This window comes from Sminthopsis crassicaudata, chromosome 5, assembly GCF_048593235.1.
Source record: "Sminthopsis crassicaudata isolate SCR6 chromosome 5, ASM4859323v1, whole genome shotgun sequence".
Lineage (NCBI taxonomy): Eukaryota > Metazoa > Chordata > Mammalia > Dasyuromorphia > Dasyuridae > Sminthopsis > Sminthopsis crassicaudata.
The window spans coordinates 235,519,653-235,762,721 of NC_133621.1; the positions used below are offsets into that span (position 1 = coordinate 235,519,653).

Genomic DNA, 243,069 nt, shown 5'->3' on the forward strand with positions numbered 1-243,069 from the left:
CAGTGTTAGGCTTAACTATCTGTCAATTACAACCATTATATGACATTTTAAGGGGAGACGCTGCTTTAAATTCGCCATAGCAGCTTACAAAAGAAATTCAAGAGGCTTTGAGAGAAGTTGAACTAGCTTTATCCAATGTGGTAGAAAGAATTACTCAAAAACCCTTGGAAATATCACATTTTGATACAAAAGAGGCACCCACAGCAGTCCTTCATCAAGGAGACAGTGTGATAGAGTGGGTGAATCTCCCAGCACAACCACAACAAAGCCTTACTCCTTACCCAGTGCTTGTGGCTAGAATTTTATTAAAGCGAGTAATACAATTATCTGGGATAAAACCTGACAAGATATACACCTTTTATGCAATGCACAAATTAATGTATGATGTGAAAACATTCCAGAGTGGCAAATTTTAATGACTACAGCTCCAAATTTTACACATGGGTTTCCATTAAAAATAACCCACCTATTACATAATTGGCAATGGATTTTTGAAGAAAATGTTTCTAAGGTTCCTCTTAAAGGACCAACTTTCTTTACAGATGCATCTAAACATAACATTTGTGCTGTATTACTATCATGTCAACTATAAAGAGAGTAGTTAGAACTCCTTTTCAGTCCACTTAGCAGAATGAATTGTATACAATCATTCTAACTCTTACTTATTATCCAGGAGATGTAAATATAATATCTGATTCAGCCTTTTCAGTAGATGTAGTACAAAGAATTACTTGTAATTTGTAGCTTCTAATATATATCAGCTCTTTAAGGAACTTCAAGAACAAGTGAAAAAGCATCCAAATAAGATTTATATTTTACATGTCCACTCTTATAGTGGACTTCTATAATGGAAATTCAAAGGCAGATAGTCTTCCACCATGTTAGCCAATACTCCTTTATTTCAGGCAGCCCAAGAATCTCATTCTAAATATCATCAGCCTGCTCAAGCTTTACATTTGCGGTTTGGGATAACAAAAGAGGAAGCTAGGAGCAGAGTAAAAGCCTATACAATTTGCCTTCCCTTCCACGCTCCAATGCTCCTTCCAGGGAAGAACCCTTGTGGTTTGAGACCCAATGAAATTTGGCAAATGGATGTGACCCATTATAAATCATTTGGTTGTCTGTCTTTTATCCATGCTGTAGTAGACATCTTTCAGGATTCACTTTTGCAATACCAGCAGCAAAAGAAGAAGCCTGAGTGGTCCTTATGCATGATTTTACAATCATGAGTGTGCCATAAGCAATAAAAACAGATAATGGACCTTCATATACTTCTAAACATTTTGCACATTTTTGTGCACAGTATCAGATTGTACACACCATTGGCATACCTTTTAATTCTCAAAGACAGACAATAGTAGATAGGAGAAACAGAGACATCAAGATGTTCCTCCAAAAACAAAAGAAAAGGGCAGCCACAGATAACCCTAGAGAACTTCTAAATTTAGCTTTTTAACACTATTAATTTTTTGATTTTTGATAAAGATGCACTGGCTCCGTCAGACAAGTTTTATAACCCACTGGAAGGGCAGTATCCAGTGCAAGCAGCTCCACTATCTTTAGATAATCACCAGGTGATGTGGAGAGATCCAGAAAGTGGTGACTGGAAGGGACCAAATAGGTTAACTGCTTTGGAGAGAGAGTTTGCTTGTATCTCTACAGATGGAGAAGGAATTAGATGGATGCCAATGAGCTATATTTGCCTTATCCATCAGAGAGAAATGGAGAAGATCTTTGAAATGAAGGAGAAGACCCAAGAAACATTGGGTGGTTCCATCTCTGACAATGTATGCCACTGAAAGAGCATGGCAGTTAACCTTATGTGTATGGCAATTTGTTAGGATTACTAGGTGAGAACTCAGGTTGACTTGATAGAAGGAGCAAGCTCATTGGCTGAAGTGGTTCTTCCCAGAAGCCCTTGCATTATCCCACGCCCATTCTCTGGGAGGATAAAAGAGACAACAGTGGGAAAGTTAGTCGGCCTGGAGAAGGATAAGAGCTGGAGGAGATTCAGAGCCAGGATTCAAGAAGAAGACTCTGCACTACGTCTGGCTTGACGCAGCTCTCTGCAGGAAGGGAAGTCGGCTCTCTGCAGGAAGGGAAGTCACTTCTCTGGACAAGAGTTAACAGCAACTACCTGGAGACAACGGTTCACTACAGGAAGAAGAATCTGTCTGAGAGATTTGAGTAGACACAGCAGATCTCTTCCCAGAGAGCGATCTGGCAGCTTCTGGAGACGACAGCTCGCTACAAGAGTATTTTGGATATGGAATTAATATGACATACAAATGCTAGAATGTAGGGGCAAAAAGAAGTGAAGAGGGTTAAGATGAACTAAAGAAATGAGGCTAATTCTTGGTTATAAACTTGAGTGACTGGTAATATGTTTTCAACAAAAATGGGCTTTTATAAAAAAAAAAGTTTTTATTTTAGATAAAAGATGAGTTCTAGTTTTATCATTATTTTGAGATGTCTCTGGGACATCCACTTAGAAATGAAGTTCTAATATGAAAAAAAATTCTCAAAATCTCTATTGATGAGAGAAATAAAAAAAAAAAAAAAGTCTGAAGTACTACTTCACATCTCTCAGATTGGCTAAGGTAACAGGAAAAGAAAATAAAAAATATTGGAGGGGATATGGGAAAACTGGTACACTAATACATTGTTGCTAAAGTTTTGAATTGATCCAACCATTCTGGAAAGCAATTTGAAGTTATGCCCAAAGGGTAATCAAACTGTGCATATCCTCTGATTCAGTAGAGTTTCTACTGAATCTGTATCCCAAATAAATCATAAAAAGGGGAAAGAACCCACATGTGCAAAAATGTTTATAGTTGTCCTTTTTGGAATGACAAGGAACTGGAAACTGAGTGGATACTCATCAGTTGGAGAATGGTTAAATAAGTAAGGTATATGAATTTTATGGAATATTATTGTTCTATAAGAAATGATCAGCCGATGATTTCAGAAAGGCCTGAAGAAACATGAACTGATGCTAAGTGAAGTGAGTAGAACCAAGAGAACATTGTACACAGCAACAAGAAGATTATGTGAGGATCAACTGTGATGTTCTTGGCTCTTTTCAACAATGAGGTGATTCAAGCCAGTTCAATAGCCTTGTGATGGAGAGAGCCATCTGCATCTAGAGAGAGAACTAGGGGGACTGAATGTGGATCACAAGATAGTATTTTCTTCTTTTTTGTTGGTGTTTGCTTACTTTTTATCTAATTTTCCCCTATAGTCCAGAGGACCTGAGTTCTCACCTAGTAATCCTAACAGCAATTCACTCAGAAGCATCAAAAATTGTTAATGAGACTGATGTAAAACTTCAAAACCACAGGAATCATTGGATTCCCTGATATAGGATGAGACTGTTGCAAGACTTCAAAACTTGCAGGAATCATTGGATTCCCTGACACGTGGAGTGATAGATTGATTTGGGACTATCTCTTGGCTGCTAAAGAAGGTGTATGTGTGATTGTTATTTATATACCCTCCTCCTAAGACTTATGGACATATATAATTTCTCATATTGATTCATGTTTTTTTGTTGTCATTACTTGCCTGTGTTATATTATTATGTGCCTGTGTTGCTAATGGATTTATCTATACCTGTTTCAAATAAGACCCTTCAGCCCAGAGAAAACTTGCTAACAATATTGCTAACAATGGTTTGACTCCTCATTTCCCTTTGGTGTTCTCACCTCCCTTCCTGAGAAGTCAGGGAGGGCTTGATCACTTCCTTTTTGGTATTTTCACCTCCCTTCCTGAGAAGTCAGGGAGGGTATGACCACTTATGTTCTAAAACAAAAGAAAGCAGGAGATGTAAAGGGCCTGAACTCTGAAAAGGTATATTTGAATCAAGGACAGAAAGGTGCTCATAGTTAATGTGAGATAATAGTTCTCTAAATATATACTTAATATGATGGTGATGTAATGGGCAGTTGGCACATGCTCAGTTGTTGTAGTGATATAATATTTACTGAGGTATTTAAGAACTGGCAGTTTCTCTCAGCTACAGACACAGAGGACTCTCTCAGCCAGAGACACAAAGAAGATTATGGACTTCATCTTTGACCCTCCATTCCCATGATCTCCTGCTTCCTTCACTCTTTCACTAAGACCAAAGACTCGGGCCGATCCCGAGGTCCTCCAGAGAGCTAGTCTGGACATTACAAGGTTATGAGATTTGTGGGTAGTTAAAACAAATATGAGATTTGTATGATTTTGTGTGTAGAACTTGGCAGCTCAGTTAGCTTTCTAGTATATTTGTATTCAAACTACTAATAAAAAAAATCATTAGTCAAACCTATAAAAAAAATCTGCTATAAATAAACTCCCCAGCCTTTCATTCAGAGCTCCCCATAAAGTTGCCACCACATACTATTCCTGTCTTATCTCATATTATTTCCATCTATACATTTTCAGTTTCAGGCAATCTCACCTGCTAGCTATTTCTAGTACATAATGAGAGACAGTTGTACAAATGGGAAAGGAATGGATTTTTGTTCCATCAAATTGAGGACTCAAACAGAGGTCCTGAGACTTGTATTTGAATCCTGGCTTTGATTTCCCACTATCATGCTTTTGCACAAATGGTTCTTCATGTCTAAAACATAATTCTCCTTTACTCCTGCCTCTTTGAATCTCTAACTGCCTTCAGAGTTTAAATGAAGTACTACTTCCTTCTTGATGCATTTTCTGATCCCAGTTATCAGCCCTCTCTTCCTTCTAAAATTACTTTGTTACTTTGTATACACTCTACTTTTATTTACATGTTCATATGCATATCTTTCAAATAAAATGTTATTTCTTTGAGGTCAAGTACTTGTTAGTTTTTGTCTGAATTTCTCCAGGGCATGGAAGTCAGGAAGGTCTAGTTCAAACCTAGCCACAAACATGAAATATATTGTGACCCTGAGCAAATCACTTTACCTCTGTCTGCCTCAGTTTCATCAACTGCAAAATGAGGATAATTAAAGCTCCTCCTAGGATTTTTGTGAGGATCAAAATGAGATATTTGTAAGCACTTCAGCAAAGTGTCTGGCACATAATAAGTGCTTAATAAATACCTGTTTGATTTCCTCCTATTCTGTGGTGCACCACTAAAATGACCACTATGAAATACCTTACAGGTCTAATAACTACTTTACACCATAATCTCAGATGAGCCGAAAGAAAGCTATAACTTCTTCAAACAATGATTTTATAGTCATTCAGTGATCAGCATAAGTTAAGGAGTCATTAGGAACTGCTACCAGAGGAAGTTCATGTCTAAATGAATTTATAAAATAGTACTTGAACATATATGATATCTTACATAGAGCTCTGTCCATCAGACAATGATTAGACTCCTATAAATCATTTTGATATACTTTGTTCTAAGTTCATTGGCTAAAATAGTGGCTTCCATGACAGTTCTGAAATTGCAGAATGAGTAGCAGAATGTAGTCAAATTACTTTTCTGACAAACAAAATTGGGGGGAGGGTAATCAAAGAAGAAGACCTAACAATGAATTCATGTGAGATTGAAGCGTGACTAGAAGATCAGTCATTCAGAGACTACCATAATCCCTGTGTTCTAAGAGATGCCAAAATTGTTTGATAGTGTTTATCCATAACTGTAGCTAATCTCCAGTTAGGACTATTTTCTGGTAAAATTCAGAGTTCATGACTATATCTGTGGACATAATAACATAAATTAATTTACTTGTGAAGGTACGATTGCTCCTCCATTGTTTCAAATTTTCATCAAGTGTTGCCAAATAGTTTATAAAACATTAACTGAAGAGTGAAAATTGAGGTGCAGTATCTGATTCATGAAGGAAATTGGTTATGCTCAGTGATTTTTGTTGCAACTTTAAATATTCTCTTTATTGAATTGATTAAATAATTAAAAGCACTACAAATATGTCAGACACTATTTCACATCAAATTTCAATTCATGCCTTGGAATGGTGGAAGTCTTTGGATCATGGAAATAAAGCTGAAAAAAAGCTCTTAGAGGTCAACAAACCTGGCCTTTCATTTTATAGAGGAGGCCTTGAGAGGACAAGTAATTTCCCCAAGACTAAATAGATAGTAATTGATAAAGCTAGAATTTGAGCATAAATCTTTTGATTCCAAATCCAGGGCTCTCTACCACTGTGCTAGCTCTCTGGTGATTGGATAGCTCAAATTATTTATAAGTTCTTCCTTCTGTTATTCCAAAATTTCCCTGAAACTTCCCCCATTAACCTAGTCCTTTAGGGTCAAGTGATCAAATCCTGCTTCCACCTGCCAACATTTCAAATATTTAAGACAAGAATTATTTTCCCTAGAGGTCTATATACCACCCTCTTCCCTGCCAAGGTCTTTATCATTTAAGCCAAATGTCATCATCTAATTTCCCTTCTTATAGTTGAATCATCATCTCATGGTGTCCAATTTATGTTCACTTCACTCAGACTCCAATCCTCAGCATCCTCACTCTCCAAATTTCCAATTTCCTTACCTGCAGTCCTGACCTTACATAGGCCCACTCCTCCCTTCTAGTGTTTGACAAACTCAAAGACCCCAGCTTTGGGGATAAGAATTCAGTGTATGACAAAAACTGCTGAGAAAACTGGAAATTAGTATGGCAGAAATTAGGCATTGACCCACACTTAACACTGCACACCAAAATAAGACCAAAATGGGTTCATGATCCAGGCATAAAGAATGAGATTATAAATAAATTAGAAGAACATAGGATAGTTTCCCTCTCAGACCTGTGGAGGAGGAAGGAATTTGTGACTAAAGAAGATCTAGAGATCATTATTGATCACAAAATAGAAAATTTTGATTATATCAAATTAAAAGGCTTTTTGTACAAACAAAACTAATGCAGATAAGATTAGAAGGAAAGCAATAAACTGGGAAAACATTTTTAAAATCAAAGGCTTCATTTCCAAAATATACAGAGAATTGACTCTAATTTATAAGAAATGAAGCTATTCTCCAATTAATAAATGAACAGACAATTTTCGGATTAAGAAATGAAAACTATTTCTAGCCATATGAAAAGATGCTCCAAGTCATTATTAATCAGAGAAATGCAAATTAAGACAACTCTGAGATATCACTACACACCTCTCAGATTGGTTAGAATGACAGGAAAAGATCTAAATGTTGGAGGGGATGTGGGAAAACTGGGACACTGATACATTGGTGGAATTGTGAATGCATCCAGCCATTCTGGAGAGCAATTTGGAACTATGCTCAAAAAGTTATCAAAGGGTATGTGCATATCCTTTGATCCAGCAGTATTACTATTGGGCTTATATCCCAAAGAGATCTTAAAGAAGGGAAAGGGACCTGTATGTGCAAAAATATTTCTGGCAGCCCTTTTTGTGTGGCTAAAAACTGGAAATTGAATGTCTGCCCATCAATTGGAGAATAGCTGAATAAATTGTGGTATATGAATGTTTTGGAATATTATTGTTCTGTAAGAAATGACCAGCAAGATGATTTCAGGATGATTTCAGAAAGGCCTGGAAAGACTTACATGAACTGATGCTGAGTGAAATGAACAGGACCAGGAGGTCATCATATACTTCAACAACAATACTATATGATGATCAATTCTGTTGAACGTGGCTCTCTTCAACAATGAGATGAACCAAATCAATTTCATTTGTTCAACAATGAAGAGAACCAGCTACACCAAGCAAAAGAACTCTGGGAAATGACTATGAACCACAATATAGGATTCCCACTCCCTCTCTTTCTCTGCTTGTATTTTTTATTTCCTTTTCAGATTAATTTTACCTTATTTCTAAATCCTATTTTTCTTGTGCAGCAAAATAACTGTATGGATGTGTAAACATATATTGTATTTAAAATATACTTTAACATATTTAACATATATTGGTCTACCTGCCATCTAGGGGAGAGGATGGGGGGAAAGAAGGAAAAAGTTGGAACAGAAGGTTTTGCAAGGGTCATTGCTGAAAAATTACCCATGCATACATCTTGTAAATAAAAAGCTATTTAAAAAATCCTTAATCTGAGGGCTTAACTTCTAGTCTCTCTTTCCCAGGACTTACATTCAAAAGAGAGAGTGGAAAAGACATTCATGGCTTTTTCCAAAGTTGAGTGAGAAGACCTTCACAGTGTTAGTTTCCTATCTGACTAGAAGTATAAAGATTTGAGGAATAACTTTCAGGAGTTTCCATTAAAATACAAATAATATTCTTGCTGACTCAGTACATTCTTACTACTATTGATGTTTCATGACTAAACACAACATTTTGCTCGATTAATAACTTATTCATTTCTTACTGCTTACTATTACACAAATCTTACAGATTTGCCTTCTTAGCAAAGATGACTACATTCAATTGACTATTTTTATTCATTCATTCATTTGTCATTTGTTTACTTATGGGCCATCCCTGTGTCTATGATTTTATTAGAGTAGGGAACATCCAGTGTAAAAAATCCCTCCAGTAAAGAGTTTAAAGTATCTGCAGTATTGTGGGCTTAAGTGACCTGTCCATCAGATAATAAGTATGTGGAAGAGACAGTACTTGACCAAAAATTCCTGACTCCACTGCTGGCTTTTGTTCTATTCACTGTACCACAGTTGTTTTTCCAGGCAGTTCAAAGGGAACCACCTATACTCTAGAAGTTCAAAATATAATTTGAATAATAATTGGTAGTATATTACCAATATCTGCAAAAACAGAATGAGGACAAAAGAAAGGAAAAAGCCTTAGAATCACCAGAGTTTTTTCATATAGACTAAGATTAACATATCTGAAATGCCTCTCAATATGTGAAGTAAGGGAGGAAATATTCTGTCTTTGAAATGACAAAAACTAAGATCAAATCTTACTCTGTCACTTACTATCCATATGATCTTAGACAAGTCACTTAATTTTTTTGGCTTCAGTTTTCTCATCTATAAAATGAGGGTATGAGACCAAATAGCTTCCAACATCCTTTCCAGTTTTCAATCTATTAATTGTGTTATTATCAGCCATTATATTCCCTCCAAAGCCTTTATATCTCACTATTCTGTGGATAAGTGACAAAACACCAATCTTTAGTTTAAATTCTAGAACTCAGAACAAATTTACTGAAATGCTCACTTCATTTCAATGTAGCGTTGGTATTTAATTGTAAATTATGGTCCTATGAAGAGAGTTTTATTATGGTTTTCATTTTCAGTTGTTTACAGTTTCCTATCAATATTTCCCCACCAATCTGCAATTCTGAGGCCATTACACAGACACTATTGTTAATGGTTATATTATGCTTCTGCTCCACTACAGTGCATGTTTTTAAAAAAACATAAAAACCCATTTTGCAGATGTTTGTATAGCCTCCCAGAATAAAATCATATTCCACATTGAAACTAAGCCTTGATTTCTGTTCTAGCCACCAAGTATTCAAAAATTTCAGGGGGAAAAAAATCTAAATTAATCAATTTCTCGGCTTTTTTCTGCCATTTTCATAGTTTAGATGAAGGATGAGTATCTGCAGACCTATCGATGCAAACTAACAGCCCGCTTATAGCAAAATCCAACCAAATGACAAAAGCAGAGGAGCAGATGTCTTCAAGAAGAATGATCCCCAAGACTGTCATTATCAAACTGTCCAATGTCACAATGTCAATACTGATCACAGAGGGGGAAAACGAGGTCGGTAAAAGGGCAAAATCACCAAATGTACATCTGGTCTGGTAGCATAACTTAAACCAAGGCCAAGGTGGGAGTGCTATAGATTCCCTTTAAAAGAGAAGTGTCTGTCACAAAACACACTCCATATCCTTCTAATTCATTATAGAGCTGCAAAATCACAGCTTGTATTTCATTATGCCACAGGGCACTTATATTTTATCACTTGTGAGTGATAAAATACTCCTTGTGAGTATTTTCTTTGACTTGGGACAATACAAGCCAGAACAAATTTCTCCCGGATATTTTGATTTAAAAAAAAAAAAAACCCAGGTTAAGGAATATTGCAAAATAAACCAGAGAGGTAGATTGTCCCAGTAACCCAGGCATAGGCCTGGCAAGTCTATTGCTACTGGGCTTACATCCCAGTTACAGATTTAACATGAAATCTAAGGCAAGCTTCTCCATTTTTTTCTGCCTCTGCATTATTCTTGAAAAAGGGAGATTTGGAGGAGGATCTTAGACATCACCTCTCATTTTATTTTTAAAAAAGATATTGACTCACTGAGAGGTTAAATAACTTTGCCAGGGTCATGTTACTTCCCAGGTCATCTAGTATTGAATCTAGCATAATTTGTACCATACATGATATTGTCAACTGAGCAGATAATAAATGGTGATGTGCTTCCTAAAGAATTTGTCACTGAAACGTTGGATGATAACAACATTAATGATAACAAAAGAAGCTAATTTCTAAAGCTATTGGATGTACTGAACCCGAGGTGACCACAGGTCTAATTCCAAAATAGAAAGCTTTGGTGCTAGTGTGCACTGACTAGACAGATATTCCAAAATCATTCCAATGCTCGGCTTACTGCCAGGACTTGTCTGATATTGTGCCTGAGCTTGATTTGTTTTTGCATTCAAATTCTCCTCTTTTTATTTTTACAGTGTTTTGCATATTATGGTGACTAATTTTAAAGCTCACACATATATCCCAAACAGAGCACAAATAAAGATTTGGCGTCAAAGACATCGTACCATTCTGCTAGCTTGAAATAATTAAGGCAGTATCCCAACAACTATTAGTCATTTGCTCTTATCATTTGCATTAGTTGAAAGTGTGAAGGCAAACAGGCTAACAGAAGGATCTCTCTCTCCCTCCTCTTTACAAAAAGCTGCACTGACGATTCTAGCATGCAGTCAGAAACCATAATGTGCAGGTTGAAGAAAAACATACCAGCATGTATGTTAAAGAACCACCATATACTGAAATTTGCCCTCATTTCCATTGCTGCTCTGGCTGTTGGCTGAATCCCTTTGAATCTTGGGCTTCAAAGTTAGAGGCATGTGTTTTTTCATGTGTTTTGCATTGCCCTCAAGGTGGTTCCATAAACTACCACCCACCCCTATCCTGGCTCCATGTTTTTTTACTTGATTGAAGTTATGATTCTATGATTCTATCAGAATAGACCTAGCTATAGAGAGACAGTAGCCCAGTAACCACAAGGTCCCCTTCTAGCATTCACCACCATAACCACCAAATAAACACACACACACATACATATATACACACACACACATAAACACATATACTGTGCATAATACATACACGTATTATGCCTATGCACATGTGTATACATATGTGTTTATCTTAGGGATGAGTGTGTGTGTGTGTGTGTGTGTGTGTGTGTGTGTGTATGAAATCTTGATCCTTATTTTAAAGATTTTTGTGACATAATAAAGAGACTCAGTGTCAGGAGACCTCAATCCTTTTATCACGATGTCCCTAACAATTCAGGAATTCACTCATCTTTAAGCATTTCCACTTTCTGCCTAGTTATATTCAATTCAGTTATTAAAAGTTTGGCAGACCTGTGTGAAGAAGTGAAAAGAGCATTCATTTTGGAATCAAGAGATCAGAATTTGAAGCCTAGACTTGCGATCTACTTCCTGTGTGACCTTTCCTCTGTCATTTGCACTGTCTAATTCAGACAATTTTCTCATCTATAAAATAAAGAGAGTGGAATGAGATGATTTGTATGACCCTGTTTGCCTATAAAATTCTATTTTAGGTGGGGCATTCAGTTGCTATTTTAACTAGCCAAAATTTGCCAATATTTCTGATCTAAAACATCAGGTGAATGAACAGCAAAACCTTTTAATTGGCCAAGAAAATTTTGGCAAAAGCCATATCAAAGCCTACTTTTTAATAAAGATAAGGACTGAATTAGTAATTTTGGCTCCCAATCCTAACAAAACTCTCTAGAAGCTTGTTTGTTCTCACTCAGCAACATCATTCATCTTCAGTGCTTTTCATCCACCTGCACAGAGAACAGTTACCCAGGGAAAAGCACAGAAGGAGGTGAAAGGAAATACAGCTGCCATCAGCAAAGTAAAGTTTCAGCTTCTGCAATACTGGCAGTATAGCTAAGAATTGACAAGGAAATATAATCTTTGAAATGTTTCTTCTAGAACAGCAGGTTTTACCATGCTCATTAGAATATGGGTCATTGCCTTAGTGACCTCTTACATTTCTCCAGGAAGACAGAATATACCAGAGTAAAAAAAAGTGACATCAGCACCAGCATCAAAGCTCTCATTGTAGCATCCATGTGATGACATATGACATCAATTTTAAGTGATGTTTCTGGTCCATCTGGTCCAAGTCAACCATATTAATAATAATTATTATTATAATAAATAATATAACACATTAAAATGTACAAAGTATTTATATATATATGCAGAGATATATATATATATATATATATATATATATATATATATCATTTGATACTCACAACAACCCTATGAGGTACTTTCATTATCCCTGAAGGAACAGAATCTTTTGCCTCTTTTTTGTATCCTCAGTGCTTAGCACAGTGCCTAACACAAAGTAAGAGCTGAACTCAGGTCTTTCTGATTACAAGCTCTAGACTCTATCAACAACAAAGCACAGATGCCATCGCATGTGTATACCATTCTATATACCATAATATAATTAAGCCTTGCTATAATGTCATAGAACATTATCTATAATTAACTATAATATAATTTTGCCAATGACCTAAAAGTAGCATAGCCTAGTGTTTCCAGGAGCTAAGTGAGGCAGCAGATATAATGCAGGCTTTGGGAGTCAAGAAGAACAGAGTTTGCCTGCTCTTAACCAGCTGTGTAATCATGAGCAAGTCACTTAAACTCTCACTTTCCTCATCTGTAAAATGAGGATAATAATACCTAAGCTTATATGGTTGTTGGTAAAGATCAAATGAGATAACATACATAAAGTACTTTGTAAACTTTAAAGCTTCTTATAAATGGTAGTTATTATTAATAATATTCTTTGCCCTGACTCTACTTCCCTCATCTACTCAGGTCACTCCATTCAATGTTCATCAGCATTTCCTAACCCACAAGAATCTATTCCATGAAGCTTATACTTGGTATTTCATTTTCCTGTTACAGTCTCATTTATCTATAAAGACTTGTATAAAGTTTCTAAATTCTGAATTTTAGCTTCCTGGGAATTATCTCCCACACATAATATTTTATATTATTTTTTCACTTAATGTAATTTTTTTTTGCAAAACCAAGTAGTGATATCAAATGGGGTTCCTATAGTCTTGAAATTTGAATTTTAATTCCTAAAATGCCCTGTGTCAATATTGTGTATCTTGAATTAGCCTCCAAATATCAAGAGATAAGTCTCTGAACCAAATTTTGACTGCTATTTAGCAATTTTATTTTAGAGTAATATCTAAATGTAGAGACAGAAAGACATGAAATAGGAAATAGATAGCCATCTTTGAAGTCTGGATGACCTAGTTTCAAGTCCTCCCTCAAACACAAACTAGCTATCTGACCCTGGGCAAATCATTTAAATCTTTGTACCTCTAAGCAAGTGACCAAGAATATCAATTGTAAAGCAGGTGCCAATATGCATTAATAAAAAATTTTTCCTAACTGAAAGTCCTTTATACTAATGAAATCATAGGTATAGTGTTTAAAAAGGAATAATTTTTAAAAGCTTTTAGAAAGTATCTATGGTCCTGAAGCAGCTGGAGCAAATAGAGGTGCTTATTCAAAGCCTGAAAACTCCAAATTTCCTAGAATTTTTTTTTTAAGTAATCACATCCTTTAGTTGTCTGGTGCCAATTTAGTGGAGCTGTAGCCACATAAGGCATAAGCACTTTAGTTATTCAATGAAAGGCAGCAAGACACTCTATTCAAATCCTTGACTATTAGCTTGATATTGGTCATCCCTTAGTTCAGCTGGATGGAGATTCTCAAGGTAGCAACTCAAGATGCTGACTCAGTGAAGAAACGTTTGATAGCACACTACCATTCCAAAAAATAGTTCTCCTATAGTTTTCAGCAGCCAGGCCTTCCCCATTACAAAAATATATGCAGAAGAAAAGGAAAAAATATTTTAGAAACTATACTAAGATGATTATAGAATACTCAGAAGTTTAATACCTATTTAACATGAACACATCTTAAAGAAGAGAATCAGAAGGAGCTATATCACAGAAATTAACTTTCTTAACAGATAGGAAATAACCAACAATAACAATAACAAACATTTATTAAGCATTTACTGTCAGGAACTATGCTTAAATCCTGAGAATATATATAAAGGTTTAAAAAAAAAAAAAAAAAAGGAATACACATGGTCCCGGCCCTTAAGGAACTCACATTGTAATGGGGAAGGAAACATTCAACTACATATATATGTATATAAAACAAATAGAAAGTAATCTCAGAAGGAAGGCACTAGAAGTGGTGGACACTGGAAAGTCTTCTTGAAAAATGTAGGATTTGAGCATAATCTTGAAGGAAGCCAGTAGATGAAGGTGACAGTTACCGAATTAGAGTTATTTCCAAATAAATTGTCTTTTAATGTCAGATCATCAGCTAGTTAAAACAAAAATAAAAATATACACAAAGTAAAAGTAGATGATATAAATGATATAAAAAGAAGAAAGGACCTACATGTGCAAACCTTTTTGTAGTGGAAAGAACTGGAAACTGTGTGGATGCTCATCAGTTAGAGAATGGTTGAATAAGATATGCTATATGAATGTTATGGAATAGTATTGTTCGATAAGAAATAATCAGCAAGATGATTTCAGAAAGGCATGGAGAGACTTATGTGAATTGATGCTAAGTGAAATGAGTAGAATTAAGAGAATATTGTACACGGCAATAACAAGATTATATGATAGTCAATTTTGATGGATGGCACTATTTTCAACAAAGTGATTCAGCATGGTTCCAATGTTCTTGTGATGAAGAGAGCCTTCTATACCCAGAGAGAGAACTGTGGGAACTGAATGTGAATTACCACATAGTATTTTCACTTTTTTTGTTGTTGTTTACTTGCTTTTTGTTTTCTTCCTCATTTTTTTTTCCTTTTTGATCTGATTTTTCTTGTGCAGCATGATAATTACAGAAATACACACAGGAGAATTGCATATCTTTAACATATTGGATTACTTGCTGTCTAAAGGAGAGGGTCAAGGGAAGGGAGGGAGAAAAAAATTTAGTATTTCTTTGGGATATAATCCCAATAACAGCAATGCTGGGTCAAAGGGTATGCACAGTTTGACAACTTTTTGGGCATAGTTCCAAATTGCTCTCCAGAATGGCTGGATTCTTTCACAACTCCACCAACAATGTATCAGTGTCCCAGTTTTCCCACATCCCCTCCAACATTCATCATTATTTGTTCCTGTCATCTTAGCCAATCTGACAGGTAGAACACAAGGTTTTTCAAGGGTCAGTATTGAAAAATTGTTCATGCATATGTTTTGACAATAAAAAGTTTTAATAAAAATCTATTGTGATATAGTTAATATATACTTTTTAAAAATACAGAGTTGTTAGGTAATAATAGTGTTATCAATCATTTAAAATTCCTAGTCACTTTCCAAAATCCAAGTGCATAAATATTGTGGATATATGTGTCTTTGTCAGGCACTTAAAGGATGTTAATTTCTTTTAAAATAAAATCTGAATGGCTAATCATATTCCCTTATCAGCTCTTAAAATTTAAACAACAGACATGCTTAGTCCTTGAGCAAAAGGCCTCCAGGGAAAATATAGAAAGTATACTATGGAAAATATATCACTAATTCAATGACAAGTTATACCTCATTTTACCTCAGTGCTGAACATAACGCCCTACCAGGCACTGAAAAAACAATATCAACAACTATATATTTGAGAAGTACTTTAAATCAATCTCACAATCCCTTCCGGTCCTCAGAGGGGTCAGAGAAGCATGTAATCAAAGTAGAAATGAAGAGTTGCCGGCCAAATTCATCTACACATTCAATTCTGCATCCCCAAATCTTCCCTGAGTAGTAACATTCCATCTTAGCTGTTTTTCTTTTTGCTTTGCACTCCAAACCACTGTGTCATTTTGCTATATACAACTGAACAGCTGCAATGTGGCACCCTGTGGGATTGCTAAAATTTCAGCAATTGCAAAAATGACTCTGTAGACACATATTCACACATGTGAAGATAGAGGATTGTTTCAGAACCAGGGGATCCATCAGCAATGAAAGTTGCTAAATATTATTATTACATCCGTGGGTGGAACAAGGCAGAGAAATATAATTTCTGGTAAGTTTGAAATTCCTCAGAAACACTCTAATCACCAAAGTTCATCATCAGCTCTTGTACTCAGCAAACTTGACCAGATATCGATTTCCCTGGTGATGTTCTTTCATCCTGTATTAGAAGTCTTACTTCTAATTACTTCAATTAAAAGTGCTTGGAAATAAAAAAAAAAAAAGATGCAATTTCCCTTGCTTGGATCTTAAAACTATGAAGATAATTGTCAAATTGTTCTTTCACACTCATTAATGTGACTTTCTGGTTAATTTGGCTGGCTGTTTTTCTTGCTAATAAAGCACAAGGAAAGGAATGGTCCTTTATCTTTTTTGAATTACTTAAGAAGGAAAAAAGCCTTTCTTTTTTCTAAGATGCTACAAGAAATTGAGCAGAACCTAGCTTTTGGGATAAGAATTCATTATTTGACAAAAACTGCTGGGAAAATTGGAATTAGCATGGCAGAAACTAGGCATTGACCCATACTTAACACCGTACATCAAGATAAGATCAAAATGGGTTTATGATCTAGGCATAAAGAATGAGATTATAAATAAATTAGAAGAACATAGGATCATTTACCTCTCAGACCTGTGGAGGAGGAAGGAATTTGTGACCACAGAAGAACTAGAGGTCACTATTGATCACAAAATAAAAAAATTCGATTATATTAAGTAAAATAGCTTTTGTACAAACAAAACTAATGCAGATAAGATTAAAAGGGAAACAATATAAACTGGGAAAACATTTTTACAGATAAAGGTTCTGATAAAGGTCTCAGCTCCAAAATTATCTATTTTCTCTTATAAATTAGAGAATTGACTCTAATTTATAAGAAATCAAGCCATTCTCCAATTGATAAATGGTCAAAGGATACAAATAGACAATTTTCAGATGAAGAAAAGGTGTTCAGATGAAAAGGTGTTCCAAATCATTATTGATCAGAGAAATGCAAATTAAGACAACTCTGAGATACTACTACACACCTTTCAGATTGGCTAAAATGACAGGAAAAGATAAAGACGAATGTTGGAGGGATGTGGGAAAACTGATGCATTGTTGGCAGAGTTGTGAATGGATCCAACCATTCTGGAGAGCAATTTGGAACTATACACAAAAAGTTATCAAAATGTGCATACCCTTTGATCCAGCAGAGTTACTACTGGGCTTATATCCCAAAGAGAACTTAAAGAAGGGAAAGGGACCTGTATGTGCAAAAATGTTTGTGGCAGCCCTCTTTGTAGTATCTAGAAACTGAAAACTGAGTGGATGATGGTATATGAATGTTATGGAATATTATTGTTTTGTAAGAAATGACCAGCAGGATGAATACAAAGAGGCTTGGAGAGACTTATGTGAACTGATGCTAAGTGAAATGAGCAGAACCAGAAGATTATTATATACTTCAACAACAATAATATATGATGATTGATTCTGATGGACAGGGCTTTCTTCAACAATGAGAGAATCCAAATCAGTTCCTGTTAAGTTCTTACTAAGTGCTAAGTCAGTACTTAACAATTCTCTAGTTCACACCTTTGGTTCTGGCTTTTAAGGGGAGTTTACCCCTTTGAACTTCTGAGGAGGAGTTTGCACAACCTTTAAAAGGAGCAAGTTCATTGGTTGAAGTAATTTTCCCACAAGCCCTTGAGTTCTCACATTCTCTGGGAGGACAAAAGAAGACAATATTGAGCAAGGAGTTAGTCCATTCTGGGCCAGAGTTGGGACGGTGGCCTGGAGGAGGAGTATGGATTGGGGAAGGACAAGAGCTGGAAGAGATTCCAAGCTCCCAAGAAACCTGCTCACAGAGAAAAGATTTTACAGAAAAGAGATCTCCCCCCAGAGAAGAATTACAACTGAGAGACGACAGGAACTTTACAAGTTCCAATTGATCTGTAATGAACAGAACCAGCTACACCCACAGAAAGAACACTGGGAAATGAGTATGGACCACAGCATAGCGTTTCCACTCTTCCTATTATTTGCTTGCATTTTTGTTTTTTCTTCTCAGGTTATTTTTACCTTCTTTCTAAATCCAATCTTTCTTGTGCAGCAAGACAATTGTATAAATATGTATGTATATATATTGTATTTAACATATACTTTAACATATTTTCATATGTATGGGACTACCTGCCATCTAGGGGAAGGGGTGGAGGGAAGGAGGGGGAAAGTTGAAACAGAAGTTTTTGCAAGGGTCTATGTTGAAAAATTACCCATGCATATGTTTTGCATATAAAAAGATATAATAATAATAATAAAAGAAGTCAAGCAGAAACAGATTAAAAAACAATTTATTGTCTTTTTTTCTCGGCCATTCAGCAGTAATGGATTTATCAAATAGATTCACCATCATGAACATCTAGCAAAAATAACTGGCCTTATACTGGCCTTAGTGTATTCAGAAATGGCAGCTTTATTCAAATCTGTAACATGAATTATACCATAATTACCATGAAGACATTCTTAGTGGGTGAGGAGCAGGAGTAAGAGGGTAGAGAAGAGTGTGTGTGTGAGGGGAGGGAAAAGAAAAAAAGGGAGGGAGAGAGAGAAAACTAAAAATCTGATGAAATTCAGTTGATCAATTACTTGCCCTTATTTCTGAAGAATATGTCATAAACTTCTGATGCACAGATTGCTTGAGGACAACATGAGGAATATGCCAATTTAACATTCTGAGCAATACCAAGGCTTCGTTCTGTTTTCTCTCAATCCCTACCATTACAATAACATATTTCTCTCTCTCTCTCTCTCTCTCTCTCTCTCTCTCTCTCTCTCTCTCTCTCTCTCTCTCTTTCTCTCTCTCTCTCTCTCTGTCCTCCTCCTCCTCCTCCTCCTCCTCCTCCTCCTCCTCCTCCTCCTCCTCCTCCTCCTCCTCCTCCTCCTCTTCCTCCTCCTCCTCCTCCTCCTCCTCCTCCTCCTCCTCCTCCTCCTCCTCCTCCTCCTCCTCCTCCTCCTCCTTCTTCTTCTTCTTCTTCTTCTTCTTCTTCTTCTTCTTCTTCTTCTTCTTCTTCTTCTTCTTCTTCTTCTTCTTCTTTTTTGCTGAGGCAATTGGTGTTAAGTGACTTTTCCAGGGTCACACAGATAGAAAGTATTAAGTAACAATAGCATATTTCTTTACCATTTTATAAAACAACATTTCTGCAGGAGCTATTCCCCACTCCACCCCCTTCTCCACTCCACTTTGGCAACAACTATGCCCAATAAAAACTTTTCTCACCCATTAATAATATCAGATAAGTTACTGTGGGTGCAATAAATTGATGATCAATCTATAAGCATTTTCTAAGAGCCTATGTGTCAGGAATAAATTTTTAAAAAAATGAAATTGGCATAGGACATCCTCCATGATAGTAATAAGCAACATAGCAAAAGTATAGTCTCCCTATGTTATATTTCCCTTGATACTGATAATCTGAATCCTATTGTTCAAATTTATCTCTATACTTGCATCTATGAAGAATTTCGATTGATATTAATATACACATGTCTGCAGTTGCCTCAAATAAATACAATAAGATGTGATATTCTCAAAAATCTTTAATATTGTGTGACTCTAAATATGTGGTTTGCTACAGAACGTGGTTTGGAAAAGTCTGCCTTTTTTTTTTTTTTTAAAGCACCTACCATGTACCAGTTATGAAGCAATGGAGATAGAAAGACAAAATTAATCCAGCCCCTGATCTCAAAAAGCTTATGTTCTGATAGAGTTTACAATCAAAATCAAATATAACATTCTTTATCAAAACCTTTCATAACCTAGCCCTTTTTTATATTTCCAGCCTTTTTATATCTTATACCCCTCCACATATTCTTTGATCTAGTAATATTGGCCTCCTGGCTATTTCTCACCCAAGACACTCCATCTCTCATTTCCAGACATTTTTACTCATTCCCAGAACTCTCCTCATCTCTGCCACCTGGCTTTCTTGGCTCCCTTTAAGTCTCAGGTAAAGTTCCATTTTCTACGCAAAGTCCTTCTCTATCTTCTTGAAACTTACTGACCTCACAGTTTTATTTATATATACATATATATATGTGTGTGTGTGTGTGTGTGTGTATGTATATATATATATATATATGTATATGTATATATGTGTGTGTATGTATGCATATATATACATATATATGTATGTATGCATATATATATACATATATATAGTCTTGTTTTTACATAGTTGTCTGCATGCTATCTCCCTATTAGACTGTAAAAGCCTCAAAAGGGCTATAAATAATTTGTTTTTATCTTTCTTAATATCCTAGGCACTTAGCATAGTGTCCAGTACATAGTGAGTACTTAATAAATCTACTTGACTAAATTGATAAGGAAGATAATAATAATATATATACATATATATATATATATAATTCACACACACATATATGTATATATACACACAAAGTAAATAAAAGGAAATCTTAAGGGGGATGGAGGGCACTAGGTAAGTGATCCAACAGAAAGTGACATTTGAGCTGATATTTCTTCAAAGTACAGAAAATTCTATCTATGGGGAGCAGCCAGTGCATAGGCCCAGAGATAGGAGATGGAGTGTAAAGAGTTTTAAATACCAAACAGAGAATTGTATATTTGATACTGGAGGTGATAGGAAACCAACAGAGTCAATTAAGACATGGTCAGATCAAGGATCAGACAATTTAGGAAAATCTCTTTGACAGTTCTGTGGTAGATAGATTAGACTGGGGACTGGGGAAGGGACTCAAGGCAGAAAGACCAATTGAGAAACTATGGCAGAGCAAGCTATGGTATATGATTGTTATGTAATATTATTGTAGTATGAGAAATAACAAGAAGGATGATTTCAGAAAAACCTGAGAAGACTTACATGAACTGATACAAAGTAAAGTGAATAGAACCAGGATCATGATGTACATAGTAACAGCAATATTGTACAAATGACTTAGTTATTCTCCGCAATACAATGATCCAAGACAATCCCAAAGGATGCATGATAAAACACACCATCTATTCCCAGAGAAAGAACTGAATTTGTCTGAATAGACTGAAATAAATTATTTTTCACTTTCATTCATTCTTTATTTTTTGTTCAGATTCTCTTCTACAAAATGATTAATACAAAAATATTTTACATTATTGAACATGAATAGCCTATATCAGATTGCTTATTGTCTCAGGGAGGAGGGAGTGGAAGGAAGAAGAGAATTTGGAACTCAAAACTTTAAAAAAATGTTTAAAATTATTTTAACATAATTTGAGGGAAATTTTAAAAAAGAGAGACTATGGCAAAGTCCAGATGAGGATATGAACTAGGATGGTAACTATGTAAGTGGAGAGAGGGTATATTTAGAAGATGTAGAGACAGAAAAGAACAGTTTTGACAATTGTTTGACTATTTTAGGCAAATGAGAGAAAGAAGTAAGGATCTATACAAAGTTTGTAAACTTGGATGACTGGAAGGTGCTCTTGATAGTAATATGTAAAAAAAAAAAAAAAAAAAAAAAAAAAAAAAAAAAAAGAGTTTTATTTGTGGATGTGTTGAGATTAAGATGCTTCCAGCATGGATGCAAACTGAAAAATAAGACAAAAAACTAGCCATAAAGAAATTAATTTCAAAAGACATTGGCTGGATAGTTAGAGCAGGAACTTTTGTACATGGAAATGATAAGTAAGCTCATGGCAGCTGATAGCTAATCAAAGGAAAAGGTTTAGGGAAAAAAAAAAAAGACACAGGTACCTAAGACCTTGTTGGGACCTTGGTGCACCTTTACAATTAAATGGTGTCTGTCACATGGATCAATATCCAGCAAAGGATTGTGAGAAATGTTATATTGCCAAGAGAAGAATGAGAGAAAAGTTTTCATGACAACCCAGGAAAAAAAAAAGACTAACCTTTCATACATGCTGTTTCCCCCATTAGTATGAGAATTGCTTAAGAATAGAGTTTGTATCTCCAGCACTTAATATGGTGCTTTGCACATAAGAAGTTAAGCACTGTATAAACATCTTAATTCATTCTTTCATCTATACTGGTGGTTTAAGAAACTGGGCTGGAGACAATAGTATGGCAGTATAAAGGGAGAGTCAACACAACATGGTTATAGTACTTGTGTGAAATTGGGGATGAGAAGGAATGATATTCAGAGTAAGAATAGTAGGAGGCTTGGTTATATGTTTGACATTCAGTAGAAATTTAGAGAATCTGGGCTGAGAAGACTTAATGGTGGAGTGGGGGAATAGCCAGTGCATTTGGACTTGGTGCCAAGACAGAGAGAATAATCTAAGTAAGAGTAAGTGCGACTGACATCTCTGAAGAGTGGCCATGCAAACAAAAGCTACCTGAGAGGGCCAGGAGCTTGAGAATAGACCATGTGGGTAGGATGGAGTTGTGACTTCTATAGAGTAAATGATGATGAAAGATTGTAAAATAAGATGCTGTACAGTATAGCTTGACTGATTCATGAGTTATCTAAAAGGGAATGCACAAGATTGGGTCACCTAAGGATATAGCCAAATTGACAGCTAGTTCTTAATTTGTACAAATAACAAATACACTGAAGTAGTTCCAATTTTTCAAATTTGTACTATTTGAAGTTATGAATCTGGAAAATATATTCATTGTTTAAGCACATTGAAAATATGCAGTGAAAATTCTAATAATGTGTCCATTTCAAGAGATTCACTAATTGGGACATAGTTACTTATTGAGTCCTTAATCCCTTGAACTTAAGAATAGGAACTCTTGAGCAAGGCCCAAAAGAACAAGAACCCAATTTACAGTAAGGCAAAAGATAAACTCTCCAATTCTTATCAACAGGTCTCATTGAGAGAATAGACACCTGGACAGAAAGACTTGAATATAATTTCTGCATTACAACCTCTTTGAGATTCTGAAAATGAGAAACTTAGAGCTGGGGAACTCTCAGATTTCTCACAGCTCTAAAATCTACATCCTATGAAGAAAAGAAAAGAAAATCCTATAGTGAAGAATATGTGGTATCGTAAAATGGGGATATACTTTCTAGATCATAGGGTTTTGTGTTTGTGTTTTTCCAACAGTTTCCATGTACTAGATCATCTATTGGGTTCAAATAATAATGGCTCAGACTTTGTAGGATACAACCTCACAAGGAAATTATTTGTTTCATTCTGTGTCTCCTGCTATTCTTTTCTTCTTCTTTGAAGTTGCAGCCTGGGGGTAGGAGGAAAGGAGAAGGGAGGAAGAAGCAGGTCTGAGGCTCTGTCTACAAATAATTTGCTTTATAAATGAAAGGAACTGGATTGACTCTTTATGTTCTATCTTTCTGCTGTAAACAATGTATGCTGCATACACAAAGTACACATATATCACAACCTTGGTGACCTGAACAAGTAGTGATTTGGTTCTGATTTGTCATGAAATTTTAAAAAGTCTGAGACCATCAGTATATTTGTGTTTCATTGTATTGACTGTAGTTTTGATGTCTTTGCCAGTTTGTTTCTTACACTGTCAGGTTTTATTTTATGTTCCCATATTCTTTCAACCATTTCAGGAGGAAAAATGCTAATTACTATGAGTTTAATAGCAATGCTGAACTGCACCAGAACACCAGGATCTTATAAATACCTGTCACAGTAGAAGTCTTCAATTACCATAATTCCATTCCTAATTCAAATTACCATAATTGTCCTCCATTAAACTTTCTTAAAGCTAAAACATCAAAGGAGAATTTTTACTTTACATTAACTTAGTTGACTACCAGCAAAAATAAATAGTGGGTTATCTACAGAAGTATGTCTCTTCTCTCTCCAAATGTGCTGCTATTAAACTAATTAGCCCTTTCCAGAGTGAAAGAAAAGGATTGGTCCCTGGAAAGCCAGACTATTAAAATTTCATTACAAATTGTGTCATCATTCTTGGCAGTTGTAATGATCAAAAATCATGATCTATATTCTTTTCCCATTTCAAAGTTGTTAAGTTAAATTCAACATATAGATATTTAAGACCTGGTATGATGGACAAGACTCTCCAAAAGACCTAAATCTAATGATTTATTATGTGTGATATAGGAAGGATTCTGGACTTGTTAACTATGTTAGATATACCATAGATTCTGCTCTAAAAGAACTTCTTAGGGGAAGGCATCCACAAATAAGTATAAATAACCATAATTCAAATCACACAAAGAGAATATGAGGGAAATGAAAAAGAAAAAGACCCAGGAAACATGCTGTGAAGAATTTGAGGGAGTTGCTAAGAGAGAAAATATCTCAGGAAATGCTTGATTTGGATTCAGGAAGATCTGAGTTCAACTACTGCTTCAATAACATACTAAGCTTAAAATCCTGGGAAAAGTACTGGTTTTAGAAGCAGATGGCTTTACTATCTGTGTGACTTTAGGCAAATCACATAATCTCTCTCATGTTCCACCTCTGGAGGGAAAAAAAAAAGTGAAGGGAACAGGTTGAGCTAGGTTGGACTTTGGGGCTGCCCCTAGCTCCAAATCTATGAAATTTTTCTGAACCTCAATTTTCTCATCTATAAAATGGGTATTAGAACAGCTATGATACTTGCCTCACAAGTTCATGGTGATGGTCAAAGGAGACAATGTCTAAAAAGTCTTTGGAGATAGAACTGACAAGATGATGGGGTTATAGTCTCCCATACATTACTCTAACCTAGCAACCTCGAAAAAAAGTATATCCCAAATTCAAGGAATTAAAACAATCCACAAAATAAGAAGTCAAAAACAAAGCATAAAAGACTCATAAAATAACATCAAATAACCAAAATTAATATGCTGTGGAAGAATTCCCTTGTCAGCTTACATAGAGAAAACACTAGAAGCAGGAAAACAAGTTAGGACAACATTGTAATAATCCAAGTAAGAGGTGATTATAGTTAAATTGGTTGATTAACAATTAGGTGAGTGAAATAGAAGGCAGAAAAGCAGAGTAGAATGAGAGGACCTGGATTTCAATCCCAGCTCCTCTGTACTTCACCAACTATGTGACTTTAATCATCCCACTCTCAGGTTTCATCCTCATTGCTCGCTCTGCAAAATTTGACACTGCTGATCATTTTTCCCTACTAGATATTCTCTCTTCTGTGAATTGTTGGGCCTTTCCTCACTCTCACTCATATAACATGTCTAATCTGTTGCCTAATCTTGTCTTTTCTACTTCATACCTCTAACAAATGCCCGCCTTCTTTTTTGCCTATTCATCTATCTCTCAGGTATTCATTACTTCATGTATGAACTATTATTAGCTTTCAAACTAATTTTCCTACCACAAGTCTCTTCCCATTTCAATTCATCGTCCAATGTTTCTTAAAATCTAGGGGTGACCATTTCATGCCCCTATTCAAAAAACTCCAGGGAATATCAATGACCTCCAAAATTAATTATAAAGGCCTCCAGTATTTGAGGCACTTCACCAGCTGGCACTTTCCAATTTTTTCCAGTTTACTCACATTGAACTCATTTCCACACCCTCTCTAGTCCATCCAGATTGCCTTTCTTGATATTCTTCACACACAATTTTCTATCTCTTATTTTCATATCTTTGCTATTGCTTACTCATGACTTGAAATTCCCTTTTCCACTTTTTCTATAAAATGACCTAATCATAATACTATAAGTATAGTGACTTATTCATAAGTATAAGATGACTTAGTCATCAAGTACCAATTGAAAACCCACCATGCAGAGGAAAGTGGCACAATGGAAAAAGGCTGAAAAGTGATTTGAGTCTGAATTGTAATTTAGCCAATTATTATCTACATGACCATAGTAAGTTCTTTATTTTTTTTAACTAAGAAATCTTTTTTTTTAATTATACATTTTATTGACAGAACATATGCCTGGGAAGTTTTTTACACCATTATCCCTTACACTCACTTCTGTTCCGTCTTTTCTCTTCCCTCCCTCCACCCTCTCCCCTAGATGGCAAGCAGTCTTATGCATGTTAAATGTGTTATAGTATATCCTAGATACAATATATGTGTGCAGAACCTAACAGTTTTCTTGTTGCACAGGGAGAATTGGATTCAAAAGATAAAAATAACCTGGGAAAAAAAACAAAAATGCAAACAGTTTACAGTCATTTCCCAGTGTTCCTTTTCTGAGTGTAGCTGATTCTATCCATCATTGATCAATTGGAACTGAATTATATCTTCTCTTTGTCGAAGATATCCACTTCCATCAGAATATCTCTTCATACAGTATCATTGTTGAAGTGTATAATGATCTCCTGGTTCTGCTCATTTCACTTAAAATCAATGTATGTAAGTCTCTCCAAGCCTCTCTGTATTAATGCTGCTAGTCATTTCTTACAGAACAATAATATTCCATAACATTCATATACCACCATTTACCCAACCATTCTCCAACTGATGGACATCCATTCATTTTCCAGTTTCTGGCCACTACAAAAAGGGCTGCCACAAACATTTTGGCACCTACAGGTCCCTTTCCCTTCTTAGTATTTCTTTGGGATATAAGCCCAGTAGTGGCACTGCTGGATAAAAGGGTATGCACAGTTTGATAACTTTTTGGGTATAATTCCAGATCGCTCTCCAGAATGGTTGGATTTGTTCACAATTCCACCAGCAATGCATCAATGTCCCAGTTTTCCTGCATCCCTTCCAATATTCATCATTATTTTTTCCTGTCATCTTAGCCAATCTGACAGGTATATAGTGGTATCTCAGAGTTGTCTCAATTTGCATTTCTCTGATCAATAGTGATTTGAAACACTCTTTCATATGAGTGGAAATAGTTTCAATTTCATCATCTGAAAATTTCATATCCTTTGACCATGTATCAATTGGAGAATGGTTTGATTTCTTATAAATTAGAGTCAATTCTTTATATATTTTGGAAATGAGGCCTTTATCAGAACCTTTAACTGTAAAAATATTTTCCCAATTTGTTACTTCCCTTCTAATTTTGTTTGTGTTAATTTTGTTTGAACAAAGGCTTTTTAATTTGATGTAATCAAAATTTTCTATTTTGTGATCAATAATGATCTCTAGTTCTTCTTTGGTCACAAATTCCATCCTCCTCCACAAGTCTGAGAGGTAAAATATCCTATATTCCTTTAATTTATTTATGATCTCATTCTTTATGTCTAAATCATGGACCCATTTTGCTCTTACCTTGGTATATGGTGTTCAGTGTGGGTCCATGCCTAATTTCTGCCATACTAATTTCCAGTTTTCCCAGCAGTTTTTGTCAAATAATGAATTCTTATCCCAAAAGTTAGGATCTTTGGGTTTATCAAACAGTAGATTGCTATAGTTATTGACTATTATGCCTTGTGAACCTAACTTAACTAATCTATTAGCCAATACCAAATGATTTTATAATATAGTTTTAGATCAGGTACAGCTAGGCCACCTTCATTTGATTTTTTTTCATTAATTCCCTTGAAATTCTCTACCTTTTGTTCTTCCTTATGAATTTTGTTGTTATTTTTCCTAGGTCATTAAAATAGTTTCTTGGTAATCTGATTGATATGGCACTAAATAAATAGATTAGTTTAGGGAATATTGTCATCTTTATTATATTCTCTCAGCCTATCCAAGAGCACTTAATATTTTTCCAATTATCTAAATCTAACTTTATTTTTGTGGAAAATGTTTTGTAATTTTGCTCATATAATTCCTGACTTTCCTTTGGTAGATTGATTCCCAAATATTTTATGCTATTGATAGTTATTTGGAATGGAATTTCTCTTTGTATCTCTTGCTGTTGGATTTTGTTGGTGATGTATAAAAATGCTGAGGATTTATATGGATTTATTTTGTATCCTGCAACTTTGCTAAAGTTGTGAATTATTTCTAATAGCTTTTTAGTAGAATCTCTGGGGTTCTCTAAATATGCCATCATATCATCTGCAAAGAGTGGTAATTTGGTTTCCTCATTACCTACACTAATTCCTTTAATCTCTTTCTTGACTCTTATTGTCAAGGCTAGCATTTCTAACGCAATATTGAATAATAATGGTGATAGTGGGTAACCTTGTTTCACTCCTGATCTTACTGGAAAGGTCATAGTAAATTCTTTAAAAACTCTTAAAGGTAGCTAATGCACAGTGGACTGGAATCTGCAAGAACTGAGTTCAAATCCTACAGTCAGCTGTGTAATTCTGGGCAACCTCTGTCTGCCTCAGTTCCCTCAACTGTAAAATGGGAATAATAATAGTACCTAACATCCCAGGGTTGTGAGGACCAAAGAAGATAATATTTGTGAAGAGCCTGGTATTTAGTAGGCAATTAATAAATGCTTATTTCCTTCTTTTCATCTTGGACTCAGAAGTTTCATGTACATGAGAGGATTGTACTAAATGTCTTCCCAAGTCCCTTCAAGCCCTAGATCTATAATCCTTCAATACCTCCATCCCCTATAGTGATCTCTGTCTTCTCTGTACCCTCTTTGCACTTATTGTGTGGACTGCTCAGTAGTTCTCTAAATTCCATTTTTCCAGATATAGACTACAGTTGCTTTACTCCCTATATATTTACTTACTTAGTAGCTTATAAGCTTCTTGTGGTCAGGAAATGTAACCTTTTCAGTGGAAATTAAGTTGTAAAGCTATCCAAGTGTGTTAGAGCTTCAAATACAACTAATTGCTTTGTTTGAACATATCAATCTTCCTAGCCACTATCTCATGAGATGGATGAAGGGGGACATGCTTTTAATATAACTTATCAGGGTAGCAAGTAACACATTTGATTGTATTCTACAGCCAGGCTATTTTTAGTTTTAATTATAAGACCTGTCCTTGCTCATTAGCCATGTACTATTGAAGAGCAACAGAAGTAAGTGATTCATTGCTGACACATGGCATTTCATGAGCAGCCATTAATTAGCCAAAAAGTACTTGAACATAAATTGTTAAGGAGTGTCAGCAAATAAAACTTTAATCAGTATTTTGCTCCCTTTCTCCCAGGAAATTTTCAGCTTTTGTTTGGTTCTTATCTGAGGAACAGAATAATAATTAATCACTCTAATGCCTCTATTTCTTTATCTGTAAGAAACTAGATGGTCTTTAAGGTGTTCTCTAGCTCTAAATCAATGATGCTACGATGTCACCCTATTCCACTTCCTGGATACAAGAGATGGCTTGAATATGAAAGCTAGAGAGCATATGTAGTTTATCATACCTACAAGAATTCAGCATTTTTCTTTGTTTCATAAATTTACCAAATTTTGGCCTTCAAAGAAAGCCAGCTACTGTTGAAGAAAGAAGAAAAGAAAGAAGAAATGAAAGAAGAAAGGGAAAGATAGAGGAAAGAATGAGGAATAAAGGAAAGAAGGAAGGAATGAAGGAAGAAAGAGAGAGAAAAAGAAAAAAGAGAGAGAAAGAGAGAGAAAGGAGAAGAGAGAGAAAGAAAAAAGAGAAACAAAAAAAGAGACAATAGGAGGAAGAGAGTGAAAGGGAATGAAAAAAAGAGGGATATTCTGCAGCATTGACTCTGTGGTGTGCATAGGTGGGGTCATTTCTTAATCCATTTCATTTTAAATCAGGTTACTGATGTTTCATATACCAAAATTTTTACTCTCTTTCTTTTGAATATTTTAGATTTTATCTGGGAGTCAGTCTCTTGGGGAGGGTGCCAAGCCTCCTGGGACATTTTTTTAAGTGCTTGGACAGCAAGAAGTTAAATTCTCTGATTTCCCTTTCTCTGCATTATTTCTTCTCCCCCTCCTTCATTAAATACATATCTGCCCATGGACACCTTCTGAAAATCCTGGAGTCAAAACTGAGATGGGTATGGGCAGGAATCAGAGGACTCTTTTAACATCAGTTTCAACTTCTAAATCTATCAGCCCAGTAGGAGATAACACCTTTCCCACCACTAGGACTTCAATCCCACCAGGTCATTGGTAGATTGCTCTTCAGTCTTAATAGAGTTATGTTTCATCTCCATCCATCTTTAAAATAAGGGGTTGGACCAGATGCTCTCCATGATCCTTTCTAGCTCTAATATGCAATGATTCCCAAACCCCTTAATTCTTATGCCTTCCCTCTATTAATTATTCTAATTTATTCTGTATATGTCTCATTAGATGTAGTTAGAAAGTGTTTGTCTCCCCCATTAAACTGTGGCCTTTGGACCATATTTCTGTCTTTTTTTATATTGCCAGTAGTTAATATAAGGCCAACACATAAATAACACTGATTCTCTTAAAAGGAACTGGAGTACCTTTTTTTATCTGAGAATCAACCTTGATAATATAATTCTTAGAGATATTCTTCACCTTTGGGAATAAACGGATTCCGGAAAAGATTCCTTTTTGGGAGTATTTAGGAATCCCAGCAGCTGACTTCATAGTCTTCTAAGGTAAATATTCCAAAGCTTCATATCTTTTTTCTTATTGTATTTGTTTTGTAAACCTGGTTGCATAGGTAGAGAAAAGATTCAGAAAACATGGAATATCAATTTATCATAAAGTAGATTTCCAAAAATGGAGCTGTATTGAATTTCCATTTATTGAATTAAAGGTCAAACTTTCTTCAAAACCCAAAATAAATTTAGTTGCATCCTATGATATCTAAGGTCTTTTATGCTGCAAAGTCAATCACTGATACACATATTCTTTTTCTTCATCTTTTTCCATAAATGTCACTTCTTTGTTAAATAAAAGTGCAAGGTGAAAAGGTAGGTGTGGCTATTCTTAATTATCCACCTGTAGAATCTAATCCAATCCAAAAAAGTATTCATTAGGCACCTACTATGTGCTAGCTACTTGCCTTCATAGAACTTCCATTCTTCTATAATGGCTACAATATGCTAATTTTAATTAATTTTATATACATATATTTTTAAACTTATGATTCCCCTAGGTATAGTACTCTCTCCCTCCTCAAATGATCAAATACTCTGGGGAAGCAATGAAGACAAGCTACCTGAATCTTAACAGAAGCTAGGGATCTTAAAACGCAGAGGCAAAGAAGTAATACATTCAAAACAAGAGCAATGTTTTCCAGGCATTCCAACCTGTGCAAAAGCATGGAGATGGAAGATTAAATTGAGTTCTAGGAATGGAATGTAGGCTTAATTGAATGGAGTGTAAAGTAACTGAAAGGGAGAAGTATAATAAGTCTGGAAAGGTAACCCAAGACCATATTGTGAAGGGATTTACATGTCAAACAGGATGGGTTTTTTGTTTGTTTTCATCCTCAAAGTCACTGGAGGATCTTGAACAAGGGAGTGCCAAAGGAAGTGTTTTATGAAGATTATTTTGGCAGCTATAGAAAAGGTGGATTGAAGAGAAGAGAAACTAGAAGACAGGAAGTAGGAAGACACCAAGTAGGAAGGTGTCTTTGTACTCCAAGTGAGAAATATTTAAGACCTGGACCACAGGCCTTAATTTATAATTTTGAGTGAAAAAAAGGGGGGGATAGATATGAGATATGTATGTCATTATAGTAGGATGGAGAAAGTTTAAAAACTGAGAGAATATAAGTGATGAGGAAAAAAAAAGAATAAAAGATGATTCCAAGTTTGTGAAACTAAAGTTTAATGGTGCTCATATTTTTAAAAATGGAGGAGGTGCTGATTTAGCAGAGAGAAAAATAATAACTTCTGTTTTGGCTATGTTGAGAATGAAATACAGGAGATATTATACAGGAGAAATTACAGAAGATATTTGAGAGATAGTTAGTGTTGGAGGATTAGAGCCCAGAAGAGAAATGAGGACAAACTACATAATATATAGCCTGCTACAGAGTTATGCACCTTAAATAAACTTTTTAACAAAATATTTTTAAAATAATCTCTCATTCCAGCTTTGGTACATGTGTCAAGCTGAGTGGATTAAGTTAAGCCCTAATATACATAGGCAAAAAACAAACATGTTTTAAGGGCTAGAGGGAGATTGGGGCAAGAAGAGAATGGCCTCTAGAGATTCTAGTCAGGGAGAAAAGGGGATAGGGAGCCAGGCAAGCATTAAGGCAAATGATAAAATGCTCACCCTAATTTCTTGGTAGATAACTGAGAAAGGATCTATATATATATTTGAAATATGATGATTTAAATAACATATTGATTATTTTAGGTTTATTTTCAATTTTGATTTAAAAATTGCCTCTAACCAAGGAATTCTTAACTGAGGTCTGTTAACTTCTTATATTTTAATAGTTATGTTTTAATATAATTGACTTCTTTCTAATCCTATGTATTTTGTTTTATGTCCTCTAAAACATTTATCTGAAGAGCAGTCCATAAATTTCACCAGACTGACAAAAGGTTCAATGACAGAAAAAAAAAGTAAGAACCCCAACCCTAATGAAATATATGGAAATTTGTCAACTTTTTTTAAAAATTCAAGATATCCCTATCTTACCCAGGCTGAAAGGGTAATAGCCTCCCAAAGGTCCATTCTTAATACTACTCTGCACAGAAGTTTTGATATGGTCTATTTTGCTGAGCTAGTCATCCCTCCTTAAACTGAATGGTAGCCCCATACTCATGTGGGTTCATCAGACTTGGTGTGAACACTCAGTTGGCTTTAGTCCTACTGTATCTCAGGACTCCTGATATCAACCAATTCATTTCCTTTAGTTTCCCCCAGAAAGAGAGCTTATAGGCACACACCACTACAGCCAGCAAGTGCACTTTCGTTCTTCAAGGTATCCTCCCATTAATAATATGCTATACTTCATCTCTTCTCTAGGTACCAAAACCAGCAGCACAAACAAACACAAAGATAATAGCCCAATAGCAAAGGGTCATGAATCATCAGGATGCCTATAAAATCATGCACATTCTGCTAAGGGATTATTCTGTGATAAATATTATCACCTTCAAGATCAATGGAATAAATGATCTGCCAAGCATAACTCAATGCCAGGAAAATTTAAATTGTATTTGCAGATTCTAGCATAGAAATTTCAGCATCATAATACTAAAAATGTATATTCTTTTCTTTCTTTCTTCTCTACATTTTATTCCATATTCATTTTATTTGTGAGACTTTTTGATAGATTCATATCATTCATGTTATAATCATCAACCTGATCACCAACTAGACAAAGGCTCATATTGTTCATCTGTTATCTTTCAAAGCAGAACTGAAATCAGTCATTCCAAATTCAACAAGTATCCATTGTCTCATTCTGTCATATCAATCTTCCTGAGAGAACCAATAAATTAATGCATAATATAACATCACTACTTGTACTAGGAGCTGGCAGAGAATATATGGAATAGATTTGCCAAAAAATTAATGTCTAATTTAATAAAGCAACAAGATAGATACAGAGATAGAGATCTTTTGTAATATTAGGTGGTACTAGAATAGAATAACAAGTCAACAAGACAGTCTTTCCTTAAGGATATTACTTTTTAAGTGGGAAAAGACAACATGAATGCTAGGAGAAGTGGAGGAATAACTATATCCCTGAAGACAATGAAACAATTGAAGGAAAAGAGATATAATATGGAGAAAGTCAGGCAATTCTGGGATGACAGATCCTTTCCAAAATGTTGGTCCTGGAAGAAGCCACCCATGAGGATAGAAGATGGCCCCAGATAGCAATGTGACAAGCAAGCACAAAGGGGTTAAACATTAGAGTTTTAAATATGATTCTTTAAAAACAATATTACTTATATCAAACTGAGCTTTCTCTACATATACATGGCCCCTGAATGATAAGTAATTATATTTGGAAAACATTAAGCTTCTGGATGATGTATCTGATTCTTTATAAACCCATTTGGGGTTTTCTTGGCAAAGGTCCTGGAGTGGTTTGCCATTTCATTTTACAGATAAAAAAAACTGAGGTTAAAAAAAAGATTAATTAACTTGCTCACAATCACACAGTAGTAAGTACGTGAGACCAGATTTGAACACAGGAATATGGGTCTTCCTGACTTCAGATCTGGCACTCTATATACTGCATTACCTAGCTGCTCAATGTGATCCTATAGAGTTGTTTTGTTTTGTTTTGTTTTGTTTTTATAAATATCAAGTGCCTGAAGTTGGAATTGAAGTCATATTGTCCTGACTCCCAAACCAGTGTTCTAACCATATCACTATCTAACTGCCCCTCTAGGGTTTTTTAACCCATTCACTGCCAAAAATAAAAAGTGAAGCAGAATATTGATTTAAATTCATTGAGAGAGGATATATTTCATTCCCACTATAAGAACACTCTGATTTCTATACTGATTCATTTGGAACCATACACCTCGCAGTACTAGATGTTGAATGAAGCAGAAAGGGAATAAACACCAGCATTCAAAGGAAAATGATAGGACTTTTGTCAAGAAAGCCATGATTGACACAATGTTCTCCAAAGAGATACAACCTTGATGTACCCATGAGGGAAAAGAATTGCAAGTAAGATTAACCATCTCTTCAATAATTGAAAATCTAGCTATAACTTCTCTATACATAATATACTATGTTCCAGCCAACATAGGCTATTCATTCTCCTTCCTACTCATTCTACCCTCTCCAATTTCTGAGTTCTTAGCTTATACTTTCCATCTTTACTAATAATCTGCTTTTCATGGGCCAAATTGGTGGCTTCCTCCTTCAGGAACCCATTTCTGATAACTAAGATGACAGTGATTTCTTCTTGTTCAGATGTCTCATAGCTCTTTAGATTACTCTTCAACACTTACTATGTTCTGCCTGATGTTACAGCTACCGTGTTTCCCCGATAATAAGACCTATCCTGAAAATAAGACACCCACATACTCTTTAATATTCCGCTAAAATAAGCCCTCCCCCGAAAATAAGCCCTATCGAACTTACTATGAAAACGGTCATCATGGTGATCCCCTGCGCTATATGCTGCGTAGCGGTACCTTCAGTAAGCAGCGCCGCCCTCCCCTCCCGGGTGAAACGCACGTCGCGCTCCGAGCTGCATCCAATCAGAGCTGCAGCAGTGAGCGCGTCATCCTCTTCTTCCCTGGTGATTTGCTTGCTGGCGCTACTGAGAGCAGCGCCGCGGAGTAGAGCTGAGACAGGACCATCTAAAAACTCGGTAAGTTCAGTAAGTGATGGAGAATAAAATAAGCACTCAGGGGGCATGATGGAGGCTAAAAGGGGCATGATGGAGGCTAAAATGGGCATGATGGAGGATAAAAGGGGCATGATGGAGGATAAAATAAGCCCTCCCCTGAAAATAAGCCCTCTGGTGTTTTTTAGTCCCAAAAAAATAATAAGACAGTGTCTTATTATCGGGGAAACACGGTACTTCTAAACTATCCATTCCATTATCTCTTTAAATTAGGCAAGGGCCATGTTCTAAATGAGTATGAAGCATTTATTAAATATTTATTATATGCTAAGCACTAGAAATATACATTGAAAAGACAATTCCTACTCTCCAGAAGCACACACTGGGATGGAGAAAACAATAATTATAATAGCTAGCATTTATATAGTGTTAAAATATGCAAAATATTTTACATATATTAACACAGCCCTGAGAGGTAGGTAGCCTTTAGGGTGCAGCAGTAAAGCAGATAGTAATGCTTTGTCTGGACCTGGGTTCAAGTCCTCTCTTTTGTTGTGTTGGCTGACATTCTAATCAAGCCATTTAATATTTTAGTGTCTTAGACAATTCTCAAAGACTAAATTGCAGGGGGCGAAGCCAAGATAGAGGCGATGACACATGTTTCTCTCTGACCTTCTCTACAACCCTCAGACTAATTAGCAAAAGCAGCCTCTGATTAGCTCACAGCAGAACCCACAATTATCAAAAGTGCAACAAATTATCAGCAGAAGATAATTTCAAAGATCACCAAGACCAGAAAAGGTCTGTTTCAACTAGAATCTGGAAGGAGGCAGAGAAGCACAAACTGCTGAGCACAAAAGTGCAGAGTCTGTGAGGTAGTGGATGCCCATCAGTTGGAGAATGGCTAAATAAATTATGGTATATGAATGCTATGGAATACTATTGTTCTATAAGAAACAACCAGCAGGATGATTTCAGAGAAGCTTGGAGAGACCTACATGAACTGATGCTAAGTGGAATGAGCAGAACCAGGAGATCATTGTACATTGTAACAAGAAGACTATATGATGATCAATTCTGATGGAAGCGGCTCTTTTCAACAGTGAGATGATTCAAACAAGTTCTACTTGTTTAGTGATGAAGAGAGCCATCTACACCCAGAGAGAGAACCATGGGAACTGAGTGTAGAACACAACATAGCATTTTCACTCTTTCTGTTGTTATTTGCTTGCATTTTGTTTTCTTTCTCATTTTTTCTTTTTCTTCCTTCTTGATCTGATTTTTCTTGTGCAGCAAGATAACTTTATAAATATGTACACATATCAACTTATTTAACATGTATTGGACTATCTGCCAGCTAGGGGAAAGGGTGGGGAGTAGGAGGGGAAATTTGAAACAAAAGGTTTTGTAAGGGTCAATGTTGGGAAAATTACCCATGAATATGCTTTGGAAAAAAAAAAAAGCTTTAATTTAAAAAAAGAATGGTAAAAAAAACTAAATTGCAGAAAAGTAGCTAACCTGCATGGAAGAGAGAATTTCCTTATTTGGGAGTTGCCTATATCAAAATGAAATTCCTATACCTCTTCCTTCTCAGCTCCTGGCTTTGGAATCTACTGAGCAAGTAAGTTGCCATATACTGCTTCATAATCAGTTTAACTTTGCTGATTCTGGGAGGAAACTATCACATTAAATACTACCAGAACTAAGACTAACATAGACTGACAGGATCTATGCTTCAACTTCTGTTTCTTCACCTCATCATCCTCTCAGAGTACCTTCTCACTGGAGTGGATCAGATTGCTGATCCCTACTAACCAGAAAACTTTTGGGACTTTTTTCCTATGCATAATTAAATTCAAGGATAAACAAATCCATAATGTGTTATTGTGGAAACTGGAACTTGGATTGACATATCTCTAATGAGACTAACTTAAGAGACTGCCATACCTTTCTACACTAATATTCTTGGTGTCACTGTCAAAATCAGAATATTGTCTTTATTAATAATAATTTAGTTAATAATTAATAAGATTTATTAAGTGCTACCCTCCTGGCAGTTACAATTACTAGTCTGTCCTAGGCCCAACAGAGTACCTTTGACCACTGACCTTTGCAGTGTCAACTCTACCCGGCTCGCTTCCTCTGAGGCCTTCAAAGGTCTCTGGCCACAATCTCTTGAATCTATAGTTTAATAACCGGTAGCACACTCAAGAACAGCCATGTGTAATCTTAAAAGCCTTTATTATACCTACTCAAATAATGCCCTGACTTTATGCCCTGACTTGTTGGTTCCCTAGTGAACACCTGGTCAGAAGACCCACGTGTTCACTACCAAACTCCTTACCTCTCGGCTATCCATCAGCTTGGCTAGGCCAAGGAACTGTGCCAGGAACTGTGCTAAGTGCTATTGATACCAAGAAAGGCAAAAACTCTCCCTGTTATAAATTACCTCACAATGTAATGGAAGAGACAACTAATATAAACAAGATAGAAAGAGAATAAGCGTTAATTGGTTTTGGAAAAACTTCTTGTAGAAAGTAGAATTTTGGGGGACTTGAAGAAAATGAAGAAAGACAGGAAAAAGGCAGAGATGAGGAGAAAGAGCATCCCAAGCATGGGGGACAGCTGTAGACAGACAATGAATCTGATTCAACTTGTCTGTTTTTCTCATAGCTGAGAAAATCCCTTATTGCTAAAAATTTTTAAAGCTACCTGAAACATTATTATTCACAGCCTACTGAAATGAATAGTTTAACATTTGTCAAGTACAATCGGTTATATTAGAAATGTGACATTAAGTAGAAAATAAGCAAAGTTCCCCTCTGATCTTCTAGGTTGACAGTGACTTTCCCCCTCTACCTTCACATAGCACTTAGTTTTGCATATATCAATGCACCGATTATGAAATATTATGTTTCGGAGCTATCTACATTGACCACGTATTCCCCCTTCTAGATTATAAGCACCATGAAGACAGGAACCATTCCTTAATCTAAACTCTGAATCACTTCAAGTACCCAGTACTTTAGTGCTCTATATATAGGATATTAATAAATGTTTGCTGAATAACTGATAAAAATATAATATATGGGCAGTCATATACAAAATAAGCAAAGAAGTCATATATATATATATATATATATATATATATATATATCCTCATTTGGACCTTCCAGATTTTCACTGATTTGTTGTTGTTGGGGGTTTTTCCAATTGTATCTGACAATCCCTAACTCCATTTGGGGTTGTCTTGGCAAAAATACTAAAATGCTTTGTCATTTCTTTCTCCAGTTCATTTTACAGATGAGGAGCTGAGATAAACAGGATTAAATGACTTGCCCAAGGTCACACAGCTAGTAAGTATCTGAGGCAAGATTTGGACTCACAAAAATGAGTTCTCTGATTCCAACCTAATGCTCTATCCTACTTTAACACCTAGCTGACTAATCAATTCGGTAAAATGACCAGCTTGATTATCCCACTAAACTGATTGGTTGCTTTGCTGATTTGACCCAAACCAAACTAAATTAAACTACTAGCAATTACTCCTGAAATTCTTATCCCTTTAGTCCCCATAAAAGTTCTAGGCAAAAGTGAGGACCAAAAGATAATAATGATAAATCTGATGCCATTGCCTTCTCCTATATCTATAGAGATCTTGTCCATACTTATAGCTGCATTCCACCCAGGCCACTAGATGTTTCAGAATTAAACATGGGAAGGAGGGGGAGCAGGATGAAGTATTGGCTATAAATGTTTGAATACTACTATGGATGTGCAAATTAAAGAAGGGTAGCCAATGCCCTAAACAAATCAAATAACTTGAGTTGTCTTGATTCTGCTACTCAACAGACAAGTGACCTTGAACAAATCACTTCTGCTTGTAAACTTCACTATACCACCTTAGAAGTAAAATCACTACTTTCACACATTATCTTATTTATTCCCAAACCAGAATTCCCTTTGTGACATCATGCCTTTTAAACCATCAATTAATTAACAAAAAATATGTTAAGTACTTACTGTATGACAGAAACTGTGCTAGTCACCAGGAATACCAAAAAACAAACAAACAAACAAACAAACAAAAAAAAAAAAAAAAAAAAACCTGAAATTATCCCGGTCCTCATGGGAAAAGGGGAGCATTTATAAAATACTTACTATGTGTCAGTTACTATACTAAGCACATCACAAGTATTATCTCATTTGAGCTTCATAAGAACACTGGAAAGTAGGTGCTAGTAGTATCCCCATTTGATAGCTGAAGAAACTGAGGTAGGACCAGAATTATATATTTAGTAAGTAAGTCTTCGTGATTCCAAGCCTAGCGCTTTAACTCCATGCCCAGTGCTTTAACTACATTCAAAGAGGGGAAACAATATAAAAAAAAAAATAAACATAAGGTAATTTTTGTGAGAAATATGCTAACAACTAGAGAAATTAAAGAAGACTTCATATTAAATGTGATAACTAAGCAGAACTTTGAAATAAACGTAACCCCAGTTTCAAAGCTCATTGATATGAAACTCAGTCCCACATCATGTAAAAGATGGAAGTGAGGAAGAAGTCCATTCAGGAAATGGCAGAAAACCAGTGGGTTTTGGAAAGTCATGTGTGAGGAAGAACATAGTTGGAGAGAAAAATGTAAATTGGAGCAATTTATAATGAAGCTGAGAAGGTTAAATTGTACTCAGATTGTACTATGTTTTAAAGCTAAATAGAGGAAGAATTCTACAGGAAGTTCTCATCATTTGCTTTAGATGTCCACCTCAACACAACCATGTGTCACAAAAGTAATAGAATAAAAAAAAAGATAGAGATAATTATATATATATATATATATATGTATGTATGTATATATATATATATATTTCACATTTATATAGCTGCTCATGGTTAACAAAATGCTTTATATACATTTTCTCATTTAAATCTCACAATAATCCTTTAAAGAAGACACTATAAATGTTACTATACTTGTTTTCCAGAAGAGGAAACTAAGACACAAAATAATTAACTGATATATTCATAGTCAATCAATCAATAAACATTTATTAAGCACCTACTATGTTCTAGGCACTGGACTAAGTGTTGAAAATATAATTAATAAAAAGAAAAAAGAAAAACAGTTACCTGCCCTTAAAGAGCTTACAATCTTTAAAGGGAGAGACAATATACAAAATATGCAGGAAGGGGGATGGAGGGAGAGAATTTGAGAGCATCTTCTTGTTTTGAGTTGAAACCAGGCAAACCAGCAGATGGCAAAAAGGAATGATCTGTGAATGCTGTTTCTGCCCTCTATACAGAAGGCATTTGAAAGAGTTTGATGCTTCACCCTCTGGTTTTCCAGTGAGACAGAAGAAGAGTTAGAGGGAGGTAATGTCAATCATGGCTTGAGTTAGCAACATGGTAATGAGAAAAATAAATCAGGAAGACAAAGCAGGTTTGAGATACAAAATGCCCTCTTGCAAATTAAATTACTTCCTCAATGCATAGTTCTGTAGCTACCATGAATTAATTCCTCCTCCTTTTTAGTGATATATTCTTTTTTTTGGAACCCCCCACATCCTTTCTGATTCTATTCTGATCTCATTTTCCTCCTCTTCTTTCTCTTTTTCCTTATTTCCCTCTCCTTTCCCCAATCTCTTCTTCTTTTTCCCTACTCCTATCTCAGCCATAGGACAAAGTAATTCTAAAACAGCTCCATGAGGATAAGGGAGTGAGCTTCTGGCAGAAATCAATGGAATTATTACTATAACTGCATGTGTTGGCAGTGTGTGCGTATATGTGTATGCATGTGCATATGTGTGTTGGAAGCAAGGAAGAAATTTTCTCTGGCTGGACATAGCTATCCCAACTTGACAAGAAGTACAATGTGAGGATGGGGAGATAGCAGATAACTACTGTTGCCTGGTACTTCATGGGGTACCAGGCTTTGTTCTCCTTTTTCCACCTTCCTCTTACAGTCTTGACTAGAGATCTATTCTACTCAGTCTCCCCCCAGAGAATCCCAGATAAGCCATGCAAAAAGAAGATGTAAAGCACCATGCCTCTAGAGAATAAATGTTATATATACATATATATATACAAACATATATACACATATATATACACACATATATATATATATACATATATATACATGTATGCATGAATGAATGAAAATGTGGATGGATGGATAGGCAGAGTAGTGAATGAATGAATGGTTGGATGAATGAAAAATCAGTTGTTAAATGTATACTATTTGTCCAGTTACTAAGCTATATCTAGCAAGCCACATATAAATATAGAATGTTAAAGTTGAAAGGGTGCAGAGAAATCTTAAGGATTAAACATATATTCGTGAAATGAAAAAAAAACCATTTAGACTTCAGGATTTGTTATATTCCAGGGTATTATCTTCTCTGTTATTACATGAGTTCTTGAAAAACTATGTTTTTACCTTATTTTATATCTCTAGTGCAGCATCTGCCACATTATAAGCACTTAATAAATACTTATTGATCGATTGATAGTAACTTCTCCCATCAAATTTTATTTGTTAATTAGATTAGACTAGTCAATTAGGTTAAGCCAGATTTTTGCATTTCTTCCTCTCTCCTCCCTCCCCCAAAAAAAAGATATTTTGTCTGGACATTCTAATGGAATTGTAAGTTTAAAACACACACACACACACACACACACACACACACACACACACACACACACATATCACCCAACAAATGTGGAAGTGTACTGGAGAAAGAGCTGATATCAGAGTCAGAAGATGGTATTTTAATCCCAACTCCACTACTAACAACCCACAAGACCTTGAAAAGCTCATTTACCCTCTCCTATCCTCAGTTTCCTCACCTGCAAAATGAAGAGTTGGGAAAAGAAGAATTTACTGTATCTCTAAAATCCTTTCCAGCTCTAAAATTTTATATTCATCTTTATATTCTTGAGTCTTTATATTCATCCAAGGCCCTCTACTTCAACATGGTTCTATCCTATTATCACTTATATTTTTGCTACACACTTAAAATGAAAAATTAGAATCTATTCCATGCTTCCACTTCAACCTTTACGTTTGTGAATAAAGGTAGGAGGGAGTTACTCTGAATGGCAGATGGAGGGGAGATTGGAGTTCATAGTAGTTACAGCAGCCCAGTCAAGGTGACATTCTGAACTACTGAGCTGCCTAATGTCTATCCAAATTACAGCATTTTCTTTAGGTGGTTTTGTTATTTTTGCCTATTCAGGGGAGACAATTTGAAACTGGACATACGGAACCTTGGTCAATGGCAGAGCAGCCTTCTCAATAGTAGCCTAATTGCTAATGAATTCAGAGGAGAGTTTTTATCTCCAATACCCACCACTCTTCTCCCCCAATCCCTCCACATTTCCTGAACCTCCAAGGCCTTCCTTGTGACAGGGTTTTATTATCAGAAAATTTTTGGGTCACCTAAGAAACTAAATTTGAAAAATTGTCACAAGGGAAAAGGATCAGAGTTAGTAGCTAGATAGTGAAGTGGAAAGTATAGTATGCCTAAAGTCAACCTGAGTTCAAATCTAGCCCAAGACACTAGTTGTGTGAGCTAGTCACTTAATCATGTTTTGCCTCAGTTTCCTCATTTCTAAAATGAAGATAATAATAGCATCTAGTTCCCAGAACTGTTGTGAGGATCAAGTGAGATAATATTTGTAGTAAGTATAAAGAGTTTAGCATGATACCTGGCATAAAGTAAGCAATAAATGTTAACTACCATTGTTATTATTAGTCATTCAGTGCTATGAGGAACAAGAGTTTGAAGTAACATCATGTTATTATCTAAAAATAAGAGAGAAAGAAAAAAGAAAGAAATGACTGAAGCTTTGTTTTACTCTATGTGCTATTCCTGCTATGGCGTAACTATGTTCCATAATTCATCTTCTACCTTAACTCCCCCATTATTTTCCCATCTCTGTGCCTCTGTGCCTATTTCCTCTCTCTGAGATTCCCTCTCCCTTATGCTTCAGTAAAGGACTGAAATTCAATCCTTTATTCAAAATCTGCTTGAGTATAGGCAGCATGATTTTTAGATAGCTGAGAAATGGATGCGGTGACCTGATTCCAGGAAAGAAAGATAAAACTTACTTATTTATTCTTTTATTCCTCTTCTTTCAAAGTCCTTGTCTATTGCCCTATGTTCATGCCCTACAATCCCATATTATCTTTAAACTTTTTTTAGGTCATATGTTTCTGAATGGTATTAAAAAATTCACAGTGATGATAGCTGAGTCCACTATATGCTTAAAATATCAACTGGCTCTTCACTGCCTTAAAGTTGTGCTTTTATTCTTCCCTAATTGATTCTCAAACTCATTCCTCCCAAGAGCTATTCCCAAATTTTTCATCCCTCAAGCCTCTCAGACCACTTCTCAACCATCAGAGGATCTTACCTCACACTTACCTCACAATGGATTTTTTACAAATATAAAAGAACTCATTCATCCAAACAATATTCCTTTCTTTTAAAAAGGCATCTTGATAATCAATCCATTTAATGATACTACCACTGTTCCAAAGAGTCTCTTGATAATGGGAAATCTTGATGTTTTAAATATGGGTTTGAATTTTGAAAGCAGCTAAAGTAGTTTGCTTTTGGAAACAAAAGCTATTTTGGAGACAAAGCTTTATTCAAAATAAAGAGGCCATTAAGCTTGACCTTTCCTTTTTCTCATACTACTTTATATCTCAAAACCCCTTGACATAACCCCCCATCTATCCTGCTTTACCCTTATCTCTGATAAAGAGAGGACTCTTTTCTTCAACCTTTTCCTTAACTTGTATCATACAACTTTCTCCATTAATTATCCTTTTTAATCATGTCTGCCCTATGTAATAACGGCGGATCACCCAAACACTGTACCAGTATTCATGAAATATTAAAAGAACAAGAGGAAGTTTTCCATTGTATTGAGAAAAGTTAGGAAAGATTTATAGAAAGACATGGATAAGAATCACACAGAAAAAGACAATAAGAATGAGTTATTCTACACTGGTAGATGAATTTGCATGATGAAATCTTGAAACTATTGAAGTACTAAAAGATTGCTTTATAACAACTCTGTGAGTCAGGCAGGTTTTTTCACAAAATGTCTCTATGCCTATACTGTTGACTTTTTGAACCTAAGTGCAGGACTTTACATTAATCCCTATTCAGTTATGTTTTTAATGAATTTCTCCACATTGTTCTAGCCCATTGAATACTCTTGAGATCCTGATTCTGTCTCTTTATAGCCTGAGATTAACATAATTTCTTGCTTTGCATCATCCTTAGATTTAATAAACATAGTATTTATGTCTTCCTCTAAATCATTTATTAAAAAGATCAAATAGAACAGAATAAAATACAAAGGTCCATAGAACAACTCAAGTGTTCTCCCCCCAGATTGAAGCAGATACATTAATAATTCTTGGATCTGATTGCTAAACCAGGTCTGAATCCGTCATATTATATTTCCATCTAGCCCACATATGGTCATGTTGTCCACAAAATATCTCATAATCCTGTCACATAAATCTCCTAAAAAACTTCGTCAAATTCCTGACTGAAATCCATGTACTAGGTCTTCCAGCCTTATAACACTATTGAAGTATATATTAGGAATTTTTAATTACTACTGGGAATTTCCTAAAGAGTTAGGAAAAAACCCTGGCTTAAAACATAGGAATTAGAAGAGATTTTTAGATGTTAAAAGACCTTAGAGATCATTTGTTCTAGCTATTTATTCTATAGATGAGGAAAGTTAAATCCAAATTGGTTAAATAGGTTGCCCAAAAATACCCAGGAAACTGAACCTAGAACCCTTCTAGTTCCAATTCTAGACCAATTTCTGCTACATCAAAACTGCCTCTCCAGGTACAAAATTGATTTGTTATAAACCTACTGCAGAAGGGTCTCTTGACAACTAAATATTGCCCTGAAGACCCAAATGTATTTAGCACCTTATTTTGGACCCTATATCGATCACCTGGCTTGACTCCAAATATAAAACAAATATGAATATAATGAAAATCAAAATGTATAATAAAAATGATAGTGAAATGGTATTCATTCCAAACATGGAGAGAAACAATCAGGGCTACAAATGGGATTTTTAAACTTTCCTGTGTCCATGTTTTGGTTCCAATATACTATTATTTCCTTTTTTTCATCTTTAATAGGATGACATTTTCTTAATTTGTAATTACTTTCCCTAACTCATGAATTTCTTACATTGCCATATTATTCTATTGTTCTCCCTCATTTGACAGAATGGCCTGGAAATTATAGAATCAATTTTTTTTAATTTTACTTTTGATTAATCAGCTAAATTTAAATTTTATTTTGAGTTCATTTTAGGAATTCTTTATTTTTTTGTCTCTTTTTGCTTTACTAATGTGAAAGTAAATACCCTTGAACAAATTTTTTATTCCATGTTATATTCCATATAACACACACCAATTAAAGATGGCCTAGACATAAAGTAATACAATGGATTTTTTACAAATATGAAAGACTCTGCTAAAAAGCTATTAGAAATAATTCAGAATTTTAGCAAAGTCGCAGGATACAAAATAAATCCACATAAATCCTCAGGATTTTTATACATTACCAACACAATCCAACAGCAAGAGATACAAAGAGAAATTCCATTCAAAATAACAGTCGATAGTATAAAATATTTGGGAATATATCTACCAAAGGAGAGTCAGGAATTATATGAGCAAAATTACAAAACACTTGCCACAAAAATAAAGTCAGATTTAAATAATTGGAAAGACATTCAGTGTTCTTGGATAGGCCAAGCGAATATAATAAAGATGACAATACTCCCCAAATTAATCTATTTATTTAGTGCTATACCAATCAGACTCCCAAGAAACTATTTTAATGACCTAGAAAAAATAACAACAAAATTCATATGGAAGAATAAAAGGTCGAGAATTGCAAGGGAACTAATGAAAAAAAAGTCAGAGGAAGGTGGTTTAAGTGTACCTGATTTAAAGCTATATTATAAAGCAACAGTCACCAAAACCATTTGGTATTGGCTAAGAAATAGACTAGTTGATCAGTGGCATAGGTTAGGTTCACAGGGCAAGATAGTGAATAAAAATAGCAATCTAATCTTTGACAAACCCAAAGATCCCAAATTTTGGGATAAGAATTCATTATTTGACAAAAACTGCTGGGAAAACTGGAAATTAGTATGGCAGAAACTAGGCATGGACCCACATTTAACACCACATACTAAGATTAGCTCAAAATGGGTCCAAGATTTAGGCATAAAGAACGAAATCATAAATAAATTGGAGGAACATGGGATGGTTTACCTCTCAGACTTGTGGAGGAGGAAGGTGTTTGTGTCCAAGGAAGAACTAGAGACCATTATTGATCACAAAATAGAACATTTTGATTACACCAAATTAAAAAGTTTCTGCACAAACAAAACTAATGCAAACAAGATTAGCAGGGAAGTAACAAATTGGGAAAAATTTTTTACAGTTAAAGGTTCTGATAAAGGCCTCATCTCCAAAATATACAGAGAATTGACTTTAATTTATAAGAATTTAAGCCATTCTCCAATTGATAAATGGTCAAAGGATATGAACAGACAATTTTCAGATGATGAAATTAAAACTATTTCCACTCATATGAAAGAGTGTTCCAAATCACTATTGATCAGAGAAATGCAAATTAAGACAACTCTGAGGTATCATTACACACCTGTCAGATTGGCTAAGATGACAGGAACAAATAATGATGAATGTTGGAGGGGCTGTTGGAAAACTGGGACACTGATGCATTGTTGGTGGAGTTGTGAAAGAATCCAACCATTCTGGAGAGCAATCTGGAATTATGCCCAAAAAGTTATCAAAATGTGCATACCCTTTGACCCAGCCATACTACTACTGGGCTTATACCCAAAGGAACTACTAAAGAAGGGAAAGGGACCTGTATGTGCCAAAATGTTTGTGGCAGTCCTTTTCATAGTGGCTAGAAGCTGGAAGATGAATGGATGTCCATCAATTGGAGAATGGTTGGGTAAACTATGATATATGAATGTTATGGAATATTATTGTTCTATAAGAAATGACCAACAGGAGAAATACAGAGAGGCTTGGAGAGACTTACATCAACTGATGCTAAGTGAAACGAGCAGAACCAGAAGATCATTATACACTTCAACAATGATACTGTACCCATATGCTGATGGAAGTGGATTTCTTCAACATAGAGAAGAGCTAATCCAATTCCAATTGATTAATGATGGACAGAACCAGCTACATCCAGAAAAGGAACACTGGGAAATGAATGTAAACTGTTATTTTTACCTTCTGAATCCAATTCTTCCTGTGCAACAAAAAAATTCGGTTCTACACACATATATTGTATCTAGAATATACTGTAATTTATTTAACATATATAAGACTGCTTGCCATCTGGGGGAGGGGGTTGGGGGAGGAAGGGAAAAAATCTGAATAGAAGTAAGTGCAAGGGATAATGTTGTAAAAAATTACCCATGCATATGTACTGTCAAAAAAATGTTATAATTATAAAATAAAATTTAAATTAAAAAAAACAAATATGAAAGAACTCATTCATCCAAACAATGTTCCTTTCTTCTAAAAAGGTATCTTGATAGTCAATCCATTTAATGATACTACCACTGTTCCAAAGAGTCTCTTGATAATAGGAAATCTTGATGTTTTAAATATGGGTTTGAATTTTGAAAGCAGCTAAAGTAATTTACTTTTGGAAACAAAAGCTATTTTGGAGACAAAGCTAGAGACTAATGGAAACTATCATCAGGTTATATTATGCCAATAGCTATATTTTGTCCATCTGGAAACATATTCCTTCACCAATTTTCATTGGTCATACAAGTAGAGTCAAATAAGGGGAATTTGAACCCAAATGTACTTTACTTCAAATGCATCATTCTATGACCTACATTACACTACTTCTCGAATTACTTTTTGGACAAATTCAAGGTGTGACTATGAAAACAATGAGATCTCACCAACTCCAATGATTCAATTATCACATCAAAGCAGATGACTCACCAATCTGTATGTCCATCTCTAGACTCTCTCCTGAACTCCTTTCCCATATCATAGCCAACTGCTTCAGAATCAACATATTCAAAACAAAACTCATTCTCTTTCCCCAAAATCCACCCCTTTTCCAATCTTCCCTATCAGTGGCAGCATCAGCCTTCTGAACACCAAAACTCAGAACCCTAGAGATATCCCTTATTCAAACTTTTCCTCACTTCACATATGAAATCAGATGGCAAATCTTGTCAGTTCTACTATCTCTTGGGTCCATTCCTTCTTCTCTACTTACATTAAAAACTATTCTTGTTTATGTCTCAACTCTTCTTACCTGTATTGTTGCAATAAACTACTAATGTAGTCTGTAGTTTTCCTCCTCCAGAATGTAAGCTCTTTAAGAGAAGGTAATATTTCACTTCTGGCCTTGTATTCCTAGCACTAACAACACAGTAGAAGTTTAATGAGTGATTGTTGATTGAGACTGGTTTTTCTGTATGTGGTATGAACATATGTGTGAGTATGTATATTTTGTAAATTGGCTTTAACATGTGCAATGGCCACATCCCAATTAAACCATGGTAGCAGTCAAACTACACCAGTCTGAAGGTAGCCAATAGGCTTTAAACCCATTGGTGAGGTCTACCCCATACATGTGAAGATTTCTCCCAGGCAGAATGAGCAAATGAGGGCAATTTGTTCCAACAACAATGAAGGCTGCTGAAACATATGTTTTAGAGTTCATAGAGCTTGGTCAGGTATCAAAAACATCTAGGTTATCTACTGCATCCTAAGTCATCATCAGTCATCTTGACTTTTGTCTTATCAATGACAATTCACACAATTCCCCCTCACTTAAATCCAATTCTCACAAACGTCAAGATACCACTCATTCATGATGCCATTGGTCTTCAAAAATGAAGGACAACTACAACATCTATATTGCCATAGCATCAACTACTGAACTGCTTTCATAAAAGGGGGCTTCCACACTAGAAATTCTTATATCATTAAAGTTATTGACTAAGATAGCCCCTAAAACATATTAATTTTCCCATTATTATCCTGTTTTAGATTTTTTTTATAATTTTATAAATTATGGGATAGTTATGGTGTCCAAGTTTATATTGCCAAATAATAAAAAAATTATGTAATGTTTCATAAGTAAAGGTTCCACAATTTATATTTGCATAATTTCACACATTGCATACTTCCACATTGTACCTTTCCCATCATGGTTTCAATATATATCAGCAAAAGAAATTAAATGGGAATTTGGGGGAGTTTTGCAAAAGACATATAAAAGTCAGCAGACAACACAGAGTCTATAACTAAATATTTAACAAAAATTTTACAAACCCCAGAAAATAAAAAGAAAAAATTTAGATTTCCTCTCAATAAGAAGGGAGGACCAAAACATTTTATATGAATTTTTCAAATCATGGAGGTGCCACACTTAACTTCCATGATGTGGAAGGTCTGTATTCTTCTCAGAACAACTCTATGAGATAGGTTAGTGCCAGTAGTGATGTTTCCATCTTATAGATATAAAAACTAAGACTCACCTATTTTCTTACCCACTGTCACAAAGCTAGTGCGTAGTAAAATTGAGGCTTGGATCCAAATCTTCTGACTCAAAATAGAGTGTGCTTTCCACTATAGGAAAGTTTCTTTCAAAGGAAAGGTACTCAGTCATTAAAATGACTCCAACCATTTTCATAAACCTTGTAGGTAAATTAGAGCTGAAAATATAACTTTAATATTTAAAATACAGTGATCACAGAGATAGGCAAATTAAGACAATGTTATCTCAGAGACAACTCTGAGGATAACACTACACACTACACACCTCTCAGATTGGCTAAATGACAAGAAAAGATAATGACTAATGTTGGCAGGGATGTAGGACAACTGGGACACTAATACATTGTTGATGGAATTGTGAACGGATCCAGCCAATTTGGAGAGCAATTTGGAATTATGCTCAAAAAGTTATCAAAGTGTGCATACTCTTTGATACAGAAGTGTTTCTACTGAGCTTACATCCCAGAGAGATATTAAAGGAGGAAAAGGGGCCCACATGGCAAGAAACTGGAAACTGAGTGGATGCCCATCAGTTGGAGAATGGTTGAATAAGTTATGGTATGTGAATGTTATGGAATATTATTGCTCTGTAAGAAATGACCAACAGGATGATTTTAGAGAAGCCTGGAGAGACTTATATGAACTGATGCTAAGTGAAATGAACAGAAACCAGATCATTGTACACGGCAACAAGATTATATGACCAATTCCGATGGATAAGGCTCTTTCCAACAGTGAGATGATTCAGGTCAGTTCCAATAATTTTGTGATGAAGGAAGACATCTACACGCAGAGAGAGGACTGTAGGGAATTGAGTTTTGGACCACAATATAGCATTTTTCCACTCTTTCTGTTGATGTTTTGATTTACATTTTTGTTGTCTTTTCTCAGCTTTTTTTTTTCCTTCATGATCTGATTTTTCTTGTGCAGCAAAATAACTGTATAAATATGTATATACATATTGGATTTAACATATATTTTAACATATTTAACATGTATTGGATTACCTGCCATCTAAAGGAGGTGGGGGGAAGGAGGAGAAAATTTGGAACACAAGGTTTTGCAAGGGTCAATGTTGAAAAATTACCCATATATATGTTTTGTAAATAAAAAGCTTTAATAAATTAAATATATACACACACACATATATATGTACACACACACACACACACACACACACACGGCATATACACACACACTTACACACATATATGTAGGGATTACCTAATAGCTAGCCTGGTGGTAATGAACCTTCTTATGCTTTTAGCTAGGACTGTTCTCAGGAAACACAAAACTATTGCAAAGCCCATGATCAAGAAAACTGCCTTAACAAGCCACCCAGGGGGAAAAAAAAACTGAAGAGATGAAACATATCTACCATTCATATTATGACATTTCCATTGAATGGGCAGGTCCATTGATATCTTGAAACAGGCACTGCCAATAGACAATGAAACTGTCTTTAGGAAATGAATAGTAAAGAGTGAAACTACAATGCATTTGTGAAATTCAAAAAAGTTTTCAGTGGTACAAAGCTACTTTCCAATACAAAAGTCAATCTTTTAAATTTTAATATTTTCCCAGCAATCCTACATGGCAATGAAATCATGCCTGAAGAATAAAAATTGAGAGTATGCCAAAAGGCAATGGAAAATAAATAATAGCACAGTACCAATAAAGCCTCTGTTGGCTTCCTACACCTATTTCTTTACCAAATGTGGAGAATTTGAGGGTTATCACAACTGATCTCCCAGTACAGTGCCCACTGCAAAATAAGCATTTAATAAATGCTTGTGTCCTTCCTTCCCCTCTCCCAGTGAGACCCTTCCCTAAAGGCCAACTATCTCTAGCAGTGAGAGCCCCTAAAAAATGTCTATAAAGGAGATAGGGCCTTCTCTTGATCAAGCAAACATAAGTCAGCTTCTGCATCAGGTTCCTATACCTGCATTGATACTTATTTGCTATAAAACGGACTTCCTTGAATCTCTTAGGACACATTTCCTTCATCTGCCAAGAAGCTTAATCTTATGGAAGGTCCTCAAACAATCTAATTTTTTCCTCTCAACAAACTTCTCTCTCCAATCATAGATATTTTTTCCTAGACTCATTATTAAATAGTATATGTCAACCATAGTCAACCCAACCCAGAGAGTCTGAATGACTTTTACCAATATTTAAACTTCTTTTCTTACTCTTTTCATTTTCTGGCTCTCATTAAGATAGTTTTCCTCTTATATCCTTCTAATAAGTTTTGCACTATCCAAATATATTTCCCAACCCAGATTCTGATGTATTTTTTCTATAGACACAGTCCCCCTTCCAAAAAAATTCTCTTTCCTTTCTCACTGAGATCAGTCCTTAGATCTGGCTTTTTATCCTCTTCATCTCCTGCTCTTCCACCCTATCTTAGATACTTGCATAAATGTTAACACCGTTTACTTTTCCATTTTCTCCCAAGTTTTCCATTTCCATGTTCATAAACTCCAAAATTCTTCTATCTGATCATAATCTTTTGCCATTCTGTATTTTCCTGTGCCTTCTGGCCTCTATCCCTGGCCTTTTTCCCTCACCTTTCTTCACTTCTCCCACCAGTTTACACTGCTTTTGGCCTTAATTGGGTCTCTCCATCACGCCTTCCTTCCTTGAAAAAATTCATTGGGAAATTTCATCATCCAACAAGATTGGGTCTGCATTGTACTCACATTTCCTCAATACCCTCTGCTCCTCTGATTGAACCCTTTGACTAGAAGACAGAATCATGGGGTTCCATGACCTCTGTTTAAGGAGGTGGTTTCAACACATTTTTTTTCTCAACTTTTCCCACCAAATATGGCCTTAAATTATTCTTTAATTGTGACTTGAAACTTTATAACAACAAAGAAAGCTCTAACTAAAAGTTGTAGGTGTTGTCCCCTCTTCTTCTCCCCCAGCCCCCACTTCTTAATTAGCATTTAAGTACTTCTTTTAAAGGTTATGGTGGCTTTGACTTGTATGCTTTTGGCTTTGGGTTAGATTTCCTCAATTAAAATGTAAGCCTGGACTTCCCTAAACTGGGAGAAAAGGCCAGCCTAGAGAGGTGGGGCTTCAGGGGGTTTTCTGTGTTTACACTATTTAATCTTGTGTTTTTGAAGTTATGCTTTGTATTCCTTACTGATAAAACACCTTGTCAGATGATGGATGTCCTTTCTGGCAAGATTGTAATAACTCCTTTTTGCTTTTTCTTATTCTGAGAGGCTCTGATTATTTTTTATGGATGCTACTGTCCCCACACAGTCCCCCACTATTATTCTTACTTGGGGCAGATAGTTGGTGTACAGGATAAAATCCAAACTTAGACATTTACTAGCTGTGTGACTCTGGGAAGTCATTTAACCTCTGCCTCAGATTCCCCAACTACAAAATGGGAATCACAATAAAAAACCTACCTCACAGGGTTCTTGTGAGAGTAGAATGGGATATTTATAAAGTTTTTAGCAGTTGAGTAGATTCCTACCAGATAGTAGTCCACTTAATAAGAGCTTTATTATACTTCTCCCTTCTCTTTAATTGTCAATATCTTCCTATTTATTGGCCTCTTCCATGTTGTTATCCAAATCTGTCCCTCCTTAAAAAAAAAAAAAAAAAAAAAATCCTCTTTCTTCTCTCTCCTTCTTTCTCTCTCTCTCTCTTTCTCTCTCTCTTTTTGTCTTTTTTTCTCCCCTCTTCCCTCTCTCTCTTTCCTCTCCCCCTCTTCTCTTTCTTTCTCATTCTCTGTCTCACCACTTGGAAACCATTTCTGAAAAGTTGAACTCTGCAAGTATGATCCTGAGGAGAACAATGTTGTAGAACAGGATGCTGTCAAGTCTCTGAGGTCAGAGTGTGAGGGCAGCCATGAAGAAGAAAGCAAAAATCTTGAAGAATCTTTAATGTGAAATACAAATGTATTTGTATAGAGGATGGAAGAAGTGGGATTAAATTCAGATAGAGTTCTTGCCTTCTAGGAGCTTTGAGGAATATCTTCCTGGGAATAAGAACAAAATCAACCTCAAGTAGCAGCTGAAGCACACAGTTCAAATTTGTAAGGGGTGGGACTATTTGGAGTGTTGTTTACTATGTTCCCCAAGATTTGGCAGCAAGAAACGTCTTTGTTGAAAATGAGCATTGGGCAAAGATTGGGTCTAACTTGGGGGACTGAACAGATGGCACTGGACTTGATAGCAACATGACCTAATCAGCTGAACTATTAGAGCCCAGATACCACTTAATAAGTTTTTGGTTTTATAGACTGGATAGAAAACATTAGGTACACAATATAAAAATTACATTATATTTTTAGAGTGAATCTGGACAACATCAAAAAAACACAGGACACAGTACTTGGAGTCAAATTCCTTTTTCCTGAGTTCAAATTTAGCCCTCGGGCACTTACTATTTATGTGACCCTGAGCAAATCACTTAATTCTCATCTGTAAAATGAGTTGGAGAAGGAAATGACAAAATACTACAGTATCTTTCCTAAGAAAATCCTAAATGGGGTTTCAAAGAGTCAAACAAACCTGAAAAACAATTGAACATAACTTTATGTTGGATATAGGCACTGGGTCAGATATCATTAAGGTGAGCCACTGGATACAATCCACACCTGGATCTTGTACAACATAGAACAGAGATGCCAAGACAAGGCAGCAAAATTATCCCCTAGAAGACACTTACCACCTGGAGTCTAGCACTAACTGAAACATACCAATATTCCAATTGCTTGGGATAGCTAGCTAGTTAATAAAATATGGTAGCAGCCAATCCAATGTGGAAACAGGAATGATTTTAAGGAATATCTATCTGAAGAATTATTCCAAATCCCATAGTACTATTGTGACATTACTTTTTTTACCTCCTTGTTTTGAAACCTTTTTCTGGAAAGACTCAGAGTTGGTAATAATGAGAGACAGCATAAAAATTGGTGTAATGAACTAAGGATTTCATTTTATATCCTTGCACACATCCATATTTGTCTTATGCAGATAGGAGAAGATTACATCTTTACCCACTCTTGTACCTATTTGGAACCTGTGTACAACCTATATGTACTTTATTATTCTTTATACAATAAATAGAAAAAAAAGACTTGAAAATTTTTTCACTTGTTCCAACTATCTCCTCTAGCAATTTTCTTATATCACACCTTCCCTTTATGGCTTAACTCCTTGAAAAATCCACCAAAAATTGTGCTACTACTTCCTCTTCTTTCACTCTCTACTAAACCTTCAGAAATAAGATTTCTGACCTCATTATTCAATAACTGTCCTCTCCAAAGCTACAGATAATCTCTCAATTGCCATTAGATTTAATGGCTTTCTCAGTCTTGATCCTCCTTGACTTTTGTCACATTTGACACTGTCAATCATTTTCTCTTCCTAAATATTCTCCTTCCTAAATTTTGTGACATTACTCTCCTGATTCTCCATCTATCTATCCACCTGCTCCTTCTCAGACTCCTTTGTTGAATCTATATCTATATCATGCTTATTCTCTATGAGTTTCCCATAAGGTTGTACTTGGACTTTTGTCCTAACCCTTTAACAATGGATTCCGTTCATTGATTATTTAATGTTTTAGCAAATTTTATAAGCAAGTTTTGACTTTTGTGACAAAATCGTGATAAATTCTTAATCTTTCTTGAATAAAATGAAAGCTAAGAAAAAGATACTGGAGTGGTTTGCCACCTCTTTGTCCCCTTTTCTTTTCACTCTGTGCTCTCAGTTATTACCTTATTTCTGATGATTTCATGTCATCTCTGTACAGATTATTACTAGATAGAGAGAAATAAAAAGATAGAGAAAAAGAAGCAGAGATATAGAGGCAGATAAGAGATAGAGAAATATAGATAAGGATGGGGATAGAGACAGAGATGGAGTGATTTATGCAGTCCGAGTCTCTCTGCTATGCTACTGCCTTGCATCTATAACTGCTTCATACTTGAATTAATAAGATTAAACATGTCTGCAACATAACTCACTATCTCTTCTTACTAGCAGACTTATCTTCTAAATTTACCTATAACTGTTGAGGGCAATATCACCCAAGAAGTTATCTATGACTCCGCTTTCACTAACCCTATAAATCTAATTCATCACCACATCTTGATGCTTCTACCTTCACAACATCTCACCACAGACCTAATTCAGGCCCTCCTCACTTCTCACTAGTATCTGCCTTGAATTTCTTCCCAGTTCAATTCATTCTCCACTCAACTGCCAAGGTGATATTTTTCTAAAGTGAAGGACTGATCATTCTCCTGATCAGTGAGCTCTGGTACATCCAAGATCAAATACAAGAGATTATTTTTTAAGCTGTGAATAATTTGGGTCTTTTCTACATTTCTAGTCTTCTCATGCCATGTTTCCACCTTCTCTACATTCCATTTACTAGTCACACTGTCTTACAAGTCTTTGAAAATCACACTCTCATTCATGTCTGTGTACCTTTGCATCAGGCCTTCTAGGCCCTGAAATTCCTATCTTTAATTTCTGCCTTTTAGTATAATAAATGTTTGTTGACTGATTTGCTTATAAGAAATGACTTAAAAAACATCAAGGATGAGAATGTTCAAAAAATCTGGGCCAGACTTTTGCTGAGACTGAGGAATAGCAGACCTAAAGCCCAAGAATTGTTTTCTACATTGGTCTATTTTCATTGTCCTTGAAAACCATGTTCCATCTCCTGTTAGTGTTGCTTTGCACTTAAGATTTGGAAAGCATGAAATTGACACTCATGAAATGAGCAGGACCAGGAGATCATTATATACTTCAACAACAATTCTGTATGATGATCAGTTCTGATGGACGTGGGCCTCTTCAACAATGAGATGAACCAAATCAGTTCCAATAGAGGAGTAATGAATCGAACCAGTTACACCCAGTGAAAGAACTCTGGGAGATGACTATGAACCACTACATAGCATTCCCAATCCCCTTATTTTTGTCTATCTGCATTTTTTATTTCCTTGGCAGGCTAATTGTATGCTATTTCAAAGTCCAATTCTTTTTGTACAGAAAAATAACTGTTGGACATGTATACATATATTGTATTTAATTTATACTTTAACATATGCAACATGTATTGGTCAACCTGCCATCTGGGGAGGGAGTGGGGGGAAGGAGGGGGAAAATTGGAACAAAAGGCTTGGCAATTGTCAATGCTATAAAATTACCCATGCATATATCTGGTAAATTAAAAGCTATAATAAAAAAAAAAGAAATTGACACACATAGAAATGTAAACATTATATATTTCTAATATAAAATCTTAAATTTCTCCCAATTTTTTTTCTAATTGGTAGTTAAATGGAGCAAAAGATAAAATGTTAAGCCTAGATTCAAGGAACCTGAGGTCGAACTTGGCTTTAGAAACTTACTATTTGTATGATTCTGCACAAGTCACTTAACCTCTGTGTACATTCATTTTCTAATTTATAAAATGATGATCACAACAACACCTACTTCCCAAGGTTGTTATGAGAATCAAATGAGATATTTGCAAAATGATTTTAAAACCTTAAAGTAAACCAGAAGATCATTATACACTTCAACAATGATACTGTACGAGGATGCATGCTGATGGAAGTGGATTTCTTCAACATAGAGAAGAGCTAATCCAATTCCAATTGATTAATGATGGACAGAACCAGCTACATCCAGAAAAGGAACACTGGGAAATGAATGTAAACTGTTATTTTTACCTTCTGAATCCAATTCTTCCTGTGCAACAAAAAATTCGGTTCTACACACATATATTGTATCTAAATTATACTGTAATATATTTAACATATATAAGACTGCTTGCCATCTGGGGGAGGGGGTTGGGGGAGGAAGGGAAAAAATCTGAATAGAAATAAGTGCAAGGGATAATGTTGTAAAAAATTACCCATGCATATGTACTGTCAAAAAATGTTATAATTATAAAATAAAATAAAAAATTAAAAAAAAAAAACCTTAAAGTATTACACTAATGTAAATGCTAACTATGATTATTATAACTGTTATTGTTGTTGTTGTTATTCAATGCTCAACATAAGAAAATAAAAAAAAAGAAAATGTGAACTAAAATTCCTAAATCAATCCTGCTATATTTCTAATTTTTTCCAGTGAGCATTAAACCATCAAGCCATCATATTCTAATATAAAATGCACTAGTATGTGCAATGAAAAAAATTAATAAAATTTGCCAAGATACTTACTTTACAATCTTTTCCTTTGAATCTATCATAGTAAAGAAAAACTATCATGATAAAGAAAAACTCATTTCTTGCTATCTCTATCTACAGGTAAGCTCCCTGTGAGTAAAATTGGATGATTCTTTGCACTTATATCCTCAATAGTGTCTGACATATGTGTCTGGCATATGTGTTCATTTGTTTTTCAGTCATGTCTGATTCTTCATGACCGCATTTGGAGTTTTCCTAGCAAAACTAGAGCAGTTTTGCCATTTCCTTCTCCAACTCATTTTACAGATGAAGAAACTGAAGCAAATAGGATTATGCTACTTGCCTAAGGTTATACTTGTTTGAGGCCAAATTTGAACTCAGGTCCTCCTGATCCTAGAGTTAGCACCCTATCTATTGTGCAACTGTGACATGCCAGCTGACTGGAATACAATAGGTACTGAATAAAAATTTACTGATTGATTGAACATGGACATCAGGAAAAGTCATGAATAGAGGAGATAGTATAAAAGAGCAACATACAATCCTGGAGGAAAAGAAAGAAGAATCAAAACGTTTGCTGATTTTTTTTGCTAATGTTTTACAGGTCTTTTATAGCAACAACCAATAGTTGCCATTTTCTTTCCTGCCAACTATTACTTCTTCTCCAAATCACAACCACAAGAGGCCAGGCTCATTTTCTTTAATTTGTCATATGATAAGGACAGTTCCATCCAAGGCCAAAGAAAAGATGAAAGATAGGTCTCCTCTTTGTTTCTAAAAATGGTTCAGAGATAAGAAGATGTCCTTGAATTTAACAGGGCAAGCTATATTTGAAATAGTTTTTAGTCAAGAACCCAAAAAAATTTTCTGAAAGGGAAATTTGGTACCATTGAAGAGATATTTTATACTCAATGGATTATGTGTAATTATCACAGTAGCTCTTGAATTATCAACTTCCACAAGATATCATCATGCTAGTCATGAGAAGTTCCCAATGCTCTCTATGGCAATGGCATCCACTGAATCATAGAGTGATAATCCTAGGACTATAAGGAATCTAAGAGATCATCAACTTCAACCATCTCATTTTACAGATGACAAAGGCTAAGAAAAGTTAAGTGGCATGACCAACGTCAAACAGTTTTTCTCTGAGGCAGAATTTGAACCTAAGTCTTTCTGTCTCCAAATGAAATTTTTCATCCACTATATCATATTGCCTGAGATTCTTAATAAGCATACCAAAGACCACAACCTTAAATGATGCTGAAATTATTTGTCCATAAATAAATAGATAGATAAATAAATAAATAACCCCCCTTTCTTCCCCCAAAAATGTCCTAGTGCAGAATCTTAGCATTCTTTTCAACTTAGTCTTACCAAGTTTTGGTCTCAGGAAAAATGCCAAAATAGTGATAATGCCTTTCTGTTGTAGACAGTAAGAGAAAACAATAAAGGGAGACAAATGGAAACATTAGAGAGACATCTAAAATACTGCCCAAAGAAACATAGTTATTATTTTAAATAATTAATTAATAAAACAAGCACGATATTTCAATATGAAAGTAACAGTGGCAGAATACTGAATAAATACTTCATTAAAAACCACTCTTAAATTCTGCTTTCAAACCCTCATCAGAATATCAAAAAAAAAAAGAGAATTTTTTTCTATTTAGACCCTGACAGGTATCTCTTTAGCTCTAGCCCTTAAATCCTATGGATAGCTTTTAAGTATTTGAAGTGCCCCCTTTAATAGATATATACATTGCACAAGTCAAACACCTCTCTGTGCACATGCATCATTAACACCCTTTTATTTCAGAAATGAATAATTACTGTAGCAATGAAATTTGTGAGAGTTCTTTAAAAGTGGTTGTTGTGCATTATTTAAAAAAAAAAACTTTGAAAAAATTTATCAATACAAGTACAAATCAAAGAATAAGCAAGTACTGACATCCAGCCAAAGAGCTGATGAACTCAAATATATAATGACACATATTTTTGAACATGATCAATTGGGGACTTTGTTTTATTTAACTAAGCATGTTTGATATAACGGTTTTCTTTGTCTTTTATTTTAATCATGAGGATAAAGGGAAAGAAATAGGAAGAAGAGAAAATAAATCTTTGTTAATTAGTGATTAAAATGATAAATTTAATTTTGAAGAAAAATATTTTTAAATAAATAGATGAGATTTATTTTATATGGGAACACACATCTGAACAGAGAACTTGGTTTTATGTTCAAAGTCTAGATGGAATTCAATTTTTAACATTAAAAAAAGTTGGACTTTCCTTATAACAGAATGTGCTTAATTTTAATGGCCTTTCCAGAGCTCAAGATTCAGGGAAAGCAGCAGGTCCTGATCTTGGATTATAACAGATGGCCTCCACAATATGATAATAATGGTATCTGACATGTGTTGTTTCAATGATCTCTTTTACTCTCCAAAAAGTACAGAAGCATTAAATCCTGTATGTTCCTTCAAATTGTTATTTTTGGCATGCTTCTCTTGGCATATGCCATGATGAACCATTCCTAACAAATTAAATTTTCATCAAGTTTTTTTTTTAATCTTTATAATTCATAGGTCTCCCATTTATCTCTGTTCCCAAGGTAACGCTTTCTTCCCATGGGGGCCAGTTAGGTTTAGGATCAGATTTGGATTTTTTCCTTTTAGGATTAGCAATTTTGTAGCCAGGGGGACCAGGTCTGGAATCCTGGAAATGTACAGAAATAAGCCAGATGAAATATTTATGTCCCTGTTCTCAAAACATTTTTCAGGGACACAAAATAACAAGTTCCCTGAAAACCTGTTAAAAAGAGCTAAGTCACATGGTGCAATTTGAATAGATTCTACACAAAGCCCAAACTGAATCATAATGACACTTCTAGACCTTTACAGTAGAACTTCACAGCTAATTGTAACTGTAATTAACTGTTTCCTCTGACTGTGCAATGTAGTTTTGTGAGGTTTGAAGAAAGCAGTGATTTTACTCCCTGGCAGCTTAAGCAAAATGGGATGTTAGGGAGTGTACTACTTTCAATCTCAAGTTGAAAAATCTAGTTAAAGCAAAAACATCAATGGCTTTCAGGGAGGACAAATCATAGAAATATACCACTACTGATTGTTTTTTGGTTGCAAGCTGCAACCAAGTGAGGAAATCCAGGAGAGATGCGAAAAAGCCAACCTTCCAGAGCTAACACTTACTCTTTGTTCCCTTTATAGGTTTATCTTACACTACTTAGCAGTTGGTTGATTGCTTCCATCTTCCTATGTATTTGTTGGCTATGTTTGCTACCAAGTAGGGAGGATTTTAAAGTGAATTATTCCAAATTTTTTTATTTATCCAGTTTTGTTACTTGTCTATGATTCTTTGGTCTGGCACCTTCTCCCAAATTTGGAATTGGAAGGAACCTTAGAGGTCTAGTGCAACAACCTCATTTTATTGATGTGGAAATTGAGGTCAAGAGAAATAAATTTATTTACCTACATTCATATAGGTAGTAAGTGATAGAACTGGGCTTACATCCCAGGTCCTCTGATTACAAATGTTGTGCTCGTTAAAATAAAGCATGACTTTCCCCACCTCCTGGATCACTACCTTATCCTGGAGCAGCAGCTCATAGTTCAATGAAATAATGTACTGTGCTGTGCAGGGTTACCCAAGATGAGGATATCATAGTGGTGAGTTTCAACAAAATGTGATCCACTGGAAAAGAAAATGGTAAACCATTTCAGTATCTTATCCAAGAAAACATCATAGAAAGTATTAAAATGATAAAGAGAGAGAGAAAGACACAGAGAGACAGAGATGACATTAAGTAGGAAAATGTGCAATATATTACTGGGGAAGAGTAGAAGATAACTATAAGTAGTTTCAGTACTAATATTGTGCATGTGTCTAGCAACAAAAGAAACATCTAGTGCTATAAAGACCAATATTGTCTAGGAACCTAGAATGTAAGATTTATTTTTTTTAAGGTTTTTTAATCATTTTTTAAAATTAATTTTTCTTAATTTTATACTTATAAATTTTTTGACAGTATATATGCATGAGTAATTTTTTTATAACATTATCCCTTGTATTCATTTTTCCAAATTTTCCCCTCCCTCCCTCTACTCCCTCCCCTAGATGACGGGCAATCCCATGAATGTAAGATTTATAAACCAAAATAATCTGAATGTGGTCAAAAAGGAGATGGTCAAATACAAGAGCATGGGTAGTTTCATACAATTTAGAAAAGGGAGGAAGGGAAATCATAAGCCAGTTCTGATTTAGATTGTTCTGATGCTTTGGAGTTAAAACTGAAATGAAATGGGACCCTCCAGAGGCCAAAACTGTCAAACACACTGCCTGAGCTTACATACAGCTACAATACTCCCATGTTTCACCTGAATCATGTTAAAATTTAATATTGTGATATTAATTATGTAATATAATACATATATAATATATAATAACAATACTATATATATATAATTGTATTCTCTATATTCTCCAAAGAAGCAGGTGCTAAGAAAAAGGAAATTTTAAAAATGGGAAAAAGGAAAGAAGGAAGGAAGAAGGAAAAGAGGAAATAAGGGAAGGAAGGTAGGAAAAGAAAGAAGGAAGGGAAAAAGGGAAGAAAGAAAGAAGAAAGGAAATGAAGGGGGAAATAAAGAAGGAAAAAAGGAAGGAGGGAAAGAAGGATGGAAGGAAGGAAAGGACGGAAGGAAAAAATGAAAGGTGGGAAGGAAAGTGGAAGGGAAAGGAAAGAAGGAAGAAAGGAAAAAAGAAAAGGAAGGAAGGAAAGAAGCAAAAAAGAAGAGGAAGGAATGAAAAGGAAGGCAGGAGCAGAAGGAGAGAGAAAAGAAGGAGAGAAGAGAAGGAAGGAAAGAGGAAGGAAAGGAGGAGGGAAGAAAAGAAAGAAAAGAGGGAAAGAGGGAAGGATGGAAGAAAGAAGGAAGGAAGGAAAGAAGGAAGGAAGGAAGGAAGGAAGGAAGGAAGGAAGGAAGGAAGGAAGGAAGGAAGGAAGGAAGGAAGGAAGGAAGGAAGGAAGGAAGGAAGGAAGGAAGGAAGGAAGTGCTGGAACTCTGTCTTCCCAGAAATCAGCTGGAGTCAGGATCACTAAACGTCTTTATTCTTGATCTTTTACAGTCAAGGTCAGGGGGTTAGGTGTAGCAACCACGCACACACCTTCTTCCCTCAAACGCCATGAGAAAGACTGACTCAGCCTCCACATCTCAATTCCTCTTCCTCCTCCTACTCCTCCCACACACATCACTTCACCCTCTTAGTCCCACCAATCAAGTCAGCACAGAACAGCTGGGGAGGGTCAACCTTCAAACAAGTTAATAGGGAACTGTCCAATTGGCAATTAGTCTCAGTGCTTTATTATCCAAGTGCATTGCTCAGTTCTAGCCCTTTACAAGGAAGGAAGGGAGGGAGGGAGATAAAGAGGAAAAGAGGGAATGAGGGAGGAAAAGAGGGAGAAAGGAAGGAAGGGAGGGAGGGAGAAAAGAAGGAAGAGAAGGAGGGAGTAAGGAAGGAAGGGAAGGAAAAAGGAAGGAAGGAAAGGAAAAAGGAAGGAAGGAAAGGAAGAAGGAAGGGAAGGAGGAAGGGAGAGAGGAAGGAAATAAATGACGGAAGGAGGGAATGAAGGAAAAGAAGGATGGAGAGGATGGAAAAGGAAATAAGAAAAGGAGAGAAGAAAAAAGAAAGAAAGAAAGGAAGAAAGGAAGAAGGGAAGGGAAGGAAGGATTAGAAGGAAGGAAATTAAAAAGGAAGGAAAGAAGAGAGTGAAAGAAGGGAGGAAGGAAAGGAGGGAAGGAAAGAAGTAAGTAAGGATGGATGGAGATAAGGAGAGAAGAACCATTTGGAGTCAGCAGCTTATTGAAGTCAAAATGATACCTCCAGAGTAAGCAGTACCCAGCAATGTCACTAGAAGGTTTAAGAGATAATCATGGGAGAAAGGAAGAAAGTAGCAGAAACATGCAATCTGCTTCCATAGAAAGAACCGACTGAATAGAACAAGGGAGAAAACTAGATAAGAAAGATCAAAGAATATGAACAAAGACAATTTAAAGAAGCATTGATAGTAGAAAATATTGGCATCATATTAGCTTTTCCTTCAAGTATGCCCCAGGAAAATCAGGCCCAGAAAGTAGCATCATGACAAATAAAGAATATAAAAAACAAAATCAGAAGAAGGCTCAACAAATGTCTGCTATTTATGTCCAGCTAGGGGGCACCATAGTGCCCAGTGCAGTGGATCTAGAATCAGGAACATCCGAGTTAATTTCCAGACTCAAGAAAGTTCCCTAACCCAGTGAAATCACAGGCCCAGTCACCTTTGCCATTGTAGAGACTTTCAATTATTTTTCATTTACTATGAACTAAAATAACAATTATTACTTTTATATAGGAATGGAATTAGAAAATGCATGTACTTAGGAGTCACCTAAGAACAATTCAAATTCTGCTTCTGACATTTTCTAGCCACATAACTTTGAAATTTTTATTATTGCATCTCTAAATTAGAAATAAAAATATGTTGCAAATTCTATAGGGCTGTTGTGAAAGAATAATATGATAAACCAGCATACTCATAGATACTTGACATATTTCCTTTAATATCACTTTCCTCACACAAATTGTCAGGGAAAAAAAAAAAGAAAAGTAGTATTATTTCCATTTAACTGATCAGGAAACTAAACTCAGGAAAGTTAAGAGACTCCAGTGATTTAGAGTCATGGAGAGTAATAAAAAAGACTATGGGAGGAGTGGATTTGAAAGGGGAGTAAATGAATTTTGTTTTGTACATGTTGCATACAAGGTATCTAGAGAATATCAAAATTTCCAAGAAAAAATCAATGGAATTGGGGCTCAGGAATTCAATTAGGAGCTATAGCTCACAATAAATATTGGCAATGCAGAGTTGATGGAATCGTGAATCCAACCATTCTGGAGAGCAATTTGGAACTATGCCCAATGGACTATAAAACTATACATACTCTGTGATCACAACAGTATCACTCTTGGATCTGAATCCTAAGGAGATCATAAAAGGAAAGGACTTACATGTGCAAAAATGTTTGTAGCAGCTTTTTTTGTGGTGACAAGGAATTAGAAATTGAGAGGACACCTATCAATTGAGGAGTGGCTGGACAAGTTGTAGTATGTGATTGTAATGGAATTGTGCTTTAAGAATGATGGACAGGAGATGGAGCCAAGATGGCGGAGAAGATACATGTGAATTTCTAACCTCCCTCTTACCCTTAATACCAACTATTTAACTTAGCCTCAAAAATAATGCTGGACTGGTAAAAACCACAAAGATTAGTAGCACAACTTACCAGCCGAAGAGAATCTGGAATTTCGTCAGAAAAGGTTGGTCCTGAGGGGTGGAGAAAAAGACCAGCAGCAGACAGTGATAGACTAAAGGCTAGCATATTGTGCCAAATGGGCTGGGGAGGCATCTGGGGTTAGAAAAGCTACTGAGACAGATGAATCTGTCATAGGCTGATAGCTCTACTCTACTTGTAAAACAGCAAACAGAAGAGAAATCAAAGCTTTAAAAAAACTTAAAAACAAAAACAAAACAAAACAAAACAAAAAACAAAACAAAAAAAAAACACCAGAATCTATAACTACCCCAAACTGGAAGTGACCCAACACTGATCGTGTCATGGCTGTGCAACCACCTTCTGCTGTCAGGGCTTTTCCTTGGGGCAATTAAGAACCTGCACAGCGGGGGACACAGCTTGGGGCAGCCTCTAATACACACAGTGGGGGGTTCGGCCTGAGGCAGTGGAATTTCCACAGTAGCAAAACTCCCGCAGTAGCAAAAGTGCCGCAGCAGCAACTGTGTTTCCCTGGCAGAGACACTTCTGGTCTGAGCGAAGGGGCTTTTCACTGGTCAGCTGCTAATATCCATGGCCGGGGGAGGAGGGGGGGGTTGGCCTGGGTTGTGAGTTTTCATTGTTCAGCCTCTAGCCTCAGAGCAGTTCCTAGGCCACACAGTGGGGGTTCTTCACTGGGCACTCCCCACTGCACAGCCATGCTAACCACCTCTGAGTCATTTCCTGGTGGGGGCGGGGGGAGGAACTCTCTTCCAGAGCTCCCTCTTAGCACGTTCACAAGACTGCTGAAATCCATCCTATCCCTGTTCTGTTAGGGTAGGAAATTTACCCTAAAGGCATACCCCATAAGTTTTTTAAAATGAGTAAAAAATTGAAGAGACCAATTGACAGCTTCTATATGAAGAAAGAGTGGGTATCCAATCCCGAGGAGGCTAACAGCAGACAGTCTCCAGATAATACCCTAAAGGGGTATTGGCCCCCATCACATAACACTGTCCTAGAAGAGACTATTAAAAAGTTAAGAGAGTTAGAAGAAAAATGGGGAAAGGAAAGAGAAGCTACTTTAGAGAGTAACAACGTCCTGAAATTTGAATTGGAAAAGATAAAAAATTCACAGGAAGTGCAGAGAAACAAAATTTGTGAATTGGAAAAGGTTAAAAAAAAAATCACAGGATAGTAGAATTTCTGAATTGGAAAAGATAAAAAAATTCCCAAAAAAGTAGGATTTGTAAATTGGAAAAAGAAAATAACTCACCAAAAAAAAATAAAAAGAAAAAAGAAAAAAAAAGTAGTGAAATGGAAAAAAATTCCACAGAGCAAAATAATTCATTTAAAAACTGGATATATACAAAAAGATCTAAAAAATGTGAATGAAGAAAATAACTCATTAAAAATCAGGACTGAACAAATAGAAATGACTGATTTATTGAGACACCAAGAATCAGTCAAGCAAAATCAAAAAAAATGAAAAGCTGGAGAATAACGTCAAATATGTACTGGGAAAATCAACAGATCTGAAAAAAAAAAGATGTAGGAGAGATAATCTGAGGATCTTGGGCTTCCTGAAAGTTATGATGAAAAAAAAGAGCCTAGATTCTATTTTACAGGAAATCATCAAAGAGAACTGTCCAGAGATAATAGAAACAGAAGGGAAAATAGGCATTGAAAGAATTCATCAAACACCTTCTGAAAAAGACCCAGAAAAAAAAAAAAAAAAAAAAAAAAAAAAAAAAACCACGGAATATTGTGGCCAAGCAGCAGAACTACCAGACTAAGGAAAAAATACTGCAAGCAGCCATGAAAAAAACAATTAAAATATCGAGGAGCCACAATAAGGGTCACTCAAGATCTGGCTACCTCCACATTAAAGGATCGAAGGGCCTGGAATCTGATATTCCAAAAGGCAAAAGAACTTGGGATGCAGGCAGGAATAAACTACCCAGCTAAGTTTACCAGTTTCTTCCATGGAAGAAGATGGACATTTAATGAAACAGAGGAATTCCATTTGTTTCTAAGAAAAAAACCAGACTTAAACAAAAAAATTGATTTCCAACCACAAGACTCAAGAGAAGCAGAAAAAGGTAAAAGGAACTCCTGAGAACTGTATTTCTGTTGTGGATATACAGAAAGTCCACATGTATTTTTAATGATATAACATTAAAAAGGGGGGAGGGGAGTAGAAAGGGAAAGGGGATAGTATCAGAAAACAGAAAAAAAAAGAGAGATAAAAAAAGGGAAAATACATCCCAGGAAGAGGCAAAGAAAATTTACCATATCTAAGGGAATTTAGAGAGGGTAAGAAACATTGAATGAACCTTATTCTCATTAGAGTAAGCTCAAAGAGTAAATAATTGACATCTTTGTTTTTCAGAGAATTATCTCTCACCTCATTAAAAGGGGGAGAGGAAAAGAGAAAAAGAAAAAAGGAATAAGGGAAGGGTACAAGAAAGGGGAAGGACTTAAAAGGAGGAGGGAGGGACACTAAAAAGGGAGGGCTGCGTGACACAAGTGAGGTCCATAAGTTTAATACTGGGGAAGGGATTCAAGGGGGAAAAGGGGAAAAAGCATAATCTGGGGATAATATGATGGCAGGAAATACAGAATTAGTAATTTTAATTGTAAATGTGAATGGGATGAACTTTCCCATTAAGCAGAAGCAGATAGCAGACTGGATCAAAAGTCAGAACCCTACAATATGTTGTTTACAGGAAACACATTTAAAGCAGGGAGATACATACAGAGTAAAGGTAAAAGGTTGGAGCAGAATCTATTATGCTTCAGGTGAAGTCAAAAAAGCAGGGATAGCCATCCTTATCTCAGATCAGGCAAAAGCAGAAATTGATCTAATTAAAAGAGATAAGGAAGGAAACTATATCCTGCTAATGGGTAGCATAGACAATGAAGTCATATCAAGAGTAAACCTATATGCACCAAGTGGTATAGCATCTAACTTCCTAAAGGAGAAGTTAAGAGAGTTGCAAGACGAAATAGACAGCAAAACTATAATAGTGGGAGATCTCAACCTTGCACTCTCAGAATTAGATAAATCAACCCACAGAACAAATAAGAAAGAAATTAAAGAGGTAAATAGGACATTAGAAAAATTAGGTATGATAGATCTTTGGAGAAAACTGAATGGTTATAGAAAGGAGCATAATTTCTTCTCAGCAGTTCATGGAACTTATACAAAAATTGACCATATGTTAGGATATAAAGATCTCAAAATTAAATGCAGGAAGGCAGAAATAGTAAATGCTTTCTTCTCAGATCATAATGCAATAAAAACTACATTCAACAAGAAGTTAGGGGTAAGAGACCAAAAAGTAATTTGAAACTAAATAATCTCATCTTAAAGAATGATTGGGTGAAACAGCAAGTTATAGAAACAATAATTTCACTCAAGATAATGACAATGAGATCTCATACCAAAATTTGTGGGATGCAGCTAAAGCAGTAATAAGGGGAAATTTTATATCTTTAGAGGATTACTTGAATAAAATAGAGAAAGAGAAGATCAATGAATTGGGCCCGCAACTTAAAAAGCTAGAAAAAGACCAAATTAAAAACTCCCAACCAAATAATAAACTTGAAATTCTAAAATTAAAAGGAGAAATCAATAATATTGAAAGTAAAAAAAAACTATTGAATTAATAAATAAAACTAAGAGTTGGCTTTATGAAAAAGCCAATAAAATAGATAAACCTTTGGTAAATCTGATCAGAAAAAGGAAAGAGGAAAATCAAATTGTTAGTCTTAAAAATGATAAAGGGGATCTTTCCACCAAAGAAGAGGAAATTAGAGCAATAATAAGGAGTTACTGTGCCCAACTTTATGCCAATAAATTCAATAACTTAAGTGAAATAGATGAATACCTCCAAAAATATAGGCATCCTAGATTAACAGAGTAGGAAGTAAATTGCTTAAATAATCCCATTTCAGAAAAAGAAATAGAACAAGCTATTAATCAGCTCCCCAAGAAAAAATCCCCAGGATCAGATGCATTTACATGTGAATCCTACCAAACATTTAAAGGACAATTAGCCCCAATGTTATATAAACTATTTGAAAAAATAGGGGATGAAGGAGTCCTACCAAACTTCTTTTATGACACAGACAGGGTACTAATACCTAAACCAAGTATGTTGAAAACTGAAAAAGAAAACTATAGACCAATCTCCTTAATGAATATTGATGCTAAAATCTCAAATAAGATATTAGCAAAAAGACTTCAGAAAATCATCCCCAGGATAATGCATTATGATCAACCAGGAATGCAGGGCTGGTTTAATATTAGGAAAACTATTAGTATAATTGACCATATTAATAATCAAATTAACAAAAACCATATCATCATCTCAATAGATGCAGAAAAAGCATTTGATAAAATATGACATCCATTCCTACTAAAAACACTTGAGAGTATAGGAATAAATGGACCATTCCTTAAATTAGTCAGGAGCATATATTTAAAACTGTCAGTATGTAATGCAGATAAACTGGAACCTTTCCCAGTAAGATCAGGAGTGAAACAAGATTTCTCACTATCACCATTACTATTCAATATTGTATTAGAAATGCTAGCCTTGGCAATAACAGTCAAGAAAGAGATTAAAGGAATAAGAATAGGTAATGAGGAAATCATACTATCACTCTTTGCTGATGATGTGATGGTATACTTAGAAAATCCCAGAGATTCTAATAAAAAGTTATTAGAAATAATTCACAACTTTAGCAAAGTTACTGGATACAAAATAAATCCACATAAATCCTCAGCATTTTTATACAACACCAACAAAATGCAACAGCAAGAGATACAAAGAGAAATTCCATTCAAAACAACTGTTGAGAGTATAAAATATTTGGGAATCCATCTACCAAAAAAAAAAGTCAGGAATTATATAAGCAAAATTACAAAACACTTGCCACAAAAATAAAGTCAGATTTAAATAATTGGAAAGACATTAAGTGCTCATGGATAGGCCAAGCAAATATAATAAAGATGAAAATACTCCCTAAACTAATCTATTTATTTAATGCTATGCCAATCAGACTCCCAAGAAACTATTTTAATGACCTAGAAAAAATAACAACAAAATTCATATGGAAGAACAAAAGGTCGAGAATTTCAAGGGAATTAATGAAAAAAAAAAAAAATCAAATGAAGGTGGCCTACCTGTACCTGATCTAAAACTATATTATAAAGCAGCAGTCACCAAAACCATTTGGTATTGGGTAAGAAATAGACTAGTTGATCAGTGGAACAGGTTAGGTTCACAGGACAAAATAGTGTACAACTATAGCAATCTAATGTTTGACAAACCCAGAAATACCAACTTTTGGGATAAGAATTCATTATTTGAAAAAAACTGCTGGGAAAACTGGAAATTAGTATGGCAGAAATTAGATATGGATCCACACTTAACACCATATATCAAGATAAGATCAAAATGGGTCCATGATTTAGGCATAAAGAATGAGACCATAAATAGATTAGAGGAATATAGGATAGTTTACCTCTCAGACTTGTGTAGGAGGATGGAATTTATGACCAGAGGAGAACTAGAGATCATTATTGATCACAAAATAGAAGATTTTGATTACATCAAATTAAAAGGCTTTTGTACAAACAAAACTAATGCAAATAAGATTAGAAGGGAAGTAACAAATTGGGAAAATATTTTTACAGTTAAAGGTTCTGATAAAGGCCTCATTTCCAAAATATATAAAGAACTGACTCTAATTTATAAGAAATCAAACCATTCTCCTATTGATAAATGGTCAAAGGATATGAACAATTTTCAGATGATGAAATTGAAACTATATCCACTCATATGAAAGAGTGTTCCAAATCACTACTGATCAGAGAAATGCAAATTAAGACAACTCTGAGATACCACTACACACCTGTCAGATTGCCTAAGATGACAGGCAAAAATAATGATGAATGTTGGAGGGGATGTGGGAAAACTGGGACACTGATGCATTGTTGGTGGAGTTGTGAAAGAATTCAACTATTCTGCAGAGCAATTTGGAACTATGCCCAAAAAGTTATCAAAATGTGCATACCCTTTGATCCAACAGTGCTATATCCCAAAGAAATACTAAAGAAGGGAAAGGGACCTGTATGTGCCAAAATGTTTGTGGCAGCCCTTTTTGTAGTGGCTAAAAACTGGAAAATGAATGCGTGCCCATCAATTGGAGAAATAGTTGGGTAAATTATGGTATATGAATGTTATGGAATATTATTGCTCTCTGAGAAATGACCAGCAGGATGAATACAGAGAGGCTTGGAGAGACTTGCATGAACTGATGCTGAATGAAATGAGCAGAACCAGGAGATCACTATACACTTCAACAACAATACTGTATGAGGATGTATTCTGACTGAAGTGGATATCTTCAACATAGAGAAGATCTAATTTAGTTCCAGTTGATCAATGATGGACAGAAACAACTACACCCAGAGAAGGAACACTGGGAATTGAGTGTAAACTGTTTGCACTATTGTCATTCTATCCAGGTTAATTTTACCTTCAGAATCCAGTTCTTAGTGTGCAATAAGAAATTTGGTTTTACACACATATATTGTATCTAGGATATAGTGTAACACATTTATTATATATGGGATTGCCTGTCAACTAAGGGAGGGAGTAGAGGGAGGAAGAGGAAAATTTGGAAAAGAAGTGAATACAAGGGATAATGTTGTAAAAAAAAAAAAAAAATTACCCATGCGTATGTACTGTCAAAAAAAATTATAATTGTAAAATTAATTTAAAAATAAAAAAGTCTATATGATCATAAATAAATAAATAAAAATTACCAAAAAAAAAAAAAAAAAGAATTATGAGCAGGCAGATTTCAGGGAAAAACTAAAAACAATAATATGAACTGATATAAAGTAAACAGAACCAAAACATCATACACAGTAACAGCAATATTGTATAATAAAGAACTTAGTTATTCTCAGTTGTATTGCTGATATCCAATGGATCCAAGACAATCCCGAAAAATTCATGATAAAAAATGCCATCTTCCTCCACAGGAAAAAAAAAAAATCAATGTAATTTTAATACAGACTGAAGCATACTAGCTTTCTTTTTTCTTTTTTTCTTTTTTATTTGAATTTTCCTACACTAATATAGAAATGTTATCTATAAATGCACACATATAACATTTATTATATTGCTAATTCTCTCAGAGAAGGGAAAAGGGAGAGATTGAATCTGGAGCTCATAACTTTAAATAAAACTGTTAAAAGTTATTTTTATATGATTGGAGTGGGGGAAATATTTGAGAGAGGGGAGGGGAGGGAAAAAGAGGGAAGGAGAAGAGAAGCTGTGCTGCACATCTGACCAGTTCCAGTAGGGTAGGTACCCAGTGGGAAAGCTCTTACTAAAACTCATAGAGGTTGAGGTTGTTGTTTGTCCTTCCTGAAAAGAGTACCGTGACATTAGAGAGGTTCATACAAATATGACATACCAATGAATTGGATTTAAGTCTGGGAGTAAAAGTCACTAGAAGGATAAAAAATCATTAAAGGAGAAGTAGAAGGATTGTTTTGTTACAATGAGGATCTAATCAAGATTTGATAACACAAATTTGCAGTGGGCCTAATGAGTACAGATTCATGACTTCCTACAGCTCTACTCAGTGGCATGTGATTAAAAAAGTAAAGGAAATATATTGTGAGAAGTCCCTCATAAGATCATAGATTTAGAGCTACAGGCGACTTTAGAGGTCATAGAGAATAAATTCCTCATTTTTATAGAAGAAAAAACTGAAGATAACAGAAATTAAGTGATTTACTCATCATAACAGAACTAATCAGTAAGAAAGGATTTGAACATATGACTTTTTGATTCCAAGTTCAGTACTCCATGTATTCCACAGAGCTGCCTCACAAGGACTCCCTCAAGAGCCTTATTAGAGTTGGATTTTGGAGTTATCTAGTAGCAAAGGGGTAGGAAAGGAAAATATGTCATATATACACAAAAAGTATAAAACAAATAGATTTTGTTAGGGATAAAGGAGAAATATCCTAGAAAATTTGAGAATGAAGAGTCAGCTAGAAAGCTATGGGAAGGCTTCTTGGAAAAAGGAGCACCTGAGCTGAGCACTGAAGAAATACAAGAATTTCAAAAGGCAGAAAATATGGAGGGTATATATATCCAGAGAGTAAGGAAGGGACAAGTAGAGAAGGGACTAAGGGAGCTTCTCAATGTACTACTCGACAGCATTTCAGAATTACATTTGTTCTTTTGTCCTCTTTTTATCTAAGGAGAGAAGAAAGACTAAACTTGTGATTTCATAGATTTAGAGAACTTCCATATGAGGAAACTTCCTGTATCAATTCAAGTTATTAATTTCTTTATAGTCTTAGAGAGGGGGCTCTCTAGAGCACTGAGAAAAGTAATCCCTTCCCTTATTTGTTTGTGGTTTGGGTTTTGTTTGTTTTTTTCTGAGGCAATTGGAGTTAAGTGATTTGCCCAGTGTCACATAGCTAGGAAGTGTTAAAAGAGAGAAGTAATTATCAGGATCACAGTCATTATGTGTCAGAGACAAGACTTGAACTCAGATCTTTCTGACTTTATGACCAACTTATCTATTATATATACTCACACCAGACATTAAAGATCTTGGTGCAAAATGTAACTTCCTGGCACTATCTAACTACTTGCCTGAAGGTAAGTAAAAATCTAAGCCATTTGAAATAGATAATAACCCTTTGAAGAGCAATGTGTCCCTCTATGTCCCTCACATATCTTAGACCAATGCTAGACAATCATTTTTCAATTTTATATAACTCTTCATGACTCCACCTGGGTTTGTATTCAAAAAGATATTGAAGTGGTTTGTTATTTCTCTGAAACTGAGGCAAACAAGGTTAATTTACTTGCCCAGAGTCTCAGACCAAATTTAAACTCAGGAAGATGAGTCTTTTTGACTCCAGGTGCAGGACTCTATCCACTATATTACCTACTTACTCCAGATCAATAAACACTTGCCAACATATGAATTGAGTTTTCGGCCATTTTCACAAAGATTCACGATCTCCCTCAGCTGCCTATTTCAGTGTAATTCAATCTAACAAATTTATCAAGTACCTACTATTTAAAGATTTTTTTTTAATCATGAGATGAGAACAACTCCCTTAACAGTTAATCACATTCCATCTCTTGGCTTAGGCATTTATTTTCTCTAGCTTTCCTTCATCTCTGGAATGCCCTCCCTCCATATTTCTACTTTTCTCCCCAGCTTCCTTCAAATCCCAATTAAAATCCCATCTTCTACGGGAAGTCTTCCCCAACCCCTCTTAATTCCCTCTTTTAATTATTTCCTACTCATCCTGCATGTAACTTGTCTGTTCATATTTATTTGCTTGTTGTTTCTCCAATTACATTATGAGCTCCTTGAAGTCAAAAAGTGTCTTTTGTTTCTTTTTATATCCCCAAAGTATAGTACCATACCTGGCATATAGTAGGGCCATATTGTATTGACTGACTGACTCCAGGTTCAACATACAAACAGGTTCAACTCCATCCAGTGAACCATCTGGCTGCCTCTGAAGACAAGAAGCTAAATTTATATTTATTTGGAGAGGGAATTGATTTTTTTTTAATGATAAACAGTAGGTTAAAACCCCGTCTTATAGTCTCAGTATACTTTATCTTATTTTTCAAATAAGATTTCTGCAATTATTTTTATCATCTAAACCAACTCTGCTTATTCATAACTTTGATGATTTTCTCATGTGCTTCATATGGGTTGCTTTCATCATGTTCTTGTTATCTTTCTTATTTAAAATTAGTAAAATAAATAAATAAGACCATTAATTTGCAAAATAAGCAAATGAATAGTGACCTTTCTCTGGGGTAAATTAACTTTGGAAGTAACTGCAGAATATATTCAGGTGACATGGACATTAATTTTTTTCTCCCCACTTAGTTTCTGCTGACAGTGGTCATCTGTTTCTTTTTTTAAAGAGATGTAGGGGAAAAGGGTTATTAAGTCTGTAAGAAAATACCAGGAGGCATTAAAGAAAAACAAAAGAAGTCTGGAACAAAGGCAGTGCTGAAACCACCAATTGTGACAAAGAGAATAAATTCCATAGCAGGTGATAAGGTTTACAAAAGAGAGACCATGTCCCCCAACCACTAGGGGCAGCTGAGATGAACAGAGAGTTGCCTTCATTGCCTGGAAAGTAAGATCAGAGAGAGTGACCAAAGCAAGGGCCCTAAAAAAGGGAGCAGAACTAAAAAAAAAAAAAAAAAAAAAAACAAACAAACAAACAAACAAACAAACCACACACCCACAAAAACAAAAACACACACCAGGAGTCATGGAAATTGGTTGGTCTGATGATCATTGTAGGAAGTAAGTATATTCTATCCTATGTCAGTGCCCAGGACAGAGCCCCAGTGGTTCTGCTCTAATTACAAATAAGGTCTAAAGTGATCATAAATGTCTTTCATTCTCACACAAAGTTCAACTAATCTAAAATTTTTATTTTATTGAAGATCAAATATGTTCAAAATCAAATAGAGATGATAAGCTTTTTTAATCGATCTTTCCTATTAACAAAAAAAAATAGCAGCTAGTACTCTTAAAAGTTAAATAAGAACAAATATTAACAAAAATTAAGAATAAATATAATAAAAATACTACTATGTGAAAAATCAAATACAAAGTATTCTTTTTAAAAACATGATTTGATTTTTTCTAAATAACAAATATCATACTTATGAAAAAATTATTTGGCATGTCTGACAAGCACATTATGTATTCCTACATAAAAGTTAAAGCTAGAAGACATATTGGAGAACTATTAATTGTAAAAAAAAAAATTAAAATTAAATGGAGAAAATTTAATTTTAAAGATCTTTTAAATAAATAGTGCTATCTTATTTTAAAAAAAAAAAAAAAAGTTAGAGAACTAGTTGGCACAATGAATAGAACTACCAATCTTGATGTCAGAAGGACCTCAGTTCACATTCAACTTCATACACTTACTAGTCATGTGACCCTAGACAAGTCACTTAATCCCAATTGCCTCCAAAGAAAAAATTTAATTAAATATTGTTTAAACTAAGAGATGTAGCATGACAGAGCAAATAAAAAGTTGGCCTTTGAATCAAGAAAATTTAGGTTCAAGTCTTGCCTTTGGTAATTCCTCACTAAGTGATCTTAGCCAAATCATTTACTCTATTAGTGCTATGAGCAACTATAATTGGCTATATAATAATATATATATATTACATATATTATATATATATATAACTATAATGAGCAACTATAATTTATAGTTTTATATATATATATATATATATATATATATATATATATATATATATATATATATATATATATATGTATTGGAGAAGGGAATTTTCACACTGGACATTCTCTTTAAAAGTTGAATTAAAAATCTATACATAAAAATATACCAAAATGTTTTTCAAAATTCATAAAACCAATAGTTGACATCTAGATCAAAAAATTATTCCAAACATTTGATTAATAGTTGTTTTCATAAGTTCAATATATACACTATGCAAAACTTTTAAGCAAAATTTTCATTTCATCACACTAAATAAAGTTAAAAAAATGAAAGAGACTTTATAAGATATATAAAGAACTTTCAATATTCAGAGAACTCATATAATACAGAAAGCTGAAGCCAAACCCTTTTATCCAGGTCTACATAATTCGTGCAGACCAGATTCCATCCTTATGGATGAACATTCATATAAGAATGTAATAGAATACTTTTTACTGTGTCAAAAGAAATGACAATGGGAATGGCTTCAGAGAAACTGGAAAAATAAATGCAAAGTGAAGCAAAACAAAATTAAGTAAAAATATAAATTGAATATAATGTATAAAATAACAAACAGTTTTGAAAAACTCAAATTCTATGCAATGAACAATTATGCTTCCAGGAAACTGATGCTACTGTATGCTATCCACTTCTTCAGAGAGAAGTGATAAACACAATACAGAAAGAGATATGCATTTTTGGATCTGGCCAATGTGTGGATCATTTTTGCTTGACTATGTAAATATGTTACAAAACTCTTATTTGACTCTTGACTTCAGGTCCAGTACTGTTTTGGCTTTACCACCTAAGAGAAAACAGAACAGTAGGGAATGCACAATATGGTTACATTTTATTTTTTAAAAGAAAAATAAAAAGGAAAAAGAAAACTGGGCCAAAGTTGGGGGGAATTTTGGTCAGGTCTATAGGGAACAGAGAATAAAAGCATTTTCTTGACTTGTCAGTTAATTGTTAATTATTTTGGTTCCATTTTTGTTAAAAGTCAAGGGCTTGCTCATTTGCTCCCTATTTTGTTTGTTTATTTGATTGATCATTTTTATTGATGCCTAATAAGTGGGTTTTTTTGTGTTTTTTTTAATAGAAGCAGCAAGGGAATCAGCTAGATTTGTACTAATCCAGAAGTGAAGAGCACATTGTAAAATACAGACATTTTCAGACATAAAAATAGGACTAGGTGTACACTTACTCTGTTATTTGAGAGAACAAACCCCAAAATCTGAAACATTTTAGAAAGAAATTAGGTCATTTGATAAAAAAGAGACGTAGAAAGAAAGGATTATTTCCCTGCCTTGTCAGGTTCTATAAAGTTTACATTATATAGGATTTTGAGAAAGGTTTCTGCACACAAATTACACATGAATAACATGAAGGGAACCCAAAACACAAGTTTAGGTGAACCTGAATTCTGGATGTGAGGACACAAAATAAAAATACTTTAGGTGGATACTGGATCTGGTAGAATCCAGAATTTCTTGTAGCCATCTCTAGTAGTCTTAGAAAGTTACTGAGGTGAGGACAACATTCTTGGGTGAAGTAAGGTTGAAACAATATTAATAAATGACAAATAATAATCCACGCCTTTATTTGCCATAGTTTCCTAATGTGCTATAATAATAGCATTTAACACCCTGGATAGTTGTAATAGAATGAGACAATTTTAGCAAAGCACTTTTTAAATTTAAAAATTTTAAATGCTAAAAAATATCAGTATTATTTTTAATAGTATATTGACCATGATGCTAATAACATGAACTTTGACAGAAAACAAAAATACTAGGCTTGTTTCTCCCTGTGGCATGACTTGCTGGCTTTGTTCTGAAACATCAGTATCAGAAAATACCCTCTCTACCACTCCTGCCTCCTCTAGTAGGCAAGCCTCTAGACAAGTGATTACAACCTCAACTGAAGATCGATGAACATCCTGAAATATAGAGAGCACCTGAAAAATTTAAGCAGAGAAACCTGAAGGATAACCACAAAGGGGAAGAGAAGAACAAGGGAAGTAATCTAGTTACCTACTCCATTCAGCATTGAGTAGTGTGTGCAGTATCAGAACCCTAGCGTGATAAAGATATAAATAAGACCTGATTCCTGGCCTCAAAAAATTTACTATATTTATTAAGCACCTACACATTGCAGATCACTCTACTATGTAGTGGACAGGTGCAAAGTTTTCATAAGATCATCTACCTTTAAAAAGTTGACCATGGTGAGGGGAGGGGAAAGGAAGGGAAAGAGAAAGAGAAGAAAGGAGAGAAGATAAATGGAACATAGATTAGGGGGGGAGGGAATGAGGGGGAAGGAGAGAGAGAGAACGGGAAAGAGAGAGAGGGAGGGAGAGAAAGAGAGAGGAAAGAGAGAGATATACAGACATAGACAGAGAGAGAAAGCGACAGACAGAAAGAGACAGAGAAACTCTCTATAGTTCACAATATCATACATTTAGAGTTGGAAGAGACCTTAGAGGTCATGGAATCCAATTCCTTCATTGTACAAATGAGGAAACATATTTAGAGAGGTTCAGTGACAAATATTTATGCATATTTGAAAATCCCTGACTTATGATTTCATCCATTTAAGGAATTTCCAGTGTGGAAATGCCTCCTAACAATGAAGATCTGGAGCTGTTCTTTAACTTCTAGTCTTAGAAGTGGGCTTCTTAACCCAGAGTGTGTAACCCTGCATTTTCTAAAGATATTTTTCAATATAATCGTTTTCTTTGTATTCCCTTGTATTCTATTTAATGTATTTAAAAAACAACTTTTTGAGAAGGAGTTCATAGGCTTCTTCAGACTACCCAAGAGGTCCTTGACACAGAAAAAGTTAAGGACCTCTGTTTTAGAGAGTTATGTAAGAAGTTAAATGATATATGAACCCAAGTCTTCTTAACTTTAACTCCAAAGCTGGCTGACTCTCAAACAGAACAAAAACATTTTTTAAAATTAAAGTAGACACATTCTAAAAGTCAATATGCTGTATGTCTGAAATAAAGTGACCACATAAAATTCCCAGAATTTGGAATTACAGATTTTGGTAGATTTACTAAAAAAAGAAAATATTTAAATGGGGGAAGGAGAAAGGGAGAAAGTATAAGTGTGGGAGTCAACTGAGTTAATCAAATCATCTTCATTTAAATAAATGACATCTTAAGAAGATGTGAGAATACATTCATTAAATAATAAATCAAATAAGTTAACTAATAACAATAACAATAAATTTATTAAAGACATTAAGAGTAGTAATAGGAAAGTCTGATCAACTAGAGTGACATTGAAAAATATGTTTAGGTTGGCTGAAGAAACTTGGACATACAATAGTTGCCTGGAAAATGGAAGTAAAAACTATGAAAGAGCATCTCAGCACAATTCCTGAAGAACTGCTTGGGAGCAGGGAAGAGAAGTTAGCCCAGATCACTTTTCCTTCCTTCCCCCTTCCTGTCCAGAGGAGGACCCTTCAAAGGGTCAAGACTCTGGATTTCCCATCTTCCCATTAGTATCTTATCATCATCTTCTAAGATAATATCAACTGGCAGCAGGAACTGAGAACAAATTAAATAGGATTCAGGCAGACTCATAGCTCCTCAAGGAGCCCAGAGGAAAACTACATTAAGGGGAGCATCTTGAGAACTTCAATAAAAGATTTCCATGAATTACCCCCTTTACAATGTGTTTCCTAAGTTTGAGTCCACTTTCTCAGGGACTCCATACACACTTGTTAAGAATATATTATATTATATGTTATACTTCTTAAGTAAATACCTCCTTTCTAAAAACATATTAAGTTTAGCTGATTATTTGATATCACTCATAATCTTAGGGGAAGGGGAAGCGCACTGGTGAGGGCTCAGGAGCTATAGTACTAGAATGATTCCCCTAAGTAACTCAGAGATAACTTTAGAACCCTGGAAAAAAAAATTAGTGGGAATGGGAATTGGTAGAATTGTCACAGAGCATATATGGTTATGTATGCTACATGTTTTGGTTCTGCTTCTAAATGTACATGTCTCCTCCAATAGATTGTAAGCTTCTTTAGGACAGGAAATAATTGGGATATGCAGACAAACAATAAATACTTGTTGATAGATTAACTAGCTTTGTGACTTGGAGCAAGTCATTTTCCCTCTCTAGGTCTCAGTGCCTTTATCCGTAGAATGAGGGGAGTGAACTAGGTCTCTAAGATCTCCTTCAGTTTTAATGTTCCAATATTTTAAGAAAAAAATAATAACTTCCAAACAATTAGGGTTATCTGGAGGTGGAGTAATTTTTCACTCCAGAGAATACAGTACAGATGGTTACTTGTCAGGTACATTTTAGAATGGTTCTTATTCATATATGGATTGGATTAAATGACCTATGCATCCCTCCCAACTCTATGATTCTGTGATACTGTTTGAAGAAAATTCAATTAATTCTCAACAATATTCATTGTCATTTTGTCATTACTGGTTGAAAAGTTTTATGAATTGCCTATCTGATTTTATTGATCTATGTGTCCTTTAGCAAGATGTTTCAAACTTCACTACACTGTCTTGTTTTCCTTGCCTTGAAGACCAATCCCTTGTGCACTGTTCAGGCAGTAGCTAGAGGTAATGAAGAGGACACAAATTCTGCTCATCACCTAAAACTATATCTTTTCATAGAAACCAGAGTCAATGATTTTTATTACACTGAAATATTATAGAAAGAGAGAGTTTATCAAATATAAGCTCCTTGAAGGTAGGCATCCAATGTCAGTAGTACTAAGCACCAATGCCTGATATTTAATAAATGCTTGTTGAATTCAATCCTCTGAAAACCCCAGCACAATAGAGAAGAGGTATCACACCAATTCATCAGAAGAGTAAAATGGATATGATGGAAGATCTGCCAGGATACATCAAGAATCTAAAACACCTTAAATCATTATTGATTAGAGAAATGTAAATTAAAACAACCTTGAAATCATTTTACATCTATCAGATTGGCTAAAAGTATTGAAGGGAAAAGTGACAAATATTGGAAGGAACATGGAAAATTTGGAACACTAATTCATTGTTGGTGGAACTGAATTGCTCTAACCATTTTGGAGAGCAATCTGAATTGTGCCCAAAGAATTATTAAGCTGGGGGCAGCTAAGTGGCACAGTGGATAGAGCATATGCCCTGTAGTCAGGAGAACCTGAATTCAAATTTGGTCTCAGATACTTAACATTTCCTGTGTGATCCTGGGCAAGTCACTTTACTTCAATTCCCTCAGGGGAAACAAAGGAATTATTAAGCTGCCTATACCCTTTGACCTAACAATGCCACTAATAGATCTATTTCCCAAAGATGAATAGAGAAAAAGGAAGACAACCTATATGTTCTAAAAATATTTATAGCAGTTTTTTTGTTTGTTTGTTTGTTTTTTGTGATGGCAAAGAACAGGAAACTAAAGGGATGGCCATGAACTGCGGAATGGTTGAAAATGTTGTGGCATATCATCATAGTGTATGATCACTACTGTGCTATAAGAAATGATGAGCTCATTAATTTTAGAAAAATGCAGATAAACTTATACAAAATAATGAAGAGCAGAATGAGCAGAACCAAGAGAATGGTGTATAGAGTAACACAAGTATTGTCTTAAGAGTAACTGAGTCATTTTAATTATTATAAATACCCAAATTAGCTACAAATGACATGAAGGAAGATGGCATCTGCACCCAGAAAAAGAATTAACAAATAGAAATATATATGAAATAATTTTACACATACACACACACACACACACACACACACACATATATATATATATGTTTGTGACTAATGATAGCCATCTCTAGGGCGGTGGAGGGTGAGAAAAAAGGGGAAATTTACATAACTTTATTTTGTAGTTAAAAGGAAAAGCAAGTTGTACATAATTGATTTACAGTTTCATGTGAAATGATCTTTTTTAATTCTACTGTTTTATTTCATAAATTAAAAATAAATTTTAAAAATTTTTAAAGAAAATTAATTCAGAAAGCAAAACCAAAGAAACAATACTATGTTTTGAATCTCACACCTTATTCTGTACCATATGCTCTGTGATTCAGTAACTCTGACCTTTGAGCATTTTCACTGGCTATATCCCATGTCTTGAAAGCTCTCCCTCCTCATCTTCTCCTAGTTCCTTTGGTTTCCTACAAGTTTTTGCTAACGTGTACCTTTTGCCAGAAGCCTTTCCAGGCTTCTTCTTCTTAGTGTCTTCCCTCTGAATCTACCCCCAGTTTATTCTGCCTATATCTTAGTTGGACATTATTGTTTACATATTGTGTCCCCCATCAGACTGCAGAATCCTTGAAAACAGAAACTGTTGGGGCTAGGGGAGGGGTGGGGAGTAGCTTTTGTATCCTCATCCCTTAGCACACACAATGCTTGGTCCATAGTAGGCATTTAAGATTGTCAAATGGGTAGGGAAAACATTTATTTTTATTTCTGTGCCTTGAAAAATTAGGGTAGTATGATATAGAGCTCAGATACATCCCCATTACACAAGCTTGTGGATATTAAGTTAATCCTGACAAAAGAAGTTGGTTAATATTAGCATGCAGGATGGAAATATAATTCTAAAAGCAAAACCAAATGATAAATTATGATTTGCTGGTGACATACTTTGACTCATGGGAGTGAGGGTAGGGAAGGATGGGAAAGAAAAGAAGGAATTGCACATTTGACAAAGAAAAGAAAAAAACCTAAGCTATAAATATTTTCAAAACAGACTGTGATCAGACAAAGACCATATTTTTAGAAAGGTTGGTAGCTGTCTCTCCAAACCTATTAATGCAGCTAATGAATTAACCTCTTTCTAGGGGGAAATTAAAGGAAATAATTGAAGCTTTAGAGACTCCCTGATTAGAGATGATGTCCATCTCCCCCTTCTTTGTATGCCATGATGCACCCTCAAGTACAAGGTCACAGCATACCAAGGAGAAGGCAGTGGGAAAAGCTTGAGACACATTGAGGAATCAAGGCCAAAGTTTTCCATTAGTACCCTACCACAAGCTACTTATTCTAAGCAGTGTTCAGTTCACCATTAAAGTCAGATACCTAATGTTGGCTTAGCTTCTAACTTGTACTTTTATAGCAATTTGGCCTACAACAAAAAAAGTAGGAATACCTAAATACGAGCATAAATTTTCCCTACCCAATAAAACAAATAAACTTCAATATCATAGAGGGGCAAGGGTCAGAGTAACATGGAGACAGCAGAGCACTGTTCTACAGAGATTTTAATTTTTATAACTTTGAACACTAGGAGAACGTTGGAGGAAAAGGGGGCAATTAGCATAGCAACAGTATCTTGCATCTTATTCCAATATGATAAATTGAGCTGCATTATCATTGTAATGGGACTTTGCACATGCCCAGATAATTTAACATGGAAACATCCATGTGTAAAACAGCAGGAACCTGCTTCTAATAGAAAACATCCTATGCTCTCCTACCCACATGAGAGGGAACAGCTTTTTTCTATTAGCTACATGGCTGAAATGGACAATATCTTTAAAATTGCCAGCTTTGTTCTCTTTCTAGCTGCATCTAAGAGTAAATGTCTTATTCATTCATAGATGGTCATCAGACACTAAGCTGTGTTTACCTTCTTCCCTTTAGTCCTCTGGGTCCCCAAGAATCAAGCTTGAGGTTTCCTTTTTCTTTTTCAGTTCTGAGTGGGCAGTGGAATCCTTGAACACAGGAACTTGAGTAATGGTGACTTTAGAGCAAAGACTCCAAGATGTTGGTACCAAACCTTTAGGGAAGCCCTGAGAAGCCAGGGTGTCATAGATGTGAGTCCTAATTAATTTGGGTCTTGAGTCTTAGAACATGTTGAGATTATGCAATAGAGGAACTAAATTAAGGTATTAATCTAATTCTCATCCCTCCCCAAGAGCCTCAAGTGGTATACATGATAGGATTAGGTGGGGTAGGGTTTGAGTTTCTTTTCTATCATTCCCTAGTTGAGTGATCTCAGGCATTTCCCTTCTGGGATCAGCTACAATGTTTGCAAAATGAATGAGTGGGATTGAATTCTCTCTTAGCTCCCTTTTTGTTCTGATATCGGATAATGCAGTGAACATCTACTGTAAATTCAGGGAGAGCAAGAGGGAACAAAGTAGCATTGGGGAAGATTTACCACAGTTAAACTGTGGGCACAGTTTAATGGCTCTCTAGTTGTGATCAAAGGGGTAGAGAGAGAATAGAGTTCCACAAGAGGGGTGAGGGCTATCATTTGAAAAACAGATTCAATTTGTTGTGCTTGGCTCCAGAGGGTAAAATTTGGAGCAATAGAAAGGTGCATTATGCCACAGTTTCCTTTAATTTTTGCAAGCATGATCATCGCATGAATAGTAGGCAATCCCCAATCACCATTCAGAGAAGCAGTTCATGGGCTTTGTGTACACATTGGTATCTGTCAATGGGAGGAGAGCCAATACAGCAATTCAGCAACTAGTGAGAGACCCTAGGAAGGCAACTCTGTTCACAAGCCACTGGTTGTGACCCTCAGGCTCATCCATTCCCATGATCACAAATCATTGCTCCTTGATCAACAAAGGCATTTCTGCAACACGGCAGAAAACTTATTGTGCACCAAAGGTCAAAGTGGCCTCAGTAAAACCTCTCAGTAGAGTCCCATGAAGCAGCAATGAAGCTTGCTGTCCACCTCTTGACAGAGAGGAGATGGAATCAGGATACAAAATAAGACATAGAATTTGTGGACAGAATGTGGGAACTTCTCTTGTGGAACTATTCATATTTTTTTAAAAAGGTTTTGTCTTTCTTTTTTCAGAGTGTGAATAGAGAGTGTGTGAAAGAGAGAAAATTGATTTTTATTCATTGAAAAAAATTTAATTAAAAAACTACTTAATTTCTAATCAAGAGAAACAATAGGGAAAAAAAAAAGAAGCAAGCTTAGCAAGTAGAACATGAAAATGAAATTCAACTAGTGTTTGTATTCTCTACTAAAGTCTTAATTTCAGTGCCCTATCATGACATGAAGGTGATCCTGGGTTCTCGAAGGTCAGCAGGGTACAAACACTGGAGAATGCTACTGAGCTAGAAGCACTAGAAGGAGTACAGGCCTAGTGATGAACAGGCTGGGTTTATCTTTCAAGAATAAGACTACCTGAAAATACAGCAGTTAGCTTTGACCTGAACCAGTGGAGGAAATATCCATTCAGAAAAAAAAAAAAAATTACAGATTCTTGAAGTTTTAAAATAAAAATGTGTTTTCCAATCGATAAAAGATCTTTTCCTCCCGAGCAAAATTCAGGTAGATGAAAAGGACAAAAGGGAAAACATATGTTTTAAAAAGGCATGTGGCAAACAGAGCATCCCACATCTTTTTCCATTGCCTCCTTCCTTTAACAGGAAGGATTTATACAGTTATTTTTATGGCCCACATACATCTCAAAGATCCCTGTTTATGTTCTGTAACAGATAGAGAGATAATTGCCTTATTGAACTACAAAACAGGCAGCTGACAGTGAGGCAGGCCCCCGAAATTCAAACCTTGTCAATTGGTGTTAGTAAATCATCACAATCACATGAAACAGAGTTGTGGTTTTTTTTTGGTTTTTTTTTTTTTGTTCCACCCATTAGGTATAAAGATGAAAGGGAATTGCTCTTCTCACATTTAATATTATATGTAATATTCCAATTGCCTTTGCTCATGTTGCACTCTTGTTCCCCTCTGCAAATAAAATGCATTTGCATCCCAGACTTAATTCATCTCCTCTGACCAGGGCTCTAACAAACCTAAGTGATTGTTCAGAAATGAAGCCCTCGAAGATCAAGGGTAGGATGATCTTTCTCCATTTCAGTGGATGGCTAATAGTCCAAACATTCACTTTGCTAACTAGCGAAACCAATGACCCCTATTTTATGTTTCTTGTTTTCTCTCTGACATGCAGGCAGTGAGTGCCTTAAGGCCAAGTTGCCATATTAAGAATGGGCTAAGGAGTTTTCGGCACAGCTATATATCATGACTTTCCCCACTGAGATTTTGTTAATAACATAAGGAATTTTTTGGAAGTTTTTCAAAAGCCATAGATGACACGTGAAAATCAGCAGAAGCCAGAAAAAAGTTCAGAAACCCAGAAATGTATCTAATATATGTTGTATACTATCAACATATTTTATCTTTCAATACCATAATTATATAATAATATAGTACCATATTTATATATAATACCACAGTTACATATTAAATGGAAGGCCAAAAAATTTTATGTGGATTTCCTGGATTGCAATGGGAGTTTGCCACACCCCTAACTCCCATGATGTGGAAGGGATAACTGTTTGGGTGCTATTACCTACTAATAATTATAAATTTATAAGGAGCTTTAAGGTTTGGAAAGAGGTTTAATACCATCACACCATTTGAGCCTCTCTTTCCAACCATCAACAATCTTTTCCCCAGCATTTGATTCACTTTCCTCTTTGACTTATTTCTGCTTCTTAGGAGAATGATTGGTGAAAATCATTTGATTGGAGGAAAATCAATTCCTTAACTATCTGTGTAGCTTCCTTTGAATTTTAAAAAAATTATTTCTGTTATTTTATCTCCCTTTCCCATTATTCTTCTTTTTATTTCTGCCTGTGTGGTTATGAGAGCTTAGCTTTAGTGTTCAAGTGCTTAGTACAGTGCCTAGCACAAAGTGGGTGCTTAATAAATGTTTGTTGACTGATTTTTATTGATATGAAATGGTTCAAATCCTAATTCTGCTACCTATTATGCTGGGACCTTTGGCAAATCATCTCTACTCCCTGGGCCTCAGCTTCCTCAGTGGTAAAATGAAGAGATTGGACTAGATGACTTTAAAAGTCATTTTCAACTCTAAATCAATGATCCATAATATCTGGGGGGGGGGGGGCTTTCAGTTTTTTTTTTCCTTAGTTCTATTATCTGAATTTAACTTTTGACTGCCTGTTATTCTAGGTTTTTTGTTGTTGTTATTGTTTTTGGCAATAGGGGATTGACTTGTTCAGGGTCACATAGCTATTAAGTGTCTCAAGATGGATTTGAACTCAAGAGTTCTCCTGACTCAAGGAACAGTGCTTTTCCCACTGTGTCACCTAGCTGCCCCATTACTATTCCCTTTTTCAGATTTTCAGATCCTGAGTCATATTTATCAATTTTTCTGAATATTTTAAAAATATTTTTTCATAAAGAAGCTACCTATGTCTAACTATCACTAACTATAAGATAACATTATCACATTTTCCCAGGGTACTCATCAATTCTCTTTCAAACAACCAGTTCTTCTTTGTTATGCCAGTTAAATCTATAGTAGCAATTCACTTTTATTTTCTTCTTTGCCTCTCCTTTTCCCCCAGCCCATGAGCTAAAACCATCAGCAAGGCTAGTCAGAAATTTATTAGATGTTCTGATATTAATGCAATGAGGTCTTTCATTTTGGATATTTGAAATTCTCCATCACCATTATAATTTTCCTTTGTGCCAGTTTTGTCTGTATCAGGAAAGTATAGTCAATATGATTCTTCTGACTAGGGGATTTATACTGTAGTTTCATGAAGCTATTATTTTTGTCTCTTTCCTTTCACTGCTTTTCCCCTTTTCAATGCTCTGGTTTGTATATTTTCTTGGATTCAAGGAATCTTCTTGATATATAAAACTACTCAGCTAATTCATCTATCAGATTTTTTTCCCTTTTGAAGGCATATCTTTTAATTCTCAAAGTCTTATTGCAACAAATCAGTCATACCTAAGAATAAATGGTTACTTCATATGCTGGTCTTGGAATCAGGAAATCCTGAATTAAAATTCAACCTTTGACACTGGCTGTCAAAATTTACCCTGGGTAAATTTAGTAGCTACTGTGTCTATCTCAATTTCCTTACTTATAAAATGAGAATAAGGATAGTGTCTACCTACCAGGATTGTTGTAAAGATCAAATAAAATACCACATGTAAAGTATTTGCAAAACTGATTGTTAGTCTTTCATTTTTGAAGACAACAATATCACAGGGGATGTCTTGACTTGCTTATAAATTAAATTAAGTGAGGCAGAACTGTGAAAAATTGTCAGTTTCACTCTCTCTTCCAGGATCACTGAAGATCAGTGGCAGGACAAAAGTCAGCATGGAAAAAGCTCAGGATGAAGTGGATGACCCTGGCATTTTCAGGGTCTGATCAAGCCCTTAGTCCAAGGGTCATACAAAATTTAAAGTGCTATGTAAGTATTAACTATTATAACTCTTATGATTATGCCCATTTTTCTCCCTAGTATCTGGTTTTAGATTTTTACTCAGGGAGCTTTCTCTCTTCCAGTTCATTTCTTATCAGTCCTCTGGAGATGTATGTCATCTTTTTAAAAGGATTCATCATTCTGGTATCTTAATCTAAGGCTCAAAAAACATAAATTGTAGTCCCCTATCAACTATTCATTTATTATACTTTCATTTTTTTTCCTAAGGCCCAGGTTTAAGTTCAAAGAAGAGTTTTTGTATCTTTATTTTTTGTTTCTATTAAGGCAAGGTTATAAGGTCACCAGTTCCTCCTCCTAAAATACTTCCTTGAGACCTTACAAAATGTGGAGGTAATTTGTAGGGTTAGGGCATAAACTGCATAGTGTATGATAGAAGCTGAAAAAGCAAATGAAAAAAGTTGTTGTTAGGTCCTTAAATACCTTAGTACAATTACATCACTACAGCACACTGAGCATGTGCCAGTTGTAGAACCATTACATCACCATATCACACTAAGTACTAAGTATATGTGAACTAGAGAACCATTATCTCATCAATCACACTGAGTAAACAACCTGCTGTAAGTATCTTTGCTTCAAGTATACTTTTCTCAGAGTTCCCCAATATCTACCATCCTCTACAAATGGTGACACAACTGGTAAGTCTCTTAGGCTGGATGTGAACTCAGGAAGATGTATCTTCCTAAATCTAGATCTAGTACACTAGCCATGACCCACTGAACCACCTAGCTATCCTAATGAAATGTAGCACATATCTTTATCCATAGTTTCCAGGAAAGGCTCAGAGGAAATTTTAAAAGCTGCAAGCCAAAATTGAGAAAAGATAAAAGGAATATGCTTGCTCTAATCCAAACAAAAATATGAACAGTCTTGATAGCCACCCCAGTGACTTTTTATGGATCAGTCAAGTGTAGTTAAAAAACAAAACAAAAAATGACAAACAAACAAACAAACAAATTTATTGATTTGAGCCCAGGGCATGAAGGCTCATACAAGTCTCAAGAAATACTGAAAATGGGGGAGAATTTAGGAAAAATGGCAGAGTAAGTTGGTAAATTTCAAACTCTCCAGATTTCTGCCATTGATAGAACAAACTTGCTCCTCAGGGCAAATGTAGACTGGTGAAAAATCCAGGAGAATTGGGGCATAACCCGGGTCCTTTAGGTACAAACCAACAGGATCTGAAGAAAGACCCAGAGAGGGGATTAACCCTTGTGAATGTTCAGACACCTCCAGGCTAGCTCTGCAGACACACCAAATGGGGATCTGGGTGTGGCTAGAGCCTCTGCAGGCACTACTACAGAGACTTTCACCTTCTGAATTGTTTGTGGAGTTCAGATCTGAGTCTAGGAAGACTAAGTGAATCTGGGCTGATTAGGAACTCCAGGTCCACCTGGGCGGCTGAGAAACCAGCACATTAGTGAGTGCAGAGGCAGAGGGGAACGGAAGATGCTGGCTGCTGGCACTTGCTGGAGGGTGGAGCTGTTGACTTGGGGTTCCTAGTCAGATGGGAGAGCTGAAGAGAAGCTTGAGGCACCATCTCCCCACCCCATGATTCGAAGTGCTTACACTAACACCACTTATTAAAAATAAGTAAATAAATAAACCGGCAATGAAAGAACCCCATTATAGAAATCTATTATGGAGAGAGAAGACCTGGTCCATCTTCAGAGTAGGACACTGAAGCTCCTTGCCTAGAGAGAATTTATAAAAGAACTCAGAAAAGAATTTAAACATCAAATGAGAGACACTGAGGAAAAACTAAAAAATAAATAAAGACCATCCAAGAAAATCAAGATTATGGAAAAGAAAGTTAACCAACTAAAAAAGGAGATACAAAGTCTCAAAGATGAAAATAAATCTTTGAAAATTAGAATTGGGCAAAAGGAAGCCAATGAAGCTATGAGAGACTAGGAAATAACAAAACATTATAAGGAATGAGAAAATAGAACAGAATGTGAAACATAAGAAAAATGATAGCTCTGGAGAACATACCAAGAAGAGAAAATATAAGAATAATTGGACTGCTTGAAAGTTGTGACCAAAAAAAGAACCTTGGCACAATAATGCAGGAAATAATCTTAAGAAAATTGTGCTGCTATACACTTCAACAACAATGCTGTATGAAGATGTATTCTGATGGAAGTGGATATCTTCAACATAAAGAAGATCCAACTCACTTCCAGTTGATCAATGATGGACAGAAACAACTACACCCAGAGGGGAACACTGGGAAGTGAATGTAAACTGTTAGCACTACTGTCTATCTACCCAGGTTACTTATACCTTCGGAATCCAATACTTAACATGCAACAAGAAAATTGGATTTACACACATGTATTGTATCTAGGTTATATTGTAACACATGTAAAATGTATGGGATTGCCTGTCATCTAGGGGAGGGAGTAGAGGGAGGATGGGGAAAATTTGGAAAAATGAATAAAAGGGATAATGTTATAAAAAAAAATTACTCATGTATATATACTGTCAAAACAAATTTTATAATTATAAAATTAATAAAAATTTAAAAAAAGAAAGAAAGAAAATTGTGCTGGAGTGACAGAACATAAGGGGAAAATAGAAATAAAAAAAAAAAAATTCACCTATCATCACTTCAACAAGATCAACACAGGAATATTATTTGAAAGCTTCACATCAAACCCCCTTCAGAGTTTTCCAAGAAACAAGGGGAAAAAAAATTCAGTTACACTGGAGCAACAATTAGAATTATATCAATAGCTATAATAACAATCAAAAGAACTAGACCTGCACCCAAAAATATCATATCCAGCAAAATTATGCATAATATTGAACAAAAATGGACATTCAATGAACTTGCAGATTTTCAGGACTTTCTATTGACCAGGCTAAACCCACAGTTCAAGCAATGTTTTATTAAAGAAAAAATCAATTGATTTTATGATTTTATTTCAAGACCGTGCAGGAAACATTTAAACCTCTCTGGGCCTCAGTTTCCTCATATGTAAAATAGTGGACTATGTGGTTCCTTTTAGCCATATTCTTTGGGATGGGATTTCTGTTAGCAAAATAAAGTGCTTCAAAAATATCTTCTCCCCACTTTTCAGTACCTTTTCTCTGTGATTACCTTCCAAATACCTCATATATAATTTATATGTACATAATCATTTGCATGTTGTCTCTCCCATTAGAATGAAAATATAGAATTTTCACCTTTTTTTGTATCTTTAGCACTTAGAAAGTGTCTATCATATAGAAATAACTTAACAAAATGCCTGTTTGACTAACTAGCTGACTCATTGATTGACTGGCTGACTGGTTAACATCTCCAACCAGTCCTCTTATAAGCTAGATGCCAAAGGTGAGTAAAACCCCACAGAACCTCTTCCAAATGATGAGAAACTCTCCAGGACCAAAGTGGTGATGACTTGTCTCTCTACTTCCAGTTAGAACTACAAAAAGAATATTATGTCTATAATGACAATTAGCCTTGTTTGCTAATCATCAATTCAATGGTCCTAGGGTGATCCATGTTAGTGATCTGTACTTGAAGCTATCATTTGGCTGGATGAATCAAATTATGCTCCAAATAACACTTCAAATCAGAGTTGTTATGGCTGCATGTATTTTCAATGGTCAGTATTATACAGCTATCTTTTAAATCAACATTTAAGAGCCACAGAAGGCTGAGGTGGAGAGGGGGAGCTTTTCAGTTTTGATCAATAGTAAAGACTAAAAAGTTTGCCAGGTTTGGAGAGAACATTAAGACCCTTCCTGATTTAATGTCTGAACTTTCACAGTGAAATGAATGGCACGACAGATTCTGTCCTTGCAAGGTAAAGATATTTCTTTCTAGTAACTATCTGATTTCGGGACCTCGTTCTTTCATAGCACCATGTACAGCGATCAATCAAGTATAATGATCAGAAGGGAGCTTGCCCCCAATCAATCCTGATAAATCCTGTTGTAGTGACAACTCTAATGTGTACTTTATTTCAAATTCATTTGCCAATAATTGGCCTCATTAATGTCTATGAAGTTAAATTTTGCTAAAATTGGGCTCCACTGTCTATACAATATGTTCAATGGTTTGCAAAGCTCCAGAAATGTCACTCTTGTCTTGTACTAGTCATGTAAATGGGCAGGCTAAAGAGCCTATAAGATATCTAGAGGGAGGTGGGCAGGACAAAAGAAGATAGCCATCTGACTTCCCGACCTCTCTTTCATAACTTTCTCTAAAATGAACTCCCTTTGAATCCTATGTTAGAGGTCTGTTGGGTTTTTTTTTTTTTTTTTGACAGAAAATGAATTTGATTTCTTTGAGTCATCTAGTTTTCGAATTATTTTTCCTGCATCTGTCAGATGTCTTTGTTGTTCAATTATAAAACTGTATCAAGACTGGATTATGAGAATGTTGCTTTTTGCAGGCACGATAACTGCAGATGCCCTTGGGTTGAACATCAGGCTCACTGTTATCTTCACAAGGAAGGAAATTCACTTCCAGATGCTTTGCCAGACGCATTCTTTTTTCAGGAAAGAAATAAATAGCAGAAAGACTATTTTTCTTAAAGTATTTTATTTGAGATGGGATCAGGAGAGAGAAGAGACCAAAAGGTAGAGGGAAGAAGTGAAAGAGGAAAGAGATGACAGGGGAGAGGGGAAAAGCAAGAAAGAGGACAGGCAAAAGGGTGAAAGAAAGGAGAAAATAGTAGGTGAAGAGGGAAAGGGAGAGAGAGCAAGGAAAAGAGGAAAGGAGATGCCTTACTGATAAGGAAGAGTTTAAATAGAATCACTTAATGTATTAAGTCTGTGTGTTGACATGTAGAAGAGTTGAACATGGAAACAATGTATTTATAACTTCCCAGAGGGAAAACAGAGTAGAAGTATGGCAATGAATAGAGCCCCAATCTTAAAGCCACGAAGACTTAGTTAAGGTAGGACTATTGTCTCTAATATATATTTGTTGTATATATATGTATATTTTCATAATCACACCTTCTCTATGTTCTTGATATAACTCTCAAAGGCTACACATGGAAAAATTAGTAGCACAGTTCAAATCCACACGAAGCGTTCTTCAATTTGTACTTGCTTGTTTAGATATAACTTCTTGGTCCAAACCTGGTGCCCTTTCAAAAAAAAGGAGTCCCAAGAAGAAATTTCTAACCATATTCCCAGTTAACCATGAGGACTGATGGGAAGTTTGAAATTCTGTTTGCTTATGTGTTTATTTATAAAGATTTTAGGATGTGAGATAGGCTTTGGATAGCAAAAGAACTGTGCCAATTTGTCCAAATAAGACAAATGTAATGACAACACCAATTTCCTAGACCCCCTTCTTGATGGTTCCATGAAACTCAACTAATTTGTGTCATCTTGGCTGAAAATAGAGAATGAAGCTGCCTATATTAATATGCCTATTAAGAAACATATAGGGGCAAGCTAGGTAGTGCAGTGGGTAGAGCACCAGCCCTGAAGTCAGGAGCTCAAATCTGGCCTCCAACACTTAACAGGTCCTAGCTGTGTGACCATGGGCAAGTCACTTAACCACAACTGCCTCAGCAAAAAAAAAGAAAGAAGAAGAAGAAGAAGAAGAAGAAGAAGAAGAAGAAGAAGAAGAAGAAGAAGAAGAAGAAGAAGAAGAAGAAGAAGAAGAAGAAGAAGAAGAAGAAGAAGAAGAAGAAGAAGAAGAAGAAGAAGAAGAAGAAGAAGAAGAAGAAGAAGAAGAAGAAGAAGAAGAAGAAGAAGAAGAAGAAGAAGAAGAAGAAGAAGAAGAAGAAGAAGAAGAAGAAGAAGAAGAAGAAGAAGAAGAAGAAGAAGAAGAAGAAGAAGAAGAAGAAGAAGAAGAAGAAGAAGAAGAAGAAGAAGAAGAAGAAGAAGAAGAAGAAGAAGAAGAAGAAGAAGTGGAAACCTTTCCTGATTCCCTTTCCTGATTCCTACAGCTGCTTGTGCTCTCCCTCCCAAAATTAAGTGGTGTTTACTATACATACATTTTTCTATACTTAAGGATGTACTTGTTGTCTCTCTTCCACTTATTGGTTGTGTGACCCTGCAAGTTTGATTAGGTAAAAAATTTCTGGACATCAGACTAGTTTCTCAAATAAAAAGGATATTTTATCGTATAAAACAGCACAGAATCAAGCAGCATTAGAGAGCTGATTGGTCTAAAGGGGGATTCCAAGATGGATATTTTATAGGGAAAGGTAGGGATAAAGAGGGTGGCTTAAGATGTTTATTCTATGCTCAATGATTAAACTCTCTCCAAGGAGATGTTTATTTCTTAATCAATGGCCAAATTTTGAGAAAAACCAGGAATAGAAACATGTAGCAGGACCCAACATTCCTGTCCTGTTTACCACAACCCAAGCCCCCTGCACCTGCCCTGATGGACAATAGACAACAATGTATTTTCTTCCCCTACCCCTAACTACAAACAAAGGCCCTTTGGGGGCCATTCCAACCCTGGGCAAGTTATTTAACTTCTATCTGCTTCAATTTCTTCAATTATAAAATGAGAACAATAATACCACCTGCCACTCAATGTCAAGATGTAAGAGTCAAATGACATATTTGAAAAGTGCTTATTACTTTGCATATAATAGGCACTTAATAAATGCTTGTTTCCTTCCTTTCTTTCCCCTCAAGTACAGAGAAGAGGAGAGGTCACAGAGATCCTACATGTCCACTCTCTTCACTTCTACCACTAAAGACCTAGAATAAAGACTTTTGCTTATCCTGACTCCAGCTGATTCTAAGATATTCAGGGTGCTAGCAAGATCGCCCCAGGATTGTTGCAAGGATCAAATGAAACCATAACTTTAACAGTACCTGGTGCAAAGCGCTATATAAATATCAGATATTGTTATTGTTGTTCATTAGAGGGGACAGACAAGGCAGAACTTCACAAAATAAAGCCTATGTGGGTGTGAATCATTCTGCAAATGATGGTATATCTTTTGGAAAAACATTCAAACATGCTGGAAACCTCTAGGCTGTTGAAGTTTTTTTCTGCTATAATTAAGATAAGGTTCATGAGAGTAAGCAACCAAGACACTCAATTCCTTAGAAGTTGAAATTAGATCAAATGAATTGGAGGACAACTACATCTTCTGTTAATGTTTTTCTCCTAGCAAATGAAGAAAATGAGATGATGTGAGGCATGACTCTGCTTGAACATGAAACTTTGTATTTCTATTTGCGCTCATGTGAGAGAACACTGTTTTTCATTTTAGACTTTGCATGGTGCTAAATGTTGCAATACTTTACATTCTTTTTGGTGCAAGTCCATTTACTCTGCAAGCAAAGCAAATGCAGATTTGGCATAGCCGTAAAACATCATTTCTGAATTACACAAAAAATAAATGAGGCTAAGCCAGAGGCTCAGTAGTTACACCCTTTAATTTTAATACTAACAAAAAGCATCTTGAATCGAAGTTGCCTATTGTGGTTTTTTTAAAGGTATAAACCACTGATAGCTGATAATTTTCTAATTGTGCTACTTTAAACTTATCAAACCAGAAGACTGGATGGATATCCTTTATTTATTTAGAGCAAAAACACATATTGCAACAACAACAAAAAAAAGTTTGCTCATCAGGCATTGGTTTATTATTTGAAGAATGCAACATACAAGAAATCCATACTCTTCCTAATATCTTATCTTTTTTCTGCTTTGACTGAAGAGAGGAAAAATCAGCTAAGTGGGTAAAGGCTTTTAAGTAAGATGACAATGTCTTTAGAATTATGATTATCTTTAAATCTAATTTCATTTTTAAGCTACAAGATCATAGATTTAGAGCTGGAAGTAATATAGGAAGTCCTATTGTTCAATCATTTTCTTTTAACAGGTGAGAAAACTGAGTCATTAAAGTGTAGTGAGTTGCCCAAAGTACCCAATACTATCTGAACTCAGGTTCTCTGACTCTAAATACAGACTTATCCTGCTTCTAGAATATTGATGTGCCTTCTGGGTCATAGATTATAATAATCATGACTAATTATTACATTGGACAGGCATCATAATAAGTGTAGACAGTGGTCATAAATATCTTAGCATAATTCCTACGACAGCTATTTAATGTTGTTGATGAGTGGAACGAAGAAATCATGAAAGCTTTTCCACACACAATCTGGTTTAGATAGTGCATAAAATGGAGACAGTGCTCCAAAATTTAGCCAGGCCAACTTGAGCCTCAGCAGATAGGCCTATGTTTCATATTCCTGTAAATCATGTGATCTAGGGGAATTAGGTGGTGTCCCCCCCTCCCCTCCCTTGTTCTGATATCACCTTAACACTAGAACATCCCAATCGTAACACAGAAATCATAGTTACTTTATGTAAGATAACTATGATTTCTGTGTTAGGATTGGGTAGGAAATGTTTCCTTGTTCATGGTTAGAATGTGAGACCATCCTGTTCTGACAAATCAACTCTTGGAGTATTTTTTAGGCTTGTTTATGCTAGAATATATAACCTCCTGCTTACCTTCTGTACCCTACTTCTCATCATTGCCAGTCCACTCTGGTGGTGAGAGACCGCCAATTCCCAAACACTTCTGTTTTCTCTCTTGAGAAACCTGTCAGTGGTCTTCTGAGCCACACATTGGCTTTCCCAATCCATTACTCAAATGAGATGTGCATATTAAATATTCTCAGCCTGAAACTTGGCTCTGTTATTATGCAGATATGAAATATCTTGACTCCCACTATGCTGACCAAAGCAAAAAAAATGTACAACAAATAGAGAGTCACCAGCATCCTGCCATAAGGCTCACACAAGTTTTCAAGAATCCCTTTTTTTTCCTTCCAACTGTTACTCCTGTAAGTTGTTGCTATGTTGTGTCTGACTTTTTGTGACCCCATTTTGGTTTTTCTTGGCAAAGATACTTAGAGTGGTTTGCCATTTCCTTCTCCAATACATTTCACAGATAAAGAAATTGAGGCAAATAGGGTTAAATGTCTTGTCCAGGGTCACACAGCCAATAAGTTTCTGAGGCTGGATGTGAATGTAAGCTTTCCTTTCTCCAAATCCAGCACTCTATCCACTGAGCAATTTCAATCCCTGTAATAACCAAAGTAGATTTCTGGATGCTTTCAATATGCAGAAGGATCCATCTTAGATTAATCACCTGAATAATGCTCAGTTGAAATTTGTTATTCCTATGGTGGTTTGCTTCAATGATTTCCAATTCTGTTGAAGTGTTACTAAAATAAGAATGCTAGAAAAAAAGAGATGTTTGCTTATCTTTGGAAGCATTTAATGAAGAAAGGGCACAAAGTGTCCTGGAGACAAGGGCAAACAATACCAATGTCAAATTCTATGGTCCTGAGTTATTCCCTCCTTTGGAAAAATTCAACAGCTTTTTCTGAGAATTACTGATTACTTGGTTTGTTTGAACTTGCAGGATTGCTGAGGAAAACAAGATTTCCATTCTCTCTTTCTCTTCCAGTCAAATTCAACTCCCTTTTTTTCTTTTCCATTGCTCATTATTTTTAAACTTCATCAAGTCTAACAATTCATCAAGGTAAACTTTGTCCCTTACTCTTTTTTTCACTCCAAATTCCTTCTCACACTTTAGTTATTTTTGAGAAGTCTTCAGAAACTAGACTTCTTCTCAATAATCAATTTAACTAATAGTTAAAATATTTGCTTCCCATTTTATTTAGATCTCTCTCCAAAATGTTTTTTTGCTGTCTTTCTTATTTACCGTAAGCTATTTAGTCTATGAGAATTTTCCCACAGACCAATGGGATGTGAAGTTGGGAGAAGGACTTCAATTTTTATTTATAATTTCCAAATGTCTCATAGAAAAATAAATTACTTGTAGACTGAAGTGGACAAAAGACCCCTCATCCCTGGGTCAAGGGGCCTCAGGCTTATAGGAAAATGTTGCTTAAACTAAATTAAGGGAAGTATTTGCTCAACTATGTTCAGACAGAATGCTTGCCTAATAATGTCAGACATACTGTAAGCCCCCTATTTTTCCCCTTGTAAGAAGTCAAATCACTGTAACCGCAAGGCTGAACAAGGATGCTTATAAGCCTGTCTCTACTTCTGTTTGGGAAGGTACTCTACTGAGAGGCCATCCCGACCAGTAAATAAACACTCTCTAAATTAGAAACACATTGGTTGTCCTGAATTTTGCCTGGGCTATCTCACTTGGAGGTCCCCCTGAGATAAGCCTTCGGCTCAGTCTGACAGCCAGTCCCTCTCCCTGGAGGGCAAAAGAGGTTATGAATCCTAGGGGGAGGCCACTAAGAGACATTCCTCAGCCCCAGTTTCCAGAATTCTCTTTCTACGGAACAGGCGAGTGAGACCCAAATTTTTTAATTCAGTTCAAAATTAGCACAGAGCATTATAAAAGTCAGTTCTGATTGAAAAGATTTTGAGGGGCCCCTGCAGCTGCCTAACTATGCTGCAGCCACCTGTCTGGTAGGGTGAGTATTCCTGTATCTGTAGCAAGTGGCTAAGCTAGACACAGTGCTAAATGCCCTTGCTGACCTCCACGGGACACCATGTGACAGTCCTGGTCTAATCTGGTTCCCTCATAATATGTGTTCCGTGTTCTATCTGTGTGTGATTTATCTGTCTGTTCTGTTGATTGTCGTCTGTGTTCTGGGTGTTCTGTGAGATTTGAATGTCTGTTCTGTTGGTTGTGGTCCTTGCCCTGTATGTCCTGTGTTTGTTTGTCTGTTGGTTAAAAAGCTCTGTTAACAATGTTGCAACTGTGCTTAGTATAAAATTGTTATTTTTAACTTTTAATCTGTTGCACTAATTCATAAGCAAAAGCAACAAGACTTTAAAAAAAAAAAACTGGCAGAAAAGGGTTTTTTCCTGAGAAATCAGGGGATTTTCAAGAGTTTTCAGAGCCTGCTAGAGTACAAAGCAATAAAATTCAAGCTCTGCCTGGACAGATAAGAGAGATGCTAATTGCTGTCAGACCACACTCAAGCAGGAAAAAAAAAAAAAAAAAAAAAACTTTTGTAAAAAGTTTGATTTGAGTTATCTAGCTATTCACTATATTGTGACTCTTAAAAGTTTTCAAGAGAACTGGATAGAAGAATGCAGGTGATTTATGAAGGATTGATTTGTAGGAACAATTAAAGATTTGCAAGGTTTTAGGAAGAGAAAGGTTTTTGACAGCAGAGGATCCTTTGTCTTCAAAGATAAAGATTCAACTCACCCACCCCCACTGCTTCCTGATACTTCAGCCGTGGAGCTGTTGTTAGTTAGGAGAGTTGTTGGAGATTGTTTAAGTATGTAACATGGAAGAAGGAGAAAGTTAGGAAACTGGTAGACTTGGGAAGAAACTTGATATTGGGAGAAAGTAAATAAACTGATGGGCTAAATCTTGAGAAGGATTCCTGTGTAAGAAATTGAATGGGGAACTTGAGGAAATTTTTTTGTCCAGGGATGCAGGAGTGGGGGAAGGGTGACCACATGGAATCCTCTTTTCCCCTCACCCCCCAAGTGTGTTCAAGCTGTTTTTTTGTTTTTTTGTTTTTTTTTAAATCAAGTTACTGCCAGTGCAACAAACTGTGATTTAAAGAGACAGGCTTACTTTTAGGTTAATTGACTGAATATTTGTTTCTTGATACATAATGGTTTTCTTGTTTGAGGAATATGGTCATAAATGTGATCCATACTTTGGTAGGATTATTTCTAAAAGTTTAAAGAACCTTTCAGATTTTCTTATGTGGTATTTGGACATTCTGTATAAATTTTAAATTGATTGGATTGGGTCATGCTGAGGTTATTTAAAGGGCCTCTGAAAGTAATAGTTTTTTTCTTTGTCCTTTTAAAAATGTTTCTATTACAGACAATATGCAATTTGGGATATTTTGTATGTATTGGGCATTTTAAAAGCAAACTGATTTGTATGTATAATGTTCACTTATGAAATATCTACTTGAATATGATAATTGTTTAAGTTGTGAACTTATTAGAACAAATTTCTTACTGTTATCACTATAAGGTTATGATAGATATCTGGTTAGGATTTATCTGAAACTTGATTAATGGAATTTGTTATTGGAGGTAAAATTTTCTTGGGTTTATAGTTAATTAGTTAATGCTTTTGGGGAGTTTTAAAGCTCCACTCTCTGACAGTTAGTGGGGCAATTGATTGGAATAAAACTGGGTTAAAGCTATTTTATTTTGTATGTGCTGAAGGTTGAGTTTTGACTGCTTATGTTATGTTATAATTATGTCCCTGCAATTTTTTTTTCTTCTCCTGTAACTGATGTCTGTGGTCAAAGCAATGATCAATAGAATTGTTAATGCAATTCAATCTGATTATATGTAATCATTGTATCCTAAATGCTTAGGCAAATAAGTATTTAGCCTGGTCACCTGTCTGTTATTGGGTATTTGTGTTTTGTTTTTTTTAAGGCTTCTAACTGATAAGAGGACAATTAACAGTGGTCTGTGAGACCTAACTGCTGTAAAGACTTGAGACTATAGCTGATGCCTGTCCTGTAAAGCAAACTCATTTCTTCACATAGGAAGCTGCTGGCTCTTCACATTTTACAGCAGTCTTATGGACCAGTCTTTTTATCTCAGACTGTTCTAACCTTTATTTGTTAGATTTGTGTCAAATCACGGATATTGACTTGCTTCTGGGACCTTGATCAGCTTTGACTGTCAGCATGGCACATCCATCTTCTGCATGGTCTGAGAACCACCGATCATCTTCTCCAGGACACAGTTTTGACTGAGAAGCTTTGTCCCCTCACACCTGATAGACTGATATGGGGGACTGTGGAAATAGTTGATGACTGACTGTTAAATCTTGACTGTTTTATCTGTTACTGTGTTTGAGATTTGGGATGGGAGTTGTTAAAACAATGTAACTATTGCTGTTATGTTGAGGGATTTTTAGGAAATGCTACTGTGCCAGTCTGTTATGTATAGGGATTTTGATTCACTCTTGGGATTTATATGTGGAATGGTCATTTGACAATTCCTTTCCGTGAGGAAAAAAAAAAGGGGAGGAAGAGATAAAACATTAGGGAAACTGATATGTTTTTCTAAAAATATCTGAAAGAATGGGAACCCCTAGCTCCTATTCACTTTGCCTTAGGCACTTCTACCCCACCCCCTATGTCACTAGTTCAGATGCTTTAGCTTTGGAACCCCTTATTCTGTTAGAATTGCCCTGGCAGACTAAGTTCTTGGGATTTTTTTTTTTTTTTTTTAGAAACAACCAGAAATCACACACCTGTCTTCGGATTGGCAGTCTCTCTGATCTATTTCTCCAGTCCTGTAACCCCAGTTCATTAATTAGTATTTCAGCAATCTCAAAGGACCTTGTGGTTTTATATCAGGCATCTAAAAGTTTGGGGTTTTCTTGCCTTGATGGTCTAACTGTGCATAATCTGCTCTGAAATCTGATCTTTTCTGCAGCCCTGTCTGTTCCTCTGGGCGAGGACAGGTGGAATTACTCCAAGCTTCATTCTTCTCTCCTGGAGAGGATTGCCCCTCTGACTGGGCCTTGAGCCCTGCTGCTGTGTAAGAAGACTTGAGTTAAGTGCACAAATGACTACAGACTGCCTAACTCACAGTGAACTGTCCATCTCAAACTGGATTCTCTGGCTGAGATGGTGCCCCAACAGCACAGGACCTGACATGCTTGCACAAGGGAGCCTTTGTACAGCTGTTAACTCTGGGGTTATCAGGGAGAGATTTGTCCTTGCATTTTTTTTCTAGTTTTATTTTGGTTTATTTGCTTCACATAGGATTCAGAAGAGAGAGTGTGTGGAATGTTGTATCACAGCCCTCTTTAATTGTCCTGACTCAGTTTCCCTAATTGGTTCTGCCTCAGTTTCCTTAACTGTTCTAATTGTTAATGTGAGACTCAAGATAAGGGGGCGTTCAGACTTCCTGGCTCCTATCAGAATGTCCAGTGTCTCCCACCATGCTGTCAGAACCAGATTGATAGTCTGTTCCCATTCTCAATGTTCTGACCCTGCCCCTGTAGCTGAGTCATATATGTCATTGAGAACTCACATTCATCACTGGATACTTTGAAAATAGAGTCCTGCCCAGTCAATCAAACTCTCCAATTAATAGAATGTTGGGAGCTCTCTGACCTCTATCTTGTCTCAGTTTCTCTGGCCTTATGTTTGTTTTCTTAGCTCCCAGGTAGATAAATCAGTGGACTCCCTAAGAGAAGTTGTATTACAGAACCACTGTGGATTAGATTTGCTGCTCATGAAGCAGGGCGAACTGTGTATGGCACTAGGAGAATTTTGTTGCTTCTGCGCAAATCAGTCAGGTGTCATTAGGGAATCGCTCACCTCCTTGCATAAGCAGTTGGACTGGGAGGCCAGTCATAAGGCTTCAATGTCTTGGTATCAATCACTCTATAACTGGTCCCCTTGGCTGACCACTCTCCTTTTAGGATCATATACAGACTCTGAAACTTTTCATCCTCAAGATGACTTATTCCCCATTGGTCTCAGATGAGTCACATTTTATGAACAAAAAAAAGGGGGAGTGAAATAGACAAAAGACTGGCCCCCTCATCCCTGGGTCAAGGGGCCTCAGGCTTTTAGGAAAATGTTGCTTAAACTAAATTTAGGGAAGTGCTTGCTTAGCTATGTTCAGACAGAATGTTTGCGTAACAATGTCAGACATGCTGTAAGCCCCCTATTTTTCCCCTTGTAAGCAGAAAGTTGAGTCACTGTAACCTCAAGGCTGAATAAAGATGCTTATAAGCCTATCTTCTGACTCTCTACTGAGAGTCATCCCAGTGAGTAAATAAACTCTCTCTAAATTATAAACACCTTGGCTGTCCTGAATTTTATTGCTTGGGCTATAGCATAGACAAAGTTGAAAGTGAGGTTTCAAAACTGCTACTCTGAAGGAATTTAATGATTTCTTTGTAATGTTATTTCTTTTACTTCTAGTGATTGTATTATTTCTTTTACTTCTAGTGATAGCATGATATAATGCAAAGTACACTGAACTTAAATTCATGTAAGACTTAGATACAAATCTTACCTCTAATATTGATTATATGTATAACCTATTGTTAAGAATTAACAGTGCTTTGCAAATTTGAAACTTCTATATAAATGCCAGCTTTTGATCTTATTCTCTCTTACCCATCATCTCCCAACTACCAATATATTTCATAATAGAAGCATTTAAAGAGTATGGAAAAACACATATAAAATGAAAAGGGAAGGGGAAAATGAAATCACTCAATTTTTCAATTAGTAAAATTTCATTCACTGATTGATTCAAAGCCTGTGTGCTCAGCTGATGATGAGAGCTACCAAAAATTTCTTATTGATTGTTGATTATACGGTCATAGGTTTAGAACTATGAGAATTATCAGTGATGGGGGGAGGGGCTATCCACCAAAGAATGTGAAGCTTTAGGCCTTAGTTTTGATTTCCTAGAAATCATGTGACCTTAAAATATAACTTTTTGCTTGCTTACCTCATTTCTAATCGGCCCATTATCACCCCATCTTCCATATAAGGGAAAATTAACCACAAGAGCCAATCAAGACAAGAAGTTTTGCATAAGGGGGATTTGGGGGAGGGGTTGGGTAGGGGTTGTTTATTTAACAGGGGTCTTTGTTTCTGAATCCAGCTTTCCTCATTCTGGATTTAGGGAGGGGAGACTGCCCACTTCTCACAAGATTCTAATAAAACCTTTCTTCACTTCGAGAAATCTCCAAGTAGTCAATTTGGGTTGGGATCTCTGTACCCCACACAGTGACATATGTTTAGAGACAGAACTTTAAATATGATCTAGTTTGACCCCCTAATTTTGCAAAGGAGGGTACAATTTAAGAGAGAATAAGTAAAATGTTCATATAGGACAGGGCATTATTGATTCACTACATTTTAAAATTGGATATGTATTTCTTTTTTGGTATAGGCATTGTCACACAGGCACAGCACAGTTGATAATCATCTTCAGAGCCAGAGTGACCCTTCTTTGATATCCAGGCTATGTGACCCTGGACAAGTCCCTTAACCTCTCGGTATTCTAGGCAATTCTGTAAAACTATAAACTGCAGAGAAAGCACCAACCTGCATGGATAGAGTTGGCTCATCTGGAAACTCCCCATATCAATTCAGTCAAGATATTGAAAAGGGAATATCGAAATTAGTATGGCAGAAACTAGGCACTGAACCACACTTAACACCATACACCAAGATAAGGTCAAAATGGGTTCATGACCTAGGCATTAAGAATGAGATTATAAATAAATTAGAAGAGCAAAGGATAGTTTACCTCTCAGACTTGTGGAAAAGGAAGAAATTTATGGCCAAAGAAGAACTAGAGGTCATTATTGATCACAAAATACAAATATTTGATTATATCTAATTTGATATAAAAGATTTTATACAAACAAAACTAATGCAGACAAGATTAGAAGGAAAATAATAAACTGGGGAAACATTTTTACAGTCAAAAGTTCTGATAAAGGCCTCATTTCCAAAACATATAGAGAGAATTGATTCTAATTTATAAGAAATCAGGTCATTCTCCAATTGATAAATGGTCAAAAGATATGAACAGACAATTCTCAGATGAAGAAATTGAAACTTTTTTTAACCATATGAAAACATGCTCCAAGTCATTATTAATCAGAGAAATGCAAATTAAGACAACTCTGAGATACCACTACACACCTGTCAGATTGGATAGAATGACAGCGAAAGATAATGCAGAATGTTGGAGGGGATGTGGGAAAATTGGGACACTGACACATTGTTGGTGGAACTGTGAATACATCCAGCCATTCTGGAGAGCAATTTGGAACTATGCTCAAAGAATTATCAGACTGTGCATACCCTTTGATCCAGCAGTGTTACTACTGGGCTAATATACCAAAGAGATTTTAAAGAAGGGAAAGGTTTCTGTATGTGCAAGAATGTTTGTGGCAGCCCTCTTTGTAGTGGCCAGAAACTGGAAACTGAGTGGATGCCCATCAATTGGAGAATGGCTGAATAAGTTGTGGTATATGAATATTATGGAATATTATTGTTCTGTTAGAAATGACCAATAGGATGATTTCAGAAAGGTCTGGAGAGACTTATATGAACTGATGCTGAGTGAAATGAGCAGGACGAGGAGGTCATTATATACTTCAACAACAATACTATATATGATGATCAATTCTGATGGACGTGGCCCTCTTCAACAATGAGATGAACCAAATCCGTTCCAATAGAGCAGTAATGAACTGAACCATCTACACCCAGTGAAAGAACTCTGGCAGTTGACTATGAACCACTACATAAAATTCCCAATCCCTCTAATTTTGTCTGCCTGTATTTTTGATTTCCTTCACAGGCTAATTGTATACTATTTCAAAATCCAATTCTTTTTGTTCAGCAAAACAAGTGTTTGGACATGTATAGATATATTGTATTTAACTTATACTTTAACCTATTTTTTAAAAATAAATTAAATACATAAAGAATTTTTTAAAAAGAAAGGGGAATATCCAGCTTTACTGTAATTTAAAAGAATAATGAATTCTTTAAAAGATCAGGAAATAAAGCATCATTGAGATGGAGGCAAAGAGACAGTGAGTTCTTGTAATTTTTAATGAGAATAAAAGCAGCAAGATATAGTAGACAGAGCTCTATTTATTAGCTGTATGAGCATGAGAAAATCACTTAACCTCTCCAGGTCTCAAGCAAGTGTCTAAGATCATAATTTGTAGATGTCTTATGATCTGCCTTAGTGGAGGCAATGCCCTTTCCAGGTCATATTTAAATGGATACATATATTTTCAGGATGCAAAAGTATATTAAACCAACTATCTAGACTTTGAATACTTTTAATCTCTTTATGACATATACAATGATTGTCTATTATCATATTCTTCACACAGTAGCATAATTTTATTTGATCTGCAATTGCAATTAAGTAGATATACATGGTTGAGGTAACTAGCCAAGATTTAGCACATAGAGGTTTGCTACGGAAGGAATAGCATAATATGAAGTGAATTCATTTGCTATTGAATGACAGAAAGATGAGGCTGACAAAACCTGGCCTCAAATGCCCAAATATTTGTTCATTTTACTTAAAGCATCACACACTGTATTCAGATCACTTCGGAGGTCCTGGACCACATTCTCAATACTCCTGGTATCCTTCAGTATTTCAACGCTCTGTGTATAAGGATTGAAGTACACAGAGAAGGGGCGAGTTATCGACTTGGCAAAGTCTCTGCAGAATGATCATAATAATAATAAAATGTTAAATAATCAGTTGGCATTGGCAAGAGAGGGAGACAGATACAGAGAGAAAGATAAACAAACAAACAGATACAGACACAGAGACAAAGACAGACACAGAGAAGAGAGAAAAAGAGAGATATGGGGAGAGAAGAACAGAGGGAGAAAGAGAAAGGAAAAGAGAAAAATAGAAGAAAGAGAAAGGAGATTGAGAGAGAATGAGAAGAGAGAAAAGGAAAACAGAAAAAGAGGCGGGAGAGAAGGAAAAAGAGATAGAATAGAGACAAAGAGATAGGGAATGAGGAGGAGAGAGAAAAGAGAAAGAGAAAAGAGAGACAGACACACAGAGGGAGAAAGAGAGGAAGGAAGGAAGGAAAGAAGGAAGGAGAGAGAGACAGAGAGAGAGAGAGAAAGGGAGAGAGAGAGAGAGAGAGAGAGAGAGAGAGAGAGAGAGAGAGAGAGAGAGAGAGAGAGAGAGAGAGAGAGAGAGAGAGAGAGAGAGAGAGAGAGAGAGAGAGAGAGAGAGAGAGAGAGAGAGAGAGAGAGAGAGAGAGAGAGAAATTATCTTCTTTAGATAGGAAAGGAAATATGTTTACCTCATCTTTTCTTTTGCTTCTTCAAAACTTTCAGAAACAAAGTAGGCTTCCTGAAAAGTGGTGATAAGGCATTCCTGCAAGCAAGTTGTCTTTGGGTCAAATGCTTTCACACATGCCTTGTCAGACAGTGCATGCTGCAAAAGATATCCCAACACTTGTTAACTCCATAATGAGACACTGACATCACATGGTTACAACATATTCCAACACAGAAGCATTTTCAACCCCACTCCCTTAGCCTCATTTAGAGTTCCATGAATTATGGAGCTCTCCCATGAATAAGGTAAATTAGAAGTTATCTTTTTTTAAGTCTATTTGATACTGAGGGGAGAAATGGTATTATGGCATTATTTTATTTATGATCAGCAAAATTCATAGTGAAGGACAGTTCAAAGTCATACCCCAACAGGAATGGAATTTTAAATCTAAACTATGAATAGGAACAGCACCACCTAAATATACTCATAAATATATCTTTATAAGCAATGTCCTGAAATTTTATTTAAATGGCAGAAGTAATAATTACCTGAGGAGAGAGATAATTGGGGCTTTGACTGAACTATTTGTGGAAATAATCAGAGGACATTTTTAGGTCAGATAGTGAGCATCATTAGAGTGACTTTAAAAGTGAGTGATTCTGGATCACTAGGCAGTGCTGTGCTCTAGAGCACCAGCCCTGGAGTCAGGAGGACCTAAGTTCAAATCCACTCTTAACCCTGGAAGCCACTTAATCCTGATTGCCTCCAATAAATAAAAATCAAATTTTAAAAGTGAGTGATAATGTATAAAAGACGACTTAGGGGAATGCAAAGGGAAGGAGAGAATTAATTAAAAGGAATGGCAATTTGTACCTGAAGCAAATATTAAGAAGAAGAGAAACAAATGTTATTACTGTCTGAAAAGTCATCAGATCAATTTTACTGATTACATGATTGTACTGAGAACTATAAGGAATGATGAGTGACTGTGGTTTCAAAACAGGCAGAAAGACAGGGAATGTTGGTGGCCTTCCTTCCACCTTCATATTTTCATCTGCTAATTTGATAACATTTATTTGCCTTAATTAAGGATTTTTTTGTTTTGGATGCAGATAACAAACATGACCATTTTTACATAAAAATAACAACACAAATCATAATTGTGTATGTGGATTTTTTTAAGCACTCAATAAATTTAAAACACTGATTTTATTACTGCCCCATTTGGAAGTATCTCTTTCCATACTACCTTTTGTTCTCTTCTGTATAGTTCATAAATATTCCATTAACATTCTTCTTTTTTTCTTTTATTACTCCCACTCTTGGTTCTGATAACTCTTTCTTCCACAAAATAATAACAATAAATCATTTCCCTTGTAACAAATAAGCATAACCAAATATAACATCTATTTATTGGGGATGTTAAAAATGTATGCCTCATGCTTGTTTATCTAATATATAGGGTATAGTTCTTCAAGGTCTAGCTCAGTTGTCCCCTCCTATAATAAGATCTTCTGGGGCAGCTAGGTGTTACAGTAGATAGAGCCCTTAAGTCAGGAGGACCTGAGTTCAAATCTGGCCTCAGACACTTAGCACTTCCTGGCTGTGTGATCATGGGCAAGTCACTTAACCTCAGGAAAAAAAAATTCTTCCCCAAAACTCAATATGCTCTTACACCTGCTATTATTTTGTACAAGTTATTGGTATTCATTTATCCTGTACATCTCTATCTATCCATAATAGGACATAAGATATCCTTAAGATATTTTTCTTGTCTTTGGAGTCTAAACACGTAGCATATACCAGTAAGCAAAGTATGATCTCATTTCAACACTCCAAATTCTCCTCTCATTAGGCTTACATCAAAAATTGAGCATCCTCTATAATTTTCATCTTTATCTTGTAGGATTTAGTGAAGAAATTTCAAAAAAGCTCCCTCCATGCACATTCCTCATGTATTCTCCAGTGAGAAGATTACTTCCTGAAGAAAACTGAGCATTCCGCTGTTAGAAAGTATGTCTGACAATTTTCTGATGACAAAATTAAAGCCATCTATGGTTATATGGAAAAAAATGCTCTAAGTCACTATTGATGAGAGAAATGCAAATTAAAACAGCTCTAAAGTACAACCTCATACATCTAAGATTGGCTAAGATTACAGGAGATAAGAATGGAGGAGATGGGAAAACTGGAACACTAATACATTATTGGCAGAATTGTGGAGAGCAATCTGGAACTATACTCAAAGGGCTTTAACACTGTGCATACTCTTTGATCCAACAATGTCATTACTGGAGCTGTAGTCCAACAAAATCATAAAGGAGGAAAAAGGACCCACATGTGGAAAAATGTTTGTAGCAAGCTCTTTTCATGGTAGCAAAGAATTGGAAGATGAATAGACGCCCATCAATTGGGGAATTGTTGAACAAGTTTTGTTATATGAAGGTAATGGAATATTATTGTTCTATAAAAAAAATATGAACGAGTTAATTTTAGAAAGGCCTGGAAAGATTTACATAAACTAATGCTGAGTGAAACAAGCAGAACCAGAAATATATGGTACACAATAACAGTAAGAATGTGTGATTATCAACTATGAAACACTTGGTGGTCTCAGTGGTTCAGTGATCCAAAGCAATTCCCATAGACTGGACAGAAAATGCCATCTGCACCCATAAAAAGAGCTAAGGAGACTGAATGTAAATCAACACATGCTATGTTCACTTTTTTTTTAATCTCTCCCATGGTTTTTCCCTTTTATTCTAATTTTTCTCTCCCCATGTGATTCATAAGGCAATGTGCATTAAAAAAAATTAATTAAAAAAAGAAAAACAAAATATGCCTGCCTGAGCACTACAGAAATGGTTTTTGAGTCCCCAACACACAGAGAATACCTTGTCTTATTATTTTTCTCTTCTACCAGTTTCATCTGTCTTGATAAATGTATATGTGAAACTGGGACTGCAGAAGAAATCTTCCAGTGAATTCATTCTCTCCTTCCAGAATAGCTTCATTATAAGCAAAAGGTCACTACACCTGCAAATGCATCTGGGCTAAATTCACTGAAGTGCATTGAACATTAGAGATCTTTGGTTCCACATGACTAACAATTCTTTCCACTTAGAAAAATCATCTTAACTTTTTTCTTTTTCTTTTTTTTAATTTCAAAAAGGAGGATTACTGTTGTTCTCATAGAAAGGATGATAAGATCATTTGGGCTTATTTTCTTTTTCAAATTTAAAGGTTATTCTCTTTTTAGTCAAACATTAAGCTTACATGTTATCTATATTATATTTCTCTAATTATATCTATCTGCCTACTCACCTATTCACATGGAAAGACAATACAATGATGAGTTTGGCAACTTCATCACCTCTTCAAATCAATCTGCGGCCACTGTTTTCAACACTTGAGAATTTTTCCAGAGTAATAGCAGAAAAGAACTGTGGCATAGCAGATGGGTTTGAATCTGGATTTTTCAAACCTGAGTTTGCATCCTACCTTCATCACTTACTGTGAGATCAGGAGCAAGTCACTTCCCTTTTCTAACCTCAGTTTTTTTACCTGAAAAATGGAGATGATAATTTGTACTTACTTTGCAGGCTTATTGGATGGTTCAAATGGGATAATATGTATTAAGCCCTTTGAAAACCTCATCATACTATGTAAATGTTTGCTATTAAAAGTAATGGCTGAAATATAGCACTTATATATTTACATTACATATAATTGCAAAGCATTTTCTACATATTACTACTAATAATAGCTAACATATGTTTTAAGATTCTGAAGTGCTTTACATATAAATAAATAAAATATTTATCAAATTCTTACTATGTGGGTCAAGTATTATATATTATTAGCAATATATGTGTCAGACACATGCATTATTCTTATTATCAATATCTAAAATTTATGTAGCCCTTCAATATTTTCAAAAAGCTTTTACATATGTAACTTCTTTATATTCTTCCAACAATTCTATAAAGTGGTGTTATTAATCCCATTTTACAGATGAGGAAACTGAGACTGACAAATAATTTGCCCAGGGTTTTACAGCTAGTAAGTGTCTGAGGCAGGATTCAAACTTTGGTCTTCGTGACTCAAATTCTAGTGCTCTAATCATTACTTTAATCATTAGAACCTAACAGGACTCTTTAGGGTAGCAAATAAAAGTGAGGAGCACCAAAAATACATATTGCCACTCTTCAAAACATCCAAAAGATGCTAATAATCTCACTTACTGTAAAGCTCTCTTCAAATCACCTATAGAATTTTTCTTTTTTTTTTTCTTTTTTGGTAGTAAAATCAATAAAGTTTTTATCATGGAAAAATTCTTACTATGGAAATTCTATAGTAGATATATACCCAACTGATCTCATATCATCTTCTGTCACTGCTAAAGGGGATTTATATGGATCAAGAGTGGCCCAGTAGATTAATTCGACACTCTGCTAAAGCCTGGTATAGCAGGCACCCAGAGGCTAGAGTATAGCACTCAGAGTACTGACCCAAGATTTAAGAAAAATCAGTATTCTTGGAGCATTTTATTTATAACTATAACCATTTTGGCAATAATTGTAATATCATTCAACTAATGTAATACTGGGAGAAGAAAATAAAAAATAGTATTTAGGTCTTTTAAGCCTAAAATATGACAAAGAATGCCTATCATCCAGGCTATTATAGGCAGTTAGATGGACAGTCTAATAGTATATGTATGTGTGTGTATGTTTGTGTACACGTGTGTGTATGTGTGTGTGTGTGTGTGGTGGATATGTATGTGTATGTGTCTTGGACAAACACGGTGGATGCACAGTGATTTAGTCCCAAACTGAATAGGAGGAAGAAAAGTAGGGAGATTGTCTTTGGAAAATTGCATGGTACTTCTAATGACCCCAAGCTTCTAGCTTTAATAGCAATATTCGTCCAGTGATGCCATATGCCTATAAGTCATGGAACACCACAGTCTCCAAAGAATTAAAACTGTAGGTCACCCAAAGGGCAATGGAGAGGTGCATGGCAAGCATGAGCAGGCAGCAGCATATTACTAATGAACAACAGCAAAGGAAAAGTAACATATGGGAAATCACCAGAACAGCATATGACCAGAAAAGTAGGTGTCCCAGTCCTCGAACTATAGTAAAGGATAAGTGATAAAGGGTCCACATACCCTTCTGATCAATGCAATGTCAAAAAATTTTAGGATCAGTGTATATCTAGAATTGAAAGGGTTCTTAGAGGTCATCTAGTCCAGGTATGCCAAATGCATAGTCCAAAGAATACATCAGAACCAAATTCAAAAGTAATTGGGAAATATTAACAAAATTAAAATAGAATACAGATGATATTAACTTGTAGTTTTCTAAATCAATCTGTCAATGGCAGGTATCCTTATATATACTCTTTAGTAGCCCTCATTTATATTTGAGTTTGACTCTAATCTAGTCCAATCCCCTAATATTATAAAGATAAATTTAAAAGATCATGCAGTATGCATCAGAACAGAAAGTTGAACCCAGATTTTGTCACTGTACTGTGCTACCTCCTAAGTTCTAGAGGAAGGTTCCTAGCTTGTTGATTAAACCTCCTATTCAGTATTTTCAGAAGGATATGGATTAACATCATGAAGGATGAGAAGATACAGATAGACTGAGCTCTGAACCTATGGAGGAAGTAGCTACATCATGGGGATCTTTGATCTATCAAAGTTGTGAAAAAATAAAATATAAGCTTTATGGTTCACACTGTAAACAATGAGTAAATTAAATGGCAAATTAAATGACTTGTCCATTGTCAGGTAGCCAGAACCCAGATTCTTCCTGATACCAAGTCCAGTAATTGGTCCACTACATCAAATACTAAGATATTTGTAACTCAACAAAGCAACTAACAGTAAGAAAGATAAAGCACAAACACAAATAACTGTAATACACATCAAAATGTGCTCCTTACGGTGAAGGGGTTCCAGAGACAGATAAGGTTATTGAAATGAAGGGAGATGGTCAATGAGGATTATAACTAAAAATAATAACAATAAGACTGAGGATTAAGATAATGTTGATGAATAGATAGCATTTATATAGAGCTTTAAGTTTCATAAAGTGCTTTACAGAGATGATCCTGACACAACAATCTTAAGAGATAGGTGATATTATTATGTCCATTTTATGAATGAGGAAGCTGAGGTAGACAGGTAGCTTTCAGCTAGCTAGTATCTGAAAAATTGTGGCAACTGGAAATCATAATGATTTTTCTTTGTCTGATGATGAATTTGCCTGAATTATGGCCACCCAGACTCAATAGGATATACCTCAGACAGTTTAGGGAAAAATAATAAAAATGTGCTCTTCCACTACTCCAAGAGGTCCAGACCTTAAAGGAATGCAGGACCTACTTCAATTTGTGTGGCTATTTTTTCCTATGCTTGTGTCTCTGTCAGTGTCTTCTTTAAGAAATCTATCACAAGGATGGCCCTCAATCTTGTCACATATCATACAATACTTACCCCAAATGATTTTTTAATAAATATTGAAGAAAACACTTTCAGGTCCCTAGGGAACCATTTAGTCAATTATTTTCTAATGGTTTATAATAACATTAATATGAAACATCAATAAAACCAGTTAGGCTTACTGCACAACTTATATTAATATTTAAATAATGAATTTCAACACACAATTATATCATAGCTATTCTTGTCACTTTATCTAAGTCTCTATCATGGATTTTTGTTCATTCATTCCCATTTTCTTTCTTTTTCTTTTTTTGTGGTTGTAGTTATCATCTGCTCTACTATTCTGGTTCCGATCTCTTTTTTTCTTCTACATTATGTTATTTCAAAAATGTATTTCCACATTTCTTTGGCCACTTATTCCTCATATTTGTAGATCTTGATCACTTTATCATATTAATGGTTAATTTAACCATTAGTGAGACTTGGCAGTTTTTCCTGTAATTATTATCAATTTGTGTTCCCCTTTTTGAAAACTGTCCTCTTATCCTTTGATGATTTCTCCATTATGGCCTGGGAGTTGCCTTTGTAAATGTTTAACAGCTCCAGTTAGTCAATTAACAAGGTGAAAAACAGGATGCCCACTGGCCTGAAAAAGGTAATAAAACTTCCAACAAAAAGTAGCTAAACCGAGAGAATATAGCTCATTCGCCTCTGAATTGTCAAACACTCTTTAAAGCAGAGAAATATTAGATAACCCAGTTTTTACTTAAATTTCTGAAAGATCTATTCTGGATTAATTTATTCTTTTTGCATTTGCTTTTAGAAAGAATGCAGGGTTAATATTCAGGAGACCTGGATTTCTAGTCCTGGCTTTGGTCCTAATAAGGTGGATGACCTTGAGCAATTCCTTCATCCTTTCTCACTTTAGTTTTCTTATCTGTAAAAGAATGGGATTGGTTGACATGATTTAGAAGGCCTTTTCCAGAGGACTTGCCTCAAAACTCTCTGCCACCTCACAGTCTTAAATGCATAAGACTTTTTCAGCAACACAAACTATTTTCTCCCCAAATTCTAAAAGCATAGAATGTGATAATCACCATTCAAATGAGGATTGGTTAAGACTTAAAAAAAAAAAAAACCTTTAAGATAAAATTATGTTCTTGGCCAAATTTAGAGCTAGGACACACACACACACACACACACACACACACACACACACGCACACACAAGCACATATACACATTTGTACATGTATAGGTATATATGTAGGGGATATGTGTGTATATTTATGTGTTTGTATTATTGTATATGTGTATGCATGTTGTGTGTGTTTTTGTTGTCCAGCTATCTCAGATATATCCATTTCTTTGTAACCCAAATCTCTGTGGCAAAGATCTTAGAGTAATTTGCCATTTCCTTCACCATCCTATTTTACAGATGAGGAAACTGAGTCAAATGGGGTTAAGTGAATTGCCTAACTAGCTAATATCTGAGGCCAGATTTGAAATCAGATCTTCCTGACACCAGAACTGATATTTTATCCACTTCACTACCTAGATGCCCTCTTGTCTATCTGTATAGGTATGTGTGCATATATGTGTGTGTGTGTGTGTGTGTACGTGTGTGTATATATATATATATATATAATATATACACCTACATACCAATATGTCCATATAGGAACATATATGCATATATTTGCACTTAGAACAGTGCCTGGCACATAGTAAGCACTTAATAAATGTTTATTGATATATATATATATATATATGCTTATGAGAAATAAGCCTGTAAACACAAGTTTTCCTATAATAGGAAAAAAATTGGCTAAGTATGTTTTTTAAACCTACCATAAAATATGTTTTCTGCCAACTAAACCTGATATATCATTTCTGTCCCATCACTTATCCATCCCATTCCTTATCCAATTCATTCTACAGAGGAGGAAACTGAGGCAAACAGGGTTGATACAAACTAGCTAACGTGTCTGAGGCCAGATATGAACCCAGGCCTTCCTAACTCTTAAGTTCCACACTCTTATCTATTACTGTGCCTGATTGCCCATATTTTATTAAAAGTCCTAATAAAGACAATAGATAAAAATTATGCAGCAATATTTGTTTTTTAAAAAAACTGAAACCGGGGCAGCCAGGTGGTGCAGTGGATAGAGCACCAGCCCTGAATTCAGGAGGACCTGAGTTCAAATCTGGTCTCAGACACTTAACACTTCCTAGCTGTGTGACCCTGGGCAAGTCACTTAACCCCAGCCTCAGGGGGAAAAAAAAAAAAAATCTGAAACAGAAAAAAGCTGTTAGACTAAAGGAGCCAGATGGGGGAAGGTACCAACTAAACTAGGTGAAGAGAATGAATCAGATAACAATGGAGTTAAGTACAATTCTGAGCAACAGGAGCATTTCCCATCTCCTCCCTCAATTAACCCTTCAGGGGTGGAGCAAGAAGGAGGAGGGGAAGAGGCAGAAATACAAACAGAATCGCCTGTTAAGCAGCCTATGACAAGATTAGAAAAAGCATTGGTTAAAGCACTAAAAGAAGCACTGAGAAACTCTGATAATAAGAGCTTACATATTTTAACATTTAACATTAGTGACCTCTGTGGAAAGATGCTATGCCAAACTTTTTAAAGAATCAGTCTCTGATCTTATGAAGCTTCAGAGTTGGTACTCATCAAGAAAACAGGAGATGACTCATTTTTTTGGATAGAATAACCCTTATAAGGGACTAATGTGTGATTCAGGCAATTATTCAGCAACTGTGACTTTGGCATCTCTTCTATGTAAGTCTATGTAATCTCATCCCAGAAGGGATCTAGCCCCTCAAAGGGTCAGCCAAATAATTCATCTGCTGGGAATTCTGTCTCTAACAAATAACGTAATGGTTAACATAATAAAATAATATAATGATTAACTTCAGGGAGCTGAAGTCAAAAACCAAAAAATGAAATAATATGAGAATTTAGGGAAAGATGAGCTTTCAAACTGGACTTAAAAAATCCATTCCAACTATCCAAATCTTGGGTTTATCTAAGCTTTTTGAAAACTAAAGCCAGGAATGGACTACAAAGAGTATTAGACAGAATTTACAAATAACCCTTTAAATTTTGCAAAAGTGCAAAATTACATACGTAAGTGCATTTTCTACAACTGCTTGTGAGATAGATGCTATTATTATCTCCATTTTACAGATGAGGAAACTGAGCCTGAAAGAGATGTGACCTTGCTCAAGGTAATATTTCAAATATTGCCTGATGCAGAATTTGAATTTCATTCTTCCTAAATCCCACTCCAACACTGCAACCCAATGTTTTGTTTCAATCATTTCAACCATGTCCAACTCATGACCCATTTGGGGTTTTCTTGGCAAATATTATAAAGTAGTGCTGTTTCCTTCCTCAGCTCATTTTACAAATGAAGAAACAGAGCCAGTTAAGTGTCAGAGACCAAATTTGAACTCAGTCCTAACTTCAGCATCCTATCCATTACTCCACCTAGCTACATATATATATATATATATAACTGTCCACCTAATATACATTTCTCATTGTCTTGAAGCCAGGACTGAGCTAGAATACTAGGAAATAAAGATTAGGTTAAGGAGAGTTAGGGATCTGGGTTAGGGCAAGGACAAAGAGGAACTAAAGGAATTGTAGTCTGTATAATTTTTTTTTTAATTTGGATTACCTTTTTTCCACCTATCAGGAATGTGAAGTTCTACAATGTGCAATATTAGATTTTCTGACCACTGGAATTCTCTTCCTGCTCATCTCTACATGTGTTTTTCTTTACTTCTTTAGTACAGTTCAAATTTCATCTTCTGTAAGAGGCCTTATTCAGATTCCCTCACTGCTTTTACCCGCCAAGTTTACTGCCCAATTACCTTATGTGCTGCATATGGCCCACAATACTCCTGAGTGTGCCACAAAGCAGATTAAACTTATTATATAATTGGGAAATATTGAGCAAAATACATAAAAATGCAATAAAATGGAGATGATGTTAACAAATATTTTTGTAAGTCAATATGCAGCTGACCTTATGACCTTTATGTTTCATTTAGTGGTCCCCATTTCTATTTGATTTTGTCATTACAGCTCTAGGAAATTCAGCAATTAATCTACATCTGGCTCATTATTGCTTCTGATATTGTTCTGAATTGTAGAAATGTTCCAAAGTAGTCAATGGGGAGAATAGAAAGTATTTGACATTCTGAGAAAGGAACAATAGATATGTCCCCAAAGTGATGAAAATGAATAATAAGATGTCCAACAGATAATGAGAGGATGCCTAATATTGTAGATAACTGAACTTAGAATTTGGAAGATCCACCAATCTGATCATATGACATCTGTTTTCATTCAACTCCAATGGCTTCTCATCAGTTCCAGGATGAAATATAAATCTCTCCGTTTAACTTTTAAAACATTATATGCCCTGGCCCCACACTATCTTTCCAATTGTACTGGACATTAAATTACATCCCACACTCTCTATAGTCAAACTGGCCTTTTCTTTGCCCCTTATCCATCAATCTTCATGTCTACTTTATCCTTTATTTTTACCTTCTAGAATTTTTTTTCTTCCTTTAAGACCTAACTCGGAAATGATCTTTCTCCCTACTCCACTTCAATTGTTAATGTCCTCTCCCAGACTATCTTATATAACAATTTTGTATATATTTGTATTTGTTAACTTTATATTTATGCTATAGTTATGTTTACATGTGCTTACTGTCTCCTGAATTAAACTGATAAGTACTTGTATCTCCAGCACTCAATAAGTACTTAGGTTGTTGCCTTTCATTCCCAAAAAGGACCAAAATGATATCACTATGTTGTAGTCCAATTATAGGATGTTCGACATGGCTGATCAGACCAACAGGAATTCAGAATGTTCTACCACATGCTGGCCACAAATAGTTTAAAAGGATATAAACACTTATTGAATAACAGATTGGCCTCAGTTCAAATCTTGATACTCATAAGCACAGTGACCCTAGGCAAGTCACTTAATCTCTGTCTACCTCAGTTTCTTCAACTATAAAATGAAAATGATAGTAGCATCTATATCATAGTATTGCTGTGATGTAGCACCTACTATGTGCCAGGAACTGGGCTAAACACTTAATAAATATTATCCCCTTGGAACCTCACAAAAATACTGGGAGGTAGGGCCTAAATCAGATAATATTTGTAAAGAACTTAGCACAGAGCTTGACACATAGTAAGCAATTAATAAATATTCTTTTTCTTTTCCCTCTTTTCACCTTCTTTGCCAATAAATCACAGGTCCATTTATAAAGTGCAATTAGTTTTATATTTTTGTGACAGATAAATAGCATAGTGGAAGACCTGGCTAAACCTCTTGCTGAGCTCCTCCAGAATAAGGACTGTTGTGGGGTTTTGGAGGTTTTTGGGGATTTTTTTTTGTTTTGTTTAATGGGGGGGTTTTGCTTTCTTTGAATCCCAAGCACAGTGCTGGACATATAGTAAACTATAAGAGGTGTTTTTTCTCTCCTCATTAGAAGTGTCTTGTGATGTTGAAAAAAAGCTTGAGACATAATTTCTGGATAATTAGTCATTCTATTAGTAATGCCACCATTAAAAAAAAAAAAAAAAAAAAAAAAGGTCAGTGACATTCTCAAATGCCAAAGGCAATCATGATGATGGGTTTATGGCTTACATTCCCTTAAATGAAGGGTAGTCTAATGATAGCAAACAACTCTGATTGGTTAACAATGAGTCCAATGAAGGGCTAAGAGAATATCCCTATACAGACCCCAGTCTTGAACAATTAAGATAACAAACCTGTATCTCCAACCCAAACTCGTACAAGTTGGGTGGAGTAGCAATAATCAGATGAGGAGAATGTTAATCCTGTTTTCCCGTGGCCCTGCCCTTGATACATTCAACAAGGAAAAAAACTGGGGTCTCCTCAATTTTAATAAAGGCTTATTAATATGAGAGAAATAATCCTTTTTCTCAGTCTGTATTAGTGGTCAAAAGATTGGGTTGTTGTTGTTGGGGGTTGTTTTTTTTTTTTTTTTTTTTTTTTGGCACCTTGGGGTTTTCAAGGTGTAGAGTTTTTAAAAACTTGAAGCCTAAAAATTTGAAAATTTCTAGTAATGTTGGTGCCAGAGACAGCATGGTAGTATAAATAAAGAGTTGACCTCAAAGCCAGGAAACCATATCCTGTCTGTGACACATCCTGGTATTGCCACACTGAAAGGAAATTACAGAGAAGGTGCTGACCTACTTTGGCAGAGGAACAGGTAGGTACCACAGTGGAGAGAGTGACTTGAGTTCACATCTAGTTTCAGATACTTACTAGCTGTGTGAGACCCTGGGCAAGTCATTTAATTCTGCCTCAGTTCCTCTTCTGTAAAATGGCAAACTATTCCAAGCTTTTTTGTTTTTTGCTGAGGCAAGTGACTTGCCCAGGGTCACACAGCTAGAAAGTGTTAAGTGTTTGAGGTCAGATTTGAATTCAGGTCCTCCTGACTTCAGGGCTGGTGCTCTATCCACTGCACCACCTAGCTGCCCTATTCCAGGATCTTTGAAGAAAACCTCAAATAGGCTCACAAAGAATCAAGACACAAATGAGCAACAACAAAAACTTTGGTAGAAGGAACTCCTCACTGGTGCTTATTATTCCAATGAAATCCACATATGTAAATACAAATACTCCTTTATGGGCTGCATTCTCCCCAGTGGAATGTAAGCTCCTTGAGAACAAGAAGTAGTTCATTTTTATCATTGCATCTCCCTTACCTTGTCCAGGGCCTTAAACATACACAGTACTTAATAAATGCTTGCTAAATTTACATGAAATACATTTTAGATGTCCCAAAATATTATGTGTATGTGAATTTAAAAATAACTTTTTTGGGGGAAACTACACTAGACTGTTCCAGTTTTTGTAAACTAGCAAACTAGACTGTTCCAGTTTTCATCTAAAAATTATAAATCAAACATAAACACACATGGTCTTTCTGTTAATTGCTGCCCTTTGTTACTAATCTATTTGTATCACACTATGAAAACCATAAATGCATGCCCCATTTTTTTGAAGTGTAAAAAGTTAAGTCAGCACTCACATTTAAAGTGATAAATCTTTGGTATTAATTATTTAAGAGATATTTAGAAGTATGAATACTCAGGACAAAAAATCAATATTTTCCATGACCTTGAACCAAATTCCTAGGCACGACATTTGCATGCAGCAACACATACCTTTAATTCTCCAATGGAAGAAAGGAGCCCTGCTCCATAGGCTCGAAGCTGCCCTTCTTGTTTGCAAAGTCCAAACTCAATAGTAAAGAAGTAACACTAAAAAAAAAAAAAAAAAAAAAAAAAAATGAAAGAACAAAAATCAATTGAATTTAAATTGAAAATATTTCAATGTAGGAAAATGACATCCAGTAGGCAATGTTACTTGAAAAATTCCATGTTCTTTTAAATCAGTTTGAATGAAAATACCCTTCAAGATTCTAATCTTCTGGTGTCTAACCATTCCCTAAATTTAGGAGTGATTTAGGAGATAAATCCAAAAGGTGCCTCACACCTGGAGCTTTCCTCCAAATAGCATGAAAATTTAGAGGGCACAAATTTTTTTAATAATAATAATAATAATAATTTATTATTGTATTATAGTTATATTTTATATAATTATTTTATTTATTATATTAATAATAATTTAAGAATTATTATGCAGTCTCCAATTTGATTATTTTTATTATGATTTATTTATATTTATATATATTATACTTACAGTTTTTTATATATATTATATTTATAATTTTATTATATTCTGATGACTCTCACTCTTTTATCAGTATAAAAATGTTAAGAATAATTAAATGAACTTGGAATCTACTGAATGCAATACTTGCTCCCTTAACTGTCTACCAGATTTTCTCCCTGGCTCAGACCCAAAAATGCTCCAATTCAAATGCAGCCTCTTCAAAAATGACCTCATGCCATCCCAGGATCTTCCCCGTGACCCAATATTGCAGGATGTCTGAAGTTCCTCAATTACAGTTAATTTGAGGGTTGAGTCAATTTGAAGTGGGTTGTGGTTCCTTTAAGGAAATGTATTTCCTATTGATCTGTGTGTGATCCCTTTCAGATTCTCAGCCCTTTCCTGAGGAAGGCATATCCTCCCTAGATAAGATGTTTCCAGGATGCCAGGGAGTTTGATTCAATTACAAATCCTGGTCAAAAAGCATCCCTTTGAATTCCAATAGGAGATCTGGACTGTCCCAACCCCCACTAAGACACTCAATATAATAGCTTCCATTAACGAAGGTCTTTTGCAGATGGACCTTGGTAGCTCCCTTTATGGCCAGGACCTTCTGTCCACTGAGAACTGCATTCTCAGTGCATAGATTTCCCACTTTAAAGTCAGTCTCTTAGTAAACTGATTTCTATCTAACAATAAACTTTCATTTTACAACTAATATTTCGGGAATGAGTGAATTCTTTCACTCCTAAAACCTGCAGCTGATTTAAATGGGATTCTTAATAACTCTCTTATATCCACTAACCTCTAAACCACCAGGAATCTAGACCACTCAAACAGCATCAAATTCCAATTTGCTCCAAACTGTACTAGGCATCAAAATTACTAACTACTAAAATAAGAATTTTTAGTTCCTTATATCATCAAAGATAATACAGTAGAATATCATTATTTTCTATATTGAACCTCACTCAATGTGGACATATAATTCCTCCTGTAATATAAGAATTACATCCAGACAGAAAAATTGGACATGATTCAATTAGTTCATAAGGTAAGCATTAGTCTTGTCCTCTCAGTAATGGTAGAATAAAAGGTAATGTGGAATTTAGTAAGCAGCCCAAATGAGTTCATAAGATTTGCAAACCCATCTAATATAAGACGGTGATTAAACAATAAGAAAGCAACACCAACTTTGTTTATTTGATGATTAAACATTCTAGATTCAGATTTTTATTTCAACTCATACAGCCAAATAAGAGGGGGGGGGAAAAAGTTGTAATAGGAAAGAGAGAAGAAAAAAAAGAGGAAGAGAAAGAAGAAAATGAAGAAGAGGGAAAAGAGGAAAAGAAAGAAGAGGAGGAAAAAGAAGAGGAAGAGGAGAAAAAGGAAGAGAGATAGAAGATTGGAAGAAGAATGAGAAAGAGGAAAGAAAAATCACAGGTTAACAAACTTATTGTTGAAAAGGATATTAGAGATTATCTATTCTACATTTGCCTTCATTTTAAAGATTAGAAAAATCAAAACACAGAGCTCAAGTGGCTTGCCCAAAACCAAAAGGGTAGTAAATGTTAGAAATAAGATTAGGATCAGTTCCCAGACTGTGCTCTATCCACAGCACTCTTGGAGCACTTAAGCAAGCTCACAGGGACACCACCCCAGGAAAATGCAATGACATCACAACAACTGTTGGACATTGTGGCAACTAGTAGGTTGAAGGTAGCTTACAGTTTCAATATTAAATCATGCTGTATTATATCTTTCAGAGGATGGATTTGGGGTGTTGAGTATGATTTTTTAAAAAGAAAGGCAAGAAAATCATTGTTGAAAAAGAAAATGTGGGTAGCAGAGTCCAATCTGATTTGAAGGTTTGAGAAGTTGTGCATTGCCCAAGAAGTACATGTATCCCATTAGTAAGAAATTATGGTTGGAAATGAATTTTTTTAAAAATATTTTCAATTTATGTGTATTTTTTTTTCAAAACCTGCTACTTAGATGGCAAGGCATAATATTAAGCTAGTTAAATCTATTTTTAAAAAAAACCTACTAAAATTTTTTTTCTTTTTTCTCTAGCAACAAATAGTATTTTAAAAAATTACTGGGGGGGCGGAGCCAAGATGGTGGAGAACATACATGCAAATTTCTAAGCTCCCTTTTACCCTCAATACCAACTAGTTAAATCAGCCTCAAAAATAACGCTGGACTGGAAAAACCACAAGGATTAGAAGCACAACTTACCAGCTGAAGAGAATCTGGAATTTCATCAGAAAAGGGATGTTCCGAGGGGAGGAAAAAAAAAGACCAGCACAGACAGTGTTGGACTAGGGGTTAGCACATTGTGCCAAAAGGGCTGGGGGAGAACTCTGGAATCAGAGAAGCTACTGAGATAAAGGAATCTGGCATAGGCTGCTAGCTCTACTCTGCATGTAAAACAGAGATCAAAAGAGAAATCAAAGCCACTTAAAAAAAAAACAACGCCAGATTCTATAACTACCCCAAACTGGAAGTGACCCAACAACACTCTCGGCAAGGCTGTGCAGCCGCCTTCTACTGTTCGGGGCTTTTACTTGGGACAGTTAAGAACCTGAACAATGGGGGACACAGCCTGGGGCAGCCTCTAATCCATATAGTGCCAGGCTCAGCCTGAGGCAGTGGAATTCCCACAGCAGTGAAACTTCCTTAGCAGTGAAACTCCCACAGCAGCGAAACTCCTGCAGCAGCAGCGGTGCTTCTCTGGCAGAGACTTCTGGTTTGAGCAGTGGGGCTTTTCCTGGGTCAGTTGCTAATATCCACGGCCCCACAGGGGCTTTGGCCTGGGGTTGTGACGCTTTCACTGTTCAGCCTCTAGCCTCAGGGCAGTCGCTAGGCCACACAGCAGGGGTTCCTCTCTGGGCACTCCCCACTGCACAGCTGTGCTAACCACCCCTGAGGCATTTCTGGAGGGGAGGGGAACTCTCTCCCAGAGCTCTCTCTTAGCCCTTTTATAAAAGTGCTGCATTCCATCCTATCTGGGAGGAAGCTGGTAAATTTCCTACCCAAAGAGCAGACCCTACAGAGTTTTAACAATGAGTAAGAAATTGAAGAGAACGATTGACACCTTTGATACAGAGAAAGAACGGGTATCCAACCCCAAGGAGGCTAACAGCACACAGTCTCCAGATAATACACTAAAGGGGAATGATACCTAGCCCCCATCACATAACTCTATCCTAGAAGAGACTATTAAAAAATTAAGAGAGAAGAAAAATGGGGAAAGGAAAGAGAAGCTATGCTAGAGAGGAACAATGTCCTTAAATTTGAGTTGGAAAAAATAAAGAATTCACTGGAATTTCACAGGGAAACAAAATTTGTGAATTAAAAGAAGTGAAAAAATCACAGGAAGTAGGATTTGTGAATTGGAAAAAGAAAATAACTCACTAATAAATTAAAAAAAAATTAGTGAAATGGAAAAAAAAAATTCCACAGAGCAAAATAATTCATTTAAAAACTCAATTGGACATATACAAAAAGAGCTAAAAAATGTGAATGAAGAAAACAACTTATTAAAACTCAGGACTGAACAAATAGAAATGAATGATTCATTGAGACACCAAGAATCAGTCAAACAAAACAAAAACAAAAACAAAAACAAAAAAAAAAAAAAAATGAAAAGCTGGAGAATAACATCAAATATTTGCTGGGAAAATCGACAGACCTAGAAAATAGATCTAGGAGAAATAATCTGAGGATCATTGGACTTCCCAAAAATTATGACCAAAAAAAGAGCCTAGATTCTATTTTACAGGAAATCATCAAAGAGAACTGTCCAGAGATAATAGAAACAGAAGGGAAAATAGGCATTGAAAGAATTCATCAAACACCTTCTGAAAAAGATCCTAAGGAAAAAAAAAAAAAATTCCACAGAACATTGTGGCTAAGCTGCAGAACTACCAGACTAAGAAAAAAATATTGCAAGCAGCCAGGAAAAAACAATTCAAATATCAAGGTGCCACAATAAGGGTCACTCAAGATCTGGCTGCTTCCACAATAAAGGATCAAAGGGCCTGGAATCTGATATTCCAAAAGGCAAAAGAACTTGGAATGCATCCAAGAATAAACTACCTAGCTAAGTTTAGCATTTTCTTCCATGGAAGAAGATGGACATTTAATGAAACAGAGGAATTCCATTTGTTTCTAAGAAAAAAACCAGACTTAAACAAAAAATTTGATCTCTATCCACAAGACTCAAGAAAAACAGAAAAAGATAAAAAGAACTCTTGAGAATTGTATTTCTGTTGTGGATATACAGAAAGTCCACATGTATAATTTGATTTTACTGATATAACATAAAAAGGGAAGTAGTAAGGGAAAGAGGATAGTATCAGAAAATGGGAAAGAAAAAAAAAAAAAAAAGGGAAACTACATCCAAGGAAGAGGCAAAGAAAATTTACCACATCTGAGGGAAATTAGAGAGGGGGAGGAACATTGTATGAATCTTAATCTCATCAGAGTAGGCTCAAAGAGTAAATAATTTCAGAGAATTATATCTCACCTCATTAAAAGGGGGGGAAAGGAAAAGGGAAAAGGAAAAGAGTAATAAGGGAAGGGTATAAGAAAAGGAAAGGGACTTAAAAGGAGGGGGGAGGGATACTAAAAAAAGGAGGGCTGCATGACACAAGTGGGGTCCATAAATTCAATACTGGGGAAGGGGTTCAGGGGGGACAAGGGGAAAAAAGCATAATCCGGGGATAATATGATGGCAGAAAATACAGAATTAGTAATTTTAACTGAAAGTGGGAATGGGATGAACTTTCCCATTAAGCAGAGGCAGATAGCAGACTGGATCAAAAGTCAGAACCCTACCATATGTTGTTTAAAGGAAACACATTTAAAGCAGGGAGATACATACAGAGTAAAGGTAAAAGGCTGGAGCAGAATCTATTATGCTTCAAGTGAAGTCAAAAAAGCAGGGATGGCCATCCTTATCTCAGATCAAGCAAAAGCAGAAATTGATCTAATTAAAAGAGATAAGGAAACTATGTCCTGCTAAAGGATAGCATAGACAATTAAGCCATATCAATACTAAGTATATATGCACCAAGTGGTATAGCATCTAACTTCCTAAAGGAGAAGTTAAGAGAGTTGCAAGACGAAATAGACAGCAAAACTATAATAGTGGGAGATCTCAACCTTGCACTCTCAGAATTAGATAAATCAACCCACAGAACAAATAAGAAAGAAATTAAAGAGGTAAATAGCACGTTAGAAAAATTAGGTATGATAGATCTTTGGAGAAAACTGAATGGTTATAGAAAGGAGTATAATTTCTTCTCAGCAGTTCATGGAACCTATACAAAAATTGACCATATATTAGGACATAAAGATCTCAAAATTAAATGCAGGAAGGCAGAAATAGTAAATGCTTTCTTCTCAGATTGCAATGCAATAAAAACTACATTCCACAAGAAGTTAGGGGTAATAGATCAAAAAGTAATTGGAAACTAAATAATCTCATCTTAAAGAATGATTGGATGAAACAGCAAATTACAGAAACAATTAATAATTTCACCCAAGATAATGACAATGATGAAACATCATACCAAATTTGTGGGATGCAGCTAAAGCAGTAATTAGGGGAAATTTTGAAAGAGAAGATCAATGAATTGGGCCTGAAACTTAAAAAGCTAAAAAAAGACCAAATTAAAAACCCCCAACCAAAAACTAAACTTGAAATTCTAAAATTAAAAGGAGAAATCATAATATTGAAAGTAAAAAAAAACCAAACTATTGAATTAATAAATAAAACTAAGAGTTGGCTTTATGAAAAAGCCAATAAAATAGATAAACCTTTGGTAAATCTGATCAGAAAAAGGAAAGAGGAAAATCAAACTGTTAGTCTTAAAAATGAAAAGGGGGAACTTTCCACCAATGAAGAGGAAATTAGAGCAATAATAAGGAATTACTTTGCCCAAGTTTATGCCAATAAATTTGATAACTTACATGAAATGGATAACTACCTCCAAAAATATAGGCTTCCTAGATTAACAGAGGAGGAAGTAAACTGCATAAATAGTCCCATTTCAGAAAAAGAAATAGAAAAAGCTATTAATCAACTCCCCAAGAAAAAATCCCCAGGACCAGATGGATTTACATGTGAATTCTACCAAACATTTAAAGAACAATTAGCCCCAATGTTATATAAACTATTTGAAAAAATAGGGGATGAAGGAGTCCTACCAAATTCTTTTTATGACAGACATAATACTGATACCTAAACCAGGTAGGTTGAAAACAGAGAAAGAAAACTATAGACCAATCTCCTTAATAAATATTGATGCTAAAATCTTAAATAAGATATTAGCAAAAAGACTTCAGAAAATCACCCCCAGGATAATACATTATGATCAAGTAGGATTTGTACCATTTATACCAGAGCTGGTTTAATATTAGGAAAACTATTAGTATAATTGACCATATTAATAATCAAATTAACAAAAACCATATGATCATCTCAATAGATGCAGAAAAAGCATTTGATAAACTACAACATCCATTCCTACTAAAAATACTTGAGAATGTAGAAATAAATGGGCTATTCCTTAAAAGAGTCAGGAGCATAGATTTAAGACCGTCAGTGAGAATAATATGTAATGGAGATAAACTGGAACCTTTCCCAGTAAGATCAGGAGTGAAACAAGGTTGCCCACTATCACCATTACTAGTCAATAGTGTATTAGAAATGGTAGCCTCGGCAATAAGAGTCAAGAAAGAGATTAAAGGAATAAGAGCAGGAAATGAGGAAATCAAATTATCACTCTTTGCTGATGATGTGATGGTATACATAGAGAACCCCAGAGATTCTAATAAAAAGTTATTAGAAATAATTCATAATTTTAGCAAAGTTGCTGGATACAAAATAAATCCACATAAATACTCACCATTTTTATACATCACCAACAAAATGCAACAGCAAGAAATACAAAGAGAAATTCCATTCAAAATAACTGTCAAGAGTATAAAATATTTGGGAATCCATCTACCAAAGAAAAGTCAAGAATTATATGAGCAAAATTACAAAACACTTGCCACAAAAATAAAGTCAGATTTAAATAATTGGAAAGACATTAAGTGCTCTTGGATAGGCCAGGCAAATATAATAAACTAATCTATTTATTTAGTGCTATACCAATCAGACTCCCAAGAAACTGTTTTAATGACCTAGAAAAAATAACAACAAAATTCATATGGAAGAACAAAAGGTCGAGAATTTCAAGGGAATTAATGAAAAAAAGTCAGATGAAGGTGGTCTAGCTGTACCTGATCTAAAGCTACATTATAAAGCAGCAGTCACCAAAACTATTTGGTATTGGCTAAGAAATAGATTAGTTGATCAGTGGAACAGATTAGGTTCACAGGACAAAATAGTGTACAACTATAGCAATCTAATGTTTGACAAACCCAGAAATACCAATTTTTGGAATGAGAATTCATTATTTGAAAAAAAACTGTAGGGAAAACTGGAAATTAGTATGGCAGAAATTAGATATGGATCCACACTTAACACCATATATCAAAATAAGATCAAAATGGGTCCATGATTTAGGCATAAAGAATGAGATCATAAATAGATTAGAGGAACATAGGATATTTTACCTCTCAGACTTGTGGAGAAGGAATGAATTTGTGACCAAAGGAGAACTAGAGATCATTATTGATCACAAAATAGAGGATTTTGATTACAACAAATTAAAAAGCTTTTGTACAAACAAAACTAATGCAAACAAGATTAGAAGGGAAGTAACAAATTGGGAAAATATTTTTACAGTTAAAGGTTCTGATAAAGGCCTCATTTCCAAAATATATAAAGAACTGACTCTAATTTATAAGAAATCAAACCATTCTCCTATTGATAAATGGTCAAAGGATATGAACAGACAATTTTCAGATGATGAAATTGAAACTATATCCACTCATATGAAAGAGTGTTCCAAATCACTATGATCAGAGAAATGCAAATTAAGACAACTCTGAGATACCACTACACACCTGTCAGATTGCCTAAAATGACAGGAAAAAATAATGATGAATGTTGGAAGGGATGTGGGACTGGGACACTAATACATTTTGGTGAAGTTGTGAAAGAATCAAGCCATTCTGGAGAGCAATCTGGAACCATGCCCAAAAAGTTATCAAGCTGTGTATACCCTTTGATCCAGCAGTGCTACTACTGGGCTTATATCCCAAAGAAATACTAAAGATGAGAAAGGGACCTGTATGTGCCAAAATGTTTGTGGCAGCTCTTTTTGTAGTGGCTAGAAACTGGAATATGAATGGATGTCCATCAATTGGAGAATGGTTGGGTAAATTATGGTATATGAATGTTATGGAATATTATTGTTCTGTAAGAAATGACCAACAGGAGGAATACAGAGAGGCTTGGAGAGACTTACATCAACTGATGCTAAGTGAAACGAGCAGAATCAGGAGATCACTATACACTTCAACAACGATATTGTATGAAGATATATTCTAATTGAAGTGGATATCTTCAACATAGAAAAGATCCAATTCACTTCCAGTTGATCAACAATGGACAGAAACAGCTACACCCAGAGAAGGAAGACTGGGAAAGGAGTGTAAAATGTTTGCACTATTGTCTTTCTACCCAGGTTACTTATACCTTTGGAATCTAATTCTTACCATGCAACAAGAAATTTGGTTTTACACACATATATTGTATCTAGGATATAGTGTAACACATTTATTATATATGGGATTGCCTGTCATCTAGAGGAGGGAGTAGAGGGAGGGAAGGGAAAATTTGGAAAAGTGAATACAAGGGATAATGTTGTAAAAAAAAAAAAAAAATTACCCATGCATATGTACTGTCAAAAAAATTATAATTATAAAATTAATAAATTTTTTAAAATAAAATAAAAATTACTAAGATACTAAGGGCTCCATGAATCAAGAAAATTTGGAACCTTTGGATTTAGGAATTACAAGAATTACCAGAAATACAAGGAAAAAGAAGCTTGACATAGTAGGTACTTAACAATTATGCACTGAATAAATGATTAGTAAGGAAATCCAAAATTAGCCCTGCTGATTTGAAAAAGTAAGGCATCAATCATGGTATAACCTAAATAAGCTAGAATTGCTGCTGAAACTAAAACAGTTACTGTTTAGCTCAGAGAAAGAAATGAGAAGTAGAGACTTTGAAGTATAAACTCGACAAGGAATTAGCTAGGTTTTTATCAGGTTACTCTATCAAATCCATTGACTTTAGCACCTTGTAAGAATCCTTTGTTTCAAGAGTTCTGACCTATAACAATCTAATAGGTAAATTCTTCCTTGTTCTCCTAATTTGTTTATGGTATCATCCTTTATACTCAAACCATGTATCCATTTTGACCTTATTTTGGTATGGGGGGATTAGATGCTGAGTTTCTGACATTATTTTCCAGTTTTCCCAATAATTTTTGTCAAATAGTGAGTTCTTAATCCAGAAGCTAGAGTTTTGGGGGATTTATACAATACTAGCTTTTAAATACTAGATTAAACACTTGATTATTCTGTCTTGTGTATCTAATCTATTCCACTGGTCCGCTACTCTATTTTTTAGCCAGTACCAAATGGTTTTGATGACTGTTGCTTTAAGTAGTAATAAATGTGTTAGCAAAGAAAGGTATTTAAAAAACTCCAGGATAAAGGGAAAGAATAATTATTTCCAACCATCAGTAACTTGTTTCACATTCCAATTAACATGTGAGTTAAATGACCCTTAGTTTTTTTTTAATATTTAATTCATCTAAATCAAAATAATTTGATATGAATGATCCCCAACCAAATGGGAAAAAAAAAAAAAAAAAACAGAAAAAGAAGTGAACATAGCATGTATTGAGTTATATTCAATCTCCATAATTCTTTTTCTGGATGCAGATGACATTTCTGTCCTAAGTCTATTGGGATTGCTTTGGATCACTGAACCACTGAGAAGAACCAAGTCTTTCATAGCTGATCACACATTTTTGCTGTTATTGTGTACAATGTATTCCTGGTTCTGCTTATTTCACTCAGCAGCAGTTCATGTAAATCTTTTCAGGCCTTTCTAAAATCAACTTGTTCATCATATTTTGTAGAACAAAAATGCTGAGTTTCTGACATTATTTTCCAGTTTTCCCAACAATTTTTGTCAAATAGTGAGTTCTTAATCCAGAAGCTTCATCCAGAAATTCAGCCATTTCCCAATTGATGGGCAGATGCCTAACTCCTTTCCAGTTCTTTGTTACCACAAAAAGAGCTGCTACAAACATTTTTGTACATGTGGATCCTTTTCTCTCCTTATGATTTTCTTGGGATACCAACCCAGTTGTGGCATAGTTTGATAGCCCTTTAGACATAGTTCCAAATTGCTCTCCAAAATGGTTGAATCAGTTCACAATTCCAACAACAATATATTAATGTCCCAGTTTTCCCACATCCCCTCCAACATTTGTCATTATCTTTTCCTATCATCTTAGCTAATCTAACAAATATGAGGTATTTTAATTTGCATTTCTCTAATCAATAGTGATTTACAGCATGTTTTCATATGACTATAGAAGGCTTTAATTTCTTCATCTGAAAATTGCTTGTTCGTATCTTTTGACCTTTTATCAACTGGGGAATTACTTGTATTCTTATAAATTTGGCACAGTTCTGTATAAATTTTAGAAGCGAGACATTTATCAGAAACACTGGCTTTTTTCCCAGATTTTTTCCCAGCTTTATATTTCCTTTTTAATCTTGTTTCTGGTGGTTTTGTTTGTACAAAACCTTTTTAACTTAATGTAATCATAGTTGTCCATTTTATCTTTCATAATGTTTTCTAGTACTACTTGGTGTAATGTTCTGATCGTCTCTCAGTTGTAATCCTTCTCTGGGAGGAGGTTTCTTTTCTGTATAATCTTTTCCTCTATGAGCAGGTTTCTTGGGAGGCTTCTGGAGCCTCCAGCCAGCCTCTTCTTCTTCCTGAATCCTGGCTCTGAATCTCCTCCAGCTCTTGTCCTTCCCCAGTCCAGACTGCTTTCCAGGCTCAATGTTGCCTCTTTTTATCCTCCCAGAGAATGGGCGTGAGATAATGCAAGGGCTTCTGGGAAGAACCACTTTAACCAATGAGCTTGCTCCTCTTAGAATTCCTAAGGTATAAACTCCCTTTAAAGGCCCAAACCAAAGGTCTGAGCCAGAAAACTGTCAAGACAACCTGAATTCTCACCTTGTCACTGTCCAGACAACCTGAGTTCTCACCTGGTAATCCTAACATCTTGGATCATAAATTTCTCTCTTTTCTAAAGATTTGATGTAATGTTCTCTTGTTTCGGTGTTCTTGGAGGTTTCTGGTAGCAGTTTTTGTTTCAGTTCAGAGTATTCATCACAAGAGTAGCCAAGGGTTAAAATCCAAATTCTTTATTATCTCCTTCTTGGAAGCTGGGCAACTTTCCAGAGAGCCTTTCAGTCTGGCCTTGGTCTTAGTTGGAGAAGGGCAGGAGGCCAGGCCAGCCACCAGGAAGGTCGAAGATCAAATTTAATTTCTCCCCTTGGTTCTAAGAGCTTAAGCTCCTGCTGCCAGTCCTTTGTCTTCTCTGACTCTGCCTATGAATCTCTTCAAATCCAACTGGCTGAGGCTTCTAACTTATATGCTCTACACTGAATATAAACCAATCATTATATCACTAGGACATCATTATTTGTTGTAAGATTAAATCTATCACACTAAACCACTAGATAACCATTGTCTCAATCAGTTCCACTGACTTAGCACCTTGTAAGAATCCTTTGTTTCAAGAATTCTGACCCATAACAATCGGATACGTAAATTCTTCCTTGCTCTCCTAATTTGTTTATGGTATCATCCTTTATGCTCAAACCATGTACCCATTTTGACCTTTTTTTTGGTATGGGGGGGTTAGATGTAGATTTATGCTGAGTTTCTGACATTATTTTCCAGTTTTCCCAGCAATTTTTGTCAAATAGTGAGTTCTTAATCCAGAAACTAGAGTTTTGGGGGTTTATAAAATACTAGATTTTAAATACTGGATTAAATACTTGATTATTCTGTCTTGTGTATCTAATCTATTCCACTGATGCACTGCTCTATTTCTTAGCCAGTACTAAATGGTTTTGATGACTGCTGCTTTATATTATACTTTTAGATTTGGTTCTTCTAAGCCACCACCCTTTGTATTTTTTTTTTCATTCCCTTGATATTCTTGACCATTTTTTCTTCCAGATGAATTTTGTTATTATTTTTTCTAGTTCTTTAAAATAATTTTTGGCACTTTGGTATGGCACTGAACAAGTAGACCAATTTGGGCAGAATTGTCATTTTTATTATATTACCTTATAATTAAAATGTTATATTTTTTATTATTATTTTATTATAATACCCCTGAATAATCGATATTTTTCCAATTGTTCAGATCTGACTTTATTTGTGTGAGAAGTGTTTGTAATTGTGTTCATATAGTTCTTGGGTCTGTCTTGGCAGATAAACACCCAAATACTTTATTTTCTCCATAATTATTTTAAATGGAATTTCTCTTTCTATCTCTTGCTGATAGGCTTTGTCAATAACATATAGAAATGTTGATGGTTTATGCGGGTTTATTTTATATCCTGCAGCTTTGTTAAAGCTGTTAATTGTTTCCAGTAGGTTTTTGGATGTTTTACTAGGATTCTCTAAGTATATCATCATATTATCATAGCTTTATTTCTTCATTGCCTGTTCCTTTAATTTCCTTTAAATTTCTTTAATTTCTTTTTCTTTTCTTATTGGGAATGCATTCAGCTTTTCTCCATTATAAATAATACTGGCTATTGGTTTTAAATAGATAATACTTATTTTTCTTTTCTTATTTCTTATTACTAAAGTCAACATTTCTAGTACATAGTTGAATAATAATGGTCATAATGGGGAATAAAACAATAATACTTATTGTTTTAAAGAAAGCTCCTGCCTCAGACACTTAATACTTCCTAGCTGTGTGACCCTGGGCAAATCACTTAACCCCAATTGCCTCAGCAAAAAAAAAAAAAAAAAAAAAAAAAAAAAAGAAAGCTCCCTTTATCCCTATGCTCGGTAATGTTTTTAATAGGAATGGGTGCTGTATTTTGTCAAAAGCCTTTTATTGAGATTATCATAGGATTTATGTTACTTTTGTTATTGATATGGTCAATTATGGTAATATTTTTCTTGATATTGAACCACCCCTGCATACCTGGTATAAATCCCCCTTGGTCATAGTATATTATCCTATTGATAAATTTCTGTAATCTCTTTGATAATATTTTATTTAAAATTTTTGCATTAATATTCATTAGGGAAATTGGTCTATAACTTTCTTTTTCTGTTTTGGCTCTTCCTGGTTTAGGTGTCAGTACCATATTTGTGTCATAGAAGAAATTTGGCAGGACTCCTTCTTTACCTATTTTTCCAAATAGTTTACATAGTATTGGAATTAATTGTTCTTTAAATGTTTGGTAGAATTCACTTGTGAATCCATCTGGCCCTAGAGATTTTTTTTTCTTTGAGAGTTCATTAATGGCTTGTTCAATTTCTTTTTGTAAAATGGACTATTTATCTAAGTAATTTATTTCCTCTTCTGTTAATCTGGGCAATTTATATTTTTGTAAAAATTCATCCATTTTAGTTAGATTGTCAGATTTGCTGCCATACAGTTGGGCAAAATAGCTCCTAATTATTGTTTTGTTGTTTTTTTTTTTTTTTTTCCCATTGGTGATAAGTTCACACTTCATTTTTGATACTGGTGATTTAGTTTTTTCCTTTCCTTTTCCTAATGAAATTAATCAAAGATTTATCTATTTTGTTTTTTTTTTTTTCATAAAACCAATTTAGTTTTATTAACTACTTCAATAGTTTTCTTAGTTTCAATTTCATTAATCTTTCCTTTAAGTTTCAGAATTTCTAATTTGGTATCTAATTGGGAGGTTTTAATTTGTTCTTTTTTCTAGCTCTTTTAGTTGCATGCCCACTTCATTGGATCTCCACTTTCTCTATTGTATTCATGTAGCTAGATAGAGATATAAAATTTCTCCTAAGAATTGCTTTAGCTGCATCCCATAGATTTTGCTTTGTTGTCTCATCATTCTCTTGGATGAAATTATGGGTTGTTTCTCTGATTTGTTTTTTGACCCACTCATTTTTAAAGAATTACATTATTTAATTTCTAATTATTTTTAGTCTATTTTTCCCTGGCCCTTTATTGAATATAATTTTTATTGTACTATGGTCTAAAAAGAAAGCATTTACTATTTCTGCCTTTCTGCATTTGATTGTGAGATTTTTATACAATTTTTGTGTAGGTACTATGTACTACTGAGAAAAAAGTGTATTTCTTTCTCTATTCAATTTTTTCCAGAGATCTATCATCATCTAGGTTTTCTAGGATCCTATTAACTTCCCTAGTTTGTTTCTTGTTTATTTTGTGGTTAGATTTGTCTGATTCTGAGAGTGAAAGGTTGAGGTGCCCCTTTTGTCTCAATTCTAACCAATCTTTCATCACTGAATGGGCATTGCCTCAGACAAAGTGAAATTTGGGAAAGAACTTAACTTAAAAATCCCCAGATCTCCCATTGCAACCCAGACTATTGCTAGTAATCTTGATTATGTCTTGTACTGTATCCCAACTGTACCCTAGTGAGTATGATTTTCATCATAACTCCTTCAAAGCTGTTTTGGATCTTTGTATTGCTGAAAACAGTTATGTTATTCACAATTGATAATCTTACTTTGTACACAGTATATTTTACTTTACATCATGGAAGTCTTTTCAGGTTTTTGTGAGAGAATCTTGCTCATCATATCTTATAGTAAAAAAAGTATACCATCATAATCATATACCACAATTTCTTCAGTCATTCCACAATTGATATGTATCTCCTAAATTTTTAATGCTTTGCACTCAGAAAAGAGCAACTATAAATATTGTTTGTATATATATATATATATCCTTTTCCTTTTTTGTTTTTTATCTCTTTTGGGATATAGACCTTGTAGTGGTATTGATATTGGTAGGTCAAAGATTATGTACAATTTTATAGTTCTTTAAGCATAATTCCAAATTTCTCTACAGAATGGCTGAATTAGTTTACAACTCTACCAACAGTGCATTAGTATCTCATTTTTCCCACATCCTTTCCAACATTTGTTATTTTCTTTTTCTGTCCTATTAGCCAATCTAATGGGTATATGGTAGTACTTCTAAATAATTTTAATTTGCATTTCTCCAATCAATAATGTTAGGGAATTTTTCCATATGACTATAGATACCTATTATTAAAAACTGCTCTTATCTTCTGATCATTTATCAATTAGAGAATGACTTTTATTTTTATAAATTCACCCCTTTATTTTTAATTTTATCAGCAGAGGGACTTCAAAGAATAGAACCTCTTTCTCCACCTGCGTGGATCTTAACTCCATCTAAGACATAGAATCATAGTACTAAAGTTAGAAGGAGTCTTAGCTTTCATTTAACCTAACCTTCCATTTTATTTTTTTTTAATTAATTTTATAATTATAACATTTTTGACAGTACATATGTACATATGCATGGGTAATTTTTTACATTATCCCTTGCACTTCCTTCTGTTCCAAATTTTCCCCTCCTTCCTTCCACCCCCTCCCCTAGATGGCAGGCATTCTCATACATGTTAAATATGTTATAGTATATTCTAGATACAATATATGTGTGCAGAACCGAAATTTTTTTTGTTGCACAGGAAGAATTGGATTCAGAAGGAAAAAGTAACTTGGGAAGAAAAACAAAAATGCAAACAGTTTACACTCATTTCCCAGTGTTCCTTTTTTGGGTGTACCTGATTCTGTCCATCATTCATCAATTGGATCTGAATTAGATCTTCTCTTTGTTGAAGATATCCACTTTCATCAGAATACATCCTCATACAGTATTGTTGTTGAAGTGTATAATGATCTGGTTCTGCTCAGCATCAGTTCATGTAAGTAACCTTCCATTTTACAGGTAAATAAACCTAGGCCCACTCAGGGATCCACAGATAACAAATGGCAAAACTAAGATTTGAAGCTTGGTCCTGTGACTCCAAATTCAGGGATCTAAATCCTAATGAATTATTTATTATTAAATATACATAGAGATTGAGTGACATGGTCACATCTCTAATAAGCATCCAAGATAGAATTTAAATACAAGTCCATCTCACTGTCTATTATGCCAAATTACATTTATGTGGTTACAATAAAAAGAAAATATGCTATGAAAAATTAAAAAAAAAAAACCCAACAGCATCCTATTTCCCAGAACCAGACCTGGGTCTGTCCTACAAAAGAGTTGGCATGTTATAAAGTACAAAGTAGAAATCGAGCCAAATAGCATGCTTCATGAACCAAATCAAAACAGTTTGAGGTAACCTTAGAAGAAATCCGGTTGAAAATGTCCATTAAGACCTTAAAACAGATTTAAAACTTCATCTTCATTTCAAGTCAGGTATACTAAGTCAGGCCTGAATACCTGTTAGTCAAAAGGTCAGCATCAAAGTGAAAGTGAATAAAGATTCAGTATCAAATTCATCACCTACTACACCTTTGGTCTCTTTCTATAAGTTGGCCAATGTCTTGGGAAATAGATATCATATGATTTCTAGTCCATCTCTCAAAAAGACTACTGGACCCACACCTGTTCTGGGAGACAGTCCAGCAACTGTAACCTTCCACCCCTCATTTCATCTGCTGATTTCTTATCTATTTTTTCCTTCAGCACCTCTCCTGCTGTTCCCTATTCTCAGCAGATTTTTCAACATCTCCTTCCTGGGCCCTTCCTCCTTAGAGAGGTAGATATTTTACCAAAAGAGTCCTTTTCTATTTGCAAGTTCCACATATGCAAACAGATGAAGAGAGATACTAAAAAATCCAGTAGTAAATAGTACCTGAAAGTTAATGAATCAGTAAAAGATGTATGATTTTCTTGCTAGAACATGCCTTTCCACATTCTGACATCTCTGTTTGTGTGCCAATAAAAACCCAGGTTTTGGAGGCTTATAGACAGACAATTGAGGACAAATTAAAAATCGTTGATACTCAAGAGTTTTATCTAGATTTAGACTTATAGTCAGTCTACCTGAAAACCAGAGGGATGAGCAAAATGAGGTGATCCTAAGATTCCAGGATAAGTGAATGATATTTTAATATTAATATTTAAAAAGGCTTCCTTTTCCCCAAACTGCTCTTTATATTAGATGTTGTTTCTTTCTTCTTGTCTTACCTAGGAAGTGATAGAGAATCTATGCATGATCTATGCACAATTGTGATTTCATTGATGTCCCAATGCTCTGTCTTCAATTGAGTTTTAGAAAGTTACTTAGGACAGTAGAAAGGTGAAGTGATTTGCCCAAAATTACATAGCGATTATGGGTCACTGCCAAGATTTGAATTTAGGGCTTCCTAGCATTTTGTCTATTATGCCATGTTTCCTTCAGTGCATTTGCAGAAGAAATGTGCTTCAGGTTTTCAAAAACTCTGCATATTGCAAACTCCAAGAATGGGCAAAAGACCATCTCTCTAAAGAGATTAGAAGGAATATCTGGCTTAAATAGGACCCCTTTCCTCATTTAGCTCTGAACATTCCTGGATTTTTTTATATCTTGTATGAATTTTTTTTTCCCATTCCTATAGGATGGAAAGGAAAGAGAAGAGAGAGAGAATCACTTACAGAAATTATGTGAAGGGGCTAGAGAAAGAGACTCCTAATGATAACCAGATTCTGGAATACTTGGCTATAATCACAGGTGTGTGTTTAGTGACTTTCTGTATGTTTAAATAAGAAAATGAGATCTATCACCCAATGCTGCCATCTTCAGATCATTATTTGGTAATTCATTAGGGAATAACTGAAAAGTTTTGAGCAGGTTTGCTCAAATGGAAGGATTCAGAGAGTTGAGGAAATAGAGCATATCCACACAAAGTAGATTGCATTTGGCAAAATATCCAAAGATCCAATGGGGCTTGATCAAAAGAATCTATCTGTAAATTATACAACCAATTGTCCATGTAAAGAGAAATGTGACTTATTTCCTGGGATAATAATTCAACATTCAGATGTCCAATGGAGAGCTCTCTTCTTTGTCTGATTCCATTCAAACTTCAAGAGAAGAATATTTACAAAGAATTCCCTAAACTTTATCTTACACTAATAGTTAATAGCTAATGTTTATATGTTTTTATGTAGTAAGCATTTCACAATTATTATCTCATTTGATCCTCACAACAATTCTGTGAGGTACATGTTATTATTATCCCCATTTTACAGCTGGAGAAACTGAGAGCACAGAGAAGTTAAGTGACTTAGTCTCCAAGACAAAATTAGAACTCAGATCTTCCTGACTTAGCTGAACTGGTTTGCTAAATTACAGAATCCTGAAGACAGAGATTGCTTTTTATTTTTTTCTTCCTTCTTGATACTTAGAACAACCCTAGACAGAAAGTAATATGTTAAATCCTAGTATGAAGGAATGAAAAACAATAAGGGAGGAATAGAAAATATATTTGCTCTTCCTTTTCTCTCACTTTTGAAAATCTTATCTTTTGAGCTTTATTGGAAAAGGGGATTTGGTTTTGAAAGAAAAAACAAAGATGATGATGCTTTCCTATCTAGAACTTAGCTAAGAGCAATCCTCTGAGTAGTCAAAGAGATATTATTCTATTTATATTTTAAATTTATATGCTTTTCTGAGGGTACAGAACCTCAGTCTTCTTAGAATTACTTAGAATTACTCTTCCTTTCCATTAAATGTTAAAGATCTTAACTATTTGGTTCCTACCTATTGCAGATTAGTTAAAGAGGGTATAGAGAAGCAAGGTATCTATTATAATTAATAATGATTATAATAAAAAATAACAATAACTGATGTTAATATAGGATTTTAAGATGTCAAATATCTCATTTGACCTTTACAATGAAATTATAAGGTAGGTACTAGAAATTATTCATATATTTTACAAATGAAGAAACTGAGGCAGGCAGAGGTTAAGTGACTTTCCCATAGTCACTATGGCTAGAAAGTATCTAAGACAGATTTTGTACTCAAGTGTCTTCCTCACTCCAACTCCAAAAGTATCTATTGTACCACCTGGCCTCATGATAGGCGCATTAAGTTAGAGAAAACAAAAAACACTCTAAAAACCAGACATTGCAACCAGAGTAATCTGGAGCTATTTTATGTAGAGATAAATAATCCCTTCACATCTCAATTAGACTTAAGGACATTAATGGGTGAGAGCACAATATAGTAGTATAGAGATTGTTTCATTCTTGATAGTTCTATCTCCAGCATCTAGCACAATGCTATTAATTAATTAATATTAAATAAAATAAGTAGGGACTTAATGTTTGTTGACTTGATTGACAATAATCCTGAGTGACTAAGAAAATGTTTACAAAGTGGAAAATAAGATGGGTCCACAGATATTGTCTAGCCAATCAATTAGCAAGCATGTATTAAATACCTACTGTGTTTTAGACACTATCTAACACCTTCTAAGTCTTCCTAACCAATTCTAGTTCCCTATCTTATGTGCTATGCATTTTTTCCTACGACATCATCACACTACTTCTCTATGTTCAACACACTTTCTTATAATCATAGAACTTTTGACCCAGATATCTCAGGGCTAGGCACTTCCCCACAAAAGACAAAGACAAAAAGAAATATTTAGACAAATTTGGGGTAATTAGGAAGTATCATAAAGTATTGGGCCTGGAGTAAGAAAGATCTGAGTTCAACTGTGATCTTAGACACTAGCTGTGTGAATCTGGACAAGTCACTAAATCCTATTTATCTCAGATTCCTCATTTCTAAAGTGGGCTAGGGAAGAAAATGGAAAACCATTCCAATATCTTTACCAAGATAGTCAGATACAATAGAAAATGAAACAACTAACAAATTACAGTACATGACTATAATAGAATATAATTGATTTAAAAAATAATGATTATAGAGTTAATCATGGGAAGATTTATCTGAATCAATACAAAGTGAATTAAGCAAAACCAGGGAAAAAATATACCCCATAACAGCAACAAAATAAACAGAAAGAACAATAAAATGAAAATGAATAACATATAATTATAATGCTCAGATTTGCCATAGAAGAGTTGAGAAGATACACTTACTTTTTCTCTCATTGAAGAGATTGAGAATTTTATTGTGAAATATGGTGTAAATTGTCAAATATAATAAATACTCATGTTGGTTTTATTGACTTTTTTCTTCTTTGTTTTTTAATCTTTATTACAAGAGATGGCTCACTGGTAGGGAAGGAAGTAGAAATACAGAAATAAAATGTGATGCAAAAACAAAAGACTTCAATAAAGTTTTTAAAATTATATAAAGAATGTAATATATTTATATATAATACATAAACAAATATATAACATTTTTAGAAAGACTTAAAAATTCTTAAAATAATATTTTTTGTTCTTTTTGAGATTGTTTTGAATATCTGAGGTTTCCTTGTACTTAGCCTAAAATAAGTTTCCTTCTTCATCCTTAGCTGATGCTGTCTCAAAGACTTTTATATGAAGAACAACATAATCCATATTAATAAATCTCAAAGAGGAAAAAAAGAGTCTGGGATTCAAGTCTTATTTACAACGTGGATTCACTGGGTTGACAAGCACTGTTCTTTTAATGGTGTCTAAGATTTTTTACCCCCTGGAGCAAGTCTTTTTTTTTTTCTTTTTATACAACTTTTTTTCTATTGATCTTATATAGCTGCAGGTCATGGAGCCTCCAAAAACTTGAAGTTAGGGCTCATCCAAAAGTCAATGGAGAGTCATATAGTGGATGTGAGCACTCTAAGATACCTTACAAACAAAGAAGAAAACAGAAATTTTCTAACGTATTTTATCAGAGAAAACATGTTAGTCACATGGAAGCAGGACAGTTCACATGTTCCACTAATATCCATCCAATGTCAAAAGAACAAGAAGGTCTCCAACTTATTGGACATACTCCTTTGGTGTATTTATTGAAGGATGTAGACAAGAGCACATCGGATAACTATATATATAACTAGATGACACAAGGGATAGAATATTGAGCCTGGAGACAGGAAGACTAATCTTTATGGACTTAAAATATAGTTTCAGATACTTCATAGCGGTGTGACCCTGGAGAAGTCAGTGAACCCTGTTTGCCTCAGTTTCCTCATCTGTAAGATGCCCTGGAGAATGAAATGATAAACTATTTCAAGATCTTTGCCAAGAAAAATCCCAAATGGGGCCATACAATTTAATTGAACATTTATATAGCACCTATTAAGTCCAAGACACTGTACTAAGCACTTTATAAGTATCATCTCATTTGATACTCCCAATAATACTCAGAGGTAAGTATTATTGTTATCCCCATTTTACAAATGAGAAAACTAAGACAAATAGAGTTTAAAACACTTACCCAGGGTAATATAACTAGTAAATCAGTCAAACAGCATTTAATAAATGCTTACTGTGTGGTAGGCATTATGCTAAGCATTGAGGAAACAAAAACAAAAAACAAACAAAAAAAAAAAAACAAGGTACTTGCCCTTAAGAAGCTTAATGGAGGTACAACATGAAAACTTAACAATATATAATATATACCCAGTGGAAGAGGTAGTCTCAAAGGGAAGTCGTTGGAAATACTGAGGGTAGAGGAACAGGAAAAGCCTTTTGCAGAAAGTGATCGAATAAATGAGCAAATCAAGGACAATGTTCTTCCTCTGCTGCTCCCTCCTCTCCCATACACACTCACACTCAGGTGCTACAATTATTGAGCTCTGGATAAAAAAAAAAAAAAATCATAGCCACTACCTCTCTTCCTTGACATTAAGACTGGAAATTGAGTTTTTAAAAAAAGCCCAGAAAAAACCTTGAAGCTCTGACCACCTTTACATCCCATTGTGTCATAAACTCCAGGTGCATTAGTTCGATCCTTGCTAGGATAATTCCCTCTCCTTTTGAGTATTGTCCCTCACCTCAATGTCTCCTGCCCTTGACCTTCTTAACTTGACCCCTATCCTATCAGGATTAAGTTATGATCCTTTCCTGAAATTATGGCTTGTTTGTCCTCCCAATGTCCTTGCCCCCCCTTATTAGCCTTTGTTTCCCCTATAAGATTATCTACTCAGATTATATATTCTGTTTGGAAACCCTGATTAGGTAAAACCCTATATAATTTCCCTGCCTCCATTTATCTGCACCAAATGCTTTGGAGTTCTATCCAGCATTAAAGATTTAAAAAAAAAAATTTCTGTATCACATAATGTCATAAATTCTACCATTACACATTCATAATTGAATTCTTTCCCTATAGAAGTAACTATAATAGTTTAAAATGCTTAGGCTTAAGCCCTTTGCATAAGGGCTCATTTGATACTTACAACAGTCCTATGAGCTAGGTACTCATATTATCACCTTTTTATAAATGAAGGAACTGAGATTAAGAAGTTAAATAATTTGTCCAAGGTCATCTTGTTAGTAAGCAATCTAAGGTGGGATTTGAGATCCTGACTCAGTTCAGTACTCTACTAGATACCTACATTAACCTCATTTTATTAGAATTTTTCTTTAAACTTGAGTTATGAAAGCAATATTGTTCATTTAGAGAAGATAAGGAAGTCATAATAGAAAGATTTATCTATATTAAAATATTTACTGTATTTATCTATTTTTAAATTTTTACTGAGTGAAAATAATAAGAGGAAGTCTTTAGAACCCAATTAATGCCATTTCTCTCCTTTTCCAAAACCACTAGCCCTCTAATTGGCAATTAGCCTTCTGAGGATGGAAAGAATAATAAATATAAGCCAATTGTGTAGGACATTTAGAGTCACATAAAGAGAAAGAGAGAGAGAGAGAGAGAGAGAGAGAGAGAGAGGTGCTCAACTTAGGGTCAGGAAGGTCTGTGTTCAAATTTTGCCTTAGAAACTTATTACCTGTGTGGAACTGGGCACATTACTTAACCTCAGAAACTTAATTTCCTCATCTGTAAATGAGGAGAGTAATAACTCTTACTTTACAAGATAGTTGTGAGGATTAAATGAAATAATATTTGTAAAGTGCTTTGCAAACTTTACAGCACTTTAATGTTATCTGTTGTTATTATTATTACTGTAAGATTTTCAGTAGGTCAATCAGTGGCAAGGTGGTTAGAGCACCAGGCATTAAGATTCATCATCTTGAGTTCAAATCCAACTTCAGACATTTACTATTTAGGTGAGAGCCTGGGCAAGTCATTTAATCCTTTTTGCCTCAGCTTCCTCATCAGTAAAATGAGCTGGAGATGGAAATCTTTGTTAAGAAAACCCCAAATTGGATCACAAAAAGTAGGACACAACTGAAACAACTGAACAACCACAAGAATATAAGGTATACAAAACACAAGTTTATGAAATAGCTAGTGCAATTCTCATATCTATTTTACAAATGAGAAAATAGACTCCACAAGGACAGTAATTTGCTCACACTTGCCCAACTGGTTTGTGTCATCAAAAGAAATATAACTCGTCTCTTAATGTCAAAGCCTTTTCCCCCCCTATTGCTCCAATTCAGTATGGAGGAGTAGTGGTATTTTGAGTATCATTATGTTATCTAATAAACTGTGACCCTGAAAAGCACACACATTTTAATAAGTTAAGAATTGTTGTAGAATAAATTTAAAAAATAAAAGCCAAATCTCTGAAAAAACATTATACCAAATCTTGAGGAAAATTGATGATCAAATATGAGAGCAACATGGAGGGTGGGCAGGTACAAAGGGGAGAAGGGCTGGGGGAAGGAAGCATTAGCAGAAAACAGTCTTTATTGAAAACTACATTGATGAATTTCCACTGAAATGTTTGGTCAGATTTTTGTTTGAGTTTTAACTGCTATATCTGTTTAAAAGCTTTCAAAAATGGATAATTTTGCTAAAATGCCCTCTAGCTATTTTAATTTTATAGCCCTTCTTGGGCCTATCTGAAAACATTCTCAACTTCAAAGAAAGCTGCTGGACTGAGTTATCATTTAATTGGGATTAAGAACGTCATGGGCTTTTCATGGTAGGGAGAAGAAAAGGAAAGAAAAAAGTCCCCTAGCTCTTCTTTACACCTATTGTATTAGGAACAAGTATTAAGGAATGGACTAAGAGGAATTCTGGCTCATTAAGAAAACCAAACCATTAGTGCTAGAAAGTTGGACTTAGGAGAAAATTTCAATAATTATTCTTTCTATAAGTTTTTCACCTCTCCAGGTAGCAGGGTTATATATAGATGGTGACCTAGGCAATAGCAACAACAATTATAGGATGTAATTTTATTGGTATAATTGATGATGAAGAAGGAGGAGGAGGAGGAGGAGAGGAGTTCAGATCTAGCCTCAGACACTTAATATTTCCTAGCTGTGTGGGCAAGCCATTTAACCCCAATTGCCTCAGCAAGAAAAAGAAAAAAGAAAAAACTGTAAAGCATTTATATATGTGATCTCATTTGGTGCCCACAAAACCCAGTAAGGTGGAGCAAAATGCGTTCTAATAGGTACATTTTCTCCCTAGAGAGTTGGTTGTTAAATATTTAGCAGCACACCATTCACAATAGGTAAATTCACAGATGAATACCTTCTTCCATAGTATTTGATAAAGTTTTAAAATATTTCAAGATCTGCACGCAGCAGTAAATGTAATAGCTATTGCCATAGTAAGATAAATAGATGGATAGGTACATACATATACACATGCATAGATAGACACATACAAATATACATAACACATGTGTGTATATGTGTGTGTCTACAATATGTTAAGAAAGGATTGCATCTGAGAAGAAGCAAAAAAATTTGTTTGTCCTAGTAATTGATGCATCACCATGACGCTCTTGAGCCAATAATTAAGGATTTTATCTGGTTCTGCCACTCTTCCTTGATGTCACTGTTATTAATATTAATTATATTAATGGCGTGTAAGCAATCTGATTCTTGTTTGACCCAACTTGCATAAAAGACTAATTCAGTTTTTTATGTAAAAGTTCTAAAATTTTATATATTTATTATATATATGTATAATACATAAATATAAAATACACATATTTATATGTGTATATAACAAATTCTATATATTAGATAAAATGACAGTATAACATACATCAAATATACATATATAAAATATACTATATATAAAATAACGAATTATATTTAAAAAAAAGACATGTAATTCGCACAATGAGGTTTAAAGTCAGGAAGATCAGAATTCAAATATAGCCTCAAACACTCTCTCGGTGAGTGACCCTGGGCAAGTCACTTAATCCTGCTTGCCTCAGTTTCCTCATCTGTAAAATGATCTGGGGGAAGAAATAGCAAACCACTCTAGTATCTTTGCCAAGAAAACTTAGATATAACTCAAATGACTGAACAACAACTTCATACAAATCAATCACTAAACTCAAAAACGACACTTTTAATAAATGCCTCCTTACTACATACTCATTAAGATTTTAAGGTACAATTATAGGAGAAATCAAAAACTTATGAGAACAAGATGAGCAATATATCATTCCTGTCACCTTATCTGTTACTGAAGTTATACCAAGGATGTTTTCAGTGAATCTACAGAAACTGAACTTATATCTTCATGCTTTTATTCAGCTATCCAAAAAGTAGTTTTATTTTCCTGCATAGTAATCTATAGAACATTAAAAATAAAAGGATAAAATCATGTAGCAACTTGTCTTAAAACTGTTATGATAAAATCATATTTAATAAAGACTATAGAAGGAAATGGTACAACCTGTGTAATACATGACTGTAAGCTCCAACAATTTTATATCTACCAAATTCCTGACAAGACCTGATCTAGTGGTTAGAAATACACGTCATGCATATACATACATATGTATGTATACATATATATATACTTATATGTATACATATGTATACTTATATACATATATATGTATTGTATTGTGTATATATATATATATATACACACACACACATATATATATATATATATATGTTAGCCTCTATGTGTATGTGTATATACATATATAGGTTTGTATTTGCAGTATGGGGGTTTGTCATTTCCCAGTCCTTGGAAATTCTTGAGCTTCTGGCATATGTAGGTATATTTGTATGCACATATACATGCACAAACATATACATATATTCAAACACCTACATAGGTGTGGTGGGGATATATGTGTATACGTATATGTGTGTATGTGACAAAAGCTCAAGAACTTTCATAACAAATCTCTATGCCACAAATATAGATATTAAAATACATCTTTGCAAATTCAACCAATAAATTATACTGGAACTGGATCATTATAGCAATCATTATAGTGATCACCCACAATTGCCTTAAGATGGCATTGATCCATAAAAGTTCAAGAATAATGTTTGAATAGATGACACCTTACCAAATATTCATCATCTCCAATCTATCTAGAATGATCTAGACCTAAACATATATGACCTAGTGACTAAGATTTTAAATTAGATATTTATTATACCCATATCAAAAATACAGACCTCAAAACATCCTTTACAATTAAATGACCATAATTACAGATACAAATGCTACTCCCACTGAAACAGAAAAGAAGTAGTCCTATGCATAGAAATAATCAAATTAATAAACATTTAGTAAAACTATTATTTGCAAAGCACTATGTGAAGTATTGGGCATACAAAGAAAAGCAAAATAGTTCCAGTCTTTAAGGAGCTGACAATCTAATTGGCAAACAGCCCTGTAAAAAGACAAGACATACAAGGAAAATTGGAAATAATTTCAGAAGGACGGCACAAATATTAAGGAGGACTCAGGCTTCTTGAAAGTGTGAATTTAGCTAATTCTTGAAAAAATAAAAAGAATTAATGTTAGTATTAGGGAAGTCACAAGATGGAGATAAGAAGAGAAATAATTTCAAATATGGCAGACAGCCAATGGAAATGCATTGAATCCAGAGATGTAGTTAGTGTCTTGTAAGAAGAATAGAAGACTAGAATGAATGGATTATAATGAAGGGGAATTGGGTGTGAGAAGACTGAAAAGGTAAGGAGTTAAAAGGGTTTTAAAAGCCAAACTCAGGATTTTTTTTTTTTTTCCTGAAGTAATTGGGATTAAGTGGCTTACCCAGGGTCACACAGCTAGCAAGTGTTAAATGTCTGAGACCATATTTGAACCCAAGTCCTCCTGATTTCGGGGGGGGGGGGGGGGGGGCAATTCTATTCACTGCACCACCTAGCTGTCCCAAAATATGTTATCAATTTTTTCTTTTTTTCAAACATTCGATTTTATATTTGATTGTGGAAGCAACAGAGAATGACAAAAATTTGTCAAGTAGGAAAGTTACACGTGCTTTACAAAAATCAGTTTAATGTCTAATAGTAGATCAATTTAAATTTTTGAGAATAGAAAAACAAGCAAAAAAATTTCCCAATAAGATCAGGAGTGAAGCAAGAATGTATTATTATTCAACATTGTACTAAAAAAATCAGCTATAACAATAATACAAGAAAAAGAAATGGAAAGAATTAAAATAGTCAATGAGGAAATAAAACTGTCACTCTTTGCCGATGATATGATGGTATACTTAGACAATCCTAGAGAATCAATTAAAGAACTAGTTGAAATAATTAACTGTTGAGGGCGGTAGCCCCTTTGGTATTCCTTGTTTGATCTCCAACTTCTTTTGGGACTTGGACCTTTGATACAAGATCTGGTCAAACTAGTTTGGGCTATCTGAGCTGGCTGGGGTTTTACAGACCCCATTCTAATCTGCTCAGATAGACCAAATGGCAGCAGGAAATTCCTTTTTGGGAAGAGACTTCTGTCTGTCCCCAAAAGATAACAAGAGAATCCTTATCTTATTTACATCACTCTCAGGAACCTCCTTACATCACTGCATCTGAATGATTGTGCTCTTGTATAAAAGAGAGAACTCAAAAATCTACTCTGCAAAATTGGCCTTGTACCATGCAGCCATTTTGCCCACTGGCTCTCTGGTGTTTCCATTCTAATCAGTAAAGACTATGTTTCCATACAGCATTAAGTAGCAAATTCCTTTGCTGCCGAACCCCCGCCCTTGGTTACTTTGGGGAAGGAAGGAGAGAGAGAAAAGGAACTGACCCATCTCTGTTTAGACCTCAGTTTACTCCTCATCATTTACAACAACTTTAAAAAGTTGCAGGATATAAAATAAGTCCATATAAGTCATCAGCATTTTTATATATTACCAAAAAAGTCCAGCAGCAGAGATAAAATAAGAAATTCTATTTTTAAAAACTACAAAATATATATAAAATACTTGGAAGTCTAACCACCAAGACAAACCCAGACATTATATGAACAAAATTGTGAAATATTTTTCATACAAATAAAATCAGATCTAAACAATTGGAAAAAATATCAATTGTTCTTGGGTAGATCAAGCCAATATAATAAAAATAACAATTCTATTTAAATTTATTTATTTATTCAGTGTCATACCAATCAAATTACCACAACTTATTTTAGAGAGTTAGAAAAATATCAACAAAATTCATCTGAGAATGGAGGCAACATGGGACATCTTTATAGGTATCAGGTGAGTAATACTAGAAGGGGGAAATAGAAAATTAGTGACAGAGTGATGCTAGAGATGTCAATCTACTAAAGAAGATGAAATGGAATAGGGTCATTTGTGCACATAAAGCACAAATGGCTTCTCTTGGCAAAGAGAAGAGCCACCTCTTCATGTGAGATGTGAGTGAAGGAGGAGCTAGTGGAGGCAGGCATCTGAGTCGATTAAGATGATGAGGAGGATAGAAAAGGGAACTCTAAGCAAATATCTTCAATTTTTTCAATGAAGTATGTAGCAAGGTTCCCAGGGTTGGGCAGAGGGAACTTTGGGATGTCTGAGGCACAAAAAAAAAGTTTGGAAAAGCCATTATGGTGAATGGAATATTGAATTAATTAGAGAGGCATAAAAAGATTGCCTTGCTTTAGCAACGGCTCAGTGGCAGATTTCTGTGATTTTCTCCAGTTTCATTCAGCAATATGTAAATAGCAGCAAAAAAAAAAAATTGTGGGAAGTAGGAATAATACAAAGATAGAATCCAGAAGGGCAAGATCAATAATAGGAGAAGAGGACAAGAGACAAGGAAGAGTTGAACTGGTTCACCATCCAAGATCAAAATGGGGAAGGGAGGAGAGTGTAGCTAGTACAATGGGAAAAACTGAAAAGTGAAGATCATGAAGAGAATGAAAGAATAAAGGCCTATGAGGCAGAAGGAAACGTAGATTTTTTAAAAGACTATGATGAGAAAAAGGAATGTATGAGTTCACAAGCATGGAAATGGAACATTATGGGTGATAGCAAAATCAAAGGTATGACCTTTGAGGTGCAATGAAAGAAAAGTCATTGGGAAAGGATTAAGTTGAAAAACTGGGAAGCAAGGATGTTTGAAGTAGCATCAAAATACATGTTTAAATTTTAATTTTTTTCCCTGGGGGATGGAATTAAAGCTACATGTAAAGAGGTAGATTTGTCAAGAAAGATCTCATTTTCTAAGACCAGAGTATATAGGACAAAAGAAAGTAAAGAATTATATCAGAATAGAAGAGGAATCTCATTTCATATGGCCTCAATTTTATCAATAAAATCATTCGCTGAGAAAGAGAAGATAAAGAGGAAGGTATGATAGGTTTAAGGAAAAAAGAGAAGGTTTGGAATTTCTTTTGTACAAATAAGGAAATATTTTGGAAGGAATAAAAGGATTGCTTTATGAGTCCATTTGAGTTTAACTATTATAACTTTGTAGCATACCCAGTCATTTATGGTTTTTGACTTCCTTTAGATCTGTTAAGCAGTAGGTGAAATTCAAAAGAAGAGAATTTGTTGAATGATGGTGGCAAAGGAAGAGCATAAAAAATTGGCTATAGAGAGTAAGGGATATTCCAATTCTCCTAGTCTTCCTGCAAAATCAATGTGTCAGAAAAGAAGACAACATGTAAGAGAAGGCTCAGTCAATACTGGAGAGAATGATCAAGGATGTTGTACCATCTGGTAAAAACCAGATTTCAGTAAAGGAAAGCCAATGGAAGGAAAATTATGAGTTCCAGAATGAGGGGAAGTTTGTTCACTATGGATTGGTATTTCAGAGGACCTAATAAAAAGGAATGACAGAGTTGGAGTGAGACATTGGTAGAGTAAGGGTGAAGGGGATGGGTATTAGACAAGAAAGTAATAAATTATAGATTCAGGATTCAATTGGACTTCAAATTCACAATTCACAGACTGGTTTCACTTCCCCTAGTTCCAAAATGGCTAGAAACCTTCCAAGCATCTGAGCATCAAAAGAGTTAGTCTTCCTGATGGATTAAAGTTCTATAACATTATAAGCCTTTGGGGAAAATGATTCTATATTAATTGGCATATATTTGAAGGGGATACTTTGAAGGGGAACCACACCAGTCTTGTGGTTGATGTGGTTTTTGCCCCTATTCATTAGAGGCAGCAGTTCTAAAAGTCCATTGATTCAGATATCTGGATCCATACCCCACACTGTCAAAGAGAATGAATGTGTTTTTCATTGACTCTTCTGAAGTTTTCAGCCAAATAGAGATTGGCCAGAGAAAATGTTAAGCATGCTTGTTAGGATATAGGAGGGTTTGTCTTTAAGAGGTGAATACTAAAGCACTTCACAATTCAGAAACTCAGAATTAATGAAGAAAAAGAGATTTTTATCAGGGCCGTTTTCCAGGTTTTTTTTTTTTTTTTTTTTTTTTTTAAATCAGATGATGACATAAAATCAGAGAGACATGATTTTTCTCCCAGGAGTTGAGTTTTGTGATGTGGTCATTTGTCCAACTCTACTTTCCACAAAATTCTGTGGGCCTATTCTGAGCACATAATAAATATAAGCTACTACTTTGAAGTCTTCTGATGACCAAAAAAACAAACAAACAAACAAAAACCTTATAGGATTAGTTCATTTTATACATCCACAAAGTAGAGATGTAATATTTTTCAAGGAGAAATTGATTTTCTATTCAGCATTGTAATTATCTGGATTCTACAATATTACTAGGACTGAATTTATAATTTGACACCAAGATTCACAGCTTTTGTGTTCTATAATTTCAGTCATATTTAACTCTTCATGATCCCATTTGGGATTTTCTTTTTTTCTTCCTTTTTTTTTTTTTTTTTTTGGTAGGCAATGTGAGTTATGTGATTTGCCTAAAATGACACAGCTAATAAATGTCTGGGATTAGATTTGAATTCAGATCCTCCTATGTCCAGATTTATCCATTGTACCACTTAACTGCGCCACTTAGGGTTTTCTTGGCAAAGATTCTAGAGAGGTTTGCCATTTCCTTCTTTTTACAAACAAACAAACTGAGGCAGAGTTACAGGGTCACACAGCTAGTAAGTCTCTAAAGTCAGATTTGAATTCACAAAAATGAATCTTCCTAATACCAAGCCCAATACTCTTTTGCCCAATCCACATGCTAAAGTTCACAGCTACATGTGTTTTATGTTTATTAGTCATTTGATTATTATAGCAAACTCTTTTCTTTTCTAAATATTTCTGTTAAATATCCCTAGTTCCTTCAATCAAGCCTTTCACAATCCTAGTCACTCTCCTCTGGATGCTTTCCCAATTATCCCTAATTAGGACCACTATCTAATCCAAGTCTCCCCCACCTCATTTTTTTTTTAAATGACAAAACAGAGGCATGGAAAAGTTCAAGGATTTGCTCAGGGTTATTTCCATAGTAAGTAGTAGAACTAAGAATCTAACTCAGAGCTTCTGATTCCCAATTCAGCCTACTTTACTAGTACCACATTGCTTCTCCAATGCCCTCCCTAAAATGTACTGTCCAGAACTATTCCAGATATGGTGGGACCAGGATATCACAGGAAATTATGACCCTCCCTATTACTGGGTACTATATCTCTCAATGCATTTTCAGATTGAATTAACCTTCTCCCTGGCAACTGCTCAGTAACTTTTCATTTTAGAGAATTTCATTTAGAGAATTGTCTGAGGGGCAGAAGACAGAGGAAAGCGACTTGTCCAGAGTTACTCAGCCAGTGTTTGTCATCAGAAAAGCTGGAACTTGGATCCCCTAGAATCTCAAGCCAAATCTCTGTCATGCCATGCTGTCTCTTCTACTGAAATAAGTATTGTAAGTATTGTACTATCCATTTTACACATAAGAAACTGAGGCTAAAATTATATGGATAATAACAAGAGCAGTTAGCATTTACATGTCATCTCAATATTTGTAAAGCATTTTAGAATTATCTCATTTTTATACTTAAAACTTTGGGAGGTAGGTACTTTTATCATTCCCCATTATATAGTTAGAGCAATCGAAATAGACAAGGCAGAGATTAAATGACTTACCCAGAGTCACACAGAACTACTAAGTGTCTGGGGCCAAATTTGAATTCGGGTCTTCCTCACTCCAAGAATAGGGTTCTATCCACTCTGCCATTTCTCTAAGACATACAGTTTCAGAATTTGACTTTGAATAAAGGTCTTCTGATTCTGAATCTAATTTTCTTTCCACTATTGCTTTTTAAAATGTTACCTTAAATGTGTGATTTAAAATAATTTGGAACATCAACATGACCAACTTAACTTGTTTATATGTGACATTTGTTTCAGTTACCCTCCTCTAAGTCTCCATTAAGAGACTATCCATTCACAATATAGCATCTCCACTCCTTCTGTTATTGTCTGCTTACATTTGTTTTTCTTCTCAGGTTATTTTTACCTACTTTCTAGATCCAATTTTTCTTGTGCAGCAAGATAATTGTATCAATGTGTATACATATATTGTATTTAACATATACTTTAACATATTTAACATGTATTTGGACTACCTGCCATGGGGGGGGGGAAGGTTGGAGAGGAAGGAGGGGAAAAGTTGGAACAAAAAATTTTGCAAGGGTCAATGTTAAAAAAATTACCCATGCATGTGTTTTGTAAATAAAAAGCTATAATTAAAAAATATTATTGTTCTGTAAGGAAAAAAAAAGAGAGAGAGAGAGAGAGAGTCTGCCCATTCTTATGCTTCTGGGATTTTTGCTTTGCTTTATTCCATCCAGGCCTTTCCAAGTGTTTTTATACTCCCCTTATTGGGCGACTTTAAGAACATTACATTATTCTATTATTTGCAGCAAAGCAACACAGTGGGTAAAGTACCCAACCCTGGTGTTATGAAGATCTAAATTCAAATCCAGACTCAGACACTAATTGTGTGACCCTGCACAAGTCACTTAGCCTCTGGCATCTACTTCAAAGTGTTGTTGTAAGCATCAAATGAGATATAAAGTATTTAATATAGTACCTGGCATGCAGTAAGAATTATATAAATATTGATTATTATTATTATTATAACTGATTTATCTATTCATTTCCCTATTGTTGGACATTTTGATTGTTTCCAGTTTTTTAGTGGTCATTTTTAATGAGGATTTTTTTTCCAACTATAAAAAATGTCACTGTTAAATCTTTGAATTAGTGGTAGGTTTTTTTGGTTGTTTTTGTTAATGTTTTTAGAGAATACTACAAACAATGAAATTATTCAATTATCCTATAGACATTCTTTAAGGTGGAAGAATAGAACAGGCTTATTTTTTCAGGCACTCATCCTGTGTAACATTTGCTGGGGTTGATCCCATTGCTTGTTACTTTAAAATGCCTTAATATTTCAAAGGTTTCTTCTTATTCCTTAATTTTCATAGCAGAAACTAAGATTTGTTTTCGTTTTCTATTCATATTTATTCTACTTTGCATAAAAGTCCCACTTAAGTCAGTGCTGTAGATTTGAAAGTTTTTAAGAGGAGACTGTTCTTACCTAAGCATTAATGAAGAGAAAAATGTAATCTGTACTCTCAATTATCTGTCCCCTGGAATTTCCTGAAATGTTCTGTACCAGATCACACATTCTCCCCAGGTCTGGTGGTTTTAAAGGTTATTTCTTTAATGATAATATGAAAAATGAGTTTTTTACTGAAATAGAGCTGTGGATAGTCACAGTTGCCTTTAAGGGTCATTTTCTTTCTATCACTGCATTATTAATAGCAGCCCCTTCTTAAGTCCTAGGGCTAAGGAACTTGAACTTATACCTGCTCCTTTTTAGGCAAGAACTGGGAGTGATATATTGTCTGAAAACTCACTTGAAAGGGGTATTTATTATAGAGAGTCATTCTTGCTGCTCCATTGTACCAAGGAGCCTTTAATTTCAAGTTTTCCTTAATGAAATCCCATTTCTTTTCCAGCCACTAACTACTCTAGCTATCATCATTGCTCACATTCAGAAATATTGTGAGCCATCTATCTGTATAAATGGGGCTGAAAAGGTTGACCTGTGAACTGGGGTTTCTTTGTCAACGAGGCCCTGAATAATTACACTTGTGGCAGACATTTTGCCTCAGTTGAACCACCGTCTTTCTGAACAATGTGGTCATTTAGGGTTCATTGAGAGGAAGACACTACCCCCACCTTTTTGTTCCTTCCTTTCTCCCTCCCCTGCCCAGAGCTATCCCAAAAACCATAGAGTATGGCCAAAAGATGCCCACCTATAAGCACCAGGTATATTAATACCCTTATGTTATTTAAGTGATTTCAGTCATGTCCAGCTCTTCATAATCACATGATTATCTTAGATACCTGGATAGAGGGAAAACCTACCACAAATGGGAAAATCCTTCTCCTTTGCCTTGTCCTTTTGCCCTGGCTTCTTATACAGTCACAGGCCTTGGATGAGATAGAAATGAACAGCTTCATTCCTTTGGATGAGACAGAAGACCCTTAGATCTTCCTATCTGCCCTGTCTTCTAAGGTCCCCCAGGCCTTAATATTTCTATGCCTTTTGCTGTTCTATCACTGTCATCTGACCTGTACCCAAAGGACTTGTAGATCTTGATAGATAGAATGCTGAACCTGAAGTTAGAAAAACCTGAGTTCATATCCAGTCTTAAATACTTAATAATTGTGTAATCCTGGGCAAATCATTTAATCCTTCTTTGCCTGTTTCTTCACCTGTAAAAATGGTAACTATAATAGTACTTACTTGTAGTGTTCTGGTTAGTTTTCTGGAGGTCTTGGGACCAGCCTTCATCTCAGCTGAGTAATCACCACAAGAAATAGCCAGGGACGAAGTCCAAACTCTTTATTGTCTCCTCCACAGTCTTGTCTCTTTGCCTGGGGCCCGGGCTAGTTCTCTGGAGGCCCTTCAGATGGACCTTGGTCTCAGTGAAGAAATGAAGGTCAAGCCAGCCACCACAAAGGTGGAAAATGAAATGAATGTCTCTAGTCCAGTCCTTGTTGGCTGTTATATACTCTATTATAATTATATCATAACCATAGGTATGAATCTTGTAGAGTAGGTCTCAGTCTTGTAGAACTATATTAAGTACTAAATACATGTACTGAACTAGAGAACTATTAAATCACCATGCTAAATTAGATAACCATTTTCTTATCAATTTCATTGAGTTACATCTTTCTCCAGAATTCTGGCTCATTATACTTACTTCACAAAGTTATTGTGAGGATCAAAGGCAATAATAATTATAAAATACTTAGTACCAACTGCTATATGAATGTTAATTATTGGGAAGAGAGTAACCAGCTCCGGAGTCAGGAGGACCTTAATTCAAATCAAACCTCAGACACTTAATACTTACTACCTGTGTGACCCTGCGCAAGTCACTTAACCCAGATTGCCTCAACAACCAAAACTAAATAAATAAATAAATAAAAGAATTATAAATCCTAATTATCATTATTAATATTATTAACTATCTGACCCTAGGCAAGTCACTTAATCTGTTTGCTTCAAGTTTCCTCAATTGTAAAATGGGGATCACTATAAGTTTTTGAGAAGATTTAATGTAGAGTATTAAGCACAATGCCTGGCACATAATAAACACTTAATAATTTTTTTTTTACTATTGTTCTATAGTATTAAAACCTAAAAATAAATAAGGTCAGACTGAAAATAAATCAGACTAAGGTTATGAAGCAAAGATATAAAACATATAGCTGAGTACAGTCCTGTATTTCTTTAAACTTCAGATGTTCCTTTACAATTAAATGAATTACACTACCCTAAAGGCATTCCTAAATTTGCTGGGGAGTGTAAATTTTCAAAGTCAATAAAATATTTATGATTCTAAAAGCTTCAGTTCACTTAGTATTTAGGCAATAAAACACCTCCATTTTGTTCGTGGGATTGGGAACATCTGAGATCTTTGGACAGGAAAGGATAGAATTTTTTTTTAAATGACATAGAGAGTTAATACCCAAGATAAATATGAAAATGCTAAGAGGAAAATTAGTTATTTTTAACTGGGTTAGTCATTTAACCTAGTCAAAAGTTCATTCTCTGTTATGGGCCAGAACTTGAAACAAGGTGCTAAGTCAGTGGAATTGATAGAGACAATGGTTGTTTAGCATAGTGCTTAACAGTTCTCTGGTTCAGTACATGTACTTAGTACTTACTATATATAGTTCCACAAGATTCACACCTATGATGAGAGAGGATATAATCTGGGACAAACTCAGCCAGAATGAGAACTTGAGAAGACCGAAGAAGTGGTGGCAGTCCTCCTGCCTCCCCCACAGAAACCAAGACACATTCAGGAGGACCTTAAGAAGCTGGCAGAAGCAAACAAGACAAAGGACTGGAGGCAGGAGCTTAAATTCTGAACCAAGGAGAGAGATAGCCCTCTAAGAAAGCTAATCTGGCCCCAGGAAAAGAGACAAGACTTGGAAAGAGACATTAAAGGATTTGGACTTTAATCCCTGGCTGCACTTGTGATTGCTAAACTGAAACAAAATCTGCCTTCAGAAGCCCCCCAAGAAACCTGCTTCCAGAGAATATTACATTTTAGAGAAGAATATTACAATTCTCACATATTTAAAAAAAAATTGGTTAAGGATTGCTGAACCACCGTCAATTATCTTTGAAAGATAGTGTAGAATGATTTTGTAATTGTTGTGCAGTCATTTTTAGTCTTGATTGACTATTCCTGATCCCATTTGGGGTTTTCTTGGCAAACATACTAGAGTGGTTTGCCATTTCCTTCTTCAGATCATTTGCAGGTGAGGAACTGAGGAAAATAGAGTTAAGTGACTTACCCAGGTTCACACATCTATTATTCATTCTTAATTTTTAAAGCAGACCAATGATATCATAGATGATGTCTTGACTTGCACTTGAATTGGATTTAGGTAAGACAGAGTTGCATAGTTGTCAATCTCAATTCTCCTGCATAATCACTGAAGTCCAATAAGAGAACAAAAGTCTTCAGTGCCCAAATTATAAGCACTCACATTATAAGCATTCCACATTACCTGCTTTAACTGCTTCATAGCCATAGAAATAAATTATTTTCATCCACCTATCCCACCAAAAAAAAAGTCATGAAAACTCACAACATCCAGCAAGTACATGTCCAAGGAAAATGAGTCTTACTGATTCTAGACAAATACTCTAGCATTGTGCCATCTAGTTGCTCTAGCATAGAACTATAGGATTGGAGATAGGAAAATATTTTCCTTTCTCCTCCAAAAAAAAGAAAAGAAAGAAAAAAAAAAAGGAAGAAAATTAGAATCTGAAGATAACAAACCAGTGACCTTGACATGAATTCCTGGAGAAATTCTGGAACTTATTATTAAAAGAAGAGTTAATGATTCTATAGAAAAGCAAGTAATAATCAATTAATCAGCCTGTTTTTATTAAACACCTACTGTGTGCAAGACACAGCACTAAGCACTTGAGGAATCACAGACAAAAGGGAAAAAATGATCACAGAGAATCAGAAATCAGGTAAAACATGGTTTTATTTTTTTTAAAGTCATGCCAAACTAACTTCATTTCAATTTTTTTTTTGACCAGTCAAAATCAGTTTGACTGATTGACAAGGGTAATGCCATAGATAACATTCTCCTAGATTTTTAGCATACAATTGTTGGGGTGAAGTTTGGGGGCAATGGGGAAAAAAAAACATTTATTAAATACATATTATGTGCCTACTAAGTGCTTTACAAATATCATTACATGCCGTTCTTGTGAAGCAATTATCCTAAAGTGAAATAAGCAGAAGAGCTAGAGATTTGCTTTTCACTGTAGTTCTTCAAGTAAAAGCTCAATGAACTATTGTCATACTGTGTGAGATAGGATGAAGAACTTACAAGATAAGTATTATATGGACCCCCCTTTTTGTTATTTCCCTGTGTCCTGCATAAATATAAAACATGCAGACATATTTTCTTAACAGTAGTCAGTGACATTTATCAGTATTTGACATTTAATGATATTTAGTCTATTAGCTTGACCACTGTCAGCTTGATTATCTAAAGCCTGAAGGCCTAAATTTTGGTTTCCTGGAAATCATGTGATTTTGAGGAAACTGAGACCTTCCATTCCAGTTTTTTGGGGTAGCAACATCCAATTAGATGGCCCCTCAATGCTCTCTAACTCGTGATGTAATCTCTTGTAACAAAATCTATAAAAGCTCTGTATATTCACTGATTCTTCAACTCTCCTGCTGTGAGTACTTTCACTTCCCTTTTTTTACTCAGGGCTGGACTGCCTGCTTCTCATGAGATTCTATAATAAAAGTTTTTCTGCTCTCTACTTTGAGTGATCTCTGAATAGTCATTTTGGGTAAGAGTCTTTTACAACCCACACAATACTATTGCTAAAGAGTTTCTTGTTCAGATGTCCTCTGTGGCTCATTTTGTTATTGCATGACCTGTTGTGAGACTCAAATTAAGTGATGTGTATAAAATACTTGGCAAAGTTTAAAGTGCCATATAAATGTTAAATATTATCATCTTTGCCAACCCACACCATTACTTTCCTTGTTTTTGGTTTTGTTTTGTTTTTTTACAACCCTATATGCTTCCTCTTCCTTCTCATTCCCCATCATTCTAACCCCAAACTTGGTCTTAGCAAAAAAATTAAAAATTAAAAATTAAAAAAAAACGAGTTCTTATTCTAAAAAAACGTTAGCATGTCTAGGTCCTGAAATATGCTTTTGTCTCTCTTATCTGAACCTCTGGTATAAGGAGCACTTGGTATATTGCCTCTGATTATCTCAGCTGATTGTGACTTACTCCTTAAAGGCAGTAAGATAGAATGGAAAGTATGCTGATAAAGTTTTTAAATACAGCAAATTATGTGATTCTGGACAATTAACTTAACCTCTAAGTACCTCAGTGTTCTCCTCTATAAAATGAAAGAGTTGGCAGGCACCTTCAATCTATTAAGGAGGGATTAGGGAGATAATCTTCATCAGTAGAGAAAGTAGATATCTTGATTAAATCATAGCTATTATCATTGTGTCCAGGGAGATTATAAACTACTTGAAAGCAGGATAGTTCTACTGATGTTTATTTCTGGCTAAGGAGGGGCCGGATCTGTATCTGGCCACGGGACCCAGATGGCTCTGGAGGGGAAGGTGAGGCAGGTGACTTTGCCCAGCCCTCCCTTATTTAAATCCAATTCACTTGCATGCCATGGCATCATCTTCCCAGTGCCATGGTTCTCTTTGAGAAAGAAGGACAAACAATCATCTCTGTAAGGAGCTACCCAATTGGGGAACTAACAAGAACTAACCAGTTGGGGCAACACATTCTTTTTTTATTTCTTCTTTTCTTTCTTTTTTCTTCCTTCTTTCCTTCCTTTTTTTTCTTTCTTCCTTTCTCCTTTTCTTTATTTCTTTCTTTCTCTTTCTTGTCTTTCCTCGTTGCTTGCTTGCTTCCTTCCTTCCTTCTTTCCTTCCTTCCTCTCTCCCTCCCTTCCTTTCTTTGTTCTCTCTCTTTTTTCTTTCTTCCATTAATTCTTTTCTTTCTTTTATCTTTCCCTTGCCTTCCCTCTGTCTTCATAGGGTATCACCCCTTACCTGACATGCTCTGCCTAAAGGAATATAAATTTTGAATGCTAAAACTTTGCAAGAGATCATAAGGTTTAAGGACTAGATTTCTTTTTTAAGGACAATGCCTTAAATCCAAAGCACTTTAGCTCTTACTTATTGTCCAATAATAGGCCACGCCCCATTTGGTTATTATTTGGGCCCTGATTGGCTCAGTAAAAATAAATAGCAATAGTTTCAGTTTTAGCCAGAAACCCTGAGGTCTTCTCTTCCAGATGGAGTTTTTTAAACTAGATAAAAGAGGCCATTCTCTCCCTCCTTTCTTTGGTGGACATTGCCTCAGTGAAATAGAGACCTATTAATGATCTTAGCTCAAAAAGGTTAAGGTCCTATTACGTCTAGGACCATCTGCACTTATTCTGATCTATATCCTGCCACTGGACCTAGGAGAAAGTGAGACTGGTGACTTTGCATAACTCTCTTTCACTTAAATCCATTTCACTTGCATGTCATGACATCATCTTCCTAATCATGATCCTCTTTGAAAAACAAAGGACAAAAAACAGCAACCTAAGATACTGACAATAGTTTTTCAGTCTTTCAATTGATCCTATGCTACAAATCCATTATGTATGACTAAGGCTTCTCTTTTAATTTTTAACTTTTACATAAACAGGATTGCCCTTAATATTAAGTCAACTTCTCACCCTTACTTGTTGAGAAAGATGACTATTAATCATAACTCATTTCTATGTAGAATTCTCAACTTATAATTCCACTTTTCTTACAACAACAGTATAAGAAAAGGAGCTCAAGTATTACTTTCCCTATTTAAAATATAAAGAAACTGAGATTCCTAGAAGTTAAGACACTTCTTATAGAGAACTCTATAAGACTTTATAAGAAATAAAGCCATTTTCCAATTGATAAATGGACAAAGGATATGAACAGACAATTTTCAGATGATGAAATTGAAACTATTTCCACTCGTATGAAAGTGTTCCAAATCACTACTGATCAGAGAAATGCAAATTAAGGCAACTCTGAGATATCACTACACACCTGTCAGATTGGTTAAGATGACAGGAAAAGATAATGACAAATGTTGGAGGGGATGTGGGAAAACTGGGACACTGATGCATTGTTGGTGGAGTTGTGAAAGAATCCAACCATTCTGGAGAACAATCTGGAACTATGCCCAAAAAGTTATCAAACTGTGCATTCCCTTTGATCCAGCAGTGCTACTACTGGGCTTATGTCCCAAGGAAATACTAAAGAAGGGACCCGTATGTGCCAAAATGTTTGTGGCAGCCCTTTTTGTAGTGGCTAGAAACTGGAAAATTAATGGATGCCCATCAATTGGAGAATGGTTGGGTAAATTGTGGTATATGAATGTTATGGAATATTATTGTTCTGTAAGAAATGACCAACAGGAGGAATACAGAGAGGCTTGGAGAGACTTACATCAACTGATGCTGAATGAAATGAGCAGAACTAGGAGAACATTGTACACTTCAACAACAATACTGTATAAAGATATATTCTGATGGAAGTGGATATCTTCAACATAGAGAAGATCTAATCCAGTTCCAGTTGATCAATGATGGACAGAATCAGCTACACCCAGAGAAGGAACACTGGGAAATGAGTGTAAACTGTTTGCATTTTTTGTTTTACTTCCCAGGATATTTTTACCTTCTGAATCTAATTGTTCCTTTGCAACAGCAACAACAACAACAAAAATTCTGTTCTGCACACATTTATTGTATCTATAACACATTTAACATGTATGGGACTAGCTGCCATCTAGGGGAAGGGGTGGAGGGAAGGAGGGGAAAATTCGGAACAGAAGGGAGTACAAGGGATAATGCTGTAAAAAATTACCTACGCATATGTACTGTCAAAAAATGTTATAATTATAAAATTAATTTTAAAAAAGAGAAAAAAATAAATTTAAAATATAAATTAAAAAAAAAAAGAAAAGAAAAGAAATGACCAGCAGGATGAATACAGAGAGGCTTGGAGAGACTTACATGAACTGATGCTGAGTGAAATGAGCAGAACCAGGAGCTCATTATACACTTCAACAACAATAATGTATGACGATGTATTCTGGTGGAAGTGGATGTCTTCAACAAAGAGAAGATCTAATTCAGATCCAATTGATCAATGATGGACAGAATCAGGTACACCCAAAGAAGGAACACTGGGAAATGAGTGTAAACTGTTTGCATTTTTGTTTTTCTTCCCAGGTTATTTTTTACCTTCTTAATACATTTCTTCCTGTGTAACAAGAAATTCAGTTCTGCACACATATATTGTATCTAGGATATATAACATATTTAACATATATGGGACTGCCTGCCATCTAGGGGAGGGGATGGATGGAAGGAGGGGAAAATTCGGAACAGAAGTGAGTGCAAGAGATAATGTTGTAAAAATTACCCATGTATATGTGCTGTCAAAAAAAAAAGTTATAATTATAAAATTAATTTTAAAAATTAATTTAAAAAAGAGAAAAAAAAAAAGAAGTTAAGTCATTTCCCCATAGTCACATGGCTCTTCCTTTTGGTGCCAGGACATGACTGTGACTATATTGATGAGGGCTCTAAAAACTACTCTTTATTTGGAGCTATTATAAGAACCAAGGCTGGTTAACCTAAAGAAAAAGAAGGCTTAAAAGCAACATGGTGATGTTTTTGATATTTGAAAGTCTGTCTTTGGTTTGCTCTGCTTAGCTTCATAAAGTAGAATTAGGATTAATAAATGGAAGCTGTGGAGAACAAAACTTGGGCCTTCCTGCAACTAGATTTATCTAAAACAGAAGATACTGCAATATGTCAAGGATTTTCCATCACTTAAAGTTTTTAAGAAGTAATTATATTCTTTAAAAATAGGAAGGAAAGCAGAATCAACTTTGGTCCAGACTAGATAAGCAAGACTCAAAAGTAACTGATCATGGTAGTTCTGTGTTTGAAAAACAATAGAGGGAAGCAAGGTGGTGCAGTGGATAAGACACTGGCCCCAGAGTCAAGACTTGAGTTCAAATTCTACCTCAGACACTTAACTAACTGTGTGACTCTGTGCAAGTCATTTACATTTGCCTCAAAAAGAAAAAGAAAACCAAAACAATAGAACACAAACCCTGGGATTTGGGGAGAGAAAGGAAAGTTCTCCTGAGAACTCTTAGAAAATCTAGAAAGCATGGTAGCAGAAATTTGGTCATATTTCACAATAAGCTAATTGTGGATGATATTTTAATTTTAATAGGACAAATTTATATCACTAAAAAAAGAATGTGGAACACAGTATCTTTAGATATATGACTAGATGTACCAAGATTGTTTAATTAGGAAAGATACAGGATCATAAAAGAAAAAACACAATTTTGATTATGATTTTTATCAGTGAAAAAAGCATGCATATTGACAAAATCAATATGTGTAATCAACAATAAAAATCCATTTTTATTGTCTGATTACACATAATAAATAAAAAAGAAAATCAATTTCACTATGTAATTACACATAATAAAAAGCTTTTATATTAACAAATTCACTGTTAACTAGAATGAGAATTGAAGCTGTAAATTGGGAAAATATTCATCAATTAAATATGCTGGATCTGAGGCAATATTATATAGAAGAAAGAACTCTGGATCAGGGAGCCTAGGTTCAAATCCTGCCTCTTTCATTTGCTCTTTGGTCAAATTATTTAATTTCTCTTGGAATAAGTTTCCTCTTCTGTAAAATGAGTGAATTGAATTAGATCACCATTAAAGTCCTTTGATAACCAAGGTAACTGACACAAAATGAGAAATGGCCAAAAAATATGAACAGAATTCCTTTTAAAATAAATTCTATTACTGTCTTGCATTTTAACATCACCTACATCTACTACTATATCTCTTTCCCCTCAGTCCTTTCCCAGAGAACCATCCTTTATAATAAAAAAACTTTTTAAAAGTTGAAGAAGACATTGACAAAGATGAGACAGATGAATATAAAAAATCTGCAAATGGGCCAAAATACAGTGGATAAGGAAGCCAGTTTTTTGAATCCACCTTTTTAGTAAAAATATAGTATCCTCAAACATTTTACTCTTTTAAAAAGAGGAAATATAGCATTTGTATCCTAATACTAAGTCAAAATCCATTTGTTCTGTCTTGCTAGTGAATCAATCACTAGTTCATACTTTCTTCTGCAGATGTAATCAAATGAGTCTATTTTCCAACAACACAAAAGATAAAATAAAAATATTCTAAATCTTGTGACTCCAAGACTCCAAGACTCCCTGTTGGACTAATTTATAATAAAGTGAATGAACTTTTCATCAAAAAGATTCCCTAGGTCAATATCCCATTAGGTGAACACCCTGGCTCATTTGCTTCCTCTCCAAATCTGAAGTTGTTATTTTTATCAACCCCATCAAAGGAAAGACTTTCACATCCTGAAAAAAAAAAAGTTGATTATGTTAGGAGGATGTGTGGTGCAGTAAAAAGAATACTGAAGTCAGAGAACCTGAGTTCCAATTCTAACCCTACTGTTTACTGTCTTCAGGAATTTTAGGAAGTCATTTAGCTTCTCTGTGACTCAGTTTCCCCAAATGTAAAACAGTGTGTGAGATTACATTGCTAGCTAATTATATTCTTCTGTGTATTAAAGATTATTGCATTATTTTCTTAAGCATTGGCATATTAAAAGAAGTGCCAGTGACAGGATTGCTATTGAAGAGATTTGTGAACACAAAGGCAGAAAAGCAGAGTGGACACAGAGTCAGACAAAAGTGAAAAAGGTCTGTGTTCAAGTCTCACCTCTGATATGTGTAGATTGCATGATGTCATTCAACTTCTCAAAGATGGATTCCATCTCTATCAGTGATCCTATGTTTCTTTGGATGATTTTTTTCCAATCCTATCCTCACCATCACTCTTTGATTTATTTGCTTATATTAGGCACCTCAAAAACCAGAGTTTCTATTTTTGTAGAAATCTTTCACCTTTATAGTATCCATGACTAGAACTAGTCTGCCACCTTTCTCCTACTTATGATGACAAGCTTCTAAAAGTCTCATCAAATCACTGGACTTATTATAAATAAGTAGCACAAAAGTTGTTTTTTTAAGTCATTATGTGCTCCCTTTTCTAAAGCGTTTCTTATCATGCCACGAGGGGCTTTATAATTTACAGATATATAATCTATATCCTGCTAAATTTGAGATTATTTTTATATCACTATTCTAAAGAATGATTTTTGAAATCCTTTCAGTTCCTTTATTTGAAAACTATATTCATGGAATAAGGTAATTAAATTCTTATAATTTGATATAGTATTCTCTTTCTTTTAGTTTTCTTTATTATTAATCATCCTGGGAACTTTTCAGATAGCTGTTGGAATTTAGGTGAGAAAACTAGATTTTTCTACTTCTTTTCACATCACCATCCTAACCAGAAATTCCATATGCCCAAACGTTTTGAGAAGGGTTCCAGAGTTCTTTTTTCCCTTTTGAACATTTTTATGAGAATTGAAATTACTCTGGCTCTCTTTTGTTTTCCTCAACAGATGTGTCTAACTTTCTTTAAGCAAGAAAAATAGAAAGATCTCAGTGTCAAAATTTTGATCACACAAGAAAGATGTGGAAATGCAGAAGCTTCAGAAATTTAAAATTAATTATTTCACAAATAAGATAAAAAAAGATTTTCAGGGTTACATGGAATGCTTAGGATTTTTACTATAAGAAATCCTTCAGGTGATAGATAATCGACATAGAATAGAAAAAATATAGAGTTCAAATTTTGACTGTGTCATTTTTAACTGGATACTTTTTGCAGGTAAGTAGGCTTCTCTAGACCTTGGTTTTCTAATAAGTGAAATGAGTGGGTTAGAATACATAATCTCTGAGTTCTCAGTCTATGATCCTAAAAGTCAATTGATCTCTCCGAGCATCAATTTGCTTGTCTATAAAATGAAGGGTTCAGACTAAGTAGATAAACCTCAGGGTTTCTTCTTGTTCAAGAGAGCTATGATTCTTTTCAATAATGCTTCACACATATATCACTTTTTCCTTTTTTTAAAGCACTTTACATCTATGATTTCATTTGTTTTTACTAACATTCTTATGAGGTAGCTAGGAATAAGTTTACAGAAGAGGAAAGTAAATTCTTTTATAGCATCACACAACCATCTGTCTCAATATTATTCTTTCTGCACTAGGATACAGTAGCTTTGATGTGGCCCCTCTCAGAACCCAATAGTTCTTCCCAAGAATCATTCTTCACCTTAAAAGAAGCACTTGATGGCAAGCATATAGAATACTGGACTTTAAGTCCAGAAGTCCTGAGTCCATATTTGACCACAGATATTTATAAACTGTGTGACCCAGGGAATGTAATTTATCCTGTTTGCCTAAATTTCCTAAACCATAAAATGGAGATAATAATAGTACCTCCCAGGGTTATTATGAGTCAAATGAGATAATACTTGTTTTTAAAAAAGAGTGCTTTGTATAGTACCTTATTATATAAGGCACATAATGGACTTATATGGATAAGTACTTTTTCCTTCCTCTTCTGCTTCCCCTCTCAAAAATGTAAGTATTACCTTTAAAGCACAATAAAATTTGTCCTTCCATACAGTCCACACATACACATACTCTCCAACCTCCCTTACTTTAGAATTCTGTTTTACTTGATAGGACTGTCTTCATCCTTCAAAGATAGTACAATACCTATCTTTCAAGCTGATCTAACCATATGCATATGGGTAAAATGTTGTTCAGTTATTTCTGACTCTATGTAACCCTACTTAACAGAGTGGATTGCCATTTCATTCTCTAGCTTACTTTATTGATGAGGCAACTGAAGCAAACAGGGTTAAGTAACTAGCCCAGGGTCACACAGCTTACACAGTCAGAGGCCATAATTGAACTAGTACTCTCCATACTCTATCCACTTGACCACCTAGCTGTCCTATGGATAAGATAGTTCTAGGTTATAACCAGGACTATATTTAAAATGTTTAAGCCAGGTAAATAAATGGGGTCTAGTTTGAGCTACAACTTTCTGAGGTCCAACCAGCTGATTTCTGAGATTGCTTTCAACTTTAAGATTCCCTCCTTCTATGTGGTCCTGGAGAGAAAGTATGATATAATGAACAGAGTATCAGCCTTGACTTAAGAAAAACCTGATTCCCCCTTTGACACATCCTATTTTTGTGACCATAGACAAGTCTCTTAGCTTCTCAGCAGATACCCCACTTCCTCTCCCAGAAGCTAAGATTGTAAATCATAGACAATTGCCAATCTGCATAAGCAAAGGACATTTACCTAACCGTAGATCTCTATACAGATAAAATCACGGGCCTAGAATAAACAACAACAATAATAATGATAATTTCTTTTATCTCCAAGTATCTTGGGTAAACTGGAGAGAGCCCTTTTATATAGGCAAAGCCATCAAGATAGTTATCAGTGTAACTAAATTTTGATAAATTTTCAAATGTCTAAAATTTTTGCATCTGCATTTATGTGATTTCTCCCCGAAGTCCTGGGCTACCGATATGAAATATAAAGAAAGATTTGAGTTGCAAAAATGTAGTGTTTTATGGTTCGGTTTCTTGGGGGTCTTTGAGGCAGCCTTCATTTCAGTTCAGTAATCACCAGAATAGTAGCCAGGGGTTAAAGTCCAAATCCTTTATTATTTCTTTGCCTGATGCTGAGCAGCTTTCTGGAGAGCCTTTCCGTCTGGCTTTGGTCTTAGTGGGGGAAGTGCAGAAGATCAGGCCAGCCACTAGGAAGATCGAAGACCAATTGAATTTCTCCCCTTGGTTCTGAGAGCTTAAGTTCCTGTTTCTAGTCCTTTGTCTTCTTTGCTTTTGAGAGCTTCTTGTGTGCTTGTCTTCTCTAGCTCTGTTTGAATCAACATAGCTGAGGCTTCTAGTTTATATGCTCTACACTGAATATAAACCAATCATTATATCACTAGGAAACCATTATTTGTTGTAAGATTAAATCAATCATACTGAACTTAATATGCAAATGATTACAGTATGTCTGTATCAAATGTTGACCTTTTGTAATGCAAGATTGGGAGGGAGAGAGGAAAAGAATTGGCAATTCATAATTCAAAATTTAATAAAAAATAAATTATAAAGATAAATATATAAATGATTAGCCTTGAAAACAGAAATACAGACATGATTATATTTCAAGAATTTCCTGTTACTTCCCTATTTCAATGTAAGCTGTTGTTTGGTTTCTAATAGATCCTGAGACTATTAATAATAATCCCATCTTCTCAAAAATCCTGGGTCAAATTTGGACATGGATTCAATTCTCACTCTCTCTTTCCATCTTTCTTGTGCACCAAAAAGTTGGAAAATCCAGATATGTTGGAATTTCATTTTCTTTTTTTTCCTCAAGGCAATTGTGATTAAATAACTTGCCCAGGGTCACACAGCTAGGTAATATTAAGTATCTGAGGTCAAATTTGAACTCAGATCTTCCTGACTTCAGGGCTGGTGCTCTAACCATTGTGCCACCTATCTGCTCCAAATCTCATTTTCTTATAGGAAAAAAAAAAAAAAAAAAAAGCCTAAAAACAACAAACCTTGATGAATGATTTTTCGATATGTAAAAAATTCAAACTGGGCCACAGGCTGATTTAATCAGTTTGTGAGACATCTGTGGTGTATTCATACTGATTGCTTTCTCCTAAATTTGATACACAGCTTTGTCTGTTTCAAATGCCTTTTTGAAGAGGAAAATGAATGAACTGAATTGATGCCATCTGCATCACAAGATACTTACATGATTTAGGAAAGCAGCCCCCTTAAGTTTACTTAAATCTAAGGGAAAATCAGCATATTTTCAGGAGTAAGTTACTAAATTCATATAATCAGCAAATTTCTATTCATGTATCCCTGTGCCCATGACAAAAAACAATACAAAAAGTAGAATGCCACCAAGCTTAACAGTGTAGACTAATCAAGAACTACTTGATGATGAACTCAACAAACATGATGCCTACAATACAAAGGTATCAATTTGAGTAAGTATTTAGGAAACATCATCATCATCATACAAAACATGACGGTATATCCTGAACTCAATCCCAGGACATCCCACCAGGACCACTTAGTTACTTGAGTCATTCCATCTCATAAAAAAATATTCATCAAGAATTCAGTAGAAAGCAAGCCACCAAGAACCAACCTTTAATCAAGTTAGAACTTAGTTCTTCAGTGGGAGACAAAATGACATCTCTCTTCAATTGAACAAACCTACTATGAAAGTGTTACAAGTTTATTACTATCTACATAATAAGTACTCCATGTGGAACACTGGTAATCATTGGAATTACAAAAACCAAGATGAAACACTCATCTCCTTCCAGAGCTCACATTCTACTGGAGAATGAGGAGAGAACCAAGATGACCATAAGTAAGTGAATAAGATGTTTAGACAACGTAATATAAAATAAGGGAAGTCAAAAGGAGGAGGATGCTTGACCAGATCTGAGAAGGTCTTATAAATGAGGAAATATTTGATCTGTGCTTGCTTGGAAGGAAGCTAAACAAAGGTGCTCTTCCCTATAATAGTCTCTAGCCTACCCTTGCTCTGGGCCTAGAGACTATTTTTGTATATCACTAAAGCATAGGTCCAGGCAGCTGATGATTAGCATGGAAAGAGCAGAACAGCTATAACCAGAGTCTTATTCATTATGCACCAGAGGGCAAATTATTTACATTTATAACAATGAGTCAAGACATCATCAAAAGTGTATCATTTAAATAGTTTTCTGGGCATTGAAAGCAAATAAAACAGCAGAAATTGCTTCATTCCCCAACCAAAGCATTATTAAAATGTCAAAATAAATATCATGCAGAAATATGTCAAAGAGCTGTAATAACTACTGACAGTAAGGTGGTAGTGCAAGAGAAAGATTCAGAAGTACAAGTGAAATATTGGACAAAACAAACAAAACTCTTCTGGTGTCACTTAGTCCCTTGGGGCTTTCTTCAGCACATCCAAAATAGTTATGAAATGTCTGCCTTTCCTAGATATGTTCAATTCCTTTCTACCTAACTTCTCGAATTTGCTCAATAAGGAAAAACAGGCCTTGCATAAATATCATCATTAATACTATAAATTTCACATCATTCTACATAATCAGTACTTTCTATGTCTTTTTGGGTCTATGCTCTTTATTCCTCCCTCTGGCGCATTATTTAAAAGAAGTCCATTAATGATGCCTTCATTTCTAGTATGACTTTCTAAAAGGTTTATTTCTTTTCCCACCATGGGCATTTTCAACCCTCCCAGCAATGCTTTAGTTGTTAATCTCTCTGTGCTTGGAAATGGGTCATCTTAATGGTTTTCTTGCTCTGGGATGTTGCTTAGGGCTCATTAATATGCATGTTACCTATTATCCCATTTGTTTCCATATTTACTTTGAAGTTGCCTAGCCAGAATTTTAGCACATTTTCTCTCTTGGAGATTTTCCTGGCACGATTCCATTCACTTTGTTCTTTAACTGAGAGACAGGATGTTGTACTAGAAGTCAAAAGCAGCTCTGATGTCATCTCAAGAAGTCTTTCTAACACCTTAATGGTGGTAGCTAACTAATAAGAAATGTGTCATTACCCCTCTAAGCTCCAAATATCATTTGAAATCTTTTTTTGTTTCAGTCTTCAAAATATTTTTCAAAGCAAGGACTAGCTATAAAATTTAATATAGTTGAAATGTTAAGGTTAATGAAAAACTAGGAATTGAAGTAGGGGCAGGGAGAGACAGAGTACTGGGAAAATAAGAAAAAGGAGTTTTAGTTGACCCAACATAAATTTCCTCTGTTGAGAATAATTTTCTTTTTAGTTAAGACTTTTAATTGGGGCAGCTAGGTGGCGCAGTGGATAGAGCATCAGCCCTGAATTCAGGAGGACCCGAGTTCAAATGTGGTCTCAGACATTTAACACTTCCTAGCTGTGTGACTTTGGGCAAGTCACTTAATCACAGCCTGGGGGGGGGGGGGGGAGACTTTTAATTAAGAGCAAAATTTAGACTTAGTTAAGACTATAAGTCTAAATTTTGCTGTTATTTCTCATTACTAACACAGTCACAAAGTTCCATCATGGTTGACCTGATCACCATTTCCCACCCTTGTTCCTCCCTAAGTTGTTTATAATTCCTGATCATTACCATTCTCCATGCCCAAAACAAAGAGCCACTGACCTGGAAGTGACCACAGAGAATTTGTGGTCCAACTCCTTTCTACATATAGGGAAACCAAGATATTTCTCTGGTCAAAGTAAGCAATTAGGCTTTGTTTTTCAATACTTATGTTGGTCAATAACTATTTATAAAGAATCTACTATGTGCCTGGCACTGTGCTAAATGCTGGGAGATAGAAAGGCAAAAGATAGTCCCTGACCTCGAGGAAGGCATAATCTAATGGGGAAGTTGATAAGCATAATAAAAACAGGAATGAGGACAAAGTAGATAGAGAACACTAACCTAGTTTCCCTGATCTACCTTTAGTCCATTACTTAAAACAAAGAGAATCTTAGAGTCACTAGGGAAGTTAAATAGTGCAGTGAATAGAGTATCTAATAGGCCTGAAGTCAGAAAGAATGGTCTTCCATTCAAATCTGGCCTCACAGACTTACTGTCTGTGTGATCCTGGACAATTCATTTAAACTTGTTTCCACATCTGTAAAATGAGGAGAAGGAAATGGCAAACTACTCCAGTATCTTTACCTAGAAAATCCCAAAATAGGATCATGCAGAGTTGAATACCATTGAAATGACTGAATAGCAACAACCTAAATCAGAGATTATCTTGAGATCATATGAATGACTAATCACAGAAAGGTAATTATTCATAATGAACAGCTTTGATCCCTGATCTTGATGTAAATTGTGTCCCCTTTAGTCTGTAGAGAAAGGGTGATTTGGTGTCTCTGACCTCTGGAAGGGGCACATTCTTCTGTCCATATGGGAAACTCCCAAAATAAGTAAGCTCATTCAATTGGAGATCTTGGCCAGGAGTATAATCACCATCCTCTATTGAATCAAAAAATTAGCCCTTAATCTCCTCAGCCTCAAACCTCAGAAGGATAATAAAAGACAACTCTGAACCCCAATCTTTGCTAAATGTGCTTCTGGACTTAGCCCACTAAGCCTTTCTCAGTGTAAACCCATTTTTGCAAAATTATCCTAACAGAATTTTGCTCACTAAGAAAGCTGTCTTCTTAGTACAAATAAATCCCCTTTAGCCACAAATCTCTTGCCTGTATTCATTGGGGTTTGTGAATTCTTTCGCAAAACCTGCAGACCAACCACAGGGGATCCCATTGCTGTTAGGGGATCTCTCAACCCTCAATTCTCACATCTCATCAATCTGATTTGGGGACTGAAAAGGAGAGACCTAATTTCATTCAGTTTATATTAGTTACATGTAAGGTATAACTAAATAATTATGAATATGCATTTTATGGACATAGACACAGGATGATTGTTATCACATGTATGGATCATTAATGGAAAGAGTGAGCAGGCATAGCTAGGAATTCTATGTAATGAGGCATCAGAGGTCCATACATGGGGAATACATGTGAAGGGGCAACACACATCTTCCACAAAGCAGGATATCTTACTGCTTTTAGTAGACCTGCTCCTCACCAAGAACTCCACATCTGCACTGAGTACTGTTCTTTTGAGCTGGATAAAGTGATATCTCTACCTCTTCTAATTTGGTAATAGAGGCATTTTTCCCGGTCATATTCTTCCCTGGTTGCTATGAAGTTTCTCCTGGGCAGATTCTGGTATCATACTCTATCCTACTGAAGACCCAGCAGGTCAATAATTGAAGGTCCATCAGAACATTGTAATATAGCTTGTGTTCAAAATAGCAAGTGAATAGAACAGGTAAGATGAAGTATAAAAATATCTAAACTATGTTATAAACCAAGAAAATAAAACATTAAGCATATAAACTAAAATTAAAAACATGGAAAAAACAATTATCTAAAGTAATATTTATTATTTGAAGATATAAAATGCCACTTCCCTGAAATGTGATCTTTCTTCCTTTAAGAACTTCCTGTAAGAGTGCCAGAATGCAACATCTATATATCCTCTTGATGTCACCTACTCTCATCTTCAAAATGTCATTTTGCTTTCACTTTTAATAACTGTAAAACTCTTTTTTTTCCCTTTAGTTACCTCAAATGAAGAAGATCTCTTTTCAAAGTCTGACATGAAACCACAAAAGACTCACCGTAGCAAGCTTCTGAACATCTTCATCAGAGGCTCCCAGGGAGGCCAGGCCTATTTCTTGTGAGAACTGAGCAAACTTAGGATCAGCAAGTAGGGGAACGTGACCCAGGAGTTCATGACATGTATCTCTGACAAAAATGAACACAAAGAAATGTTAGCAATATTGTAGAACTGAGAAACTTTATGCCACTCAGAGAGCTTGACTAAAAAAGCTACAGAACTCCAATTATCAATTGCCCTATAACAGGTATGGCATATACAATTTAGGAAATGATAGAAAAGTCACCTTGACATAGTAGAGAGAGAACTTGCCTCAGATTCAATAAAACCTGGGTTCAAATCCTGAAAGTAACTCACATTATGGGAGCTGAGGTAAATTAGGTATTCTGGGGTAACCAAAACTATTCAATTATCTCTTCCACATTGTTGGGGTCACATTCCTACAATCTGGAAAATCTGCATAAGATTTTTTTGGTCCTTCCTTCATAAGAGAAGAAGTCTAAATTATTATGATATCATATGTTGATATTATATCAGGTATTCTCAGGTAACTTTAGAATCAGTCTTAAAACTATGCATTTATCCCTTCAGTATCATTGGGGTCACAGGTGTGTCATTCCCACAATCTGAAAAATCTACATAAGATTTTTTTGTCCCTTCATATGAGAGACGTCTAAATTATTATGATAAAATATGTTATTACATAATATGAAAATACTTTGTTTTATGCATTTTTCATATGTTTTATGCATTTCTGAGTTTCTAAACCATTTCTGTATTGTCTGCAGGCACAAAGGTGTTCCAATTATGGCTTCTGCAAAATTCCCAAAAAATTCCCACTTAATTTCTTATGCCAACCTGTTCTATAGTAAAATATGAAGGGGAAGTTTATAATGGGAACACAATTATCCTTTGAGAATTATAATTGTTGCTTTAGTTGGTAGTCATTTCTTTACTGAGGAGTTTCTTTCAAAATGTCACAGCATCAGACAAAAAAAAATACTATAGAGAAGTAATCAGCAAGACAGAAAAACTAAAAAAAAAAAAATGCAATCTTAAACCGTATTAAGAGAAAGAGAAGGATTAGAGAGTGAACAGGTGAGTGCTAAGTGCTACATTTTAGGAAGCACATTAATAAGGAGAAGAATACTCATAAAAAGACAACATAAAAAGAACAGGGAAGAGCCACCAGGGATTTTTGATCTTTAGACTCCTCAAAATCATGTTTTTAAATTCCCAAAATAAAATACATAGGATTGCAAAGGAAATTGGTTATTTTGTAATACAGTTATCAAAACTTTAAAAAAACAATTTAAGAAATCCTCAGGCTCCAGGTTAAGAATTCCTCTTCTATATCATACTATACTGAAGATCATATAAAGGGATTAGAATATGTAGCCTGGAGAAGAGAAGGGAGGAATATAAGAGCTCTTATAGTGTTTGAAGGAATGGTATGAGGAAAAGGAAATAGGCTGATAGGTGCTTGACCCCACTGGGTCACTGTTAGAAATAATGAGTGGAAGTTAGAAGCAGATTTCTGTTTGATGATGAGAAAAAATTTCTAATGGTTAGAGAAACCAAAATTGAAATGGAATCCCCAGGAAGTAACTGGTTCTCTAACACTAGAGGTATTCAGTCAGAAGCTAGAGCTGTTGCAGCTTTAAGTTCAGATATGAAAAGCGCCACTGGAGATTTCAAACCAGATTTCCCACAAATATCCCAACTTTTCTCCAAACCAGCTTCACTTTCCAATCTTTTTCTTTTCTTTTCTTTTCTTTTTTTTTTTTTTACTTTTTTATTGAATTAAATACAAAACAAGAACAAATTGAATAGAAAAGGAAAGAAAGGAAATTTTTTTAAAAAATCATTGTCATGTGCCCAGCAGAACATCAGGGAGAATTCAAAGTATATAATAATATATTTCCATTTCAAGAAGGTATATATAATAATAGAAGAGATTATATTAATGATTGTCCATCTTTTCTTTGTTTTCTTGTAGGTTATTCTTTTGTTCTCTGCTTGCACTTTTTACTTTATTCTTTTTTTCCCCCTTTTATTCCTCCCACTTCCCCCAAGCAAGCTACAATTAAGTACAGATATATTTATACACACATACACACACACATATATATACATATATATTTGCATCCACACATATCTACATATATATATATACATACTTACACCTACATATATATACCCACATATTTTCATATGCATGCACGTTAATCCATATGTAAACATGCATCTAAAACAATATTAATATGGCTGACATATAATATAAATTTCTCTCTTGAATGAATCTTTAAGTTTGACTTTATCTAAGATCATTCATTACTAGCCCCACTTTTTTTCTAATAATTTCTACTCCTGATTCTTGTTGTAGTGTTTCTGTATATCTTTTATTTCCTATCCCTGCTAACTCTTCTTTTTTGAATCTGCTCATTAACTTGCTTGCTATTACATAACCTCCCCCCAATTCAAATTATTTTTCAAAGATTTTGAATAAATTTTTATTTATTCTTACTTCTGTTGAGGGTACCACCATCTTTAATTCCTCCCTCCATTCACTCCACATATCCAATCAGTTGACACATTTTGCCATCTCTGCTTCCACACAACATCTCTTTTCATTGCTTGCATAGCCACTGCCTTTGTGTAAGGCCCTTATCATCTCTTGAGGAGCTAGGTGGTTCAGTGGATAGAACACTGAATCTGGAGTCAAGAAGATCTGAATTCAAATTCAGCCTCACTTACTAGCTGTGTGATCCTGGGCAAGCATTTAATATCCATCTGTTTCAACTATAAAATGGAGATGATAATACCACCTCCCCGGGCTGTTGTTAGGATCAAATGATTTAACATTTGTAAAGTGCTTAATACAGTCAATAGTCAATCAATAAATTTTTATTAAGTATTTAATCTGTGCTAAGAGTGTGCTAAGAGTGGGGACATAGTTGGTGCCATATTCCCTTCCCCCTTATTACAATGCTCCCCCTTAAAATGATATTCCTTAAAATGCAGGCCTTAAAATGTAATGGCTCTTCACATATGGATCACATATGAACTTTACTATTTGGAATTTAAGATCCTTCATAACCTGCTCCAAATCTATCTCTCCAGCCTCCATGGCATATTGTATTCCAGCCCTCTCAAGTCCAGCCAAACTGTCTTCTTGCTATTCTTCATATAATACTCTATGCCTTAATATGAGCCATTCCCCATGCTCAAAATGTATTCATTTCTTTATCTTCACCGTTTAAGATCCTCTACTCCTTTGTAGATTCCGCTCACTGTCTACGTGAAACCTTTCCTAATCATCCCTTTTGACCTTCCTTCCCAAATTAGCTTGAATTCATTTAATCTGAAAACACTTACACATGCACTTTATGCCTCCATTAATAGAATGTTTCCTGAGGTCTATTTCATTTTTATTTTTGAATCCCCAGTGCCTAAAATACTGCTTAGAACATCCTAGGTGCTTAATAACTTGTCTATTGTCCTATTTTAAAACCATCCAACACTGAGGTTTTTTGAAAAATAGTTTTCTCTCTATACAATGACTATTTCTTCCCATACTTTATACCTTGGAAGGCTCAAATTGAATTCCACCATTTTGGTTTGGGGAAGTAGACACCATTAAGACAGGCTTCATCTCAGCCTCAGATTCAGTAGTTCCCTGAATGTTTCAGGTTAGTTAAGCAAGATGCCAGAGGGAGACACACGTGAACTACACCAATTCTGCTATTGTTCAGCCAACTGTGACCCAATTTCCGGCTTTCTTGATAAAGACACTGTAGTGTTTTGCCATTTCCTTCTACAGCTCATTTTATAGATTAGAAACTGAGATAGATAAAATTAACCCAAATAAGAAGTGTCTGAGCCTAGAATATTCTCCAAAGGGTATTAGTGATCATGACTTAGTATTTTTTAGTGGTAAACTGAAGGTCACTATTCTCTGTTCCTGTCCTATGAAGTCATTCTATCAATAACTTGGTTGAAGACCCAGATGAAAAATATTCTTATGAAATGTGCAAATGATTCAAAACTATTCAGGAACAGCTAATATACTAAACAACTGAATCAAGATTCAGAATTGTCTTAAAAGGCGGACATCATTCGCCAAAACTAATAACATTAAATGCACAAAAGATGAATAAAGAGTCCTGAATTTAGATTTAAGAAAAGCATATGCACAAGTACAAGATTGGGGAGGAGGAGAGTGAAAACAGACAAGATGGGCAATTAACCTGGTTTAACCTATTTTTATCTAGATATAGAACACTTTAGGGGTTGAAATACATTGATGGAGGTCTTAAATGATGATAGACATTGCCTAATGACATCAGAGATGGCATAAAGGCAGCTGGAGAAGTTTAGGAGTCAAAAAGAAGAAATCAAAATTATTTGATAAAATTTGATAAATTTAATTTTTTTTTAAATGTGTCTGCCTTACAGCTTTTATTGACACTGCCTGCCTTCATATCTGGGGTTGTTAGATTGAATGAGATTGGAACATGATAGGTATATACATACAAATATCTGAGTAGAGAAGAATTGAATCTATTCTGTGTAACTCCTGAGGTTAAAACTATACCAATGGATACAAGTTAGAGGACTACACTATTTTGGACTCCTTTGGCTTCTTCCCTAGGCCCCTGTATGCCTACGTTCCCCTCTCCCTTCAGCTTTCTATTGTTTATTGCGTTTAAATGGTTAACAACAAAGACAGGAATTGTCTCTTTTTTTTCCTATTTGTATCATCCAAGTTTCACTATGTTCCTGGCACATAGTAGATATTTAATAAATTAACTTGAGTGTGAAACTTTTTCTATCTCTTTAATCCCAGTATCTAACATGTCTTTCCATATTCTAATGAATAAGTGATCTCATCAATGTGGCTTTTCTTTCTAAATATCAACCCTTCTGCTCTCTATTTTGTAGAACTGTCATCCATGTTACCCAGCATATATACCATGTTAATGATGGAGAACAGGGGGTTTACACTGAAAATATCATTTGGCATTTCATGGTTTTTTTCTAGATATAGACATATCTTGATTACATGCTTTATACTTTATACTTCTCCTAAGTGATTGAATCTGTTACAATATGTTCACATCCATTATTTGTCTCTTTACTATCTTTTGGTTGATCTACAACTTTCACTCTTCAGAAAACAAAGGATTGCATAACTTCTATCCATAAAACATTGCTGAAAGACTACAGGTATTAAAGAGACTTTGTTGTGCATTAGTAAGTGCTTAATAAAAATTTTAAACTAAATTTAGCTTTTAAAACTTCCTTTTAAAAACTGATTTGAAATCCATGCCATGCTCACCATAGTCTCAGTTCTATTCTATATTCTCTGGATTTCATCTTTTTATCTTCAATCTCATCTTTGCATAGGCATTTTTATCATCATCCTTGTTCCCTTTTTAGTTCCCCTTTATCAGTTGTCTTACCCCCATTTGAAAAATAAACTTTGAAAGGTTAGGAATTATATTGTTTTGCTATATTAGTTTTTGCTTGCTTAATACAGTATCTGGCATGAAGTAAATATTAAGTAGCTCTTAATTATCTGTTTGGCAAATAAGTGGCACCATAGTGTAATTCAGATAGATACTCACTAGCTGTGTGATCCTGGGCATGTCACTTCACTCTTTTTGCCTCAGTTTCCTCATAGGCAAAATGAGCTAGAGGAAGACTTGGCAAATCAGTCCAGTATCTTTGCCAAAAAAATCCCAAATGGGGTCACAAAGAGTCAGACACAACTAGAGTGAACATCTATCTATCTATCCAACATATAGCTCAATTCCTAGCACAGAGTATGCACTTGAGAAATTGGACAGAAAATGCCATCTGCATCTAGAAAAAAGATCTGAGGAGACTGAATGTAAATCAACACAAGCTGTATTCACTTCTCTTTTCTGTTTTGTTTTGTATTTTTTTTAAATCTCTAACATGGGCTTTCCCCTTTTGCTCTGATTTTTCTCTCCCAACATGATTCATAAAGCAATGTGTATTAAAATAAATAAACTTACTACAAAAAAAATTTTTTTTGTTGTTGTTGTTGAGGCAATTGGGGTTAAGTGACTTGCCCAGAGTCACCTAGCCAGGAAGTAGTAAGTATCTGAGGCCAGATTTGCACTCAGGTACTCCTAACCTAAGGGCTAGTGCTTTATTTTACTATGCCAGCTAACTACCCCTACAGAAAGAAAGAGAGAGAGAGAGAGAGAGAGAGAGAGAGAGAGAGAGAGAGAGAGAGAGAGAGAGAGAGAGAGAGAGAGAGAGGGAGGGAGAGGGAAGGAGGGAGGGAGAGGGAAGGAGGGAGAGAGAGGGAAGGAGGGAGAGAAGGAAGGAAGAAAGGAAGGGAGGAAGGGAGGGAGGGAGGGAGGAAGGAAGGAAGGAAGGAAGGAAGGAAGGAAGGAAGGAAGGAAGGAAGGAAGGAAGGAAGGAAGGAAGGAAGGAAGGAAGGAAGGAAGGAAGGAAGGAAGGAAGGAAGGAAGGAAGGAAGGAAGGAAGGAAGGAAGGAAGGAAAATGTTTGCTAAGTGATTCATTTCCACTACATCAAATCACCACACAGGAAAGAGCTTATCATATAGATTTAAAATTAAGATACCATGTGTCAGAAAACTATTACGTAGAATCTTTTTGGGGCAGATAGAAAAGTACCAATTGTTAATGTAAAGAATGTATTCACCGATATGTATGGAAAACAATTAATTGCTTTTTTATTATTTCTGGAGAGGGATTGTCAATGTTAGAGGATTAAAAATTATGCAAGATCACAGAGCAAGCTATGTACTTTCAATTGAGTCTAAGGCTCCCAAGGCAATATGCCCACCAAAGAATTGTAAATCTGGAGATAAAAATGAGCTTCATCTCAATATAAGTAGAAATGATACCACTTTATTTCACTAATCCTCATGTTCCTTCCTCATAGTGTCTCTCTGTGGGGCAGAGGGCTAAGAGAAAAGTGCCTCTGATTTGGAAAGAACAATATTTACATTAAACTCTCCTCTCGTGGGGCAAATGCTTCTATTTCAAAGGCAGGAATAAGGTGATTATCTTTTATGACTTCAGTGGAGCAATCACAAAAATAAAACCAAACTACTCTGTACTCCATAGCTTTTGCTAAGTTCTACAAGCAGGTTAAGAAAAAAACAAACAGGCATGCTTGGAAATATTCTCATCCAAAGTAAAACTTGAAGATTTCAAAGGCTAATAATGAAGTTATTAATTCTGGTCTTTTAGTTTCTATAAGATCAATATGGTAACCTTAGCATTTCAGACTTTCAGAATTTGAAGAGACTAGAAGTTACCTAGTCCTACTCCCTGCCTGTTGGCCCCTCTTATCTGACAAGTAATCATCCATCCATCATCCTCTGCTTGAATACCTCTAGTGAGAGGAAACTTACTACTTTACCAGATAGCCTATTCCATTTTCGAACCTCTCTACTTCATTAGCAGAAATGATTGTGAAAACTTGGATTCTCTGAACTGAAGCACCTCACTCAAAGCTGGAAATGTGCAGCAAGGTGCTCTAACCTGATTGTATGTCCTGTTCCTTGATTTAAAATATGCATATTGCAGGGATAATGCAATAGCTGCTGTTGTTTTGACAGTCCAACAAAGTAGATGTCCTTCCTTCAGCAAGGAGCTGGATATGCAGTCTAGCTAACCTGAAATTGAATATCCAAATTCCATAGAAAGCAATGTAGTTTAGCAAAATAGGGTTTCCATTGTTCACCCCCAAACTATGTTTACATTTAGTCTAAATCTGCCCCTCTGTAAATTCCATCTTCTATTGTTTGTTTTCTGCCTTAGGTCAAGTCTATTTTAAGGATTCTTAACCTTTTGTGTGCATGTGTCATAGACCTTTTTGGTAGCTTAGTGAAGCCAAGGAACTTCTCTAAATAATATTTTTACATATATAAAATACAAAAGATTACATAGGAAACATTATATTGAAATAAAAATGTAATTCTTCCCATATAAGTTCACAGACCTCTTAAAATCTATTTATGTGCTTCTTGGGGTTCTGTTGTTCCAGAATGAGAACCACTAAGAGGGGAGGTCTGCTCCTTCTTCTACTTCTCTTAGATCCATTATAGAGTATACACAAAGAGAAGCTTTGCTCCCAATTACTAGAACTGAGAGATGTTTATACATAGGAGAAAAATCCACGTAAAAAAAAAATTGCTTCCAGAGTGGGAAGGGATATTTATCTAAGGCCAAAAGAGCTATATACTTGAAATCTTGGACTGGCTTCAATTAAGTTCATTGAAATGAACAGTTTGTTTAGCCTCACTTAGCACAGTGCCAGTAGCCAAGCAAGGGTAGATGCTCAGGAAATAGTCCACTGGCAATATGTCTGTGGTGTCCCTCACTACCGGACCACTGAGCATCTAATTAGAAGTGGGTTCTGATCAGGAAGACTCTTTTGCTGCTTTATTCCACTAGATCTTTCTTAAAAGATTCAATTACTCAACCATAATTACACCTGTCAGCACAATCTGTTCCCAATCTCTACATCAGCAAACTTTCCTCTTTTCAATTCCACTCAGTTTTTATATATTTTCCCCTGAAGAATGCTTTGATGTCTCATTTTTTTTCACACAAAAACATTCTTATTCATTGAAAATGCAGAACCTTTCAAAATTGTTAACACTGTAAACATCATGTCTCCTTTTCAAAAAAGAAAACTATGGATCATATCAGACATCCAACCTTTGCTCCTTAAATTGGAATTTTTTCTGATAAGACCTGTGTTTAGGTTTGTAAAGCCTACTAAAAAAGAGACTTTTTGTTTAAGTCCAGGCAGAACACCTTAAGAAATTGTCTGAATCATTCTAAGAAAGTCGTGCTAAGTTGGCTGCCAACAGATAAAGGACCTGGTTGTGAAGTTCACATTAAAGACAAGTCTGACATTTTCTTATTATTATCACTTTTCAAAGATGACTCCTCACACTGTGTTGAATGACTTTTTATTTTTGTGGTAAATTAAAGCCTTTAAAAGCCACTGAAAAATCATCAAGCATTTGCTTCCCATTCCAAATATTCCCATCTGTCTTTTAAGATAGATTTCTATAGGTTTTGTTGTTTAAAATGACACCGAAGCTAACACTTTAGATAAATCATAAAGAGGAGGAAAAGAGATAAATTGGAGAGAAAAGAAAGAGTTTGTGCAGATGAAAAGAAGCAGGAGGATGACTCTGGGAAGGATTTTTTGCTTTAACATGCCATTTGGTGTAAGTACACCTAATTGGAAATAATACAGAAGGAAACCTAAAAAGGGAATGGCTAGGTTTGCTTTCATCATGCTGACTTGAGAACACTCCAGGAGTTAATTTAGGATTAAAGCAGGTTTCCTTATAATTTTGTTTTATTTTGGCTTTTACCAGTGCCCACTTCACCAATGAATGTGGAACTTCTATTTGTATTGAAGCCAGCACAGTAGAAAATCTGTTTATTTGTATTTACGTGCAACATTGAAATTGGCCTGGGTCTGTGATTTTATGGGTACTGGAAATACCTGAAAAGAAAATCCTTGCTTCCAGTGTTTATCTGAAACAGTTTTGCAGCTAGGTTCTTGGGTAACACAATAAATGACTTTTGGATCTGAAGTCAGGAAAACTTGAATTCAAATCTAGCCTTAGCTATTGACTAGTTATGAAACCCTGAGCAAGGCATTTAACTCCTGACTGTCTCAATTTCCTCAACTGTACAAGGGGGATAAGATTATCACCTACCTCCTAAGGTTGTGGTGAAAATCAAGCGAGATAATAATTATAAAATACTTAGCACAATAGCTGACACATTTTGTTGTTATTGTTCAGTCAATTCATTCCAGTCAATCTTTGAGACCCCTTCCCAGTAGGCAAACAGAATTAAGTCTAGGGTCACATAGATAGTAAGTATTTGAGGCCATATTTGAACTCAAGAAGATGAGTCTTCCTGACTTCAGACCCAGCACCCTATGCACCATTATACCTAACTGCCTCTATGTGCCTGGCATATAATAGCTGCTTAATACATTCTTATTCCCTTTTTTAACCCCTTCCCTTCAACTTTTAGTTCTAGAACAGGGTTCTAAAATGAGCATGCACATGCATACATGTGCACACATGTGTATGTATGTCTGTTGGATCTCTTTAATAGTCTCAGCCCCTTCTTAGAATGCTTTTAAAGATATAAAATAAATAATAATAGCTATCATTTATATATTGCTTTTAAAGATTTGTCAAGTGCTTTACATATGCTAGGTCATTTGATCCTATATAGGTAGCTGGCATTATCACCCCCATTTTGCACATGAAGAGATAGAGGCAAACAAAAGTTAAATGACTGCTTCAGTATTAAATGTCTAAGACAGTTTTTGAACATAGGTGTTTCCAAGTTTAATTTCCACATTCTATACACTGCTTTACCTTACAGGATTACAAAAAAAACAAATTTGTTGAAATACTGTTATCCAAATATGGTTTAGAAACAAGTTCATAGGTCCAAGGTTTCAAGAACCTTTGTTTTATGAGGCTAAATGACTTGTCCAAGGTCACACAGTCTGTCTGTGCTATCAAAAGTGAAATTTGAACCTAGGTATTCCTGCTTCCAAGACTATCTATAAATTATACAATAATACTCTTGACTATGTCTCTAATAGAATATAACCCAAAAAAGGGAAAATATCAAATGGAATCACTGGTTTCCACCCTCTAATCTAATATTTGGGCTTTACAAAGCAAATAGCAGCTATTTACTCTTCTCTATACAATGCCTTTCTCCACAGGAAGATCTCAGTTTGACCATCTGGAACATGGTTGGTAGAGGCCCATTTCCACAATATTTCAGAGAAATATTAAAAACAAATTTGGAAGCTTAGCATAAAGAGTTCTTGAAGTCCAGAACCTAGTTCAAAATTTGACTCTCTTACTGAGAAAAATGATTGCTTTCTAGTCTATTAATAACCCATTATTAATTAGAATCCAGGCTTTTTATTTCCTCATTCAGGAACTAGTCCCTGTAGGTCAGTCAGTCAGTCACTGAAAGATAAGGGTGATAGAGGAGATTGGTCTAATTCTTCCAGTACTTAAAGAATTGAAGGAGGGGGGTAGTTGTGTGTGTGTGTGTGTGTGTGTGTGTGTGTGTGTGTGTGTGTGTGTGTGTGTGTATTTTAAAATCAGAAAATCAGAACTGTAATTTTTTTGGAGTAGGATACTCCCAGCATGGAAACTATCAAAGAATAATGCCTGGTACCTGCTCTACAATTTATAAGCTGAGAGAGTATTTAAGAGTCATTGAGAAGCTAAGTGAATAGCCCAGTCACACAACAAGGCATGTATATAAGGCAGGATTTAAGCTCAAGTCTTCCTTATTCAGAATTTGGCTCTGCATTCTGAGATGTCAAACAATCTCTGCAAGGAGCCTCTTCAATAAGAATCCAGGGAAATATTTAACAAAATAAATAAAAATACGATGAACTACAGATAACAGGTGATTTTCTAATTCAATTTGCTGATGGACAGTACCACTGAACTCTGATGACATCTTTATGGATGATTTAGTGGCTCTATTTCTATCTGAGCTGGATACCATTGCATTACTTGTGCTACTTTTATAATACTAATTATGATACAGCATATTCCAAAATGTAGTACTAAGCTTTAATAAGCTTAAAATTGAACTAATAATATCAGGATACCCTCTGTTATGTGTAAATATTACTTTAACAGAATTAGATGTTAGTGAATTAGAACACTTATCTTGTCTAGTGGCAGACTCTCTAAGTCTGCCAAATGCTTTATTTACCTGACCTCATTACACCAATCCTGTGAAGAAGGTAATAATAGTAACCCCTCATTTTTGCAGATGAAAACAACACAACAATGAAAAGGGCACATAGCAGTGATAACTGGTAGCAACAATAGTCTCCTTGAGAGAAACTGGAGCTGTTAATACAGCAGTTATCCCTTTAGTCCCAGTTAGAGGACATTAGAGTGGGGAGTGTTCTGGATTGGATGTCAATATCTGGTTTCAAATTCTGCCCCTGACTCATACGGGTTATGTGACCTTAGGTAAATCACATAAATTCTTTGTGTTCTGTTTCCTTGTTCATAAAATAATAATCATATAGTAATATATACCTCCCAGTTTTATTACAAGGATAAATGAAATCATATCAGGTGCCATTATTATTGCCTTTCCCCAAACATGATTAAATTTAGATCATTCATACTTCAAATGATCCTCAGGAAATTTATCTCACAGGTACCAGAATTGGAAAGGGCCTGAGACATCCTCTAATCTAAACCTCACTCATGTCTTCACTTGCTCTACAGGCTTTTCCTGTTCACCAACTATCTTCCCAATCTGGAGGAACTAGACCCTTGCTCCATGATACTCCTCTCTCTTGATTGTTGACTTTACTGCAAAGATCATTATTTCAGAAGAGGTTTCAGCCATGCTTCCTCTCACTAAGATAGCAATTCACACACAGAACTTCTCACTAGCCATCTTACCTCCATATGGGTATCTTGCCTCCCTTTTTCAATTAAAATGAAAACTCAAAAGGATAAGTATTATCTTATTTGCTTATCTTTAAATCCCTAAAACTTAACATAGAACTGGCACAGAGTTATTTGTCCTTCATTCTCGAAAAGGTTCAATAATATCAGGTGGATGATGTCTTCACTTGCAAGAGAATAGATTTAAGTGAGGCAGAATTATTCAAAATCATCAACCTCTCTCTGTCCTCCAAAGTCAATAGGCAAGACATAGGTCAATGATGATAATCAATATTATGCAGTGTCAGACCTTGGCCTTTTTAAGATAAGATCTTTCTCAGGTCTCAGTTTGTCTGAAGCAATACCCATCCAGTAACAACTGAGGCAAAAGATGACCTAATTTGTCTTCATATAAGAAATACTTAATAAATGTTCTCTCTATCAAATATCATCTATTTAACTATCATCTTTTTATCAGTTAACTATCATGTAATATCCATCATTAATCTATTATCAAACTATTTAATACATTTACTCCTCATTCAGAGGTTTAAGATTATAATAGTTGGAAAAGTCAATGAAAATTAAATTAATCACTTCATCCAACCCCTTAACACACACACACACACACACACACACACACACACACACACACACACACATACACACACCTATCTGGACAAATCTTGCTTCCATGATTGATATAATGTTATTATAATGTTAATTGCCATAGATTAAGAATTGGAAAAAATAAGTGATAACCATGGCAACTTTTGTGTAGATGGAATAAGCAGAATCACTTCAAATATGCAAATGGATATGTGATCTTATTCATTCAGCTGAACTCTACTATGAACTCTACTATGCAACAATCCATGCATTTCTCTCAATAGCGTGGAGGCAGCTAGGTGAAGTAATGGACTTGGAATCAGAAACACCTGGGTTCAAATGTTTCATACACATATTAATTGTTGATTTTGAGAAAGTTAAGTAATTGTATTGGCCTCAGTTTCCTCATCTGTAAAATGAGGGAATTTGATTCAATATCAGTTAAACTCCCACCTAGTCCTAGATCTCTAGGATTCAGAACTGACCAAACTGTGCAACACTTGTTGCCATAGGAGGGATCCACCCAATATGGTGGAGACCTTCAACATATCACCCATCAAAAGGTATTAGTGGAATATTAGAATTATCTTCCTGTTATCTCTCACTCTTGACATATCCCCAGTCCATCTTCTATTTCTATCACACATTTCCCTGATTAGGGTAGAATCACTTATATGTTATAATTTGAAGAATATTAGAAAATTCCACAATCTATTCCTTTGGGCTAACAAATGAACAATTTTTAAAATAATTCTTTAAAGGGGGGCAATACAGTAAGCAGTTACCAATCAATCATGCCTTGGTATGATAGTATGTCAAATTATCATCCTCCTGACCAAAGGTCACCCAAAAAATTGAAGCTTGGATTGGTAAAGGAGTGAGAAAAGAAGCCAAATCTAGAAGCATAAGGCTCTAAGGAGGTTAGGCTAGATAACGCCTCACTGGGGAAGGAAACTCTACATCCAATCCAGTTGCAGGAAGCGTTACCCAAAAGCATTGCTAAAAATGGGAAAGAAGAATCATAGAATTTCAAAAATGGAGGGGATTTCATTATCTATTACCATTCCAGACCTGTGCAGATTTCTTCTAAATGGGAAAGGAAATATAAGAGAAACACTTGGTTTCAAACTGTACAGGTTTTAAGTAATTACATTTTTTCTTATACAATATCTACTGTTAGAAGATTTTCAATTCCTTAAAGGCACTCAGAAACCCAAGGCCTTATCATTATTTTTAAGAACTTCAGAGAATATTATGACTGAAAACATGAAGCTTAACTATATAACTAAGACATCTCTATGGTTTTATAAGAAACATCAGGCTTTAAACTGAGTTTAGTTGGTGCTGAGTAAAAATGGATCTATTTGATATTTATATAATGCTTTTCTTCAGGGTAGATTGAAGCATTATTTCATTAATTCTCACACTGGGAGGCTAAGTAACTTGCTAGCAATGGCACAGAAAGTTAATGACAAAGTCTGTATCTCCTTATGTTCTGTCCATTAGGTTTCTTAGCTAGAGATTATGAGCTCTTCCTCATACCCAACAATAATAATTGTCTAGGGCAGAGAACCACCTACAGTGAGGAGGTCTTGGTACTTCTCATGCCTAAGTCGTCTTGAATTAGAGGTTTTTTAACTTTGGTTTTTAAAAAAAAAAAAAAAACATGTCCAAGCATCTCCATGGTTTAAAGAAAAAGGGTTATACAAAGAAATTTTGAGAATGCTATAGATAGAGCATAGCCAGATTTCAGCAAAGAACTTGGCAGAGGTTCCTGTGTTCTCCTTGAGAACAAAAAAAAGGAAGGTGGACTAGACATAGACGAGGTACGTGAATTAGAGATTAGATTTAAGCATCAGTCATAAATAAATTAATGTCATTATGGAGAAAGATCTCCAATGAGATTGTCTTCAGAATTTGTCCTTGTACCTGTATTGGGTAAAAATTTTTATCATGAGAGGAGAGTCATCCAGCTTTGGAAGGAAGAAATCCTGGGTTCAAGTCCTCATATCCAATGGTTGTGTGACCCTGGGCGAGTCAATTAATCTCTTAGGACTCTAGAGAAGGTGCCCTTTAGGAGTTCCCTATATCAGTGAAATTACAGATCCATTCCCTTGCCATTGTCCCCATCCTATGATAACTTAAAGAGGCAACATGACATAATGACTAAAGTCTCTCCCTTAAAAGTGAGAAAGACCTAAGCTCAGGTCCCTCTTCTGACACTCTAAGTAAGTCTCATAAATCTCTTTTACTTTAGATAATTCTTTAAGACTATAGCTGAAAAGTTGTTTTGATAGGAATTTCCTTATGGAGAGTTTTGGATATCAAAGAAATCACAAATTAAGTCTATTGTTAAAAAATGATGACTTAAATGAAGATAATGGAAGGTTTATCGGGTTCATACACTAGATGGAAGAGTCTTGATCTAAAAAAGACCATGACAAGACTATAACAAACCTCATATAGATGCTATTCAGGGGCAAGTCACTTAACCCTGTTTGCTTCATTTTTCTCATCTGTTGAATGAACTGGAGAAGGAAATAATAAACCATTTCAGTATCTTTGCCAAGAAAATCCCAAATAGGATTATGAAAAGTTGGATATGATTAATCAACTAAACAACTGAACACAACTCCATATCTTGAAAGCTTTAATATCTAAAAATTTTCCTCCAAAATTTGAAAGGAGAAAGATGAAATTTATTTTTAATGTATTCTTATTATTGTTATTGTTATTCCCCTCTCACTTTTTGACTTTTGTGTTCTCCTTTGCCACAGTTCTGTCTACATTACAAGAGCTCAGTGAGATAAGAATAGTCATTCAAAAATAGAGCACAGAAGCCAAGCTGTAGAACGACACATGATGGTGTCAAACTGAGAAAATGGAATTTAGTCCTAGAGATAGAGCCTGTGAAAGTTTTTGGTTAGGACATAGCACACACACACACACACACAAACAAAAAGTATTCATATCAAAAAGACTGGTTATGATGTCTCTAAAGGATTCATGGAAGTCAAAAGCTTTAAGGTTTACTAAGACTTTAAATACATAGGTACAAATGCTTTCCTCTGAAAATTACTTATGTTTGTTTCCCTCCCCAAAAATTTTTTTCTTGTTTTTTTTTTTTTCTGTCTTCTCTACATAACTGCTGGCATAATCACACATTCTTATGAGGTGCAAGTTATTAGGAGCTATTTGTGAACAGAGCTATTTATAACCTCCTGACTTAAATTTAATTGCTACCTTTCTTTTTACTCTGAGAAAAGTCCTTAAATATTCAGTTGGCTTAGGAAACATTTTTTCTTGGAATGTCTTGAAGACCTATAAGCAACCTTTGTTTACCATGAAAACAGTTCCACTTAAACTGAAAATTATTGGGAAACAATATTGTTTATGGTAGGGACTACCTAGTCAGTGAGGCTTACAAAGCTCTAATCACAGATCGAATTCTTACTGCTATCTAATGCTGAATGGGTTAAAAACAAAAATGGAATCAGAAGTATTCATTATTAATATGAAAATGAGTAAATTTTGTAGGCTGAGAAATAATAATGAAATACAGTTCATTTAAATGTCAAATATTCAAATTAATAGAAACCCATTGAGGAAATATGTTATACTGGAAAGATTGCTGGATTTTGAATCAAAGGATCTAAGTTCAAATCCTGATTTTGCAATTTACTATCTGTGTACTCTTAGGCAATTGAGTAAGGATTAGACTAGATGACCTCTAAGGTCACTTTTAGCTGTAAATCTATGATCCCGTGGTCCCAACAAAATAGAGTGACATGATGGCATCTCTATAAGTCCTATTTATTTGGCTTCTAGCAAGTCGTCTTGGAATTATTTGATTTTCATACACAAATTCAGAAGCTATGACAAGGATCATATCAACATCTCATCAGAGGCAACATTAAAGAGAGGATGAATGTTGAACTTAAAGTCAGTAAATTCTTATCTAAGGTATAAGAACCCTTTAAGGACTTTTTCATAAGGAGTCTTTTGATGATGAGAAGTGTTTAAAAGAAAATATATTTATCTTCAAATGACATGAGATATTATTGGTGTTATATGATCATTTTGATATCTAAAATGAACAGAAATAGAACTTTATTTTAAGATATACTGCTAATATGCATATATATGTGTGTGTGTATATATATATATATATATATATATATATATATATATATAAAGAAAAGCAACTTTCCAGCAGCATCTGATCATTTTGGAAAGAAAATTATATATGATGTAAATATAAAGACTCAAATATCTTTGTGAATGATACAAAATGATGGCTGCTTGTGTGGAAAGAATTTAATTATATAAGTTTTGTTTATTAAAAATTAGAAATATAACTAAAAAAGAAACTGTTTCCATTTCCATTTCCATGGATGACCAGAGTCTTCAGAAGTGCAAATGTGATGATAGGTAGCTCTATTCATTCATATATATGTATATATAGATATATATATATAATATATATATACATATATATATATATATAAAATAACAAAAAAGTATAAAATGACCAAGGAGAGAGAGAGAGAGAGAGAGAGAGAGAGAGAGAGAGAGAGAGAGAGAGAGAGAGAGAGAGAGAGAGAGAGAGAGAGAGAGAGAGAGAGAGAGGAAGAGACATGACCACACCTGAGAGAATGGAGAAAGATGTTGTTCATTGTTGTTCATTGCTCTCTGCTGCCACCTCTGGCTTCAGAAGGAAAAGAATGGGTGGCACTTTAAAGCATTTTTGGCATCTTTGGTGAGCTGGATTAGAGTCTACCTGAGTGGTGCTCCTGTGAGCTCTATTCTGATTGGATAGAGCTTCATTTATGAATGAATAATTAGTTGATCTTGTCTGTATAAGTGAGAGATAGCCAATTTGATAAACCTTGCTATTCTCTGGCTTTTTTTTTTTTTTTTTTAATTCTCTGGCTTAAAAAAAAAAAACTTACATTAAGAGCTAAGATGTTTTAAATATCCTTTTAAGGTTGATAGTGAATTTTATGAATTTTTAAATGTTTGAATAGAAAAGAAAGGATTTTTCCAGGTTATGAGTGATGAGGATCAACTATCAAATAGTGAACAGAAAAACAATTAGTGTGTTTGTGGGTGTGGGTATGTTACAGATGTTCTTGAATGAACCAATATAAGGATCTGTGAAAAATACAAAAAACTCTGGCCCTAATCCTGCCATCAAGGAGTTTGTAATCTAGTGGAGAGATAGGGGCATATATACATGAAAAAAAATTAATGATTAAAGACATTACATAGTCAATGCCACATAAAGGGCACAGCTCATAAATACTGTAAGCATTATATGGTAAATAGGTTTGCTATATGCTGAGACTGACAAAATAGCTTTCTTGGGGGAGACAGGAATTAAACAAAACTTCAAAATATTAATAGAATTTAGAGAAATAGAGTGAGGAGGCTTTCTAGATTGTGGGAAACTGAGCAAAGACACAGGGAAGGGAATATTCCTAGCATATTAAGAATACCATGAGGTGAATAATGGGAAATAAAGTTGGAGCATTATTACAGAAGGACAAAATCAGGGCTAGAAGGGACACTGGTAACGATGTCACCAACTAATATTCCATCCTATAGCACATTCGTAAAATGACTATCCAAGTTTTTCTAGATGCTGAAGTTCTCTAGTAAGAGACATAAATTGAAAGTAAAACTAAGTACTTTGTACTTTATTCTTCAGATATCTAGGATTCATGAAAGCATTTCCAAGAGCTACCTCTACCTTCTAGGTGAGTGGCATTGAAACCTTAGAGGTAGGAAAACAATATACTACTAGAGAGACAAATAAAACTTGGTCTCCCACCAGTTCCAAGGATTTCAAAAATATTAACCACTGATGAACATCCCCTTTAATGTTTCAGAAATCTAGTTACAGTCTTGAAATATGAATACTCACGGTTCTGGAGTATAAAGTGGATCAGAGCCATGTCTAACATACTGAGTACAATGGAATACTCTATAAGCCAATCCAGCTAGAAAGTCTCGAGGAGATAAGTACCCAGCCACTGGTCTCACAGTAAAGCCAGATCTTTCTAAGGAAGCAATGAAAGAAACAAACCAAATATTAATAGCTGCTGTTAATTAACAAGAAAGTGTTCTAAGCTATTAAAAAAAATGTTATAGGGGTCAGTTACAATACTAAATATGTTACATAGAATAATAATGTATGTGATTTGTAGCCACCAAAATGAAGAGACCATTAATTAATCAAGTGCAATCATGATAATTTGTTTCCAGAAATGCAGAACATCTATTAATAAAGAGAAGTCAACAAATATTTAAGAACTCTCCAAAAGTAAATCTGGAAGGGAAGTCTGCAAATGTGAAAGAGAAAGTATCAATCCAAAATTATATTTAGAGCAGAAGCAGAGAACAACATATACAAAGTTATGATAATTTAAATAAAAAGAAAGCTAAAATAAAGTCAGATGTTGAAATAATTATAATTATTATCTCAGCCCTAGAAAAGAAATAAATGTGTCCCCCACCTTTCACTAGAGAAATGGGAGACAATAGGCATCAGAGTGTCACTGTGCCTGTTGGTTTTTCTTAATTGTTACAAGAGAGAGTTCATGAGGATGGAGGTTAGGTGAAGAGGTGTAGATCCAGAAATGATAATGATATAAAAATAAAAGGCATTAGCAAAACACTTTTAAATGATAGTTACCGTCTACCACATGGATTTTTTTTATTGCTGCCTAAGTATATATTTTTCATGTTATATTTATGTTAGCACAGAAATATTCAGATTTTCTTCAATGACTCTGTAGCAGGCTATAGACTAGTCTCAAAGTAATATGAATCAAATTCTTTTCATCCTCTACAATTACAATATCTTTGGTATTTATGAAAACTTATTTATTTACACATTTATTATTGTTATTTTCTTAATTCTGAGCATAAAAATCAATGTGACTTCTTTAGCTTCAAATTGGAAAAATAAGTATGGATACAATTCTTAGAATCCCATCGTAAAAGTACCTGACTATGATGTTATATCCTCCATAGAATATATTCATGCCCTCCATGTATGTAGAAAGATGGTCTCTCTCTCTCTCTCTGTCTCTCTGTCTCTTTCTATTTATCTGTCTCTGATTCTGATTGTGTGTCTTTGTCTCTCACTCTCAGTCATTCTCTACGTCTATCTGAATCCATTTCTCTTTTTTTAATCTCTTTTTTCTCTTTCTCTCCCTCTCCTTCCTCTTCCTTTTCTTCTCTTTTTCCCCCTCTCCCTCCCTCCCTCTCTTCCACACCCTCTCTCAGAGGTCAATCTCTGTTTCTCTTCCTGTCTCCCTCTGTGGGTCTGTGTCTGTCTATCTGTCTCATGCATAAGTGTTATTTTCAAATCCTGACACCAGTTTTGTAATAGGCTTCTTCTCTGAAAATTTCTCCTCCTCATGAGAGAACCTTGGAAGAGTAGAACATTGTTGAAAAAGCAAGATTCAATAATTTTGAAAAGAAAACTATTCCTAGAACTCTTAGTACCAACATCTAAATAAACTTTATCTTCAACTCTAGCCTTTATAAATCACTTCAATTGGTGCTGACATCAATATTCTCCCTTTACATCCTTTATTTCAGATTGCTACTCATTGAACATTTTAAATATTATTATTTAACACTTAAATATTAGTAAATATTTTAAATATAAATTTTTTTTGGACTTTCACTTTTTTTGACAAAAAGTGATGGCACATACAGAAAGAGGACTGGATTGAGAATTAAATGAGTTTAAGTTTTATCTCTGTTTCTCTTGGACAAGTCACTCCACTTATCTGGGCTTCAATTTTCTTCTCTATAAAGGAAGATTCTTGCCACTAAATGACCTTTCTGGTCCATTATAATTTGAAGGACTGAAGACTTATGGTTAAGTGTTCTAAGCTCAAAAAATGGAGAAATCACTGTGGACGGAGTGGTTAGAAAGTATTTTTGGAAGATATGAAGCCTGAGGAAGATTTTGAAACAGGAAGAATTTCAGCAGGAAGGAAAAAGACAAAATGATCAAATGTGGAAGCAGGAATAAATAAGTCTTGTCTAATGAACAATGAAGACTTGTCCTGAGCAGAAGTTTATGTTGGGAAGTAAGAGAAAAAATATGAAAAGACTGATGTATCATGGGGGCCAAGACTGAGGGAAAATTTTTTAAATAATTTGAATAGGAGAATGATAATACTATTGATAGAAAATTTAACTAGAAAAAGAAGTTGATGGAGGGAAAAGAGGCAGTAATATGGAGCAAGTAGCTTCAGTGCTGGACTTTTTAACCATTTTCAGTAATGTCTAACTTTTCAAGACCCCTCTTGGGGTTTTATGGACAAAGATATTCAGTAGGTTTGCCATTTCCTCCTCCAGCTCATGTTACAGATGAGGCAACTGAAAGAAACATGATTAAGTGATTTGCCTACTTAAATGACATGCTTGATTTGAAGTTAAATCTTCCTGATTCCAGACATGGCATTTCATCTACTGTGTTAACTAGCTGCCTTCAGTCATGGACCAGGTAGATGAGCTTGATTACAAGGCAGACAAAGACAAAATTTAATTCTGCCTCAGACTTAACAGCTGTGCAACCATTGTCTTCTCTGTAGCCACAGTATTTTGTCAACAAAGGGAGGTTTTTCAAGTTATTGTAATCTCTCTATAATGAAGTTTCCCATTTGTAAAATGACAGGGTTAGACTTCATGACTTTTAAAGTGGCTGTCATATCTAAATCAAGAATCCTATGAGCTATGATTGATATATTGGAGAAGTCCTTGCCAACAGAAAGAACACTGAATTAGGTAGCTCAGGATTTGGTTTCAAATTCCAATCATGCCACTTACTCTGTAAAGGGCTAGAACTGAGCAATGCACTTGGATAATGAAGCACGTGAGACTAATTGCCAATTGGATGGTTCCCCATTAACTTGTTTGAAGGTTGACCCTCCCCAGCTGTTCTGTGCTGACTTGATTGGTGGGACAAAGAGGGGGAAGTGACTTGTGTGGGAGGAGTAGGAGAAACTTGGGTGGTGTTACTCATCCTCTCTCAAACTCTGGCGTTGGAGGGGACGGTAAAGATCAAGAATAAAGACGTTTAGTGATCCTGACTCTGGCTGATTTCTGGGAAGCTAGAGTTCCAGCATTACTCTTTGTGTTATCTTGGACAACTTAATCTCTTGGTCAGTTTCTTCACATGTAAAATGAAAGGTTTCTGCTAGCTGCTTATATTTCCTTCACCTCTAAATCCATAATCCCATGAGTTTGGTTTTAGAATCTGAGATTATGGTAAATGACAGCTGATCCAGGTGGAGGGATCAAATAGTAATCGAAAATATGAGACCAAGATTTAGGAGGAAAATGAGGACTAGTACTTTCCAAATCACACTGAAGAAATGCTGTTTGGAGAAATAAAGATGTACAAGTCCTACAAGTCAAAGAAAATAGAAATGGAAGAACAAAAAGCCAACGATTAAAATCTGGGGAATAACTTTAATCAGAGTAAGGAGGAAACCAAGGAATCACTTTGAACTGCTGTCTCTGATCTTCACTTCTTTCTTCTCCCAAGCATAAACTAGAATAGACACTATTTCCAGTGCCTAGTGACTCTATACAAAGCAAAGTCACTAATTTCCCCTTTATCTACCACCAAAAGACAAAAACTTAACATTGTTCTTCTCTAGTCTGATAATAAAGGTCTTTTTTGTGTGTGTGTGTGTGTGTGTGTGTGTGTGTGTGTGTGTGTGTGTGTGTTTGTTTTTTATTGAATCTTGAGCATAGTTGAATCTACAATTTGCTAAGGTCCTTTTGGTTTAACCTTTAAGCTACCAACCATAGAGATTTATGTCTTGGTTTTGAGATAAATAAACATATAAATCAAATTCCATTCTTATCATATTGATACCTCTCAGCTTTGTGGCACCATGACCCAACTAAAACTGCTTATTTAATGCTCCTTTTAAAAATTGCCATTTGCTTTGAAAGAAGCTTTACTTTGCTTCTGGTTAAGAAAGGATTAGGTGCCCAAAGACTTACCTTTCAAAAAGATGGAGACATCTTCAAGTTGGGGCACATTGTCTTCTCTGTAGCCACAGTATTTTGTCAACAAAGGGAGGTTTTTCAAATACTCCTGGCAAGCATGAGTAGGATAGAGTTTGGTGAGCTCTCTGAATACAACTCCCCAAGTTCTAGTCTCTTCTTCTGTATATTCCACTCTGGGAATGGGCTGACCACTGGACAAAAGAATAGAATATTAGTAAATCAGATTTTATAAGACCAAGCACCATCTCCCCCACCTTTAATCCCATGTTTGGGCTAGATCATTGATTTCATTGGTTTAGGGGAACTATCAATGAAGAAACTTCTACTGATACAACTGATAGTCTTATAGAGTTATGTAGGATACTGAGAAGTAATGTGACTTGACCAAGGTCAAGAACTTGAACCCACATCTTCCTGACTTTCAGGGTAGTTTTCTTTAATATTCCAACCATTATAATTAATTAAGAAATGTAACTATATTTCTAGCTCTCTATATAGTACTATATTGTTTATAAAATGATTTGTTATCAATAACTCTGCTTGTAGAGTTATTAAATAATGCCAATATTATCTCCCTTCATACAATTAGTAAGAGGTGGTCTTGCCCTTGACCTAAACACTTCTGATCCTAAATTCTTTGGCGTTTTCTCCTACACAGAAGGAAAATAAGTATGTATCTTATCCATCAGGTTGCTTCCTCCCTCCAATCCAGCACCTAATTCACTACATCATCAGGATGTTTTCTGTTTAAAACTATTGTTTTTGTTCTGTCTGAGTTTCTTACTGCTCACAAAGCAATATACAAAACAAAATAAGATAAACAGCTGAGCTAAGGCGTGTGAGTGAGGTACGGAAGGGAGAGACAATTGAAAAAGAATAAGAAATTACTGTTCACCTTTCCCTAAGTGCCAGCACTGAGATCTATGCAAACCAAATTAGAATAAGATTAGTGTTAGTTCGACTTGGATGCTTGCGATGAGAAAATTACACCCTGGCAAATATTATTGATAGTACTGAAAATGTGTTAACTCTTAGGGATTGTGATGACTTTAGAATGAAAACTTGAATTGGAAAGAGTTTTTTTAGTAGGAAGGAAACAAGAACATAAATATATGAAGGAAAGTCTGCTTCTGACTCAAGAAAAAGCCCCCAAATCAATCTGAGTTGATCTAAATGTAAAAACTAATAAAGATGCAGAGCAATCTGAAGGCAGAAAAGCCAGAAGCCTGAAAGAGTAGATGAACAGATTTAAGACTTTATCTTATCATTATGAGAACAAATAAATTTTTTGCAACTTTCAACATCTCCAAAGATAATTAAGTGCACCTTTCCAATTGCCAAATGGGGCAAATGAATATTAGTATAATTCTGGCCCACTACCTTTTCTCTGAGTAGTCAGAGTAGTCTACAGAGTAATCAGCCTCTAGTGTCTAGTCTCTTGCTTTCCCTACTGGCAAAAATCCAAAAGTAGAGGAGGACCTATTTAATTTATATACTTGGATATAATATGGCCAACACTATTATCCTCTCTCCCAATAGTCTTTCTACTTTATTTTCACATTATAGCTTAATTATATTACATTTCATATTATATTACATTATAATTTCAAATTATCATCCATATGTAGCATTCATCTGCCTATCTTTAAATGAACCACTTATTCCTATACAAATGGAATTAGTAATATAACTTAAAAGATATCTCTCCATTTACTCATTAGAGAAAGAAGATAAAAGAGAATGAGAAAAAAGGTAAGAGAAGAGGAGAGAAGAAAAGGGAGAAAAGAAGAAGGCAGGAAGGGTGAGAGAAGGAAAAAATAGAAGCAAAAGAATAAAAACATAGAGAGAAAGAAAGACACAAAAAGGGATAAGGGAAAGAGACAAGGAGATGGATAAAGGAAAAAGGAGAAGAGAAAAAGGGAGAGAATCAGAGGAAGGAAGGAGATGGAGAAAATGTCAGAGTCAGAGAGAAGGGGAGAGAGGAAGATAGAGGGAGAAAGTGAAAAAAGAAATGGAGAAAAGGAGGGAAGATGGAAAAGAAGGAAGGAACCAAGGAAATAAAGAATCTCTTAGGAATATGCTGGAAATTAAGGGAGCCATATATTTTCCTGTATGGCCTAGTTATACCAAAAGACAAGTGAATGGATTTGTTGTTTTTACCTATCACTTCAGCTTAGTACCTAAATGACACAAAAATGTGCTGGAAAGTAAAAGTAAAGGAAAGGCATATGAAATAACATTACTGGATGTTATGATCCAGTTAAAAATGTTCAAAAAGATTGGATGTGTGATTTCCCTGATATATGTGACTTCAGAATGAGAGAAATTTCTCCTCCAATTCAAGTCAACAACTACTCTGCAACTTTTGGTTTTAGGTTGTTGCTTGGAATATTGAAGAGTTAATTGATTTGCCCAGGGTCACACAAGCCTTGTGTGCAAGAGACAAGAATCATCAAGGAAAACTGCCCTGATATTCTAGAAACAAAGAGGGGAATAGTCATTGAAAGAATCCACTGATCACGTTTAGAAAGAGATCCCACAAGAAAAATCGTCAAGAACATTGTGGCAAAACTCCAGAATTACAATCTTAAGGAAAAAATATTGTAAGTTGCCAGACAAAAACAATTCAAGTATCAAGGAGCTAAAGTAAGGATTACCCACGATCTAGCAGCATTTACAATAAAGAATCGGAAAGTGTGGAATATCATATTCTTGAAGACATTAAGACTTTAAGCTGTTGCTTGTGGTTCTGACATAAGGGGTGGTGTGGTTGGAAGAAGGAAATCAAAAAAAAAGGATAAACACTTTCCCTTCTCCTTACAATCCTTCAAGTATTGTTTTTTCTTCCCCTTTTATGTCTTCTCTTCTCCAAGCTAATCATCCACAGTTAATTAAACTGACTGGGAGCTCTTCTACCATCTTGCCTATCTTCTTTTGGATGCTGGTTAATTCATAAGCCCGGGCATTACAACCAAGAATTAACTACCCCGCAAGCATCATTTTTCAGGGGAGCTGATAGATCTTCAATGAAGTAAGAGACTTTCAATCATTTCTATTGAAAAAAACTAGAACTAAACAGAAAATTCAGCCTTTGAATACAGGACTCAAGAAAAACATAGAAAGGTAAAAAAGGGAAAATATATATTATATAAAAGTTAAACTATTTCTATCCCTAGATGGGAAAATGATATCTATAACTATTGAGAACTGTTATTGAGAATAGAGCGGGGCATCACATAGATGGAGATTTGGTTGTGGATAGACTCTGATGTGACAATCAAAGAAAAAGACATTAAAGGGTAGAAAAGGGACTGTGGAGAAAAGGAAAGGGGAGATATAAAGGAAAAATAGATCACATGAAGAGATACAAAAGACCTATTAGAATAAAAGAAATTAAGGGAGAGGGATGAGCATTACATCAATTTGGCTTAAAGAGGGAATAACTTAATCATTCACAAATTTATAGAATTTTATCTATAGAAATTTATCTAACCTTATAAAGAAATAGGACTAGAAAGAGAAGGGAGGGACTGGATAGAAAGGAAGGTAGAAACACTAGGGAAAAAAAGATAATAGAAGGGGAAAAGGGTAATAGAAGATAAAGTAGTGGATAGGGTGGGTTAAAAATGAAACACTACTCAACTACAATACTGTATGAGGATGTATTCCGATGGAAGTGGAAATCTTCAACATAAAGAAGATCCAACTCACTTCCAGTTGATCAATGATGAACAGAAATAACTACACCCAGAGAAGGAACACTGGGAAGTGAATGTAAATTGTTAGCACTACTGTCTATCTACCCAGGTTACTTATACCTTTGGAAGCTAATAATTAATGTGCAACAAGAAAATGGTATTTACACACATATATTGTATCTAGGTTATATTGTAACACATGTAAAATGTATGGGATTACCTGCCATCGGGGGGAGGGAGTGGAGGGAGGGAGGGGATAATTTGGAAAAATGAATAAAAAAATAGCTAAATTTCAAAAAAAAAAAATGAAACACTACTAAGAGAAGAGGAAGTGTGGAAGAAAATAAGGTAGTGGGTGAGGTGGGTCAGGAAAAAAATGATACTAAAAATAGGGTGAAAAGAGAGAACAATAAAGAGGAGAAAATAAATTGGAGGAAAATACAGACCTGGTAATCTTAACTGTGAATATAAATGGAATGCACTCTCCCATAAAATGGAAGCAAATAGAGTGGATTAAAAAACAAAATCCTACAATATGTTGTTTATGAGAAACACAGTTGACACAGAGAAACACATACAGAGTAAGGGTAAAAGGCTAGAGCAGAATTTATTATGTGCCACATTGCCTCATAAAATATAAAGCATCTATGTGTAAGTTCTAAATTATATAACAAAATTATTTTTTTCATTTATTGACAAGCAAACCCCAATTACATATCCTTTGAGAAAATCAAAACATCTCCAATGTTCAGTCTATTACTAAACAATAAGTACAAGATTAATTGCCAACGAAAAATGTATATTATTAACTGATTAAGAAGAATCTTTGGTCAATATATAAATTATTTAATACATATCAAAGGATGAAATGTTTTACATTTTTTCTTGCATTTTCTGAAAAAAAATACTCTATTGTAATGTTACATTTGATTGCCTTTTTAAAAACTTTTTGCTCAATATTGTATGGACTTCTATTTTCTTTGGTGCTCTTATCAGAATAAGACTGATTTGGGAGTGAGTTCCTCTTACAATGAAATGAACAAGCAACAATACTTCTATTTCATTCAACTGCTTGTTCCACTTCCTCCTCTTGAGACAATGCCAGTGACAGTCTGTTTTTCTTACATATTTTTTTGAATTTAAGGAATGAAAAATATTTGATCCTGATAGTAACTCCAGACTGTCTCTCAGAGCCCTCCTGCTAAAATGCATAAATGGAATGCAGCCTTTCCACTAAGGTAATCATTAGAGCAGCTTCCACTGGAGTAATGGTACTTCACTTATCCAGTGGAGAAAAAGAAGACAGGAGACTCTCTGTTTGAAAAGAGTATGTCTGGCTGAAAATATAATGGAGACTGGTTTGGGAGCTGGGGAGGGAGGGGTGCTCAGAGATTTTGTTTCCATGCTTAGGACATCAGGATTCCCATCCTTAGCAAAAGCTAACTACGCAGTAAAAGATTAAGTTAAAAATTAGTTAAGGGACTGGGAGTAAAAACCTGACAGGGGATAAACATATTTTCTAATTTATTTCATTATAGACTACTTGAGAGCAGATCTTTCACTGTAGTCAATTTCTAATTATTCCAGGCTTGATGGATTATCCCGGCCTATAGGTTATGTTGTTCCCTAAATATACTTCCCAGTCACATCTTTTCAACATGTTTCTTGATTAGTAGTTCTAGCAGAGAAGTTGCTGTTTGTATGTTCGCCTATTCTAATATAAACTCCCTGAATATAGTAACTGCTTTCACCTTTCTTTGCATCTCCAAAACTTAGCATAGTTCCTAACACTTAATAAGTGCCTATTATTTGACATTGACATTAAGATGTTGCTTGTAGTTCTGATATAAGGGGTGGTGTGGTTGGAAGAAGGAAATCAAAAAAAGGATAAACACTTTCCCTTCCCCTTACAATCCTTCAAGTATTGTTTTTTCTTCCCCTTTTATGTCTTCTCTTCTCCAAGCTAATTATCCACAGTTAATTGAACTGACTGGGAGCTCTTCTCCACCTTGCCTATCTTCTTTTGGATGCTGTTTAATTCATCAATGACTTTCCTAAAATGTGGCACCCTGAGCAAATATCAGATCTACTTTAATGAAGCTGCAGATCACATGAGCATTTCGGGCTGCCATGTCCCATTATTGATTTATATTGAGATTGTGGCCCACTATACTCACACAAACACAGTACATACACAATCTTTCTCACAGAATATCTTGCCTTCTTATATTAAACTTTATATAAAAGGTAATTTTTCTTTTCCCATTTTTCCCATTACTTTTCCCTCCTTCCAGATAAACTGGTCTGATAAAAAGTTTTGTCATATTATCACAGGAGATGGTAACATCAAGAGACTGAAATATCCCAAACTTGCTAAGCATAGATTTATTTCCCTGAAATTCCAACTCTTTGAGTATAAACCCCCACTCATATTTTTAAGTCACCATGACTATCTTCTCCTTTCTACTACAAGGATTCCAGGCAATTCAGTTCAAACATAATAGCAGCTAAATCTGTAAAGAAGCATATTTAGACTCGAATAAAGAAAAAATTAACAATCATCACAAAAGTAGAATGGGTTGCCTAGGGAATCATAGGGTTCTCAATTACCAGAAATCTTCAAATTAAAGCTGAATAGCCTTTTGTCAGAAATGTTGTCAAAGGAAAAAGTTGAACCAGATGATGTCCCTTCTAACACTGAGATTCTGTGATTCCATAAATAAGCTTATTTGGTTTTCCTTTGGCTTCCAAATCTAGCAATCCCAGGATTGCTAGTCTATGCCATGGAGTAAAACTGGAATTCTGTATACATTTTAACCCACTTCATATGCTAGCCAGATAAACTATATCCCTGATCACCTTATTGTGATTATTTGCTTTTGCAAATGAGTTTTATACAATCAAGTTTTCCTAAATGAGTCTATGGACCCTAAAGAGCTTTCCATAGATAGCGAACAGAAATGTTTGTTTGTTTTATACACATTGTTAATATAGGACTGTCTTCACAATAAACATAATGAAAATAAAGTACTGGCACATGCATAGCCTCAGAGGGGAGTAAATACATAATAAACTCCCGAAAATTATTTGCTCTCATTTGCCCTAAGTATCACAGGAAGAGGTCTTCCCATCATTTTCTCATCCAGCAGAAAGCCCTCTTCACATTTTAAAGAAATAATTTTCATATGCAAACAAAGCAATGGAGTCAAGAGGAAAAATAGATCTAACATATTAATATGGAGGTAATTAATATAGGCAATCATAATAAAATGACAATAAGAAAGATGATAGCATTCATACAGTGTTCTAAAGTTTGCAAAGCATACATTATCTTATCTGATACTCACAACCACCTGGCAAAATAGGTTCTGCAGTTATTATTAGCCTCAATTTACAAATGAGGAAACTGAACCTCAGGGAGGATAAGTAATGTGCTTAGAGGCAGCATGGCACAGTGTATAGAAGGCTGCATTTGACATCAGGTAGACCTGGCCTAGGATACCAGCTGTGTAATTCTAAGCAAGTCATCTACTTTTTCCAAAGCTTGGCATAGTGTCTGGCACATAGTAAATATTTAATAAATGCTTGTTGATTGATTGATTAGTTTCTGTCTGCCTTTTTATTTTTTAATCTAGAAAATGGGGGCAATAATTGTACCTACTTTCAGGATTTTTTCAGGATTATCAGACCAATGTATCTGAGTTTAAAATGAATTAACATATGTAAGGCCTTTTGCAAACCTTGTTGCTGTTCAGTCATTTCAGTAATGTTTGACTCTGTGACCTCCATTTGGTTCTTCTTGGCAAAGATATTGGAATGGTTTGCCATCTCTTTCTATAACTCCTTTTATAGAAAGGAGTGTTAAGTGGCATACAGCTAGTGAGTGACTGACATCAGATTTCAACTCTGGTCTTCTTGACTCCATTCTTGATGCTCTATCTACCATCCCTCTTAACTATAATTTATAGTACTATATGTTATTATTATTATTATTACCACCAAATTTATTAGCCTGGGAAAGTCCCCTAATGTCTACAATTCCTCTGGCTGTTATAAGACTGAAATAATAGAAAAAGAAATCCTATTCCGAATAACTACAAAATGCATAAAATATTTGCAGACTGACCTACCAAGATACACACAAAAAGACATGTACAGATTCAATTGTAAAATTCTCCTTAAAGAAACAGAGACCTTAAATAGGCAGAGCAATATTCAGTTTTTATGGGTAAATAGCCAAAGGAATATTCAGTGTTCATGTGACAACATAATAAAAATTTGAATGCTACCAAAATTAATTTGTATTTTGGTGCTATGCTAATTAAATTATCAAGGGGATACAGATATAGAACTTAATAAAATAATAATAAAATTCATTTGGAAAAACAAAAGATCTAGAATATCAAGAGAAATGATGAAAAGAAGTTTTTACTTTTTCGGGAAATAGCACTTCAAGACTTCAAACTAGTAGTAGACATCAGCAGTAGATATCAAAACCATCTGGTATTGGTTAAAAATAGAATGCTAAATCAATTAAATGAACTAAATAAAAGAGAATCAGAAGCAATAGGACTCGAAAACCTAGTGTTTGATAAAGTGGAAAACATACAATGCCCAGTTTAAAAAAAAAACAAAAAACAACTTCTTATTTGAGAAAAATTGCTAGGAAAGCTGTCTGGCAGAAATTAGGCTTTGACCAACCCTTTATACCACACTCCATAATACATTCTAAATGGATGTGTGGTTTTAATATTAATGATTATTCTATTTAAAAAGTAAAAGAGTAATAGATTACATACCTTTCACAGCTCTGAAAAGGGATGTGTTCTTAACCAAACAAGAGATAGAGGCAGTTATAAAATATAAAATTGATAACTTTGATTATTTGAAATTTAAAAGGTTTTTTATAGACAAAATCAATGCATGTAAGATAATAAGAAAAGCAGTTTAGTTGGGAAAAAAATCTTTGTATCAACTTTCTGTGATAAGAGCTGCTATCCAAGATATATAAAATATAGATTTCTCCAAAAAGGATTAGCAAAGTATTCACAACCACATGAAAAAAAATGCTCCAAATTACTAATAAGAGAAATGCAAATCAAAGCCATCCTTAAGTTTTACCTCACACCTTACAAGTTGGCAAAAAAATAATAAAACCTGGCAAGTTAACATTAGAGGAGTTGTGGAAGGATAGGAATACTAATACATTGTTGGTGAATCTGTGAAATGGTACAATTATTTTAGATAGAAATTTGTAGTTATGCAAAAAGCATGACTAAAATGCCCATACCCTTTGAATCAGAAAGTCTGTTATTGCACTTACATATACCCCCAAAAAAGACTTCAATAAAAAGAAAGTACTCATATGCACTAAAATATTTATAGCAGCTCTTTTTATGATAGCAAAGAATTAAAAACAAAATCATCTCATCAATTGAGTACAGGCTACACAAGTTGTAGTAAATTAATGTAGGGTAATTACTGTGCTGTAAGAAATGATGTGTGTGAGGAAAAAAGAGAAGTATGGAAAGATCTGTAATGAAGTAATAGAGTGAAGTAAGTAAAGTCTAAAAAAAAAAATCCAATATTTGCACTAATGTAAATGGAAAAAACAATTACACACCAAAAAATAAAAATAAATGTAATAAAATTATAAAGATCAAGCAGAACTTGAATGAAGAAATATGAGATGATATTCCCAACTGACTCTTTCATGAAAGGGAGAAGTCTAAAGTTATTATACATTGCACATGTTTTTGAACTTTTTCAAGATATCGCTCAATTTTGCTCACTTTTTTTCTTCTCTAAAAAATATTGTTATGTGGGATGTCTCTCTGGGAGGAGGAAAGGTAGGGGCACTTATATGGTAATATAAAAAATAAAAGACATTAATAAAATTATGTTTTTAGATATATTTGGAAACATTAAACAAATTTTTAAAATTCAATAAAGGATAGATAATGATAATTTGTAGTTTTCTAAGTCAATACACTGCTGGCAGGATACTTATGAACAGTTTACCATTCTATTTATATTTGAGTTTGACAATACTGGTCTAGGCAACATTTTAAAGCTATAAATTACAGGGGGAAAAAAAGCCAGTCTATATTGATGAAGCTTGTTCCTTCACCTGAAGTTCCCTATACTAGTGAAATCACAAGTCTAGTTTCTATAAGCACTTTTTTTTTTAATGGCACATTTTAGAAGTTCAAAGGCAAACAACTTGAAAAAAGCATCAGTAGTTAAAATTTATCTCAATAATTTTCAACAATTAAACTTGACAATGCTACTGTTGTTTCATTAAAAAATAAAAAAATAAAAAAAAATGTGGCTCTTTGGCCAAAAACTGAATTCTGAGAAGCCCACTTTTAGAAATCTTCAAAACAACCTTCCCTTACAAAAATGGCCTCCACCTACCAAATATTTAGTTTTATTTTCCTTCTCAATTTACTACTCCATAGAAATTTAAACATCAGCAAGTGCTGTTTATAGGGGAGTCATAAGGAATTCCCACAAGCCTCACATTGTCTTAGCTTTATTCAAAAGCCCAGAATCAGTGTGGAATAATGGAACAGAATAAAATTAGTTCAGTCAAAAAGAAAACCTTTCTTCTCCCTGAGGAGGCACTCCTCAGCAAGGCAGAATAGGGGGAGGGAGAAAAAACCTTGGTCTCCTATCATAATAGACTCCATGATCCATCACAATGACTGCCTGGCAATGGAATGAGAGAAATATAAGTGAAGGTACATACATTTCACTGGCCAATCCATTTCCTTCCAAGCTAATGAAGAGCAATCAGCCCCACCTCATTCATCTTCTACCTCTAATTCACAATGTTTCCAATTAAGATTAGCCTATCTAAAAGAAGTTAAAGTAGCCCTCAGTATTCCTTATAATAACGCTGTGTTCCATAACTAAGATCCATAAATCAAGTCTATACTGGCACAAAATGAGAAATGTTAAAGTCAACTGGAATTTCTGGAAGTTTAGAAGTGGTTATTCTTTTGAGCTCTTTCATGATCGCAAATACCTTCTGAGAAAATAATTATAGGTAATTCTCATATTTAGAGACAAAGCTGAATTCTCACATGGGTGAGACTAGAAATCTACAAATTGAGAACCTCACAAAAGCATTGGTTTCAGAACAAGGTAATATTTTAAAATTGATCCCTCTAGAGACCCAGCAAAAACTTTTAGCCTTCACTAAGGTTTATTTTATCTTATCCCTTCTCCCAAAAAAATACAAGGGAAAATCAAAATTTCTAATATAACCAATATGTGCATTTATTTTTAAAACTTGATCAAAACAGGGAATAAAAGAAATAAGGGATAAAGTTGCCTGCAAAAGATATATGACATAATTGCGATTACATGAAATAATAGCTTTTGCACAAAAAAATTAACATTATCTTTGATAAGAGTCTGATATTTCAGATGTAAAAGTAACTAAAAGAAATATATAAGATCAAGAGCCATTTCAAAATGGATAAGTAGTTAAAGTGTATAAACAACAATTTTCAAAAGAATTACAAATTATTAACAATCATATGAAAATTAGTTCTATAACACTATTAATAAGAACTCAGTTTTTACCTCACATGCAGAAAACTGGAAAAGATAACAAAGATAGGAATAATCTTGTGTTAGAAGAGCTGGGGAAGATAGTTTTGATGGTTCAACCACTCTGGAAAGTAATTGGAGTAATCCTAACAAAGTGGTTAAAAATTGTCTAAACTTAGAGATTCTACTGCTAAATGAAAAACCTCAAAGAGATCAGATACAGAAATGTCCCATATACATCAAAAGATTCATGAAAGTACTTTTTGTAAAAGTTTAGAATTTGACGCAAAATAAATGTTTACCCTTTAAGAAATGGCTGAATGGTACATAAATATGAGGAATTTTATTATGCTATTAAGAATATAGGGCAGGTAGATGGCACAGTGGATAGACTGCTAAGGTTCTAGTCAGGAAGACTGATCTTTCTGAGTTCAAATCTTGCCTTAGAATTGTGTGACTCTGGGTAAGTCACTTAATCCTGTTTGCCTCAGGTTCCTTATCTATAGGAGCTGGAAGGAAATGACAAATCACTCCAATATCTTTGATAAGGAAATCCCAAAAAAGAGTCATGAAGGATCAGATAGAACTGATTGGGGCAACAAAGTCAGCTAGTGGTTCTTGTATAATAATACCCATAACTGCATGCATCTAACACTTATGTTTCCAGCTGCTCCTATGCAGCATTGGCAGAAGCATCTATCCACTGATGAGTGAGAGAAATGAAAGGCAAGGTAAGGAATTAAATATTTATATAATGTCTCCTATGTGCTAAATATTTTTTCACAAATATTATCTTATTTAATCCTCACAACAACCCTGGAAGGCAGATGATATTAAAATCCTCATTTTACATTTGGGGAAACTGAGGCAGGGATTAAGTGATTTGTCTTCACAGGAGGACTTGTTCTGTATTGCTAGAGAATAGAACTGAGAGAATGATGAAAGATACAGTGAGAAGCTCTCAATCAGACCTAGTAAGTTGCCTTGGAATGCTGTGAGCTCTTAAACTACTTTAGAATCTTACGGGAGTACTTAAGATGGAAGTTGTATGAACAACTATCATATATACCATACAAAAGACTCTGATAGTATAAAAAAATATGGACTAGACTAAATTTTAAAGTCCTTTTCTATTCCAAGAGATTTCCCTGATAAATAGGAGCTGAAAAAATCCAGCATCAATTCAAATGCTAAACCATTAATCTGGATCTTAGAATGCTAGAATTGTCTTATCTATTTTACCCTAAGTGTTGAACCAGCTGTTTATATTACAAAAGCCCAAGAATAAGAAATACCCAAATACTCAGAGATGACAGTAGCTAAATTCATGTTATGGGGAAAGAAAGTAAAGTTCGCCTTAACTTAAGCTAATAGAAAAGTCAAAATCAGTTTAAGAAACCAAGGGAAAATATGAACCCTTCTTTAAGCAGCAAGATAGACTGAGAGAACCATCACATCCCTCATTACCCATTAAATATATAACAGCTTTTTTTAAAGCTATGATAACCAAAGAGCACAGGAAAGTGCCAAAGAATGAGTCCCAAGACCAATAGATGATCGTGCCATATAAAGGAAAAAGGGCAATTTCAGAGAAAGTCTGATTGCTAAAGCCCCTTGGCACCAGCCATCATTTTTGCTGTCATTTTATGTTCTTCAAAATATCACTTGTCCTTTGAACTTCTCTTCAGAACCAATAAGATATTTTCTAATCATGAGATCCACTTCTATGTTGAATTTTCATTTCATTAGAGGAAATACATTTGGCATCTCTTTTAAAAGAATATGTTCAGTAGTTGTGCCCTTCACGCTTGGATTTTCTATGAAGAATAATATTAGAGCCAATGGATGGTCCCTCAATTATTGAAAAAGCATTTGGGTCTTTCAAAAACTCATGGTCTAACATTCTCTGGATGTCTAAGGGAGAGTGGTTAATCATGTCTCTATGCAAAAATGTCAATCTTTAAACTCACCAGAGCCTCAAGACAGTTCTCAGCATGTTTATGTTTCTCTACTTCCTCTTTTTTTTTCAGATTCACAGCAATTCCCTTTATCTGTCCTTCCACTCACTTCCTGGATATCTTTTTCCTTTTCATTGGTCACCTCTACCAATTCACTGTACTCCTTCTATAAGAGTATTCCAAAGTTTGGCCATGTCTTTCTGTACCTTTCTCATCACCCCATCTTACAACCGACCAGCCAAGTAAAACTGGGAGAACAAAATATTAAAGGTATTTATGCCTTGTCTCCTCCTAATAGAATAGAAATGGAGGTAAAAAACTCAGTTCTGAATCCCAGTTTTGTCACTTATTTATGTGACTTGAGCAAATCACTTCATCTCTAATTTATCTCTAAAATAAAATACTTCCCTTCAAAATCTATAGTTGCTTAAGGAAGTTGGATTACATGATATCATTCCAAATGAGTAAAATACTATGCTTTTCTTCTCTTCTACTCTTGAATTCATTTTCATTAAAATTTGGGTGACTTCTTCTTAGTCCTCTGTATGATTTTACTTCTACATAGCTCAATTTCATCATCTATAAAATGAGAGAGTTAGATTTGATATCTTCTAAGTCCATTATGACTATGTGATTTCTAACACTTACATTAGCAAGCTATTTCTTTTCTGCTTGTAGATTTTGTCAGGAAATTTATATAGCTCCTATGATAGATGTGCCAGGTAGTATGCTAAGTGCTTTACAATTATTATCTCATTTGGTCCTTACAACTACCCAGTGAGATTAAGTGCTGTTATTACCCACAATTTCTGCTGAGAAAACTGAAGAATACAGAGATTATGTGATATATCTATGATCACATAATTAGGCCAGATTTGATATCAGGTCTTCCTGACTCCAGGCCCAGCTCTTCCTCTTTGCTACCAGATGCCACATATATCTCATGATACTTTGTGGTCTCATACTATTTCCTTCCTGCTTCTAGACTCTACCAGAAAATAATGATCCTTCTATCATCTTTTGTAATTTGCTTTATGCATTTAAAAACATAATTCTAAGAAGAGATCACTTGACCAGATTGTCTAAAGTGTCTATATCTCATAAAGGGATTAAGAAGTATCTAGGTCCCAAACTACAATATTAACTTTTTTCTGATCTTTCTTCCATTTTCTCTTTTTATTCAAACTATTTCATATCTTTGAGAATAGCCTCAATAATCCCTAAGTTACTCATGGATCCTTTATCCATACTTATAGTGTGAGCAACTAGAATTTCTTTGGGGCTGACTAGACTATTCTTCCTGCCCCATGGATGTTTTTTACATTAATACTAAGTTATTTTTAGAAGTCTTCAGGAAATTAGATTCTACAACCCAGATTTTTTCAAATATTTAAAAATTCATATTTATTATCTTCTTTCTCTAGTCTGATTCTGATGATTCTTTATAATCTGGAGGTCACTAGAATTCTTAAAAGCTATGTCAAGAAGCACAAATTAAACAGGTCTTACTAAGCTAGAAAAGCTTTGAAATTAGTCTCTGAGATGGATTGTTAAAGCTTATCATCCAAGATGAGGAAAGTTCAGAGATGCTTATCATTATAAAATTGACCACTGCTTAATGAATTATTTTTGGTTACAGCAACTCATGAAGAGTCTCTACTTAGGCATGGAGGGGCTATGTTGGTGGAAGGAATAACACACAAATTAAATATGGATATTTGAAGTAGACAAGACTATAGTCTTTTTCTCATTGCCACTTTAAAGAATTTAAGGCCACTGCTAGATAGTCTTCATTTTAACAAAGACTTTTTGTTTACATGGCATTATTATAAGCATTTGCTTCCAATGCACTCATTATATACCATTGTTTTTATGAAAGTATACTTACAAATTTCAATCAGAGAAATTGAAGACAGTGGTAAGAGGATATAGAAAAAGAATATACAATGGCTAAAAGAATGAGGTGGTTATTATAGCTGAAAAAATTCATCATTAAATAGCCAGCTTTTATAGAATCATATATAAAGAATAGCAGAGAACACTGAAACTGACCCTCAAATTTTATAGATGAGAAAATTATTGAAGTTTAAAGAAATTGGATGACTTTCCCATGGAAGTATCAGAGGCAAGACTGAAATCAAACTTTTACTGATTCAAAGTCCATTCCTCTATCCATGATGAGGCTACCTTAGCCAAAATTGCTAATAATGGAGAATACATGGAGAAGGAAAAGAAAAAAAGAAAGTGTTAGATGAATAGAAATTAATCAACAACAAAAGGCTGAGTTAAGACTCCATTTACTTCTATTTAAAATGACAGGAATTTCACAGAGTATGTTAAGTTCTCAATGGTAACAGAAGTTTATCCGTATCGTTTTGCCATGTTACTACATTCCTGTTTTTTATGCTATAAAGAATGAATATTTACCAAATACATTTCAAATTTAAGTGGTTTCTGTAACCAGAAAATAGATTAGAAAAGCAACAAAGCCACAAGAAAGAATTATATGAGTACTTACTATTTATAACTCATAGCCACATCCACGAAATACTTTCTTCTCTGTCGATAGACATTGTCCTTAAATCCCTTAAGCAAAGAAAGAGATTCGTTTATTTAACAATGTAGAGGAAAATTAGCTATAGTGAAACTAAAAGGAAATAGTCAAAGTGTTACATAATGAGTGATCAATTCAAATTTCCACATTGTGTTTTGATGGCTACCATTGATTCAGAAAAGGCAAAATTGAATTTCTAGTAAAATCTCTGCAATTTGACTCTGCTAATTTGGAACACTTGCTCAATCAGGCTGAAATTGACTCACCCAAATCTATAAAGAATGATTTAACTGAGGAACTAATCGTGACTTCAGAAGGCTGATAATGAAGCTGGCTTGTGTTTCCTGACACAGAAATAACTGATGAACTATCAGAGGTGTCATATTAGACTCCTACAGGAGAAAGGTGGCCTTCTAAGTAAAGTTTAAACCAAATTAACATGTAAATGGAACAGGTTTAACAATAAAAATACACCATAGATAATGTTAATTTATACTTATTTCTATTTGAGTTTGACACCACCATACCAGAAGAACAAAATGAAACCTAAAGACAAATACTTTCACACATAGCCAATGTGTTCAAATATTTTGCTTGATTTGACATATTTGTTACAAGTGATAGCTTCTGTTTGGGGAAGAGAATTAGGGGGCAGTGATTAAGATACAAAAGAAATCATGAGTAAAATATTTTAAATATATAGTGGGGGAAAAAAAGAATCTCAAAGGGGCAGCTAGGTGGTGCAGTGGATAGAGCACCAGCCTTGAATTCAGGAGGACCAGAGTTCAAATCTGGTCTCAGACACTTAACACTTCCTAGCTTTGTGACCCTGGGCAAGTCACTTAACCCCAGCCTCAAGGGAGGTGGGGGGGGGGGGGACGATCTCAAAAAGAAAAATAAACAGGATAAAGTTGTTTCTTGTTAAATTTAACACATTTTTTTAAAAATTGCAACAAAAGTTCATAGTCTTATGGTCAATTGTCTTCTTTGTTCTTTGTGAATTGAATGTTTGTATTGGTTCAGTAAGCTTATAATTAAAAAAGTACATTTAATTTTTTAAAAGAGTAACTAAACTGATTACATTAGTGAAAACAAGATTTCAAGAGAAGAATGTTTAAACTACTTAAAAGAGAACTGTTTTGAAGACTCTTCCAAACTTTGGAAGCTTAATTTACAAATAATTGATGTGTATGTTATAAGCTATTTTTATCTCTTTGGGCAATTATTAGCTTCATTTCTTTTACTTTTGGGTGCTTGAAAGTAATAAGATTGTTATAGTTTTTAAGTCACTCATTCCCCCAAATTAGTCAAAATGAAGAGTTCATTGTAGTAAATAATCACTTCTACAAATTCTGAGCATAAAAATATCTTGCCTGTCTTCAAATCTTAGAGAATTTGAAAGCCTCATCCTTTTGTCTCTTTGGTAGAAATGAGAAAGTTTATGTTTTCATTAAATAAACTGTTTTGTGAATACTTTCACACATGGACCTTTAAAAAAAAAAACTAAATTTAGGAAATTCAACATCTGCACCTAAAGGAGATTCTATTAGACTTCTGCGAGAAAAAACTCCTGAAATAACTCTTTCCTCTATAACTATCCGTTTTCCTCCTCCTTAGATGTTCTCAGCCACTTACAAATAAGAGAATTATTTCTTCAGTACAGGCATTTTTCCCCTTTCCTTCATATCTCCAATACTTGGAACAATATTATGGAAGCCTCCACACTACCCTAAAAATGAAGTCAAATTAAAGACTGTTGTTGTAAGTAATGTACTTCCTCAGGAGTTTGAGCTAAGTGAAAGGAATAATTTCAAAAGGAAAATGTCTACAAACCAAAATAGACTTGGGCTTGTTCTGTTGTCAAATCTCACACAAATTCATTAGAAAATGGCAGTTGGCCCTGTAATTTGGTTTGTGAGGCCTGAAATCTTCACAAAATAAAGTTGGTAGGAACTTTCTCTTTCAAGATGATTATAACAGTTAACAGATAGTATCTTATTTATGTGGTGGCCACAATAATGTAAAGGCATACAAATGTGAAAGATATCGGAACTCTGGTCATCACAGAAACAAATCTTCTCTTCAGGGGACTGACATCCCATAAAAAGATGGGGTGCCAGAGGTGTAGAACAAGACATATTTTGTAAGACATGAGCAACGTATAAGGTGGTTGTAACTCTTTGTAACCAGGGAATGTTGCACAGCAGTAGAGATAGAAGTCTTTGGGAAGAGATATAGTTTTTAAGGAAGCATAAGGAAAAAAATTTAGGCTAAAGCTGGTGATTTATAAACACCTAGAAATACATCCAAATAAAAGAAGCAAGAGATTAAGATTTGGAGACACGAGATGAAACATATATTTTTGGACATGGTTCATGTAGGATATTTGTTATAAGGGTTTTGTCTTGTCTTATTGGCGATTTTTTCTCCCAAAGTAGTGAGGGAGAGATTGAAATATTTCATTTAAAAAATTAAGAAGCAGAGGTCTCTTTTTTACCACAAGAGAGTCAGAAGTTGTGAGGTATTCATAACTCATAGATAAAGTCAAGGTATCTCAGAGGGTAATGCTGAGATCATCCTTTATGCCCCTGGATTTTTCAAAGTGACAAATATGATAAAATAAACAGGCTCCTAGCCATGTATTACTCCACATCTGCTTCTCTTCTCTGAGGAGTGTCACTAGCCTAATGGCATTCCATTCCTGCGAGTTTTCCAGAGAAATCTTACATACTCATTCAAAGCATGCACCTGCATCATCCCAGAGAAGTAGCTAAAAGAATGAAGTACTAGCATTTCTCCTTAACCAAGTGTAGAAATTTTCCAAAGGTTTCCTGTGAGCTCTAATAATCCAGACAGTCCTATGTGGCAACTAAGCTAGAGGAAAACAGTGAAAAGAAGACATTGAGCAGATATCTACACAAACATTTAGAAAAAGAGCAACCTTCAGCTACCCAGCCTAAGCTGAGCAACAGTTGGCGATAGTGTCAGTTCTTTGCTGTTATGGCTCCCAATTGAAGATCCAGAATGGACAACAACCTCTATCCTCAATTGAATGTCTACACTATTGTTTTATCAAATATTGACTCAACTATTATACTGTTCTGGGAACCATGGTACAATGGAAAAAACATGAGATTTGGATTCCCAGAGCCTGTTTTCAATTTTAGCTTAACTTCCTATCATTTTAGCTTTAGAATACTTCTTTGGAATTTGGTTTCCTCATCTATAAATATGAAAGCATTAGAATAAATAATAATTATTGATAACATTTATGGGTCCCTTTAGAGTCTGTAAAGTATTATATGCATAATTGTATTATATATTTAATGTAATTTGTTATTATATATCATATTAATATGCTAAATACATTAGTTATAATTATAAATCTTATATTAATAGGTTAATAATTCACATGCATACTCTCATGTATAATTACATATATAATTTCATTTTATCTTTCTAACAACCCTTACAAGAAAATGCTATTATTTCCCTCATGTTATAAATGAAGAAACTGAAGCAGAGAGGTTAGGTGACTTGTCCAGGATCACATAGCTAGTTAAGTGGTTGCAGCAATATTTGAACTCATATTTTCCTTACTAGAAGTTTAAAGTTCTATATACAATGAAGCAGCAAGATGACACAATGGATGGAATGCTGAACCTGGAGTCTAGAAACCTGGATTTCAAATCCATCCTTAAAGATTTGGTACCTATGCAAGTCTTTGATCCTGAGCTAGTCATTTAACTTCTATCTAATTTAACTTCTGTTTTCTCATTCATAAAATAGGGATAATAACAACACTATCTACCAAGGCTGTTGTGAGACTAAAATGAGACAATATACATAAAGCACTTTACAAACCTTAAAGCAGTATGAAAATGCAATAATGATGGTGATGGTGATGATGATGATGCTACCTAACTACATCTGGCTGTCTCTTCTAGATGACCTCTGAGGTCTCTTCTAGCTCTCTAAACCTCTGATTTTAAACCCTGTCTAATAAGGCTTATTTCCCTAAATTTCATATTCTCATTTTCTTCTCTGGTCAGCTAATTTTCCTTTGCAAGTATCAATACAAGGTGTCCTAAAGATCCTATTCTTGTCTCTGTACCTAATCCACCTTTGGATTTGTCCATGCACAAAAAAAAGCATACTATCTCTTTTCCTTTACAGACTTAATAATAATGCACCAAAATTAAATTTTGCAAAATGAACATTTGGTCTAGCTGTAAAATAAATGGGGGGTGAGGGGGAACCAATACCAAAGCACATGATTGAGGTGGGGAATTGCTAATTACTTGCAATTATACTTAGTGGTTGCACATCAAATAAGAGAAGACCTCATAAAGTGGACATAATTAGGAATAATGGGATGAAATTAAGCGAAGAGAAATTTAGACTGTATACCAAAATAACATTTCTTCACAGCAAGGTCAATGATATACAATCATTCTAGGTAAATGGCAGAACCTCTACTATGAGCTGAATAATTTTCAAACTAACCTAAGTGGAGCATTTGGGAATTTAAGGTTGGGAGAGTCCAATATGACTGAAATGACTGAACAACAATATTAAAAAAAAAAAAAAAAAAAAAAAACCTTTAGTCTCACAAGGTAAAAGGTCTTACCTAAGATGACCCAGAAACTTAATAGCCTATTTTTGCATTGCTTTAGGATAATTACTTTTTAACAAAAATAATACAATTATGCATATAATACTTTACAGACTTTATTTCACTGAGTTTAGAGTTGAAAAGAGATCTATAACATGTTTGTTTGAGTGAGATCATATTTGGAATTGCAAAATACTTAAAAGGCCACCTAAACAGGTCTTTCATTTACCAGAGAGTTAAACTCTAAGGAATTATGTCACTTGTCCAGGATCACCCAGGAAATCAGAGAGAGGCAAGATTTGAAGTCCAAACTGATGAACTCAAGTTCAACATAATTTCCACTGCATCCTCTTCTTCCTTAGATTAGTGTCTCTCAGACTTGGGATCAAATGACCTCAGCTGCATCCCTGTTCTGCCTCTTCCTATCAATAATGTTGTTGAAATCTATGGCCTCTAAGATTCCTTTTAGCTGTAAAGTTATGATGCATGATCCTATAATCTTTGGACTCCAATCTCAGTGCTTTCTAGTATACCAAGCCAACGTTTTCAAAGCACTTTCCTCACAACAACCCCATTAGGTAGAAGGATAAAGCAACAATTATTATCTCTCCTTAATAGATGAAGAAACTGAGGCTCAAAGGCATTAAGTTAATTGTTTCAGTTCTCTTTGAGACTTCATTTGTGATTTTCTTGACAAGGAATGGTTTGACATCTCCTTCTTTAACTCATAGATGATTAAACTGAGGCAAACAGGGTGAAGTGGCCTGATCAGGGTCACACAGTCATTAAGTATCTGAGGTTGAATTTGAACTGAGAAAAAGAGTTTTCCTGACTGTCCAGGCCTAGCAATCTATCCATTGTGACACCCAGCTACCTCACTTTTGATTTACTTGATGCTAGGATAGACTAAGTTTTTCCATTGCATTTTGTCATTTACTACAATGTAGTCAGAGCCACACTGGCTCATTTCTGGATTCTACATATTTCACAAAAGACTAACTGCATCAAGTATCCAATCATAAAGCTCAATCAACAATGAATATTTCAAATTAATTTTTCAACTTTTACTCTTTCATCCTTCTGTTTGCTTCTATATAGTCATCTCCCTGGTTCCATCTACTAGGTCCCAGAAGAAAAAGACATTGCAAAAACCAACCAACCCTCCAAGGGTCCCAAGATGAAGCATACTATTATCTCCTCTCAGAAAGGTGATGGTTTCAAGAAATGGAATGTGATACACATTTGGGGCCATGGTCAATGTGAGAATTTGTTTTGCTTGACTATGTATATGTTTTAAGAGGGTTTTGTTTCTCTTTTTTTTGTACTTGAGTGGAATAAGAGAGAAAATAAATGTTTTTAATTTCAAAAAATAAGATTAAATTTTTAAAAGGGTTTGTGAGTAGATGGGTTCCTTCCCCCAGATCTTGTACTTCAGAGGGAATTGAAATAGGCATCCAAGTCTCATGTTAAAGAAATATTGGTGAAGAAATGCAAAGAAAATAGTTATCATTATCATTATCAAAGATCCATATTACTTTGAATGCAGTATTTGTTTGAGTAGAGTAAAAAGAGTAGGAGAAAAAGATTAGCCTGTTCGATCACAATTCTGTTCTAGAAATGTTTGCATTTCCATTAAGACTAAAAACTATGGCAATTGTCATACCCATTTACCCATGCATATATCTGGTAAATAAAAACTATAAAAAAGACTAAAAACTACATTGTTGTATTCTTATAATAATTAATATTAATAATTATATTGTCAAAAAAAAGATGTCAGGGTATAATTCTTCCACTATACCTCTATAGGACAAAAACTTTTAGTCTTTTTTGGACCTTTTGTGGACCTTTTGTGAAATCTACTAAAACCTAAAGATCCCTTTTCAGAATCATGTTTTTATATGTATAAAATAAGACATAAAGGAAATCAATTATATTGAAGTAGTTATTAAAATATTTTTAAAAATTAGTCCATACCACCTCTGCCCACTAGGTTAGGAATCCTTGCTACAGCCTTTTTCAGAGTGGCTAGAAACTGGAAATTGAATGGATGCCCATCAATTGGAGAATGGCTGAGGAAGCTGTAGTACATGAATGTTATAGAATATTATTATTTTGTAAGAAATGACCAGCAGGATGAATACAGAGAGACTTGGAGAGACTTACACAAACTGATGCTAAGTGAAATGAGCAGAACCAGGAGATCACTATACACTTCAACAACAATACTATATGAGGATCAATTCTAATGGAAGTAGTTATCTTCAATAATGATAGGATCCAAATCAATTCCAACTGATGAGTAATGAACAGAACCAGCTATGCCCAGCGAAAGAACACTGGGAAATAAGTTTGGACCACAACATAGCATTTACACTTTCTGTTACTGTTTGTTTGTATTTTTGTTTTTCTTCCCAAGTTATTTTTACCTTCTTTCTAAATCCGATTTTTCTTGTGCAGCAAGATAACTATATAAATATGTATAACATATATTATATTTAACATATACTTTAAACCATTTAACATGTATGGCCATCTAGAAGAGGAGGTGGAGGGAAAGAGGAAGAAAGCTGGAACAGAAGTTTTTGCAAGGATCAATGCTGAAAAATAACCCATGCATATGTTTTGTCAATAAAAAACTATAATAAAAAAAGAATCCTTGCCACAAGATAATGAGTTCTTTTTAGCTTTCCCAAAGAAAACTTCAATTTGGTTAATTATTATTTAAAAGACCACCCTCTGTGATTAAATAATTTGATTTAGAAATACCTTTCTACAGTATATTTCAGGAGTTTTTGAAATCTCCACTTTCCCTGTTTAACCCTTTAAAAATAAATGAAACATTGTCTATACACAAATATGAAAATACCATCCCTTTAGACAGGGCTTTTTAATTCCAGGGGTCCATGATTCATGACAACCATGTGGTATGGTTGTGTGAAGATAGATAGATAGATAGATAGATAGATAGATAGATAGATAGATAGATAGATAGAGATAGATACATGAATAGATAACTATATTTCAGTGTAATTAGTTTCCTTTGTAATCCTGCATGTTTCATTTTATGCAATTGAAAATATTTCTGAAAAAGGTGCATAGGTTTCATCAGATTCTCAAAAGGGTCCATGGCACCAAAAAAAATAATACCCACCCTGATTTATCCTGACTAAGGGCAGACTGGAACATATTTTAGTCTGAAGAACAACTCTTACTGGCTTAACATAAATATCAATGTAGTATTACCCCACAATAAGATCTGACGACACAGAATACCCTCACTAGGATTTTTCTTCTTACTTACTGGGTGATCTGCATCCAGCTCTGAACCATACATGAGAACTCGGTGAGAACATTTGTCTAATTCAGCAATCTTCCGGGGAAACCACAAGACATCCTCAAGGTCTGTTAGAAACACAGTGTAAGGTAAAAAATATTAACTTTTTCTTTCTATGCAATATTGCTACAAAGTAAAAGTAAAAGATGCAGAAGTGGCCTTGCCTTCCTCCTCTGTCCAAATATTCTCTGGTGGATTCAGGGTCACAATAGTGGTTTGAAATTTCAGCAACTGAATGAGCTCATTAAATTCTTTCTTACTACAGTCACAGTCTACGAAGATTTCTACTTCAGAACTTCTTCGCCTGGATTTCCTAGATTCAATGTGGACCATGTTCACATGCTTTTCCTGTGGAGAGATATGACCAAATGGAATTTTTTAGAAATCATTTTCCTCTTTTTTTTTGGTCTTTTTGTCATCACCATCTGGTGATCAATAGATTAACTTCCTCAATCAGACATAAAGCTAAGAATAAGCTTATTTTCTTACTATAGCAAAAAATGATTCATGATTGCATTTTTGCTACACTGTAAAAAATTATTCTTAGCTTTGAATGAATGAAAGAAAAAAATTGTATTCAAATTTATCTGCTTCGTTACTCTATGCAACACAACAGTTTTGGTAGAGTCAATGAATTTATAAATATCTAAATGTAATACTTAAAAGAGCCAAAGAATAAAACTAGTTATTTGGCATTATGTAGACCAAACATTTCATTGTCTAGATCATATTTTCACTCAAGGATTCATTCAAATGAGTAATTTGACATATTCCTTGGAATGAAAATTCAGACATTCCCATAATCCAAATATGAACCTAATTTCTATTTTTAGCCCACTCTCCCATTTCTTCCATACAAATTTGAAAATTTTTCAAAACTAGATTCCTTACTGTTACTCAAATAAGTCTGGAACTTTCTTGCCTCTGAATCTTGACTCTACTATTCTCTACTATTGGAATACCCTCTTACAGGCTCACATTCCTGAAATGTACTGTAGAATGTCCCTATTCTCACTTCTAAGGTATTCTCCTTTTCTTTCAAGGCCCAACTTAAATATTACCCCTTTTTCCTGTTTTGTTTTTTTTCATAATTCTAGAAAAAAGATCTCTCCTTTTTCCTGAACTTCTAAAATATTTTCTTTGTACCATACATAGCACTCTGCATTTCAGTTACTTGCACATATCTCATCTCTACTACTGAATTATAAAGACTTTAAAAATGAGAACTATGTCCTAAAGTCCTTTATATATACAACACTACCTTGTACAATCCTTGGTCATATAGTAAGCACTCAACTATTTGCCAAATGAATGAAAGAATATAGAATGACACAATCTTAGATTTGGAAGAGACTTTGAGTGCACTTATTCCAAGTTCCTCATTTTGTAAATTAAGAAATTGGTACCAAGAGAGGTTGCATTATGATCAGGGCACATACATAGTTCTCTTGACTTTGTGCATTGTGATCTTTCCCTTATACTCCTCCAGATTATTGGATTTAGGTTTTACTTTTTTGAAAACCCTAAACTGATTAATAATAATCCCCCACTAAATTCCAGCAGGTCTTGTTGTAAAGTGAAGTTATGTTGGATTCACAGAAGCTATACATGAGAATGAACCTATTGCTATGTCCTAGTTGACAGATGAAACTCCATGTTTGACCAGGAAATTTTTATGTAACTGACTTGACCAGCCACATTTAGGCATAAATGCAAGCTTAGTAAATTTCATTCCAATCCAGGTAAACATGGTTATCAAACTTTCCCAATCACAAAGACTTTGTAGTCAACAAAGGAGTTGTGCAATCTAGCCATTGATTGACTGATTGAAGTTTTCCTTCCTGCTTAGTCCCTGTGAATCATTTAGCAAAAAAAATCAGTTATAAGGGCAAAGATCTGGGCTTTTGATCGAAGTATGAATCCCACCATATGCTTAAACAACCACTTGAGTACCAGTGGTAAGAACTAATGGATTATGGAGTAAGAGACTACCTGTCTCAAGATCCTTTGAATCCTTATGTTCTCTTGTAACTTTTTACCCTTTGATTTCTGAATACTTCACAACTTCTGACTCTCTTGTGGTTAAAGAGAGAGAGAGAGAGAGAGAGAGAGAGAGAGAGAGAGAGAGAGAGAGAGAGAGAGAGAGAGAGAGAGAGAGACCTCCGATTCTTAATTTTTGAATGAAAATATTTCAATAAACAAATACTTATTTTTTCTTCCTTCAATCTCTTCCTCACTACTTTGGGAGAATAAAAATCACCAATAAGACAAGACAAAACCCTTATAACAAGTGTCCTACATGAACCATGTCCAAAAATACATGTTTCATCTCACTTCTCCAAATCTTAATTTCTTGCTTCTTTTATTTTGATGTATCTCTAGGTGTTTACAAATCACCAGCTTTAGCTTTAAATTTTTACCCAAGCCAAAAGCGATTTAAGAAAAGGCGCAGTGATCTCCTTATATTTACCAACAGAAAATGAGCTATGACAGGTTATAACAAGCCAAAAGGGCTTTAAGAAAAGGTGCAGTGATAATCATCATCTTAGGATGAATTCTTAGGATGCTACATGTAGAAAGACTCACCATCAGAAGATGGACCACCCGGTCCCAGGTGATTCATTTGAGGAAATGCAATTCTATAGCAAATATACTGAGTTTCTACAATCCACATTAATACAAGGAATACCCAATCATAGATTCTTAAAATAAGCTAATAATAATTATACATCACATTATTATAGATATTTACTGTTTACAAAGTGTTTTCACATCAATTATTTTATTTGACTCTCAGAATATTTCTGTTAGGTAGGAAAGATATACTTTCATTTCCATTTAAGAGATGAGAATATTGGTACTTAGAAAGTTTAAATGGCTTTCCCAGAGTTCTATAGCTGATAAAGAGCAGGGATTATAGTTATCCCTTCTAAATAATGACTTTCCACAATGTGATTTTGATACATTGTGAGGTATTGAATCGAATGGAAATTTGGGAGGAGTTTTGCAAAAGCCCCAAATGACACATCAAAACCAGCATATGACAGACAAAATTTAGAAACTCAGAAATGCATAAAATATATGTATTATATATCATCATATTTTATTTTTAATATTATAATAATTCAGACTTCTTCTCTGGTATGAAGGGAAAACCAAAAAAAATTTATCTTGATTTTCCAGATCCCTAACTGGGTCCCTAACTGCTGTGAAGTAGAAATAATAACTGGAAAACTTAGGTCTCCTGAATCTTGTCCACATCTACTCTCTCTGAGTGAATTAGTCACCCTCCGTGCATTGGACATTTTTTAAAAATCCCTCTTTATGTCCTGGGATATAGAGTAAACTTGAAGATAATAATTATCTATAATTAATAATTGTTTATAATAGAAGAACTGGTTTATTATTTATTTAATTTGATCAATATAGCTAGCCAAGCAAGTGATTTCATTTTTTTAGATGCTGATATGTATTTCTACAGAATATCAATACAGCAGGGGTTATTCTAGAATCATCCCAACCCTTAATCCCTAACATTTTCTAGGTATGGCCTTGGAAATAAGTCCATTGTGCATTATTAAGTATGTTATTATTATATTCTCAACATGAAAACATCTCAAGAAAATTCTTCTATTTTCTTCCTACCTACTCAAAATCTTATTATGAATAAGGTTCATAATATCAATATGACATCAGTTCATGGAATTCTAGAATCTCAAAGTCAATAAAGGACTTTAAGTGTCAACTGATCCAAACTGAAAGTTGCACAGAAGAAATAATAGGGTAAGTAGAACCAAAAGAACGTTGTACACAATATCACAACTGTGGTGGACTTGGCTCTTTTCAACAATGAAGTGATGCAGACCAATAATAACAGACTTGTGATTGGTGAGAGAGGACCATGGGAACCGAATCACAACTTAGTATTTTTGCCTTTTTGTTGTTTGCTTGTTTTTTTCTTTTTTCATTTTTTTTACTTGATTTTATTTTTGTGTAGCATGATAAATGTGGAAATATGTTTAGAAGAAGTGCACATGTTTAACCTATAATGGATTAGTTGCTATCTGGGGGAGGGAAAGGAGGTAGGGAGAAAAACAGGAACACAAGGTTTTGTGAATGCTGAAAACTTATGAAGCAAGGGTGAATGCTGAAAACTATCTTTGCATGTATTTTGAAAAAAACTATTTAAAAAAAATAAAGTATCGGATTTAAAGATCTTAACCTCAAAGCTATTCAAAGAATTCCTTCACTTCTTAAAATGGTAACTTATTTTTAATTCCGTCTCTTAAGCACCATCATGGTAGAAGGAATAATAGTGGAGTTTCTGTGTGTATATACTAAACCTCCCCCTACCTAATTTGTCTTGTTAAATCACATTAACAAATTTTATCTAAGTTCTGCCAATGAAATGCTTCAACTAAGATAGCCATGTTCTCATTTGAGATCATCTAAACTGTATCTTTCCCACTCAAAGAATGCATTTGGCCTTGAATCCATTTCATCTCTGACACTAATTATTCCTGACTATATACAAAGTATTTATAAATAAATTGATTTCAAATATCCAGTGAAGACTTTTAATTAAAATAAATACTATTAGGAATCTTTGCTAAAAGTAAAGGATAGTTTTGTAAAGTTCATAGGTTTATGGTATTTTATCCCGTAAAAGAACTAAGAATCCATATAGGCCACCCCACCCCTTCATTTTATAGATAAAGAAATTGAAAATGATGCAAAAGTTCTGGATTGAGATTGAGAGGACCTAAATTCAAAACACAGATTTGTAATTTATTAAATTGTATAGCCTAAGATAAATCTGTTCATATTTTTGACCTTCCATTCTTCATGGTCAGAAAAAAAGCAAATAACTTCCAAACAAAATTTGGATCTAGGCGTTCTTGTTCCAAGTTCGTTGCTTTTTCTGCCATATCAAGCTATCATTAATAATCATACATATCCCATTTATACTTTGTGCAAAACTCCATTTTCCACACACCAGGATTGCTTAAAGAGAGATACTCCCTCTGGATCCAGTTCTACCTGGTAATGAGCTTATCTCATTCCTTAAAGATTGTTTGGATTAAAAAAGCAGATTTCACATGATCTTGTATATTCTGTTATTTAGATGAAAACTTCTTAAACTGTGCCCCATAGTGGCAACAATAAATGTTTCTGAATGCAACAACCAAAAACTAATTCAAAATCAAATGCAGACTGAGTCTGAGGTGTTTTTGGCAGTGCTTGCCCATGCAGAATAAATCTGAAATGTTTCTGGCAGTGCTTCCCCTTACATCATGCAACTTCACTGCAGCCTTGGTTCTGAATACACAACATTGCACATTTTGCACTACATATGCATAAACATGGCCAGAAATACCTCAGCTCACATTTTAAATGTGGCCATGGTAAAAATTTCTTGGGTGAAAAAGAGTCACAAAGTGGAAAAAGTTTAAAAGCCCTGATTTAGATGATGAATGCTATTTGTGAAGCATCCATCAGAAAGTTCCATTTCATTAAAGTTCTATAAGCAAAATTATAGCATCCCCATAAATTGACTCAGTGGGTCATGCTTCCCAACAGATGATAAGTCCATAACAATGGACTTATTACTATGTTGGTACCTGAACATACCTGAAATAGCCTTAAGGCTTTTACCAATTCACCAACTTCATTTTTCAAAGAAAACACTACTGCAGTCTTTTCACTTTCCCCAGCAGCTTCATTCTTCCCACTACCTTTGTTGCTTTTCTTATCATTTGCTCTGTTCAGCTATAAGGAAGAAAGGAAAGAAAATAATCAATCATGGAATGTTTGAGCTGACAGAAAGCTTACTTTTCAGAGATTAGTTACTAAATAATATCATATATTTATATAGTACTCTACAGTCATATTATACATACATATATGCATATGTGCATGTAGATAGATAGATAGATGTAATTCTATTTGATCTTTACAATAATCTTATCATTCTCCCTTTCAAAAGACGAGGAAAATGAAGGTGGGAAGAGGTTAAATGATTTGCCCAGAGTTACACAGATAATGTGTGAGGATGAATTAGAACTCAAGTTATTTTGACTCCCAGTCCAGCAGTCTATCTTCTATGCCAACAAGCATTTATTAATCACCTACTACGTTCCAGTGCTAGATATTGATGATACAAAGACAAAAAAATGAAACTGTCCTTATTCTTAAGAAGTGTATATTCAATTATTGCTCTGTAAGAAATGACCAGCAGGAGGAATACAGAGAGGCTTGGAGAGACTTAAATCAACTGTTGCTGAGTGAAATGAGCAGAACCAGAAGATCACTATACACTTCAACAACAATACTGTATGAGGATGTATTCTGATGGAAGTGGAAATCTTCAACATAAAGAAGATCCAACTCACTTCCAGTTGATCAATGATGGACAGAAATAACTACACCCAGAGAAGGAACACTGGGAAGCGAATGTAAATTGTTAGCACTACTGTCTATCTACCCAGGTTACTTATACCTTCAGAAGCTAATAATTAATGTGCAACAAGAAAATGGTATTTACACACATATATTGTATCTAGGTTATATTGTAACACATGTAAAATGTATGGGATTACCTGTCATCGGGGGGAGGGAGTGGAGGGAGGGAGGGGGTAATTTGGAAAAATGAAGAAAGAAAGAAAGAAAGAAAGAAAGAAAGAAAGAAAGAAAGAAAGAAAGAAAGAAAGAAAGAAAGAAAGAAAGAAAGAAAGAAAGAAAGAAAGAAAGAAAGAAAGAAAGAAAGAAAGAAAGAAAGAAAGAAAGAAAGAAAGAAAGAAAGAAAGAAAGAAAGAAAGAAAGAAAGAAAGAAAGAAAGAAAGAAAGAAAGAAAGAAAGAAGTGTATATTCATCTAATTCAATCCTCTCTCTTCATTACCAATTTTACAAAACAGGAAATTGAGACTCAGAGAGGCAAAATGTGAGTACATGTTTACTAAGTTAGGTAGTGACAGAAATAGGATTCACACTTAGGACTATCAATTCCCAATTTAAAAATCTTTACACCTATGTTGTAGTTTATGAATAAATTAAAGATTATATAGATAAGCTTTCTCTAGACAAATTTATCAGAGTCTAGAACCCAGCTTCTTAAACTGTAATTTTTGACCACATATAGGGTCTCATAACTGAATTGGGGAGTCATTAAATTATGGTTTATTATCAGTAAATGTGTGGGTTTTATACCTATTTTATACATTTATATGCCTGGGGTCTTATAAAAATTTCTCTTGAGAAAAGGGATCATGAGTGGAAAAACTTTAAGAAGCTTGGTGTAGTCTATTACTGAAAGACAACTTTAATGTGAACAGAGCAAACTCTGTCAAGATAGTCTAGATACAGTTGAATTGTTCAGAAATGAAAATCAAAAATGTGACAGTAGGCTATTTTGAGCCACTAATTTTGAATGCTTTCATCCTATCAGCTAGTGTGATTCAAAAAAATTTTAATGGTCGGATCCACTCTATCATTAAAAAAAAAAAATCTAACTGTTTAAGAAGGATTAAGAATTTTTCATTAGCCAATTGTTGATTTGTTTCCTTGACTGTACTTATTTATTATAAGGGAAAGATCCCCTAACAGAGAGAAGAAAGAGTAATTGGAAATGAATAATGCTGTAAAACAAAATTTTAAGTATCAATAAAACATTTAAAAGAATTACTAATTATTAATCTCTGTCTTTAGGTTTTCTTTCCAGCTTGTTTTTGCATTGAAGTATATTTCATTCAATTATCATAAAATTTCATATATAACATTTTACAGTTACAAAACATTTCACACAGTTCTTATTTATTCCTCTTAAAAATACTAAGCATTACAAGTATCGTTATGCCTGTTTTATAAATGAGGAAAGTGAGTTTTAAAGAAATTATGTGATGCAAGTCAATGAATTCAACAATATAATAAATACCTACTATTTGTAGGGCAAAGCTAGATCACAGACTGTTCTACAGAATTTGGGGATCTTAGGGAAAGAAGTGGGGAAAAAAGGAGAATAAGACAAGTGCAATGGAGAAGTTCTGAGTGAAGGTAGAAGTTGTTTCACCTGAGGGCAAGGAGGAATCAGAGAAGGCTTCATAAAGAAGATTTCACCTAAAATAAAGAGATATTAAAGACATCAGTAAATAAAAATAGAGTGTGGGAGGTCAGGATGAGGAGAAAACAAAGAGATGGAAGAAGGTAGAATGAGAATGGGGACAGAGTGATTCAGTTCAATTGAAACGTAGGTCACATGAAGTAAGGGATAAATCTAAAAAGATAATTGGAACCAGATTGTAAAAGATACTGACAGCAAGAATAAGTGATTTATATTCTATCAAATAGGCAATAAGGGATTATAGAAAGTTTTCAGTAGAAGAATAACCTAATCAAAAAAGTACCTTAGGAAAGGAACTCACGTTGCTTTTCAAAGGATAAATTAGAGAGGGGAAAGCCTAGAAGCAGAGAAACCAGTAAAGAAACTCTAAAAATAATCTGAGTGAGAAGTGAGGAGAGGTTGAGTTAGGGTAGTTAGATTTGGAATAGAGAGAAGGAAATGAATTTGAGAATTATTGAAAATGATGGAACAAGGTCCCAAAAGAGACCAAAATGGATCAAGGCAAAGGTACAGGTGGAGGAGTTAGTTTTGGCAAAGGAAGAAGGCTCTTGGCTTCAAAAAACAAAGGGAAGAAAGAGCAAGGTGGTCAAGGATCCTGAGAGAGGAGTGAAAAGGAGAGTTAAGAGAAATTGTACCAGGTAACTTCAAAAAAACTACTTGACTAAGTAAGAGGTAATAGTGAGGATGAAGAGAGAGTATAGTCTTTGAAGACAGGTGAAAAGGGGTGAAAGGACCTGTGTGAGGAATCAAATAATGTTATTCAGAAATTCATTCAGTTTTTCTATAGGAATTGAAAAAAGATCTATAACATTATTGTTACAGGGAATTTGCAAGTGAGGGAGCTCCCTCCATCAATGCAGACTTGGTAACTTGTGCAGTTTGCAGTATTAGAGAGTTGCCTGGACACAGAGAAGTAACTTTCCTAGGATCAAACAAGTAGGATACGTCAGGGGTGGAATTTGAACCAATCTTATTTCTTGGCTAGTTCTCTGTATGCTACACCAGTACTGCTTCTCATTAGCAGTTGCTTAATAAATATTAAATTGACCAAAGGATTTCCCAGTTGAAGACTGAAACCAAATTTTCTGACATCAAGCCCAGCCCTCTTTCCACTGATATAATATAGTTAGCATGAATTAAACCTGTTACCAAAGCAAATTCAAAAGTATCAAAAATTCATTATTCTTATTTTTTTATTTTTTCCAACAAAGTAAATAATCATTTTATATTCTTCCATCTAACTATGCATATGCCTAAATCAATAAAAGCTCCATTTGTAATTTCTGGCTCTAATTTTATGCTATATTGACAGGAGATCTAATTGCTATAATCCTGGCAGAATATGTCATCTGGGCTCACCTAAATTGTGTCAGTAGTTAACAACTGAAATGGAGGTTAAAATCCAGATATGAAAAAACTAGATAAGTAATCTTCATGAGCAAATAGAATCATCTGTGGAACTGAAAAGGATTAAAACTTCATTAGCCATATAAGATAAGGTATGAGTAGCTGGAATTTACTAATGATAATGATGACAGATTCTTAGCAGTCAGAGTAAAAATGAGGAGAACATGAGGGAATAAAATAACTTACAAATTGCCTCTGACAGATGATGTAAAGTTATTATAAAATTATGAAGTGATGGTGCTCTCATCCAAATGCATACTCACTAAACTCTGGCAGTTAAGCAAGAAAAATGCTTCCCTCTCAGCAAATGAAAATATTAAAACATTTACAACATTCTTCTGCATTTTTGTAAGAACTCGGAAATATGTCTGTGGTAGGGAATTTAACAAAACAGTTTTCTTTTCTCTTTTTCCATCCCTCTCTTTTAAAAATTTTCGTATTAGCATTCCATCACACTGTTTTCTAATCATCAAAAATTCATAGAAAAAAAGATCATTGTTAACCTCATTATTCTATGTTTAATAGTGATAAGTGTTTAAAACTATTTTAAACTACAATTTCTCTTCACTTTCTGTTTTTATCACTTCCTATCACTATAATTTTGTTTCAGTATTTTCTAAATTTTGTATTTCATTCTTACTTTAGAAATTCTTGATGTAGTTAACTGCTAGCTTATGTAAAATATCTATGTATTATTAAAATGCAAAAAAGCCACTTACATTTATTTTAATTTTTTTAATTGATTTAACTAGTTAACCAAAACATCATAATTACAATGGTAAAATTTACCAACTCATTTAGTAGTAATAATATGTAAGTATAATGAAGTCTTCTAGCTTACTCACAGAGCTAAGATATTCAAACAGATTTTTTTCTCCCCACAGAATTAAAAACAGTTGATAAGTTCTGCTATTGCAATAATTAAATGTTATTGTTGCAATATATCAGCAATATTTTCATTGCATGAATATCTGGATAGATTTTCTTTCATTGCAGTTTTCATCTCAAATCAGAAATTGAAAACATTTTACTTTACCCTTTTTTTAAACAACTTTAAAACTAAATTGAGGAAAGACATTTTTTAAATCAATCCATATTTTTCATTACAGTTTTTTAAAAGCTTTAAACCCAAAAATGATTATTGAAGATAATTTTGGGGAAAAAATAGAAAACAATAACTGTATTTTAAAATCGGAGAGACCATGTGTATGAAACAGCAATATGCTGGTGAAAGTGCAGAAAATTTAACTTTCCCATTCGTTCTCATCAAGAATATCCTTCCTAAATTAATACATATTTTCCTATGCTAGAGTAAGAAATATTTCCTTACAATACTTTCTCTTATTTTCTATAACTTTTTAAAAGATGCTTTCCAAATAATTTTCTGAGAAGGAATATAGAAAGACATGGAGATATATTACTTTAGTAAATTGTTGAGTTTTAATTTATTACAGGAGGAGGTCTAGAGGATGTGTATGGTGATATGCACAAGTCTACTAACCCTCAGATAGATATTGTTGGGAACAAGACAGTCAACAGTCTAAGAAATGCACTCTTGAAAGGGCCAATTTTTTGATACTCACTGTTAAGTTATCCAGTAGCTGATGCTCTTCAGGCACTGCTGAGTCCAAAGAAAGTCCCCTCCTTGCCCAATATTTACTGGAAAACATCATCATGGCTGGTTGCATGGGGAATCTGTGTAATTTCCTTTTTCTACAGCAGAGGGAACCAGCAGACTAGTGGCTAAGGTTGAGTTTTCCGCTCTAGCGGCAAAGTAGAAGAAAGACAAGGGAGGCTAGGGAAGACGAACAGACTCCAGGCGCTGTCCAGAGTTCGCGTGCTGAACAAGGAACAGTGAAGCTTCTCTCCCTCGGCTCTTTATATGCGTAACTGGGAACTGATGCAAGACTGATTAGACAGTCTCATTTCTGGCTGAGATGGCTACAGCTAGATTAAAGACCTGCGCCTTTAGATTTTCTTCAACATAGAGATTTTTTTTTCACACGACCTTTACTTATATATTGAGCAAAGAACATATAAGGATACTTTCTTTGTACAGAAAACAACTTGGCCTGAGCTTCCTACTCATTTCTCCTCCCAAAAAATATTAAAAGCCCTTAAGCCATCATATTCTATTCTTTCACACGTTAACATTTTTATGCCTTAAATGTCTTTTATTATTTAAGTGTGATAGCTCTCATAATAACATACACTCTTTCCCAGTAAAGAAAATAACTGAATGTTCATTGATGTAAATACAAAGCAGTGTTTTTCATATTCCACACAGAGTAGTTTTATTGCAGAAAAAATTGATGTATTTAAATTAACTACAGGTCAGGTACTACAAGCATGTTAAACAAGTATTCCTCTAAATGCTTGGAAAGAGGAGGGAATGTAAGATGTGAAAGTACACACATATTAGTCATCAATAGTAATAACACTCTCACATTTTTATAGTATATGACTTTTGCACATTTTCCACAACTTTGTAAGATAATCTCCATTTTAGAACTAAGAGAAATGAAGTTCACAAGTATTGACTTTTTCCCATATTCTTTCAACTAATAGAAGTCAGTCTATTATATCTAACATATATAATATATATTATTATTACTACAATTATCTAACATGTATATCAATGTTTGCAAAGGAAGGAAATAAGCATTTATTAGGCACCAAGTATATACCAGGTACTGTGCTTAGAACTTTACAAATATTAATTTATTAAATCCTTGTGATTACTATTTCCTTTTTATTATTGAAGAAACCAAGGAGGATAAGTTAAGTGACCTATCTATAGTCACACAGCTAAAAAGTATCTGAGATCCTAACTTCAGGACCAACACTCTATCCACTTAGTCCATTGTGCCACTTAGATGCTGGATGCAATGGATACAATGTAGCACATTACATATCTAACTCATATGATTTTTTCAAAAACCGTATAAATGCTACAGTTATCTTCATTTTATGGGAGGAGGTAATCAAAGATGTAAATGAGCAGCTGTTAAGAAAATAAGTTGCTTTGTTCATATCCTTGGTTGTGGTACCATCTTAGATTCTGAGAGTTAACTAGCTAGACATTATTGTCTTCCTCACTTTTTTCCTTCCATTTTCATTCTGAAAGACAAACTAATAACGTGGAAAGCTAAGTTGCTAAGATCTAACCTACTAAAATTACACAAATGTTTTTTTACAAATTCATCCTATTGTTGGTTTTCATCGAGTTTGCAATTAGCTAAAATCTTCCAAATATTTTTATATGCATATTTAGGTCATCTCACCTATTCTTTACTTTTAAAACTGATGTTTTAAACTTAAATGAAAAGATATAATTTGTACTTCTTCAATGACATCTTTTTACTTAGGTTCATTGTTCCAAACCGCCAGATCTTTTTTTGTCTTTATTCTCTTATCCAATATATTTGTTCCAGCTTTCTGTTATCTGAAAATGTGAAACATTTGTCTTCATTCAAGCAATTAAAAACTTTGAACATGATAGAGTTGAGTAGAGGGTTCTCTGAAATGACACTAAAAGCTACCTCCAGATTGACATTAGAAATCAAAACTTTAGGTTCAATTATTTAACATTTTGTAGGTTCACTTAACAGTACTATCATCCAGCTCACATTTCTCCATTTTTTTCTGTAAAAATATCATAAGAGATTTTGCTAAGTCCCTTGTTGAAATTGATATATTACATATTCATTTATGAATGGATATGGCTAAAGTAACTTTATCAAATAAAAAAAATTGAAGATATTTTAGCATGACATTCTTAGTAAGTTCAGTTTTAGTTCCTAATCCCCATTTTATTTTCCTAATCCCCAACTTTGTATACATAATTAATGTAAAAAGTCATCTATTCTTATCCTTAAAAATAGAAAATATTAAATGGATAACAAACATGAAAGCAACTGAGTGGTATATTGTATAGAGAACTAGACTTGGAGATAGGAAGATTTAAATTCAAATCAAATTACTAACTATAATCCCCTCCAAATCATTTATCTTATCTTAGTTTTCTCACATGTAAAATGGAGATAGTAATAATACTTACTTCTTAAGATTTTTATAAGAATAAAATGAAATAATGTTTGTAAAAGGCTTAGCACAGTTTCTGAAATATAATAGGTACTACATAAATGGTAATTGTTATTATTACATCAAGGCAAAAAGTAGTAAAGAGCAGGTGTAATAAATAGGAATGAATCATTACCTCTAATTCAGAGATGATTTACCTAGAGTCTACGCATTTGTTTTTAAATATTTTGATCACTACATTTTAATATAATAATTGGTTACTTTTATAATCCTAAGCATCTGATTTTATCCATTTAAAAACTTTATTCTGAGGAGGGATCTATAGACTTCATCAAACTTCCAGAGGAGTCCATGACACAAAAAGAAGTTAAGAATCCTTCCTATGGTTGCAAGTATCTCTCCTACCTTTCAACAATCAACCCACCAATATACAAGCATCTATAGAGCTTACTATGCACTGGTACTGTTTTACAAGATTATTCTGAAAATAGCCTTCATATGTAGATGAACATCATTCATAACAATTATCAAAGATGAAGTTGTATGAACAAGGGGAAAAAAATTTAAACTACATTTATATAATTTAACCAAAAATGTCTTTTCCTTTCTATCTATTGTTTATTGCTGTAGGACTAGAATATTTTTAAATAAAGGTAAGACTATGACATTTATTCACAACCAATATCCTTTTAATATTTCAGAAACTGACATTTTGAAATAAGCTGCAAACCAAAACAAACAAAGGATGGGACTGGATTCCACAGTAATTTTCTGACTACATTACACAAAACATTTAATCAATTTACGTCTAAAATTCAAACTGGGTTATTTGATACCACAATATGAACTGATAAATTGGTCAGATGTTGAGATACAGCTATAGAAACTGCTGCCCATGATTTCTCTTGATAAAGTAGTCATTTACTCTGAAGTAGTCAGTCAAATGTTTACTTACTTATTATTGCAATTTGCCCCAAATCTACCATACCTATTTATTCTTCATCTATAAACATGACCCCCATTTCAATTAACTTCAATCCAATGAGCATTTATTAGGTACTTAAATTATTAAGTACTTCCAGGCACTGTGCCAAGCATTGGGAAAACAAATATAAGCAAAAGGAAGATGATATCTATGCTCAATGTTCTTACATTCTAATGGGGGAATACAACAATAAAAGAGAATTGAAAATCGAGGTCTAGAACATGGAAGAAAGGTATAGAAAAAGTTCCAGAGAGTCAGGATTACAGCTTGGAGAATAAAAAAGGAATACATATGGCTATCCTAGGAATTGCCTTTAAAACAAACAATATGGGAGGAACAAACCAATCAGAGAACTGCAGAAATGAAGAGATCTTCCAGGGTGAGAAAGCTGTTAGGAAATGATATAAAAAGAAGTTCAGAGATTTAGCTCTTTTCAACAATGAGGTGACTGAGGCCAATTCCAATAGACTTGTGATGGAGAGAGCCATCTGTATCCAGAAAGAGGACAGTCAGGCTGAATATGGATCACAACACATTATTTTCACCTTCTTTGTTATTATTTTGCTTGCTCTTTGTTGTTTGGTTTTTTTTCTCATTTTTTTTCCTTTATGATCTGATAGAATTGTACATGTTTAACACATTAGATTACTTGCTGCTTAGAGGAGGAAATGGAGAAAGGAAAGGAGAAAAATTTGGAACACAAGGTTTTACAAGGATAAATGTTGAAAACTATCTTTGCATGTATTTTGAAAATAAAAAGTCCAGAGAGGGAGAAGCAGATAACCAAAAAAAATTTTTAAAAAAGACATTTAACTTGTAACCAATTATATTATTTTCTGAACCTACATATAATTCATCTATAAAATGAGGATAAGAATAGCACCTAATAGTGTTATCGTGAAGACCAAATAAAATAATGTACATGAAGTGCTATTAAAAAATTTATATCATTAGATAAATATTACTTTTGTGAAAACAAGAACAACATAAATGTCATTTATTATAATTAGTTATCAGTAATATATATTTAAGTGAAAGGTATTTCAGAAATCATCAACTCATCTTACACCTGACATTGCTTTAATATTTATAGTCTCTACCACAATTTTTTAAAAAGGGGATCAACAGCCAAATAATTTATGGTTTACTTGAAGAGAATGAAATTAAATTAAATAGGAAAAGTGATTCATTCAAGTGAAACAGGAGTTAAACTGAGATCAGAACCTCAGGTTACATATAAAAATCAAAATTATACTGTTCAGCAATACAGTGACTAACCATGATTCTAGTAGATCCATGATGAAGCACACTATATGTACTGCCTTAAAGAGAAGCCATGAAATCAGGGTGCAGATTGAGACATAATTCTTTTTTTGGATGTGACCAATGTGAGAAATTTTGTTTGACTAATGCATATTTATTACAAATGATATGGTTTTCTTTCCTTTTTTTTCTAATGGAGAGGGGAAGGAGACAAAATATATTTTTATTTGAAAAATAAAGTTAAAATTTTTAAATAGTATGTTGATTAGGGTAGACACCTGATTATTATGAGACTAGAGACTAGAAATACGAACCATTCTAAGATTATATGGACAGGACCAGAAGTACTTCCAGAAGACCACGCAAAATGCATAATAATGCAATAAGTAAAGATTGTGTGTGATTGTGTTCATGTGGATGAATAAATGCAGTTACTCCAATATTTCAAAGAATCATGATTTTACCAATTTCTATTCCCATAAATCACAACTTCTTTATAACTTAGTAAATAGCCTTCAACACTGGCTGAGTTGAAAGATTCATAATTCCATCGCCAGCCTAGTTATGAACTTCATCAACTTATTTAAATTGGTCTTATCTGGTCTCAGACACTTAACATTTCCTAGCTGTGTGACCCTGGGCAAGTCACTTAACCCTAGCCTAAAAAAAAAAAAAAAAAAAAAAAAAAAAATTTGGTCCTTAGAGAAGAAACATATCATTACCAAACCTTTCCTTTGTGGTATATCTTGTAATAGCTTGTACTGGAATAACCTTTACAAACCCAAGGTAATTTCCACACCATAGTGAGAAATTATTGTGATCTAACCAAGCAATTAAGTCAGTCAGTTTGACCATATTTCCCATTTCATTTGATTTAATAGAGGGTTGTATTGGCATTATGTAGACATTTCATCATTGGGTTGACATTGTATACAATTGTATGACAGTTTTTCTAAATGGGACAGTTCAAAGCATCTTTATTTAGGGGAACAGTATCCAAAAAATAGATATAAAAATGTCGCCCAGGTAAAGAATTTAATACCTTTCTTTTGCCTAGGAGAAAGAGAGCAGGGAATAAACATTTACAATGTCTACTATGTTCCAGGCACTGCGTTAAGCACTTTTTACAAATATTATCTCACTTGATCTTCACAATAATCTTGCAAGGGACATTCTATTATTATTCCTTGTCCAAGGTAGATTTGAACTCAGGCCTTGAATCAACAGGTAGACATGAGTCAACAATTCTAGACTCACAGACTCTTTGAACTGAGGACTAATGTCATCTAGTATCAATATGGCAAACTATGGCTGAATCTGATCCACCTTGGAATGGCCCATGGGATAAGAATAGTTCTTACATTTTCAAATACCAACTTTAAGATGTAAGATCTGATGTTAACTCATTACTATAAAAACAAAAACACAAAGAAGTAAAAAACAAAACAAAACAAAACAGACCATTGGCCAGCTTTGACCAAGGACCATAATTTGGGGACTCTTAACATAGTTCAGTGTCTTCATTTAAATAAAAAACTGAATTCCAGAGAAATTAATTGACTTGCCCCAGACCACATAGCTAAAGATGAAGCCAACATTAGAACCCAATCATCCTCTCCCCAAATCCCCTGTTCTTCCCACATTATATTACTTCAAATTAAAAAGTTCAAACATGAGGATGTTTACTGAAAAACTGCAAAAATGGTTTAGTCATCTTAATTTTGGGAAACACTAGTGTTTTGATGCACCTTAAAAGAGGCTGGAGACCAGTCTAAACTTTAAGGGTGGGAATAAAAGTCTAACATTAACCATTATAGTCACTATGGAAATTATGGTATTTGGGGGCCTCAAGAAAGTAAGTCCAAAATATATCATCACAATGAAGTCCCAAGAAAACTTCAATAAGTGTTTTTAAAATGTCTGTGTCCAAGGTACTGCACCAGGCATTGGAAATATAACAAAAATTAAATAGTCTAACTTAAGGAGGTTACATTTTACTGATACTAAAGGTATCATTCCAAAACCTAGCATATGCTAGGTATAATAATAATTGGAAGAGGTGGCAATACATGAATTATTACATTCTGTGCCTCCAGAGAAGCAAAAGATAGCTGGAAAACTAATGCTAAGATACAGAAATCAATTTTAGCACAAAAATTCTATAGAACAAAACTTTTATTAGTGACACACTATCTAGTGTCCAGTTGTATACTCAACAATGTAAGAGGTACATGAACACCTTAGCATTTAAATAAGATTGTATAAGGGAGAAAAAAAGAATATGCAAAGATTGAAATAAAGAAACTTGGCTTATTACACTTAACCTGGAGAACCTCATTTTCTAGAGATGCTAAAAATAGGGTAGATTCCTATCTTTCTAGTATGTGTCAGTAATCTGACTCAGACAAAGTTAATTAAACTAGTTGAAAATAATACCAATTTAGCTTCATTCACGTCAGTCAGGGAGTTGGGGGAGGAAGGAAAGTAAGGTTGGGAAAAGTAGGGGGATAGAGTCCCACAAAAAAGATTCGGGGACATTAGTTCACAATCAGGGGTAGTTAATAACAAGGAATTTTCTAACTCCAAATTAGATAGTTTCCTGAAACCAACACTATAATCAAATCAAGATAATCAAAAGAATGTGCTTTAATGTAAAAGGCCTGGGATATTATTGGCTTTTGTTGGTTGCCTGGCTGGGTATATAGATATAGATTAATTATTATTAACTAATGCTGATTAACTATGGACACAGCTCAGAACAGTTATCTTCACAAATTAAGCACATTGTGCAAATGTATACGCAAATAAAAATTAAGCTCAATTCTTTATTTCACAGTAACTTCAATTAATCTATTAATCTTCTTTAGAGTTAGGGAGCAAATCATCTACTTAACCTTTCTATTTTCTGTTTCTTTTCTCCTTTCCCTTACCCTCCCCCAACCATTTACCCTTGATGTACTTTGTGTTCTTCACTTAAATAACAATGGTCATCTCTTACTACTGTTATCAATTTGATCCACGAGGTGGATTCTTTACTAACTGACCTATTACAAGTTTTGCTCAGAAGTTTTTCTTATTTACATAAGCACAGAGGAGCAGAAAATAATCCTTTTAAGATTTCTGAAGAAGGACAACAGCAGAAACTAGTTGCAAACTAAAAGACAAACAAGCTCAGTTAAAGAAACTAATGTCTTCCTTAGAAAGGAAAAGAGGGGAGGTGATAGAATCTCTAATCTTGGCACAATTCTCAGACATTCAGAATAATAATTCTAAATTCTACAATGGAACATTATGGGTGTGCCATTTAAAAATCATAGCTCATAAGTGTTGAGTTTTTTGTTTTTTTTTTTTTAATCAGCATAGCTTAATTAGCTCACACCAAATATTTCAGCACTCCATTGCACTTTCATTCTCCATCCATCTTCCCATTATCTCAGCCTGCAGTGAGCATCTCTTTCACCTAGTCAAAATAAAATAAAATCTAAATAAATAAATTTGGGAAGAAAAGACTCTTAGGATTTCTATCCTTAATTATCTAGCCTTAATCACTGAATGAGTATGGCCTCAGTCACCTGTTGAAGACCTCAGCTTAAAAAAGCCAAGGACTCTCACTGCATCCAGTTGTACTGATCTATATCTGGCTCTGGAGTGGAAAGTGAGGTGGATGACCTTGTACAGTCCTCCCTCACTTAAATTCAATTCACTTGCATATATAGTTTCAACTCCCTGATGACATGGTCTTCTTGAAGAATGAAGGACACAATCTGTGAGTATACATTTTCTCATTTCATAAAACCTTGGCCTCACAAGCAGGATCCTTTTGTTAGTTGATATTCGGTAATTGTTATAATTACCTTAACTAATTTAAACATGCTTTTTCTTCAAAACCAATTCCTAGAAATATCAATGTATTCTGAAAAGGGAAATGTACTTACTAAAAATGATTTAAAATATTTTTTACACAAAATGAAGCCATCTAATAATAAGAAAAGTACTTCCACAATTTTCTCTTTGTGTACATAATGTTTGTATTAGCCTTTTGCTATTAAAAAATATATAGATTTTAATTCTGCACAATAAGGACTTGATTGACTTGTTTATAGACAGCTATTTGGCAAGACTAATATTCTTTTTCCTTCCAAGTCCATAACACAATAGATTTGACTCTAAATCCAGGTTGTCATGCTAAATATATAAATTAAGCAACCTAAAAGGTGCTGTAACTTTTTGTTATCATAGCATCACTTATTGCTCTTGGAGTATCATGATGCCCTTTCCCAATACAATCTAACAATATAGCTACTAGAAACCTGAGTTTCTGCAGGATTGTGCTATTACACCCTGATTTGCTAACTAGTTTTTGTCCTTCAAATAATGAGCCTTTTTTGGATTATCTAAGCAAAAAGATAAGCAATGTAGTCCAATGAAAAGGAGGTAAACCTGGAATCAAAGGAAATAAGTTCAAACCGTTTAGGTAGGCAAATCACTTGTCTTGGATTGCTTTAAAATTGAGGAAGTTGGACTTAAATGGCTCCCTCCCTCCAGTTCTCAATCAAGATTTTATTAATCAAAACAAGATTTATCTAATTTATCTAATTTAAACAGCTTTCTAGTTTTACTACATAAATCCTAATTAGACTACAGAACACTGTCATATTTTTTTTCTTAGCATAACAAATGCAAAAAAACCCAGCTAAGATACCCCATGTTATCAGGATAAGCTAGCTGATAAAATTGCTTACTTCAACATTATTACTTTGGGAATGTTTTTTGCCTTTTTTTGTATCCAAAGTGCTTTAGCACAATGCACTTGGCATAGTCATTTAACAAATAAATGCTTATTGATTGTATGAGTGTTAATGATTCAAAGAAAATAGGATAATGGGGGGAGGGGTTCACTTTTTCTTTTCATCTGAAGTGCAATAGGTTGATGATAATAAATCTTAGCAAGTTTATAGGGAATTTGGAATAATTACCTAATAGACAACTCCCTCTAATTTTACCATATTCTTTAAAGCTGTATCCTGAAGATTAGTTAATATCTGCAAAATACTTTGGAAATGCTAAGTTTAACAGGGATCGACATCTTTTTTAAAATTCTGCTCAAGGTTTTGGACGCTAATTTTTTTTTTTGTTTTGTTTTGTTTTCCTGAAATATTTTTTGTTAGCTTTCAGTTTTGCTGTTTGTGATCACCCCCCTACCGATTTTTACATTGTCTTCAATCCATGTTGAATAGGCTATTTAAAATAAGAAAATTTGTCCTGT

At 34.7% G+C, this 243,069-nt stretch overlaps 1 protein-coding gene across 1 annotated transcript; it reads right to left on the bottom strand.

Moving 5' to 3' along the window:
• Window positions 1-106,946: 106,946 nt before the first annotated feature.
• Window positions 106,947-233,199, bottom strand: TPH2 (tryptophan hydroxylase 2). Its single transcript, XM_074267627.1, has 11 exons — window positions 233,095-233,199; window positions 227,620-227,757; window positions 222,153-222,336; window positions 221,956-222,056; window positions 214,001-214,068; window positions 198,261-198,457; window positions 194,146-194,281; window positions 175,105-175,231; window positions 121,408-121,503; window positions 107,727-107,860; window positions 106,947-107,122 (listed from the first exon to the last, which is right to left on the bottom strand). The coding sequence occupies exons 1-11, from the start codon at window positions 233,197-233,199 to the stop codon at window positions 106,948-106,950; spliced, it is 1,461 nt and encodes a 486-aa protein (XP_074123728.1). The 3' UTR covers window position 106,947.
• Between the last annotated feature and the right edge of the window lie 9,870 nt (window positions 233,200-243,069).

Bases quoted from the DNA above. Each gene is read 5' to 3' on its own strand.
- TPH2 (XM_074267627.1), bottom strand. From the start codon at position 233,199: ATGCAACCAGCCATGATGATGTTTTCCAGTAAATATTGGGCAAGGAGG. The intron at 121,504-175,104 runs GTGAGTCTTTTG...TTTTTTTTTTAG, and splicing joins ATGTTCAGAAGCTTGCTACG to TGTTACTTCTTTACTATTGA. The intron at 107,123-107,726 runs GTAAACATATTT...ATCATTCTGCAG, and splicing joins GAAGCAAAAGAAAAGATGAG to AGACTTTGCCAAGTCGATAA.